Genomic DNA, 252830 nt, shown 5'->3' with positions numbered 1-252830 from the left:
CTTTTTAAAAAGAGGTAGAAGGAACGCATCTTCATGTGTGGATGAACCTGCCAAGTCTCTCCCAGTTCAGAGTAAGGTTTTAGGAGAAATGGTAGGGAGTCTCCTTTAGGATGTTTTCTGAACCAAGGAACTGAGGGTGTTCAGCCTGGAGAACATGGGGAGGCGAGGGGTGGGAGAAAAAGGAGCAATAGGGAAAGAGGAGCAGATTTTGGCTTGCCACGTCCAAACTTCCTCACAATGAAAGATACTCCGTACTGCAGGGTGTCCCTAGACAGGAACTTTTCATCTCCAGAGGTATCCAAGCAAGAAACTTTTCATCCCCAGAGATCTCTAAGCAAGAGATCAGATACTACCTGTTGAGAAGGAAATCTTGCCTGGAGGTTGGGGGCGCTGCCCAAGAGGCATCTGAGTGTTTTCTCTTAACCTAGGAACAAGGAAAGGGAGGGGGATGCTTTGGGGCTGGGGGTATACGTCCCATTAGCCGGAAACACTCAACCAATCTGGGCAGTTTCCCGTCCCTATCTGGAGGTTTGCCCCACCTTGAAGGTAGGGGTCCCAAAGCTGGACTTGATGGAGAATTCGCCGAGAATTGGAGAATCTCCTCCGAAGAGCTGGGCTCAGGACCTCTTCCTAGGCCGACTGTCAGCCCCAGTCGGGGAACCCTCAGCTCAGGGATTCGAGGTGTAAGGCCCAAGCTCACGCTGTTCACTGCAGAGGCTCTGGGGCAGCGAAGGTGGGAAGGAGACCGCACTGAGGAGGAGGTAGAAGACTAGGTAGCACTTTAAGGATCGCAAAACATTTTGGTGAATGAAATCTACCTTCTAAGGTAGGAAACAGATGGGATTTAATTCACCAAAGTATTTTGCGATTCTTAAAGTGCTACCTAAATAGTCTCATATGTAGTATTCCTTCCCCAAAGCGTAGAGAGAACTCAATTTACAGGTGTGGAGACTGGCTCAGAGCTGATGTTCTTTGGATACATGCACCTAGTAACTGAGAGGCAGAATTCTAAGCCAGTGTCTCCAGACTCCCAAGCCCAGCACTTTCCGTCGCACTAAACATTGTATAAAGGTATGACTGTGAGTCAGTGGGTGTGTGTGCAAACGGGCACAGTGGTTCAGCTGCCCTGGTGGGAGATCATAGCTCTCTGGATGGAAAGGACTGTGTCACAAAGAGGGGTTCGCTTGTTTTATTAGGGGGAGAAATTCCAGGTGGAGATTTCTGCAAAAACTTCCTCCCGTTAAGGTGCGCTTAAAGGTCACCCAGTGCAACACTCTCGTTCTACGGCAGAAGCTCAGAGGGGTGAGGGGGTCACTACTGCCCGAGGGCTTTGTCCAGTCACAGATGGGCCGGGATTCCCCTCTGGGTCCCCTGAAAGGTGGTGTCCGAGTCCCCACAGCTCTGCACCAGTCTGACTCTTCAGGATCCCCAGGGCACTGTATATGTGATGGGTGGGGATGTAGGGGAGAGGAAGAGGAGGAGGATGAGGGAGGAAGGAGAAAGGAGAGGAGAAAGAGAAAGGAAGGGGACATTCGCGGGAGGAGGCTGTCCCAAGATAATATAGGCAGCCTACTAGATGGATGGATGGGCAGACGGATGGATGGACGGATGGACAGACAGATGGATGGACAGACAGATGGATGGATGGACGGATGGACAGACAGACGGATGGACAGATGGATGGATGGATGGACAGATAGTGGTGGTGGTCTCCCCGTCACCGGAGTTCTTCACGTAGGACTGCTAGCCAGGAATCATCCAGAAGGCATCCCTGTTTAGATCAGAATTGGACTAAATAGCCTCCCATCCTGCTTTGAATGTGGAGATCCTGTGAGTGATTTTCTTTGTGGATTACCTCTCCTTTCCAGGGCCGGCAGGCAGGAGAACCCAGTGATGTGCCCTGAAACCCCACGCTGTGGCCACCAGGTGGCGGCCAGAACCCACCCAGAACTGGCCAAGTCAGACTGGAGATAGAGGAGCCCGGGATGAAGGGGTGGGAGAATGCCGTTCTCAGGCGGGATGGCCGTCTCCGGGGCAGGGGGATGGAGCGAGCGACGGCTCGGGGTCAAGGCCTGGGTCCGAATCCCGGTGACCTTGCGGCAATCACTTCTCCTATTCTCTGAAAAGTGAGCCTCTGGGCCTGCGAGCGTAACGACGGCCGGGGAGAGGAAATTCCATGCACAAGAGTAGATACAAAACCAGAAAGGACACGTCCTGCCTTCGAGAAAGTTACATTCTAGGGCCCGTGGGGAGGGCTCTTTTGTCTGTAAAGCCAAAGGGACGGTAAATGGAGCCAGCAGGAGAGCAGGCTTTTTCAGCAGCCGTGACAATGGTGATTTGGTTTTGGTTCAAAGTGGGAAAGGGGTGGGGGATAAGGGCAGCAACAGGGCATGTGACGAGTTGTTTGGGATGTATCTGGAGCCAGTCTAGAAGGGTGGGCTTGAGAGGCACAGACCAGTCAGGGCAATGTGGATCCCAGGGGGAATTTAAGGGATGAAACCTCGCGTCCCACAGGGTTAGGTCTGTTGACCAAGGGAATGCTTGGGCAGATGGTGAGGAGAATCTGCCTTGCTCCGGATGAGGATGAGAGCTTCCAGCTCTAAAACTTAGATCTGGGGATTATGGGATCCATCGGGAACAGAGGCAGCCACTTGTTTTGTGGGATCTCAGAAAGCTGGACCAGGCCCCTAGAGTGTGTGGGGAAAGGGCAGAGAGCCGAAGTTAGATTTTAATTTACATATTAGGGACTTGGGAACAGAGACGACTGTCCCACAGTGGAACTGACTCACGCAGGGTTGAGCTCCGTACCACTGGAAGCTGTTGGAGCGGATGTAGGTGACCACTTGTCAGAAATGTTGCCCACGGGATTCCTAAACTGGGAGGGAAATGATTAGCATTAGGGGAATGCTAAAAGCTAAACTGGAGACATCAATGACTCTTCCTCTCCATCCCCCAGGAGGCAGTCTAGGAGGCAGCAATCTAGTTCAAATCACAAAACTTCAGCCAAGAAAGGACTTTGGTAGCCAGGGAGTCCACAATTTGACTAAAAAACAAAAACAAAAGCCCAACCACATCCCTCTACCAAATGGTTATCTAGTTTTTGCTTATAAATCGTAAGTGAAAAAGAGTCCAGCACTTATAGAGGCAATCCATTCACATCTGGCTGCTTTTTCTTGGATCAAGCCTAAATTGGCCTCTTTGTAACTTGGCCCATTTAGGAGATTGGTTTTGCCATTAACAGACTGCATGAGTATCTGAGTAGGTCACTTTCCATCTTTCCTCTGTGAAATGAAAAGGGGCTTCAAGGTTCTTTTCAATACCAAATTCTCCAGTCCCACTGTGATTGCTCCTCACATGAGCCAATCTAAAGCCAAAACAAATCCACTGATGGATAACTTGAGAATCAGTATTTACCAAACAAAGTCCATATGTTGTGCCCCAGTTTAATGCAAATCAGGGAGTAAAAGTTAACTGGCTGAGTTACCTGCAAAGTGGTGAAGAGAACCTGTTCCCCCAAATCCACTGAAATCTAATGAAGCTGTTTAGGACAAAGTCTACCTTTGCTTAGCTTCCATGCTTGAAATGCTGCCTTTGTTGTTTGGCTATCTCAATCATGTCTGATTCTTTATTGCTCCTTTTGGGATTTTCTTGGAAAAGATACTGGATTGGCCATTTCTTTCTGCAACTCATTTTACAAATGAGGAAACTGAGGTAAACAGGATTAAGTGATTTACCACAGAATCACATGGCTAATAAGTATCTGAAGACAGACCTGAACTCAGATGATGAGTCTTCCTGATTTTCAGATCAGTTCTCTATCCATCATGCTACCTATAATTTCTATCCTTCAGATTTGTCTTAGATGCCATTTCAAGAGGTCTTCCTCTAATGCCCCTCTTGGGCATTATATATGCATATATATATGCTTTCTATTCACTATTACCAATGTTTAATACCACTTTTCAACACAAGGTAGACCCGCATGCCATGTATAATAAGAGTCCTCCTCCAGTAGTTGCTTGGGGAGTGGGACAGCCCTGGATTCTTATTCTCAGCAGGAAATAAGCTCTGGAAAATTTTAAAAATTGGAAAAACAGTGCAGCCCCAGGAGCAGCTGTATGGCTATTTCCTGTTTGATCCAGTAAAAATTTGACATTTCTAGAATGTCATCACCAGAGGCTCATCACTAGTCACCAGAGCAAGATTGTTTTGTTTGTTTTTTTACCTGCCACAATTCATGAAATTATCCAAGAAGTTAAGAGATCAGCCCCAGTGAAGGGAGGACTGATACTAAGGAAATCAGAATTTCTTAGCTAATGCACAAATACAGGCATTGTTCTGCTAGTGCTGGAGTTCCACAAGGGGAGAAACAGGGCTTACAAGAGTTTTAGCCAACGTTTGAGGAATTGAATTGAATTATACAACTGGAATGAGTAGATAGAGTGAAGACAGGGGAAAGTGCATGGTACTCATTACTCCCAAGATAAGGCACAAGTCAAATGCAGGAAAACTGTGGATGGCAAAGCAATCCGTTGATTGGTAGAAGAACCAGTTCCTTCTTCTGTGCCCGGTGATAAGCACTGTCTGCAGCCTGGGAGGGAGAGGGTTTAAGAGCAGGACAGGGAAAAGGAAAAAAAGGGGAGGGGGTGTCTTTGTATCATTTGGAATTGTCTTCGAGAAGAGCTTTTGGATTCTAGATATGGTTTAATTTCCAAGCCATGTGGCATTAAAGCATGACGAACCTGGGATGAGACAAGGGCTCTTTTAGATTTAAGGTCATGGGAATCATTTCTCCGTGCGAGCTACAGATTCCTTCTCTGTAAAAGGATACTTGTCTATGAGCTGACAGGCTTTTAATGAAGTCACTTTGGCAGTATAGAAATGTCAGTAGTACTACCCTTTCCCCTGCTAGTAAACTTCTGAAATCTACTTTTCTTGGTAGTTGTTTGGGGAAAAGAAGGTGGCGTGTGTGAGTTGTGTGTGTATGACAGAGATCATGCGCAATGGGTGGTATGATTCTTTCTCGATGGCACAGACTGACAGTGTTAAGGACCACTAGGACTACAGAGTTAAGGGAGCAGTATGGGGCAAGGTACCTCATTTAGTACCATTCTTTCTCTACAATCTCCATTGGTCACCCATTTCCCACACATGTAATTATTGAAACCCACCATTCTTTCCACGAAACCCATCAAGAAAATTGCTAAATCTGGCCACTTGGACCAATTTTTTTGGGAAACATTTTAATAGTTATTGAATATTCTACATCTTACAGTGAGTATCATACAGTTACAAATTCTTGGCTTAAATCTGTCTGGGCGATCACTATCTGATCTTCAAAACCAAAGAAAACTGAATAACAGAAATTGAAACCCAAAAAACCAAGTTAGATTTACATTTCATACACACAAGCTGGGGCTGCAGGGCTGCCATATCCTTAAAAATTCCAGGCTGCGTTTCTAAAATACATCAAAGTCCTTGGATCAAGCATGGAAGACATTGGTCAAAAGTTTGTTTTTAATATATTTTTCTTCTTTGTGTATGAGTCCCGATAAAATTTTAAAATTAGGATCCAACCTGTAGATTAAAATTAATGTTAAAGATACAAAATCATAAACCCACCCGCCTCCAAAAGGTTAAATATTATAGGAATGCATATTCCCTGGTATGAGCTACTGGATTGGATACTGATGAGGTCAGGAGATACAAAGGGTGTCAATGAGAAGCCATGGTTGTTAAATCCATCCTATTCTCTTCTCAAGCCATGTGAGCACTTTGTACTGGAATAAGGGCCAAGCAAGATATAAGACTCCAGATGCCAGTGGGGCAGGAATTATTGGATCACCATGTTCAGTAGAGGAAAATATTCTTTGAGCCAGACAGGTATGTATGATTGTGGCAATCCAAGATGGACATCTTCACTTGAACACCTAATGATAGATGAATCCCTTCCTTTTGGGAACATTAAGTTATGGTATTCAACTTCTCCAAACACAAGTTAAAGACACTGTTGGGAACTGAGATGGCAAGAACACAAGGGCCTCACCAATGTTAGCAGAGCTCCCAGGCCCAGTATTCATTATGGTCTAGAAGACTGGTACTTCCATGTGACAGACACCGCCACAGCGGTTATTTCATGACTTGTACCACTTTTTTTTTTTCCTACTTCCCCTGTCCCCAGTCCAAACACTGGATTCATTTGCTCTCTATATTCAGCTGGTTTCTTCCTAGAGTGGAATTCTAAAATTATTTGGACCCAATAGCACATAGCCAAGAAAACACTTGAGAAACTGGGGAAGGAGTACAAGAAACTAGAGTGTAAGTTTGTGGACTCAAGGAGCACCAACCTACCAAAAGAAAAATAATTTAGAGAAGTAGTAGGACAGAATTTAAAGAATCAGGAGATCTAAGTTCTAGCCTGCTACTTACATAATAGTTTTGAGCAAGTCACTGGCACTTGGATCCAGTTTTCCGACTTTATAAAATGGGGTTAATAATACAGACTACTTCTTAAGAAAATGCTTTATTAGCTGTGGCCAGAGAACTAGGAGCTGCTGATATTTCAAGAGTTTGAGGAATAAGAACAGATAAAGCAGATAAACAGGCCACTATTTTACCAGGCAGTCGGGCCTACAACATTTGGATGTGTGATGGGAGTATGATGGGAGGACCCTAACCTGCCCCTACTATGTTTTTTTAAATGAGATTTCACCTTTCTGAGGATGATGCTTGCAGTCCCTCTGCTGATCTCCTAGAATGCCTCCATTCCCCACTGGGAGTACTTTCTCAAGAGGCCCAGCTTTGGCAACTCTCCTCTTAGATAAAACAAAGCTCCAGGATGTCCCAGGCCCTGGGATCTTAAAGGCCCTTTTTCTGCAGAAGTCTTTGCGTTAGAGAAGCTCAGAGCTTTCACAGGTTCATAAGAACACAGGATTTAAGAGTCAAAAAGAACCTTAGTCATCATTCTAAGCAAACCTCAATTTACAGAAGAAACAAATTACTGTTTGGGAAGGAAACGATTTTTCCCAAGGTCATAAAGTCTGTGATCTCTGGTTCTGGCTATATCATGATTTATAAAGTAGAATGAAAAAAAAATCTCTACACTGGGAAGTTGAAGACTTAGGCTCAAACCTGATTCCAACTTAGAGGTTGTAAAAATGGGATGAGGTGGTTGTTATATACATATCACAATCTCTAAGGTCCTTTCTAGCTCTTAAAAAAAAATCCTAGGAGTCTATACACAAAATTTTTAAATAGATCAACAAAGCTGTAAATACTAGGATGGCCAAACACACTGAATTTTCTAACATGGGTCTGACTACTCTCCAGGTCATTTTGTTTGGCCAATTGATAGCCTTTGGCATTTCTCGAAGCAGTGATCTCTGCATCCATACCCACCCAGACTCTAGCCTAAAGAGGATCAACAGCTGGAAGGAACCTTAAATCAGCCACTTCAACACCTTATTTTTACAGATGAAGCAATTAAGCAAAACACAGGGAAGGAAATAACTTTCCTAAATTCACAGAACTAGGGCTGGGATTACGTGCCCCTATCTTTGGAGTCTTGAATTCAAATTGACCAAATTTCCCTACCATCCTCCTCCAACCTCTAGGAAATGCTGGCAGACTAAGGCTAGGCCTGGGCTGTTTCACAGTTTAAAGACTGTGCATGGAAAAGAAAGTTTGAGGTTATGTCTGGTCATAAAATGAAAGACTTGGCTACACATGGTTCCTTTTCTGGGGTCCCATTTCCATGGTGATATTTGGTTCAAGGGCTCCATGACAGTCTGGGCTGGAGAGCAAAATTATCTAACATATCCTCTGATGATCATCAAACGAATGTAATCAATTTTATTCTAGGCTTTCATCATCACCTCCCATTAAGCATTACCTGAAGGACTATAGGTCCTTAAAGGGAAAGACCATCCATGTCTTAGCTAAACTTCTATACCTACCCTGGTTATTACATTACCCTGGACCCCTGCTTATGGTAAAGTGTTCAATAAATGTCATGTTTGTTATGTATGATCTACTTATTAAATGTCACGGAGAAGATCAGGTACGGGGACATCAGTCTCTTGATATAGTTGCCATCTCTAGAATGCTTTGAGGTTTACAAAGTGCTTTCCTCACAACTACTCTGTGAGGCAGGTAGTACTATTATTCCTGTATTACAGACATGAAAAAACAAAGGTCCAGAGAGAGGACCTGACTTGCCCATAATCACACAGTAGGATGTCTTCTAACTCCAAATCTAGTATTTCTCCACTACAGCAGGAGCACCAGGCTATACAGGTGGGGTAATTAGCACAGGACTGGAAAAATCATTTAGTCCAACCTTCATGTTTCACAGAGGAAGAAACCAGAATGCACAGTTACTTGGCCCAAGTCACAGAGCTGGGATTCAAAACCAAATCTCATGTCAAATCCAGTGCTCTTGATAAACTCAAACTCCAGTCTCTGCTCCCTGCTGCCATTTCCTCTGTCTGCACTCTGCAGCATGTCTGTACCAGGCCCTTTAACTCACTTGGTGTTTTTGTGTTCTGTGTTGGATCCCCAGAGCAGGATCATGGCCACCAATGATGATTCTTTGCTATTTGAAGAGTTTGAATAGAGCGAGGAAATTCTGAAGTTGGAATTCCCAACCTCCAACTTCCAACCTGTCCCTGGAAAGGAATTTCTTCCACGATATCTCCATCAAGAGGTCTTCTAGCCTCTGTTGGAAGAATGGGCTTTCATGGCCCGTTTGGCTGATCTTTTTTTTCTTTTGCCACACTAAAAAGTGTCCCCTATAAAAGTAGGTGAGGATGTGGGGATCTTGAAGGCTCCTCTCAGCTATGCCATTATCCTTTCAAAGATCCCTTCCATGTATGCCTTCTATACTCTAAATACACGTATTTAAGCACCTGGCTTCCACTATGGGGCCAAATTACAAGGCAACTATTTCCTTTCTGGGTAGGGGGAGAGAGGAGATCACAGTGGAGAAAATGAGCTGTATGTCAAACTGTGAGCTCCCTACAAGAGGTCACCCTCTACCTTATCTCCTACTTCCTGGTGTCCGAGTTACTTGTGTATTAGTTTTTTCCCCTATCAAACTGCAAATTTCATGAGGGTAGGGACTGTCTTATTTCAGCATCACTAGCATCTAACATAGGCCCTTGTAGGCCCCTGGGTTCTTAAGAGTTTTGAATTTAGATACTAGCAGGAGGTACAACCAGCTTCTGTTAAACCTCCTGCTCACTACTGCTCTGGCTTGTACTGCTGCACAGACCTAATGTGGGTCAGGGAAAGGAGTTCTGTACCAATATTGGAAGACCTGGCTTTTAGTTCCATCTCAGATATAGAGTGATATAGATACTGGGTGAATGTGGACAAGTGACTTCCCTCTCTGAGTCTCAAAGTTGACATCCCTGAAGTCTCTCTCTCCCATTAAACATTCTCTGTTCTTAAATTTCTTTAAATGCCTTTCTGGCTTAGACATTCTCTATTTTTCTTAACTGCCTTCTTTCACCCTCTAGGCCTGAAGGTCCCTTCCAACTCTGACATGCAACAATTCTATTTAAAATCCTCTGCAGCTAGCTTGACATGTCCCTGTTGTCCTTTCTCTGTCCTCTAATCAAAAGGCTTGCTTCTTGAGAGATTTAATTATTTCTTAGGTTCTTAACCTGGAGTCCATTAGCTTTTTTTTTTTTAAAGAAAAAATATTTTGATAACTGTATTCCAATATAATTGGATAATACCATGTATTTTATTTTATGCCTTTAAAAACATGATCCTGAGCAAGGCTTTTGCCAGACTGCTCAAGGGGTCCATAACACAAATAAGATTGGGAACCCTGAACCACAAAATCAGTTTTTAAGACCTTCTACTTGTAAATCTTGAATTCTAGGCAAATTCTTCATCCTATACATTTGCCTGACAGGGTGTATAAGTTTCTTAAGATGGTATGTTTTCCAGGGAGAGGGTGGTAATACATATGAAGCATTTTTATTCCTGACCTGAGAGGTAAGAGATCTGGGTTTCCAATGGAAGTTCTATCACTTACTAGCAGTGATGTTGGGTAAATTGATTCCCCTCTTTTGGTCTGTTTCCACATCTATAAAATGGGGATCATAATACTTGCACTATCTATTGTAAGGATCAAATGATATAACATATATAAAGTACTAAGTAAGCATTAATACCCTACAGAAACATGACCTATCATTATTGTCACCTCCAAACTTAAGATGATGGCCAAGCAGAGGTCCTCAAAGACTATCAGTGATCTTTATTTTGTATCTTTAACTTTATCAGTGCTAGTCTCTCTCTCACTGGTGGGAGAGATCTCCCAACCCAACTTCCCCAATCCCCCAACAGACATCAAAGTGCTCACCCAGACAAGCTTGCACTCCTTACTTATGCTCGCTTCCCTTCCTCTCCCACTCCCCCTCTCCATTCTTTTTCCTGTCCTCTCTTGCATACAGTCTCACTCTCACTCTCTTCCTTCCCCCCTTCTCTTCCTTCCACTCTCTCTCAGTAGCCAAAATCTTAATGCAAAGGTGCCAACAACTGGGCCAATCAAAAATTAGTCCTCCTTGACCAATCTTGAACTATCTTTCCTGTGGCTGTAACATCCTTGAACTCCCTTAGTGATTTCTCTGTCCTTAATCAGGCCCAAGGTTTCAGGGTCCAATGGCAAGGCTATTTCTGGCTAGGGGATAAAATAGTATTTATTGGATTTTTTTGGTATTGGTGGTGAGAAGTATTCAAATCCTGACAGATAAACAAACCTAGGTATCTCATCTTAAGCATTCTCCATCATAATCACCCTGCCAGATACAACTCGGGGACCTCTAAATCAACACAATTTTTAGAGTTACAAGGGCAACTAGCTTTCTTTCTCCTATCAATGTTGTATGTGAAATTTCTGAAATTTCTTCATCTTCTCACTTCCCCATTCTTTGCCCATGTGGACTTTGGGGAAACTGAGGCACTGTGGAACTCTAGAGACTGCAGCACCCGACTTTGGACAAGTCCTTTCTCTGCTTTTGGCCTCTTCTGTGAGATGGGGATTATCACTCTTTTCCTGATTTCTTTTAGAGTCTTAGGAGGGTCAAATGAAATAACATATGAGAAAACACTTTGAAAATTGTGTATGATGCTAAACATGGGAGGCATCATTTCTGTTCTTGATTTTGTGGTACTTTTATAACAGATGTGTGATATCTATAAAACAGAAGAACCGGAGGAAGCCCCTCATTGTGTTGGGTGGAACCACAATGGAAAATTTACACAGTCAAGAATTGTAGGGGATAGATAAGAAGGCATAGAAGGGGTTATCAGCATTGATGAGATCTTAGATCCATACAAGAATTATTTGAGAGGTTTAAGATCATAAATCAGACTTATAAAACCAAAAATTGAGTGGGCATCTTGGTAAAAGTACTTAGGTTAACACTGTGAAAATTATTTCTTTAAAAAACAAATTGAGGCATAGCCCAAATACCACTAGGGGTGTGTGTATGTGTGTGTGTGTGTGTGTGTGTGTGTGTGTGTGTGTGTTTCATTTATCAAATTTCTTTATTTTATTTTTAAAACCACTTTTGCTACATGACCTTTTACACACACACACACACACACACACACACACACACACACACACACACATACCCTTATGTAGCAAGAGTGAGGGAACACAAATGGAGAGCCTGAATGAGAATTGTGTGAAGACACCAGGAAGTATGAAAAAGACCAAAGAAAGCTTCCAGTGTGGCAGGTGGGTCCTCTGTGGATATTAGAAAAGGATAGATGAGAACCCCATTAGATGGAAAAGCCTAGAAGGATTATAACCTATATGCCATGGAAATCACTGTGCCACCGAAGGACCGACCAAACAATGACTAAAAATCAAGACTGGCTTTTCTCTATCAGGTTTTGGGATGGCCTCCCTTATGAGGAGGCTCTAAAGAGAAGGGGACCCCAGTGCCCTTCCAGCTTTGAGTCTGTTCTGGTTTTGTTGCCCTCCTCGAAGAGTCTGAAAACAAATCTGAGTTGGTTTAATTTTCTAAGGAAAGTCATTGTTTAAAGTATGGAATAAAATGTGCACTCCTAAAAATAAGACCTCTCGTCCATCTTTTCATCTAGTTATTTTCTTTCCACAATACTGACCACCAAAATCCCTTCAAACAGTAGGTGCAACAGACATTAAGTCTGCGGAACTGCCACTGAAGATTTACTGAAACCCCATTTTAAGCAGTAAGAGCTCCTTCCAATTCAATTCCATCCAAAGGCCCAGGGCAACACTAAGATGCCCTCCCCTGATGGACTGACCTTTTCCCAAGCTTTGGCCAACAGTGGAGCAGTCCCAACCTGAGGGGTTTTCCAGGTCCTGGGATGGGTCCAGACCTCAGTCATCTCAGTGTGTCTCCCCTGCTTTGAGCACAACCCGACCAGCCCAAAGGGGTGTTTGGTCCCCCAGTACCCACAGGGTGCCGAGGTGCCGCAATTCTCTGGCCCCCAGGGAGCCTGCTCCATTCCTTCCCTTGGCCTTCAAGGATGTAAGCTACCATGCCCCTTCAGTGCCACTTCCAAAAGAAGCCTCCTCCTCTGCTTGGTCCTCCTCCCTCTGGTTGTGTGCCTTTATTGCTTTGTGCCCACTTGTTCCTCTGCCCTCAGGCCGGCTGCTCCTTCTCCAGGAGGCCTCACTTGCCATGTGACCTGGGGCAAGAGCAACTCCCCTCTCTGAGTCTTGGTTTCCTCATCTATAAAAGGAAGGGGATGGACAAAATGGCCCCTTCCAGCTCCATGAGTTTATGAAATGTTTATTGCTATTGCTCCATGATCCCGATTTCACCCTCTTTTCCCTACTGCCCCCACAGTCCTTTCCCTGGAAGCACCTCAAATGTTACTCAATAACTTCTTCAATGAACAAAATAGTGTTAGCAGCATCTGGGAGTGGTGCTGGGCAGCGAGGACTTGCGAGCTCCGGCCCACGCTGCTTCGCAGAGCCTGCCCCGACCCATTGGTGCGTCTCCGGTCTCCGTCCCTACCTGGAGAACTGACCCCACGCCCACCAGCTCTTGCTCCTCCTCGCCCAGGGGCCATCTCAGGGGGACAGATTTCCCGGGCTCTCTTTGGGACTTGGGCCCGTCGACTTCATCTACTACCCAGGAGAGAGCTGGCCTCGGAAAGCAGACATCCTGATGCATGACTCGAGATCCCTGTGTTTCTTTTCTATCCATCTGTCCCACCTGGGACTACTTGCAAGCATCAACTGCCCTCAGAGGAGCTGTCTGGTTATGACACAGTGCGATCAGAAGGTCCCCCACCCAGACGGTCCAGTACTGGGGAGGTCTGGTACCCTCGAGGTCTGGTGATCAGAAGACCCAGCACCCGAAGGTCTGACAGTCCCTCAAGTTCTGGCCGCAAAATACCTTAGAAGGTCTAGCACTGAGCTGTCTTACAAAGCTGCGAACCCTGTGCTAGTTTCCAAGTATAGCCCTTCCTTTTTTTCCATCCCTTGGCCTCCGAGACCATTCCCTCCCCCCCTCCCACCCCACCCCTCTATTAAAAAAGCAGTCCGACCTTTCATGAGGAACAGACCCAAAGCCTCCCTATGTCCTAAAACTAACAGGTCCCATTGCTAACATTCCCACAGGTTTTGGATCCCTATCGATGGGCCGGCTTTGGAGGATGGATTATGATCGGTCACGACAGCTCTCTGGAAGACATGAGTTCCATTTGTATCGTGGCACGGAAGAGTCAACGACTGATATCACTCCCCCCCCTCCTCGAGAGAAACAGAGAAGGAAGTCACAGCAGAGCGGAGACCCCGCGCCGCGCCGCGCGTTCTCGCTACACAAACAAACGGACGAGCCCAGTCACCGGCAGAACAACTCAAAACAAAACACCAGTGGGGGCGCGCCGCCCGAACTCAACGCTGGGGCCTAGAAATGAGAAGACTAAAGACACTGTGACCACTGGCCAGGCTCAGAGTGAGGGTCATCATTTGGGGGGGGCAGGGAGTGGGCTGGCAGAAAGGGGCCGAGGGAAGAGGGAGAAGGTCAGAAAATGCAGCTTTTTCCCCAAAAAAAAGAAAAACCCCAAACACTAAAGGATGCATAAAGTGACCCTGGCACTTTTCAGTGGTGGTTGTTCTTGCAGACGGGCATGGCGCTGGTCTGGAATCATGCCAGCACCGGGTGTAAGACTTGAGTTGTTGCATACCGTGTCTGACTCCCAATCTGCGGAGACAAGAGAGAAGCAAAGGGGAATATCAGGGAACAGGGTAAGCCAGACCGGGGGCTCGGCCCCGGGGTTACCGGGCACAGTGGGGCTGCAAAGTATCACCGCCCGGAATCAGAGAGCTGGCGAGTGGGGGCTGGGCAGGGACTCAGAGAATGCCAGAATGTCAGTGTAGGAAGGAGTTCGGATTCTCCACTTCGGCTCTTCCTACCGAATCCAAACCCCTCATGTTACAGACTAGGAAACTAAGGGGAATCAGCGTCTGTATGTATGTAAATAGCCAGTAATGGAGACAGGATTTGAAACCAGGCCCTCTGACTCCCAAACGCCCACAAACTTCAGAAGACCTTTGGATATCTAAGCTAAAATCCTGCTGATTCTATGTCCTATTTGATGAATGTGGGCAGTCCAATTTCCAATTCTCTAAATGAGAAAACTCAGTGAAGTGAGAGGCAGGCGCTGTGGGCCTAAGGTTTTTTCCTGACCTGTGTGACCTTGCCCTCCTTCTTTCTGGACTTTCATTTCTTCCTCTCTGCAATGAGGTCCCATCCTTCCACCTATCTGCCACAGCTCTCTGGATCACAGACTAGGCCCTGAGGTCCGGAGCCTTTCAGCTCTGTGCTTCTGTCCACGGCCTGTACTGCCAGGAGATGTTGCATCCATCACTGGGCCCTCTGCATCCTGTGGCTCTCAGCCAGCTCCATTCTCCATGGGCACCCACTTCTTGCACCTGTTCCTCCACTAGCCATTTGCCCTTTTCCTCCATCCCTCTCCTTCTCTTGCCAGGACCAGAACTGAATCACTATTGCTAATGCTCTTCAAAAGGTAGTGTTAATCCACTCCTCCCACTCCTCCTCTCAGTAGCCCTGTCACTCCTCAGACCAAAACACACCTCCCAGACCATTATTACCCTGGATGCTCTGTCTTCCCCTTGTAAGCTCCAGAGCAATGACTGCCTTTTCTTTCTACATCCCTAAAGCTCGACACAGTACTTGACACAAAGTAAGCCCTCAATACATGCTTTTTTATTCATTCATTCTCCATCTCAACAGCTGTGGACAAAGCATTTGACTGTAAAGCACTCTAGAAATTTGAGTTGTGATCACACTTTTAATTACTACTAAAAAGCTTATGTGTTTAGTACAACATTGGTGCTATATGACCCTGTTGTACTTCCTCCCTGGCTTGCCCTGCCCTTTTTACCCAATGTAAAACTTTCAGGGAAATACCAGACTTCCCAGTCCTGGAGGTTTTTCTAGTGGACCTTTAAGGGCAAATCTGAGAAAATCATTCAGCTCTGTAGGCCATACAAGTTTAGCAGAAATCAAAGGGAAGCAGATATCAGTCCAACAAAAAGAATTACTGAATGGGTAAGAGCAGTTGTATAATAGAATTGGCTCCCTCTAGAGTAAGGGAGTCTCCATCCTTGAAGGTATCCAAGCAGAAGCTAGACTACTATTTACCAGACAGGGCCCTGTCTAGAGAATGTCTATTCAGGCAAGGTTGGATTAGATGGGCAATGAGGTTCCAAGGATTTGTGAGGCTTCAGCTACAAAACACAGAGGAAGCCAATTTCCCCTTACCTCTTAATTCCCATTCATCCCTAGGAAAGGCTAAGAGTCAGAAAATCTGGATTCCAATCCCAATTCTGCCATTAAAATGATGGGTGGCCTTTTAGTCCCTTCACTGGACCTCCATTTCCTCCTTGTAAGATAAAGGGCTTGAACTAGATTAGCCTTAAGTTCTTTTCAAAACCTGCCATTCTATTTTTTAGGGACTCTAACGTATGGTAGGCACTTAATAACTATTTGTTGAATTGACCTAAACCCTCAGTAGCTTTAATGTTCTAACTAACATTGAGATTCTATGATACTCTTAGAGGGCTCTGGAGGAAATTACCTAAAGTTAAGGACAAAATCTCTATGTTCACTCATTCTTCTACCTCTTAATCCCCTAAGAGGAGAGAATTGGCAAGAATCAAGCAATGAGCACCCAGGCTGCAGATATAGGATCCCCCAAATGTTACCCGACCCCTACTGAGGGTATTTCCACTCACGTGAATTGGTTGCTGAAGTTTACCAGTGTGGAGGTACATAGCTGTACGTGGGGGTCCCTTGGGCCCGGTACGTTGGCACGGAGACGGGGTGAGCTCCAATTGCAGTATGTTGTGGTGTAGTTAACAGGGTACCTAGTAAAACAAAGAAAGGAAAACATAATTCATCGTAGTGTCCTGGCTTTGACTTTTCTTAGCTGGGTAAGTATGGGCAAATCACTTCACCTTTCTAAATCTCAGTTAATACATCTGTCAAATGAAGATAATAATACTAGTACTGCAGAGAACCCAGGAAAGAAAGTGCTTTGCCCACAAATATCTACTACAAGACCCTGTGCATGATGCTGAGACACTAAGGCATCAATGAAGCATCCCTGCCTTCAGAGGGCTGGGTCGCGCAAGACACAAGATGTTCAGTATAACAGAATAATCTGAGGAGGGAGAGAATTTTGGGGAAGGGGTAGAAGGAAGAAGAGTATTATGGAACAGATGGCCCCTGAGCAGAACATTAAAGGTTGCTAGAAAGATGAGGAAAGGCATTCCAAATAGAGAACCTCTGAGAACGCCAGGAGGTGGGAGATGGAAGGCAAAGTTTTGAGAAGAGGTTGTAGCCCAATTTGACTGGCATATACAGTGAGTGAAGAGTTAGGACAATCTGAAGTAAACAAGGATGGGTTGTAGATAGGCTGTGGAGAGTTCTGAATGCCAGGATGAGGAGTATGTACTTTATCCCAGAGGTGACAGAAAATCACAGAGGTTTCTGAACAGGAGATCAGGTTTACCTTTAGGAGATTATTTTTGGCAGCTGAGGTTTGATTAGAAAGAAGAGAGACTGGAGGCAGGAAGATCATTGAAGAGCCTATTACAATATGCCAGATGAGAATCAATCTAATTGAACTGGGCTGACAGTTGTATGACTAGAGAAAAAGTGGCAAGTGCTAAAAGCGTTGTGAGGGTAGACTCAGCAAGATTTGGTTACTAGAGATGGGGGGAGAGGGCCAGTGAAAGGAAAAAGTGTCAAGGATGATGCCAAGACTGGGAGACTGGGAGACCAGGAGGAGCGTAATGGCCTCAAGAGAAACAGCCAAGTTTCTGGGGCAAGTAAAAGTTCTATTTTTTCTTTATTAATGGGAAAAACAAAATTCGACATTATACGGTTTTATTCCATTCTGGCTATGTTGGTTTTGAGTTATCAATAGTACAATCAGATGGAAAACTCTAGCAGGCAATTGGAGACATTGCTGGGAGTCCAGGAATTAGATCAGTATTGTATACATAGAACATGGGAGTTATCTCTGAAGAGGTAAGTGAATTCATAGAAATGGATCAGATAAGAGAGAGAAAGAGTTTAGAGAAAGAAGACCAGAATAAGGACTAGATCTTGGAAGTCATTAATATTTAGGAAATAAAAGAACCAATTAAGGAGTCCATAAGGAACTGAGAAGGAAGAGGCAAACAGGTAAGAGGAGAAAAAGGAGCAAGTAGCTCTATGCAGGTCAAAGGAGGAAATTAGGTGAAGAAAGTTTGGTCAATAGTGTTGAAAGCTAAGGAAAAGTCAAGAAGGCAAAGGACTGAGAAAAGGTCATTAACTTGTAATTAAGAAACCAAAGAGAACAGTTTCATTACCCAGTGAATGGCTAATAAGGGAGCTCAGACAGTTCAACTCAACAAGTATGGGGATATAAAGATTAAAAGGTAATAGTCCCTCCCTTCAAATCTTGGTTCTGCCAATTGCTATCTTTGAGATCTAGGGTAAGTACTTTCCCTTCACAATGGATCCTGGTTTAATTAACTCTAAAATGAGGAACTTATCCTAGGTGACCCCTAAGGTCCCTTCCAATTCTAAATCTTTTGACTTAGGATGTAACTAGGATGTAACCTCTCTCTGGGGGAATGTGCATTTAAAATGACCAAATGGGCAAGGCCAAAACTTAATCCAATGGAAAAACTCTAATGGTAAAACTGCACCCACTTGGGCTGAAGAATAACTATCTTTATCATCAGAAGGAACCTTGCATATCCCTCTCTCTCCCTAGCTTGGAACAACAAAAACAACACTCACCTGCTGACATGGCCATGGTGGTTCCAGCAACCATGCCCATTGCTACCCCATTGGTCCTGGGAGCAGCCACAGGTGCTGGGTAGATGGCTGATGGAATGCTGTTGGGTTGGACAACGGTGGTGTGGTGGATAACATGGGGCTGGGCGGCATACACAGGCTGTGTATAATAAGCTCCCTGGGGAAATACAAATCCACATATGACAAGTTTCTTCAGGTGTCAATCTTGAAGAGAAAAAGCCTGGCTAGACTTATGTGAAGACCACAGCTGTAAAACATGACAGGTGGATAGTAGCTAAAGCACTAGACCTAGAGTGAGGAAAACTAGACTTCAAATCCAACCTCAAACACTAGCTATGTGATTCTATTTGCCTCAGTTTCCTCATCTGTAAAATAGATGTGCTAAAAGCATCTCTTAGGACTGTGAGGATAAAATAAGATCATTTTTGTAGAGCACCCTGCAAACCTAAAATGTGATATAAATTCTAGCTGCTATTATTGTTCAGGAAATCTAGGATCCAGTCTTGGCTCTGGGACTCCTCACCTTGTGACACTGGGAAACTCACTTTCCTTCTCTGGCTTCCATCTCCTCTATAAATGAAGAAGTTGAACTAAGGGCTCTTTAGATTCTCTTCACATTCTAAGTCTTAAGTTCTGACATATTCTGTTAGAGAGTCTCTTTTACTTCTGACTTTCTGTATTCAAGTATATTCTATTTGCTAAGGTCTTTTCCACCTCTTAAAGTCCAAGTTCTAAGATCCTTTTCAATTAACCTTCTATAATCTGAGAGTCCTTCCAATTTTAAGATTCTGTCTCTGAGTTACACTCAATGTTCCAAGGTCTCTCCTCCACTTGATATTCTCTTCTAAGATCTTTCTGGTATCCTATTATATCCCTCCTTCCTATTCTAAGATCCTAATTGTCTCCCTCCCCTTATCCATCTCTCTTTCCCTCTCCCCCCACTTTCTTTCTCTTTCTCTCTCTCTCTTTCTCTCTCCCCCCCCCCCCTGTGTGTTGCTCTGTCTCTGTCTCTGTCTCTCTCTCTGCTTGGTCCTCTGAATGAAGTTATCAAATTCAATGAAACAGTATGGTCTGATGGCTGTATTTGTTTTCATCATGTTGTAAGTACTGATGAATTCCTTCTGAAGCTCATCTAGGAAAGAGAAAGCCAAGACATCTGGATAATTTTCGGTGCACAGCATCATGTAACTCACTCCCAGTGAGCTAATAAAACTGGTATAGACAAGCTGCTGTTCCAAGGAAAAATGCAATGACATAACTGAAATCCTCACCATCATTCTGTAGGAGACTTTCTATGGCATGAAAGCCTCGAATTAAATTCAGAGCCCCACATAAAAGACTAAGAATAAATGCCACAATCCCTGGCAGAGTCACTGGCTCCAGTCTCTGGTGAGCAGAAGAAATCTTACTAGCACTTTTACATTCCACAGAAAATGAAGATGTGAATCCATTGGCTGATCCCAATTCGCACATGGAAACTTGATAAGGTGGTCTCAATCTATATGTTTTACTCTTCCTTAAAAACTTATATTTTTTTTTAAAAAAAGAACTTATATTTAAGAGTGCAGAGTAGGGAAAGTGATTCTTAATCTAAGGGAAGAACACTCTAAGGAGGAGATATTTCTGGGAAGAAATGGGTCTTCATAGACCACTCACATCCCACCACTATGGAGTTGTCTATCTAAAAGAGAAATTAACTCCTGAATCTCCCATACCTGGGCATACAGGTTCTGCTGAGGATAGGCACTTCGAATAGGGTACATAGCCGTCTGGTAAGGATTAGGTGATGGAGAGTAGGGAGGTGGTGCATTGTTACTCTGGGTGGGTGGGACCTTGTAGGGTGTTCCTGCTGTGTATCCTGTATGGGAACAACAACAACAAAAAGATTTCACATTAGTGGGTAAATAGCATTCTGCCTCTTAATAGCAGCTGAACCAAGGACATGCATGGAAACAGCAGTTGAAGCAGTTGAAGCCATGCTAGAAACAGATAAGGAAGATGATATAAAGGAAAAATTCCTGGAATAGAAGGTAAGAGACCTGTTTTTGAGTCCCAATTGTGCCACAAATTCACTCTCACCCTATGAAGTACAATGGAAAGAGCACTAGCTCTAGAGACAGAAGACCCGGGTTCAAATTCTGCCCCTGACACTCATGTGACATCTTAGGCAAGTCACAATGTTCCTGGGACTCAATTTCTTCATCTGTAGAATTGGGGCGGGGAGGATTTGGATCAGATGATAGTTGAGGTGCTTTCCAGTTCTATGATCATTAAAAAGTCATAGCCCTTCTCTGAGCTTCAATTTTCTCATATATAAAATAGGGATAATAACCCCAATTAATAAGATAGAACTCGGTGTAGCAGTGAAAGACTCAGGATCCTTCAGGAAGGACTTGGGGATGATTGGTGGTATGTAACAGGTCTGGCCTTCAGAGAGTAGGGGTAGAATAAACCCATGTTTTACAGAAAAGCAAAGGGAAACATATGGATTGAGATCAAGTAAAGTAAGAAGAACTGGGTAAATAAGATAAAAAATTACAACAATGTAAATAAAAGTGCAAGAAATTTTTTTTCAAATTTACAAAATTATAATAGCCAAAGATGAGCTATATAAAGGTACCCTCTCCATTTCTTTGTAGAGAAAGGAGACCATGGCCATGGTACACGGCATATAATGTAGGACTTTTAAAACATATCGCTTAATTCTGTGGAACTTTCCATTTTTAAAACTAAGGCATTGCCCTCTGTAAGGACTATCAGAGAGAAATATAATGGGAAATGTGACATGAAGACATCGATAAAACACTTTCAAAAATACTTAGAAAAACGTGAGGGTTTGAGTGCCCTCTCTTCCCTCGCCACCAAACACGTATCAGTTGTTAGAGCGGGCCCGGTTTGCTTCGGTAGAGGGAGTTTCCTCATCCATCAAGTTTCCTACATTAACGAAACCATTGGCACTGGCTACAAAATAACACATCAGTCCCTCAGGAGGCTGGGAGACGCCGCCCCTGTACCCAGCCAATGTCCGAAACCTATTTGCTGAATGAAGGAACCAACGAGGATCGGGTGAGAAAATGTAACAACACACTTGGGAATTGGATCGTCATTGAGCCGCAATTCATCCGTGCCCGATTCTGGGCCATTCGAGGAAACTAATTATAAGCGCACTGCTCTGTCCTATTGCGGCTCAGAAATGAAGCCGAGGCCGGAAGAACCCTGGAAACCTGAGTTCACGTGCTGGCTTTGCAGGCGATTCCCTAAGAAAGCTCCGGTCCCTGGTGGTGCCGAGTCGCTCCCGGGCCTTTTCTTTTGTAAGCAGCGCCCCCTGGTGTGGCGCTTCCCCTAAGGGTGCGAGAGCCCAGACAGCCAGCGCTGAATGTGGGCGGGAAGTTTTCAGGCCGGCTCTGCTCATTGGCGGAAAACTTTGCAGCTGCTTTCTGGACCGCTGTTTCCTCCTTTGCAAAATGAGAAAGTCAGTCTAAGTGGGTGTGCAAGGTCCCTCCTGGCTCCGAAGGACTCTCTAAGGGAGGTGTGAGAAGACAAACAAGAAGTGGTTCTTTTCCTAACCGATCTCTCATCCCCGTCATTTCTGTCCTTTCTCTTCCTCTGCTCTCTTATCTCCTTCCTCCCGCTCTCTTTTCATCGCCACTATTCTCCCTCTTCTTGCTTTCTTCTTTTCATCTTCCTTGATTTTCTCCGGACTTCCTTCATTTTTTTCTTCTTTTCCTCCTGTTCTCTCCTTTTGTCTCTCTAGCCAGGCTCCTCCTTATGCTTAATTCCTTGCCCATGTTATGACAATTTTAAAATTTTCTTTTATTCAATGTTATTATGCCTTTCTTCCTAGAACATTTGGCTAACTGAAGCCTGTTTCTTGTTAATATTAATCTCACCTGTCTATAATCTAACAAATGGAATGATAGAATTAAGGAAAGACTTTTGCTGTTTCTGAGAAAAGAAGTTCACAAGAAGAGGAAAAAGGCTTAGGGTTAGAATAAAAAGAACAAAAATTTTTAAACCCTCCAAAAGTGATTTAGCTAATAGCTAACACTATTTGTGGATGAATTTATCTGGTGAAACTCTGTCATATGTAATTCTTTTCTCAATTAACCTATTGTGAATTCTTTAAAGTGCCTGAGCTTTGTAAGATTTTACAAACTCTGAACTTAAATTTGTACCTATTTATTCATTTGACTAATTCATTTATTCAGTTTGACTAAGCCTGTGGGACCTTTATGACCTAAAAAGCCATAAAGAATGTTACATGTTTTAAAAAAAAGATTTCTGTCTCTCTGATGTGTTTTTTCTCTCTAAGTATCTTGGTCTGAATCCCATTGGGGTTCAGCCTTATTTTTCCGAATCCTGAACTGTGCATAAAAAACCCTTGCATTTTTACCTCTCTCAGTAAAGGTTTTAACCTTCTTTATTGTAGTAGATTTATTTAGCGCAGTAGTTACCTATCACATGAATTCAGTGGGGAGGTCTTTCTCCCATAACATCCTTTGTCCTATTTTCTGTCAAACTTTTTCAAACCCTAATCCTGGATTACCCCAACCACCTACTTTCTCTATTATGTCATTGAACACTCTTGGAAAAGGCAAATTCACTATACATTTGATAGCTAATTTTAGCCTGGCAATCACTGCTGCATAGCAATAGTTTTATTTTTCATGGAATTATCTCTATCACAGGCTTCACAATAAGTATTTCAAACTTATCTCTGTTCTCCTCAAAAATGCTGTATCATCTGTATTCTGATGGAAGTGATTATCTTCGACAAAGAGAAGATATAATTTAGTTCCAATTGATCAACGATGGACAAAATCAGCTACACCGAGAGAAGGAACACTGGGAAATGAATGTAAACTGTTTGCATTTTTGTTTTTCTTCCCGGGTTATTTTTACCTTCTGAATCCAATTCTTCCTGTGCAACAAGAGAACTGTTCAGTTCTGCACATATATATTGTATCTAGGATATACTATAACATATTTACCATGTATAAAACTGCTTGCCATCTAGGGGAAGGAGTGGAGAGAAGGAAGAGAAAAATCTGAACAGAAGTGAGCGCAAGGGATAATGTTGTAAAAAAAAATTACCCATGCATATGTACTGTCAATAAAAAGTTATAATTATTTTTAAAAAATACTACATCATCCCCTGTTCCCTTCCTTTCATTAAAGGGTCTTATCTCCAACTTTATCCAGAAAATAAGGAAATCTGTTACTTTTTCTCTCATTCTATACCTGAAAATTCCTCTTTAAGATCCCCAACTCTGACTTTGCTCTGGCTTTTTATGTCAAAAAGTGCACCTTTTCTTTGGACTAGTCTACCTTCAATCCTGCTCTTATACAAGAATGTTAAAATATTCTCCCATCTTCTCTAGGATCTTGGCCTTTTTTTCTCTTACTTTTTTTCATCTTTCAATTTTTCCTTAGTCTTTTCTTATCTATTGGTACCATTCCTGTTACCTAAAAACATTGACTTCAACTAAAATTCCATATTGTAATAGGAAGCCCTTCCCAATCACTCTTAATTCTATAAATGATTTTTTTTTATTTGTGTATATGTTGTGGCCCACCCTTCTCCCCTCCCACAAGTAGAATGTAAACTTTTGGGGAACTAGAACTTTTATTTTTGCCCTGTATCCTCAATGCCCAGCAAAGCACCTTTCATATAGGAAGCACTTCAAAATGTTTGTGGAATTGGATTTTCTCTCTGTCCTATCCCCTTTCTATTATTTTCTCTCTCTCCTCCACTCCCACCTTCAATTCCTTTTCTTCTTTGTACCTGGCCTTTCTCTTAATTTCTTCTGAGTGTTTCTTTTGCCCTCCCTTAAAGAGCATTGTGGATAGAATGACAAACTTGGAGCTAGGAAGACCAAAGTTTAAGTCGGGTTCAAGTCTTGCCTTTGACATAAATTGATATATGTAACCTTGAGAAAGTCATTTAATTACTCACAGTCAATTCTTTAAGACTATAAATTGCAAGACAGTTTTTGCTCTTCTTTGGAGGATCATTTCCTTACTTCTTATATAGAAGAAATCATAAGTCCCTACCAAAAAATTCCCTTATCAAATAATATTACATATAATGGTTATTTGTGTTTTGATTTATATGTCTACCAGATCTTAAATTCCTTGAGAATAGGGACTAAATATTACCTAAACTGCATATAAGGGTGGGGATTCTATTGAGAGGGTCATCAAGTAAAAACATTATCTCACTGATTTTTATATATGCCCCATAGAATGTGACTGAGTTCCTATAAGAGGGATTTCTAGGGTTCTTTATAACTCTTTTTTGACTGATTCATGTATCCCAACTAAATAAGTCAGGATCACTCTTACACTTACATGTATGTCTACCCTAGCTCCTTACAATGTTCTATGCACAGCAGATGCTGAATAAAACCAGCTTCCTGTCCCAGGAATGGAAGCGACCATTCTGATCATGTGTATTTTTAGTCTTGTACTAAAAGGCATGCAAGACCAGAGGCTCCCCTTTTCAGGGTTGTGAGAGGGAGAATAGGGAATGAGAAAAGGGAAGCTGTGCTAAAAAAAAAATACTGACAAAAAGGAGCTTAGGCCCCCAACTACTCCAAATAAATACTCCTTCCTTCTTCTTTTCCTTCTCCCTAGCAGTAACAATTATGGCTACATACCTATGACATGAAAGCAAATGTTTGCTTGGCCTAAGATTGTATCTTAAGTCCCTAACTACCTCTTCTGTGTTTTCTCCTCAGATAACAATTTTGAGATGATAATTCATCGCTTTCTAAAATCAGAATTCACTGAGAATCTGAGCTGCCCAAGAGAAGGTGCTTCCTGCAGCTATGTCCAACTTGAAAGAGATGATCATTGCCAGAGAGATGGACCTTCAATGAATGCTTGGATAGTAAAGACTGAGGCAAAAATGCAATCTACTCAGTGGTCCCACAACTTGCTTAATGTTTTTTGTACTAAGTTTTCAAGAAAAGTTTTTTTTTTTTAAACTGCTTTTGGACTCCTGTGAATTCTTTGTCATGTGTTACTATTTCATGTTTTAACTATTTGTTAGTATTCACCTACCAATATTTTGCATTTTAAGAATTTTTTGCATTAGTAAACTTCTAGTGATATATGTGCCATGACCTCTGTTAAAGGGACAAGCAAAAAGCATGGGATCCACCAGAAGGAAAAGGATCTTATTCAGCTCCCCCATCTTTTACGTTATGATGTTAGGCATCTCTGACCCTAAGATCCCACGATTCTGTGATGTTAATATTTTAGCACTTGGTGATTCTAAGATTCTGTTACTCTATGGTTTGGAAGTTCTAACATTTTTGAGAGACTAAGTTTTTAGGTCTTCTCTTGTGTCAAGAATTCCATCCAGAATGGAGCAGGCCCTCCCCATAAGGAAGTCTGTAAAATTCTTTCTGGATAAGGACAAATGGGGGAAGAGGGGGGAGAGGGTGCAGCACAAGAATAGCCCAAGGGAAAAAACAAAAAGCACCAAGTTATTGCAGATATATTTTGTTTCCACATCTAGCAATAACCTTTTCTGATAATATTGCCTTTTTTTCTTATTCTGAAATGAGCAAGGCTCTGAACATAAATAAATAAAAAATCCTACCATATAAAAGAACATCTAGGAATCTGAAAGCAAAATCTGAACATTAGGAGGAAAGATCTTAAAGATAACACATCCAAACATTTCATCTTCTATGAGATCAAACTGAGTTCCAGCAAAGGGAAGGGAATTGCTTAAATCCACAAAGAAAATGGAATCTAAACAAACATTCCTGATTCCTAATCCAAGGCTCTTTAAAGATCTCAGCATTGAGAGGTCCCTCAGAGGCCAACTATTCCAATGATAACATCAGATAACATCTTCTATATAACTTACTAGTAGTGGATGATAAGAAAATGAAGGTGATGACTATAAACTCTTTCAGCAACAAAGGGCATCAGGGTTAAATGATATTTGTGCTTTGTTTCAAATAGGGACATACTATTAAAATTAAAGGAATTAGCAAAGATAGAGAAAAGAAAAAGGCTAGTCTCTAGAAATTCCAAATCCATCTTTCCAAGCATACAAAATTAATCTTCCCAAAGTATATAATTTTTTTTAATGAATGAGCCCATTTTATTCTCTAGTGGTTGAGGGCAGGTCCCATATTAGAATGGATGCCACCTTTAACAACTAAAATATTCCTTTTTTTTAAAATAACTTTTTATTGATAGAACTCATGCCAGGGTAATTTTTTAAAGTATATCATCTTTAATCAAATTTCCCAATTTAAAATCCTCCACTGATATTCCTCTGCCTCCAAGAACACAATCTATATTAACAGCTTTGTCTCCTCTGTACAAACTATCTACTCCAAACAATTGTATTTTGTCCTCCCCCAACCTTTGCTGGTACCATTCCTGCCACTCAAGATGCTCACTTCTCCTCTGATCCAAATCTTACTTCTCAACCTCTAACTTGACTATCACTTTCTTTATGAAGCTATTCAGGATCTCAGTCTTTACATTTCTAAAGCAAGATGGTAAGCAGTTAGCCCTTATTTACTGTTTCTGGTTACCTATTCTTGCAAATTTTATCTTCCTCTTCCTCAACTGCATATGTTTCTTGAAGTTAGGAATGTATCTTATACTTTAAGAGTGCCTTGGTCCAAGGTGTAAGTTAAAGAAACAATGACAAAAAAAAAAGAGTACCTTGGTCCAAACACTACTCTCTTAAGTTCCCATAACTGACACCAGACAACTATTTGATTATTATTTTACATAAGATAAGGATGGGATTAGATTATGGGAATGATTTCTGCTTTATGTCTCATAAGATTGGGGAAAAGGAATTAAAGTATGCAGTTGAAGGAGGAATTACTCTAAAAGGAAGGATACCACGTCCTTGGAAGCCAGGGGGAAAAAGAATAAAACAGTGGCATGTGTATGATTGTAAAGTGAAGCTGAAAAGGGTTACACAAAACAACTTGGTAAGATCAAGCAAGAACTTCTCTCTTCAAGCAGAGACCTCAATGATCACTAACTGGGTATGCCCTTTTTAAAAATAAACCACTCAGGTATTTTCCAGTTCTCAAATCTGATGTTCATGTAGGCTTTGTTCAAGACTAAACCAACTGCCTTTAGAAGCAGTCCATTCTACTTCTGGAGAATTCTAATTGTTACAAAAGTCCTGGTTAGATTGAGCCAAAATCTCTTTCTTGTCATTTTCATACCACTGTTCTCAATTCTGCATTTTGGGACAAAGAAAATCAGTCTAATTCCTTTTCTACAAAACCCCCCAAATATGTGAAGACAGATTTCCAAGGCCTATTATCATTCTAGCTGCTGTGAAGAAAGCTGACCAGGGAAAAAGAGAGAAGGAATTCATTTGTTCTAGACAATATCTCTTGATCAACATAGCCACCAGGGGTATGGTAGAAAATGTCATTTTGAGAAAGAGTACCTGAATTAATATCTTGGCTATAATGCATAATTAATTACCTAAAGCACTGTATAGTCACCAAATTTCCATGGAATTCCATTTTTTTTTATTGTAAAAGGAGAGTGTTGGAAAAGAAGGCCTGTGAGGACCCTTCCAACTCTTTATCTATGATCCACATTAGTATTTTAGCTGCTATGTTTTTCATTACATATTACATATAAATGAGGCTACCTTGAGCCTCAGTGATCTTTTCAAAATGAAAATAACATTATTTGACCATAACTCCCCCATCTTGTACTTGTGAATTTTGTGCATTGATTTTTTGAACTTATACAGGAATTTACATTTAAGATTATGAAATTACAACTTTTTAGATAGACTCAGTGTAATATTCTAGCCCGTCAAGATCTTTTTGGTTCTTGAATCTATCATTCATTATGTTGACTATCCTTTCTACCTTTATGTCTTTGCAAGTCTGATGCCATCTATTCATTATCCAAGTCATCAGTCAAAATATTAAGAAGCAATGGACTAAACACAGACCCCTAGAGCTCTTTACCAGTGAACTACTGAAGATTACTTTTTCTAATTCCTCATTGACGTAACTGTTATTTGTTGTGCAGTTATAGGCTTTCTGTTTTGTGCACAATGTCAAGACAAATTTTTCAAATGCTTTGATAAATTCTAGGTAAATAGTGTTTGGTAAATAGTAATTTGTAAGAGTGGAAAGAATTTCTGTATTGATACTTACCAAATCAATGAAATAATTGGTCCATATTAATCCTTCCTCTTCTTTCCATCCCTAATAAACTTCATATATTTGTACAGAATTTTAAAATCTAAATTAAAATCTACATATTATCTCATTTTTAAGCACATAACTTCAAGGGCCAAATATGAGAAGCATTATTATTAGCACCATTTTATAAAAGAGGGACTTCAGGTTCAAAAAGTTTAATGACTTGAAGATACTAGAAATTGTGAGAAGTCATATACTAATACTGCCTTGTGCAAAAAAGGAAAAAAAAAAAGATGAGATTAGTTAAGCGTGACCAGTTCTTGATTAAGCTTTTCTATGCCCTTTTGATCACATCTTCCTTTTCTAGATGTTTAATAACCATTTCTTTAATAACACATTCTAGCATATTATCAGAAATAGTAAAACTCACTGACATATTGATAGCAGGCTCCATCTATTTTCTTTTTTTTTGGAAACTGGGATATTTACCCTTCTCCAATCACATGTCACCTCTTCCATCCTATATATCTTTTTAAAAATCACTGAGAATGGTTCAGCAATAATATCAGCCAGTTCTTTTAAAAGCACCCAGGGATAAAAATTCACTTAGGCCTGTTGAGCTGAACTCATCAAAGGCAGCTGTGTATTCTTTTCCTATCTTCTTATTTATCTTGGGCTTCAATTCGCCATTGGTTATTTTTGCTTTTCTTGCCAATCCAAAACTCATTCTTGGCAGAGAAAACAGAAGCAAGAAAAGAACTGAGCATCTCTACTAATTCATCATCTTTTACTATCATTATTTTAATTAACAATCAATCAGTAAGTATCGATTAATTCAGTCATAGTGCTAAGTGCTGGGAATGTGAGTACAGAGAATGAAACAATCCTTAAAGAAAATACACAGTAGGTGGTGCAGTGGATAGAGCACCAGTCCTGAAGTCAGATTCAAATCTGGCCTCAGATACTTAATACTTCCTGGCTGTGTGACCCTGAGCAAGTTACTTAACCCCAATTGCCTTAGCAAAAAAAAAAAAAAAAAAAAAAAGAAAAAAAGAAAATACACACACACACACATACACACACACACACACACACACACACACATATGGAAAGTAGTCAAATAAGGTCATTTGAGGAGTAAGGGCACTAGTAGTTGGGAATATCAAAAAAGATCATATGTAGAAGATGGCATTTCTAGATGAAGAATGAGTTTTATCTAAAAGAAAGAAGATTCTATGAAGCTGATGTTGAGTTAAGTTGAGGAAGGAATGCACTCTAAGTATAGGAAACAACTGGAACAAAGACATGTAATCAGAAGATGGAATATCCTAAGACAGGAACAGAAAGACAACCAGTTTGACTAGACTGCAGAGTATAAAAAGGGAAGTGATGTTCAATAAGGCTAAAAAAAATAGCTCAAATTCAGGTTGCTAAAAATCTTCAAAACTAAACAGAAGTTTATGTTTGAACCTAGAGGCAAGACAAGGGGATTGGTTGAAAAGAGGAGTCACATAGTCAGATCTGTGCTTAAAAAATGACAGGCAGCTGTATTTAGGATGGATTGGAGTAGAGAAAGCCTTATTTCAGGGAGACCAATTGGGGGCTGTTGCAACAGTCATGACAACAAATAATGAGAGCTTGGAATTTGCAAATCTGGAAGGATAGTGGTGCTTTGGGTGGAAATAGAGAAGTTTGGAAAATTGTAGGGTTTGGAAGGAAAGAAAAGCACTCTAGTTTTGGTAATGTTGAGCTTGAGAGATCTCCAGGGCATCCAGTTTGAAATATACAAAAAGCAATTAATGATGCAAAATAGATGCTCAAGAGAAAATAGGACTGGATATATATCTAGCTATCTAGCTATTGATCAACCGATTGAAAATTATATCAATTGGTAGATTGATGGATATATATTATCTATTTTTTTTAGCTCTACCTCTATTTATCCATCTATCTATAAATCATCAACATAGAGATGATAGTTAAATATATGGGTGCTGAATTTATTTGAGAGACAGAATAGTATAGTGGGCTTGGGGTCAGGAAGACCTGAATTTGGATCCTGCTTCAGACACCTCTCATCTTTTAGGCTGTGGTCAAATAATTTAATTTCTCTGAGCTTCCATTTCCTCATCTATAAAATAGGAACAACACTAGCACATAATTTGCAAGGTTACTATGACATTCAACTGCAGTAATTTTATATAAAGTGCATTTTCAGAGACAGCTAGATGGTCCAGTAGATAGAGCATTGGCTCTGAAGTCAGGAAGACCTGAGTTCAAATCTAACCTCAGACACCCAACATTTATTAGCTGTGTGACCCAGAGCAAGTCATTTAACCCCAATTGCCTCAGACAAAAAAAAAAACAGTATTGATAATTCTTAAAGTTCTACATGTCAACTATTACAATTCCATTAATGTCAATATTTGTTTTTTCCATAATATAGCTAGCATTCTCATTGGTCAGTTATTCTTAAAAAACTATGACCAAAATGTCTATTTGTTCTTGATTACTTACTTTTGCTTCCCTCTATTATACATTTTTTTCAGAATTCAATAAGATTTTAAGTTCCCTGTACATTCACATTAGTATCTTCAAAAAACTCTCTCTACTCTTTTTTTCACCAGAATTATTTATGTTTTGGAGACTTTTATACTTTATCCTGTGCTTTTTACTCTAGAACATCTTTTTTATCTATGGGATGCAACCCATCCTTCCTTGAAATCTGATTCTGAAAAATCTAGGGTTTATGGTAGATTTTGCCTAGCCTCTATCTTTAGCACAAATCCCAAAATGGTATGGTAATTTCCTTCAAGGTTCCTGGCATCTTAACTTTAACAACCAATTGATGAGAACCTCACTTTGAGATTGAGAATAAGGTCCTAAATGAGCAGAACCAGGAGATCATTATACACTTCGACAACGATATTGTATGAGGACATATTTTGATGGAAGTGGATTTCTTTGACAAAGAGACCTAACTGAGTTTAAATTGATAAATGACGGACAGAAGCAGCTACACCCAAAGAAAGAACACTGGGAAACGAATGTGAACTATCTGCATTTTTGTTTTTCTTCCCGGGTTATTTATACCTTCTGAATCCAATTCTCCCTGTGCAACAAGAGAACTGTTTGGTTCTGCAAACATATATTGTATCTAGGATATACTGCAACATATCTAACATATATAGGACTGCTTGCCATATAGGGGAGGGGGTGGAGGGAGGGAGGGGAAAAATCGGAACAGAAACGAGTGCAAGGGATAATGTTGTAAAAAAAATTATCCTGGCATGGATTCTGTCAATATAAAGTAATTATTAAATAAAAATTTTTAAAAGAGAGAGAATAAGGTCCTATTTTGGGTGATACTTAAATTTAGTTTATTCTGATTCAAGTTTTTTTTAAGGCAATAGGCACCAGTTAACCATAAAATTAAATTAAAATACTTAATAACTGAGTTTAAAAATGTAATAAGAATAAAAAGGATATTTATGATCACTATCAGGAATTGAAGGGCCCAACTGTCAGTAGCACCCAGGACAATATTTCTAACAACCTTCTCCATTCCCAAATCAATCCTTTTATAATTTAAAGCACAAGTAGGACTGAGCTAAGGATCTGAGGGTAGAATATGGGCTGTGGTCACAACTGCAATAGCCCCAGCAGCCCACCCAAGCTCTCACTTAAGAGTCCAGAATAGTAATTCTCTTTCCTTCCTGGAAGCATGGCATTTTCATTAAGACAAGCCAAAGAATTATTTGCTGCTCTACTTTTAGCCTAAAGTACTCTAGAAAATGACTAGATTAATTATTCCAGCATGGCTCTGGTCCCGACTTTGATCTCTTGGCCCTAGTTCTCATTTATTTCTTCTGTCTAGGTAGTTTGTGGTATACTACAATGTCACTTCTGTTTGTGCCTCCATTGATCTTCACCCAAATCCTCTCCACCATGTTTCTCCTTCTTTGGTTCCTGGATCCCTGTACAACATTGCTCACATTAATTCCCTTTTCTACTTACAAAGACCCTCATTCAGGCCTGGATTCCTGAGCTAACCCAATTGGCCTCCCTAGACCTTCCAGTGGGTCCTCTATGCAGTTACCAAATGTAGACTCCTAAAGCACAGAAAAACCATTGGACAAATTACAATGGTTCCCTTCTGACTCTAGGATCAAACATGAAATAAACTACATAATGTCTTTGACAATCTGGCCCTTGCTTCTCTTTTCAGAATGATTATACATTATTCCCCCTCACAATATCTACACTGCAGCAGAATGGCCCCATGAACACATGATTCTCTTATACACTATAGCCTATCTCTTGCTTCAATCAATTCATCAATAAACATTGAGTTAACCTTTGAGAATGCAATAAGAGGCAAAAGACAATCCCTCAAAATCTAAAGGAGAATATGTACAGATAAGTTATATAGTGGAGAAATAGGAAATAATTAAGAAAGGGACTGGGAAAGGCTTTCTGTAGAAGACAGACTTTTAACTGAGACTTAAAAGGCGGCCAGGGAAGCCATTAGGCAGAGATAAGGAGGGAGAGTATTCCAGGCATGAGGGCAGCCACAGTATCCAAAATTAGGAAATGGAATATCTTATCTGTTAAAAAGCAAAAATGCCACTGGACATTCAAAGAGTATGTGGGGAGTAAGATAAAAGAAGACCAGAAAAGGCGGAGAGGGCCAGATTATGAAGCCGAACAAAGTCTTTCGTATTTAATTCTGAGGAACCAGGGAGCCACTGAAGTTTATTAACTAAGAGAGTAACTTGGTCCACTATGTGTTTTAGAAAAAACATTTTGGTAAATGAATGGAGGATAGATGGAAGGAAAAAGTTGAGACAGGCAGACCCATCAGCAGGTGATTGTAATAGTTCACAGAAGTCGATGAGGGTCTGCTCCAGAGTCAGAGGACAGAAAGCAGGTGTACTTAAGTGATATAGCAAAGGTAAAATAGAGAGGTCTTGGAAACAGATTGAATATAGTACAGACAAGTGGGGAAATCCAGGATGACAATTAAGTTTTGAGCCTAAGAGATTGGGAAGTTGGTGTTGCTCTCTGTAGTAAGTAGAAATATAGGGGTGGGGAAAAGTAGAAACACTTTAGGGGAAAATGATAGTAAGTTCTATTTTGGACATATTGAGTTTAAGAGATCTACTAGACATACAGTTTGAGGTGTTTGAAAGGCAGTAGGAAATGCCAGACTGAAGATCAGTAGAAAAGTTAGGGTAGAAAAGGAAGACTTGAGAATCATCAACATAGAAATGCGATTGAAATCCATGGGAGCTGCTAAACGCCAAATGAAATAGTTTAGAAGGAGTAGATGGCTCAAGACAAAACCCTGGGGGATAATTATAGTAAAAGGGCAGAATTCAGATGAGCATCCAGCAAAGGAAACTGAGAAGAAGCACTTTGATAGGAGGAGAAACCATGAGAGAATGATGCCTTGAAAATCTGGAGAGAAAAGACTATTCATGAGAAGATCATTCAATAGGTGTCTAAGACTGCAGGGATCTTATATGGACTTTTCTGTATTTCTACTTCCCTCCCTTGACCTTAGTTTTAGCTATGGTAGGACACGTAGAATGCTTCTTCCTTCTGCCCCAAGAATAGTCGAAAAAAGTTATTACTCGCCCTCTCCCTTAATCTTTTCTTCCTTAGGTTGAATAATCCTCTCAACTGCCATTCTAATTCCTACATTACAGCTTCCCTTTATGATAGCTGCATCATAGACAATTCTCTCCCTCTTCTTCAAGTCCCTTGGATTGGATTTACAAACTTCAGGCAGATATATTCTGACTGGCCCTGGCTAGTTACATGCCACTGTAATGTTCTTCTCTAAAATATATTGTTCTCTGGGAGCGGGTTTCTTGGGGCTTCTGGAGGCCGCCTTAGTTTCAGTTCAGTGTAATAATTACCCCAAATGCAGCCAGGAGCTAAAGTCCAGTCCTTTATTGTCTCTTCTAAAATAGCCCGGTTAGTTTTCTTTGAGGCCTCTTTCTCTCCTTGGTTCCAAGAGCCCTGTTGCTTGTCCTTTGCCTCTGCCAGCTTCTGCCTCCAGTTCCCTCTAAACCCTTCCTCTCAATCTGCCAAAGTCTCTAGTGCTTGTCCTTTTATATGCTCTTTTAGAGGTGTAAACTCAGAGGTTGACTCCTCCTCCGAGAGTGGGATTGTGGGAGGTGTGACTTGTGAATCTCATACTGAGATTCTGACTTGTAAACCTCCCAAAAGTGTGAACTCCAATGAGTACTTAAATACATTAGTGAGCTACAGAACTTGCCAAGTACCATGCTAAATTAGATAAGTGACTTAACACTTGGTAAGGATTCTAACATGCTGCACTAGTCTTTTCTACTTTTTGACTCTTCTGAGTTTGTAACCTTGACATTATCCTCAACTCCTCCTCTTGTGATTCCACAGATCTAAATCTTGCCAGTAACAACATCTCTCACAACTGACCCCTTCTCTCCACGTGCACTGCTACCCTCATAGTTCAGTTTCCTAGAATTTTGCCATTGCTTCCTAACTGCTATCCCTGTCTCAGTCTCTCCCTCATCCAGACCAGGGGGGTGCGAGATGTTTTTAGAGGACCAAAACCTCTGGTGTGAAGGACTGCTCTGCCCTTTTCAAGGCTGCTCTTTGGTGTCAGGCCCTTTGGGGCCCACTTTTACTCAACTCTCCCTGGGGATCCATGAGGCTAAACCAGGTGGAGGGGAACCAACAGGCCATTAGTGAGTGAGGGGGATATCTACCCCAAGCATGTGAAACTCTCCCTCGGGGGAAGGGGCGGGGAGACAATGTGTTACAATAGCCATGAAGGGGCTAACACAGGCCTGGAGGGGCACTGAGAGCTTCAAGATGCCATCCATGGCATCCAGGGTCATCAGCAATCCTCCTGACTTCGATGACTCAGGAAGAGAGAGTGAGGCTGACAACTTTGTCCTATGCTGCCTCACCTAAATTCAATTAATGCTCAAAACAAGACATCATCCATCCACGGACAGCTCCAGTCCATCCTCAGAAATGCTGCCAAAGTAAGTTACTGTAAGCTAGAGCTGATTATGTCACTGTACTGAATAAAATCCAGATGATTCCTATTGACAATGCAATCGAATATAAACCTCTCTAGTTTTTAAAGTCCTTCACATATTGGATCCACTCTATCTTTTACTCCAACATTTATCAATCCAGTCAAACTGGCTCTCTTTCTGCTCCTTACATATAACTCCATCTACCATTTCTGTGTCTTTACACTGATCATATCACATAAAAAGAATACCCTCTTTCTTACATGTACCTGAGATTAGCCTCTCTATTCCTTCAGGACCCAGCTCAAACATTATCTTTCACATGATTCTCCCCAGCTCTCAATTCCCTTCCTCTTAAATTACCTTGTATTTAATTACTTTAAAAATTTTTTTGTATATAACTTATGTGTCCTTGTTTCCCCCATGAGAATGTAACATTTCTCCAGAAGGAATTATATTTGTGTACCCCAGTGCCTAGGACAGTACCTGGACTCCAGTAGGAACCTAATAAGTATTTGCTCAATTTAAGAAATGAAATTAGCAGAAAAATAATATTTAGTAGCTATAACTTCTCATTTCTGCTATATCTTTTCTATATGCTAATTCAAGATCTGTATGAAATGCTCATCACTCACTCCTGTTTGGAAAGGGGATCTATGGTATACTCTCAGCTCAGGATTTTTTTCCCTTATTCTCACTCCTCTGCTTTCTGTGAGCTATCCTCCTCCTTGAGTTGGTAAGTTTCTGTATTTTTTAAAACTCTATTTAATTAATGCAATAATAAGTGTTGCTAAACCTATCTGGACAACAAAATATCTTCAGAAGCCTTATAAATAACCAGCCTCAAACACTGAAGAAAAAATTATGTTAAGAGTCTTACATTTATTTACATAGCTTTAAAAAATTCATGTAACCTAAGAATAAAAAAAAAAAAACTGGTTTCCAGTATTGAAGAGAAAACCTCTCTGAACCATAAATTAAATAAGTAGCCTCTTGTTCTGGCACTGGCCCAACTAAATGAAAAAAAAAATTTTAGAAAATTACAATGCACACACATAAGTTGTTCAGGAAACAAAAGCCTAAATATATGTGTGTGTGTAGACATACAAAGAATATGAAAAAATATAAGAAGATGCTATTAATTTTTCAGGGAAGAACAATTTGATAATGTAAAAAGGATACCATATTAATCTCTTTAAACATTTTTCTTAAACCATAATTGTCTTTTGTTTTTCCTGGAAACACAGTTTTCTTCCAAATCCACATTCTAATTACAACTAAAAGAAACCAAGCCAAAACTATTCACAAATTATTTTGAGTACTTTGATTTCAGTCATCATTTCACGAAGAGGTCAGAAGTGAGGTCCAAAGTATAAAGACTTTTCTTTTCTACTCAGAAGCATTACATCAATGGAAATCTTGTCAATGAATGCTGAATATCAAAGTATACCGAAATATATTCAACTATCATAGAAAGCAGAAGTATTGCAAATCTATTATTTTTAGACACAGTCTATGAGGTAAAGATTTATCTGTATTTTTAGTGATCTATGTAACATTCATTCAAACTCATACTCAGCTTTTTACATTAACTGAATGACCTTTAAGAAAAATTCTGGAATACCACTTCCTTCAAACTCCAGGGATTGAGACAACAATACTCCAAGTTCAAAACATCCTTGTGCTTTAAATTTTTTTCTAAATAAATTTCCAACAATAGATTTTGCTTTCTGGTTGACAAGAATAGCTTCTGCCAAAACTTCAAAGTGCATTTTTTTTTGCTGCCCCCTTAATGTTTAGGAACATTCACAGCAAAGTTTGTTTTGCCTTCAAAGTTTCTTCATATTTTTCTCCTCTCCATTACAACTTTTTATTGATGAAATAAGGATATATTAAGGATGATCAGTGTTAAAGCCATTCCTATTTAATAATCTTCTATTTCTGGAGAAAACCATTTAGAAAAAAAAGATTGTGAGTCTTATATATTCAAAATAAAGCTTACTGGAGCTAACTTGGAGCAGTAAAATAATTACTATGATCCTGAAAATCTTCCTAATCTCCAAGTTACTAAGATGAAGCATTACTTGAAAAGAGACATGTAAGTATCTCCAAGCAGTCTAGGGCTGTGTTCAGAAAGGGGCAGTGTGATGACAACTCAGAATGAAGTAGATGCTTCCTCCCAAGAGTGGAGCAAGGAGTAGCTACTGCAGGATGGGGGGGGGTATAGTCCTGTTCTCCCACTTCTCCCCTCTATATATTCTCTCTGACCTGCTACTGTTGAACACTTACCCAGTCAATTATATCATGAGTTCCAGACCATTAAAGGAAAAACCCATGTGGTCATATTTGAATTAAAATGGTAAATTCACTTGATTTCATAAGCTCTGAGCACTGATGTATAAATCTTAGAGCAAAGACATAATTCCCTGTTATTTCCTTTTGTGAAATCCCAGACACTTCTTCCACAGATTCTTCTCTGTGTAATGAATGTTCAACGTCCTTTCTACAGCGTCTGAGTGGACTGCTAGAATCAAGCATTTTCTATTTAAAGTCTTCATCAAATCAGCAAATTTCTTCCATCCTCATGAAATATTATGAATAAGAGTTGACATTAATGAGATAATGTACCAAATGTGTTTCTATAACACTGTATGCAATTCCATTTTAAAATAAGGAATCTCATTTGTAGCTTGCTATTAAAAGATTTGTATGATAAATTTAAAATCACTGGATTCTGGCATCGTATATTCTCTAAGTTGGAAGACACCTCATATATGTAGTCCAATCTATGACTATAATAATATATAATATATGTATATTATATAATATATATAGAATATATAATTCTATAATAATATTAAAAGAGTTCTAGAGATTAACTGGCATATGAGGCTACTTTTAAGACCAGGAAAGCTCAGTATGAGGGAAACTTTGTAATAAACCACTTCTTCTGAATGGAATATTTTGCTTTAAAATGAAATAAGTTCCCCCATCATTGGAAGTAGGTTAAGTACTATGATAGACTTAGCTTTTCTCACAAATATAGTGATCCAAGACATTTTGATAGAATATCTTGGGATAGAAAATGTTATCTATACCCAAAGAGAGAATTGTAGAGACTGAATGCGAATTAAAACATACTATTTTCATCTTTTTTGTTGTTCGCTTACTTTTTTTTTCTCTTGGCTTTTCCCTTGTTTTCTGATTTTTCTTTCATAACACAACTAATATAGAAATACGTTTAAAATAATGTTATATGTATAACTTATACCAGGTTGCTTTCTGTCTTAGGGGAAGTAAGGGAGGAAGGAAGACAAAAAATTGGACCTCAAAGTCTTACCAAAATGAATGTTGAAAATTACCTTTACATATAATTGGAAAAATAAAATACTATTGAAAGTTAAAAAAAAAAAAAGGAAGTGGTTAAGCAGAAGCTCGATGATCATTTCTCATGGACATTGTAGAGCTTGGACTAGATGATCTCTGAGGTATTCTCTGCTTATTTGTGCTGACAGACTTGATCTCATCAGGGAAAGTTCTAGGTGTTGACAGACTCAGTTTTTAGTTACCAGGTCCAAATTGGCTTGTTATTTTATACAAATGCTCTATTTTAAGGCATGAGTCAGGCTCTTTAACCGGTCCTGATACAATTCCTATGTTAAGTCATTTCATCCAATGGCTTTTACTTCTTTCACACTGTGTAAAGGACTTTTCATAGGGTTAAGTGACTTGCCTAGAGTCACACATCTGGTAAATGTCTGAGACCAGATGAGTCTTCCTGATTCCAGGCCCAGTGGGTCACTAGCTGTTATGTATGTGTTTTATACAAACACATACACATAAATACCTTATAATATAAACATCTTATAATAAAATGAGGATAATGGCCTAGATGGTATCAGGCATCACTAGTTCTCACAACCTGAGTTATAAGTTATTTTTCTTTTCTGATAATCTATGTTCTAGAATCCTCTTCAGCTCTGACATTCTATGTTTTAAAGGCCTTTTCGGCTCTGATATATCTCTAATCCAAAATGTGCCTTCCATTCATTGACCTTATAAGCATTTGTCGGGGCCTGAAATAAAACAACAAAAATTAAAACTCCCTCACACTCCAAGCATTAACTTTTCCTGTAAGTTCTCTTTTGACCCTAACTCTACCCTTTATGATCATATATGATGAATCTGTTATCCCTGATCCTATAGATTTTTTATATTTGAATGCAATAAGTGTGTCCACACTGAGCCTTCTCTTCTTCCTTCAACCTATGAGTACATAACCTTTCCTTAGCCAGGAAATTGGGAAAAGATGAGTGTGGAAGAAAGAATAGGAGAGCAATTGTCTTATCCCACCTGGTTGGGGAATACTTTTTTTGAAGTTGAATTTTATTTTGTTTTCAAATGACTATCTACCTTCTCTCCTTCCTGCCTCCCCTTCCCAGCCCCCCTCATTGAGAAAGGAAGGAAAACAAAGTCTTGGGGGATATACCTTCCAACTGAATTTTCTACTTAAACTGAAGTCTAACTCTTTAAGGACAAAAATCATTTTTTGCAATAAATCTTTCTGATGGGTAGAGTTGCTCAAGGGCATATAGCTAGTGGCAAAGTCAGCATAGAAATATTTTAAAACTATCACAAAAGACTGTTGTCAAAGGACTGAGGTATGAACATCAGCTTTGCAGCTCAGTGGCTAGAAGACAATGGGCAAATAGTCCCCTCTCTGAGCTTTAGTTTCCCGATTTGAAAAATGGGTATAATCATTTTTGTATTATATCTCTCAGCAAGTTGGAAACATATCACTTTGTAAATTGTGGACTGCTGTAAAAAGGTGAGCTGTTACTACTACTAATAGTAATGACAAAAGAATTCTGGTGCCATGACTAGTCTTTTTCTAAAAAGCATCCCCTCTCCTCAAACACACACACACACACACACACACACACACACACAATTTATGCGCATTATAAAGCTTTTCAGATACTAGATGTGCATACAGCAAATCTGTTTTCCAGAATGGAGATGCTAAAAGACAGCTTGTCAGAGAAGATATTGCTTGACTGTGACTGTACGCCACTCATGTTTACAAATGCTTTTAAAGTTACAAAGCACCGCCCCCCCCAATCCATTAATTCATTTTTTTCTTAGAACAACTTTGTCATAGAGACTGTGCAGGAATTATCTCCATTTTTACTAATAAGAATACAATAGTTTAGAGAGAAGAAAGGGTTTGCCAAAGATCACATAATGAGGAACAGGCAGACATATGCTAGATCCCAAGTCTTCTGATTCCAAGCCAGAGTTTGTGCCTTTGTCCAGGGATCTTTTTTTGCTCTAATTATTAAATTTGAGCACTGGTCAGTATATATAAAATAGAGAGCTGAAACCTCAAGTTGATGGATAGTACTTTTCTCTGCATGGATGACAATGTCAAAAACAATCAGCCCTGCAGACCCAAGCAGGTCTCAGGCCTCTGGGAGCACACCACTCCAGGGGACATGTGTTTCTTGGGGAGTTGAGGATCTTCTCTTTTTAAAAAAGATTTTTTTAAACATGTGGGATGTAAATCTTTCTAAAACAGATTCACATGTCTTTCCTTGCTTCCATAAATGGGGGGGGGGGGGGGGGAGAAGTACACTGTAACCTTTCCTGATGGCTCATGATCAGTACTCCAACTTTCATGACTGTGCTGGACAGGAATAGGATGTAACAGTTCTCCCTTTGCTGAAATGGTAGCCAAAGGAGGGGCATACAGGGAGCAAGGAAAGAAAATAAAAAAGTACAAGCCTAGCTAAATGAATTAGTCAACTCAATTGAAAAGAGTAGTTTAAAAAAACCCTCATCTCTCAAGAGTCCAACAATAAAAATGATAATAATATCTTCTCATCAAGCCTTCAAAACATGGAGATGACCCAAGGCTCTCAAAGCTTATTACAAGAGAAAACATAACTATGGCTGGATACTGAGGGACAGCCTGAGCGAGATTCAAACACAGGCCTTCAGACAAATTTAGAGTGTAGACACATGGAAAGACTGATAGATTTGGAGTCAGAGGCTTGGGACTGAAATCTTGGCTCTACTATCTCTATGCCCAAGAGCAAGTCACTTAATCTCCTTAAAACTCACTTCTTCAACTGTAAAGTGATGGGGTTAGAGAAGATGATCTCTAAAATCTCTTCTACTTCTAAAGCTATGATTCCATGGTTTAAGGAATGGAGGAATTGTAGAATAGCAGGGTAGGAAGTCTTTATAGTGATGAAACCATATCCTTAAATTATAGTTAATTAACAATAATGATGTTAATAATAATAACTCACATTCATATAACATTCTGAGATGTGGGGGGGACTTTCTGATATGGCTGCAGTCTGCTGGGTTTGGAGAGTTTTTTTATTTTTTTAAATACTTTTTCTTGTTGGGCCACTCCATTCCATGCTATCACTATACTTTCCTATAACAGTCCCTATACTTTCCATTCTAATCTGCTGTGGTCTGGAAAACCAAATAGTCAAGCTTGTTTGCATAAAGTATAAAACAAGATCAATAAACTGACTCTGATTGAGGGCTGAGGGACTCCTCTATGAGTGATGAGTATTGTTTTATTGTATGAACTTTCTTCTGGGTCAGTATTTGAAGACCTGGGGTTTGAATATTTTTAAAGTTCAGAATACATAGATTTACAAAATGTTACAGTTAAAGGGGACCTTAAGAGATCACCTAGTGTAATTCCACCATTTTATGAAACATAAAGAAGCTGACTGATTTGACCAAGGTCATATAGTAGTTAGTAGCAAAATTGAACCCAGATTTCCTGATTCTTAAGCTGCTGCCCTTTCCCACTATACCTAATCATTTTCCAATTAAAGTTACACAAACTCAGCTTCAAAGATTTAATTCCTCCTTATTAATAGTTATTATTTTGAAATTATCTAAATGAATCAGAGGGAGGAAATTGAAACTTAGAATAAAATTTTATGAGAGTGTTGCATGTAATCTTCAGTTTAAGCTTTCTGTTTAGCCATTTCTCTTTGAGGAATAGACTTACTAGACTCTGGAAGCCTTAACTATCCACTCAAGAGACCAGGCCGAGTTGACTTATTTTTAAAAGGTATCATGGATGCCTGATTTTGAGCCATTATAATGGCACCTATCTATTCAAGACAATGCCAAAGGACCCATGATGAAAAATGCTCACAATTCAGATTGAAGCATATTTTTTCACTTTATTTTTCTTGAGGTTTTGGAGGGTCTGTTTTCTTTTACAATATGGAAATATGTTTTGCATGACTTCATATATATAATTGACAACAAACTGCCTTCACAAGGAAGGGAGAGAGAAAATTTGGAATTAAAATTTTTTTTAATGAATTAAAAGTTTTTTTAATATGTAATTGGGAAATTTTTAATAAAATAAACAAACAATGGCACCCATCTGCTAAATTTCTGACAGAAAAGAAATAAGATTACTGTGTTATTACACAATTGGATTCTAGAAAATTTGGCCCAATTTGTGGATCCAGATCCAGCTAGGCCAAAGAAACTTTCAATCACCTAATAACCATGTAGGGTTCACACTCTGCCTCTTGAAAATTGCTTCCCAAGAGGTCAGACACAAGGATTCCATTGTGGGAATAATAATAGCAACTGCTCTGATGTATAAAGTTCTCAAGGCTTACATGGCACTCTTCCTACAACAATTCCTACAACAACTCTTCCTACCAACAATTTGGTAGATAATAAAAGTATTATCAGCCTTTTACAAAGCCTAAGTCACTGAAAAATCCAATCCATTTCCCATCCTGGGCAGAGGGCTCAAGCTCTGAAGATAACCTTTACCAGAAACTCCAGTCATTTTTATGTATGTCAATACATACAGATATATGTAGAGAAGTGTACTGAGGAAGTCTGGGGCAAGAGAAAACAGATTGTGTACAAGGCGCATTTTGCCACTTTAACAAGTTATCTCCATCATTTCCATTCCCAGTTGGCAAGTGGTCACAATTTTTTATTTTATTCAAATGGTCCCTACATTAAGGCTTCTAAGAAGGATCACTGATAACTCAATTCAAAATTTAAGAATATGGAAATGAAAGATCTTGTTGACTCAAACTACCATTTCTTAGTGGTTAGCTCTTCTCAACATAAATATTCACATCATGTCTGATATAAAGTACCATATTCATAAATTGTGTGACATGAATAAATCCCTTTACCTTTCAAAGTCTTGGCTTCTCAACTATAAAATGGGGATGATAATAATAATAACATACATGTGAACACCATTTTAAAGCTTACAAACAGCTTTACAAGCTCCTTTAAAAGCAGGGACTGTTTTTATTTTGGTTTTGTATCCTCAGAGTCTCACACAATGTTTTGGACATAACAGTTGCTGGATAAATATTCATGAGATTGGATTAATGAATTCTCTTAGTGTAATCTCATAACAAGCCTGTGATGTAGAGACTATCCATGTTATTATCCCCATTTTACAGATGAAAAAACTAAGTTAATAGATTTTAAGTGACTCATTCATTCAGGTGGCAGGTGGCAGAAGCAGAATTTAATTCCAAATTTTAGTTTAGTGGCCTATTTATTATGCCATGCTTCTTCTAATATTTGCAGCACTGACTTTACACAGGTGCTATAAGGATCAACTGACATAATGTGTGTGAAATAATTTTGTAGCTGTCAAGCTCTATAGAAATGAGTTGCTGTTGCTACTGCTATTGTTATTCCTTCAGGAAAGTCCTCCTCTTTCACTTCATCAAGTGACTCCTAAATTTTAGAAAGCTATGCTAGCTCAATTCAAGTTCTAGTAGGTCTATGGATCCCAGCAACAGCAAAAGGTGAAGAGACTTATCCAGGGACAGTCATCAGATATGAATAACCACATTCTAAAGTAGAGAGAAGGTAGCTAAGGTGGCATAATGGATAGAACACTAGACCTGAAATCAGGAAGACTGCTTGTGCTGAATTCAAATCCAGTCTCAGATACTTATTTGTTATGTGACCCTGGATAAGTCACTTAGCCCTGCTTGTCTCAGTTTTCTCATCTGTAAAATGAACTGGAGAAGGAAATGGCAAATCACTTTAGAATCTTTGCCAAGAAAATCCCAAACAGGGTCACAAAGACCCAGATGCAACTGAAACAACTGAACAACAACAAAAGATGGAGAATGATTGGCTGGGATTTGGTTTGATGGAGGAAATACACAAATGAAAAAAACCAATTACTGAAGTATCAATCTAACTACCACAAACTACTCTAATTCTCTAATTCCCTTTTTTTATAAAGCACTGATCCTGGGGCTTCAAGATTATACCAATAAGCTCTGGAAGGTCTTGTAGCAAAACTGGAAAGGCTTTCAGTATGGGCCCAATATGTTTATCATTTAAGCCCCAGACTTATTAAGTTTGGAGAAACTCATCACCAGAAGGCCCGCAAAGCATGGCTCTTAGCAACTCTTAAGTATCATTTACTAAAGTGTGGAAGGCTGCAATTTCTATCACAGGAAGAAACATCTACAACAAGGAGACTACTGAAGTATGAAAGTATAATTAATAATAAGTACTTTAATATTAGATTGTGATGATGATAAAGGTTATTTAAAAGCCAGATTGAGAATGTTCTGTAATAACCATTTGTTCTCTCTGGCTACCTCTGTTGGACTAAGAGGGCCCCTTCCTCTTTCATTCCTCCCCATGCATCTTATCCAAACACTCAACTTGACTGAAGACAAGAGGATGGTCTCAGAAAGAAGCCCTCCTGTTAGGATCTAGTACTTGAGTATTTATAAACCACTCCCTTCCCCATCCCTCTGAAAAGCCCACATGGCTGGTTCTCTCCAGAGGAGGAAAAGCAAGGAGTAGGAAAGCAGTATTTACTGAAAGCCGCCGCCGAAGCTTGGTAAGTTCGATTCTCGGTCCCAGTGTCCACCGGGAGGTGGAAGGTACCTTCAGTGGCACAGGACGATGAGGTCTGGGGCCAGGCCTGTTTCATCAGCAGCGTGGCTTAAGTGGAGACACAAGAGAGGAATTAGGCAGAAGCCATCATAAATCATACAGCATCCCCAGCGGAGAGTTTAAATATCTACTCCCCCCACCTCCACCCTCTGTCAAAAACATCTTGTCAATTTAGAATCCTATCAGAATTCCTTAGGAGTAGGAATTTCCTACTTCAACAAAGAAAAGGTTGAAATACTGAGACAAAACTTACCATTATGGGGTGGACTGGTACATTTACCTAAGAAGGAAGCACATCCCTAGCTCTGATATATTCTTTATCTATCACTATCTAATACTCAGAGTAGTATCACTAATTTAATCCCCAACTAAACTGAGCGATTTGCTGTCTAAATAAACTTTGATGACCTTCTCTATATCCTAAATGTCCTCCACATTAACCTCTACTGAAATCTTCCTTATCCTTTTTATGACCTAAGATTACTGCTGTTCCCTCCGGGAATCCTCTTCCTTTGGCCTTTGAAACTTAACCATCCAACCAACTAGAAATTACTTGGCCCATTTTGCTTATATCTCTTTTGTGCTCTTCTTCTGTATTAAAGTTCCTTGTGTACATGTCTTTCATGATAAATTTAATAGCAATGCTCTCATATTTATACAGTTCACAAAGTATTTTCCTCACCACATCTCTATGAGATAAGTAGTGTAATTATTATTATCCCCATTCTACAGATGAGGAAACTGAGATTTAGACAGAGAAAGTGACTTGCCCAGGGTCATATAACTAGTATCTGAATCAAAACTGAATCTCAAGCCCCCTGCCTTTAAGTTCAGTGGTATTCACATTACACTCAATGTTTCCACCTTTATAATGTAAGGGAAGGTATCAAGTCTTATCGGTAATCACAGAGCCTTGTAGAGAGCAGACACTTAAAACATATTGACTGAATGATTGATTGACTGATGGATTGAAAGGTGGATATGTTAAAGGCAGCAACATGCAACAGATCCAGGCATCTGAAAATGTATTACAACAAATCACAAGGCCATAGAAAGATCATTCAGTCCAAACTACCCCATTTTACAGATAGAGGACTGAGGCCCAGAGAAGGAATAATGACTTGCCCAGGCCATAGAGTTGGGAGAAATAATATTAGTTAGTATCTCTGTAATGTAGAACTCTGGTCTTCTGACTCCTCGGTCAGGACTCTTTCCACTATATGTTAATCAATAAAAAGATCTCAGGGTTGTAAGGGACCTCAGATCATCCAGTCCAATTTGTATCTAAACAAGAATCACTCTCTGAATAGAGTGGGCTCTGTCTGGGAGTGCGTGGCCTTTTTCAGATCACAAAGATACTTAATAAATGATGCCCAGGCAGTAGCAATGAAACTAATGAGTGGAAAAGACTTCTTTTTCCAGGCTGTTCTCCCTTCAAAATGTACTGAAAGTACATGAATCCTATGACATTTGCCATCACAAAAACATTTTCTATAAGTTACATCCAATGAAGAATTATCTTATGTCATCAGATCTGCTCTTCTCTGTACCAAGATTTAATACATTTATATAAAATAGGTCTGTGTTCAGTTGTTTCAGCCATATCCAGCTTTGTGATCCCATTTAGGGTTTTCTTGACAAAGATACTGGAGAGATTGGCCATTTTCCTTTTCCAGCTCATGTTATAGATGAAGAACTGAGGCAAAGAGGGTTACGTGACTTGCGAAGATCACACAGCTAGCAAGTTCTGAGGCCAAATTTGAACTCAGGTCAAATTCCTGACTTCAGGGCTGGCACTCTATCCACATCATCACCTAGCTGCCCCCAAATTAAATCTAATTCATCCATCTATAAAGATTTACTACCTGTTACCAAATCCAGCCCATTCATTTCCCTCAATGGATTTATCTTATAAGAACTCATGTGCTCAATTCATCAACTCTAGTTCCCTCATCCTACTTAAGCCAATCTCCTCCTCTTGTATGTAACATGGGATAGTGGGGAAAAGTGGTGGGTAGTACACAGAGAATAAGTAATTTGCATGATCTTGGGCAAATCACTGCCTGAGTTCAACTTCTTTATATGGAAAATGAGGAGATTGAATCAGATGTCTCCCAAGTCTCTCCTAATTCTTAATCTATGACTCTTTTAAGGAATCTGAATTAGATCTAGCTTGCTCACATCAACCAGATCAAGTCCCATCACCTCTCAGCATTTTACTCCTTTGCTGAACTAGACCTAGCACTATTACCGCCCTCTCCACACCCAACACCTACATTTAGCTGGTTCTAATTCATTTACAATTACATCTAGCTGGCTCACATGAAACCACCTAGTCTTTTTTCCCTGTTAGATCCATCCCCTTACCTATAAGAAACTAGTCCTTTCTGTAGAGAGATCTATTTTATTTATTTTGGCAAGATCCTATCTTCTCCATATCAGCTTCTTCATCCACCTAAATCCAATCTATTCATCTAGCAAGCTTCTGTCTTTTCACTTTTATGGACAGTCCACTTTGCTATAGCTAATCCTTTCACTTAGCAAAGTTCACTGAAATAATTAGATTTAGTTCAGTCACCTAAATAGATTTCATCCATTTACCTAGGTGTATCTGTTAGGTCTATCTAGCTATCAGTTAATCCTCCATATTCGCCTACCTGAATATACTACAGTCCAAAACTAAATTGCCTGAGATTCTAACTAAAGTTTTCAGAGGATATGAGAGTGGGGATGAGCAGGCAAAGCAAGGACCAGGAATTTGGGTAAGCCTAGAGGAATAAGGCAGCTGGCTATCTGAGATCATAATGTATAGTGAGTCAAGATACCCAATTAAAAAAGAAACAAATTCACGGAATCAGGTAAGACTAGAGAAATTAAGCACAACTTGAAAGTCCTAGAAAATTAAAGGCCACAGAGTAGCAGGACCCAGCAGGAGATGGAACTACTGAACAGAAATACTGAAGCCCAAGATGATGTACAGTGGCCATTCTTTGATAGAGATAAAATTACATACACATTTTTGGTCATTGTCACTAGAAAATTTGTTTTACTTGAGTAATATATTTGTATACAAATAAGAGTTTTCTTTTTCTTTTCTTTTTTTTTAATGGAGAGGGAAGGAAGAAGGGAGAGAAAATGAATGATTGTTAATTTAAAAAAAAAAACTTTAATCTAAAAACAAACAAGTCTGTTTAAAAATTAAGTTTTATATGCATATGCATAACTATACAAAGAATTCCAAATCTGTGGGATGGATTTAGGGCCTACTTACTTATTATTACAGAGAAGTGGACGAATGAAAGATAGGTGGTAGCCACCACCACCAAAAACAGACTAGACAAGGATTCAAAATCCTATCTATTGATTGTTCTTCTACCTACAATTTAAGTACATTTATAGATGTAAATCGTGTACTACCGTGACATTAGAAATACTGAGGTTACATCACTAATCTTATATGATGCAATTATCTTAATATATCCAAGAGTGACATCAGGATGCACTGAGGTTGTTTCTGGACTAATAGGACTACTCTGTAAAGTGATTCCAAATCAGCCCTTTGTGGACCATATTACCCTTACATTAGAGAAAGAAAAGAAATCTGAGGAGGAGGGCAAATATATCTCAGGTGAGCAAAAGCCTTCCAATACTAGTCACTGAGACTTTTCTTTCCTTCTTTGTGAGGCAATCAGGGCTAAGTGACTTGTCCAGGTTCACACAGCTAGCAAGTGTCAAATGTCTGAGGCTGTATTAGAATTCGAATTCGCATGACTTCAGAGCCAGTGCTCTATCCACTGCACCATCTAGTTGCCTCTAGGGCTCTGTTTTGAAGAAGCCTTGACATTATCTCCTCTAGTCCAAACAAGTATGCAAACCACCTAGGAGGGATGCTAGGACTATCTGAAGCCCCAGTGCTAGCTCAGGGTAGGGATGAGGAATAGTTGCAGACATCATAAAACGCTAAAGATTTAAGAGGGAAGTCTAAAACGCACAAATGCTCAGTTCCAACACTCCCCACAGCAACCTGGCCTTCTGATTCAATATTGAGGCCTGAATCTCAACTAGAAAGAAAGATTTCTACTTCTATCTTAATCCTTTGGAGATTGAAATTTGAAGAAAGCCTGGTATGGCTTCCATTGTGGCTCTTTGTTTACAACTGAAAGGAATCCTGAACCCATTTTCCCCCTAAAGAACTACCCCTTTTCTATTCCTAATATTCATTCTTTTGCCTATCATGTTGGTCCTTTACATAGCAAACCATGACAGGATGCTGAGGAGAAAAAGGTAAATCAGAGAAATTAATTTCTTAAGAACACAGATCTAAGTTATGACCAGTTTTGTAGTAGATCCCAGTATTCAGCTGATATGATTTTTTTATGTGATCCATCCAGAACCAATGGGCTGACTGAGGTGTTCCTTACAGGCTCTCCTTCATGTTGTTCAAAAGTTAAGACTTGGTCAGAGTGCATGTGAAAAAAACCAAAGTTATGTTACATACTGTCACAGTACCATGACCTCTAACACAGCCTTATCTGAAGAAACAGAGAGGAAAAAGAGCAGAGTGTTCTTTGCAAAAAATGCTTAATTGTGGTTAAGAGTAGTTAATAGGGGAAGACTTGGAAAGTGTTGTCAATTATGCACAATTCTATTTTGCTATGAAGAAGTCTCACCTGGGTACTCTGGCTTCCCTTGTTCCCACAGATTCAGAAGTCGATCTCCATGACATTTGGAGTCAGACTAAAGACCACTCCAGAAGCCCTGGACCTCTCTACTTTTATCTGTCTAAAGGTAGTTTCAAAAAAAGAGAGAAGCTAATGGTTTCATTAGCAGCAGCTGATACCTTCCTGTTCTACAGGTCAATTGCTCTATCTCACTAATTATGTTAAGATATATATTGTGATTAGACTTAACTGTTCCTCACTGACATGACAATACTATGCTGGGGCTAAAGTGGCTATTTTAGAATGTTTAGTATAGTGCTTGGTATGCAATAAATGCTTTGTGCATTAATTTGAAAGAACATTAATATTTTAAAGCCTTCTATCATAAAGACAGACTTTAGGGTAGGAAGGAAGACTGTGAACTCCTTGATAAAGGAAGAAAAATGGGGGGAGGGGTTGGGAGATAACTGCCATAAGAACAGAATAGATGAGATATATTTGGACACTTCTCAAAGGAGAGGAGCAGCTGCTGAGAGATGGAAGCAAAGTGGGCTGTAGTAGTAACAGAGAGCAAGGAGCATGTCTACTCCTCCAAGATCAGTGTGAGATAGCACAAAAGAAGAAATATCATGTACATGACTGTAGGAGGGGAGTCAGGTCACCATAAGTACCAGAAGACTGAAGGAGAATAAGAGGAAAATGACTATGATAACATGAAAAGTGTTAACTCTTCATAAAGATAAGGAATTAAAAGGTTAAAAAACTGCCAGGGGTCACAGAGATGGTAGGCTTCTGAGGTAGAATCTGACCCCAGGTCTTCCTGATTTTAAGGAGCGAGACCACAAGGGCTTTCACTTAGGTCTTTATAATTGTGCATTAGTGGAACTGGAAGAGTAAGAAATGAGACCTGGTGCTATGGCAGGGATCCAGAGCAGGCTATCTGAGAGCATGGGTTTCTTAACTTGGGATCGATTTATAGATTTTAAAGAGGCTGTGAACTCACAGGAGGAAGAAATTACATCTTTATTTTCACTAACCTTTGATTTCCTTTACCATCCTATGTATTTTATTTTATGCATTTAAAAAGCATGATTCTGGAAAGGATTCCATAGGTTTCAACTGACTGCCAAAAGGCTCCATGACACAAAGAAGGTTAAGAAGTTCTGATCGGGGCATGATGAACAAAATAGTCCAGGAGAGGCCAAAAATTGAAAAGTCGCGAAGCTTGGGGCTGAGGAGAAGACAAGCCATGTAGCAAGGGCTAAAGGAAAATAGTGGCATCGCTAGTTTACAAGCAACGCTAGAGAACTTAGTCAGAGACATTTCTATCTAGGAGTTGAAGAGCAAATGTTAGTATCTTGGGCTGTAGAACATCCAATAGTGGAGCTGGGCCACAGTGAGTTAGCTGAGTTTTCCAGAACACAAATTCTTTCTCAAAACTTGTCCACAAAGCTTTTGCCTTTGGCCTCAGATCTATCACCATTAACCATTTTAAAATCCTCACTGATTTCTAAAGGATCAAATTTCCTGACCTTCTCTAAATCACTGAATCAGAGAAATGCAAATTAAAACAACTCTGAGGTACCACTTCACACCAATCAGTGTCTAATATGACAAAACATTAAAATTTTGGATGTTGGAGGGGATGTGGGAAAACCGAGACACTAATGGAGTTGTTGGTGGAGTTGTAAACTGATCCAACCATTCTGGAGAGCAATTTGAAACTATGCCCAAAGGACTATAAACCTGTGCATATTCTTTAATCCAGTAAAATCACTGCTAGGTCTATATCCAAAGACATCCAAAAAAGGGGGAAAGGATCCATTTGTACAAAAAATATTTATAGCTGCTCTTTTATGTGGTGGAAATTAAGAACTAGAAATCAAAGGGATGCCCATCAATTGGGGAATGGCTAAATAAGCTGTAGCATATGATCATAATGGAATATTATTGTGTTATCAGAAATAACAAGCAGGATTATTTCAGAAAAACTTAGACTTATACAAACTGATGTATAGTGAAGGGAGCCAAACCAGGAGAATGTTGTGCATAGTAACAACAATATTGTTGAGGAAGAATTGTGAAATGATTTAGTTTTTCTCAGCAATACAATAATCCAAAATAATCCCAAAGGATTCATGGTGAAACATACTATCTGCCTTCAGAGAAAGAACTGATATTGATTAAAAATACAGACTGAAATATACTATTTTTCACTTTTTTTTTCATTTTTTTTTCTTTTATTCAAGGCTTCTTGTGCAAATGGACTGATATGGAAATGTTTTGCATAACTGCTTATGCGTAACCTATATCTGATTGCTTACCTTCTCAGGAAGAGGGGGGGGGAAGGAAGAATAGAGTGTGGAACACAAAATTTAAATAAAAATGTTAATTGGGGGGGGGGAGGGAGGGAGATATCCTATTGACTTTGTTACCTGTTGACTTTGTCTTACCACTGCTATCCCAGCTATATCTACTAGCTCTTTCCCTTCTTTATTTTGCTTCCACATACTTCAGATCATAAGAGTGTATTTTCTAAAGTATATTCACAAAAGAAAAAAATATATAAATTTAAAAATGATACCCTGGCAATTGCCTCCTGAGAGTTGCTTTTCTTTTATCTCCAGTCTCCCAAGGCCTCAAAGAACCACAACCTCGCTGTTGCCAGTGCCACCACTACCTTCCATAAGGGGACCAAGCCTGAGGCAGGCGTGGCTCAGAGATCTGTGGGCAATAGTTTACGGCAGGAACTGATGATCCTAATGATGTCTGGAGACAAAGTCCTTCCTAAAATCAGATAATTTCTTCAAATGAGTTGGGATTACCCATGGGGCAGCCGGAACAGAATTTGAAGACCTAAGGTACAAGCTCTCCCTGGAGTTTCCCAGCAGCTGCCCATATCATTCTCCCACTGTGAAATTTGTCATACTATGTTACCATTCTAATGTGGACTCTCAAGGCAATATCTGTGTGGGATATCCTCAAGAACAAGTGATTAGCTCTGTGATGATGTCAGGACCATCCTACTATCTCCAGAGCCTTCCAGGAGAGCCCGACTTTGACAGCCTAACATTGACAGCTCATTGAACACACATGCTGCTGAACTTTGGACAATCCCACAGCTTTTAAAAAGGGAGGGAGGAAGGGAAGGAAGGGAGGGAAGGAGGAGGAGAGGGAGGAAGGAAGGAAGGAAACTTGTTCTTTAGCATCTTTTGCGCTTTCAAAATTCTTTTCACTCAAAGTTATGAGGTGACTTGTGGCTCTCATTCACAACAGAGACAACTAAAGTCTCAGTGCCACATTTTTCAGTATAAGTCTAATTAATCCTCGTTGGTAACTGCTGTCAACCTGACCTGATCAGATCAGTCTCTCAACTCCTTTCTGCCACCTCATGTTTCTGCTCCATTCAAAGCCGCAGAGTCTGAGGCTCTCAATGATTTATTCAAAGTTATAAAGTTATTAAGGAGTAGAACCAGGACATGAAGTGAGGGTTCTTCTAGCCCTATGCTCTCAAGAAAATGTCCTGAGTTATACAACTCTTCCAGAGCAGACAAGACAAATTTGTGAGTCTATAAACATGGCCATGTTCTCATTCCAGCAGGATTTGAATAAATTTCTATGAGGAAAAAATTTTAAGAAAAAGATCTGTCATTGAGGTGATTCTGGACAATTCCAATGGATTTGTAAAGGAGAGAATCATCTGCATCCAGACAGAGAACTAGGGGGTCTGAATGTGGATTACAATATAGTATTTTTGTTGTGGTTGCTTAGTTAGTTAGTGTAATTATTAGTCACTTGCTTGTTTTTTTTGTTGTTGTTGTTTCTCATTTTTTCCCTTTCGATCTGATTTTTCTTGTGCAGCATGATAAATGTGAAAATGTTTAGAAGAACTGCATATGTTTAACTTATATTGGATTACTTGCTTTCTAGAGGGAGGGAGGGAGAAGTTAGGGAAGGAGGGAGAAAAACTTGGAACACAAGATTTTACAAGGGTGAATGTTGAAAACTATCTTTTGCATGTATTTTGAGAAATAAAAATTTATCATTATTATTTAAAAAGAATAACAAGATCTATCCAAAAGTAGAATGGGGAGATAATGAGTTCACCATTACTTAATTTTCAACAAAAAATAGTTATTCAATTTGTCAGAAATGGATTCCTTTTCAGGTATAAGTTGGACTAGATATTCTTCAAGGTCTCTTCCAGCTGTGAAATTAGGAGGCAAATAATGCTGGGCATGAGATTTGAAACAGGAAGCAAGATTAAGTCATGAACAAGCTAGAAAATTAAAGGAAACCAAGTGACTAGAGAAGATTCAAGAGGACATATTGAGAGGTTTGCTAAAGGTACTTCTAAGAATGAAAGCTGTTTTTGACCTTCCAGAGTAGCCATACTGTCTGGAATGACACAGACAATGGGAAATCAGATTAGCATCTCTAGCATCTGATATATTCTGTCCCCAATGACCTGCATTAATCCTTTCTACCATATAATGGGGCCTTCCCACCTCTTCATTCCACCAAAAAAAAAAAAAATCAAGAGTCAAAAACTTGTTATGATTTTAACCAATAAGTTAAGGGCATAGATAGGACCATGACTTTGCCCTCTACTGCTAAGAGGATCAAATGAACCCTTTTGCTTAGCATTCAAGTGCCTTTATGACCTGACTCTATTACTTCCTTTCTGTATATACTCTAACCATATTGGAATCAAGAAAATGTGGTGGAAATGGCAATGAACTTGGGGTCACAAGCTCCGAGTTCAGATCCCAGCTCTACAAGTTACCATGTGACCTTGGGCAGGTGATTTCCTCTCTCTGGCTTCACATCTCTCATTTATAATGAGAGGCTAGAACAGATGAGCCCTCAAGTCCCTGGTAGCTGTAGCTCTTGAAACCCAGGTATCTTCATTGTTCCTAATTCCATCGCATCCTTTCCCTATATGCATTTGTGCAAGTTGACCACTGTCTCTAATGTAGAACTGATCCTCATCTCTACCCGTGGGAGCCCTTCTCTTCCTTCAAAAACCCCATCAGATTTTTGCCATGAAACCTTTTTCTAATCCCAATTGAAAATGACCTTTCCCTGCTCAAAATTTACTAGAATTCTTTTGTCAGGATCTACCTTTTGTGAGATGTGTTAATAGCATCTACCCAAATCCTAAGCGTTTATGCCCTGAGGCTCTCCCATAACTTGACTAATTTTGCAAGCAAGAATTGTGTCAGTTTCCAGTGCCAAATAAAGATTATAAAGTACGCACTTAACCCACAGCTGTTGTTTTATTCTTAGGAATCTAGGTTAACTTGGGAGTGAGCTGGCCATGCCAGGTGTGCCCCCAGGAAGGTCGGTGTCATGGAATGTCAGAATCTCAGTCACTGAAGGGAAATCCTTCCCTTCTCGATGGTCTTTCCAATGCTTGAAGACTATCATGTTCGTGACAGTCTTTAACTCTCTCCAGGTAAGTGTTCTCGTTTCCTGCAGTGGATGTGGCAGCGTCCACACTGCCCTGGTTGCCCTCCTCTGGAATCTTCCTGCTTGCCAATATCCCTTCCAAAATGTAGTATTCAGACCTATACAATACTCTAGATGTGGTCTGACCTAAGGAAAGAGGACCAGATTTCTGTCTTTCAAAGCTAAGATTAACGAGACAACTTTCTCTTCTGGAAGCAAAGGCAGCTGTCCCAGGAGTCTCTTTTGGGACTTGCTGGACTAAGTTTGGCTATGGTAAATCTGAAGGACTGGAGAGTTTCATGCCTCTCTTTAACAGGTGCCTTGCCAAGGGGTTTATATATAACATTTTATTTTTAACCCAGGTTCAAAGTTCATACATTTCTCTAAGGGGCAGTCAAATGTTAACCAAAGTTAATTAAATATAGTAACTAGCAAAAGAACACTTACTGTGTTGCAGGGCCCTGTGCTAGGTACAGTGGGAGACCACAGAAAAATATTATTCATAATTCCCTGCATATAAACAGTTCACACTCTTAATTAGAAAGATAAGATGCATAAATATGAAACGGTTGGGAGATTTAACAGCTTATTTACTAATAAAAACAATGAAAATATTACTAATGATACTACTAACTACTAAAATATTACTAAGGTTCATACTACTGTTATTTTTTATTTTTAACAGGAAGCAAAATACAGTTAAAGATCGATGGACAAGACACCTGCATTCAAACTCTGCAATTTCCTGGCTGGATGACTTTGGGCAAGTCATTTAACTTTTCAGTTCCCTCACCTGTAAAATGGGAATGATATCATGTTCACAATCTACATCAAAGGGCTGTCATGAAAGAGATGCTTTGTAAAGAAGGATTACAATTACTTGGAAAAAGCATCTAAGGGGATGTGCTCCTACTTCAGACAAACAAAAATGGCTGCCACAGACAGGAAGGCAAACTGTGTTCTCGGGCAAAGCAGAAGGGATGTCAAAGAATCAGAGACTACAGAACATCAGAGCTGGAAGGCACCTTAAGAGACCATTAAGTCCAATATCTTCACTTTACAGAGGAGAAAAGAGACTTAGAGAAATGTCTTATCCAAGGTGACACACCAGCATCAGGATCGGGACTAGAAGCCAGATCTACTGTTCTCTGCACCAAGCTTTTCTGCCTAAAGGCAAGAACCTGGAGCAGAAGACTTCTGGTGAGGTCCCTGCCAGCTCTAAGATCCATGATTCTATGATTTCCCTGAAGCATTGAGATCACAGGAGGGAAAAAGGACCCAGGAAGGGAAGGCTGACAGTAAAGTCCCAGAGCAGAGCAGAGCAGTGGGAGGAGTATTTAAAGAAAACAATTATATGTGGAATTAGAATATTAGGAACAGGAGGGACCTTAGCGATCATCTAGTCTCACACCCTCATTTGACATCAGAAGAAATGGATAACCAAAAGGGGAAAATGGCCTCTTCAAGGATTGCTCCATTCAATTTCCAACAACCTAAGCTGTTAATAGCTTTAAACTTTAGCTTAAAAGTGCAAGAAGTATTCAAGGAATTTATGAAGGCTTTGTTTTAAACATTTCCCTAACTAGTTTTAGGTGGCTGTGGTGGTGGTGGTGATGATGATGGTGATGGTCATGAAGAAAATGATGGCTCAGACTTATATAGCACTTTGTAGTTTTCAACACATTCATTATTCCATCTGATCTCACAACAGCCTTGGGAAAGAGGCAAAGGAAGGGACTGTTATCTGAGGAAACTGAAATTTTGAAGAAAAAAAGTGACCTGATCAAGGTCACACAGTAAGCTGTAACTTGAACTCAAGTTTCATCGATTAATCATCTATATATAACTGTCAAGGGAAACCAGCATATGCTGAAAAGTCAGGGTGGCTATCTAGAGGCAGCTGGCAATCTCTCAAATAAAACAAGGGGAAAGGGGCCCACTCGATCCTCATCATTCTTTATCTCCTACAAGCCTGGCCTTTTGTTGAAAGGCCTACAGACAGTCTGAGAGAGGAAGTATAGGAATGTTATGATCTGTGGAAACAGCAGCTGTGCTTTGATGCTGCGGTAACCTGAATTCTTATCTCATTTTCTCACCCCATTCTTGAGTAATTTACTCCTACTGTCACCAAGAATCTCTAATGGAAAATAACTTTCTTAGGGAAGAAGGTCAAGCACCTTCCTGTCTATAGGGCTAGAGAAGGCCATAAGACGTTAAAGATGGAAGGAACTTCGAGTTCAGGAGGCTCAGCTTCTACCAGTGTAATTTGTGCCTAAAAAAGTTAAAGATCTAGTCCAGGGATCCTCAAACTTTTTAAATAGGGGGCCAGTTCACTGTCCCTCAGACTGTTGGAGGGCTGGGCTTTAGTAAAAACAAAAACTTTGTTTTGTGGGCCTTTAAATAAAGAAACTTCATAGCCCTGGGTGAAAAGGATAATCGTCCTCAGCTGCCTCATCTGGTCCGCGGCCGTAGTTTGAGGACCCCTGGTCTAGTCCTTCACCCAGATGGAAATAATTCATTAATAAAAATAGCATCTTCCCTTTCTATAACATTTTCCTCACAACTACTCTGTCATAACCAGTACAATATCATTATCTGTATTTTACAGATGAAGAAACATAGGCCTTAGGAGGGGAAATAACCTGCTTATGACTACATAAACAGAAGGACAAGGATTAGAATACAATGGTACTCTGCATCTAAGGCTTGAGCTCTTTTTATTAAATTATACCCCTATCATCATTCTAGTCAGGTGGAATGATGTCCTTCTCCAAAAATGGAGACAAACCAATGGATAATGAATTTTTTTAAAAGAACCATTCTGCCAAGAGACAATGAATGGTCTGGGGGTATCATGAGAAATTGGAGTAATGTTAAAAGCTTTTGTGTACTTTAAATCAGAAGATCTGAGTTCAAATCCCATCTCCACAACTAACTTGTTTGTGATCTTAAGCAAAATCACTTAACCTCTCCGAGCCCGTTTCCTCATCTGTGAAATGAGTAAGTTTGTAAAGCTACCTCTAAGGTTCCTTCCAGCTTCAAAGTATTTAATGTTAAGCCATTTAACTCTAAACTCCTGTTTCTTCACCCATAAAATGGGAACAATATTATATGATATGATATGATAGCTGCTGTGAGCATCAAAAGAAATAATGTTTATAAAGCACTTTGGAAAGGTTGGTCATTATTACTGTGTCACTTGACATTATGACTGAGGACAGGTTGTAGATTGGGAAGCTCCTTCTGGTTTGCAATCCCCTATTCTCACTTGGTAAGATTGTTTTAATATTGTTCTAATCCTTAATTCTTCATCATTAAATATATCTGCAATTAACTGATTCCATATTTCCACCCAGGTTTGTTTTCCCCTCTGTGAAATAAAGGAGCTAGACTAGATGATCTCTACAGGACCTTCTAGTCCTAAGGTTCTAGGACATCCCAGCATGGTTAGGGGCCCTCTGGGGGTCATTTGAGGGATCCTCTTGCCCAGCTCTATGGCTTCTGGGAGTAGAGTAGGGAAAGGAAAGGCAGAGGGGCTACTGACATAATGAGAAAATACATTCATAGGCTATAATACAGATGAGGAAAAATAGTTCTCCTACCATAAGCTGAATGCAGGAACTGAAACTCTGTTGGACAAAAATGTTAGTTGAAATTACCGCTAGGAATTTGCGCAATGATGTATATACCTCATCTATGTAAACAGACTCCTCTAGAAACAGCAGCTTAGCTCAGTATACAATTTCCCCAGAAGGCTCAGAGGCAACTGTGAAGGCTAAAAAATGATTCTCTGAAGCAAGAGGATGAACTGCCAGCAACAAGAGCCTAAATTTATCTATTCAATTGTTCTGTTTGTTCAAATCCACAGCTCAGTTAGGAAGGGACCTTCAGTGAGAAGTCAGGTTGGCCTGTGCCTGGATCATGGCCTGGTTCATACAGTTATAGGATGTTAGAAAGGGAAGCAACTTTAGAACAGGAAGTGTTAGACAACAGAAGGCAAACTATAAGAGCTAGAAGGGACCTTAGAATACAGAATGCCACTCCAGAAATGGTCCTTAATCTAATTCCTTTATTTTTCCAATGAAGAAATTGGGGCCCAAAGGCAAGAAGCAACTGGCCAAAGGTCACAAAGCAAATGAGTTCTCAAACTGGTCTGGCTTCCCTTCAACTTGATACAGGCCAAAAGACTTTATTTATGTTTTGTGTATTCTATTTGCACTTTTGCTTCCAATTGAGGCCTCTAACCCAAAAATACCCCATCCCATCTGAAGAGGAAGGACCATGTTTTCAGAAGACCAAGGATCTTTTTTCCCCAACAATGCCAGTGACCTTGGACGCATCAGTTTACCTCCCTGGGACTCAGTTTTCTCCTCTGTAAAATGAAGGGATTAGATTAGATGGTCTCTGAGGTTGATTTTGATTCTGATGTTTTATGATTCTGATTGTTTTGCCTCTTACTCATCAGACAGTAAAGAAATGGGAGCAAGGTGAGAAAGCTTCCAATGATAAGTAGGTTTTCAAGATAAACCAATGAACATAAGGTTATCTATGTTCTCTGCTAATGACATACTAGTAGCTACAATATTTGACTGAAAATAGCTTTCATTTAAGCATATCAATTGATTTTCTGGAAATGTAAAAGAATAGAATTTCAAGCCTAGAACCAGTTTTCCCTAAAGGCCTATTTCCCCTCAAGCTCTGATTCGAACATTTTACAGACCCTGAAAAAGGCTCAGATCTGGGTTCAGTCTAATGGAGAACTTCAAGGACAATCCTCACAGGCATTAGATCATCTCTTTATGCTCAGAAACAGCAAGTGCTACAAATCAGGATTTGATTTACTGTTTTGTTGATCATCTAGAATGGTGTTAATATTGTCCAATTAAACTTAACAGTGTGTCATACATAGTCGAGAGGCTTCCCCTCTACCTAGGAGATTGTTAACATTTACAGCACACCTCTGATCTCATGTCACCTATAAAGGGTTTGTCACTTCTGAGATGATCCTAAAGGAGGGAGCTATGGTGCAGTATAAAAGGCTCTGTAGTAGAATTCAGAAGATCTGGGTTTCAGTCCTAACTCTACAAACTCACTGTATGATTTTAAAGAAATACCTTCTGCTCTTTGAGCCTCAATGTCCTCATTTATAAAAGAAGAGAGAGGTAAGAATCAGGGATTGGACTTAGACGGTCTCTAAAGCCCCTCCCTGCTCTGACAACCTATGTCCTCAACTGTAACATGGTCATCCAATACTTGCACTATTTACTTAAAACACTTATTTTGAAGGAAAAGTTCTTGAACTTCTATAGAAAAAGAAATTATTATTATTCTCTGTGTAAAGACTCTTCTAGCTCTGACAATCTGTGTTCTAAGGCCCCTCCCAACTCCAATGGCATTCAGTATTCTCAAGCCCTTTCCAGCTCTGCAGAATGACATCACTACAACTAAAATAATTTATATATTTCTATGGCACTTTAAGGTTAACATGGTGCTTAATGCAAAATATAAGTACAGGTATTATTAGACCTGTTTTACACATGAAAAAATTGAGGCTCCCAAAGGAAAGGGAAATTAAGGAGAATTAAATGACTTTCCCATTGTTACATGTTACAAATGTCTTATGTGGATTTCAAGCTCCAAATTCTGCAATGTGTGCTCCAACATTCTATGTTTTCAAGTCCTTTCCAGTTCTGGCCTTAAGTATAAATGGGAATAGTGCAAATAGTGCACTTGCACTATTTGATTCAAAAAAGTGTTATGTGGAAAGCACTTTGCAAACCTTCACATGCCATAGAAATGTCAATTATTTTTATTTTTTTTCTAGCTTTAACATTCCATCAGTCTATGGTTTCAGGACACTTGTAGCTTTACCATTCAATGACTAATTGAGATAATGAATAGGAAAATGTGTGAAAAATAGAAAATGGTGCACACATCTAAGATGCATGTTCCTCAGTGAGCTGTGTCCCATTTTCAGTCTTTCCATTTGCTTCTCTTTGTGACAAATGACTGAGCCAAAGCAGTGGTTTGAAAGCTTGATATATTTAGACTCTTTGATGGCAAGTCTCCAACATATAAACACCTGTCAACATGTTCAATGACTATATCTATTTCTCAACTGAGATCTAAGAGGAAAAAAAAGAAGGCAAAGAACTGGTTTTATCCTTTGGGATGAAGGCTAGGGCCAGGATTTTTTTTTTGAAAAGTGGGTATCTATACCAAGGAGTGTACCCTCCTTCCCATATCTTTCTTGTCTGCATTCCTCCAACTCTTGCCCACCCAGACCCAAGGTCTAGCTCATACCCTCTCAGATATATTCAGTGCTAGGGACCTGGGTAGGCTGAGCCCTGAGCATCCAAGTACAGGAAATATTTTTTCCAAGCTGAATAGCATAGTTACTGGGGTTTTATACCCAATTGTCCTATCCCCACAAGTCAACCCTCTGTCTCCTCCTTACCTGGAGCATAGCTTGGGCTATTGGTTGGATACAAGCTTGGGTTGTAGGTTGGGGCAGCTGTTGGGTAACCAGTAGGGTAACCTGCAAAGAAAAAACAGATATTAATAATGAGATAAACAGGAAAAGTTTTTGTGGTATATCCAACACCTACTTTTATCGATCTAACAGATGCTAAGTGAACCTTCCAGGTTCAAGGACCCAGATCCACTTCTATTTTTTTTTAATTTAATTTTATTTAATAATAACTTTATATTGACAGAATCCATGCCAGGGTAATTTTTTTTACAACATTGTCCCTTGCACTCGTTTCTGTTCCAATTTTTCCCCTCCCTCTCTCTACCCCCTCCTCTAGATGGCAAGCAGTCTATATATGTTAGATATGTTGCAGTATATCCTAGATACAATATATGTTTGCAGACCCAAACAGTTCTCTTGTTGCACAGGGAGAATTGGATTCAGAAGGTAAAAATAACCTGGGAAGAAAAACAAAGATGCAGATAGTTCACATTCGTTTCCCAGTGTTCTTTCTTTGGGTGTAGCTGCTTCTGTCCATCGTTTATCAATTGAAACTCAGTTAGGTCTCTTTGTCAAAGAAATCCACTTCCATCAGAATACATCCTCATATAGTATCGTTGTCAAAGTGTATAATGATCTCCTGGTTCTGCTCATTTCACTTAGCATCAGTTCATGTAAGTCTCGCCAGTCCTCTCTGTATTCATCCTGCTGGTCATTTCTTACAGAACAATAATATTCCATAACATTCATATACCACAATTTACCCAACCATTCTCCAATTGATGGGCATCCATTTTCTAGCCACTACAAACAGGGCTGCCACAAACATTTTGGCACATACAGGTCCCTTTCCCTTCTTCAGTGTCTCTTTGGGGTATAAGCCCAATAGAAACACTGCTGGATCAAAGGGTATGCAGAGTTTGATAACTTTTGGGGCATAATTCCAGATTGCTCTCCAGAATGGTTGGATTCGTTCACAACTCCACCAACAATGCATTAGTGTCCCAGTTTTCCCGCATCCCCTCCAACATTCATCATTATTTTTTCCTGTCATCTTAGCCAATCTGACAGGTGTGTAGTGGTATCTCAGAGTTGTCTTAATTTGCATTTCTCTGATCAATAATGATTTGGAACACTCTTTCATATGAGTGGTAATGGTTTCAATTTCATCATCTGAAAATTGTCTGTTCATATCCTTTGACCATTTATCAATTGGAGAATGGCTTGATTTCTTATAAATTAGAGTCAGTTCTCTATATATTTTGGAAATGAGGCCTTTATCAGAACCTTTAACTGTGAAAATGTTTTCCCAGTTTGTTGCTTCCCTTCTAATCTTGTTTGCATTAGTTTTGTTTGTACAAAGGCTTTTTAATTTGAAATAATCAAAATTTTCTATTTTATGATCAGTAATGGTCTCTAGTTCATCTTTGGTCACAAATTTCTTTCTCCTCCACAAGTCTGAGAGATAAACTATCCTATGTTCCTCTAATTTATTTATAATCTCATTCTTTATGCCTAGGTCATGGACCCATTTTGATCTTATCTTGGTATATGGTGTTAAGTGTGGGTCCATGCCTAATTTCTGCCATACTACTTTCCAGTTATCCCAGCAGTTTTTATCAAATAATGAATTCGTATCCCAAAAGTTAGCAGATCCACTTCTATTAAAGCAAAATCAAATTCTGCTGAAAATTTCCCCATGACAAAAAATGACACAAATCCTAGTTTACATTACTTTTTCCTTGTAAAAACAGAATGACACATCTTCTAATCTATACATCAATTCTGATAAGCAGCATGTAAAGTCATAAATAAGCAACAGTGGAGGAGAAAGAAATGCAGTATAAAAACTAATCTGGAGCCATTTAGTACAAACAAGGACAAAGAATTCTGCCCAAAGCAGAAATGCTATAGGTGAGCGGACCCAAGTTTAACATTAAAATTCAAAATAATTCACAGAACAAATGAAAAAGTCATTATATATGGGTAAAGAATATGTCCCTACTTTGAAAAGGAAACATAAAGATAATTTATTGGGTATCATCTACCAAGATATGCTATTGCTATTATCTGATCCAAATGTACTGAGCTCACAAGGTCCTGGCTTTGTGGGAGAATTCAAGGAAGAAGACCCAAAGAAGTGCTACCATTTGGGAAACAGTCTTAGTTGTCTTGAGTCTCAGTCTGACTCCAGCCCCCAATGTTCAATGATAGTGATAATGGATACAAGAAAAATGAGTGAGAGAAACAGAAAAGGGATCAGATTAATAGGTGAGCTCTTATTATTAAGATTCAGTTCCTATATGTGCAGCATGGGAGAAAAAATATTGGTGGGAAAACATTGGTGTCTTAAACACAGGAGGCACTTAATAAATGTTTAGCTGTATTGAGCTATGAAGTTTCAAAAGGATCAGAGGAGCCTTAAGTCATCTGTCATGGAAGCCATGGGAGAAATAAAAAGAAAGGAACGTGTTATGTTATTGGGAGGGGAGGAGTTTGGGGGAGAGTGGAATAGTTGTATTAGAGAGAAATACTTGTTTGTCCAAGGACTGCCAGGAGCTGACTTGAAGGGAACTGAGGCTATACACCCTAGCTTTCTGTCAAAATGCAGCTGCAGAGAGAGATTCTTTGTTACATCATAGCCCCATTTCGACAATGATCAACTAAGATTTGATAGTAAGAAAACTTGGATTAAATTCATGACTCTGGCTCTTATCAGCTGTGTGACTGTGAAGGAGTCATCTTAGCCTTCTCATTTAAAACAGGTTTTACAATGTCTCACAAAGCTATCAGGATGAAAGCACTTAACACACTAAAAAACAACAACAAAAATTAGCCATCTGAGCTATTGTGAAAAAGACAACTTCCTACTCACCTACCTGACTTCAAATAAGATGGGTCCATAATGGGTGACAGAAGCTGAGGACTTGTGATTTGATTTAATTACTTAACAATGACACAACATAATTCTTGTGTATTATTGTTGAGAAATGTGGCAGACACCTCAAGAGGATTACTGACAAGGCTTTGTTCCTTAAATATCAGAAATCCCTTTATTCCTCCTGTCCAAATGGTAGGTGACTGCTGGCCTTGAATCTTCCACCTGATGGAATGTTAAAGCTAGAAGAAGCCTTAGAAAAAAGAAAAATAACTGACGTTTCTAGGGCATGTGAATCAACTGTGAATTTCAGATCAGGAGAAGAATAAAATACAATGGATATTGTTGCTATTGTTCATTTTGCATTCCAAGAGGATCATAGGGTGATATCTTGAAGTGAGGCAGAAGCTGACAAAGTCATCAGCCTCACTCTTAGAGAATCTTCAAAATCCACTGGCAAGACAAAATCAAATCTAATGGCCTAAGATGCAGTGGATGACCTGGGCGTCTTCATTCTTAGAGTGCTCTACGTGAGCACTGAAAACTAGGTGCTCCATATAGTGCCTGCTTTCATGGCAGAATTGTTCTCAGCCACCCATTCTACCAGAGAAAGTCTTCACTTTCTTGGGGTACTTAATTTATTGATGGGTCTGAGGCCCATTGATTACACTCAATATGTTTAACCCATTTGCCAAAGGAGTTTTACCAAAGCTGCTGCACAGGCTACAGTTTGTTCAAATCACAGATGAGAGTTGAATAGTGGACACCAAAGATGGATGAAAAGCCTGAAAAATGCTTGGAAAGCCCTCACACCAGAGGGGTGTTTCCACAACACCCCATACACATACTTCACATTGCCTCAGGAATATCCCCTCACCTTTCTGTGCCTTCCTGCCTCATTAAAGTGTTCTGCTCTGATAAGAAGTCAAGAACAGATGGATTCAACTGGGCCAAGGAAATGGCATCAGCAGGGAAGGTCAAAGTATATGGCTATAAGAAAAAAGCTGGACATTATTTGTGATTGTAAAAAACTTACCCTCAAAGGAGGGGGAAAAAAACTTGCTCTGTAGACAGCTTTTCCATATATATGTGGGCACAGAAAGCAAAGACATATACATTCTTACAGGATCACAGAACACTAAGATTTATAACTAGAAGGACCGTAAAGAACACCTACAAATCAATACCCAGAATTGCTGTTAGTGCCAGATATGGCTCCTAAGCCCTATATAGACAGGACAAATTTTCAAAATAGTTAACCCCCAACAATCCTTGTGTGAATAAGCATCTTTTGCCATTGCTCCTATTCTAATTACTCCCCTTCTTCCCTCTTGTATCTCCATCATTCCCTAACTCTTCTCTGGTGAATGACTTGACATTCCTGGACCTTTTCCCCATAGACTGTTTTCTAGCCCCTATTTTCCATCATTATTTATTTGTACATATTATAACTGACTTATAAAACAGAAATCTCCTCTAAGATAGGGTACTATCATGTTTCAACTTTGTCTCCTCAATGTTAAGAATGGACTTTTCATAATAAAGGTATTTAATGTTTGTAGAAATTCTTGTTATGAATGGATTTCACCAATTTCTTTCCATTGCAAAGAGTTCTCTGAGAAATTCATTGTACATTTTATATTTTCTCTAGGAAGAGACAGGACATTATAGAAGCAAGTTTCTAAGTAAATTCGCTAAAAACATTGAAATGCCTTCACCTCATATTGTCCAATAGGTTCACACTGCATAGAGTTTCTATGTTTCCTAAAAGGAATTATTGAAGAGATTCTCTATTTCTAGGTTGATGATTAATGAGGCAGCTCTTATTCAAAGCAAACTCAGGCTTCCATTCTTACAATATATTAATATGTACAACTTGCTGATACATAAATTAAAAGGAGCTAATAAATCATAATCCCTGATTGTGATGGGCTGAGGCAGGAAAGGAAAGGACAGAGAGAATAGTATAACATTCGTTAAACAAGGGCTTTACTCTCTAACATCTAAGAGAAAATTGATGCTAGGTGGCACATTGGGTAAAGCCCTGCATCTGGATTTAGAGGACCTATGTTCAAATCCCACCTCAGAAACTTACTAGCTTCGTGATCCTCAGTATGTCACTTAAATCTCTATCTGCCTCAGTTTTCTCATTTGTAAGATGAGAATAATATCACCTACTTCCCAGTGTTGTTGTAAGGATCAAATGAGATGATATGAAAAGCACTATGTAAAGTTTACTGTTAATACTATTATTTATTGTTATATATACTATCTCCTCTGATTCTTCCTCAATCCCAAACTTTATCCCTGGTGGTAAGAACCTTTCTTCTAAGACCTTAACATAGCATTGTCAGACAAGCAAAGAATCTCAGTATCCAAACAGAGTTCCATGGCCATCTAGGTCAGCTCATACTTGAACAAAAAATTCTATCCTTCAACATATTTGACCAAGCTTTGCTTTGGAACAGACTAGGAAACCTGTTGTACTTTTGGAGTCCTCTAATGATTAGAAAGTTTCTCCCTTACGTTTTTTGCTTCTCTAGTTTGCATATAACATTCTCTTCTCTCTCCTTCACTTTGTTTTGTTTTTATTATTTTTAAAAGTTAGAACATTTGTTCTTCCCCGATTTAACAATAGTTCTCTCATTTTTCTCTCCTGGCTCAGACCTGACTCACTAACTTCTTCTATCTTCACACCAATATTGCTCTTGTTTTGAAGATGCTGTGACACTTACCTGTGCTCACCTCTGATTGATGAGTTTCTTCAGGAAACAAATATTTCATGAAAACCCGGGTTACTCATGCCTATTTCTCTTCAAGCTCAAGTCTGAATTGACCTAGATAGCCATTGAATTCTGTTTCAATGCTGAGATTCTATACTTATCTGATATTAAATATTAAATTATTAAAATTATTCCTGGGGATTGGTAAAAGAGGAAAAAATATTGAATAAAATATCACCTTAAAAACAGAATAGCCAAATGGTAAAAGAGGTATAAAATTTCTCTAATAAAAAGTGCATATTGATCAAATGGAAAAAGAGATACAAGTCTCACTTAAGAAAATAGTTCCTCTATGCCCAAAAGGCTATAAAATTGTGTATACCCTTTGATATAGTAGTATCACTACTGTGTCTGTATTCTAAAGAGATAATAAAAAGGGGAAAAGGACCCACATGTGCAAAAATGTTTACAGCAGTTCTTTTTGTGGTTGAATTGAAAATTGAGTGGATGCCAATCAATTGGGGAATGACTGAATAAGTTATGATATATGAATGTAATGAAATATTATGTTCTATAAGAAGGATAAACAGGCTGATTTCAAAAAATCCTAGAAAGACTTACACAAACTGATGCTGAGTGAAGTGAGCAGAACCAGGAGAACACTGTATACAGTAACAGCAAGATTATGTGAAAATCAACTGTGATGGATTTAGTTATTTTCAGCAACTTAGTGATCTAAGATAATTATAATAGACTTGGGATAGGAAATGCCAGCCACATAAAGAGAAACAATTATGGAAACTGAATGTGGGATGAAGCATACTATTTTCATTTTTTTCCTTGTGTTTTTTTCTTTTCGTTCTGATTTTTCTTTCACAACATGACTAATATGAAAATATGTTTAAAATGATTGTGCATATGTAACCTATATCCGATTGCTTGCTGTTTTGGTAGGGTGGAGATGAGAGAGGGAAGAAAAAAAATTGCAACTCTAAATCTTATAAAAATAAATGTTGAAAACTATCTTTACACATAATTAGAAAAATAAAATACTATTGGAATTTTTTTAATAAAATTATTCCTGAGGAGTCAGACTAGTTCACATTCCATCAGCAGTGTATTAATGTACCTATTTCCCCACAGCCCTTCTAGCATATCATTTTCCCTTTTTGTCAATTTTGCCAATATGGTAGATATGAGGTTGTTTCTTCAATTTTCTCACATGAACATATTTTTTTAATGTATGATGTAATCTCTATTAACTCTCCTGTTAATTTTGAATAAGCTATATAATACATTTTCAGGATTATATTCCAGTCATGGTTTTCATCCTACCAAGTTTTAATAATACCTATGAGATTAAATTTATTTCCTTGTATTAGCTCTCTAGTTCATTTTGTGTAGCATAATTATACACTGCTTATATATCTGAAGCCATGGATTTTATTACTGGCTCTTCATTCTGAGTTAGCCTTATATACTTTTGGGCATCTCAAGATCTATTCTTTCTACATCTTGGCTTCTACCTATGGTTCCCAGGTTGGTTGGCTATACACTGACAGTTTTGATTCAATTTACTATACACTAGACATCCTTTCCAGGGTTTTTAAGGTATCCTACATGCCTGACCCAGTACCTATTATTGCTATATTTTAATATATGTTCCAGAAATCCACATTCCATTCTCAAGTACCATCTTCTTAACAAGATGTTCAATTCCCAAGTCTGTGTAGCACTAATTTAAAAAAAAAAAACCTGTGCTTCTATGGTCTTTAGCATCTTGCCCAGGATTTCATAATATCTGACAATACTTATATTACACCACTAGTCTAATAAACTTATTAAGTAATATTGTGCCTAACAGTTATATGTACTAGTATCCTCTCTTAGAGTGTAAGCTGTGAAGACAGGGTCATACTTATATAAATTTTTTATCTCTTCTAATGCCAAAGACAGTGTTTTCAGTAGGTGATTAATGTATATTGAATAAATAAATAATATAGAAAGCAGAGCAGTGCTGGATTTGGAGTAAGAGGAACTAGGTTTGAATCCACGTTCAATCAATCAGTCAACAATATTTATTAAGTGACTATCACATGCTGGGTACCCTGCTAGACATAAAGTATAAAGTGGTCTCTACTAAGACTGCATTGTCATAGGGGAGACAACAATTACATTCAGATACAGTGGGTAGTGAAGTGAAGCAGGCGGGGACTTTTCTGGGAAAGACAATCACCTCACTGAGGTACAGCTATGAAGTGCTCAGTCCCCCAAATGCTCCATGATCTCCTGTGGTATTCTTGAAAAGTCACTGAGCTTTGGGAGCTTGGGGGTCTCACTGTCACACAACTTCTTGAGTGACCCTGGGGAATGGGAATTCCTATGACCAGAGAACGAAGGGATTTTGACCAAGGTGATGCCATTCGAGCAGTGGAGGAGCTATCTAACCCAAATGATCTTTGGACTCTTTCTTCAACATTTCTAACAAACTGTCACCCAGGACAAGTGACTGAGCTGGAGCAGGCTGTCTGGAGTTGAGGCCAACCTCCTCATTCCCACATTCCTACTTCAGTCCGCCATGCTGAATCCTAAGATTAAACTACAGAAATGAAGATTTCAAAGAATCCCAAGTGCTATGGACTGATACAAAGTGCCCAGAGCCAGAAGAATAATCTACATAAGTGCTTCTATGATCTATAAAGAACAACAATGTTGAAACATCAAACTAGAACGAACAAAACAAAACAAACCATGTCTCCAGAGGACATAAGATGAAGCACTTTACCCACCTCTAAACAGAAAGCTGCTGGAAATAAGGTGCATACATTTTTGGACAGAACAATGTATGGATTCCTTCTGAAACTGTGACCACTATAGTTTTTTAAATGCCCAGAAAAGAACAGAAAGAGTTCAGAAGCACAGACAAGCAGGAAAGCTTTGAAATTAAAATCTAGATTTTATTATGTATTTTAAAAACAAGCAGTATGATGTAAATTTTCTTGGCTTCATACAGAATTTATTTTTAGCATTCTGCCATGTGTATAGAAATACTCTTTATTGAGTTTAAACTTGGAAAAATATTTTTAAAAAACCAATATATATGTACATATATACAGCATAAATATAAAGTTATAGAGACATACATATGTATGTTTATATGCAAAGTAAAATTCAAGATAGTTGGAAAGGAAAGGCAGTAGTGGAGAGGTGGGGAGTTGGGATCAGAAATGGTTTCCTGCAGAAGGTAGTGCCTGAGCTGCATATTAAAGAAGAGATGGAAGTTATAAGGCATAGGTGGGAAGAAGCATATTTCAGACATGGGGGTTAACCAGTGCAAAGATATGGAAATGGGAAATGTTAAGTTGTGGATGAGGAACAGAGGTCAGTTTGCTTGAAATACAATGTGTGGGAGAAAGAATAATGTCCAAAGAAGCTGCAAAGATAGGTTAGGGCCAGCTAACCAGAGGCATTTGTATTTGATGCCAGAGGCAATAGTAATCCACTGATTAAGTAGGGGAGTCGTGTGGTCATATTTGAGCATAAAAAAAATTACTTTGGCAACAGTATATAAAACAGACTAAAGTGGGAAGAGATTTGAGATAGGAGATCAATTAGGAGAATATTGCAAGAATCAAGATGAAAGATAATGAGAACCTGAATTATGATGTAATTGTGTACTTTTAGATAAGAAGTCAAAGGCTAGAATAGTTGTGAAGAAGAAAAAGTAAGATTTGGCAACTGATTATATCTACTTTTGAAGGAAACAGAGGAATAACAAATAATGCTGGTATTAGGAAACATATTGGAAAAATAAAAATATCTTTCACAAATACAGAGAAATTAGAAGATAGGAGAGTTTAAGGAGAAAAATACTGAGATCAGTTTTAGACGAGTTAATGATGTTTCTGGGGCACCTAGTTTGAAATGTTCACTAGCCAATTAGTGAATTAGAATTTAGGAATATCTACATCTTAGAGTCATCTGCATGGAGACAATAGTTAAAACTCATGGAAATTTAGAAGGAGAAGAGAGGAGTGCCCAGGATAGAATCTTGTATAACACACCCAGTTAGGAGGTATGAAAAAAATGATGAGCCAGCAAAGAAGACTGAGAAAAGAGCTATCCGGAGATTTGTTGATGAAAAGTACTGATGAAAAATCCAAAGAGGAAGGAGTATCCAGGAGTAGAGGGTGATCAAATGCAGCAGAAAGTTTAATAAGGATTAGCACTGAAAGAAGACCATAAGATCAGACAATTAAGGAATTCCTGATAATTTAGAAGAGAAACATACTAGATGAATAATTGAAGTTGAAAGTCAGATTACAAAAGAGTAGAGAAGAGTGAGAGGAAAGAAAGTGAAGGAAGAAAGTATGAATAATGTATTCATCTACTGTTCTCCCACTGAAAACCTATGTAACCTTAGGCAAATTATTTAACCTCTGGACCAATTTTCATATCTGCGAAATGAAGAGAATGAAATGCATGACCTCTAAGGTCCCTTTAAAATCTATGGCCTTATTATTTCAAAATCTTATGAATTACATTAGGAGAAATATGGATGTCATGGGAAAGTAGATAGCATAAGTAAAAGTTCCAGACTTTAATCATAATGAAATAGGCTGCCTCATGAGAAAGAATGGTTCCCCCCCCCCCCCATCATTGGAGATATTAAAGCAAATGCTGGATTACCCTCTGTCAAGGAAGTTGGAGAGAAGATTCCGGCATTGGGAAAAACTATGTTCTCTTATTTTGTTTGAATTTGAGTAATAATAATGATAAGAAAAACTGACATTTATGGTTTGCAAAATATTTTACAGAACTTTTCAGGTAAGACTCTCAAAAGCCCTGTCAGGTAAGTACTATGAGTATTATTGTCTCAAGGAAATCAAATCTTAAAGAAGTTGAGTGACTTATTGATCATTCTCCCTACCAGGACAGTTCAGGGCCATTACAATGAATTTTTGGAAACATTTTGGGGAGCACCACATACTCTTCAGGCTGCAGAGCCTACAGTACTCTTTTTTGCCACTAGATGGTACCTCTGCAACAGTAAGATGATATTTTGAGGGCATTCACATGGGGGCTAAGTTAACATGGGAGATGTGCAGCTTCCATTTAACAGCATTACAATTTTACTTTCTACCAATATACTCGTGTAAAAACTTTATTCACAATTCACAGATGAAATAGTCCTATTTTTGTAGATAAACAAGTGGGGTTAGAGAAGTCACACAATACTGTAAGTTGCAAAACTGGGACCTGAAGCCAAGTATGGCTCCTCCCCTTTCCATCTGCCAAGCTTATTTAAACTGACAAAGAAGGGACTAAAATTAATGAATGGCAGTAAGCAAAAACTAACAATAATTGTGGAATGATTAGATTGGTCAAATACTAAAAGTTCGTGAATAACTATGATGAACTTGGATATTCAATAAGCAAAGTAGTGACATGGAAAGTATTTTATCCAAGATATTTATGTGAGAATAAACACTGTGTGTGGAATATTTCATGGAATGGAAGACATAGTTAATATATTGGGTCTTTTAATCAGCTGCTTTTTCTCTCTTTGTTCTTTGTCATGAGAGATGGCTCACTGGATCAAGTAAGGGACATATTTAGAAAAGAAGCTGATGTAAAAACAAAAGATATCAGCTAGGAAAAAAAAGATTGAAAACCGGAGTCAGTGACTAGATGGCTGAAAAATGAAGAAAGCATCTCACTTCTTACTACAGGCTTTAGACGAGTAAGGCAGGTCATGTTCAGCAACCTCGTTCAATATTCACTGATATTTTTCATCCAGGACAGCTAATTGATGCAGTGAAAAAGACTCATTTTCCTGAGTTTAAATCTCTCCTCAGACACTTTCTAGCTGTGTGACCTTGGGCAAGTCATTTAACCCTTGGATTCCTCATCTGTAAAATGAGCAAGAGAAAAAAGTGGCAAACAACTCCAGTATCTTTGCCAAGAAACAGAGTAACAGAGTCTGACATGACTGAAAGACAACTGAAGAATAAACAATTTTACAATCAAAAATCAATTGTAAAAGTCAAAGATTAATTCCTCAAATCCTCAAAAGCTCAAATACTTGGACTTTTTGTTACTGTAGATTTCCATAAATTCTTCTAAATCCCAACAAAATGTAATAAGCCATCAAAGAAATGTGAGACTGGAGTTGTGGTTGCTTAATCTGTAACAAAATAACCAGTTCACATAGAACCCTACTTAACAAAAAAGAAGGGACCGAAGAACAATGAGATGAGACCTTTAGAATGCAGATCAGAATGCCAGCACTAGAAGGGGCATCTACCCTCTCACCAACAAGAAGGAGCTGTTCACAAACCCTGGAGGCAAACCAGGCACTGTAGGCTGGCTCTAATTGATACAAAGCCTGTTCTTATTCTAGGGCAAAATGTTCCTTTCTGCAACTGGACCCCATTGCTCCAACTTCTGCTTTCTTGGCCAAAGTTTCTACATAACAATCTTTCAAATCCTTGAAAACAACTTTCACATCTATCCTTTCTAATCTTTGTCTTCCCCTATTATCTTTTTTCAGACTAAAAATTTCCAGCTTTGTTTCTTTTTCCCATATTCCCTTCTCTCGAGCTAAACTGGATATTTTTTTTGATGCCCTGGATATTTCTTACCTGCTCTTTCCTTAGAGCTATCTCATTGTGATGAAATTTTTTACGTCAGAGCCCAACTCAAATTCCATTTTCTCCTCCTGGAAGCTTTTCCTGCCCTTATCAGTCAGAAGTGTCCTTTTCTCCTCTGATATCTCAGCATGTCTGTACCCCTCTTTCACACCTTATCTTGTGCCTTTTTGTAAGGGGAGTAAATAATGTGCTGGGCCTAAGTCTCATCTTCATGAGTTCAAATTTATGTGACCCTGAACAAATCACTTTTTATCCTTTTTGCCTCAGTTTCCTCATTTATTAAATGAGCCAGAAAAAGAAATGGCAAAAAGCTCTACTGCAGTATCTTTGTCAAGAAAGCCCCAAATAGGGTCAAAAGAATCAGATATAACAGAAACAACTCACAATATTTCTAAATGTCTTACTGCTCAATTTCTCCTACATATTGTTCATCTTTCCTAGTGATCTAAATAGAGAGTCCCTGAACAGGAGTAGGCACTTAATAAATGTTTGCTGAGTTGTGTCTATTAAGACCAAAGGGAGATGAATTAAAATTAATTCTGACTTATCAAAGGCCAATTTAGTGGAAGAGATAGTTAAAGGTATATGATATGAGGAGGGAGGGAGATACTGGACATGGAGTCAGATGATCTCAACAAGAGGTTTAGCTCTGCTACTTTTAAGCTGTGTAGTCTTTAACTAATTCCTCTAAAGGAATCACTGAAATATGCTGAGTAGAAAGATGACAGGATAAGACCTGCACAGGATCAGAACTAGGGTAATATAGTAGCACTGAAACCAAGAGAAGAAAGAATTTCAGGAGTGAGGCAGTAATTAATAAGAGTGTCAAATGCAGCAGAGAGGTGTGAGAGAAGGATTAAGAAAAGACTCAGTAGGAAGTCATTGGTGATCTTGAGGGAAGTGGTACAGTAAGGAGGACTTAATTCCTGACCTAGGTTGAGGTTGGATCCCTGGAGCAAGGCCACACTCTCTCTTGTTTTGGATTGAGAACCAATTTCATTTTTTAAATCTACTTATTTCCTTCTTCTACCCCAGCCTTCCATTTCTTTTTTCCCATTCCTATTCCATGTATCCACCTGGTCTACCCTGCATTAAACCCTCTCAATGCATTCATGCTACATTCCCAGAATGAATGTAAAGTTCTGTAGTTGCAGATCAGTTTACTGACACTGAGTTGCAAATAGTGACTTCCTATTTATCAGCCGCTACATAACAAAAGCCACTTACATGCTGCTTCTTTCTTCTCTTAAGCATCTCACCCCCCAAATTCCAGTGTTGGGTAGCACCAAGCAGGCCTATGCAACATTTGTCCCTGGAGTTTATAATGGAAAAATGATCCAACACCTCTTCATGAGCACCATCTTTTTCTCCCCCTTAGAGATAATGTTCCTTTCTCTCTGTTTTTCCTTATTCACAGTTCAATTAGTTTTACCTGAATCATTCTTTCCCACATGTATACAAAAATCTTAACTCCCTCACCCTTCTTCTCTGTCTTCCAACTTGTGTGCAGGAATATCAGGTAAATCCCTTGCTCTCTCTCTCTTTACCACTCCTCTTTATTGTATTTGTGAGCCAAAAACATGATCCTAATCATAGCTGAACAGCCTAGCAGCACCATCCATAATAGAGCTATGTCAAGAGAAAGTAATACATTCTCTCAAATCCTTCGAAGTGTTCAGAAATTACTTATCTTATGAAGTTTTACCTTCTCATTGTCCTCTAATTACAATCTGATTTTCTGCAAGCAATAGCATTTAAGAGAAAATTACTTTCTCTTGAATAAAAAATAAAATATTTTTAGTTAATTTTATAGGAAAGTAGGATAGACTAAGGAAAAGAGCTCTTTTCAGGATTCAGAAGAAATGATTTCTGAATCTGGTTCTGAAATTTAGCATCAGTGTGAACTTGAGTATTTTTCTGTCTCTTAGAATAAATGGTATGAAAGGTTTTAAGTTCTGTCATTCTATGTTTCAAAGGTTTTTCCAAGTTTGGTCTTATGGTCTGTTTGATTTTAACACTTAATATTCAATGTCCTAAAAGTTTGTCTCTTTCAGATAAAACATTCCATGTTATATTCTATTATATATGTTCCAAGCAAACATATGTATGTTCTCTTTCTTTTCTGACATTATCATTTCATGCTATTATAATTTTATAATATTGCATGTTCAAAGTTTGTTGCTCTATTTCAAAATGAAATCTAATTACATTCTAAGATGCCTTTTGCTCTGATAATTTTTAAGCCTATATACTGCAATAAAATTGCTTAGTACTATTTTTTCAGCTGATGGCAATATTTCAACTAAATTCATGTTCAAAAGAGGAGACCCAGAGAAGTCTTGAAACCTACCTTTTCTACACTGTGCTATATTAGAAATTTTTGGAGATTCTTGTGGCCCTATCTTTTATGGTTCTTAAAGGCAATTCATTTAGTTTTTTCAGACTTTGACAACCCGACTAGACTTTGAAATGGGAAGCTCATAAAACTTGCAGATCTATACAGGGATATGCCCAAGGTCCTTGGCAAGCAGTGGTAGTTTCAATATGAGAGTCTAAGTCAAAGGTTATTAACAAGGCCCAGACCAAAGGTCCATTTGACAAAATCCTAAACCCAACTCCTAGGTAATATAATTACTTCTAAAGAGAATGTTTTTGATGAAGAACCAAGGACCATAAGAGACAGCCACCATTGATCTGATAGTGCATGAATAAAGAAATTGAGAACTGAAAAGATGATATAATTTGCTAAAGATAACACACATAGTAAGTCTCAGAGCTGGGACTCAAAACCAGGTTTTCTGATTAAATTAAGTGCATAGTATATGTAATAAACATTTATAAGTTTGAAAACTCCTTAAAAGCAGGTAGCATCTCATCTCAATTTCACATCTCTTGCAGTTTTCTGCACAACAGGCCCTTAATATATTTTGGAGAGAATTTTGGAGAGAAATTGTGCAGAGCAGTACTGGAATTTTCCATTATACCTTTGTGAGAGCTTTCACTAATGGGGGGGACAGGAGAGGGAGAGAGAACTCTCCATGGTGCTGAACTCGGGTGTTTTCTATCCCAAATAGTGTTGTTCTAATGCTGCTTCTAATATGTTCTAATATATTGTGTCCTAATTAGTCCTAAAGTACATAGTTCAAAGAAAGATTAGTGGGATAAGAAGGAAAAGGAGAAGCTTCCTGAAGGAGACAAGATTTGCTTTTAGTCCTTAGGGACACATAGGCTTTGAAAAGGAAAGCAAAAGACAGGGTATTCTAAACTGCAGGGTTGTGTAAACTTTGTAAACAAAGTTATGAAAGCAAAAATGATTCTATGATGGGGTGTTAGATGGATGGTGAGGTATTACAAAATAAGATAGAAGTCAAAAGGGATCAGCTAACAATCAAGACTCAGAAATGAACAGAATCACAGAATACAGAATGCCAGATCTGGAAGGAGCCTTAAAACAAAAATGTAATGTTACATCTGATGTTACAAAGGATGTAACAAAAATGTAATATTAAAACCTCAAGGGACCTTAGAAACCATCAAATCCATCACTCTCATTTAAGAGATGAAGAAACAGAGAAATTAAATGGCTCGCCCAAAGACTACAAAATAAAGGAATATCTGTACTTTGACTTACCCTCCATTTTCTCTATTTATTCAAAATGTCTGTGATATTTTAAATGTTTTATGCCAGAACTCTTCATAGAGTCAAACACAAAATCAAATGTTGACCCACAGAACTTGCACAAACAATAAAGCAGGTTCAGGGCATTTTTGGAATAGACCTCAAAATGTAGTATGTAAGATTGTGAATGACTATGTTCGGGAAGCAGAAAATATGCTACACTTAATTATAATCTCTTCAAAGGAATGAAGATGAGGTAAAATTGCAAATTATTATTTTCTCAGCTTTTATACCTGTGAATCTTTTCTTCATCAGGTTAAATATCCTGAATCTTTTCAAGTGATCCTTGCAAGACAGGGTTTTTAGTTCCCTCTCTTTCCAATAAATTTCTTTTGAAAACAGTATAGTTTATCCAAATCCTTTGTTATAATAGGATTCCAGAGCTGAGTACCATTCTCTAAATATGGTCTGATAAGAACAGAAAAAAAATTGGACTGTCAGTTTCTTCATTTTTATCATCAAAGATTAGGATTTTTCCAACCATTTTGCAGAGCAATTTGGAACAATGCTCAAAAAGTTATCAAATTGTACATACCTTTTGACCTAGTAGTGTTTCTACTGGGCTTATATCCCAGAGATCGTAAAGAAGGGAAATGAACCCACATGTACAAAAATGTTGTGGCAGCCCTCTTTATAGTGGTTAGAAACTGGAAATTGAATGGATGCCCATAAACTGGAGAATGGTTGGGTAAATTGTGGTATACGAATGTTATGGAATATTATTGTTCTGTAAGAAATGACCAGCAGGATGAATACAGAGTCTTGGAGAGACTTACATGAACTGATGCTAAGTGAAATGAGCAGAACCAGGAGATCATCATACACGGCAACAAGATGACTATATGATGATCAATTCTGATGGACATGGTTCTCTTCAACAATGAGATGATTCAAACTAGTTCCAATTGTTCAGTGATGAAGAGAGCCATCTACACCCAGAGAGAGGACTGTGGGAACTGAATGTGAACTACAATATAGCATTTTCACTCTTTCTGTTCTTGTTTGATTGCATTTTTGTTTTCTTTCTCAGATTTTTTTTCCTTCTTGATCTGATTTTTTTGTGCAGCAAAATAACTATATAAATATGTATACATACATTGGATTTAACATATATTTTAAAATATTTATCATGTATTAGGCTACCTGCCATCTAAGAGAGACGGTGGGGGAAAGGAGGGAAAACAGGAGGAACAGAAGGTTTTGCAAGGGTCATTGTTGAAAAATTACCTATGCATATGTTTTTATTTTTTAATTTTTTTGCATATGTTTTTAAATAAAAAGTAATAATATTTTTTTAAAAAGTATTAGGATTTCATTAACTCTTTTTTGGTAGCTACATCACACTACTGGGCTTATGTTCAACTATGAGCCCTAAGGTCCTCTTCACATGAACTGTTATAGAGTCACAAATATTCCCCTACTTGTCATTTTACAAATAAGAAACTTTCATGAATCTGTACTCTGATGTGTTCCTGTATCTTATAAGTAATCCTTGGTTCTTAAAAATCCATATTAACAGAGAAGAGCCCTAGTAAGTTTTACTATGCTGGAAAGCTTTGAATGTGATCCCAGCAATAGGTCAAGTATTCTTGCCAAAGACCAACTCAGTTAAGTCCAGAGAAGTGTGTCATTAACAAACCAGCAGGGTAGTGATTAATTCTAAAAAACAAAGAAAATTATAAAATGGTCCTCTTTTACAGTGATGTGGCAGAGTAAAAAAGATTAGAGTAATGCATTATAAATAATAAAAATTTTTAGTTTATAAACTTTAACTTGGCTATTGATACTCTAAAAAAAGTTATTTAATCACCAATAAATTGACATCGTAGAAGAGGAATGAATTGTGTCAATCTTGATAGTCTCATCATAAATGAAACCAGAAGAAAAAAGACATAGCTACATTGTAAGATGATTTACAAGTTCTTCTACTTGAAGTGATTTGGCCAAGCTGCTTTTATCCTGTGCCCAGAGCAACAAAAAACATTATTTCATGGGATGTTTAGTCATCTCATCCCATTACAATAGTCATAATAAGTGTTTGAAAAAGACAACATGAAAATAATTGTAGTTCACATACTAGTATCTGATGCAGAAAATGAAGAGGTAGAGAAATTCTATTAAGTACTTTATGCTATACAGTTAAATCATTTCATTCATGTCCAACTCTTCATAACCCCATCTGGGTTTTTCTTGGCAAAGATATTGGAATGGTTTACCATTTCCTTCTCCAGCTAAGGATTAAGTGATTTACCTAGGATCACACAACTTAATAAGCCTCTAAGACCAGATTTGAACTCAAGAAAATGAGTTTTCCAGACTCCAGGACTGGTATTCTATTCACTGACTTATCTGCTTATTCATACATCAAAATTATTCATGACTCCTTGAAAGTTAACAATCCAAGTAACTTTGTGAGATCATAAATAATATGAGTTATATTTTGATGATATATATAGGGGGCATAAAATAAGGAATACATTCTATCAAAGGTGTTTGCCACTGCCATGAAGATGATCCTATGGATGATAAGACTCTCTAGATGATCCTCTTTCAGGATGACAGAGGTGCCATCTTTGATACATGGTTGTGTCAAGTTCTGGAGTACTGCTGAACCTCTTGTAAGGGATTGGTAACTACCCAAAAAGTTTAACCTAAGTAGCTACAAAGGAAAAACCAAATGGATGAATGTCTATTAATCAGATTATTATATACAGTTATATGGATGATTATATAGAGTTTGTCCATCAGCATATATACATATGTATATATGTTTGTATATATGAAATACAGATGGACAAGAAATACATAGGAGAAAAAATGGACTAAGTTGCCTTTAGAAAATTTTAACAGTCCTTTAATGACTCCAAACTTCTCTCAGAAATAAGACATTATCTTTTTAAATACCAATACTCTCATAATAGCATATGGCTGTTGAGCACAGAACGCTATCATTTCCAAATAGAAGTACACACTGGGTGAAAGAACAAGCTCCAATATATAAGCAGTAACAAAGTTCAGTAAGAACTTTGGGTGGTCTACCCGTGGCAAAATTATAGGAAGATATAACAAGAGTTGTTTAGGACAGGTAGACATGGATAGATTGTGAGATGCATCATTGGAGGAAACAAAAAGACTCAAATGAATATTTAAAATGAGGAAACCAGCATCTAGAGATAAGGAGTGGCTTACATAAAGTCCAAAAGTGAGATATGACAGTAGGGACCACAATCCAGAGCTCCCATAACAACAACTAGCGTTTATGTGGTGCTTTAAGGCAGTACTATTATCATCACTATTTTTACAGATAAGGAAAGAGAGGCAAATAATGATTAATGGGCTTTATATTTATATAGGTTAGGGCTACCTAGCTAGTATTTGAGGCAAAATTTGAACTCTTGTCCTCCTGACTCCAGCTTCAGAGCTCCATTTTATTGCTTCACCCTACAGTACCTCAAGTATCAAAGAAGTGGTTAAAGAACCACAGTGACAAGAAATTCCCTCCCTCCCAAAGCATTGTAGGACAGTTGGTTGTTAGGAATTTCTTCCTTATATCCTGACTCCTAGCTAGTCTAGTACTTCTTTCATCAGACTCTTACCATTCAAAACTTTATGTGCTGAGCGACTCATCAAAAAACAAAAAAGAAGATGGACTGATGATCAGCTTCTACTAAAGGCCTCAGGTCTGTTAGTGATCTTTTCTGTTAGCTAAAGAATTCTTTGCTGTTTTTGACAGACCTTTAATATCCTCTCCTTAAGTCTGTGGCTGGTCATAAACTCAGTCTTTTTGGGCCAGTTGATCCTGCCCCATTTTTAAGAGAGAAGCTGCACAAAGTGGCTCACTGCAACAGGCGAGTATTCTCTACTCCCTTACTCTGTTTCTGGGCAGTTGTTACCATGAAGCCAAGAGATATTGAGCTTTCTCAGTGAAGAAAACTAATGTAGATAGTTGATTTCTTTCCATTTGTTCTTAATATTTTTTCTGTATTCCCACAGTGGCCATAGACAAAAATGTATGTCTCTTTCTGCATCTTGAGTTCATCAACTTTCTGTCTGGTGGTGGGTGACATGTTTCATTACCAGTCCTCTGGAGCTGGGGTTGGTCACTGCACTGATCACAATGCTTAAGCTTTTCTTAATTATTTTTCCTTATAATGTTATTGTTATTAAATAAACTGTTCTCTGGGTTCTGTTTATTATATTTTATATTAGATTGCTTAGCACTTTTCCCAAGTTTGTCTAAAGTTATCTCTAATTATTTCTTATATATTTATTACATTATTTGTTCAATCCTCAATGGACAACATAGTCACTTATTTAATCATAGGATATTGAGGAAGGCAGGGTCAAATTGTAGCACTTTCATTTGCTCTTACTACAATTGAGAGGAATTCTGGTTTATTCTTAATATCCTTAATCCAGGTTGCCAGATGTACCCCAAATTTTCTAAGGACAGAAGCAAACACTGGGATCAACAAAATCTCTAAAGTCACCCTCAATTCTGGAGCCTAGGAATCTAAAATTCTGTGGTTCTATGAGTCTCTCACCTGTCTATAAAAAGGGTTAAAATATATTTTATCATCAGTTCTTTGGAATCCTAGTTGGTCAGTACACTGATCAGAGTTCCTAATTCTTTCAAAGTTGTTTATCTTTACAATATTTTTTGTCACTGTTTAAATGTTCTTGTGCTTATGCCCACTTTACCCTGCATCAGTTTATATAAGTCTTCCTATGTTTTTCTAAAACTATCCCCTTCATCATTTCTTATGTCACAAGAGTATTTCATTCCCATAAGCCTTTTAAATCATTCTCCAATTGAAGAACAGACTCTCACATTCCCATTCTTTGCCACTTCAATATAAATATTCTTTGTACATCTTTGGATAGCATTTGTTTTGCTTAGGACTAATGTTTAAGGTAATTAAGCCACTCTCTAAATCCTCCTTCCTTTTCTTCTTTATTTCCTTCCCTGTTGAATGAAAGAGTTTTCAGTGTGCATAGATATATATATATTCTTCTTTCCTTTGATCAGTTCAGAGGAAAGTGAAGTTCAAGTGTCAGTTATTCCCCCTACTCCCTTTCCTCCTTGTTTGTATAGAGGTTTATTTATGCACCCCAACTATGTGAGATGTATTCCCTAATCTTTTTTCACCTTACCAAGTATATTCTTTTCTTTCTTTTCTTTTTTTAAAGATTATCATGATATAATAAAATCACTCCCAAATCTTCCCTCTAATTAGCCTCTATGGCCCTTTATGATAGGGCTCAGAAAGGACACATGTATCATTTTGCCACATTTGAATGTAAGCAGTTTATCCTTGTTTAGTCCCTTATGATCATTCATTTGCATTTAACTTTTATGTTTCTCAACTCCTCTGTTTGAAATTTCTGGGCAGCTTTTCATCAGGAATGCTTGAAACCTCCTTACTTCATTAAAATCCACTAAGATTATATTCATATTTGTTGGATTAGTGCTGGGTTATAAGTCTATATCCTTTGCCTTCTACTGCTTGGCCTTAGGGGTGGGGATGGGGGGTCATGGCATTCATCATCATAATAATTCTTAAATTTTTTTGTCTTTTTAAGTCAGCTGTTCTGTTAGGAGATGCCTTACATTTTTCTACTTTTAGTCTTTTATCTTTGTTTTAATATTTCTTATTGCCTCATATAGTCATTGATTCTATTTTGTTCATTCTAATTTTCAGAAAATTTATTATTTGGGCAAGATATTATATCTCTTGTGCCAAGCTGTTATTTCCCCCTTCTAAGTCTTTCCCCCATAGTTCTCATTTCTTTTTTATTTTCCTCAACATTCTCATTTCATTTATATTTTTAATTAATTTTTTAAAATTCTTGTTTTACCTCTTCCAGGAATTATGGGTGAATTTGTAGCTAAGCTGCGTTTTTCTGTATATGTTGTGAAATCATTCTTTTCTTCTGTTTTTGCATCTTGAGCACATTGTGATTTTTTTTCTTGGATTTACTCCAATAAGATTCAATCTGGCTTATTTTCTAAAGCTATATGGAGGGGGTTTTGGGGGGGAAGAGGGGGAGAATTTAGCTGTATTTCTTTCTCATATTCTATTATGTCAGCTCTGCCTCTTTCTATAGTTATTTTGAATGAAATTTCTCTAAGTTTTCCAGTTAGGTTTTGTTGGTAATATATGGAAAAGCTAATGATGTGTTTGGGTTTTTTATATCCTGCTACTTTATTTCAATAAGGTTTTTTTTGTTTGTTTGTTTGTTTGGTTTTTTTTTTGCTGAGGCAATTGGGGTTAAGTGACTTGCCCAGGGTCACACAGCTAGATAGTGTCTGAGACCAGATTTGAACTCTGGTCCTCCTGACTTCAGGGCTGGTGTTCTATCCACTGCGCCACCTAGCTGCCCCTTTCAATAAGTTTTTTATTTTACTCTGTAGGATGCTCTATCTAGACCACCATATCATATATCTGCAAAAGCTGAAAAGTGATTCTTCTTTTCCTCTTGTGATTCTCTCAACTTTTTTTTCTTGTCTTACTTATACAGCTAGCATTTTTCTAATTATGTTAAATAATAATGGTAATAACAGACAGCTTCACTTTGCTTCTAAATTTATTGGAAAGATCTCTAAATTATTTCCCTTATAATTAATGCTATCTCTTGGTTTTAGATAGGATTTTAGCACATTAAGGAAAGATCCAATTATTCTTAAGTTTTGTAAGTGTTCTTAACAGAAATGTGTCTTGTATTTTGCATTTTCTACATTTATTGATATAATTAAATGATTTTATTATTCCTGTTATTAATATGGGCTATTATGTTTATAACTGACTTACTACTGAATCACACCTGAATTCCTGGTATAAATTCTATTGAATCACAATGGACTAACTAACTGCTTTATGTGTTGCTAACCTCTTTGCTAATGTTTTATTTAAATTTTTTTTGCCAGTATTTATTAAGAATATTGGTCTATAATGTCTCACTGGTTGCAAGACCATATTTGTATCACAGAAGGAATTTGACAATATCCTTTGTTTTACTATTTTTGCAAATTTTATATTTACACAATACTGGAGTTAATTATTCTCTGAATGTTTGAAAGAATTTTCCACATAACCATATGGCATTTTTTCGTCCTTAAAAGCGCTTGATGATTAGTTCAATTTCTTTTATTGAAATTGAGTTATTTAAATTCTCTATTTCTTGCTTTGTTAATTTGGGTATTTCATATGTTTGTAGATAACTATTTTATTTAAATTGTCATTTCTGTAGGCATTTAATTGGGCAAAACAATTTCTAATAATTTCCTTTATTTTTATTTGCTGGGATTTCTCTTTTTTAAGTTTCATTACTAAAATTTGGTTTATTCTCTTTTTAAAAAAAATCAAACTTGATAATAGTTAATCAATTTTATTGGCTAGCTATGCAATGGGTTATTTTCAATATCTATAATCACTGCTTTCTCAGAATATCTATTTTGGTATTTATTTGTAGTTTTTTTCAAGTGTTAGTTTTCTAGTCATTTTAGTTGTACACCCAATTCACTGAACTGGTCCTTTTGATTAATGAGCTTGAGAAGTTTAAATTTCTCCCTCAGGACTATTTTGTATATCTCAAAAGATCTGACATGTAGTCTTATTATTATCATTTTCTTTAATGAAATTTCCATTGCTTGTTTGATTTTTCTTTAACCCCAGAATTCTTTAGGATTAAGTTAATTTTAATCGTTTCTTCAAAGGTCCCTTCTTGAAGACAATTTTTATGAGTTGTGATTAGTAAAGGATTTGCTTAATTTTTCTGCATTTTTTGGTGAGGTTTTAAATGTCCCAGTACAGAATCAGTTTTGATAAGATAACATATACATATATACACACACATATAAATTTCCTAAAATTTATTCAGATGCTTAAGTTCTTTGTTTATCTTTTGATTAGCTACAGTTAAGTCTAAGAAGTACCCTAATATTATAATTCTACTATTTCTGCCAATTATTCAATGAATTTTTTCTTTAAGTACTTAGTTTACTATGCCATTTGGTCCATATAGAATAAATATTGATATTATCTAAGATGCCTTTATACATGATATAGTTTCCCCATATATTTCTTTTGTTTCAGAATATTTTTATCATGGCCTTGAGTGAGATCATGATCATTATTTTTGCTTTTTATAGTTCACCTGAAGTATAATAGATTTTGCTCTAGCTTCCATATTTGAATTCTACGTGAATCTTTGCCTTTCAAGTGTATTTCTTATAAGCAACAGACTGATAGAATTCTATTTTCTAATCCATTTTGTTATCATTTTCCATTTTGTTATTAAGCCCATTCCATTCATGTTCACAGTTATGATAGCCACTTGTGCATTTCCTTTAATTCTATTCTTTTATACTTTTCATCCCTCTTCCAAATATACCCCTCTTTAGAAGAAAAAGAAGAGTGTTGAGCAAGGAGTATAGTAACCTATATTTGATATAATCTGATTGTATTCTACCCTACCCTACACTTTCTTTCCAAAAAAGCCCAGACTGCTCTATTTTTGGAAGATCAAATTTGGTTTATCTATTTCTTTCCTGAATTTATCATCCCTCTTAATCTGCTCCCCTCTCCATTTCTCCTTTTGATTCCCAATTGAGTTTCACACATTTTTACTATAAACTCTCTCTATGTGAAGTAAACCCTTTTTTGTTTAGTTCAGATTAAAGTAAGACTGATATGTTGGAAAAGAAAAGAAAAGTGAAAGGAAGAGAAGTATAGAGAAGAACAGAAACAAATTACATTATTTACTTTTCTTCTTGGATTTCTTGACTACTCCTCAGTCTGGTGCTCACTTTTTAAGATATGTACTATAGTAGCCTTATGAGAACTTGTCTACTCTGTTTAATCTAACTATGTAGCACAAGTAGATAAGAGTAATGAGTCAGGAGTCAGGAAAATGTGAATTCAAATCCAACCTTAGACACTTATCTATGTGACTGGGCAAGTCACAATTTCTGATTCCTTCCATTTTCCTCAACTGAAGAACAGTGAAGATTATAATAATATTTATCTCCTAGGGTTATGATGTGGATCAAATGAGATATTTGTAAAAAGCATTTGACATAGTACCTGATCCACAGTAGACATTTTTTTTTTCTTTCACCATCTTAAGGAACAGACCCTACAGAATTTTGTGAACTATTGCTTAACAAGATAGTTTGAGGATTGATAATGAGATGTTCCATCATTTCTGCTTTATTATTGTACTTCAAATTCTAGATATTTTGTTATTCCAAATAAATTTCATTATTTTTTTTCTAGTTCATTTGGGTTTTTAAATTTTATTTAATATTTTGGGGTTTTAAAAATATTTTTATTTTCCCAAGTTACACATAAAACAATTTTTTTACATTTGTTTTTAAAATTTTGAGTCCTAGATTCTCTCTCTTTCTCCCCCTTTATTCCCTATTAAGAAGGAACATGTGAAATTATGCAAAACATTAATTAATCATTTAACAATCTGATAGGTATTGAAATAGATTTATAAACTGATTTGGGCAGTATAGTTGTTTTATCATATTATGGTAACCTACTAGTCAATAATAAATATTCTGTCCAATTTTTTGCTTTCCTTCATTTTTAAAATTTTAGTCATGTTTATATGATTCTTAAAAGTGTCTTAGTAGCTTATTTTATGAATATATCTCAGATATTTTATGAATTTTGTGGCTATCTAGTTTTTAAATAGGCACATTTCCTAAAGAGAAACAAGAAACCCGAGTTTCAGGTCTAGTACATTAACTATGTAAACTTAAGCAAGTCATTATTTCTCTGAGCATCAATTTCTTCATCTATAAAATTGGAATAATAATTCTTTGGTAGTTATTATCACTGTCTGAGGAGATTAAAATATATATACAAAATGTCTTGTAAACTAAAGTGCTACAAAAATGTTGGCTAATATTCCTAAGATTATTATAGAATTTCAAATGGTTAGATGGTTTAAAAAATTAGATTATTAAGTCAAGAAGACCTGAATTCAAATCCAATCTCAGAAATTAATTAGTTTTCACTTAACTTCTGTTTGCCCTAATCTATTGGAGAAGGAAATGGCAAACCATTCCATTATCTTTTTTTCTTTCTTTTTTAAAAATTAGCTTACTTTTTTATTTTCAAAGACATGTAAAGATAGTTTTCAACATTCCTTTTTGTAAACTTTGTGTTCCAAATTTTTCTCCCTCCTTCCTTTGCCACCTCCCAAGACAGCAAGCAATCTAATATAGGTTAATATGTGCAAATATTTAAACATATTTCTATACCTGTCATGTTGTGCAAGAAAAATCAGACCAAAAAGGTAAAAAAAAAAAAAAAAAAAACAAGAAAAAAACAAAAAAAGTGGAAATACTATGCTTTGATCCACATTCAGTCTCCACAGTTCTCTCTTTGGATGTGGATGTTATTTTCCATCCCAAGTCTATGGAATTGGATCACCACATTGTTGAGAAGGGCCAGGTCCAACATAGTTGATCATCACATAATCTTATTGGTACTGTATGTATACAGTGTTCTCTTGACTCTGCTCACTTCACTTAACATCAGTTTAGATAAGTCTTTCCAGGCTTTTCTAAAATCATCCTGTTGATCATTTCTAATAGCACATAATATTCCATTACATTCATGTACCATAACTTATTCAGCCATTCTCCAACTGATGGGCATCCATTCAATTTCCAGTTCCTTGTACTACAAAAAAGGCTGCTACAATTACATTCTAGTATCTTTAACAAGAAAATCTCATAGACATTAGGGTCCACAGGGTCATGAAAAGTTGGACATGACCAAATGAGTGCACAAAACAACAAAGAATCACAGATCTGGCAGGTTCCTCAGAAATCAAGTTATTATTGCTGTTCAGTCATTTCAGTCATGTCTGACACTTTGTGACCCCATTTGCATTTTCCTAGGCAGAGATACTAAAGTAGTTTGCCATTTCCTTCTCAAGCTCATTTTATAAATGAGGATACTAAGGCAAAGAGAATTAAGTGACTTGCCCAGGATCACACAGCTGAAGTCAGATTTAAAATCAGGTTTCACTGATTCCAGGCCCAGCACTCGTAAATCACATCAAAATTGAAAAATTCTTTGAATATCACCCCCTAAAAGTATCTTTCTATCCTCTACCCAAACATCTCCAAGGATGGGAGTGCACTCCCTCTTTCCTCAGATAGGTTATTACTATTAAGGAGATATTCTTAAAAACTCCATCTTATGCATTGTTGGTGGAGTTGTGAACGAATCCAGCCATTCTGGAAAGCAATCTGGAATTATGCCCAAAAAGTTATCAAACTGTGCATACCCTTTGATCCAGCAGTGTTTCTATTGGGCTTATACCCCAAAGAGATACTAAAAAAGGGAAAGGGACCTGTATGTGCCAAAATGTTTGTAGCAGCCCTGTTTGTAGTGGCTAGAAACTGGAAAATGAATGGATGCCCATCAATGGAGAATGGCTGGGTAAATTGTGGTATATGAATGTTATGGAATATTATTGTTCTGTAAGGAATGACCAGCAGGATGAATACAGAGAGGCTTGGAGAGACCTACATGGACTGATGCTAAGTGAGATGAGCAGAACCAGGAGATCATTATACACTTCGACAACGATATTGTATGAGGATGTATTCTGATGGAAGTGGATCTCTCTGATAAAGAGACTTAACTGAGTTCATTGGATAAATGATGGACAGAAACAGCTACACCCAAAGAAGGAATACTGGGAAATGAATGTGAACTATTTGATTTTTTATTTTCTTCCTGAGTTATTTTTACCTTCTGAATCCAATTCTCCCTGTGCAGCGGGAGAACTGTTCGGTTCTGCAAATATGTATTGTATCTAGGATATACTGCAACATATTTAACATATATAGGACTGCTTGCCATCTGGGGGGGGGAGGAGGGAGGGAGGGGAAAAAACGAAACATAAGTGATTGCAAGGGATAATGCTGTGTAAAAATTATCCTGGCATGGATTCTGTCAATACAAAGTTATTATTAAATAAAATTAAATTAAAAAAAAAAACCAAAACTCCATCTTAGATAAGTTGCTTATATAAGATAGTTGCTCAGAAACTTTCTCAGATAAACCTACAATCTACCTGATGAAACTTTTGCCCAGTTTTTATTTCTTCCTGCTTTTTAGGGCCAAATAAGTCTAATTATTTTTCTACATGAAAGCCATTAAAACAGAAACTAAACATCAAATTCTTATCCTCTAGATGAATTCCAGTTTGTCAATAATATCATTCCTACATTGAATTATTTTAAATGTGGCAGAGGAGAGTGGGTTTATTTCTTTCTTCATTCTGGACATACAACATACAATACAATACAACATAAAATGGGATTTGTATTTTTTACTTATCATGTCAATATTTATTAATATATAGCTTGTGGTCCACTAGGAAATCCACATCTTTCCTACATAAATTACTGACCACTCATGTCTTCCTAATGTCTTTGGCATTCTTATTAAACAATCTCAGAACAGTAGATACCACTGAGAGAAATGTCAAGGGAGAGAGATACAAAGAGAAAGACACTAGAGCAAAAGGATCTAATTGCCTAGAGATGCCATTCTAGGAACATAACTCTAGACCACAATAGGCATAATTAATAGCGCTTACAATGAGAATCCTCTACTTACATTACAACCTCATGGCATAAACTAGAAGTGCCTAAGAGAGAGGAATGAAAGTGTTCCCTTTTGGCCTGCCTTTTGAGCTCACAGCCCTACATTAGTATAATAGATTTGATTTACCTGACAGGGAAGGGACCTACAGTGTGATTTACCAGAGGCCTCTCACATGGCTACCTAGGAACACCACCAGGCAATGTGCTTTCATGCCAAGATATCATCTGACCTTAAAGAGTCTCTCTCAAGTAGTATATGAGATAGGGGAGAGGGCCAGAATAAGGACCTGGAGGTCCTGGAGGCATGAGATGAGTTTAAATCCCAACTCCAACATTTAATAGTTGTGTGACCTTAGATAAATCACTTACTTAGTCTCTGTGAGCTATAAAATGTGCAAAGTGCTTTATATCTCATTTGATCCTCACAATAACTCTGGGTGGTAGAAGTTCCATTATTATCTTCATTAATCCTCAGTTGAGGAAACTGAGGCAAACAGAGGTTAAGTGACTTGCCCATTTTCATGCAGCTAGTTAAATGTCTGAGCTAGCATTTGAATCCACATTTTTCTTGACTCTAAACCTAGTACTTTATGCACTGTCCCCAAGCTGCTTCTGTTTTCACTGTACTGTGTTGTATATCCAAACTGAGAGAAATCTAACCCCTTTACATATCTACCTAAATGCTGAAATCATAGAATAACAGAACCATAAACTAAACTTTAAGAAGCAAAATCTTACAGAATCTTAGAATCATAATACATTGGATTACACAACTTCAGAATGAAAAGGAATCTCAGATATAATCTATTGGCATCACTTGTCCCCAAGCAAATTATCCAAAGTTTGACAAGAGTGACAAAGTTGACAAAGAAAGTAACAAGATTCTGAAGGCTCTCTGGTCATTCCAGACATATGCCTCAGCTTTGCGTCTTGGATACCTCAAATGTACATATTCTGGTGACTCTTCATTAGGAAATTAGCGACCATCATGGCTTGTTTCTTCCTTCTCTGGCCCATCCTAAGTAGTCTCTCCTGTGGAGGCTCCTTTGGGGCCTCATGATCATCCCTGTCATATAAGAAGCCACTTTTCCCTTGGAAGAGTTCAGGAGTCAGAGGATCTCAGTTCATATCCTATTTCTGACTGTTACTTTTGGGGTACATTACTTAGCCTTTTTGCTTATAACATGAGAAGATCAGACCTTACGAGATCCTTTCCAGTTCTAGACCTTAATCCTGTGATCCTCAAACCTAGATATGCTCTCTCCAGAGTTGCAGACTAATTACAGGGTCCCATTAGAACACAGGTCCTCTTTTTCTGTTCCTTTTCTTTTTGTTCTCCTAACAATTTGGGATTTCCTTCTAAGCCTATACAGATTCTTTTTCTTCTGTTCTTTCTTTGAAGTACTTTTCCCCATTCTTCCAAATTGTTAATCTTGATAAGCTAGAAAGTAGAAGGGTGGTCCTCCAGCCCTTCTCCCAATAAAAAACAATCTGCCTGAAACTAGGCATTGACCCATACCTAACACCGTATACCAAGATAAGGTCAAAATAGGTCCACGATTTAGACAAAGAGTGATGTTATAAGCAAACATAGAAGATACATAGAAGAATATAGGATCTGTTACTTCTCGGATTTGTGGAGAAGGAAGGAATTTGTGACCAAAGAAGAACTGGAACTCATTACTGAACAGCAAATAGATAATTTTGATTATATTAAGTTGAAAAGTTTTTGTATCAACAAAACTAATTCAGACAAGATTAGAAGGGAAGCTATAAATTGGGAAAACATTTTTATGCTTAAGGGTTCTGATAAAGGCCTCATTTCTAAAATATATAGATTATTGACTCAAATTTTTAAGAATTCAAGCCATTTTCCAATTGATAAATGGTCAAAAGAAATGAACAATTTTCAGATGAAATTAAAACCATTTCTAGTCATATGAAAAGGTGCTCTAAATCACTTGATTAGAGAAATGCAAATTTAGATAACTCTGAGATACCACTACACACCTGTCAGATTGGCTAAAATAACAGGAAAAGATAATGATGAATGTTAGAGGGGATGTGGGAAAACTGGGACACTGATACATTGTTGGTGGAACTGTGAATGGATCCAGCCATTCTGGAGAACAATTTGTATCCATGCTCAAAAAGTTATCAAACTGTGCATACTCTTTGACCCAGCAGTGTTACTACTGTGCTTATATCCCAAAGAGATCTTAAAGGAAGGAAAGGGACCCACATGTGCAAAAATGTTTGTGCAGCCCTTTTTGTAGTTGCAAGAAACTGTTAAGTGAGTGGATGCCCATCAATTGGAGAATGGCTGAATAAGTTATGGTTTTTAAATCTTATAGAATATTATTGTTCTATAAGAAATGAGCAGCAGGATGTTTGCAGAGAGATCTGGAGAGACTTACATGAACTGATGCTAAATGAAATGAGCAGAACCAGATCATTGTACCTGGCAACAATAAGATTATACGATGATCAATTCTGATGGACGTGGCTCTTTCCAACAATGAAATAATTCAGATCAGTTCCCATAATCTTGTGATGAAGAAAGCCATCTACATCCAGAGAGAGGACTGTGGGAATTGAGTGTGGACTACAAGATAGCATTTTCACTCTTTCTGTTGTGTTTGCTTGCATTTTGTTTTCTTTCTCAGCTTTTTTTTCCTTCTTGATACAATTTTTCTTGTGCAGCAAGATAATGATATAAACATGTGTGTGTATATGTGTGTGTGTGTGTGTGTGTGTGTATATATATGTATATATATATATATATATATATATAGGATTTAACATATATTTTAACATATTTAACATATATTGGATTACCTGCCATCTAGGGGAGGGGGAGGGGGAAGAAGGGAAAAATCTGGAACACAAGATTTTGCAAGGATCAGTACTGAAAAATTACCCAAGTATGTTTTGTAAATAAAAAGCTTTAATTTAAAAAAAAGGAAAAAAAAGAAAACTATCTGCCTTATTAGTCTCATAGAGTTTTCACTTGATATCATTAGAAACACAAATATTGCTCCCTCTCTGAAGATCACTGAAAAATTCTCCTTGTTCTCCTTATTTGCTAGAACTGATAGCCTCAGTTGCCTGTCACCTTTGCTGTTAGTTCTTGTGGCTAAAAACCGTACACAAACTACCTGTTTACTCCATATGTTATTTATATTTGAAGTCCTGTTGTTGGGAATGAATGCAAACAGGAGCTGCCTCAACTGTTTTCTGGAAGAAGGTCTTCCAAGTAGAGATGTAGTTTTCAGACCCATCCTAGATCTGTATTTCTTTTTACTCCTTACCACTAATCAGAATTCAGAAATTATTTAACCCCATCTCATCTCTTTACTCTCATTCCCCTCTTGCTTCTTACTTACTATAACAGAATTCCTTAAAGGGACCCCTCAAAAGTAATATAATTCAACCTATCGTCAAGGGGGTAGTAATAGCTCAAAATGAGATCATTCAGTCTGTACTTGGACTTGTGATGAAAAACTGTCAACTTTCTAAGGCTGCCTACTGAACTATATAGTCTAGTTTGGACTGTTATTCCTTATAGTAAACTGAAATCTGCCTCCTGTAACAACTCTTTTCCCTATACTTGATCCAAAGGTTAGTTTTCCGAACTTGAAACTGCATATATTCTAAGTTGTAAAATGTGTAGTTGGCAAACCTAGATGTCTGGGGGACAAGCTGGATCCTGTACTGTGATACACTTCTAATGAAAAACTTAACCTCAAAATGGAAGGAAAAGAGAGAACAATTTGGAAGCTTACTAAAGCTGCAAAGGTAATTAGACTTTGGGGGATTCTTGAGGGCAAATTTTAATTGCTTTTAGAACATCTCCACATTATAATCTTCTTTCTTTATTGTTACTCAGATTAAGTCTAAAAGTAGGTAAAAAGATGATTTGATTAACATGCATATCAGAAATGACTTCCACAGGAAAACTAGAGATTGATCCTAATATGTCTATCTTTGGAGAATTGTAAGTACAAAGAGCAATAAAAATATGCTTGGCATTTCCCTAACTCCTTATAGAAAGGCATCAAGGAAATGTTCTTAGCTGAGATAGCTACATTTAACTGTAGGGAAGCCAAACTGAGAAACTCATATTTGAAAATGAAGCTCATTCTTCAAAGACACAAGATGGGGGGTGAGTATAGCTAAACAGAAGTTCATTTGGAACATACCTGGGGATTTTAGTGACCTGCAAGATTGATGAGTCAACAATGGCAATCAAAAAAGTAAGATGATCTTCTAATAGAGGAAGAAATCCTGATCCTCCTGCCTTCAGTTATTTTTTGCAATTTCTACCATTCCCAACTCTGTCATTTGCACATTTGATTAGCATACCATCAATGTCTGCATCCAAATCACCAATAAAATCTTAAACAGCCAGTGTCAAGCAGAGATTCCTGGTGCTTCACTAGAAACTTCCTGCTGTTTTGACAGTTTTGTCTTCTTTAAGAAGGGCAATGATAAAGTGAAAATCAATCTGAAGAGGATGGCCAGAATACCAAACATCTTGAGAAAATGGTATCTGAGGAGTGCTTAGAGAAGATTTAGAGGATTGTGATAGTCATCCTCAAGCACAGATAGGAATGACTGTCATGTGAAACATGGATTAGGTCCTTCTAGCTTGATTGCAGAGAGTAGAACAGAGAGCTGAAGAGAGAAGCAGGGTTGTTGTTCTTGTTTAGGTGTTTCAGTCATGCCTGGGATCCTTTTCCCTCTATGTACAATTTACTTGACAAATATACAGTGGTTTACCATTTCCTTCTCCAGCTCATTTTACAGATGAGGAAATTGAGGCAAATGGCTCACTCAGGGTCTTACAACTAGTAAGTGTATGAGGTCAGATTTGAACTCATTCACTCAAAGATGAGTCTTCCTGACTCCAGGCCTAGCACTCTATCCACCATGCCACGTAGCTGCCCCATTTCCTTGCTATAAGGAAAATTTTCCCAAGACAGGATGCATCCTTAGATAAAACAGACTCCCTTGGGAGTTAAGGTTGTTCTGCTTCACTGAGAGTCTTTAAGTAAAGGATGGATGACCACTGTTGCCTGTTTTATAGTTAAATTTCCAGTTTTGCTATGGGCCATATCCTGGTTTCAATACCAACTTGGTGCCCTTGTGCATTCTCACTAACTCAGTGAACCACAATTTCTTTCTTAGGAGAGAGTGAGAAGAGCACTGGAACTGGAATCAGGAAGACTCAAATTAAAATCTGGCCTCAGATACTTACTAGCTGTGTGACCTTGGACAAGTCACTTTTATATGCCTAGGTTTACTCAACTATAAAATGGGCATAATAATAATAGCTTGCACCTATTTCCCAGAGCTGTCATGAAAATAAAATTATCTAATATTTCCAAATTAGCCACATCACAAAAAAGTAAGAAAAACAAAGTGCAATTTGCACTCAATTTTCATCAGTTCTCTCTTTGAGAGTGGGTAGCAATTTTCATCATGAGTTTTTCTGAACTGTCTTGGATCATTGTATTGATCAGAGTAGCCAAGCCTTTCACAGCTGATCATCATCATTATGATTTAATACTTGTAAGCAATTAACATCATGCCTGACTAAGAGTAAAGCATTTAATAGAACGCTTGTTTTCTTCCTTCCTTTTTCAAAACAGGAATATTAATATTGGCACTACTTATCTTAAAAGCACTAAGGAAATATAAAATATTATTATTATTGTTGTTAGCTGAAACCTCTACTGTTCCCAAAAAACCTAACAAGACAATCTTATTTTTAAAACACTCCTGGGTACCACTTCCTATCCTAATTCAGTGCTTTCCACTTCTTTTTGGGGAGAGAGAGGTGTGGGACCAACAGAGCATTTGGATCTCTGACGTAGAGAAAGTCTTTCAAATTTCTAGATGGATGGAGTAACCTCTTCTACTAAATGTCAATATGACAATATTTATATTTCAAACGAACAGAAAAATGAAAAAGCATTTATTTACTTGCTTTGTGAACAGTAAGGTGCTAGGGACTTGGGAATACAAATATAAAAGTAGGGGGGAAAAACAATCTAGAAGGGCAGCTCACTAAAAGGGGAAAAACTGTACTATAATTTCATGTTGTTCTGCCTGTGTGGAAATACATAGCTTTCCCTATCCTTCTGCTTCAACTCAGGGTTGAGAGAGCAATAGAGCACACTGCTGAGAACCATACTGAAACAAACAAAAAAAAAGCCAGGGAAAATAGAGCTGAGAAACTGTTAAAAGAATGTCCAAGACAATCTCAGAACTCTCACTAGAGAGTTCACAAATGAGAAGAAGGTTCCATAAGCACTGGATATGAAGTTGAACTGAAGTTCCATAGTTGAAATCCCAAAGCCAACAAGTCCAAATTATTCGAAACAGAGGTAGTAATTATATACTAGTGTCAAATAAAATAATGACTGCAAAAATTAGAATAAGTAAGCAAGAAACTCACATTCAAATGTTTCTATTTTTAATAACCTATTCTACAAAGCTATTTTCTAAGTTAAATATTGACCTGTGAAATGTTTTCTTATACAAATTTTGAATATTGTCTTTATAATAAGGATTTAGCAGATAAGGAAACTGAGGATCAGTGGCAGATATAAGATTCTATTCCTAGATGTCCTGATTCTATGTCAAGTTAACAAGTATTTTTCAAGTCCCTACCATGTGCCAGATTCTGTGTTAACTAGTCTTTTGCACAATACCACAATCTCCAATGAAAGAAAAGCTGATAATGAGATTCCAATAACTATAGATTCTTCTTTGGTTTTCTACTCCTAGTCTACATTTAGAAATCATATAGTTTAATTGTTACAAAATTAAATACAGGGAATAACTATGGGGTAAATTGGGATGTTAAAAAAAATCCATCTAGAAGAAATGTTTGATTGAGATTCATTCCACTTATCTTTGTCTTGATAAACACTAGTTAATTAAAGAAAATAATCGACTGACTTTCTAAGCTGAAGACACTAAGAAATGAATCAGTATTTATGTTAAAAAGGCTTTTTATTTTTAGCGTGGAGAAAGCATTTCACATCTTCTTACACAAGATAATCATCCAAAATTGAATTACTCATTTTCTACCAAAACTTACATTTCCTTACACTGTCTCAAATTCTGTTGATGACACCCCTCCATTATTGATCACCCTCTTCAACTTGGTACTCTCTGGCTTTTGGGGATATCACTGTCTCCTTCTGAGTCACCTTTGTGGTATCCTCATCCAAGTCACATTCGATAATCTCAGGTGTCCCACAAAGTTCTTTCCCAGAGGCTTCTTTTCTTCTACCTCCAAACTAGTTCATTTGATAATCAGCTTCCATAAATTTAATTACTCTCTCTGTGCTGATGATCTTCATATCTGTCTTGCCCCAAGCTTTCTTCAGTCATCTCTAACTGCCTTTCAGATATCTTAAATTCAATAGAGCCAAAACTTAACATTATTTTATCTATATTATTATCCCTAAACTTTGCTCCCCTCAACTTCTCCATTTTTATCTAGGGCTTAATTGACATTCTCAACTATCCCCACATTATCCAATTTGCTACCAAAGCCTATCTCACTTTTGGAATTTCTTTTAAATATGTCCCTTCTCTCTTCTGACACTGACACTACTCTGATGCAGGCCTTCATTTCACCCTAGGCTACTGCAATAGCCTGATGGTGGATCTGTCTGCTTCGAATGTCTCTGCCACTACAGTCTATTCTCCTTTCAGCCACCAAAATATTTTTCCTAAAACATGGATTCAACCATGTCACTTCCCTATTTGATAAATTTCAGGGACTCCCTGAAATCCCTGTCTCCAAGATCAAATACAAAATCTGGCATTAACAGCCCTTTATAACTTAGCTGTGTTCAAAGTTTCTTCATAACTTAACCCCCTCTACCTTTCCAATTTTCTTACACCTTAATCTCCATCACATGCTCTTCGAGCCAGTGACACTAATTAGTTGCTCTCCTGGCTGTTTCACAACAAGACACTCCATTTCTGGGCTTTCACTCTAACTTTCCATTTTGACTGCTGACCTCTTGGGCCTCATTTAAATCTCAACCCAAGTTCCATTTTCTAAAGGAAATCTTTTCCAAACACTCTTAATTTCTAATGCCTTCTCTCTTTTAATTACTTCCTAACTACTCTGTGTATAGCTTATCTTATATATTCATTTGTTTAATGTCTCTCTCTGAAGACTGTGAGCTCTTTGAAGGTATAAACTGCTTTTTCACTTTTTATAAACCTCAGGGTTAGCATAGTGCTTGGCCATGTAATGGGTGCTTAATAAATGTTTGTTCAATTTTCTGATAACTACCTTTGAATCTTTCTCTCGCCCAACCTATCCAAGCTATTTTGATTCTGTGGCTATAATATATATTCCACATATTCCTCTATATCCCACCCATTCACAGCTATCACTCTATAGATGAAGTTATCACTATTGCCTAGCCAACTGTAATATAGTCTTCTAACTGAAGAACTACAAATTATAATTTCCCCCTTCCAACCTAGTCTTCACATGACTGCTAATATTACTTTTCCAATTTACCACATTTCCCTTTTCAAAGCATTGTATATTTTACCAGACAACTAAAAGTTATAGAGAATAAATAAGTGTTCCACCTGTTTGTAGATTACATACTCTCACACACACAGTCTCTAATTATGCAAAGCAAAGCAGCACTAAAGGCCCACTTCCAACAAGATGTCTTCCAAAATTGTCTTAAGATTTAAATGAGAAACTCTGATGGAAAGAAGTACTGAGATAATATTGTTTAACAAATCTTTGATTATTACTATCAAATGAGGCCCAGGGTAGGGAGAAAGTCAATAAAGATCAAGACAATCTTGGAAGTTAACTAGATGGAAGTTGAAAATAGAATAGGATTCATGGATCCTACAAACACCCTTATCTGTGGAGGACAATGCTGATTGCATCAAGCTTGAAAATACTACAGGCCCTTCTCCATAAGATTCATAACCATTCTACAGAGATCTTCCTTATTCTGAGTCAGGATCTTTTTTCCTATAATTTACCTATTCCTCACCTAAATTGTTTCTATGTCTGGTATCTGGAGGTAAGCAAGATAAACTTAACATCTCTTTTCCTGACAACAGCCTATCAGAAACTGAAAAATAGTTATCATAGATCCCTTCAAAGTCATCTCTTCTCTAGACTTAACTGATTTTCATATGATATTCCTCTCACCAATATGGTTGACTTCCTATAGAAATATTTTAGCATATCAATGTTCCTCTCAAAATATGGCATCTACAATATATTACAGATAAGATTTTTCAGTTTCAAATGCCACCTTCATCTAGGCATTATATTTCTGAATTATATTCAATTGGTGTCAATTAAAGTCTCTAAGTCTTTTGCACATGATATGAGTGCTAGCAATGTGACTCTGAGCAAGTCACTTAACCTCATTCTGCTTCAATTTCATCATCTGTAAAATGGAAGTAATTATACCTACTACCCAAAGATATTGTGAAAATCAGATGAGATGATGTTCGTAAAGTTTGCAAACCTTAAAGTACTATATAAATGCTGGCTATTATTATCCATATGATGTCTCATTCTATTAGATTTGGCCTATGGTCCTGCCAAATCTTTTTTAATCTTGAATTGGTCAGTCAACAAGTTAGCTATTTCTTCTATTTTCATGTCAACAGAAAACATTTAAATATATCAACTATATTTTCACATTCAAGTTATTAATAGAAGACAGAGAATCAATCTTGGGATCAAGAAAAATTGGATTTAAATTGTGCTTCTGACACACACACACACACACACACACACACAATGGCAGCTAGGTAGCACTAGGGAAAAAATGCTGAACTTAAAGAAAATGAGTTCAAACTCAGACACCGCTTTTATGGTTCTGGGAAATTACTAATGATTCCATTAAACTTTATATTATATTACCAAGGGAACTGATTATTTAAACAGGCAAAATTTGCCCGCATCTATTAAATTACAGATATAGCTCTAAACAAGACAGATGAAGGGGTGAAATCCTGTAGCTACCACTAGAAGTAACACTTCAAGTTGCCATTGATCTATTAACGATCAGTCCTTGGACTCTATCATCAAACAAGTTACAAATCCATCTTTGTTTTCTTAAATCTCTCCATCTGATCCACTATATCAGGATAAAATGATATTTGTCAAACATCTTGCTGAGACTTTGGGTCTATATTATTATTTTGATCTATTTGATCTATTGTAACCCTGAAAAAAATTATGTCAAGACTTGCCTTCATGAAATCATATTAGCCACTAACAACAACTGCTAAACATTTACAAAACCCCTAATAGTCCAGTCTGGAATTTTGACATTCATCCCAGCTTTCATGCATGGATTTGCCATTCACATCTTTACTTAAACTATTGATAAATTACTAATTCATAGAGGCCCCAAACTGCAATAGGCTAGATGGTATGATGTACCATATAAGAGTACTAGCAGGTGGTCAACTTGGAAGCAGAATAGCCATTATTGCATATTGAAATCCACAGTAGACACATGAAGGAATTACTTGGTATATTAATATTTACTCATTTGAAATTCTACCATGCCACATTTGCCAAACACATGGTTTTTCATTTTCTTTGAAGCCAGCAGTCTTTATTGTAAAAACTCATAGACTGAGGAAAATTTGTCTTCTTCCTATCTTTGATTTATTCAGTGAAAGTATGAAAAATACTATCAGATGGTAGCTTTCTGATTCAGCATCTCAATCACATCAGTGCTATGAATCACTGAAAATAGGATATGGCTTTGTCCCTGAATCACCAATTCAACAACATTAGTCTATATTTCATAAATTTTGTCAGATATTTTGCCAAAGTAGCAGAGGCTCTCTATTACAAAAGATAAATTGTTTTAGTCTTAAAAATATCTGGCACAAAAAATGTTTGTGGCAGCCCTTTTTGTAATGGCAAGAAATTGGAAACTGAGCAGATGCCCATCAGTTGGAGAATGGCTGAATAAATTATGGTATATGAATACAATTATTGTTCTATAAGAAACGACCAACAGGATGATTTCAGAAAGGCCTGGAGAGACTTACATGAACGGATGCTGAGTGAAATGAGCAGAACCAGGATTTCATTGTACACAAAAATGGCAAGACTATATGATGATCAATTCTGATGTACATGACTCTTTCCAACAATGAGATGATTCATATCAGTTCCAATGATCTTGTGATGAAGAGAGCCATCTACACACAGAGAAAGGACTGTGGGAACTGAGTTTGGAACTGTCACTTGCACTGTCACTTCTTTTATTGTTGCTTGCTTGAATTTTATTTTCTCTTTTTTTTTCTTTTTGATCTGATTTTTCTTGTGCAGCAAGATAACTGTATAAATACATATGCTTATAATTGATTTATATATATATATTTATATATATTTAACATGTCATATATATATTGAACTACTTGTCATGTAGGGGAGGGGATAAGGGGAAAGGAGGAAAACTGGAACACAAGGTTTTGCAAGGAACAATGGTGAAAAATTATCCTTGCATGTGTTATGAAAATAAAAAGCTTCAATAAAATATATATATATATATGGTGCAGAGGGCCGGAACTCTGGGAAAGTACACTTGAAACAAGGTACTTACAAAGTGTTAACTCAGTGTAATTGATGAGATGATGGTTCTCTAGTTTACATATACTGAGTACTTGGCATGGTGATGTAATGGTTCTCTAGTTCACACATACTGTAATGATATAATTGTAATAGGGTATTTAAGGGCTGAGAGAATGGAGACAGAGTCAGTCAGAGGGAACAGACTGTGAAGGAGACAATAAAGGCTTTGGACTCTATTCTTGTCCATCCTCGTGATGTCTATCCTGCTGAGACCAAGGCCCTTCTGGAGGACCTCCAGAAAGCTAGCCCGAACATCACAATATGGCACAAGATAAATTTCCCCAGGGCCCCGTATATCTGGAGATACAGAGAGAACAAATAAACAATGAAACAATGCTGTCCTTCACACTTCCCCATTCATAATGAAGAAAAGCCAGAACCAAAATCATTATATACATGTACACACAGTATGTATGTATGTATGTGTGTGTGTATACATGATATCACCTTCCCAAAGTCATGGTCCTTCTTCAAGAATGAAGGACAAACAACAGCAACAACAAAGGCCAAGGTCTCCCATTTCCTTCAGGCCCATCTCCAGTCATCCTGATCTGTATCTTGTCACAGGACCCAGATGGATCTGGAGGGGATAGTGAAGCAGGTGATCTTGCCCAGCCCTTCCTCACTTAAATCCAATTTACTTGAATGACATGGTATCATGTCCTCCTTGAGAATGAAGGACAAACAATATGTAGACATACACTAGATATATGCACAGATATGGACACATACCATATATGTGTATTTATGTACATACATGTACACACACATATAAACAGCCTGAATCACGTGGTTTCGGTTTTCTCCTAAAAACAAAAATTCCTTTTTTCTAAACACACATTTGATCATATTACTCCCCAATTCAAAAATTTTCAGTAGCTAACCACTGCTGTCTATGAGTTAAGGTACAAATATGCAACCTGGTATTTGAGACCTATTGACACCTGGTTTCACCCTTGTTTCCAGCTTTCATCTTCATTTCTTCCCTTCACACATGCCACAGTGCTGCTATACTGGCTATTGGCTATTTTGGACCTCAGTTTGACCTGTCATACAGGTCTCTTAATCTCTTTTGAGTTTCAGATTCTTATTCTAAATTATCAAGAGACTGGACTAGATTTTGAATTTTATGGTCCTTTCTAGCTCTAAATTCTATGATTCTATAATGCTAGGTAGGAAGAAATCATTTCTGTCTAGAAGGATTCTTGGGCTATATATATTCTTCTTAAGACAAAATAACGAGTATTTATTAAGCATTTATATGTGTCAGGTACATAACTAAGCACAAAAGATACAAATATAGCAATAACAAAGATAATCCCTGCCCTCAAGAAACTTATATTTTAATGGGGAAGACAAAATACAAAAAGGAGCTAAAAGAAGAGTTAGTAAAGAAAACATACCACGTCTAAGTCTGGAAAATAAGAAGAAAAGTCAAAGAAGGTAAAAAAGTAAGCTGGCCTGGATCCCTCCCAAATTATTAATAGGGAAAGGGGACAGGTAAAGGGATATTTCAGGGGAAAGAAATTCAAGGTACAAAGGGTAAAATGGAAGGAGAGACATGGGTAGCAAAGTCTGAAAAGTCATAAGCAAAGCTGGGAAGGGAATTAAAATTAGCCTAATTTATCAATAATCCTTTTCAAATGCTTTAAATTTCAGTATCAAATTTGGAACTAATAGGTTTACTCCATTTTTTCCCCTTTGAACACTAACCAATGCACAGGGATTTTGGTTTTCTATCCTTTTGTTTTAGTTAAAAGTTGAAGTGAATTATTAGTTTAAAGATCTCATCTAAAATGCTGAATAATTAAATTTGATATTTCATGTTTTAGTATACATCTTATTATGATTATTATGTATTATAAGCATTTAGACAATAACAGGTTTTTTTCTGCTCTCAGTACTTATTTGACTGTTTTACAAGGTTTGGGTACAATAATATTATATTAACATCTCATAATCCAGGAAAAGTATTCTCTGAAAAACATAATTCATAGGATTATAGAATGATAGAATCATGGAGTTTCAAAATCACAAGTGCTTTAAAAGTATTATGATATAATAACTTCAAAAGTGGTTCATCCAAGCTTTTATTTTAACATCCCTAATAACAGGTAAATGATTACTTTTAATAGAAGTCATTCCATACTGTGGTTGGTCTAACTGTTTGAAAGTTTGTTCCTGTTATTGAGCTGAAATCTATTTTCACTGGTCCTAATTCAACCTTCTTAAAACTGCCAACCTTTCTTATATTAGAAGAAAGCTTTCTTCTAAAAGCAATCATAGTCTAACTTCTTAAGGAAAAACATAATTAATTTCTTCAACTGTCTCTCCCCATCCTCTTCCATCTGATAAGCTCTCTTCTAACAACATGCCATTTTGTCATTGCCCTTCCTAAAGAGTAATCACATATTAATACCATATGAGATGAGGCTTCTTTAGGATTTTTATAATGGGAGAAAAACTGGAGGGTTTGCCTTTAAAATGGGGGGAAGTGCAGCTATGTGGTACACTAGATAGAGCACCAACCCAGGAGGACCTGATTCAAATCTGGTCTCAGACACTTAACACTTCCTGGCTGTGTGACCCTGAACAAGTCATTTGACCCCAATTGCCTCAGCAAAAAAAAAAAAAGCGGGGGAGGGAGGGGGAGAGAGATCAACTCTCTGGAAGATAAGGAGAGAATGACTCAAGAAAAATCTAAGGAAAAGAAAATGAAGGAATTGGAAAGCACAGTAGGAGCACAGTCCAAATCAGGGTCATTTATTTAGAGGCTCAAAAAATTGCCTAAATTGGAAGAATCTTTAATATCAGCAAACCATTACTGAAGAAGAGGATAAAAGAAGATGACAATGTCTAAAAGAGTGAAATACAACAGATGGAAAATGAATCTATAGAAAGCCTGACTTGAGGCCTAACTAAAAGGTCTTATGGATGAAACTGCGAAGACACTGAACATAAAACAGAACTGTTGACATTTTTGTAGCAATTGATCCATATTATTAAAGACAGTGGAACAACAACACTTAGGTTGATTGGGTTTCTTAATGGAGTTTAGGGGATCCTGTAAATAGGTTTTTTAAAAATTAATTATATATATATATATATATATATATATTAAGAACTGTATTTCAATATGCGTAACTATATGTAATTTGTAATCCTATTTACCCAACTGTCAAAGGTGTACATAAAAAAAAATGTTTTTAAAACGACCTTCTTATTAGATACTCCAGTCTTGTACTGTTAAGTAAGAAATGAAAATATGAAGATAGGAAAAGAAATGAATCTAACTAAATACAAATGGAAAAAATCTGTGCTGAAAATGATGTAATTGTAAAAGCACATAAAAATTTATTTTCAAGATATTTCGAAGACAAGGTAATTTTGCAAGAAAGAAAAAGAGCACTGTTGTATTATTGTCAAAAGAAGATAATTGATGAAGAGACATCAGTAACTATTGACCAATGTTGCTACTTTCCCATCTCTGTAAAATCTTTTATAATAATAGGCTCCTAGGTGGCACAGTGGATAGAGTGTTAGGATTGGGATGAGGACGATTTCTCTTCCTAAGTTCAATTCTAGCCTCAGACACTCACATGCTATGTGACCTTGGGCAAGTCACTTAACTGTTTGCCTCAAGTTTCTTCACCTATCAAATGAGCTAGAGAAGGAAGTAGTAAGGCACTTGAGTATCTTTACCAAGAAAATCTCAAATGGTGTGACAAAAATTCAGATATATCAGTAAAATGACTGAAAAATAAACAATATGCTATAAAAATGTGAAAATAAAACAAATTGTAGATAATTCTTTATAGCAGACTACATCTTCAGTCACATAATTAATTTAAAGATATAGAAAATAGAAGATCTCTATATTTATCATTTATTGATTATCCAAAAAAAAAAAAAGATAAAAAGAAAAATTTAGCTCTCAAGCAAAATGAAGTTTTAAAGGCTCTTCTCATATAACATCCCTTGATAGATGCAACTACAGAGGTAATTTTGTTCAACAATAAATTATTAAGTGCAGCAAAAAAAAAATTCTAGGATATCTATTTCTAGCTATACTTCTATAACTACAGATATATGTGCAGATACACACCAATGTGCATTCTCTTTACATAAGTAGCTATCGTGGCACTAGGAATAGAATGCTAGGCCTGGAATCAGGAAGACCTGAATTCATGGCTTCATGGCTTCAGAACATATGGCTTCAGAGACAGATGCATGACTGCGGCAAGTCATTTAATCTCCACTTGTCTTCATTTTCTCTCAGTGTAAAACCCCACACAGAGTAGGTAGTAGAGACATACTTATTTCCTTCTCCCCCGTCTGCCCAATTTATTAAAATTGTTTCACCTCCTTTACAGAGAATGTCCTACACAAATCTTTTCAGATCTATACCTTTATTCTACCTCAATTACACAGAGGAATAGTAACATGCTTGATCTTATTTTTTAACCCTTAAATCTTCTATTCTTTAATCAAAAACTCTGAAACTTCTTTTATGTGCTCATAACCTATTTCTCTCTCTCCTCCATTCCTGTATTCTTCCATGTCTTTGTTTCTCTCTCTCTTTCCTTCCATTTCTTCATCCTTTTGTCTCTCTCCTTCCCTTCCTCCCTCCATTTCTCCATCTCTCTCTCTCTCTCTGGCTTCTAAACTTATTGTTCACCTTTACATGATCTTTATTCCCTCTATCCCTCAATGCTTTCACAAGGCTATTATCCTAACTGATTTTTCTTTCCTTCTAATCTTGACTCTAGTTAACCCATTCGATGACACATTGCCCTCCTTACCTCTTTGTCCTCTACCATTTATACTTTGCCAATTCCAGACCCTGGATAATAGGATGCCGTCATCTGCTTTTTTTTTCTTTTGCTTTTATTCCTATGCTACTGAACAGAACTGAAAAAATTCACATAAATATGCTAACTGGGTCCACTACAAATTAGTATTATTTTAATCTCAGCAAGCCCCTCATTACCACAAGGCAATTCTTTTACTCTTTATCACATTTCCCCCAAGCAGCTGTTCTAAACCTTACCTTCTCTTCCCAGCTTCCCATATCAACCCCTCCCTCTCAGAAGACCACCTCTTCTCTCATACCTTCCTGAGAAAATAAGACATTCACTATGAATTCCCTTTTCTCTCGTTTAACAACTTAAAATGTCTGATGAATAGGCATTCTCTCACCAAATCCAACTCCTCTATTTATATGTGCCCTTGATTCCATCCCCTAATGTCTTCCCCAGCAGCTTGACCCCCAAATCATTCCTGTCCTCTTATTTTCAATCTCTTCCTATCTTCCAGATCCTTCCCAAACTGCCTACATATCCAAGTTTCTACCATCTTCAAAAATGTTTTATTTCACCCTAACCTTCAAAGTATCATTCTACATATCTCCTCCCTTTTGCCTCAATTTCATTCCAACATCAAACCTGAACTGAAAGATTACTAACTAGTATTCAAGTTTCCTCAAAAAGAACCTTTGCATCCTCATCTGTAAACTGAGAATATAATTTTTCTGCTGTAAGGCTAAAATGAAATATAATGCTATAACACCATTACCTTCATGACGCTAGATGATGGTGAATTATCTTAGAAGACTCAAAATGAAAGATACAATGATGGAGAAGTGCATGGGGAATATCAAAATAGTAATGTGAAGGTATACAAATTTCAAATGAGGAGCAGTGTCCAATCCTGATTTTCAAAGACTGATAATAAAACATACCTCTGACCCTTTAGCAAAGAATGAGATACAGAATGAGATCAGCATTCTGACAAGGGAGGGATTTTCCTTGTGGTAGTGAGAAGGGAGGGAATTCTACTAGGTAATGATAGAAATGGGGGAAAAAAGCATCAAAAACATTTTTAAATGTATAGAAGAAAATGGAAAAATATAGGAAGAGACAGAGCAATTCTGTTACTAACTTTTAAGCTTAATATGTGAAAAATTAAGCTTCACAATTTGTAATATGTTCGTTATTTAGATTCTTCTTTGTATAATGAAGTATCTGTGTCCATTGGTGATACTTAAGATTACAATAAAAAGGAAAAAATATAGAAAACAATTAATATTCTCCAAAAACCCCCAAACAAACCATAGTAAGCATAAATACCAAAAATATTGGCATATCAGCCCATGAAAAGTGATATTTAAAAAAAAAAAAAAAGGACAGCATCCAGGATATATGCCTAACAAGAGAAGGGGATAGACTGGTCATATGGTGGTAGTCAATCATAGCAATAGGAGCTGGGAGGGATCTTAAGTTCTATCGGCCACTGTAATTTTCTCATCTTACAGATAATGTAATGGAGGCTAAAGAAATGGAAGTAACTTGCTCAAAATCACAGAGATAAGAGAGATAACAAGTGCACTGAACAAGCAAGGGATGCAGAAAATACTAAAAGCCAAAGGAAGACCTCCAGCCCACTGGGCAGATCCTCTATGGTAAGTCATGGAATGACAATGATGCAAATTATAGAGGACAAAAAAGCATGGCAGCGTTACAATATGTGTAGAGTTCCCACAGTGAAGAAATTATAAATCTATCCAAGTATCGAGTAAAATGCAAAGAGTTGATAATTGGAGGTTTGGAGTCTAGGTTTACTTTAGAGATTTCTTGAAGGTCACTTCTAGTCTGTCAAATGTTTATAGGCTTCACAATGGATTATGTAATAAAAAGATAGGATTTGAACTGCATGGCCCAAGGCAGCTCAGAATTAAGTCACTTACATCGGCTCTGTTTCATTGCCAGCTACAGCTGCAGGAGCCAGTCTTTCCCTGGAATGCTAATGATGCCCCAGTTCCCAGGGACAAGGCACTGAAGTGACAAGGACAATGCGCTTTTTGCCTTCCTTAAACACAGCAACTAGCACGCATACAAGCAGTGAGACAGAACTCTTGCTGGAATGGTGCTAAAGAACTCAATCAGGCATCAACACCTGTCAAGTTTATTTTCGAAATGCTCCTACCTTCTCCCCCAATTCTTTCCTTTTGCAGCCATCACATTCATCCTACATCACCATGAACTATACCCAAGTGTTCCATTGTGTCTCATACACAATACATATCACACTAACCATACCATCTTTCCCCTTAAAGCTGCTGCCCTTTCCTTCTATTATTTCAGGTCCAGATTCTTCAGGGTTCTCTCTGATATATGAGTCTCCCACACCTGCCATATCTGATCAGCTGCAAGTTCAATCTTTTTTCCCAACTGTCTTCTCCACATCAACTGCCTGGCCCTTTTGCCAGGAAGTTTAGGTGCTGCTGAATAAAGAGCATTGGGTCTGAAGTCAGAAGACCTGAATTCAAATTCAGCTTTAGACATTTAATAGCTATGTGAATTTGGGGAAGTCATTTAAATCAATAGTACAAACTCAACTAGAAACAGGGACCATTAAATCCCACAAACCACATAATGACTTAGAAAATTACACATGAGTATGTTTTACTGTATTTTTATTTGTTTCATTAAATATTTTCCAATACATTTATGCACTCTGGCACGTTGATCACCACAGGCAGGTACATGTTTCACACCTCTGACAAAATGTCTATCTCAGTTTAACAGAATTAGGAAAATTTGGAAGATATGGAGAGGAAAGATAATGAATTTATGTCTCCAGGATATTCCATTTTAAATATCCAACAAACATTTGATAATATGGAGCTTCACCTTTGAAGCTCTGAGCTTCAGCTCAGAAGAGAGACTGCAGATATGGTAGTCATCTATATGTTAATATATATGTTAAATCTATGGGAGCTGATGAGGTTACCAAAAGAGTAAATATAAAGGGAGAAGAGAGCCCAGGACAGAATGTCCACAATTAGTGGACATGATATGGCTGATGAGCTAGTAAACAGGATGAGAAGTGTAACACATAGGAGGTGAGTTAGGAGAAAGCTGTGTCAAAAACCCAAGAGGGAGATAAAGCAACTCTTACTCTACTTCTGTCCTCAGAGGGTTGTTAGGAAAGAAACACTTTGTAAACTGAAAAAAAAATGTACATTATGAGATCTCATCATAATATTCCTAAATCACAAAATGTAAGATTTGAAAGGGACCTCCAAAAGCAGCTAAATGAATTAGTTTTATACAGGAATTCCCTCAACATCATCCCTGATAAGCAGTCATTCATGCTCTGTTGAAGACCTTTCTGGCAAGTGGCAACCCACTATTTTCCAAAGGTAGCCCATTATACCTTTAAACAGTTCCAAATTTGGGGAAATTTATTCTTATATTGGTCTAAAATCCATTTTCTCCCACCATCCCTAGCTTTATTCTTTGGAGCCATGCAAAACAAGTCTAATTCCTCCTCCCCATGCCAATCCTTCATATATTTGAAGATAAAAATAATGTCCCACACATCATCTTTTCTCCATTTATACATTCCTTGTTTCTTCAACCAATTTATATATATGTATGCATATATATGTGTGTGTACACATTTGTATGTATTATATTTGTACATACACACATTCATTTGTTCATTTGATAGTATTCCCACTTCTTAGCCAACTGTCTAAATGTGTTTCAATTTGTCAACAACCTTCCTAGAATGTGGAAGCTATCTTAGTCCCTATATTCTTCCAGCAATAAGAGGGGAGACAACAGCCATTCTACCTTTTCATCAAGATAAAAACTTCCTTAGTTACCTTACTCTTGACTTCCTATGACAATCCCTGGGATTCCAGCATGAAACATACAGGAAAAGTACTGCTCTTGGCAATGTCAAAATACGAGTTTCTTCTTAGAATCTGTTTTATCTATGCTTATTTGTTACCAATTTTCTTCTTGTCCCTCCCCTCCCCCTCAGAGAGGAAGGTAAGGAATATGAGAAAAAAAGAAGAGAAATGGTTAATTCAAAAAATTTTTAAATTAAGTTAAAACAAACAAATCCAGTTGACAGGCAACAAAGTGCAGATCTTGGACAAAGAAGAAAAAATATAACTTTGTGGATTCAATAGCACCAAGAGCTATCGATTTTCAGCTGTCTATCCAGGTGAGAAAATCCATAAAGAAAACCTGATCTGAACACTTAAATTCAAGTGCTTTCCATCAGCCAAGCAATTTTCAAGTACTCATATCTTAGATGTCAAATAGGAGAGATCATTTGAAGTATAATATTTTTGCCAACCATTTGAGTTTTCCCAAAATGAGTGAATACTGACATCTGAAGTATGACATCAAGCTTTCTAGAGCAGCAAAGAAGCCCGAATACCTTCATCCTGCTGCCTAACATTAGCTTCTTAAGCAAAATTGGCTGTGTCAAGTATCTCCAATCATTAGATATCACTAGCTGGTAAAGCTACAGAATAATTAACTGTAATCACAGCTATATACAAAAAGTTAGCTCAACCACTCACTGACGCTGATGACTTCCCCTACTCCTACATTTTTGGGAACCTTTGTAATGATTCCTAGGGTCTTATAAGCACAAATCCCCAAGCTGAACACTGCCAGAGATTAAAATCTGAAACACATAAAACAAGAAATAAAGCCAAAATGGAATTAATTTTAAACATCTTGAATAGGGGAACAGAAAGGAATCAGTATGTAAACTGAGCCAGTTGCTAGTAACTAATCAGTTTAATTCAAAAAATATTTAATAATATACAATGTGCACGGCATTAGGGACTCAAAGACAAAAAAATAAACCAGCAATAAGTCACATTGCTAAATGATTTAAGGTTTGTAAAGTGCTTTCTTCATACCACACTATTAGATAGGCATTAAAATAATAGAATCCTCATTTTATGAAGTGAGAGATGTTAGGTGACTTGGCCAAGATCACAAAGCTCTTACAGGCCAGGATTGGGGTCACAGGGTCAAAAATCCTGTGTCCCTTTATATTAGTGGCTACAACTTCAGGAAGACTCAAAGAGTAAAGGTCAAAAAAGCCCAAGCAAAAATATCTGAGGGATAAACTAACTCATAGAAAGAAAGAAGAGTAAAACTATATACAGATTTACCAAAGGAAGATTAAGGATGGCTAAAGGGAAAAGGATGCAGATGGAAGTTATATTTCTGGATATAAGAATTAAGTAGGATTGAATCCCTGACCTGAAAGTGACCATAGACAATGAAGTTGATGTTGCCTATTCTCTCTATTCTTCTTCAAAAGCATGAGAGTCTTTAAGCTCGATTTAGAGACACTTCTTCCAAAAAGGCTTCAATAAGCTATCCTTGCTAGAAGTGATTTATCCATAATTCTGGCCAAATTATTCCTTTGCTCAAAAAATGTGGCGCATTTATGTTTAGATCTTATCTCTCTTTACTAGTCCTAAGCTTCTGGAGTGTAAAGGGCTGGTTTCATGTTTATGTCTCCATGTAGCATTGAGCAAAGAAGATAACTTTTCATTGAATAAATAAGTTGATGATAATCTATCACAGGAGAAATATGGCACTTAATCATTTTCAAAATATTTTCACAACAGTGATCTCAATGGTGCCTCATAACAACCCTATCTGGAGAAAGACAGAAAAGAAGAAGGAAGAAAAGGCAAAAATTATTAGTCCCATTTTACAGAAGGGGAAACTGAGCCTGAGTAGTGGGAAGCAACTTGCCAAAGATCACAGAAGGAAGCAGAATCCAGCTCCTTCATCCTTAGTTAACAAAATGGCACTAAATCTTTGTCCAGAAGAAAAGACCTAGCTAACAGCACCATAGGCCAATGGTCTCACGATCTCCTCAAAGTAAGTATTCTCTAAATCACTGTATATTGAAACCACTCATCTGTCAAACTGGGATAATACTATTGCATGGTAGGCCTCATAGTGCTTTTGTGAAGAAAACAAGTTTTAAATTATAAAGCATTGCAAAAATTTTTTTTTACTATTAACTTGACAATTATAAAGAAAAACAGATTAAAAAAATAAAATCCTCAAAAATCTCTTAGCAGTTAAAATAGACAAAAACAGCATAATATCATGGACAATCCCTCTGGTTCTCGCACACAAAAAATTGACATTAATGACTGACCATTCTTTGAATTTACTAATTCAACCAGTTCTAATATAAAATCTAACTATCTTCTCACACATAGCTAACCAGTCAATCAATAAGCATTTTATTTAGTACCTGCAATGTACCAGGCATTGTGTTAAGTAACAATTACACAAAGAAAGGCAAAAATAGTAACTGAATCTCAAAAGGCTTTTGACTGGGGAAACAAATAATAATTACACACACACACACACACACACACACACACACACACACACTCTGTAGGGTGGAGCCAAGATGGCGGAGAGGACACACATTTCTTTCTGACCTTCTCCTACAACCCTCAGACCAATTAGCAAATCCATCCTCTGAATTAGCTCTGGTCCTGCAGAATCCACAAATATTGAGAGTGCAACAAATTCCCAGCAGAAGATAATTTCAAAGATCACCAGAAAAGGTCTGTTTCAATAGGAAACAGGAGGGGGATAGCCAAGCAGAAGCAAGCTGAGCAGTGCAGACCCAGGGCAGTGCAGGATCCACAGGGCTTGTGGCAGAGAATCTATGGGGAGGAAGCAACAGCAGTGTTGGCCACTCTGCCCTGGTTGCAAGCCAGTAGTTATAAAACATCCAACACAAATGCAGAGGATAAAGAGTGTACCCCAAAGCATCGGAGTGTCACAGTACCTGGCCACGCCCACCCAGCACTGGGAGTGACTCAGCACTGACCCAGCACAGCTGCCACAGCTTGTTGAGGAAGTTTAGAAAACCTCCCCTGCCCTAAAAGCAGATCTTAACTTTTTAAAAAAATGGGTAAAAAAGTAAAGATAGCTCTGACCATAGACAGCTTTTATGGTGAAAGAGAACATATTTCAAACCCTAAAGAGACTAAAAGCAAATCATCTCCAGACTGCTGCAAAAGGCAATATAACCTGATCCCCATCACACAAGGCTCTCCAAGAAGAAATTAAAAAGGATCTTAAAAGAGAGCTAGAAGAAAAACGGCGAAAGGAAATGAAAACTTTGCAAGAAGGTTTGGAAAAGGCATATAACTCATTAAAAGATAGATTTGATAAAATGGAAAAAGAAAAATGTATATGTAATGTATGTGTATGTAACACACACAGATACACATTTTATATGTTTATTTACACACAGAGAGTAGACCTCCAGCTTGTTTACTCAATGAACATTGATTTAGCACTTAGAATATGGTAGACACTATGCCCAGCATTTGGGGAAACAAAAACACAACAATCCTTACTCTTAAGGAGTTTATAGTCTAATAGTAGTTCCTTTCCTCAGTTGTCTCCAATTTATTCTGTATATAATTTGTTTGTTCATATTTGTCTGCATATTGTATTCCCAATTAAGACTTTAGTTGGGTTCCTTGAAAGCAGATACTGTCTTTTGTCATTCTTTATATATCCTGGGTTTGGCATAATGCCTGCCCTGGCACATAGTAAGTGCTTAACACATACTTATTAGACTTATTAAAGAAAACATACATATGTGTGTTTGTATGTAATGCACATAAAAGAGATAAACTGGGGGAAAGCCCTAGTAGTCTAGACCTGGAAAAGGCTCGTGCTGAAGGAGAACTTGAAATGAGTCTTACTAGACTTGAATCTTGTAAGAAAGTAGGAGGAAAGTGTATTTTCTAGGCTGAGAGACCTCAATCTTTTCTCAGACATTAGGTATCTGACCCTAAGTCATTTAACCTAAATCTCAATCATCTCATAAAATGGGGATAATAATAGCATCTACTTCACAGGGTTGCTGTGAAAATCACACAAGACAATTTACACAAAGCACTTTATAAAATATCTAACATGCTTTATGGATATGAGTTCTTATTATAATGCTTCTTAATAGTATGTACTCTCTGTCTACTGGACTAGTTACACTGTCAAAAAAGAAACAAAGTTAACTTCTCTCCTTAAGGTTAGCAACCATTAATCCACTAGTGAGTGATCAGGACAGTGAAAGAAGGACCTTAGGAAGCCAAAACTCATTCAAGACTCATAAGCCAAGTCTCAATGGCCACTCAGCAGGAGGTTGTGGAAGGTATTCTAATTTACACATGTGTTGGGCAACAAAGACAGTCCCTTCTAACTCTGGGATTGTGCCTTTCAGTTAGAACAATTCTTCCTTCTGAAGGTTTCCTCACTATTCTTTTATTGTTGTGTCCTAGAATTTTACCCCAGTGTCTTGACTTCAAGACTTATTTTCATATGTCTTCATTTTGTTTTTTCTCTCCAGGACATTGTTGGTGAGAACCCTGTCTCCTTACAAGGGTGTCATCCCACTTCTACCTGAGCACATTCTCCAATGACAGTACTCTGTGGGCCATCTCTGAATGTTAGGAAGCCTTAATTCATCCCTCCTCCTCCCCATTTAGGGCTAAGTTCCTCCACCTGCATAAAGAATAGTTCTTTTGCCTGTGTGTGGACAGTGATACCTTCAGGACCATTTTTAGTGAGAGAGTTTTCCTCTAGTTCTTCACACTTTCTCTAGTATCATGATAACAAACCCTCTAAGGAACAGTGTAAGCTCCCTCTCAATACTCAATATTTAAGTGACTTGAATGAGTTCATTGATTCTGGAGCTTCTTTCTATGAGGCATACTCCATCACAGCTCACCCACTTCCAGCTATTGTGTGTGACTTTTCTTCTTGTTCTTCCAAAATTTCCCACAGAGGACCCACCCAGTATGCTGGAAGCCTTCTTTATTGTCTCCTTACATGGCAAGGGTACCAGTGAAAGGGTCTGGCTGTCTACCTGTTATCCCTCAATGACATCCTTTACTCACGTGCTTCGGAGTTACCTGCCTGTGATGTGATGCTGTCCGATTACACTCACCAGGTACCTCTCCAGGCTCTTTGTGTGATGTTCATTTTTAATTCTTCTGAGGCAGCTGTACTAAAAGCATGTTAGTCATGAAAAGATAAGCCTTTTTGCAAAGCTCTTTTACTAACTGCAAACTTTTTATGAAAGTAAACGCCCTTCTTTTCCTATAAGCAATTGGATTAAATGCAGTTACTTAGCATATCTAAATCTCTTCAATGTTCATAAATTAGAAAAAAACTATTGCTAACTAGCCTCAGTGTCAGCCTGTAGGTCAAATAAATAGATGGTCCTAAATAATTTTGCTAAAGCTCTTTTAAGATAATATTTGATTCTGGAAGTCCTGTGGACAGCTATTGTGAAAGTCTGAGGCCTGTTTCTATCCATTCTGATAGAATCTCAGTGACCAGAAAGGAATTGGCAGTGACCATCTGATGTTGTTTCTCCCTCCTATCTCAGGTTGCCCATGGCCTTTGTATTTTGTAACATCTCTCAATTCTAACTTCAGGCTTGATAGATTTGTATCACTACAACCATCAACTTTTTCAATACTGGGATCAGTCAGCAGCAAGTCAGAAGTAAGGTCTTGAGCTTAATTAGATCCTGTGAAAATGATCAGTTTTCAAAGCTTTATTTTGCTAAGGGCTAAATTTCTGTCTAGTAGATCCACTGTCTTCTCAAAAAAAAAAAAAAAAAACAAGACTAAATTTATCTGTTTGACAACAGTTCCCACTTGCACATGGTTTTAAAATTTACCAAACTTTATAGGGATTACGACTCCCATCTTACACAAAAGGAAACTGAGGCTTAGAAATGCAAAGTGGCTTGTCCACAGTCACAGATCTTAAGTGTTGGAGCCATCATTCAAACGCAGATCAGCTGCTCTTCAAGTTTATGAGTCTATAACACTTTGATTCTCTTCTCCCTAAAGAACGTGCAGAGCAATGTCTTCCAGATGGTCAAAAATTTCAAAATCATGAGACATAAGCACTGTGTAAAGGACATAGCATATAAAAAAAAAAGACATGGTGGAAACTTAAGTTGTTGTTTTTTTTAATTTGAATATGCTATTTATTTGGTCTAATTTATGTTAGACAATTATTTAGCTATTCTAGTGACCAGAGCTGCTTCTAAGTTAAGGCAGCTGTCTTCAAATATTTCAAGAGCTATAACATGGCAGAAAGATGAAACTTAATCTGTTTGGTTCCAAAGGACAGAACTAAGTGAAGTAAGGAAAGTGACTATCAGGTAAATGAAGTTCAATGTGAGGGAAAATTCTATCAACAAGTTAGTTCATATAAAAATGAGTGAGGCAGTAAATACTTGAGGTCTTCAGATAGAGAGAGATTGGACCACTTATTAGGATTTCCACCATGTCTTTTTTTTATATGCTATGTCCTTTACACAGTGCTTATGTCTCATGATTTTGAAATTCTTGACCATCTGGAAGACACTGCTCTGCACGTTCTTTAGGGAGAAGAGAATCAAAGTGTTATAGACTCATAAACTTGAAGATTAGAGTAGATTCTAAGTCAAGTATGAATTAGACCAGACAATTTCTAAGGCCTCAAAAAGCAAGGAAGGTGAAGGTGAAGATTCTAAGAGCTCTATAACATAGGCTGGAGATGTGACTATTGGACATCAGGCAATCAATAAGCATTTATTAAGCACCTACTGTGTGCCAGGCACTCTGCTAAATTCTGGCAATACACGAACAAAAAACAGTTCCTGTTTTCAAGAAGCTGAAAGTCTTAAGGGGAAGACAAACAACAGCACAAACAAGTTAAATACAGGGTAAACTAGAAATAGTTAACACAGGGAAGAAACTAGCATTAAGAGGGATTGGCAAAGGCTTCCTGCAGAGAGTGAGATTTTAGCTGGGACTTGAAGGAAGTCAGGAAGCAGAGATGGGGAGGAAGCAAATTCCAAGAATGGGAGGCAGCTAGTGAAAGAGACAGAAAATAATGTAGGTGAAAACAATTCAGGACTTGAAGTTGGAAAATAAAGGCTTCAAGTCTGAGTCATTTTACCTCTCTGATGAGCACTGGTCTGGAACTTCAGAAACAAATAATTTAGCCTAAATTCTGTTTCTATGCTGCCATGTGCTCCATGTCAATTTTCTAATCTACAAAATGAGGATTTGGACTAGATTATCATTTCTTTGTAGCTCTAAGCCTATGAGTCTATCAAATGGGGGATTATCCCTTACATCTGTTTAGTACTTCAGTTTCTAAAGTAAATATAATAAGCTAAGGAGAATGGTGTTACAGATGAAGAAACAGCCTCAGAGAAGTATAGAGAGTTAGCCAGTTAGCAATACTTGCACATCTGTCTACTTGACTATCTATTTCAGATTTGCTGCAAAGATTAAATGAGATAAGAAATATCTTGAAGCAGAAGTCTGTAAAATGAAAGCTACTACTAGTGGTAATTCATAAGGAACCTTGTTCTCCTATAAATGGGTATTCTGGTCCTGCTGTTTAATTGTCCCTGCTTGTTAGAGCTGTTAGGGGGGCTTAGAGGTTTCCACAGAAGATAAAATGTGTCTAGCAGATGCTAAAAGTAATAGGCCTTTTACAAAGTATGATTAAAATAACAAAATGGATGCCATAATAAGGCTTAACTTGTGGGAGTTTGAGGTCAGAGGCAAGGATACATCTGGATTAGTCACTAAAGAATCAAGGATACATCTGCCATTCAGTTAGCAAAGAGTAATGGAGGTGAAATAATCTTAAGGCCATAGCAAGGAAGGTGAAGGTGAAAGAAGGACTGATGGTGTACCAACAGGTAAATCTCCTGACGTAGCGCTCAGGCCACGCCAGGCTTTCACTATCCATTTTAATTCAGTGAGGAAACACCTGGGTGTTCCTAATGCCGATGAAGAGAGGTATTTTACAGAAAGGGGCAGTGTACCTAGTGTGTCAAACTGATTGGTTTCCCCCTTTTGATGTTATTGGCAGGGAGGTGCCAACTGGCAAGGTTAACTGGAGCATGGAAGAGTCTAATGTGGAAAGTTCCAAGCACAGAAAATTCCTTAAAAGGCAGGAGGTACAGGCAAGAGGAAAGACAAAGAGAGCCTGACAATGTATGACCCAAAAAACTAGATGTTCTTTTAAACTATCACAGAAATTTTCAACAAATATCCTTCGAAAATGAGAAGACAGAACACCAAAGTGCTAATATTATATGTGCTTTAGGCCTGTGAAGAACTTTATAATGTAAAAGTCCTTTCTAGAGTGAACATTCAATGTCTCTGCGATACCTCACTTAAAAAGCAGTCACCTAAACCACAAAATTTTCCCCATGGTTCATTTCTTCCAATGGCTGCTAAGCCTTCACATTATCATAGAGACAATGGTTACTTTGATTAATATATTATAACTGGAGACCAATCAAAAGTGATTTTATTAATTCAGGAGGATTAATGACCAAAGATTTTAGCTTTTAGCTATTTGTTCATGCTGAAGCTAAGCATTTCATGCTAAAATGTCCCTTCTACTCCAACTTCTACATCTTAAATATCCCCGGCCATTTTTCTTTTAAGATTTCTTGAAATATGATGTCTGGACTCCCTTTTTTCAGTCTTGGCTTTCAAATAATATGACGATTCCTAATTTTTTTCCCTCCTTAATCTGTTTTTCGGGTCAGTTGTTTTTCCTTTGAGAATACCAGATGCTTTTTTCTATTTTTCAGCCTTTTGAATGAAGAAAACTGTCCAGATCTGTTAGAACCAGAGGGCAAAGTGGAATTAGAAAGAACACTTAAACCTCAAATGAAAACTGTCAGGAATGTCATAATCAAAAGTCAGAACTTCTGGATCAAGGGGGGAAACACCACAAACAGCCAGAAGGAAAGAATTCAAATACTAAAGAGCTCTGACCATGATCACACATGATTTAGCAGTCAGCACTATAAAGGAGCAGAGAGCTTGGAATAAGATATTCCAGAAGATTGGCTTTCAATCAAGAATAACTTAGCAAAATTCAGCATATAATATTGAAGAAAGATGAGCTTTAAAGTTTCAGGGACTCCTGACAAAAATATCAAAGTTACAGAGAAACTATGAAATTTAAACACAGAAGGGAAGAGAAACATAAAAAGGTAAACACGAATGAATAGTGATAAGGGACTAAAAAAGGATAACTGTTTACATTCAAATTTCTGGATCCTATTGTCATTAGCATTTACAGAGTGGATAAAACACTAGGCTTGGAGTCAGGAAGATTTGAGTTCAAATCTGATTTCAGACATTTACTAAGTGTGTGGCCCTAGACAAGTCACATTCTATTTGTCTCATTTCCTCATCTGTAAGATGGGAATAATAATAGCACCCATTTCCCAGGGTGGTTATAAAGATCAACTAACATTGAAAATTAAGTACTTAGCACTTAGTACTAATGTCTGGCACATAGTAAGTGCTATATAAATATCAATTATTATTATTATTATTAGAAGCGTTCAATTATATAAGGTCTGGAAATGGTTCTATCTGGATAATCTTAAGAATGGAAAGAGACACTGGGCTTATACCTCAAAGAGATACTAAAGAAGGGAAAGGGACCTGTATGTGCCAAAATGTTTGGGGCAGCCTTGTTTGTAGTGGCTAGAAGCTGGAAAATGAATGGATGCCCATCAATTGGAGAATGGCTGAATAAATTGTGGTATATGAATGTTATGGAATATTATTGCTCTGTAAGGAATGACCAGCAGGATGAATACAGAGAGGCTTGGAGAGACCTACATGAACTGATGCTAAGTGAAATGAGCAGAACCAGGAGATCATCATATACCTCAACAATGATACTGTTTGAGGATGTATTCTGATGGAAGTGGATCTCTTCAATAAAGAGAGCTAATTCAGTTTCAATTGATCAAGGATGGACAGAAGCAGCTACACCCAAAGAAAGAACACTGGGAAATGAATATAAACTGCTTGCATTTTTGTTTTTCTTCCTGGGTTATTTCTACCTTCTGAATCCAATTCTCCCTGTGCAACAAGAAAACTGTTCGGTTCTGCACACATGTATTGTATCTAGGATATACTGTAACCTATTTAACATGTAAAAGACTGCTTGCCATATAGGGGAGGGGGTAGAGGGAGGGAGGGGAAAAATCGGAACAGAAATGAGTGCAAGGGATAATGCTATAAAAAATTACCCTGGCATGGGTTCTGTCAATAAAAAGTTATTTTAAAAAATTATATGATAAAAGTCAAAAAAAAAAAAAGAATGGAAAGAGATGACAAGGAAGACTGGGGGAAATTATTTCACATAAACAGAGTGCAGAAGTAGACATTCTAACAAATAAGGAAAGAGTTGAAAGATACTCAAACCTCATTCATCTGAAATGGTCAAAAAAAGAAAACATACACATGCACACAGAATTGGTTATACAAATATATTTCACTCACAAGGAAAATAGGGAAAGAGAAAGGAGAAAAGAATTTAAAGGAAGATAGATTAAGGGAAATATTAGTTCTAAGACAACTAAAAGTATTTGCCTTTTGGGGAGGGGCTATGAGAATACCTCAATAACTAATGGGAACCTGAGAGGATGGCCATAAATTAGACGAGAATGAATGAGTAAGTTTTGGTAAAAAAAAATAAGATGGAACATTATTGTGTTGAATTTTTATTCATATAAAGACTAACCACAATGCCAGAATCCTGATAGAGAGGGAAAGGACTAAGAATTCAAAATAAAACAAATTTTTCTGGACATAGCCAATGTAAAAAATTGTTTTGACTGACCACACATTTTAGTAATGGATTTTGTTTTTCTTGTAATCTCAATTCTAAAAAAGGGAGATAGGGAGTTGGTCAGAGGAGAGGGTGAGAAGGTAGATCTTGTCTAATTAAAATGAATTTTTAAAAAAAACTTAAAAAGAAGTCTCTTCTGGCTTTTCGGAATAATAGATACACTCCTGATTAATTGATAGGGTCCCTTCAAATGCCATCTACTACAAGTAGCCTTCAAAATTTTCCTTATTCAGAAATGATCCTTTAAATTGAACTCTCATTTATAATTTCTACTATATATAAAATGCTTATGCTCAGAGGTAATGACAGAGTGAAAGACAAAACATTACGTGACTTCATGGAATTTATAATAGCCATGATATGACAAAATTACAAATAAGTCTGAGATAAGGGGGGATGCGATAAGAAAAAAGGTCTAGATGCATAACCTGGTATTTGTCCCACTGTTGTGAGCCTGCCTTCTTATGATCCTGCCCCCTTTTACAAAGTTATATGTGTCTATCTTTTCTGTGTATCAGTTTATAGGCTATCTGAGTACAAGGTCTGGTTTTTATTCATTTATGTATCCACTTCTAACACATGCACAATATGCCTAATAATAAATCCTTTTCTGAACTGAAATGACTCCTGAGTTATGACAAGGTAAATAGAGAATATGGGTTGATCTCCCATAAATCTCAACTGAGGAAAACTAAGATAGAATTATTCTAGAATATAGCTTAAACTTGGTAAAAGGGCTAGAAATCGAAGAAAAGAAAGAAAATCTCTTCCACCAAGATTATTTACTGATAATACGGGCTCAGAAAAGAGGTTTATTTCTTTTTTTCCTCCTGTCAATCCAAAGATTTGTCTTTCTGTTTGGAACATAAAATGTCAGACATAAAAGGTCCCTTGAAAATATAACAGACAATGTTAAAACATTAAACACAAAATATCAGAGCTAGAAGGGGAACTTTATACCCCAAAAAGAAAAAAGAATTCTTCAAGGTCACACAGCAAAGCATGGGGGGGGGGGGGGAAGAGGGAGAGGGGAGAGAGCTTCTGGGAGGAAACAAGACATTCTCATGACCTACTAGTATAGACCTCATATGAGCACTCAGTTAAAAACTATTTTTCCCAACAAAGAGCTGCAAAACAATGAAATTTGCTGTCTCAGTAAGTAGTGAGTTACCTATTTCTCAAAATGCTTAAACAGAAGCTAAATGATTCCCTGTGAGAAGGCTATAAAAGATTTTTTTATACTGGGAGGAAAGTTGAACTAGCCACTTTCTGAGGGCCTTTTCAGCTCTACAATTTTATCAATTGCTCTGTACATTTTTAATCAACCAACAAACATTTATTACTATTTGTCTGGAACTAAGGAGAGGGAGGTGGAGAGCGAAGGAGGGAGGAAGTAAGGAAGGGAGGAAGTAAGGAAGGGAGGAGGTAAGGAAGGGAGGGAGGGAAGGAAGGAAGGAAGAAAGGAAGGAGCTTACCTTATTATATTAAAGAATATATCACCTACATATAAATACATGAAAGATAAATACTAGGTAATATGGGAAAAGGGATACTAGAAATTGGGGAGATAAGGAGATTGAAGGTAGAAGGTAGCATTTAAGCTGAATTTTGAAGGAAATAAAGGATTCTAAGAGGCAAACATAAGGAGAAAGTACATCCCAGGAATCGAGTCTGTCCATGCAAAGACAGAGAGCATCCAATGCTCCAAAGCAAGTAAGCTGTTAGAGTTAGATTGTAAGAAAGTGTCAGGTTATGAAAAGCTTTAAATGTCAAACAGAGGATTTTATATTTGATCCTGGAGATAAAGAGAAGCTACTGGAATTTATTTGGGGGTTAAAGATGTGACATGATCATATGTGTATTTTAGGAAAATCCCTTGTAAGAAATGGAATGGGAAGAGGTAAAATGATTAAAGACTGAATAATTTATTTGTAGAAAGTATGGAAATTTTTTTTGTTTGGTGTTTTATTTTCCCCCAGTTAAATGTAAAATGTAAAAACAATTTTTAACATTCATTTTAAAAACTTTGAACTTCAAATTCTCTCCCTTCTATCCTCCCTACTACCTCTCCGTTGAGAAGGCACATGTGAAGTTACACAAAACATTTCTGTAAAAGTAATATTTTAAAGGGAGAAGTGTAAGAAAACATAAGACAAAAAAATCCTCAAAAAACTAAAGTATGCTTCAATCTTCATTCCCTTCTCTGGGGATGAATAATATTTTTCACCATCAGTCCTTCAGAATTTTCTTGGATCTAACTCATTCATAGCCGATCCATCTCACAATATTGCTGTTATTTTGTACATAGTACATTTCACTTAGTATCAACCTGTGTAAGTCTTTTCAGGTTTTTCAGAGAGCATCTTGCTCATCATTTCTTAAATTATAATAATATTCCATCATAATCATATAGCAGAATTTGTTCATCCATTTCCCAGTTGAAGGACATCCCATCAACTTCCAATTCTTTGCCCCCAGAAAAGAGTTGTTATAAATAGTCTTATATATTTAATTCCTTTTCCTTTCTTTTTAACCTCTTTTGAGATGAAGTCCTAATATTGGTGTTGATAGATCAAAGAGTAAAACACAGAAATTGTACAGTAACCTAAAGAAAATTCAAATTATTTTTCTGCCATGGCTAAATAATTACTACCAACACTCAAAATACAAACCAATCTAGGAAAGAAGGTAAAATGAACATAACAAAAGGACTTCAATACAAATATAAAAAAGAAAAAAGACCTAAAGATTCAAAAAAGAATCATGATCTACGTCAAGAATTTGAAGGACAAAAGAACATGAAAGAAGAGAAAATAGCAAGAAGGGTCACTCAACAGTTAAAGGGCTCTTCCCTAAAAAGGGAGCTACACCTTCTGAAGAGAAAACAACTGAGTTCCAGAAAGGATGATGTGGATCACCATCCATGAGGTGAGAGACCATCCAATAAGGAAAAGAGGAAAATAAATAGCCAGGGTGAGTGGCAATTCCTGACTAAGATACTGAGCCAAGAAATTATTAATAGCTCTGTTCTTGGAGGGGAAAGAGCTCCAACAGATGTCAAGAAAATTCACAAATAGACAACATAAAAAACAAAAATTCTGGCTTCCAGATGTTATAGGGATGTTGCTATAAATATACTAAAATATATCAAAATGAAGCTGCCTTCCCACAGAGGCCCTAGGCATTCATCTCTGGGCAGAGGGGTTCAATATCTTTTATGATCAGCAATAAAAGATCTCCTTTACAGCATGGCAGAGTAAACAAAGTGCTGGGACTAGGCTTAGGAAACCTTGGGTTCAAATTCTGACCATGATCAAGTCACTTAATTTCATTGAGTCTTACTTTCCTATCTATATTAAACAGAGATAACATCCATAGTACTTACCTGACTGTAAAGGGCTAAAACTCTTAAAAGGTATGTTTGAATCAGACTCTTTTGACAATGACTCTATTAGCATATGTTTGGAAAAATGCCCCTTCTCACAGTGTTGGCTCAATGTTTGGTGTATGTAAATAATCGTTAGGCAAGGATTAGAGGATGGGGTGAAACAAGCCAGACTTCACTTTTCAGCAGGATGAGGAGGAGAAAAGTTGGTAGCGGGCCTGTAGCAATTTGTCTGTCTCCTTCACTTCTCCCCTTAAAGACCAAGGACTTTTACTTATCCTGACTCTGGCTGGTCCTGAGGCCTCCAGGGAGCTAGCCTGGACTTTACACCTGACAAGGTTTAAGAAGCTCAAATGAGGCAATACATATAAAATATTTTGGAAACTTCAAAGTGCTATGTGCATGTCAGATATGAATACTTTAATAAATCTGAAGCATCATATTCCAAATGGAAAGACTGACCTTCCTTCAGCAGAACTGATATACATCACACCAAATAATAACAGTATCATTTTGCTAAGTGAACAAAATAAAGTTCAAAAATAAAGCTTTCACAGTTAATGCTCTGCCAAGATTTGACTTCATGAACAGTCTAGGAGAGTAACGGCTACCTTGGAAACCTCAAGAGATAGAAAGGTAAGATGAAAGAAAGACATTGTAGTTGTACATTAGAAAACAAGGAAAGTTTTATTCATAGGAAGGTAGGAACTTTTCCACAGAGTTCAATCCATGGAACCACACAGAAGACACACAAAAAGAGATCAGGTCCTAGATCAACTCAATTAGGGCAAAGGTAGGAGGAACAGGAAGGAAGTCAGACAGTTAGTACCTACTCTGTAGAAAGCACCAGGAATGGGGAAAAAAAAAGAGGCTAAAAACAGTTCTTGCCCTTGAGGAGCTCACAGATAATGGGGAGTGGAGGTGAGATTGGACTGGACAAATATGTAAACAAATATGTACAAATATACAAAAATACACAGGACAAATAAACAATTAACAGAAAGAAGGCCCTAGAATTCTGAGGGATTGGGAAGGGCTTCCCAGAGAAGATAGGCTTTTAGATAAAACTTAGATTAAAAAAAAAACTTTAGATAAAAAGAAGCTGGGAAACCTGGAGGGCAGAAAAGAGAAGACAGAGCATTCCAAGCACTGGGAACAACCAGAGAAAATGCCCAGAGTCTAGAGATGGAGTGTCTTGTTCACAGAACAGCCAGAGGGCCATTGTCCCTGGATCGAAGAGTATAAGGCAGGTGGTAAGGGAGATGAGCTACAAATCACTTTGAATGGCAAATGGAGCACTTTATATTTGATTCTAAAGGGTATGGGTAGTGACTGGAGTTTACTGATTAGGAAGTTGGGCCTTCAATTTAGAAAAATCACTTACATGGCTGAATGGAGTAGGGAGAAATTTAAGGCAAGCAGACCAGCAGAATACTGCAAATAATAGAAGTGATAACATGTGATGAGGGCAGAGTCAGAGAACAGAAGGGCCACATTTGAAAGATCAATTTGGATGAAATAAGGTGAGAGAAAGTGAGGAGTCAAGAATGATGCCCACGTTGCAAGCCGGGAGAGTGTACCTTCCACAGCAATAATGTGCTTGGTTTTGGACATAGTGAACTGAAGATGTCTCCTGAACATACAGCACGGGATTTCTAGAACACAGTTGGAGATGTAGGATTAAAGGATGGAGAGAGTCCTTGAATTTATTACACCTTCTCAAGAACACTTACCTGTGTAGGCCATGGTCTTGGGGTTGCCATAGGGAGCCCCAGGTTGGACAGGGCTGTAAACAGGGTTCATTGTGGAAGACTGAAGACCCTAAAGGCAAAAGAAAGAAACCAGGTTGGGTATTTTGATCAAATGTCCTAACAACAATCACAATCATTTCAATGAGCAGACATGTACAGTTTTCATACTTTTTTTTTCAACCTTTTCGTACTCACTCTTTTATTAGAACAATGTCAACAATTCGTGTTTCAATACTTTTTTAAACCTTAAAAAGGTTTTCTTCCCAACAAAATCTGTAACATAGGTGGTAGTGTGAGACAAAGAATGAAGAAAAGTAAGGCTTAGAAAAAGTTATTTGTCCAAAATCATACAATCTGAGTCAGAACTTCAAACTCAAAGCCATGTCTTCTAACTCACCAAACAATAAAGGCTGTCTCAAAAGTTGTAATCATAGCTTAACAATTCACTAAAACTTTGGGGACACCCTATATTTCTAGTGTATTCAAAGTTTACAAAGTATTATCCTCATAAAAAAACCTAGGAAATAAAGTTTGTTAAATAGGATTATAAGATTTAGAGCTGAAATAGGACCCAAGAAATCATCTAAAATAGTCCATTTTACAAATTAGAAAGGTAAGATGCTGAGAGTTTCATCCAAAGTCAGAAAGCAGTTAGCAACAAGGGCAGGGTCTGAATCCAGTCTTCTGAGTTCCCACCCAATCAGCAATTTGTCCACTAAACTATGCTGCCTATTTTCCGACACTGCAGTTCCCTTTGTAAGGTTTTATCTTAATTGATGATATAACTGTACTGTGCCCTGTTATTTATTAATCATGACAAGAATAAATGCAAACTAGAGTATTTATAACCTAAGATGACAATTTGATTGCATACATTATCATCCAAGTTTCAGAACCTTTAAGATATCCATGACTAAGCTTCTATAAAAGAGCCATGTTAAAGACCATAAAACATTTATTAAGTTCTTACTATGAAAACCATCAGTCTTGAAGTCAGGAGACATTAGAGTCTGAATCCTGGCTGCAATACATGAGCAAGCTCCTTCCTGTCTCAGAATCTGTTTCCACTGTAAATGTGATGGAACTATTTATATTGCCCACCTCATGTGTTTGTCCTAAGAAACAGTACTTGGTAAACTTCCAAGAACTATAGAAATGGATGCTAATGTTCTCAAATGACATATAAAGAATTAGGACCCAGAGAGGAGAAAGGACATGACCAAATCAAACAACCAAGTTCTTCTATCCACCAGCTCAGAGATTTATCCACCCCATCATATTGACTTTCCTCTCACATAGGGCTCTTCTCTAAGATCTGACTTTATACCTGATGATGAATCATGCCCATTATTTATTATTCAAAATAAAAAGAACTACAAGGAAACGTTTTTTTTAACTAGATTTAACAATTTGATCCTATACCTAGTCATCTAATTTTAGTAATTCTTTGATTAATTTTTCTGCAGTCTGCATTACAACTATGGCCTCCAATAAATCTGTCTAGTAACTAGAGATTCTCTCTTCTGTTTCCTTCTTATCCATCTACATGGCTCCCATCCAAGTACAGATCTCAAAGCTTCCTGCCTTAACAATTATAATTTTTTTAAAATGACTTCTGTCTTTCCTCCTCTATTCACCCTGTACATGAGGCTGGAATTATCTCTCCAAAACCCAGTTTAGACAATATCCCTCTTCTTCTCAAGAACCTGTTGTGGCTTCTAATGGCTCACACAAAAAAGGACAAACTCTTTATATTTAATATTTGAAGCCTATTGTTTGGCCTAGCCTCTTTTTTTCCAGCTTTAACTCTTCCACAATATTCTATATAATAACTAAATAACTTGGTATCTATTAACTCTTTGCTCACACTAATCTCTTTGCCTAGAATACTCTCCAGTCCACATGACCCTATTTCATTCATTCAATGAATGCCTATCCTGTGCCGATCAATCAATAAATATTTCTGACTTATATATTATATATTTATTAAGGATTTTTTTATTATATAAATGAGACAGCAAGAGAATACAAATAAATACAAAGTAATTGAATACTAGGGCAGACACTAGGGTAGAATCAAAAAAGGCTTCATACATAAAGAAGAGAGGAATTCTGGGAGGCCAAGATAAAGAAGGAATTCATTCCAAGCATAGAGGCTAGGCAATGCAAAGATACAGAATTGGGAAGAGTGTCATCGGTTAGGAATAGAAAGCAAATCAGTTTGGATGGACTGCAGTGTGTATGTGCAGGAGGGTTACAATGTACAGTGAACCTATAAAGATATGCTTGAGCACAAACCATGTAGAAGTTTGCATATTTATGACAGCAGAAGAAAGGAAGGAAGAAGAAGTATAATAAAGGTAATAAAAAGGACAAAACCCCTCCCCACGGGGAGGAACAAGGTGATGGCAAGAGCAGAATTCTTTTCCCTTAGAAAACTGCTAGATTACGAGGACCTGTAGGGTCTCAGAGACACAAGCAAATTTTCGAACCTCACAGATTGGCAAGTGCCCATTCTTGACTCCTAAGGGCACACAACAGTAGGCACTAAAGAAATGTTTGTTCTGAGGATAGGTTGCTGGATCAGTCTGTGATGAGCTGCTCAGGAGGGATAAATCTGATTTTAAAAAATCCTGCTTTTTTAAGAAAAACAAAATGCAAATTCTAGAATAAAGCAATATGTGTAGTACAAAGTACAGCGGGTTGGGAGTCAGGAGACATGAGGTAAATTTTGTAAAACTGAGCAAGTTTCTTTTCCTTCTTTAAGCCTTCATTCTTCTCTCCATAAAATGAAGAAACTGGAGTAGATAATATCTAAGGTCCATTCTAATACAGACATTCTACGTCCTCAGATCCTTTTCTAGCGAAGATATCCTCTGCTTTTCAGGTCCTACCAGCTCTAACCCATGTTCTCAGGAATGCTCCCCGCAGCCTTCAAATATTATAAGTAATCTACCGCTATGAATAAGAATGTTCAGTTGTCTCCACTAGGGGGAGTTTGAGCATCTAAGCTTTGACCTATAAACTATTAACAAAGGTCGTTAGATTCCCACTAGTTCAGCTAATCTCACAACCAAAGGCTCTTTAAGGGGTGATTGATTCTCTGTGTTGACCATTTAATGGCAAATAAGTGCAGTCAAAGCCTCTTCTTCAGTTTCCTTAAAGGAAACACAGGAAAGTGTAAATTAGCTTGCTAACTCTCAATTAGACAAGTATTCCTTAAATTGTCTTAATGAAAACTCATTTCCAACCCCTCTACAGTACATGTATTAGAAAAAACATTTACCTAAAACCCCAAAGTATCCAGTAACATACACACATACTTTGAAAGAGAATGACTGTGGATTTTAGAGATGGAAAAGACCTTTTGAAATCTTATTACAATGTCTCTCATTTTACCAGGGAGAAAACTAAGAGTGAAAAAGAATGAAAGCCGATCTGAATTCCAGAACATTTCTTCTGATCCCTAATCCTGTTCTATTTTCACTATACTATGATGCTTTCTTATAAATATTATAAATTCTGATATTATAAATATTACACAAATATACAATATATATTATATAACATGATTTTATGTAATTATATGCAATATACTTATATAATATATAAATATTATAAATTCTCATAAATATTATTCTCACCTGATACAGTATTTAGACTACTAGACTTTGCATTAGAAAGGATAGGAGTTACAAAATCTTGGATCCAAATCCTACCTAACACACTCAATCTCTCAAGGGGGATAACAAAATCTATCTCACAGTGTGGTGAGACTCAAAAGCAACTGTCAAGTGCTTGACAAAAGTTTTAAGGACTATATAAATACAAATCATCATCATCATCATCATGTTATGCCACAGTTCTCTTTAACTGTCCTGACTCAGTTTCCTTGTACAAGTTTCCCTTGTCTCAGTCTTCCTAATTACTCCCCTAAGCTGTAAATCTCCCTCTGGTCCATGAAGGCTGAGGACCAATTAGTCTAAGGATATAAATTGTTAACCTAAGCAAGATAAACAAGAGAGTAGACTTCCTGATTATCTTCTGTCCTTGAGAATTTACAACATCCCTCTAAAATATTCCAAGGTATTTCACTAACATCTTTATCTCTGGGTATTCAGACATCCTGTCTCTGGGTTCCTCTTTGATTCACAGCCTTTTCCAGCTGGGCTTCCCGCTCTTTCCTACTCTTTCCCTTTTCTTTGTCTCTAAAAGGTATATAAAGGTTAGAGATTCTCCATTCATTGCTGGAGAATGGCGGCTGGCTGTGGATGCTGGACGCTGGATTCTTTGAGATGATAGTCTCCTCCAGACCTGGGACCAACATGAATTCCTTGGTCCCAGTATATCTTTATCTCTGTCTGACTGGATAATTTGAGACGAGAGTCCTGTCCAGTCAATCTTACTCTCCCATTAATAAAATATTAAAAACTCTCTAATCTCTCTCCTGCCTCAGTTTCTCTGGCATTACAATCACTCCTTAACCTTTTGGAAAAACTAGGGAAATAACTTCCTCCTCTTGCCAGAATGGAGGTACCACCAAAGAGAACAAGATTTCCCATCAAAAGATCTGGGTCCAGGGCTCTGCTCTTCACTGTTCCTGAGGCCTTGAAAGTTTCCTATCCCTTCTCTGGGCAAAAATTCTCAAGCCACTTACTAGCCCTAGATCAATGGTTCTCAAAGTGTGACCTGCAGAACACTGGAGATCCCTGGAGATCCCTGGGGCATTTTCAGGGAATCTGTGAAGTGAAAACTATTTTCATAATAATATAAAGATGTGATGTATTAAAATACTCCTTTTTCAACTACATATGTGTAAAAAGCCTAGATTTTCTTCATATACTTCAGCCAAAACAACATAACACAACAGAATGAATGCAGATGTAGATAGGAGAATCCAGCTGTCTTCAATGAAGCCAGACATTAAAGAGATTTGCAAAAATATGTAAACTAATTTTGTTTTGGAAAACAGTTGTTTTTCACCAAAAAAAGTTATGTTAATATTGTAATGAGTTTAATATTATTTTGGAATGAATTAATATTTTTAAAATCTATCAGTTTTAATTTTTAACTCACTAAGTATAAATATCTATAAATAATCTATAACTATATATATATATATATATAACAAAGTTATAAGTTCTATAAGTTATATAAGTTCTTTGGGCTTCTCCATCATTTTTAAGAATGTACATGGATCCTAAGTCTAAAAAGTTTGAAAACCAATGGCCTCCATCACAGGATTTAAGGTGTAAGGTGTAAGGGAATCTTAGAGATCATCTAAATTCAGCACTCCTTTTACAAAGGAGAAAATGAGACCCCAAAAGGAAGAATGACTTTCCCAAGATCTTATGGCTAGTAACTGTCAGATATGAAAATTAAAGCCGGGTCCCCTGGATCCAAATTAAATGTTCTTCTCAATACACCATTTTGTTGTAACTTGTTCAGTCACTTCAACAGTGTCCAACCCTTTGTGGTCCTATTTGGAGTTTTCTTGACAAAATACTTGCAGTGGTCTGCCATTTCTTTCTCCAGTTCATTTTATAATAGAGGACACTGAGATAAACAGGGTTAAGTGACTTGCCCGGGGTCACACAGTGTCTGAGGCTAGATGCCTGGTTCTTTGTTCTACTATTAGGGGTTCTCAAACTACGGCCCGCGGGCCAGATGCAACAACTGAGGATGATTATCCCCCTCACCCAGGGCTATGAAGTTTCTTTATTTAAAGGCCCACAAAACAAAGTTTTTGTTTTTACTATAGTTGGCCCTCCAACAGTCTGAGGGACGGTGAACTGGCCCCCATTTAAAAAGTTTGAGGACTCCTGTCACCATCTACTACACCTACCTCTCACTCCCTAGCCTCCTTAACATTTCATGAAGATAAAAGCACAAATTCGGAGAAACTGATCTTAATATCTGAGGAATGACGATGGATAAGTCTAGAAATAAAATTTACTGGTAACAAACCCAAAGTGAACTTTCTACAAAGAAATCATGGGAAAAGATTAACAGATAAGTCCTACAGCATCTGAGCTGAGCAAATCAGGCTCACATAAAAGCTGAAGCTAAAGTCAAAGTTCCTATGCCCTCTGCCCTCCATTTTACAAGAGGAAAAGGGCATGTAGCAAAACTCAAAGCAAACTGGTAACTAGAAGAAGATGAAGACAGATGGATAATAATGAAGAAAGTCACATTTCCAGTGTTAATTTTTAAAAGATTTTATTTCCCTCTTATAGTCAAAAATGTCAGAGCTGGTAGGGTGCATGAAATACTGAACATAAAAGTCAGGCCTAGAAAGAAATTGAGCCCATAGGATGTCAATCTGAAAGGGACCTTAGAACATAAATGTCAAGACTTTAAAACATGGAACTGTCAGCATTAGAACACATCTTACAAAAATACTACTATAAATATTTCTTAAGTACTTCTTATGTACAGAATGATGTTTGAGGTACTAAGCAACTATTCCTGTCCTCAGAGTCTACAAAGAAGGGATATAACACCAACCAACAAAGAGACATAATGAACACTATACCTAAGTACAAAATGTTGCAAAATAAAACACAGAGGATGGTGTGGAGTTCAGAAGGACTGGAACAAGGGAGGGAAGGAACACGGAATTTATTAAGTGCCTTCTATGTGCCAACCATTGTGCTAATAAGCACTTTATAAATATCTCATTCGGCCCTTACAACAACCCTGGCAAGTAGGTGCTATTACTATCCCCATCTTCCAGATCAAGAAACTAAGGCTGATAGGGGTGAAGGGACTTGTTCAAGGTCACACAGCTAGTAAGTAACTCGGGCCACATTTGACCTCCAGTTTTCCTGACTTCAAGCCTAGCTCTCTATCTGCTATATCACCTAATAGCCTAGAAAAGAATATTTGGGGCATGAATCAAGGATGATATCCTGAAGAAAATAATTTGAGTAGTACATTAAAAAATAGTTAGAAAAAAACTTGAATTAAGTTTCAAAAGAAAAAATTCCAAATAGGCATATGAAAAAATGCTCAAAATCACTAATAATTAGAGAACTGCAAAATAAAGCAACTCAGGAGTTCTACTTCACATTCACCAACAGATTGGCAAAATAGCAAAAAGGAAAAATGACAACTGGTGACAACTTGGGGAAGACAGCAACATTGGTAAAGTGATGATGGAGCTGTGAGTTGATCCAGGCATTCTGGAAAACAATTTAGAATGCACCAAACTGTGCATATATTCCCCTTGACCCATAAATACCACTAGACCTATATTTCCAAGAGAGCAAAAAGAGAGGAAAAAGACCTATATGTATAAAAATACACAAAGCAGCATTTTTTTGTTGTTGTAGCAAAGAATTGGAAATAAAAGGGATGCCCAACAATTGTTTAATGGTTAGACCATTAACCATTATGGTGTACAGATATAATGGAGTATTATTGAGCCATAAGAAATGACAAAAGGGAAAGATTCAGAGAAACCTGAGACTACTTGTATGAAGTGATGCAATGAAATGAACAGAACCAGAAGAATAATTTATATAATAAAAATTGCATTATAAAGAATAATCTTAAAAGATTTAAGAGTTCTAATCAATGTAATGACCATCTATGACTCCAGAAGATACTGAGAAATCAGTTATACTCACAGTTCTAAAAAGAGAAAAGATGAGTTCCCAGGATAGGTTGAAACATTAATATTTGGATCTGACAAACTGCAGCTTTGTTTTACTTGATTATGTTTAATTTGTTAAGGCTTATGATGCTCTGTGTATTGAAAGGGAGGAGCAGAAAGAAATTCAAAGGGGAGAATAGAGGTAGAGATAACATTGTCAAAGAACAAAATATAGAGTCAATGTAACATTTTTTTAATGCAGCGAAATGAAGGAAGTTTGGAAGGAAATATGCAAGATGCTTTTATAGTAATGAGCTAAATGTATTATATACTTTAAAAATGAAAAGCAAGGTATATGTAAAAGAAATTATGTTTTCACATATAATCTTTTGCTGTTCTACTTCACACATGGAAAGGTCCTTTTTTGGTGTTCATCAAATTCTGAATAAAAAGTAATGTTGGTGAAACAAGGTTGCCCACTATCACCATTACTATTTAATATTGTATTAGAAATGCTAGCTTTGGCAATGAGTTGAGAAAGAGATTAAAGGAATAAAAATAGGCAATGAGGAAACCAAATTATCACTCTTTGCTGATGATATGATGGTATACTTAGAGAACCCCAGAGACTCTACTAAAAAGTTATTAGAAACAATCTACACCTTCAGCAAAGCTGCAGGATACAAAATAAACCCACATAAGTCATCAGCATTCTTATATATCACTAACAAAACCCAACAGTTAGAGTTACAAAAAGAAATTCCATTTAAAGTAACTACTGATTGTATAAAATATTTAGGAATCTATCTGCCAAGGGAAAATCAGAAACTTTATGAGCAAAACTACAAAACATTTTCCACACAAATTAAGTCTGATCTAACCAACTGGAAAAATATTAAATGCTCTTGGATTGGGCGAGCAAATATAATAAAGATGACAATACTACCTAAACTAATCTATTTATTTAGCGCTCTACCAATCAGACTCCCAAAAAACTATTTTGATGACCTAGAAAAAATAACAACAAAGTTCATATGGAAAACCAAAAGGTCAAGAATTTCAAGGGAATTAATGAAAAAAAAATCAAATGAAGGTGGCCTATATGTACCAGATCTAAAATTATATTATAAAGCAGCAGTTACTAAAACCATCTGGTATTGGCTAAGAAATAGACTAGTTGATTAATGGAATAGGTTAGGTTCAAAGGACAAAACAGCCAATAACTTTAATAATCTAGTGTTTGACAAACCCAAAGACTCCAGTTTTTGGAATAAGAATGCATTATTTGACAAAAATTGCTGGGAAAATTGGAAATTAGTATGGCAGAAACTAAGCATTGACCCACACTTAACACCGTACACCAAGATAAGATCAAAATGGGTTCATGACCTAGGCATAAAGAATGAGATTATAAATAAACTGGAAGAGCATAGGATAGTTTACCTCTCAGACCTGTGGAAGAGGGAGGAATTTATGACCAAAGAAGAACTAGAGATTACTATTGACCACAAAATAGAAAATTTTGATTATATCAAATTGAAAAGTTTTTGTACAAACAAAACTAATGCAGACAAGATTAGAAGGGAAACAATAAACTGGGAAAACATTTTTACAATCAAAGATTCTGATAAAGGTTCTCATTTCCAAAATATATAGAGAATTGATTCTAATTTATAAGAAATCAAGCCATTCTCCAACTGATAAATGGTCAAAGGATATGAACAGACAATTCTCAGATGAAGAAATTGAAACTATTTATAGACATATGAAAATATGCTCCAAATCATTATTAATCAGAGAAATGCAAATTAAGACAACTCTGAGATACCACTACACACCTGTCAGATTGGCTAAGATGACAGGAAAAAATAATGATGAATGTTGGAGGGGATGTGGGAAAACTGGGACACTAATGCATTGTTGGTGGAATTGTGAATGAATCCAACCATTCTGGAGAGCAATCTGGAATTATGCCCAAAAAGTTATCAACTGTGCATACTCTTTGATCCAGCAGTGCTACCACTGGGCTTATACCCCAAAGAGACAATGAAGAAGGGAAAGGGACCTGTATGTGCCAAAATGTTTGTAGCAGCCCTGTTTGTAGTGGCCAGAAACTGGAAAATGAATGGATGCCCATCAATTGGAGAATGGCTGGGTAAATTGTGGTATATGAACGTTATGGAATATTATTGTTCTGTAAGGAATGACCAGCAGGATGAATACAGAGAGGACTGGCGAGACCTACATGAACTGGTGCTGAGTGAAATGAGCAGAACCAGGAGATCATTATATACTTCAGTAATTATACTGTATGAAGATGTATTCTGATCAAAGTGGATTTCTTTGACAAAGAGACCTAACTCAGTTCCAATTGATCAAGGATGGACAGAAGCAGCTACACCCAAAGAAAGAACACTGGGAAATGAATATAAACTGCTTGCATTTTTGTTTTTCTTCCCGGGTTATTTATACCTTCTGAATCCAATTCTCCCTGTGCAACAAGAGAACTGTTTGGTTCTGCACATATATATTGTACCCAGAACATACTGTAACCTATTCAACATGTAAAGGACTGCTTGCCACCTAGGGGAGGGGGTGGAGGGAGGGAGAGGAAAAATCGGAACAGAAATGAGTACAAGGGATAATGTTGTAAAAAATTACCCTGGCATGGATTCTGTCAATAAAAAGTTATTTTAAAAAAAAGTAATGTTGAAAAAAAAGAATCTGTAGAAATTTGAAAGTGTAAGAATGCACAAGGCAGAGAGGACAATATGAACAAAAACTTGGAGGAACCAAAGCACAGGCCATATATTATAGGTGCAGGAAGCTGCCCATTTTTTTCTGGAGGGCTATATGCACAGAGAGGAGGTAAGGTAGGATGATGAAAGGCTGTGGAAGACTTGGAATACCAGCCAGAGGAGTCCAAGCTTTCCTCTGTGGATACCAGTGACAGTTTCAGAGCAGCAATATACCATGACTAGTTTGATGCATAAGAACAATTATTTGGGCATCAATTTAAAAGTTAGACTAGAGGAAGAACCTGCACTGGGAAACAAAAAGAAATAACTAAAATTGTGGGCAGGTGACAATGACAGCCTGACATGGAAGTGGGCAGTGGGGAGGCATAAAGAAAGGAATTCATAGGACTTGATAAGTGACTGAGTATGAAAGATGGAAGATTCTTTTTTCACAACATGACTAATGTGGAAATATGTTTAACATAATTGCACAAGAATAACCTATATCAGATTGCTTGCCATCTTGGCCGAAGGGTCGAAGGGAGGGAGGGAAAAAATCTGGAACTCAAAATCTTATTTAAAAAATGAACGTTGAAAATTATACATGTAATATTTAACATATATAGGACTGCTTGCCATCTTGGGGGGAGGGGCGGGTGGAGGAAGGGAGGGGAAAAAACGAAACATAAGTGAGTGCAAGGGATAATGTTGTAAAAAATTACCCTGGCATGGATTCTGTCAATACAAAGTTATTATTAAATAAAATTAAAATTAAAATTAAAAAAAACTATTAACAAATACAAAAGGGAATGCAAACTTAGCTTATACTCAGCATCTGGAAAAGAAAATAGCCACATGAAAGTAATGACTGGTCTTCTTATAAATTTTCTCTTCAAGGAACTAGGAAAAACAGGTGCTCATATAACCATACTAGCTGCAGAATAAAAACTAACTTTATATGGAGATTATTATTTTATCCAGTGTAAATTCATGTTTGGGTCTTGTTACCATTAAAGTTTAATCTCAAATAAAAAAAAAGAAAATTATACATGTAATTGGAAGAAATAAAATATTTTTTAAAATAGTAAAGGAAGAGTAATGAAGAAGGAAAGAAAAAAACATAGAAAACTTTGTATTCCTTTTGAATATACTACATACACATGCTGTCTTTTCCATTAGAATGTGAGCTTGTTAATAGTAGAGACTTCTGTGTCTACAACCTCAGCATCTGGCACTGAACATGGCACAAGTAAGGTCTTAATAGATGGTTGTTGGCTGACAACAGAATACTAAGGCCCAGAGAATAGAAATTTAGTAATGGAATTAAGCTAGTCCCTAGACTATTAAGTCAATAAAAATATATTGTTCTTTGAGTCCTTGATCTGTACAGAATACTGTTGGGGGTGGGGGGGCGGGGAGGCAGTGAAAAGGGTGCCTCAGTGCCAGGTCTCCTTTCCTTACAATCAAACCTTTGGGCCTCCAGATTGTCCCCCCTTCTTTATCCCTGGGAAGGAAGAATTAGCCAAATCTGGCAGAGCTTTCTTGTTTCTTGTTGTGTGCTGGAGGATACTCTAGGCCCAGAACTTGGGCACTGATCCAAGAAGGACTTCATAGTGATGGGAGTCGGGGGGAGAGACAAAGGGAGAAAGGGGGCCAAGGGTAGGGGTAGATAGGAAGCAAGTAAAATCGGTGCCTGGCAGGCACAATAATTGAGAAGGCTTTTTAGATACACTGGACTAGAGAGAGGAGAGGACAATTTAAGGAGAAGGCTCAGGATCCCTCAGGAATTGCCTGTAGAATATGAAGCTTAATGGCACAACAGCAGGAAATCGATGCTAGGATGGGGATGGATGCTAGAATGACCCTCTTCTCTCCTCTATGCCTCCCCTCTTCTCTGGCTGAAGTCTGCTTTCAGCTGTTATGTGATAACTCTCACCAAGAACAAACTGAAGAACAAAATCTTCAACTCAGAAATTAAACAAGAACTTGTTTCCAAGTAATGTTAATCGATTTTTTCACTGACATAATGGAGAAGGGAGGGAAGCCCCAAGGAGCTCTTGCTTATTGTATCAAGTGCTTAACTCAGTATGACCTTCTGCCTCTGACCTCAAACAGCATTTTAATTGCACCTCTCTAATGTATTTTTTGTTGTTTGTCCCAAAGATGGCACTGGAAAAAAAAGCTGGCTAGTCAAAAAGAAAGTCAATAGGAACAGCTAAGTGCTGCCCAGCTCCTGATGTTTTTTTGCCCAGCCCTCCATTCACTGGGTAGTTCCTCTAGAAAGGATTTGAACAGGGTGAGAAAGATGTGGCTAAGGGCTTGGTAGGTAGAGGGAACACGCACAATGACAAGATCACAAACATAAAGAATGAAAAAAATTAGTTATTTGTGTTAGCATCTTCCCAAAGCCCACTGGACTGTGTGCTAGGGGAGGGAGTTGATCTTATCGAAACTTTAAATATACTCCAGCACCAATGTAGGACTGTAATAAATAGGTAGTGGATGAATAAAGGCAGCCTGTTCTCTGGATTTCCCAGCTCCACTGTCTTCCACTCCATTCTTTCTGTACAGTCAGATTCACCTTCTTGTAGCAGTCTCTGAAAACATTACTCCTTCACAACCAACCCTGCTATTACTCCCCAATACATGGGGGGGGGGGGGAAGTTCAGCCTCCTCCACGGCCAGGTCTCGCCTCCTTCTCTTGGTCATTTGGCAAAAAATATGGTATGGTGAAATAAATGCTGAACTTGACTCAGGAAAGAATTGGGTTTGACTTCCACTTCTTACAAGTCATATGCCTATGAGTGAAGTCTCTTGACTTCTCTGATCTTTTGTTTCTTAATCTCTAAAGCAAGGATACCACCTATAGTACTGGTTCAGGACAGAGATGACCTTCTATATTCTTATAACAAAGCTCTGACCAAATCACTCTGTTCAAAAGTTTCTTAGATCTGCCCCTGCCATTAAAAGCCCTCTACAACCTGCTTCCCCCACACATTTCCATTCTTATTTAACATTCCTGCCCTTTGCATATTTTCCATTCCAATTAAACTGGACTACTAGCCCACTCTCCCATCACATCATCCCATCTCTCAACTCTATACCTCACCTCTAACACCTGTAAGTGCTAGAATACATAAAGTCCTCACAACTGGCATTCAGAAGCACCAACTTTTTCAAAGCACAGATTAGATGCCATCTCTTAGGCGACTTTTCCTGGTCCCCACACCCAGCCCCTTTAAGTTGGTAGTGCTTGTTACTTTACAAAATTATTGTTTATGTACTTTCTATTTATTCATTCATACTATATCTTCCTGATGAAATGTAAGCTCCCCGAGGGTAGGGGCTGTATTGCTTTTGTCCCTTTTGGTTAAGCATTTAATAAATGTTTGATGAATTGAATTACATATCTTGAAGTACAGAGGCCTACTGTGGGGTAGCCCACTGATCGGTACAGGCTGATATGGGGTTCTGTGAGAACTGGCTCTGTGTTAGCTGAATCCCCAGAAAAAGGATGGCAGAAAAGGAAAATTGGCTTCCAGACCCTCAGAGACCCATCTTTACCCGCCAGCTGAGGGAGTATGCGCCTGGGCAAGGAAAGAGACATCATGGAGATGCATATGCAATCTGCAGGCAATGTACTGAGAGCAGGCATTTATCAATACAAACAAGGTAGAAACACCAGGAAGAAATGCATTATACATCAAGACAAAATAAATTATACATCAAAAAATAGAGGCAAAACCTCCAGCCAGGCTTTTGTGTTATACACACTGTGGGATGCTACTAGCAACAGTGAAGGACAGCCTACTGAAACAAACTCCACATGCTGGCTCCCATCTCTGTCTGTCTTCTCACAGGCTAGCTATTGCCCATGCCTTGAACGGACTCACTGGCTTCTGCCAGTGGGAAGGATCACTGCTTTCCTCCAGGGCTCAACTTAAGAACCACTTCTTGGGAGAACCTTTTCCTCTTTCTCCCAATTGCTCATTCTCTCTGCTTCCTTATCATATCTACTTGTGTCCCACCCCTCCCCCTAGATAATTTTCTTGAGGACAAGAACAGTTTTATAGGCGGGTCTGAATATCCAGTACCTAGCATAGTGCCTGGCATATTAATATATGTTTGAAAATTGGATTTTGATTCTGCTTTCAAATCTAATCCCAGCTACTGTCAAGTAGCTCAGTGCTACTCAATGGCTAGTGAGTGTGAATTGCTTTACAAATATTTAGTTGTTTAGTCTGACAAATGTTCCTTGAGAACAGGGACTGGGTCTTTTTTTTTTTTTTTTAATCCTCTCAGACTAGAGCATAAGGCAGAATACACATATGACACTCAAATATACATCCTGAATTATCTTTAACTGGTGGGCCACCAGCTCAACAAGAGTCAGCAGTGTGGTGTGACGGGCAACATTAGGAGAAGCTTGGGTTCTAGGCCCAAGGAGGTAATCTGCATGTTCTCTGGAATACAGGAAGGACTCTCCCCAGAGGGGTTCCTAGTCACACTACATGTACAATACCCTACTGCCACCTTTGAGGAAGGACATCCATAAGCTGAGATTGGTCAAAGGAGGGCAACAACAGGCTTAAGTTCAAACTCTAGGAGCATCTGTTGAAAGAAGTGGGACTGCATTAGGAGGGACTTGCTAGCGGCCAGACTACCTTGAAATCCTTCTTTGTCATTCATTTAAATGTTTATCATGCTGTGATTCTTCACAGCAAAGAATACTGTATCATGAGTCTATGTCTGAGGGTGACTAAGCTAGATGGATACAAAAGTGGAATGTCGGAGCTCAGAAAGTAACGCCCCTGAATTAAAGCAAAGAGTTAGCAGGGATAGGAAAGATATTAGGGGGAGGGGAGGCGTGGCGCAACAGGGTGTGTATATGTATATATCTATATATGTATATATAAACTTAATCTTGATTAACTCTAGCCTGCTTGAGGGAAGCAGGGGAGATGAAAGGGGGAAAAAAAAGTAAAGCAAAAAATGTCTGCAGCAGAGAACAAAAGAACAACCTACAACGAAGTAAAGAAAAGATGAACACTCATGAATACTATTATATGTCCTTTCTTGAACTGGTAATTTGTTGTTATATATTCTGAATCCTCCCTGATGCTCTGCTGGGCATATGACAATGTTCTATTTTGTTTCATTTTCTTTTAATGTTTTTTTCTTTTTTTCTTATTCTGGATTTTTTTAAATAAATAAATATATAAATTAATTAAATTAAAAAAATTTTAAAGCAGGTCCATTTTTTAAGATGAAGTCAGCCTTGGTAGAGTATATAGCCTCAAAAAAAATTTTTTTTTAATGCCAGCCCTACCCCTCCCTAAAGGTCTTTCAGCAAGCCCAGATAATAATTTGGGTCACCGCTACTCATGTACAGGTTGACATTTCTGTGATCCTCTCCAACTCTGAGATTCCATGCCTCTGGAAGGGACTAGGGAGCACAGAACATAAAATATCATAATTAGAAGGGACCTTACAACACAAAATGTCAAAACTAGATGGTCCCTGGAAACGAAGAAATAAAAGGTTAGACTCGGAAGGGACTTCTGTCCTCTACCCTCTTCTTTCTATATTTTCTTATGGACATAATAAAAGATTTGAAATCATAAAGATCTGGCTATAAATACTGCCTCTGACATTTCATGTGCCCATAGATAAGCAAAATCTCTCTGAATCTGTCTCCTTATCTAAGAAATGGAAGTGAGAATACCCATAATATTTAAATCACAGTGTTGTTATGAGCCTTAACTAAAACATATATGTATATTTTCAAACACATGTACCTAGAAAGTACTTTATAACTTTAAAGCAGCATATGTTAGCTTTTATCTTTATCATTATTCTTATCTAATTCACTCCCAAGTTCAATCTAACCTCTAAGTCAGATACCTCCCAACGTTTTCTCTCTGACGAGATATCTAGTCAAAGCCCACCCATTCCCAAAAAGCCCATTTCTATTGACAGTACACTGTTCTCCCAATCACCCAATCACCTTTCTGTTCTTCCCTTTCTCTAACTCTACACATTCCATCAAATGTCAAGTCTTACAGATTCTACATGAATAATACCATTTGTGCCTGACACCTCTCCATTTGGAATTCCACCACACAGCTCAGGCCACCCTCCTTTATCTCTTGCCTAGCTTACTGTAATAGTCTCCTAAATTGCCTCCTGACCACCAATCCTTTCCTCTCCAAAGCATATATAACTTCAAATAACTGGCAATTTGATCTTCTTAACAGATAGGTCTGAATCTCTCATTCCCCTGCTCCAAGCCTTTAGTATCTCCATACTGCATAAAGGGGGAAATACAAAGTTCTTAGACTTTGTCACTGAAGACCTTCTAGAATGTGGCTCACACCAACCTCCCCACATTTATTTCACATCATTCCTTCAGGCAAAACTATACTACACTGTTCCTCAATGTCAACATTCCTTTCTTAAACTTTCCTACAGTAATGTGTCTAAACCTTTCTTTGCCCTTGTCACACCCTATCTTATACCATGCTTATGAATGTACGTGTCATAAAGCCCATATTGGACTGAAAGTTCTGTAAAGACTGTGATATTTTCTATCTCTGTATTCTCTGCATCAAACACAAAGTCCTATCCATGACATAATTTTAATAAATATTTCATAATCTTTGTTAAAGAGAACAGTTCATTTCAGGCTAGGAGGAACTTTGGTTTACCTACCACAGCAGCAATGTAGGAAACCCCCCAACAAATAGCTTCTCTCACAACCAGGGGATGCCTTAAATAAAATACCTATCAAGGACTCAGGAAAACAAGTTCAAATCACTACTCAGGTATTTAGTAACTATGCAACCATGGGCAAGTTACTTAACTTGTTTGTCTCAACTTTGTAATCTGTAAAATAGGAATAATAATAACATCTGCTTCCTAGTGTTGTTGTGAGGATAAAATCAAGTATATGTAAACATTTTATAAACCTTAAAGTGTTATATAAATGCCAGTTTCAGTTATTATTATCATTGATATTGAAAATTCACTCCTAACTTCTGAGACCATTTAGTAACTCTGTTAGGAATTTCCTCTTTATGTTCAACTAAATTTGGCCTCTCTATGACTTTCCCTTATTGTCCCTAGTTTTGCAGAACATAACTAATCCTTCCACGTGACAATCTTTCAGAAACTTGAACACAGCTATCATGTCTCTGCTAAGTTTTCTTTTGTTCAAGTCAACCAACCCCCTTTCCAGAGGTCTGTAGACCTTTCCCCATGCTGGCTGCTCCCCTTCTTGATGAACTTGATGATGTCAACATCTCTCTTAAGTAAGCAAACCCTATGGTGCCTTCAGTGAACTGTGCAAAGGCTATGTTCAGAGAGGGCTGCTCTGAATGCCTCTTTGCCCATACAATTCCAAGGAGCTCCATCTTTCCCCGCGGCTGGCTTTCTGCCAAACATCTTCAATACAGGTGGGGAAGCAGCTGGCAGTTCTCAGTAGCAGGAAGGCAGTTCTTTCCACCTCCTCCTGCCAGAATTTTGAGCCCCACATCTAGCTGCCCTGCAGGGTTGTCTTTTTCCAACAGCTGCTTTCCAAAGAAATGGCCATTTCTGGCCCACCAGGAAAGCAGTTTTCTTCTGGAGCAGCTAGCTGGTTTGGAGTTTGTTCATTCTACCTCAAAGTTTGTTTGCCTACTCAGCAGGGGAGAAAGAGGAAAGAGAAAAACATGAACACTGAGAAGGACAGAGGAAAGAAATTATAGATTATACCAAAAATACCAAAAGGGAAGAAAATATGCCAATGAACAGGAACTATTTAAAACTATTTCACTCACCTGTTAGACAAATTCCTTCAAGTTCCTCTATTGTAAAATGAGTTCTACAAGGTCCTATAAAAAGAAGATCATTTCAACTTTCTTTTTTTCTATTTTGTAACTCCCATCTATTGTTCTTAAGTTCTGTTCTCTGAAGTCAAGTACACACACACACAAAAAAAATTCATTTTCCATATAAGTCCTTGAAATACTTAAAAACAGCCATCACATCCACACTAAATCTTTGAAACAACAACAACAACAATAATTTAAGGGCAGCTAGATGATGCAGTGGTTACAGAACCAGCCCTTAAGTCAGGAGGACCTGAGTTCAAATTTGATCTTAGACATTTAATACTTCCTGGCTGTGTGACCCTGGGCAAACGCATTTAATCCCAATTACCTCAGCAAAAAAACAAAAACAATTTAAACATCCTTAGTTCCTTTAAATAACCATCATATGGAATGAACCAGAGTATCTTCACCATCCTGGTTGCTCCATCTTTCAGATTAAAGTAACAACCTTCCTCAAATGTTGTACTCATCCTGCATTGGTCTAATCAAGGCAGAGTACCACAAGACTAGCACCACTTTCATTATGGAAATTATATTATGGAAAGTCAAGATCTCATTAATTATTTTATCAGTGACTTATTTGAAGGTATGGATGGCACACTTATCAAATTTTCAGACTGCAAACTTGGATGGATGGCTAGTTCAAGTTTGGCAAGTTAAAATTTGGAATAAAAAAAATCTTGGCAAGCTAGAATATTGGGCTGAATCTAATGGGATGAGAGCCAATAAGAATAAATATAAAATCTTATACTTGGGTCCAAAAATTGACTTCACAAATACAAAGTGGGAAAGACTAGTAAGAAAAAAAAAAAAGATCTGGGGGGGTTTGTGGAATTCCAAACTCAGTGAGTCAACAGTATCCTATGGAGACCACAGAAGTATTTGCCATGTGCAAAATTCTGTGCTTTAAGATTAAGGATAGTTTTCTCTAAAGAAGGGATTTAAAAGATGATGTTTAGGTCCAGCAGCAATAGCAGTGGGTGTAAGTCATAGTGAGACAAATTTAAGCTTAACATCAGGAGAAAAACTTGCTAAAAACTAGAGCTGTTCATAAATAAAATTTAATCACTTCAGGAAGTAGTGAACTCTTCCTCCTGGGAGGTCTTCAAGCAGTAGGTGGATGATCACATATCAAATATGATGATGAGGTCCCTATAAAGTATAAAAATTCTGTGATTCTCTGATCTTGTACTAATGAAATTGTTGTTGTTGTTGTTGTGGTTTTTAATCTCAGTGTAAGATTTTATATTTAAAGCCAGGTGGCACAGTAGAGTAACAGGCCTTAAATCAGAAAGGCTCATTTTCCTGATTTTTAATCTGAGCTCAGACATTTACTAGATGGAAGACCTGGACAAGTCATCAACTCTGTTTGCCTCAGTTTCCTCATTTGTAAAATGGAGAAGGAAATGACAAAACACTTCATTGTCTCTGCCAAGAAAACCTCAAATGGGGATACAAAGAGTTGAATATGACTGAAATGATTGAACAATAACAAATTTTATATTATTGGATTTACCTTACTAGAATTTTAGTTTAGTTTTTGTTTTTTGTTTTTTTTGATCCTCATCCTGTCATCTATATAGCTACCTGAGAAAGTCACTCTTCTGGACTCCATTTCCTCTTCTATTAAACAAGATTAGACTTAAGTCAAGGATTCTTTTTTTTTTTTTTTTGGTGTCATAGCCTCCCTTTTGGCAGTCAGTCTGATGAAGCCTATGGACCCCTTTTCAGAATAATGTTTTTAATGCACAAAATAAAATATATAAGATTATAAAAGGAACCAATTATATTGAAATAAAGGTGTAACTTTTTCCCATCCCAATTTAGGGATCCCTTGAAATGTATCCACAGATCCCTTGGTATCCTAAGTTTAGAACCCTTGAACTGGATGGCCTTTATGATCTCTTCTAGCTTTAAACCCATAATTGTAAGGCCATCCTGCAAATTTGACAAGTATTCCACATATGAATCAACTGAGATATTATCTTTGTAGTGCTCAGCAAAGTGCCAGGAACATAAGAGAAGATTAACCAATTCTTATTCCCCTTTCTCCCTTCCCTTTCCTAAGTCCTTAAAGAAACAATTGATCAAAATGTTTAAACAGTACAAAGTTAAACAGATCTTTCAGGTACTCCCTTGGATACCACCTTCCAAGTCTATCTGACTGTACTTAGCTCACATCTGCCTGTTTGTAAGAATAGCATGGAATACTGACAAATGTTTTACTAAAATCAACACTTCCAGATCAACCAGTCTAAAAACTTTCAAAAAAAATGAAATTAGGTTAGTCTGACACAACCTGTTTTCCCTGACGTCATGCTGGTCCTCTGGGATCATCACTCACTTTTCCAGAAGTTCACTAACCACTCCAATGGGGGTTCGTATTCTTTTTGTGTGTCATGAACCTTACAGGTAGCAGAGAAAGAATGTTTTAAATATATAAAATACAAATAATTGTAAAGGAAATCAATAATATTGAAATGCCATTGTCAGAGTATTTAAAAACAAGTTCATGGACTCCATATACTAGGATACTATCTTCTAGAATGTCAGCAGAAATTTAAATCAAACTCTGACCTATATTTATAGATTTCAATCACTTCAGTTTCTTAAAAACCAGGATACTTTGGCATTTCCAGTCTTGCAAGTAGCTCTCTTATTCTCCACAATCTTCTGAACATCACATCTGCCAGTTCTTTCAGAACCCAAGGATGTAGTGCATCCAGGCCTGGAGACTTCAATTCATCAAGGGCAGCAAAATATTGTCTCATGATGCTCTCCCTATTTATCATAGCTGTCAATTCTTTATTAGTTATTTCTGTTCTGCACTTTCTGATCCAAAAAAAGAATGCTCCTTGACAGAGCAAAATAAGGAAAAAGAAGAGATATAAAGATCCAATTTCTCTCCATTGCCTGTAACTGTTATCTCAGCCAGCTGGGGCCCAGTCCTATCCTGTCTTTTCCTTCTTTTTTTCTACCACACAACATAAAAAAGCCATTTCTTATTGTCACTCCTAGATTTCCTCATCAGGCTCAACAAATTCAGAGTGTTTAGCACTTCTAATACTATTACCCCAGGATCATGTTCCACTCTGTATATATCTTTTGTTATCTCTGCTACTTGTCTTTTATAACCCCCATCAGTTTTTCAATTGCATCTAATTCTTTATAACCCCATTTGGGGTTTTCTTTGCAAAGATATTGGAATGATTTGCCATTTCCTTCTCCAGCTCATTTTACATCAGAAGAAATGGAGGTAAACAGGGTTAAGTGACTTACCTAAGATCACACAAGTAATAAGTGTCTGAGGCCGGATTTGAATTCTTGAAGAGGAATATTCCTGACTCAGGTCCAGATCTCTATTAAACCAACTAGCTGTCCTCTGTTGTTATTACACTTTTAAAATGTTTATGGACTAAGTTCTGTATGCATCTACATCAGTCTCTTTTTATAATCCTCCATCTTTTAAAAATTTATTGTTCTATTTTTTTCTGGTTATACATATACATTCATTTTTAATACACATTTCTTTATGAATCATGTTGGGAGAAAAAAATCAAAACAAAAGAGAAAAAACATGAGGAAAAAAACAAAAGAAAAAGAAAAAACATTGAACATAGTATATATTGATTTACATTCAGTCTCCATAGTTCTATCTTTGGATGCAGATGGTGCTTTCTATCCAAAATTTATTGGGATTGCTTTAGATCACTGAATTGCTGAGAAAAAACAAATCTTTTTTTTTTTAATAATAACTTTATATTGACAGAATCCATGCCAGGGTAATTTTTTTACAACATTATCCCTTGCACTCGCTTCTGTTCCGATTTTTCCCCTCCCTCCCTCCACCCCCTCCCTTAGATGGCAAGCAGTCCTATATATGTTAAGTATGTTGCAGTATATCCTAGATACAGTATATGTTTGCAGAACCGAACAGTTCTCTTGTTGCACAGGGAGAATTGGATTCAGAAGGTAAAAATAACCCGGGAAGAAAAACAAAAATGCAAATAGTTCACATTCGAAAAACAAACCTTTTATAGTTGATCATTATACAATCTTGCTGTCATCATGTACAATGTTTTGCTTGCTTCACTCAGTATCACATAATGTAAATCTTTTCAGAACTTTCTAAAATCAACTTATTCATCATTTTTATAAGACACTAATATTCCATTACTTTCATATATCCTAACTTATTCAGCCATTCCTCAATTAATGGGCATCCACTTAATTTCCAATTCTTTGCCACTACAAAAAGAGCATTTTTGCACATGTGGGTCCTTTTCTAATCCTCCATTTTTTTCCTTATTGGAATTGCTGCTTTGTTTGTTTGTTTTTTATATATATAATTTCATTTTTGAAAGCTATCCATCCATTCTGAGCTGACATTTCCTCTTGAATTTCAGGCTGTAAGTCTCTAGCTATCATTTCTCCAAATACTTTAAAATCTACTTTATTAAAGTCTAAGAAGCATAAATCCAGCCTCTATCCTGGTTTGTGTCTCCTAGAGACAGCTGGTGGTTAGGGAGGGAGATGGAGCCCTGGACCTAGGATCAAATCCAGCTTCAAATACTTACTAGCTGTGTGACCTTGGGCAAGTCACTTACTTTCTGTTTGTTAATAATAGCATCACCTCACAGAATTGTTGTCCGTATTTGTTTAAAAAAAAAATGCTTAGCACAGTACCAGGCACAAGTAGGTGCAATATAAATACTAATTCTCTCATTTCCTTCCCCCCAATTCTCTCTCACAAACTCTAAGATAAAGTGGTCATTTACACCAACATTCCCAATTTCCACCCTAAAAAGTCTCTTTTTAAAAAAATCAGAATCAGTTACAAAAGTTTCTTTTGTTGATTACTTCAGACTGAAATTATTACAGGCACATGTCAACGAGAGGTTGATCCTGATTCCCTATTTGTTTCCTGGAAATAGATCTCCTTTCCTCAAAGAATCAGTGAAAAGCTATTTTAAACAATTCTCTCAGTAATTTCTAAATTCTGATAGTCCTCTTTCCATCAACAAAGATCCGTTATTTGCTTATGAGGCAGTTTCATAAGGTGCTAAAGCTGAAATCATGTTACTTGCTAATTAATCTTCTGAAAATAAGTTTCTCTGTAATTTTGATGAGTCCTCAAACAACAAATCCAGGGTCCAATATCTGGACCATGTTGAAGACATCTCAGTCTGCTAATATTTGCATGCCTGAGTTTATATTCTCCTTTGAAAACCCAGAATCATCTACATTTATTTTACTGAATTTGAAAAAAAGTTATTAATTTATAAGCATTTACTAAGTAAATTATTATTATTATTATTAAGTACCAGACACTGTTAAGCATGGGGACACATAGAAGTATAAGACAGTTCTGCCCTCCAAGAGCTCACAATCTAAGGGAAAAGAAAACAAACAAATATATATAAACAAGATAAATGGGAAATAATTAATATAGGGAAGACACTAGAATTGAGATTGGTTTGAATGTAAAAATTTTACAATTTTTACAAAACACTTTTACAATTAGTGTTGAGGATTACTGACACAAATGACTAATCTCATTTTACAGAGACACAAACTGAAGTCCCCAGCAGCAAAATGATTTGCTCAAGATCATATGGTAAATGAGCCAGGACTAGTAAAGCACCAGCCCAGGGCTCTTGCAGAAAGGAAGGAGGTTTCACACAGACACTCCAAGATTAGACATTCGAGTTATTCTGAAGAATAAGAGGGGAAAATAATGAAAAGACCTTGAATTTGATCCTCTCAGAAATATGGTAACGAACGGAAAGAGAACTTGATATGGAATTGAAGGGGCCAGTAACTCCAGCACTATGACTTGTGATTTGTGAACCTTGAGCTTGGTAGGCCTATGTTATATTATCTGTAAAATAAAGGAATGGTTGAAATAGATGGTTTCTAATAACTTACAATTCTAACAGTATGATCTTCCTATCCTTGGGACATACATAGGACAGATGCTATCATGCCCATTTTACAGTTGAGGAAACTGAGGGGCAGAAGATTAAATTCTCTCTATATTCTATGCCTTGCTAACAGATGTCTTTTCCTTAAATGATCGGTGGAAAGTTCTTGGCTTCATAAGTAATTTTAAAATTCAAACAGTCTCAGGTAGGTACCAAAATTCCAATTTAGAAGCAGCATAAACAAATTTATTCACACAGCTGGTACATTAAGCAAATACAGGAATACTTCCAAGACAAAGGAACATGTGGTTTTGAAGCTTCCCACTAATTAATCTCTTAAGAATCTCTGGGCATGGAAAGCACAGCAGCCATTCACCTATCTCATTAAAGGTTCATTTAGGAGATGAGATCATTTAGAAGTGTTTCCTTGCTTTCTCAAGCCAAGTCAAAATATTTTTCTGAAGTCTTGGTAATTTAACATGGGGGATGAGCCCATCTGGAAAACAGACCCCTGCGTTCAAGAAAATATGCTATCATTTTAACAATCTAGAAAAGATAATATAACTACTCACCCATACTGACAACTTCATACCATACTCTAAGTAATGAACGTTAAAACGAATTATTCCATTTCATGCTAAAATAGAAATAGAACTGGGAGAGGAGAAATTACCAAGATTCAGACTTATTAAGGAAGAGCTTTTCAATGATAAAAGTGGAAGGGGGTGCTGAATGGGCATGGTTGCTTTAGTGTAGAGGGATTTAAGAAGATGTTGAATAAGCAGAGGTGAATGTTGGCAAGGCTACACTAGCATTCATATAACCTTTTAAAGTCTGCAAACTACTTTACAAAAATTATCACATTTTGTCTTCATAACAATCCTCTTAGTACCATTTTACAAATGTGGAATGAAGGCAAAGGCTTAACATGGACACAGAGCTAGTAAGTATCTGAATATGAACTGGAGTCTTCCTGACTCCAGGTCCAGTAATTTATCTACTATGCTATCTAGATGGTATAAAGGATATCCTTGAACCAGAAGGAAATTTTGTAGAGTAGCGAAGGTTGCCTTCCAACTGTAAGATTCTGGAATTCTCAAAGTCTAGGATTCAAAGACTCAAGAGTTTATAATTTAAGCGTATTTTAGAAAGCAGTATTAGATATCGAAGGTCAGCAATTTGATTTGTGGTCAGAAGATATGAATCTGAGTACCATCCCTGCCACTTTTTAACTATGTGAATCTAGACAAGTAACTTCCCCTCATTTGTTAAATGGGAATATTAATGTTCCCATTTCCTATCTCAGAAGATTGTCATGAAGAAAGCAGTTTGTAAAAATATGTTATCTCTTTAAGTCTAAGATTTTGAGACTCAGCATTTAGCTATCCAAGATTTCAAAATCCTAGGAATCTAATAATCTATACTTATTTCCCTTATGTATGCTCCTAAGGATAATTCTTTTAACTTCAACATGAAAATTAATGGAATATCCAAGTTATAGACAGTCTTTCAATAAAAAACTGTTCAATAAATCAATGTACAAAATATTATGTGTATAGCTACCTAATTTCATCTGGTGATTAGCTGTCCTTTGTTCTCAAAAATGTTATCATTACATTAGTGTTAAATTACAATGTGTCCAACTGTGGCTGAGCAGACGGAAGGAAGGAAGGAAGGAAGGAAGGAAGGAAGGAAGGAAGGAAGAAAGGAAGAAAGGAAAACAAAGAGGGACAATCTTTGACAAAGAAGCAATCAAAGGTGAAAAAACACTCTAAGGCTCTTAAAATAGAACAATTAAATGACTCCATGGATTTACAGAGAAATGTCATTACTGGTGCACTGTACCTTGTTGATAGCAGGACATTAAAGGACACTTCAGCCAAGACTAATATATCTATAATCAGAATACTTTCTGCCCCCAAGTTTTCCCATATATTATCTCATTTGACATCACCATCCCTCTGACTGAAGAAAAAGTCAGCATCAGAACTCCTATTTTTTCAAGAACTCCACTATTCCAAAGCAAGGATTGGGGTCATATTGTGAAGCAATGGTGGACCCAGGCCCATCAACAAGATTTTCTGACCCAGAGTTCCTACATCAGACTGACATGACTCATATCACTATAAACCTCAAAGGTAGCATGATTGTTTGGAAAACATTGGATTTGTACTCAAGAGCAACTTTGGGATTTCCCCACCAGTGTCAGCAAGGTTGAATCACCTACCTACTGTAGGTCTCAGCTTCCTCCTCTATAAAACTAAGATGACAAAGCTCACTGTGCTTCTCTTGCAGGGTTACTGGAAAGAGCAAATGAAGCAACAGCTAAAGTAATTTGCAAGCCTTAAAGAAGTTAATTAAATGCCACAATTTCTTTATTTTATTTCTATCAACACATGAACTGGAGCAATGGAACATGCTGACTTTGAAGTCAGAAGTCTCAGGCTTCAGTACTGACTTATTTACCAGCTGGGTAAAATCACTTCCCTTCTCCAGAATTCAGTTTCCCTAATCTTATGAAATGAAGCAATTGAATTAGGTAATCTGTAAGGTCTCTTCCAGCCCTACCTCATAAGAACCATCACTAGAGAGCCAGACTGAGCCACATTAAAAAAGGTCATTATCTCTCTAATATGAGGGCCACTCACTTCCACAAGGCAATCCTCCTACCTTAAATGCTTATATATTTTTTTCATATACATCAAACATTTAGAATAGCCTTTAGAATCAAGAATCCCAGAGCTATAAAGCTTTTTATAGCTATTTTTAGCTATTTTAAAGCTTTTTAGAGGCTATTTATATTTAGTTCAACCTTTGGCCCAATATGTAAATTCCCTTAACAAACCCCTGACAGATGGTCATTCAATCTCTATACTTGGACTTCCCAGACAGGGATCTTATTACCTTATCAAGGCAGCCCATTCCACCACGGATCAGTTCAAGTGGTTGTTCTGCTTAGATAGAGTTGCAGATTCAGTTTAATAATATCCTATTTGTCTTATGGTCCATCTTTGAGACTATCCTATACGAATCATAGGATGATAGAAGATGGAACTAGAAAGAACCTCCAAGATCAAATTAACTCTTATTTTTCAATGAAGAAACTTGGAACCCAGAGAGAGGATATGCTTAGGTCAAGACCAAAAATTGGCAAGTAGGAGAATGTGGTTTTAAATCCCAATCTCATTTGAATGCACTGCTATTGCCATTAACTACACTATGCTGCGTCCTTTAGCTTCTTGGGCCCAAGAGAGTCATTCAGATTAGCAAGCTCCCTTTAAAAAACTATGATTAAGAATATTCCAAGATTTCTGTGTGCTATTTTACTGTTTTAAAATGTAAATAAAAGGGCCCTAGAAGACCCAAGTTGTTGTTGGTTATTTTTTCAATTCATAAAAGTAGGCAAGGACATTCTATGCAGTTGAATTATTACCACCACTGAGTTCTGTGAAGGATCCTAAGGCATAAAACAAAAAAAAAAAATTTATAAATTTTATTTGTAATGGGAAACAGCCAAGGCAGGCAGAGTTTATACTACACCAAGCAGAGCAAAGGAATGTTTCAGAGGATAAAGAATTAAGGGGAAAAACAGATTAAAGATCCCTGACCTTAAATTGAATATAGTTTCTTACATGACATTAAATAAGTCCCTTCCAACCTTCCAGATGTCAGTTTCTTCTTTAACAAAATAAAGGAATTGAACTTGAAGGTTTCTAAGGGCAAAGGCAACCCCACCCATTCACTCTAAGGTTTATGCTCTACCTCCTAAGGCACCTCACTTATTTACATTCCATATTTTAAGGTCCCTTCCAGCTCTGAAATTCTAGAATTGTAAATAAAAAATGTAATTTTACATCATACCTACATTGACAAACACCTAAAGAAGCAAAGAGTTAAAAGTAGGAGCCAAAGGAAGAATGACATCTGTAGAGATCCAACCATCCAGATTTTGACATCATTTTGTAGAATTATCCCATTTCATAGAATTTTATAACTGAAAGGGAACACTCATAAGAGAAGATTGAATCTCCAAGAAGTGGGGTGACTTCCTGAAGATCACAAAGCACAGTACTGGCAGACATGAGTTTTGAGAGCAAGTCACCTATGAATGCCAGTGCTCTAGGCACCCTGCCCTGATACTAGCCTCTGAATATACTAAAACTGGGACTTCTTAGAAATCTGAGATGATATAAACTCATTCAGCAATATATTTCTTCTTCATCTCTGACAAAGTTTCCCTGGTTTCCTTCAAGTGCCAACTAAAGGTCCACCGTTTTTCAAGAAGCCTTTCCTTAGGGCAGCTAGATGGCATAGTGCAAAGAGTATTGGCCCTGAAGTAGAGAGTACCGGAGTTCAAATCCAGCCTCAGACACTTAATACTTACTAGCTGTGTGACTCTGGGCAAGTCACTTAACTCCAACTGTCCCATCCTCAAAAAAAGTTTTAAAAAAAATTAACACTTGCATTGTATAAAGTATGATTAAAAATAGCTTTGTGTATAAACATATATCATACATACATGTAACAAATAACCATTATCCAATCAAAGATTATAAACAAATGGTCCCTCAAAAGAATCGTAAAACATGAACAACCACATGGAAGAATGTTCCAAATCACAAATAGTAAGAGAAATGTACATCAAAACATCCCTAAAGTTTAATATTGCATTCTACAAACTGGCAAAGATGGTAATAATCAATGTTAGAGAAGTTTTAGGAAGATAAACAAACTGGTACATTGTTGGTAGAGTTATGAAATGGTATAACCACCCTGGAAAGCAATTTGGAATTATGCAAGTAAAGTGACTAAAATATCCATACCTTTTGATCCAGACTTTTTCAATGTATTCATTATGCTAATTTTCTTCTCTTTCTTTTTTTGTTCTTTAAATAAAAATACTAATTTTTATGTGGGAGGGTTTTCTATGAGGGGAAAGGATAATAGAAAGAACTATGACAATGTACATAAAAAACAAAGCACATTCCAAACACGTGTTGCAGGATAATTTCTTTGTCCAATAAGGAAAAATGGTCCTCCATACACAGAAAACTTTATCTCTGAAATCAGGAACTGTTTTATGAAAAGATCAACTTGGAATCAATAGACTTTAGACCAAGCCTAAGCTCTATTACTGGCCTATTGTATGATTCAATTGCCTTTTCTCCCTTGTTTTCATTCAATGTTCTCTACTGTAAAAAGAAGGGATTGTAGTAGATCTCTAAGTAGTGTTCTGGATCAGACATTCAATGCTCTAATAATGTCCATTAGTTCTAAGATTCTATAAGCCTAAGATTCCTTTCTATCTCTGATACTCTATCCCAGATTTCTTATTTAGTAGTATCTGTTCAATTTTGGATCATTTAATTTCATTCAGCCGCAGTTTTCCTATGAGGCAGTTAACTGGAATAGTAGATAGTGCAGCAGGTCAGGAGTCGTAAAAGACCTGAGTTCAAATCCTACCTCAAACTACCTGGAAAGTGGACTTTGGTTGGGGATTGCAGTCCCCAACTGCAAAATGGGGTTACTAATAGCACCTCCTTCCAGAACTGCTGTGAGATTCAAATAAGAAAATGTTTGTAAATTCCTTATTAGCACAATGTATTAGGTATCAATTAATACTAGCTATTATTACGATCTAAAATATGAGCAGTTTGGTCTAGATCAAGGGCTCTTAAGGGGATTCACAAATTTTTTAAAAATATTTTGATTGCATTTCAATATATTTGGTTACTTTTGCCATCCTATGTATTTTATACATCTCATATACCTTCTAATTTCCCATCCTGGCTACATTCCAACAACTCTTCCAGCTGACAATTTATGATTCTATCAATCAAACTTGGGTTTAATAAAGATTATTCCTCAGTATTTTCAAGCATGAGCAACTAAAGAAGAAAAATGGAGGAAATTTAGATGACTATTACTTTTTAGAATATCATCTCAAAGAAAAAAGGGGTTGTACATAATCATATACAAAAGAATGACAATATTCTGTGTTCTAGACTAAAGGAATAAAAAAAATGAGTCATAAAATGCTCAAATCATCAGTCAAGTTAAGAAGCATTTATTAAGTGCCTAATATTTACCATTTACTGTGATAAACACTGAACATACAAAGAAAGGCAAAAAACAAAACCAAAAGTACCTCCTTTCAAGGAATTCAGCCTAATGGAGAAGAAAGCATGCTAATAAATATGTACAAAAAAAGAGATATAACATTGGAAATAATTAAGAGGAAAGCCACTGAGATTGAGTATCACTTATTGCAGACTTTATCTAAGACTTGAAGGAAGCCAGAATGGCAAGGTGAAGAAGAACATCATTCCATGTATGGGGGGTCAGCAAGTGAAAATGCCCAGACTCAACAGGAGGGAAAAGCAAAAAGGCCAGCTAGCATCACTGGATCACAGTACGTTGAAAGAATGAAGTATAAGAAAGACTATAAAGGGTATAAAGGGGCCAAAAAAAAAAGCAACCAAAAGAAAAACAAAAAGAATTCTCCAAAAGATAAAAGCATCCAAAAAGCTTAAGGAACAGTAGTTCTAAAGGAGTCTGGGAGATCCCAAAGCAGGCTAAAGCAGCCCTAGACCACCAAAGTGCCATTCTTTCCCTGCCAGGTTCAGATCTAGAATTATAGACTGAAAGAATCAATTGGGTGACTGTGGGCAAAGCACTTCATTCTCTAAGGACTTTCCTCATATATAAACCATTGCTTTTATAAGTCATTAACCAGCACTGAAAGCTATATATTGCCCACTGCCCTATGCATTACAGGTAAAAACAGGGTCCTTACCCTCAAGAAGTTTACATTCTAATGGAGAAAACACTATACAAAGAATCATGTATACACAAAGCATGTACAATGCCAATGGCATTTCATCTCAGAAATTAATTTCTCAGCTACAATTTTACTGCAGAAATCTTCAATATCATTTCCTTTTAGAAATTATTACGGTCCTTGAGTACAGGCTGGAACCAAGCTTCAGTCAAAAAAAAATCTATTGTGGCCAGAATTCAAAAAAACCTTCAGTGTAGTCATATTAAATTCTGACTATCCCAAAATTAAAAATAAAGAGTTCCAACTAAGAGGAATACTTAAAAATGCTCTAGGGTCATATCATGTGCATAGATGAGGATAATATATTATTTCTGAGATGAGATCTAATATATTATAAGAAATGAGCTTTGTTCGATCCCGATATACTTTGGACAGAAAATGCCATCTGCATCCAGAAAAAGAACTAAAAAAAAAAACTGTGTGTAAATCAACACATGCTATGTTTATTTCTTTTTTCTGTTGGATTTTTTTTATGTCTCCCATGGTTTTTTTCTTTTGCTCTGATTTTTCTCTCCCAACATGATTCATAAAGCAATGTATATTAAAAATAAATAAATTTACTAGAAAAGAAAAAGAAATTAGTTTTGTAAAACATAGTACATATGGGAAATGTGAGCTACTATTGTTATTATTATTATTATTAGGCATGTACCTCCATAAAAGTCTTTTTTTTGATGCCCTATCAATACAAATATAAATTATACTAACATTTCTGTTATGTTTTTCCTAAACAATCCAAAGTATGACATAAGTCACAAATTCTGAAATATCCAATGAAGTCGGAAAGGCTTTAAATAGAGGCAAGCAACTGTGTATCATTTGAAAACCAGCCTAGGTGCAGAAAGGCTTATCACTCAGAGATCAGACAACAGGTGATAATTTAGGATTTTTGGCTATAACCAACATACAGACAAGAATGTGATCTATGTTTTTTGAAGGAATACCCATGCAAATGAAATCATGGATCTCAAAGTATAAAGCCTTCCTACACCCACAAGAAATGAAGTTCCATTCTCTACTTCAACAGTAGTTTTTAGCTATAAGAAGAACAAGAGCTAACTACTAGTGTCTACTGTGTGTCAGGAATAACACTTAGGATTTTACAATTCTATTTTGTTTGCTCCTCACAACAATCCTCAGAGGCAGGTACTATTATTATCCTCATTTTGAAAATGAGGAAATTGAGGCAAATCGAGAATAAATGACTTGCCCAGGGTTATACAGTTTGTGTCTGAGACTGAATTTTAACTCAGCTCTTCCTGATTCCAGGCCCATTGTTCTATACACAGTGCCATCTTGGTGCCATTTATGCAGCAAATTCTGATTACAGAGCATTTTGATATTCACTACTGGATATCATCATTTACTTCTTATTTGCATTATAACAGCGCAGTGAGTTAGTGAGATGAACAACCCCATTTTACATAAAAGGAAACAAGTGTATAGGAAGGAAAATGACTGCCTCAAGATCACCAGATGGTTAAGTGGCAGAGCCAGGAAAGCTAGAGAATTATTAAGAACCTCAAGAATTCCAAGCTCATATTTTTCTGGAGAAAATTGGGGTTTAAATAAGCAAAGTCTCTCTGCCAGTGTCTCAGAGTCTGCTTCTAGCCCTAGTGGTTCTGTCCTGGTATGGGGCTCACTCCAGGGCCCAGCCCACTCCTCCTCACCTGGCTTCCTTCCCACTATTCTCCAATGTCCCACACCCTGATGGTCTCAAGCCAGCAGCCCCAACTCTCCTTTCATGCTGCAGCTGGTCGCCTATGTGGGGCTTCATTACACTGGAAGCTGATGCTGAATTACACTCATGGAAGGGTTATCTGGAGATGAATTAATCATGGGAGTTGCTCTAAGTTGGGAATGCAAAGACAGCATCTGTGTGTCGGGAAACAGATGGCATTCAGAGGACGCCAGCTTCAGCTCGTGTCTCATTTTCCTAAGGCAAGCAGGTTTGGGTCAGCAGGTAGGCTGGCCCTGGAGCGCCTGCAAATATTTGGCAGTCATCCAGGAAGAGGAAGAAGAAGGGAATTCAGACACAGAGCATTGTGATAACAAATGAATAATCTAGCAACAGCTGCAATTACCTGCTTCCCAAGCCCTTAATTTTTCACCAACTCATCAACTTTTTTTCTTTGCAAAGATACATTTCTCGGCACAAACATGGAGTTCTCCGAGCCCAATACCAGGCACTCAATAAGTTCAGTACTTCCATTTCTGGAATCACACTGTTAAGAACTAAAAGGATTCAAATCCAACTCCAACTACCAGTTGTGTGGACAACACTGCCCTTTTCCCGTGTTTTAGTTTTCTCATCTAGAAAATTGGGAGGATAATGATAGGTGGTCATTCAGCTTCTGATTTAGTATCTCTAGTGACCCAAGGTAATCTGCTCTTTGGGGAGAGAGCTCTGACTCTTGGAATAGTCTTTAAACTGAACTAAAATGTGTTCTCCCTTTATTTCCACTTATCATTCTTTGCTCTGCCTTCTAGGGTCACAGAGTTAGAATCTTTGTTTTAGATCTAAGTAGAAAGAAAAGAGCTCTGAAACAAAGAGTTAGAAGACCCAGCTAGAGGAATTTCAGTAATGCGGCTGAGGACATGTAGGATCCTAGATGAGTCATTTCTTCATCTGAAATATGAGCAAGTAGGACGAGATCAGGACTCATGAATAACATGGCATCCTACTTTCATTTTGCTGTAATTATTATGACCTATCCAACAGCATTCTAGTACTCCTGGAGCTGACATTAGTATGATACCAAATTGGTGCTTGTGCCATGTGCTTGCTCAACAGTAATCAACAATGAATTCAAGTATCTTCATGAAAGGCTATTATTTCTACTCCATGGATCTCTAGTCTCTGTGGCTGCTTTATCCCTTAGTTAGTCATAAATGCAAATGAAAGCTATCAATTAGGGAATGACAAAACAAATTCTAAAAAATGAATGGAATGAAATGCTATTTTATCATAATTTGCAAAATGTAACAAATTATGTTTAAAAATAAATTATGAAGGGGATAAATTGCAGAGGAAACTGGAAAGTTTTAAATTCGGTGATGCTGAGTAAAGTGAGAAGAACCAGAACAATTTATTCAATAATAACATTGCAAATGTTAAATTTGCATATTTGAATCTTTGAAAGAATGCTGATAGATGCAATGACCAATGACAATTCCAGAGAGCTCCTGATAAAACATGTTACCCCACCACCTGACAACTGTTATAGATTCAAAATGCAGAATATGATACATAATTTTTTGAACATTTGAATTTGTTTTCCTTGACGCCATATTTTTGTTACAAGGGTTTTATTTTTATTTTTTCCAATGGGGGAATCTGAAAATTCCTTTACGGAAATTTGTTGATTGGAAAATAATAAAATGTTTTTTTAAAAGGCCGATGAAAAATTCAAAAATTCAAACACGCTCTGTTAACATACTATAGAAATAATTTTTTTTAGTAATAGCCTAATTGGTTTGTAGACTAGTATAGGAGGTTGTAGAAAAGACAGGGAGTTGCTTAGCAGTCTAGAAAAGAAAAAGGCTATTTCAAGTAGCAAAGGAAAGGTAAGATGCAGAAGGAAGCTACTGGCTAGTCACATCAACCAGGAATGCCTGTCTTCCCAACAATGGGATTAGTGCCAAGAAAATATAAAGAATACAATAGAAAGAACATTCATTTTGGATCTAAGACTTGCATTAAAATCTTAGCTCTGCTATTTATTTCCAGTATCATCTTACACAAATAATTAAATCTCTCTGAGCCTGTTTCTTCATAAGTTAAATAAAGGGGTTCAACTATCACAGAATTTCAATTGGAAACACAAACCTCAGGGGTTTTTCAAAGAATAATTCTTTGTCTACAACATGCCCAACAAATAATCATTTAAGTCTTTGGTTAGACAACTCTAGGCAAAGGGAATCCAGTGCTTCTCAGAGGCAGCACATTCTACTCTTCTGGTCAGTTCTAATTAGGAGGGATTGCATCCTCATCTCAAGCCTAAATTTGATTTGTTAGCCAATTTACCTACCTCTTCTAGTACTGTCCCCTAAGGTCTAAAAGGAATAAATCTAATCCCTCTTCCACTTGATCCCTTACCAAATCCTTTAAGTCTGTAAACCATTATATTGTTCCCCTTTAGTTTTCTGTATATTAGGGAAAAGTGTAAAAGTCCTCCAAGGGATTTATAATCTTCCAGGACAAATATGACAAATACACACATAAATGCGTTACAAAATAGAATACAAGGGATCAAAATAGAAACTAAGATAATTTCATGTAAGAAAATGTGACTAGGGTCACTTTGGGGGGAGGAGAAACCAGAAAAAATCTCACAGAAGTAGAAACAGTAGAACTGGGTTTTGAAGAAGAGGTTTTCCAAAGGTGGAGTTAGGGTGTGGAGAAAGTTCAATGCATGTTCCAGTTTGGCTGGAACAATCATAGATTATTTTAACAGTCCAGGTGAGAAATGATAAGAATTAATAATAATGAATGAACACATTCATATCATATTATAAGATTTGCAAGGTGCTTTATATACTATTTGACCCTTACAACAGCCTTGTGAAGCAGAGTCTATTATTCCCCACTTTACAGATGAGAAAACTAAGGCTAAGAAGAGTTAAATGACTTGCTCAGAATCTCACAGCTGGTAGGTTTTTTCAGCCAGGAACTGAACTCTAGGTTTCATAGCTCCAAACCCAGCACTGTATCCACTGCATCTCCTTACTATCTCACTAGTAATGATAAGAAAAAGAAGGATGTGAAAGATACTATAAAGGTAGAAGAAATAGGATGTAACTTACTGGACATGAGAGAGTGGAGAAGAATTAAAGATGACACATTTCAAATATAAGCAAAATTGTACCTTTTACAGGAAGCCTTTTCAAACTCTTCTTAATTCTAGTGCCTTCTTTCAGATAATGATTTCCTATTTATTTTGTATACAGCTTGCTTTGTTTATATTTCTTTGAAATACTGTCTCTCCCATTAGACTGCAAGCTTATTGAGGGCAAAGGCTGGTTTTTTTTGCCTCTTTTTGTATCTCCAATGCTTGACACAGTGTCTGGTACACAGTGGACACTTTAAAAATGTACCCCTGGACTTCCGGTTAAGATGGCGGAGAGGAGGCTCACAGTTGCATAAGCTCCGCGCTTTCTCTCACTATCCACTTCATTACAAGCCTCTGAATCAATGCTTGACTGAAAAAAACCCACAAATAGTTACCAAGAGAAGCCATCCTTGAGATCCGCCAAGAAAGGTCTGTCTTTACTGGAGGGCTGGGGCGGTTTTAGATCGGGCGCAGGCGGCGGGCAGCGGCAGTGAGGGCACGGGAGCAGAGCTGAGAGGGGGTAGGGAGTGATCGTAGCCGTTTCTGCGGGGAGAGCTTCGCTACAGGTTTGGAACCTGCAGAGAAGCTAAAAACACCAGGGCTGAAGAACACAACCGCAAACAGCTGGAGTCTCTCAGGACCTGGCCGCCCCCCCTTCCCCCCCCTCAGTGACTCAGCACGCTTTGGGATCTCAGAGCGCAGGCGCAGCACAGTCCTGCTAGTGCCTCACTGCTGCCCCCTGCAGTCTGTAGAGGAAGCTCGATAACACACCCAGCCCCCCCCCCCCCCAAAGAAAGACTCCAGTTTTTTCTGTTTTTCTTTGGTAGTTTGTCTCTGATTAATAGACAGAATGAGCAAGAAGCTGAAGAGGACTTTAACCCTTGACAGCTTCTACACAGATAGAGAGCAGACTCTAAATCCTGAGGAGACTAAAAACAGGCAGTCCCCAGGTGATTCCCCAAAGGAGGAGATCGTCTGTTCCTCAGCACAGATGAACCTCATAGAAGTGATTAAAAAGGCTCTCACAAGGGAGCTAGAAGAAAAATGGGGAAAGCAGAGTGAGGCTTGGCAAAAGGAGAAGGAAGCTTGGGAAAAGGAGAGGGAGGCTTGGCAAAAGAGCTGGAGAAGTCAGTTAAAGAGAGAGTGGATAAAGAAGTAAAATCCTTGAAAAATAGGATTAGTGAACTGGAAACAGAAAACAGCTCTCTAAAAAACAAAATTGGCGAAATGGAAAAAAATTCCACAGAACAAAAGAACTCAATTGGACAATTAGAGAAAGATTTTAAAAAAGTGAGTGAAGAGAATACTTCACTGAAAATCAGAATTGAACAAGTGGAATTGAATGACTCGAGGAGACAAGAAGAATCAGTCAAGCAAATCCAAAAAAATCAAACAATGGAGAAAAATGTGAAATACCTTCTGGGAAGACAACAGACCTGGAAAACAGATCCAGGAGAGACAATCTGAGAATCATTGGACTCCCAGAAAAACATGATGAAAAAAAGAGCCTGGACACTGTCTTCCAGGAAATTATCAAAGAGAACTGCCCAGAAGTCATAGGAACAGAGGAAAAAATAAACATTGAAAGGATTCATCGATCACCCACTGAAAGGGATCCTAAAATCAAAACACCAAGGAATATAGTGGCCAAATGCCAGAACCCTCAGATGAAAGAAAAAATATTGCAAGCGGCTAGAAAAACCCAATTCAAGTATCAAGGAGCCACAATAAGGATCACCCAGGATCTGGCAGCATCCACATTAAAAGATCGAAGGGCCTGGAATATGATATTCCGAAAGGCTAAGGAACTTGGTATGCAACCAAAAATAACTTACCCAGCGAGAATGAGCATCTTTTTCCAGGGAAGAAGATGGACATTCAACGAAGTAAGCGAATTTCATCTATTTCTGATGAAAAAACCAGAACTTAACAAAAAGTTTGATCTACAAATATAGAACTCAAGAGAAATCTAAAAAGGTAAAGATTAATCTTGGGAACTATATTTTGACTATATAGATGTATAAAGAATACATGTATACCTTGTTCTAGAAATTGATGTGGAAAGGACATTGTACCAGAAAAAGGGTAAAGTGGGGGTAGTACATCTCATGAAGAGGCATAGGAAACCTATTATATCTGAGAGAAAGAATGGAGGGGGATGAATATAGTGGGTATCTTACTGCCTTCAGAATTGGCTTTAAGTGAAAAATCTTAAGACATATTCAATCTATGGTGAAACTTCTCCCATCTCATTGAAAAGTGAGAAGGGAAAAGTGGAAAGGGAAGGAATAAGCTAAGCGGAAGGGAATACGGGAACTGGGAGGGAAAGGGGTAAGATAGGGGGAGGAACTCTAAGGCGGGGGGAGGGACACTAAAAAGGGAGGGCTGTGAGAAGCAAGGGGTGCTCACAAGCTTAATACTTGGAAGGGGGGAAAGGGGAAAGAAGGGAGGAAAGCATAAACCGGGGTTAACAAGATGGCAAGTAATACAGAATTGGTCATTCTAACCATAAATGTGAACGGGGTAAACTCCCCCATAAAGAGGAAGCGGTTAGCAGAATGGATTAAAAGCCAGAATCCTACAATATGTTGTTTACAGGAAACACACCTGAAGCGGGGAGATACATGCAGGTTAAAGGTAAAAGGTTGGAGCAAAATCTACTATGCTTCAGGTGAAGTCAAAAAAGCAGGGGTAGCCATCCTGATCTCAGATCAAGCTAAAGCAAAAATTGACCTAATTAAAAGAGATAAGGAAGGGCACTATATCTTGCTAAAGGGTAGCATGGATAATGAAGCACTATCTATATTAAACATATATGCACCAAGTGGGGTAGCATCTAAATTCTTAAAAGAGAAACTAAGAGAGCTGCAAGAAGAAATAGACAGTAAAACTATAATAGTGGGAGATCTTAACCTTGCACTCTCAGAATTAGATAAATCAAACCAGAAAATAAATAAGAAAGAAGTCAAAGAGGTAAACAGAATACTAGAAAAGCTAGATATGATAGATCTCTGGAGAAAATGTAATGGAGACAGAAAGGAATACACTTTCTTTTCAGCAGTTCATGGAACCTATACAAAAATTGACCATATATTAGGACATAAAAACCTCAAACTCAAATGTAGTAAGGCAGAAATAGTAAATGCATCCTTTTCAGACCACGATGCAATGAAAATTACATTCAACAAAAAAGCAGGGGGAAGTAGACCAAAAAATAATTGGAAACTAAATAATCTCATACTAAAGAATGATTGGGTAAAACAGCAAATCATAGACATAATTAATAACTTCACCCAAGAAAACGATAATAATGAGACATCATACCAAAATGTATGGGATGCAGCCAAAGCGGTAATAAGGGGAAATTTCATATCTCTAGAGGCCTATTTGTATAAAATAGAGAAAGAGAAGGTCAATGAATTGGGTTTGCAATTAAAAATGCTAGAAAAGGAACAAATTAAAAACCCCCAATCAAACACTAAACTTGAAATTCTAAAAGTAAAAGGTGAGATCAATAAAATTGAAAGTAAAAAAACTATTGAATTGATTAATAAAACTAAGAGTTGGTTCTATGAAAAAACCAACAAAATAGACAAACCTTTAGTAAATCTGATTAAAAAAAGGAAAGAGGAAAATCAAATTGTTAGTCTTAAAAATGAAAAGGGAGAACTCACCACTAACGAAGAGGAAATTAGAGCAATAATTAGGAGTTACTTTGCCCAACTTTATGCCAATAAATTCGACAACTTAAATGAAATAGAAAAATACCTCCAAAAATACAGCTTGCCCAAACTAACAGAGGAAGAAGTAAATATCCTAAACAGTCCCATCTCAGAAAAAGAAATAGAACAAACTATCAATCAACTCCCTAAGAAAAAATCCCCAGGACCAGATGGATTTACATGTGAATTCTACCAAACATTTAAAGAACAATTAACTCCAATGTTATATAAACTATTTGAAAAAATAGGGATTGAAGGAGTCCTACCAAACTCCTTTTATGACACAGATATGGTACTGATACCTAAACCAGGTAGGCTGAAAACAGAGAAAGAAAATTATAGACCAATCTCCCTAATGAATATTGATGCTAAAATCTTAAATAAAATATTAGCAAAAAGATTACAGAAAATTGTCACCAGGATAATACACTATGACCAAGTAGGATTTATACCAGGAATGCAGGGCTGGTTCAATATTAGGAAAACTATTAGCATAATTGACTATATCAATAACCAAACAAACAAAAACCACATGATCATCTCAATAGATGCAGAAAAAGCATTTGATAAAATCCAACATCCATTCCTAATAAAAACACTTGAGAGCATAGGAATAAATGGACTTTTCCTTAAAATAGTCAGGAGCATATATTTAAAACCATCAGTAAGCATCATATGCAATGGGGAAAAACTGGAACCTTTCCCAGTAAGATCTGGAGTGAAGCAAGGTTGCCCACTATCACCATTATTATTTAATATCGTATTAGAAACACTAGCCTCGGCAATAAGAGTCGAGAAAGATATAAAAGGAATTAGAGTAGGCAATGAGGAAACCAAACTATCACTCTTTGCAGATGATATGATGGTATACCTAGAGAACCCCAGAGATTCTACCAAAAAGCTATTGGAAATAATTCATAATTTTAGCAAAGTAGCTGGCTACAAAATAAATCCCCATAAATCCTCAGCATTTTTATACATCACCAACAAAACCCAACAGCAAGAGATACAAAGAGAAATTCCATTCAGAATAACTGTTGATACCATAAAATATTTGGGAATCTATCTACCAAAGGAAAGTCAGGAATTATATGAGCAAAATTATAAAAAAGTCTCCACACAAATAAAGTCAGACTTAAATAATTGGAAAAATATTAAGTGCTCTTGGATCGGCCGAGCGAACATAATAAAGATGACAATACTCCCTAAACTAATCTATTTATTTAGTGCTATACCAATCAGACTTCCAAGAAAATATTTTATTGATCTAGAAAAAATAACAACAAAATTCATATGGAACAATAAAAAGTCGAGAATCTCAAGGGAATTAATGAAAAAAAAATCAAATGAAGGTGGCCTAGCTGTACCTGATCTAAAATTATATTATAAAGCAGCAGTCACCAAAACCATTTGGTATTGGCTAAGAAATAGATTAGTGGATCAGTGGAAAAGGCTAGGCTCACAAGACAGAATAGTCAATTATAGCAATCTAGTGTTTGACAAACCCAAAGCCCCTAACTTCTGGGAAAAGAATTCATTATTTGATAAAAACTGCTGGGATAATTGGAAATTAGTATGGCAGAAATTAGGCATGGACCCACACTTAACACCATATACCAAGATAAGATCAAAATGGGTCTATGACCTAGGCATAAAGAACGAGATTATAAATAAATTAGAGGAACATAGAATAGTTTATCTCTCAGACTTGTGGAGGAGAAAGAAATTTGTGACCAAAGATGAACTAGAGACCATTACTGATCACAGAATAGAAAATTTCGATTACATCAAATTAAAAAGCCTTTGTACAAATAAAACTAATGCAAACAAGATTAGAAGGGAAGCAACAAACTGGAAAAACATTTTCACAGTTAAAGGTTCTGATAAAGGCCTCATTTCCAAAATATATAGAGAACTGACTCAAATTTATAAGAAATCAAGCCATTCTCCAATTGATAAATGGTCAAAGGATATGAACAGACAATTTTCAGAGGATGAGATTGAAACTATTACCACTCATATGAAAGAGTGTTCCAAATCATTATTGATCAGAGAAATGCAAATTAAGACAACTCTGAGATACCACTACACACCTGTCAGATTGGCTAAGATGACAGGAAAAAATAATGATGAATGTTGGAGGGGATGCGGGAAAACGGGGACACTAATGCATTGTTGGTGGAGTTGTGAACGAATCCAACCATTCTGGAGAGCAATCTGGAATTATGCCCAAAAAATTATCAAAATGTGCATATCCTTTGATCCAGCAGTGTTTCTATTGGGCTTATATCCCAAAGAAATACTAAAGAAGGGAAAGGGACCTGTATGTGCCAAAATGTTTGTAGCAGCCCTGTTTGTAGTGGCTAGAAACTGGAAAATGAATGGATGCCCATCAATTGGAGAATGGCTGGGTAAATTGTGGTATATGAATGTTATGGAATATTATTGTTCTGTAAGAAATGACCAGCAGGATGAATACAGAGAGGCTTGGAGAGACCTACATGAACTGATGCTAAGTGAAATGAGCAGAACCAGGAGATCATTATACACTTCGACAACGATATTGTATGAGGACATATTTTGATGGAAGTGGATTTCTTTGACAAAGAGACCTGAGTTTCAATTGATAAATGACGGACAAAAGCAGCTACACCCAAAGAAAGAACACTGGGAAACAAATGTGAACTATCTGCATTTTTGTTTTTCTTCCCGGATTATTTATACCTTCTGAATCCAATTCTCCCTACGCAACAAGAGAACTGTTCGGTTCTGCAAACATATATTGTATCTAGGATATACTGCAACATATCCAACATATAAAGGACTGCTTGCCATCTAGGGGAGGGGGTGGAGGGAGGGAGGGAAAAAAAAAATCGGAACAGAAATGAGTGTCAATATAATGTAATTATTAAATAAAAAATTTAAAAAAAAAAAAAAAAAGAAAAAAAAAATGTACCCCTCAACCCCCTCCTAGACCACTGCCATAGTGTTCTAACTTGTCTCTCTGCTTCAAGTCTCTTCCCTTTTCAATATATCCTCCTCTCTGCTGCCACAATAACCTTCCTAAAACACAGGTCCGAGGATGTCACTCTCCTTCTGCCTTGTTCAATGAGTTCCAGTGAATGTCTATTTCCTCTACAATCAAATAGAAAAAAATTTTTTAATCATTTAAAGCTTCTTTATAACCTGGATCCTTCCTACCTTTCCCATCTTCACACTTTATTATACCTCCATACACTCCTGATCTACTTACATGTGCTGTTCCTTACAAAGGGCACTCCATGTCCTATCTGCACAACTATACACTGGTTATCACCATTCCTAGAATGCTCTGCCTTCGTGAATCTGCCTCTTAGTTTCTCTGCTTTCTTTTAATAATCAGCACAAAGCCCACTTGCTTTAGGAGGCTTTTCTCAGGCTCCCCCTCCCCTCAAGCTGTTTCTTGATCCTTTCTTCTCTCTGATTAATCTATATAGAACTCCTATATGCCTAATAAGAATAATATGTAAATGCCAGCACTGGTTTTTATCTTTCTTTCTAACTCCAGCACTTAGCACATTGCCTGACATATAGTAAGCCTTTAATAAATGTTGCTGGCTGACATTCTAATTGATTATTTTTGTTCATGCCTCTCCATAACTTTTCTTTATCTAATTCTTTAAATAGCCTAAGTTATCACAGAATTTAGAGCTAGGAAGAACCTCAGAGATTAATCAATCCCATCATTTTCAAATGAGAAAAAGGTAGCCCAAGATTTTCACTAATTTGCTCTAGGTAACACAGTGACAGAAATACCATTCCAATTCAGATTCTCTGTTTCCAAATGATGTTGTTACACTATAACAGAGAGCATAATACCTCAAGGAAAGAAAGGGAAGCTCTCCAGACTTGAAAATGAAACAAAGCTGATACTTCCTAGCTGGCAACTGTATCCAAGTAAGTCATTTAATCTTTTCCATATCTTAAAAAGAAGTGATTAAAGATACAAAGAGACTATCTTGTAGGATTGTTATGGAGGAAAGCTTTGAAAAAACATAAGATACCATACAAATGCAAGTTATTTTTTTAAAAATAGAGCCTATCACAGAGTCTGCTCCTATAGCAGCAGAGATGAGAAACAGCTAGCCCTGTACTTGGCTGTTGAACAGTTTAATGGGAAAAGCATACAAGTGTTTGAAGTCAGCAGACTCGGACTTGGATTCCCATTCCCAAACTTACTACCTTAAGTGACATTAGGCAAGTCACTTCTGAATCCTGAGATGCAGTGCTCTCCTCTGGAAAGAGGCCATGTTGGACAAAAGAATCTTGAAAATCCTCCTCCCTCTCCCCCCCTACTCTGACCTTCTATGTCTTAAGTCCCATCCTAGAGCTGACATTTATATTCTCAGATTCATTCAGATATAACTTTTTGAGTTCTAGCAAATGAAAAGAAACAAGAACAACTCACTTGTACTAATGAACAAATCCATAGCTATGTCTACAGAATTTAGTGTCAATCAAGAAAAGACCAGTTAGTGGGAACTAAGAGAAAGGAGAAATTAAAGAGGAAACTAAAAACATGAAAGTAAGTTTAAAATAGCATTACAAAGACTTAATGTGAAAGTACATTAAAAATAGCAGCTGGCACAAAAAGATCAAGCCTCCCAGACTGATTAATAAGCATCAAGGCCATGTGCTAATGACTGTCAAAATAATATGCTCAACAGAAGAAATACAGTAAGAAGAAGATCCCAGTGGTCTGGGACCTAAGGAAATGGAACAGTCCAATTCAATACTTATTAAATGCCAACTCCAATTGTAAGTCAAGCTTATAAAAAAAAAGTAGGAAAAATAAATGGATTTGGTCATACTATATTTTATTCATTATGGGATGTGGAAGTGTGTGTGTGTGTGTGTGTGTGTGTGTGTGTGTGTGTGTGTGTGTGCCTGTGGGTAATGTGAGAAGAGGTTTGCAAAAAGGCAAGCTGGGTGAAAGATATAAGGCCTTCCAAGTAGGACTTCCCTTCCCAGGACAGTAGTATTTGAATTAAAGAGAAACAATTAATGAAGAAGAATTAGAAATCCTGGAGGAAGAGGAAAGAGACCAAGAGGAAGCCATATGGAAAAAAGAACAGGACACAATATCTAGGAAGTCTTGGGTTGGGGACAATGTGAGGCTGAGCCAGAGTAGAAAGAAGGTTTGCCTTGTGGGTAGACAAGCTGATGGCTAGAAGGAGATGAGGCTTCAGAAGAGCACAGTCTCCTCGAACTGCAGCCAAGGAAGAAAAACAGCCAAGGACTGACTAAATACCAGAGCTAAGAGAAGCCAAAATGGGGCACTGTTCCCCTCTAGGGAAGAATCTAGATATAAAGTGGAATTCCTCTCCAGGGTTTGATGAGGAAAAGAAGGAGAATGCATTCATTTAGAGAATGTTTCTATAACATTCATTTCATTTACTTTATTGCTACAGTTTTATTCCATAACAGAATCTGTGCTGAATGAGATATGAATATCTAAACCCAAGGAGACTGTAGAAGTTTCCCTGTTCTACACTGGGGGTTTGAGCCTCAATTAAGGCATACTTAATTATAAAATATTTTACAATAGACTTGGCAATCAAGAGGCACTCCAGAGAAGAATGGAAATGAACTCTGCATGCCCCATATGTAGTTCATTCCAATACTGTAACATTTTTTGGAGCTCTACCCTTAGAAAAAGGCCTCCAACATCCTTCCTAACAGTTATTCCCTTCAGTTTCTCCAAGCCATACTTCATAAGCTATCTCAAGAATCTTCATCATACTTTGATCTAAAGGTTTCAAGGGAGTCTCACTGCTTCTTGGGTAAAAATCACCCTCGTTAGTCTGTTATTCAAAGTCTTCCACAATCTTTTAAGAGTTTTCCTTTCCATTCCTACTTCACAATGTTCCCTTCCATAGTCATATTTCAAACAATCTGGGCAGCATGATTTAGAAACTACATTATTGGATTTGGAGTCAAAAAAGCTAGATTCAAATCCTGCCTCAAAGAGCAACTGCCTGTTTGATCCTCAGCCTCAACTTCCTCTTTCATGAAATGATTTCAGTGGTCCAGCTCTCAGTCTTTATCCCATGATTCTGAACCATGCCCAGCACTTTCTCTAGTTCCCTGCCTTTGCTTATTCGATAGACCTGGAATGTCTTCTCTAGCCATCTACTCAATTCATACCCATCCCATAGTATCTCAAATACTAGAGAGACTTGAAAACATCCCCATCTCTCCTTCTAGAAAAGATCTGAGACCTCATACAGAACTTACTGTTTTATCTTCCCATAAGAATGCAGACTAAAAGTGGGCAGGAAGCATGTTGTCACTAAGCCTTGAACCTTCTCCAATGTGTTGCCCGGTGGTGTGTGCACAAACAGCACTCAGCAAATGTGTCAGCATTGTCAAATTCAAACAGTAACAGGGCCACTAAAGTGTCCATAAGGATTCCTGCCTACCATATATTGACATAGAAAATGAGACATTAACATTATCTATGTTCTATTATATTTTTATTTAAAAAAAAAAACACTTTCCAATTACACTTTAATCAGGCTTCAGAGGAACTGAGAATGTTTCCTCATGTTTGAAACTTCTGGATTAGATGATTTCTAGGATCCTTTTCAACACTATTTTCTGGTCTTCCTTACTGATCTTCTAGTTGGTCTCTGGAAGTACAAATGTCTATACATGAAATGGCATCTGTTTTAAATAGGTGAGTTGGATCTTCAACTTTCTAAAATGACAGAAATTGCATTCACCTTTCAACAAAAGACAATAAAACTGGCCGAAGAGGAAAGAAGGGCAAGCCTACACAGTGCCACAAGGCTCAAATCACTATCATGATTCTGAATATGAGTATGCAATTAAAAGAATTTCACTGTTTCACCAGGTTCCTGAGGCCCGCAGTGAAGCAAAAGTATGAAGGAAGAGCTCTTAATTACAGAGGAAGCCTCCTCCAAGTCAGTGACAGGTGCAGAGGGCTCCAGCTGAGTCCCAGAGAGTTGACAGCAACATTTAATTCCTTTTGGTTTTTTCCAAAAACACTTAAGTTTGCATGCAATTAACTCAAAAGTGGGCTAGGAAGATTGGTAGCCATATTTCAAGGTTTATTCTCTTTTTTCCCTGGAAGATCCACCAATTGGGTTTTAAAGAATTAACAGAAAAACCAGATGGTTTAAGCTCCCAGTAAGCAAGTTATACAGTGATCAGAAATGATAATAGCTGGGACCAATTTGCAGTTTTTACTAGCTAGTTTTTGCTCTGCCTGGAATGTTAACATGTCCTTTTTTCATTTTAATATGTTTTTTAAATAAGATTTCTTTTAACGATGCCATTCTCATTAAGGAATGAATTTCCTACTATTTCCCTTGGTTGCCACAGGATGTGTGCAAAGTTTCTGTCTGTTCTTTTAATCAATAAAGCATAATTAAAGTGAGATAGGAGGCATTTATCTATTTCCTGAGTTATAAATGATGGTAGTATATTAACACCAAGGTAACCTAATAGGCCAATTAAAAGACTTTTTTCTTTTCAAAATCCTTTTGAAGTATTCCTTCTCAAACAGTAGCTTATTTGCTATTCAAAGTCTGACCTAGAACTTTCTAGTAGGCTATTGAAAAAAAAATATGCACTCTGTAAACTAGGAGTACAGATGAGACCAATTAACATTAGGTCCTTAAACCAAAGGATTTGAATTCTAAAGGCCACATGGTTGGTTTCTTCAGAGAGGAGAATGGAATTTTGGTCCTGGCTCTACCAGTTATTAGATTGACAACAAATCACTTTTCTCTTCTGAGAATCAGTTTTCTCAGCTGTCAAGTAGAAATAATCATTATATAATATCTCATTTCTGAGACATCCCGGTTGTGTGATCCCAAAGGCAAGTAACTTAACTTTTCAGTGTCCCAGGCAACTCAAAAAAACCCTATATTTTGCAGGGAATGTGCTGAACTGCATCTGAAGAGAGTTTTCTCATTGAAAGTTTTCTGTATTCATGAAATTTTAAAAATCTAGTCCAAAACCAAAAAACAAAAACTGTGCACTACTGACTTTACTCAGTTATTTTGAAGTGCTTTGATGTCACTGTTTTGGTTTTTTCAGGTTTTTTGCAAAGCAGCTGGGGTCAAGGTCATACAGCTAGTAAGTATCAAGTACAGAAGAGAAATTTGAATTCATGTCTTTCTGGCTCTAGCTGTCCATGAAGTTCTTTTTAAAAAATCAAATATTCTTTTTTTTATTTGAATTCCAAATTCCTTTTCTCCCCATAACCCCTTCTCGCATTCATTGAGAAGTCAAGAAATATATCCATTATACATATGAAGTAATGCAATACATTTTCATATTAGACAAATTGCAAATAAAAAAAGAAAGAAAAAGGTAAAAAATTATACTTCAATCTGCACTCAGTTCATCAGTTCTGTCTCTGAAGGTGGATAGTATTTTCCATCATGGATTCTTTGGAATGTTCTTGAAACACTGTATTCAATGTAGCTTAAGTCATTCCCAATTGATCATTGGACAATATTGCTGTTAATTCTGTACAATGTTCTTTTGGTTCTACTATACTTCACTTTTGCATCAGTTCATGTAAGTTTTCCCAGATTTTTCTAAAACCATCCCCCTCATCATTTAATATTATTCCATCACAATCATATACTACAACCTGTTCAGTCACTCGCCAATTCATAGGCATCCACTCAATTCCTAATTCTTTGCCACCATAAAAAAAGCTGCTATAAATATTTTTGTACAGATCAGCAGGATGAATAGAGAGAGACTTGGAGAGACTTACATGAAACAATGCTAAGTGAATTATATACCTCAACAACGATACTGTATGAGGATGTATTCTGATGGAAGTGGATTTCTTCGACAAAGAGAAGATCTAACTCAGTTTGGACAGAAGCAGCTATACCCAAAGAAAGAACACTGGGAAATGAATATAAACTGCTTGCATTTTTGTTTTTCTTCCCAGGTTATTTATATCTTCTGAATCCAATTCTTCTTGTGCAACAAGAGAACTGTTCAGTTCTGCACACATATATTGTATCTAGGATATACTGTGACATAGTTAACATGTATAGGACTGCTTGTCATCTGGGGGAGGGGCGAAGAGAGGAAGGGGAAAAGTTGGAACAGAAGTGAGTGCAAGGCACCTGTCAGATTGGCTAAGATGACAGGAAAAAATGATGAATGTTGGAGGGGATGCGGGAAAATTGGGACACTAATGCATTGTTGGTGAAACTGTGAACAGATCCAACTATTCTGGAGAGCAATCTGGAATTATGCTCAAAGGGCTATCAAATTGTGCATGCTCTAATCCAGCAGTGTTTCTACTGGGCCTGTATCCCAAAGAGATCATAAAAAAGGGAAAAGGACCCACATGTACCAAAATGTTTGTGGCAGGCCTCTTTGTAGTGGCCAGAAACTGGAAACTGAGTGGATGCCCATCAATTGGAGAATGGCTGGGTAAATTGTGGTATATGAATGTTATGGAATATTATTTTTCTGTAAGGAATGACCAGCAGGATGAATACAGAGAGGCTTGGAGAGACCTACGTGAACTGATGCTAAGTGAAATGAATAGAACCAGGAGATCATTTATACACTTCAACAACAATACTGTATGAGGATGTATTCTGATGGAAGTGGATTTCTTCAACAAAGATCTAATTCAGTTTCAATTGCTCAATGATGGACAGAAGCAGCTACACCTAAAGAAAGAACACTGGGAAATGAATGTAAACTGTTTGCATTTTTGTTTTTATTCCCGGGTTATTTTTACCTTCTGAATCCAATTCTTCCTGTCCAACAAGAGAACTGTTCGGCTCTGCATGGTATCTAGGATATACTTGACATATTTAACATGTATAGGACTGCTTGCCATCTGGGGGAAGGGATGGAGAGAGGGAGGGATAAAGACAGAACAGAAGTGAGTGCAAGGGATAATATTGTAAAGAAATTTTTTTCAAAATAAAAAAATATTTTTGTACACATGGGTCTTTTTCATTTTTATGACCTCTTTGGAATACAGATCTGGTAGTGGTACTGCTGGGTCAAAGAGTAGTCATAATTTTATAAATTCTTTGAGTATAGTTCCAAATTGTTCTCCAAATTATTGGATCAGTTCACAATTCTACCAAAACTGCATTCATGTGCCTATTTTTTCACATTTCTTCTAGCATTCATTATTTTCCTTTTCTGTCACATTAGCCAATCTGATAAGTATGAGGTGGTACCTCACAGTTGTTTAATTTGCATTTCTCTAATTATTAGTGATTTAGAGTATGTTTTCATGATGTTATTATTATTAATTTATTTATTTCATGATAGCTTTGGTGTCTTCTCTAAATTGTCTATTTCTAATATTTGACCATGTAGAATACTGGGGAATGGCTGTTATTTTTACAAATTTGGCTCAGTTATCTGTAATTGAGAAATGAGCATTAATCAGAGAAACTTGCTGTAAAAATGTTTTCCCAGTTTCCTGAAGAAGGTGCTTTTTAATCTCAAAATGCTAAAGGAATCGGATTTCTTATTACTAATAGCTAACATTTATATAGCATTTACTATGTGCCAGGCACTTAGCTAAGCACTTTTATAATTATTATTTCATGTGATACAACTCTGACAGATGGCTATATTATTATTCCTACTTTACAGATGAGGAAACTGAGGCAGAAAATAGTTAAATTATTTGGATCACAAAACTAGTAAATGTCTGAGGCCAGATCTGAAGTGTTCTGTTCACAGAGCAATCTTGCTGCCTTTAAGCCCACTATAGAAATGTAAGAACAGTAATTTTAGATATAAAGGCTTACAAGATAGTGGCACACTTATTCTAAATCACCACCAGAGAAAGGAACAGAAGAAAAGAATTCCTCAAAATTTGACAAAGACTTAGAGGAGGGAAGAGAGATAGAGAGATAGATAGATAGAGAGAGACAGAGAGAGAGAGAGAGAGAACCCTTCCAAATAGCTGCCTATAAATAATAACAATATACATTTCCATACACAGAAGAATTTATGGGCTTAAAATACAATACATATACTATTTTAAGTAATAACCTCTTCTTTCTCAAAGTTGTTACAGAACTCTGCCTGAGCTTCCTGCTTGCACTTGTCCCATTTTCCCCTGTCACAGTTATTCATGTTCTGCCTTTGGTGGCTATTACAATGGATGATTCTTGAGAGAAGAGTCAGTATCACCCCCTATCTCAAGGCCCCCAATATCTCTCTTGCACTGGGGAACACTAACTTAATATTAAAGCTTGACTAGTTTGCTGCATTTTTGTTTTTATAATAGCCACCAATGTGCACTTAAAACATTTTACATTTGCTAAATACAACATAAAAAGACAAATGGGGGTAATAACAAATGACAGGCACAAAGGTCATGTAGCCAGAGTTCTGGGCTTATAGTCAGGAAAATGAGTCTGAATCCCACACCAGAGTCTTACTAGATATGTGACCTTTCTGAAAGAAAATATTTTTCTAATTATTAGTAGTCTGAGGAGTTTTTTAAAAATATTCTTTTTTATTATTTTGAAACTTTATTAATAACTTATTTTCAAAATACATGCAAAGACAGTTTTCAACATTCACTCTTAAAAAACCTTGTGTCCCAAATTTTTCTCCCTCCCTTCTCCCCAATCCCCTCCCCTAGATAGCAAGTAATAAAAATTATTAACTAATAATACTAATAAAAATCACTAATTAACCATTCTTTCACTGACCTCCCGGCACCTTCTAACATTTCTGCCTGATGAAATTTTGGATCCTTACTGGGAGTCTGCCTAGTTATCCAAATCCTGACAGGCCTATTTCTTGCCATACACTATACCTCCAACAACCTAACTGCTTTCTCCTCAGTAGCCCACACTTGCCATGATGTTAACCATGGTTGACTAATCCGTAACCTCCATGCTAATGGAGCCTCAATATTTTTCATATGCCTATTCCTGCATGTTGGCCACAGTATATATTATAGATGCTACTTCTATAAAGAAACATGAAACATCGGAGTAATTCTCCTCCTAACTGTTATTAGCTACCGCATTTGTAGGATATGTTCTTCCCTGAGGCCAAATATCATTCTGAGGTGCTACCATAATCACAAACCTTTTGTCAGCCATCTCCTACATTGGCACCACCCTAGTAGAATGAATTTGAGGGGGGTTTCCAGTAGACAAAGCTACCCTCCCCAGTTCTTTGCATTCCACTTCATCCTTCCATTCATCATTATAGCACTAGTGTACAATAGCTATTGTACACCTCCTCTTCCTCCACGAAACAGGCATATATTAAATATGTGTAATTCTTCTAATACATATTTCCACTTTTATCATGTTGCATTAAGAAAAATCAGACCAAAAGGGAAAAAAATGAGAAAGAAAAAAAAAAGCAAACAAACAACAATAAAAAAAAGTGAAAATACTATGTTGTGATCCACATTCAGTCCCCATAATCTTTTTTCTGGCTGAAGATGGCTCTATCACAAATCTATTAGAATTGACCTGAATCACATTTCATTGTTGGAAAGAGCCACATCCATTAAAGTTGACTTATCACATGATCTTGTTGCTGTGTACAATATTCTCTCAGTTCTACTCATTTCACTTAGCTTCAGTTAATGTTAGGTTTCTCCAGGTTTCTCTGAAATCATTCATTCTGCTAATGGTTTCTTATAGAATAATAATATTTCATAACATTCATATACAATAACTTATTCTGCCATTCCCCAATTGATGGGCTTCTACTCAATTTCCAGTTCCTTGCCACTACAAAGAAGGCTTCTACAAACATTTTTGCACATATGGATCCTTTGGGATAGAGACCCAGTAAAGACACTGCTGGATCAAAAAGTTTGCACTGTTTGGTAGCCCTTTGGGCATATTTGCAAATTGCTCTCCAGAATGGTTGGATCAAATAACAACTCCACCAACAATGTATTAGTGGAGGGCTTTTTTTTTTTAATTTGGCTACTTGTAGCTCTGGTGTCTTCCTTTGAAAACTGCTGGTACATATCCTTTGACCACTGATCAGCTGGGGAGTGGACGGGTTCTTATAAATATGAATTAAATCTTATATATTTAAGAAATTAAGACTTTTATCAGAAAATTTTTCTACAACTTATCTTTCTTCCTTTCTCGTTTTAATCATAATAGTTTTATTTGTTCAAAAATTTAAATTTTATGTAACAAAACTATCCATTTTATCTTCTCCCCTCTTTATCCCTTGTCTGGTCAGGAACATTTATTTTATCATTTATAGTTGTGAACAGGAATTTCACCCTTGCTCCTCTAACTTGTTAATGATATATCCATTTATACCAAAGACACATATGCATTTGGAATTCATTACAATATATGACACAAAATGCTGGTCTATACCTAAATTGTGCCAGACTGCTCTCTAGATTTCTTAGCAATTTTTGTCAAATTTTGAGTGCTTACCTAGTAGCTGGGTCTAAGTGTATCATGTAAGCTATCATGTTAATTTCTTCTGTATATTGTATACCAAATCTATTCCTCTGTTCAACCTCTTTATTTTTTAAACAAGTATCAAACAATTTTTTTACTACTCCCCTCATTTTATTTTTTCTCCTTCACTTCCATTTTGTGCTCAGTTCAGTTTCTACCTGCAACATCTATCCAAGAGTCTTGTATTAATAAACTGGCTATTTAAGAGTTTCATTCAACTACTTATCATTGTCTGGGGAAAAGGTATTCTTCATTCACTTGATTATTCTCATACAGACAACCTGAACAATACCTTTTCTCAGGTGAAAAGGTATAATTGTTCTTATTAAGAGAAAAACATGGTACAGCTTTTCACTACATTCCTTCAGAAATATTGAAATGAATGAAATAGATGACTAGCTCTATTAACAAGCTACTTCCTGTGTGATTGAAATAAATGTTAATTTTGGTCCACCTAATCTCTTCATCAATTATATCCAAATTTACATTCCTCTGAAAAGTTTAAAAAAAAATTTAAGCATGCAGTCCATTATTTGTAATTTACTTATCTAAAAATCATATACATATGTGATTCATGTTCATTCATTTCTAAGTGAATATAATAATATAGTTCATATTTATTCATTACTCTATGAATGACTATGTACATTATAAGAGAACACCAAAAATCTAAATTAAAATAAAAAATATAAATAAAATATAACAAATTTTAAAATATAAGAAGAGATAAAGATGAAATATTTACTACTACAGCCAATTGGGAGTCACTGGAGTTTAGTTAGTATAGAAATGACAGGATCTGACCTGCACTTTAGGAGAATTCTTAAGCAGCTGTGTGAAGGACAGAATGGAAAAAAGGAGAGAATTGAAGGAGGAAGACCACTTAAGAGGCTACTGAAGTAATCCAGGTAAGAGGATGGGACTAGAATTAAGAGGATAATGTAAGCAGGAAAAAAAAGATACTGTGAAAGAAAAAATGACAGGACTTGGAAATTGACTAGATATGTGGAGTGGAGGAAGTGAAAAATCCAGGTTGAAGTTAGGAACCTTTGGCTACAAGGACATTAATCCTTTTCAGAGAATTAAATTTAGCACAACTAAGGCAGCCATGATAAAAAGGGAGGCAGAAAACTGAGAAACAATTGTTACAGTCACTGTTTCCTGTTGGAATCTTTACAAACTGTTAAGTCATTAGAGTTGATAGAGACAATAATTATCTAATTTAGCATGGTTCAGTATCACTGATGTGATCTTACAAAGAGATGTTTTGGGCCAGAACCTGAAACAAGGTACTAAGTAGAACTAATTGATACAATGCTTGTGTTTACACCTTTACTCATTGGAATTCACAAGTATGGGAGATTCACAAAGTTAACTGTGTAACTTTGTGAATTCACACCTCCCTTGAAGCTCTTAGGGCCAGAGAGCACTCTGGGAAGAAATCCATAATCCCTCTCTCTCGTATCCCACAATTCCTCTCTCTCATATATAAGAAACAGACAGAGGCTTTCAGATAGAGTGGAGCTGAATTTAGATTGCGAGGGGAGCGTCAAGTGAGTTCAGCCAGAAGCCCTCTCTGAGTGAGGAGTTTTACTTCGGAACATTGACTGGGGTCGGAGAGGAGCATTCTGGGAGATTGAGAGCCAGAAGCCCTCTCTCGGAGGCAAGAAAGATTCATTACAACTTTTACCTTGGTGCTGGCTGGAGGTAGAGGCAGAAGCAAAGGACAAAGCTGCAAGAGCTCTTAGAACCAAGGAGAGAGAGAGGCTTCTAAGAAAAGCTAACTGGGCTATATTGGAGATTGAGAGCCAGAAGCCCTCTCTCCGAGGCAAGAAAGATCCATTCCATTTTCTACTTGCCTGGCTGGAGGACTGAAGGACAAACTTTGGATTTGGAGACATTCGGAGGGAACTCTTGGAACCAAGCAGAGAGATAGGCCTCTAAGCTAATGGAGCTATATTGGAGACAATAAAAGATCTGAACTTTTATCACCTTGCTGCATTTGGGATAATTATTGATCTGAACTGATACTAAGGCTGCCTCCAGAAAACCTCCCTGAGAAACCTTTTCTCCCAGAGAGAACCATCATATTTATATTATATATTAAAGAAGAAAAATACCACATTTTGGCGCCCTGAACGTGGGACTGACAAAATCCTGATTCCAGTGAAAAAGCCTCTGATCCTGATCCAGTGGAAAAGTCTCTTCAATCCAGAAATTAGGGTGAGTACAACAAAGAAATTTTGTTAAAAGAGTTAAAGTAGAATTTCAGCTAAAATGGGACAGATGTTTAGAAAACAGCCTGTTTCTGTTCAAGGAAAATGTTTAGAGAGCATTGTCAAAGTTATGGAAAGCCAAGGTTTGATTATAATTTTGGAGCAGATCACTGAACTTTTAGAAACTGTTAAGTACATATGTCTTTGGTTCTCTACAGAAAAAGAATTGGATTTAGATGAGTGGAAATTAATAGAAGAAAAACTGAATACTACAGATCTAATTCAAAGTCAATGTAGTGGACATTAGAAAGAGAGGATCTTTTTTATAATAGAAATGGACCTGATTCAATTTCCAAAGACATAATTAATACATACAATTTAATACAACTGGCTGTAAAAAGTTATTTAAGTGTTAGAATGAAGAAAAAAAAGTGCAAGAGGGAGAAGTGCCAACTTTACTAGGTGAAAAGGAGGATGAATCAGATGAGAATGGAGTTAATTAAAATTCTGAGTGTGATACTAAACAGCAGGAGGAATTGGATCATTCCACATCTCATGACCCTCCCCCCTCAATTAACCCTTCATGGGTGGAGGAAGAAAGGGGAGGAAGAGAGGCAGAAACACAGTCAGCTTCTCCTGTAAAGCAGAATTTGACAAGATTAGAAAAGGCATTAATTAAAGCAAAAAATGAAAAAGAAGATATATCTGATTTTATAAATGCATATCCTGTGATTGAAAAGCTTGACTCTTCAGGTCAGAAGACCTTTTAATTTGGAAAAAATTAAAGATTTGAAAAAGGGTTGCACTCTTTATGGGGCTACATCCTCTTATGTTAAAATGTTACTAGATAATTTGTCTTATGAAATCTTAACCCCGAATGACTGGAAATCCATAGCTAGAACATGTCTAGAACTGGGACAAAATTTATTGTGGCTTTCGGAGTTTCATGAATTATGTAGGATTCAAGCCCAACGCAACAGGCAAACAGGAGCTATTGGACAGATCACTTTTGACCAACTAGCTGGTGAAGGTTCGTATAGAGAGAATTCAGAACAGATTTATTATCCCATAACAGTGTATGAGCAAATTTCTAAGGCTGCAATAAAAGCTTGGAATTCTCTCCCTGGACAGAAGGATGGAAGTAAAGCTTTCACAAAAATAGAGCAAGGTCCCAATGAATCTTTTGCAGATTTTGTGGGACATTTGCAAACAGCTGTAATAAGAACCATTGGAGATAATGCTGCCACAGAAATAATGACTAGACATTTGGCTAAGGAAAATGCCAATGAGGTTTGCAAAAGAATTATATGGGGGCTAGACAAAGATGCTCCTTTAGAGGAGATCATAAGACGCTGTGCCACAGTGGGCACAAATGCTTATTATGCCCCGACTATGATGAACATGGAAAGACAGGGTCCCTCTTGGCAAGGGACTTCTAGAGAAACTCGTAAATGTTTTCAGTGTGGAAAAGTTGGACATTTGAGAGCTCATTGTAACTATGGAGATCGAGTAAGAAGACAGGGTGAAATAAAACCCAAAACCCCATGTCCAAAATGTAACCGAGGCTTTCACTAAGCCTCTGAATATAGATTGACCTAGAGGAATGAGAGGCAGGGCCCAGCTCCAGGGTATCAATCAAAGGACAGGTGGAACATGAGAGCAGCTGAGGTTACACTCAGAGAGACTGTAGAAATTCAGGACTCTGATGTCATCAACCAACAAAAGCAATCAGGATTACAGTTGGGGAGAATACAGGCCTTTTAAGACAACAAGGCAGTATCCAGTGCAAACAGCTCCAATGTAATTACCAGATGATGAGGAGAAATCCCCAAAGTGATAAAAAGAAGGGAATTAGATAGGTTAACTGCTTGAGGAAGAGGGTTTGCTTATATCTCTATAAGTGGAGAAGGAACCAGATGGGTGCCAACGAGCTGCATTCGCCTTGTCCATCGCAGAGAGACGGAACAGACCCTTGAAATGAAGAAGAAGACCCAAGAAATATCGGGTGGTTCTGTTGCTGATTGTGCTCATCATTGAAAGAGCATGGCTGACAATGAAACTGTTAAAAGAACTTTAAAATCTTCAGCTTTTTCAGTTCCTGAAAAACCAGCAACAATCACTGGATTCCCTGAGATGAAACAGAAAAAGAGAAAAACTTCAAAACAAAGGAGACTTAAGAAACAACTGACATTGAAAGAGCATGGCTGACAATGAAACTGTTAAAAGAACTTTTAAAAAATCTTCAAGAATCATTGGATTTTTTGAGATGAAAAATTGTTGATGAGACTATTGCAGTACTTAAAATTTTCATGTTGATTCATGTTATTTGTTACATTACTACTAGCCTGTATTATATTGCTTATGTAAATTATGTGTAATGCCTCCCATATTGATGGATTTATGTATACCATGTATATCTGTTTCAGGTTCTGGCCCAAAACATCAACTCTAATGAGTTAGCAGTTTGTAAAGATTCCAACAGTTTCCAATAAAGGCCTCATTTCTCAAATATTTAGAAAACTGAGTCAAATTTATAATTATACAAGGTATTGCCCAATTGATAAAATGATCAAAAGATATGAACAGGCAGTTTTCAGATGAAGAAATGAAAGTGATCTTTATCTACAGTGATATGAAAAAAAAAGTTTTAAATCAGTGTCAATTAGAAAAATGCATATTAAAACAATTCTGAGATAATATCTCACACCTATTAAATTAGGTAATATGACAGAATAGGAAAATGATAAATCCTGGGAAAAGATGTAGGGAAATTGGGACAATAATGCATTGTTGGTAGAGTTGTGAACTGATTCAACCACTCTGAAGAGCAATTTGGAACTATGCCAAAAAGTTATAAAGCTGTGCATACCCTTTGATAGATCTATATCCCAAAGAGATCATAAAAAAAAAAGGACCCATATGTATAAAATTATTTGTACCATATCTTTTTGTGATGGCAAAGAATTAGAAATTGAGGGGATGCCCATCAATTGAAGTTATGATAAATGAATATAATAGAATATTACTGTGCTATTAGAAAAGATAAGCAGGCAGATTTCAGAAGAAAAAAAAACCTGGAAAGTCTTATAAGAACTGATGCTGAGTGAAGTGAGCAGAATCAAGAGAACAACTGTGTACAGTAAAAACAACATTGTACAATGACCAACTATTATTAATTTAGCTTTTGTCAGCCAGACAATGATCCAGGACAACTTCAAAACATTCATGATGGAAAATGCTAACCACATCCAGAGAAAGAATTAATGGAGTCTGAATACAGATGGAAGCATACTATTTGTTTTTTGTTTCTTCTTTCTTGTGGTTTTCCCTTTTTGTCCTGATTCTTTCAAAACATAACTAATGCGGAAATATGTTTAACATAATTTTTCTGGAGGGAAAGAAAAAAGGAAGGAGGCTGAAAAATTTGGAACTCAAAATCTTATAAAAATAATATTGAAAAAAATTACATGTAAGTGAAGAATACAAAGTACTATTAAGTGCAAAAAAAGTGATGTTTGGAAGAAAATGTAGGGGGTTTTTTGGTTTGTTTGTTTTTTGAGGAAATAATTTATCCTAGCTTTCTATTCATCTCATTCTGGCCTACTTAAAGCAAAAAGATGGGCAGGGTTCTTATTCACCAGTGACTAACCACAAGGCAGATGAACACCTGCCACAGCCATAAAGGCAAGGGCCTAGTATAGAAGGCCAGTGGTATCTGCAAAGCTACTACTGTAATTATTGCCCCAAGGATGTTGTCCATCTCAGAAGTAGAAAGAGAGGAGACCTAGGGGCTTACATAGCATAGGGTGGGGGCTGAGTAGAAGAATGTTGGGGAAAAGAGTAGGTAGAGTTGGGTGAAGACAGCCCCCACAACTGATTATCATGGGAAGTAAGAAATATCTATATGGACAAAATGTCATCCCCCTAATGCTATGATGCTGAGAACACATCTATGGGATCTATGCTACATTCTGGGAAAACAAAGAAAAAGTATGAATAAAAAGACCCTACCCAGAAGGCTCTCTAGTATCAGAGGTCAGTTTCCTGGACTTTCCCTGCTTTTTCTACTACACTGTATTTCTCTGTCTCACAAAATATTCTCATGCTTTCCCAAGAAGAAAAAGGTAAATATAAAAAAAAGATACAAAATCTATTTGTATTCTTCCCATATAGAAAGTGGTATAGGAAGATGCAACACAGATGCAAATTGGACTTATAAAAATCGTCTCCTCATTTCAGAGACATGTCTGTCACATATACTTTAAAATAAAATTGTCATACAACTGCATCAAAACTTGTTTTAGTACACACATTCCTAGAAAGTGTGAATTTAAGACTTCAAAATTAACATCTTCAAAAAGTAGGTTACTCCATATGCTCACCATACCTCCAAATGATTCTCAAAATACTTACTTAGAGGAAGGTGTTCTGCTATTATAACAATCAAATATAATGTTTGTGTTCAAATTCTCTTCTACAACAGTTATTCCACTCAAAAGCCCAAAAAGGAGAGAGAAATGCCAGACACAAAGCAGTAATTTGTAGCACTAAAAAATAAATGATCATTATCTTTCTAGAGGAATTAGCCAAACCAAGCCAGTGCCAAGATCTTGTGCCAGAGATTTCTTCAAATGCATAAAATCCTAAGATAAATTCACTGCAACATTCATAGGCAACAATAACTGACTGAGCTGGAAATTTCAACTGATCTTCCATTTGGGAAATATATCATCGGTATGACTGAGAAGTAAACAAAACCATTTAGAAAGGAAGAAAGAAGACTGCCTACAATTGTGCATGTAGAAGTCTTCCTCCTAGTACAGTAGTAGTAGTGACCACAGCACACCTAAAAGACCAGAAAAGAGGCCCCATTACAACATGGTATAGTGGAAAGGTATGGATTCAGAAAAACTGATCCAATTTCCTCATTTTCTAGAGCAGAAAACTGATGCACAGAGAGGGAATAGAACAAAGCCAAGATTTAACCTCAGGCACTGTGACTTCAAATCCAAAACATACTGAATCCCTCCTATATACCACTCTGTCTAAATACGTAAGTCTCAAGACTGCCACTAAATCTCATGGTTCATATCTGAAGTCAGACTGTTTAATATTCAATCAGTCCCAGAAGGTTCCTTCTATGACAGCTTTTAGTGCTGCTTTGGAGAATGACACAAAGCAATCATCGCAGAAAGAGACCTTAGCATATATAAATGTTAGCTATTATAATTAGCCATGGTCACATAGGTAGTGAGAAAGCCTGAAAGTCATCCCCTCCTGGATTCATTCTTTTTAATTTGACTAGGTAAAAGAAGCCATTCTCTACCTCATTTCTTATCTAGTCTTAATCACCAAGTGGGCATTGCCTCAGTCTAACTGACACCTGTTAAAAACATTAGTTTTAAAAGGTCCTATCTCACACAACATTCAGGACCATCTCCAGTCATCCTCACCTGTATCTTACCACTAAACTTGGATGCTCAAGAGGAGAAAGTGAGCCTGGTGACTTTATATAGCCCTTCTTCACTTAAATCCCATTCACTTGTGTGTCAGAGCATCGTCTCCCTGATGTCATGGTCATCCTTGAGAACAAAAGTCAAACAATTATAGAATATAGGACACAATAATAAAGAACAGCTTTAAAAATCAAATGACCTCCACTGGAGTCTTATCTGACACTAAGATATTTGAGTCTGAGAAAATCAGTCTCTATAAGCTTCAGTTTCTTCTACTATAAAATGAGATAATATTTATACTAACTCAGAGATGTTCAAGATGTGCTCTTAGTAAACCTCACAACATTATAGAGATGAATTATTATAATAATACAACATAAGAATAAAAAAAAATCTTTAAAAAATGGAATGTCAGACTTGAAAGAGATTTTAGATTAACTATATATTATTAGACCTGGGAAAGAACTAAGAACTGAGAAGAACAGGGAAGCCAGTCTAACTAAAGCAGCAGAATATTCAGTAGGAGAGATGGGGGCAGCTTGTGTCAACTACCACCACCACCACCACCACCTTAACAACCATCTCCTCTCAGACCTCAATAGGGACAGCCCAAGACCCTGAACTCAAGAGGCTTGGGAACAGCAGTGCCCCCTGAACTGCTTCCAGTCCAGTCTCCGCAGCCATTAATGAGGGGAGAAATCACTGTGAAGAAGAGGTCCACCTTCCTCATTGTCACAAACAACTGCTGTCCAAGTATTGGCAGACGCCTGGCAGTGCAACACCCCCAAAGCACTAAGAGTCCTGCTTCTAGCCCAGCCCTCACACCATCACTTGAGAAAGCAATTAGTGTGACAAAGGAACCTATCAAACAAGAAACTACCACCACCACCTGATCCCCAACCCCCAAAAGATAAACAAATCAGCCTAGATAAGCACCAAAGCATCCAGAGGGAAAGACAAGACTTGTCAGGCAAGTCAAACCGTCACCACTACTTTGACCATCATCTCCCCTCAAAACCTCATGGAAACAGCTCACAACCCTGAAACCAAGAAGTTTGGGACTAGTAAAGCCTCTAGGCTAGTGTGCTTAATCCTAATCCTAAGAAATAACTCAAAACGAGATATAGGCAGCCTGGCAATTGTTTCTATATATGCTACAGCCTCACCCTTTGAAGACCTAGAAAAGAAAGTTCTTTTCACCAATATCCATGGCACTGTCAAATGGTTCAGCATCAGAAACTTGTATGATTTTGCTGCTAATAGCTTTATGGAAAAGGTATTACCATCTGTCTTGCTACTATCTTCTCTAGTGGGGAACTTCCCATCCAGCTTGCAGCTGAAATCTCCCACATGTTGTCTTTTTCTTTAAATTGTGAGATTCCTGAGAGCAGGAATCTTTCTGTATGTATCCCCAATACTTAACAGTGCTATACACATGAATAAATACTTTATTCATTCAATAAATAATGCTAGTGCTTATGGGGACATAAATGGTAATTTAATCTAACTCCTTCATTTTTTAGCAATGAGGAAACAGGATCAAAGAAATGAAATGTTTACTTCAAGATCATATAGAAAATTCAGTAGCAGTATGAGACCTTGAATTGAAAACTAAAGATTCCTATCACAGAGCTCATTGTTCCTTAGACAGCTCCTCTTGGGAAAGGACTCCATCAATTTAATCAATTTGGTGTACAAACTAGCATAAAGACAAGTGGAGGGTAGAGAGAGCTATTTTTAATGGATGCTTCTGTTATTAATAATTGTTATAATAGTTTATACTTGTATTGTTTTACCCTCATGAAATCTTTTACACCCATTATCTCAGAGGTCTCAGTTAACTGGAAGGAGTCCTTGGAGGCAGGAAAACAATCAAATTCCTGTCAAGACAAGTGACTGTGGTTAAGTCAGAGATTGCTCTGTTTGCTTCAGATTCCTCAACTGTAAAATGGGAATAAGAGCACCTACTTTCCAAGATTGTTATGAGGATCAAATGAGTTAATATTTGTAAAGCATGTAACACAATTTCTGGCACAGAACAGTACCCTTCCTTTTCCCCTTTCTCTGAGTCTTCTTTAACGTTTCCTTCTTTTAACACCTAATAAACTACTTCACTGTGGTGCTGTAAGTATCCTATATCACCTTAAGGTATTCTCTATAAATGTAAATTATGGTGTAAATTATCTTTATAAAAGAGCTTGTATACTAAACTGATGTTGTCCTTGGTTGTATATCTTAAAACCTAGCAAGAAAGATCAAGGGTTTATTTGCTGCTGTTTTTCTGATTTCATGAAGTCTAGTGTCTACAACCATTAATCTGGAAGAAATGTTAAGAGTCAACATCTGTCTTTATCCATTTTTGACCTTTTTTATCTTCCGCCAGTTCACTTTGTGGTTTTATATATATATATATTTGGAGATTTGTACTATTATCATTATCCTCATTTTACAGATGAAGAAACAGAAGTTCAAAAAGGTTCAAATGATTCATTGGAAGTCATATAGATAGTAAGTGGTAAATTACCACATAGTTCCTAATTGATATTGTCAAAAGTGTTCATTGTGTAAACTAAGTCCCTAAAAAGTTTATAGTGGGCATGTCATCTATCTTGGGTAATAGATTACAAAACTCTCTTAGTGCTTGGTTAAAAAGCTGAGATAGGTAAAGAAAGAATCCTGAGATGTACACAGGTGGGCCAAAAACTAAGCAAAGTGTGCTAGGGATTTAGAGGGACTCCACAGGGGGCATCTAGGGATGTAGTCAAGAGAGTCCTATCATTGGAGGTCCCCCAAACCTGGGCTGGATTCTCACCTTCACCATTTACAAGACTCATGACCACTGGCAGTTCTTTCCTCTTCTAAATCAGTATCCTTATCTGCAAAACAAGGAAAATACAAAGGATCTTCTCTGCCTAATATGTTTGCTATAAGGAAAGTGCCTGGTAGGACCAAAGTCCTCCATATATCTGAGCTGTTGTTCTTCTCATGTCAGTACCGCAGGGGGAACCTTCAGTAACTGAGACAGTAATCCCTTCATTACATAATAGATAAACCTTTGAGTGCTGATATGGCCAAAAAATTGCCAGAGACCATGCTCTTGAAGATATGCCAGAGACCACTCTTGAGGATATGCCAAGAGACCATGTCCTTGAACATTGCCATGTCCTTGGACGCAGGAGACAAAGAGCTAAGATTAGCATACACCCTAAATTCCTGAAGATAATGTGTGTCCCAAGAAATCGGTCATCTCCGCCCAAAATCTACATAACAGTATACTCTAGGATTTCCGCCACACCTATGGTCCGACATTCTTCTCATTGTAACCCCCCACTCAGAAATCCTATTTAATTAAACTCTCTTCATTCATTAAACAGAGACATTCACCATCTTAAATCTTGAGTTGCCTCTCTGTCTCTCCGATCCTGTCCCCAAGCCGTAGGCTTTACAGACTGATTGTCTTACAGCACCTTTGCTCCCCTTCAGCCCTGGCTCCACTCGATGACCCATTGTTATTGTCCTGCCGGACAGGACAACTGGCGCCCAACGTGGGCCTCTAAGTGGACCTCGGCCCGACATCGCCCCCGAGCATTCCGGGAGAGAATTCACGGTCTCTACGGAACCCCCGTAAGGGTAGAGGTAAGTTTTCGCGATTGTCGATACTATGGGATCGTATTTATCTAAAGAACAAATATTCCTTAAAGATCTTAAAGGAAATCTTAAGGAAAGAGGCATAAAAGTAAAAAAGAAGGACCTTATAAAATTCTTTATATACATAGATAAGGTCCATCCTTGGTTTATTATAAATGGCCCTGAAATACACCCCGGGAAATGGCAGAAGGTTGGCCGAGACCTAAAACGAGAAGGGCCAAACGTTGTAAATGTTTTCCCCCTCTGGGCATTAATTAATGAAGTCATTGAAGGAGCCTCTAACAACGGCAAGGTTCGGCAATTACCCCCGGGTCCTCAGAAAACTTGGGAAGACGCTGAGGGAAATACGGGCACTGTCTGCCCTTACATAGTTCCTAATCTACCTATTAACCTATGGGGAAGAGATATTCTCTCACAAATGGGTACTATTATGTGCAGCCCCAATTCTGTAGTCACAAAACAAATGCTAAGCCAGGGTTTTCTCCCTCAACAAGGATTAGGGAAAAATAACCAAGGTATCAATCAGCCTTTACAAGTACAGCCGTACCCTGGCCGTGCTGGCCTTGGTTTTCAGAACCATTTTTTATAAGGGCCACTGGTCCGCCCAGCCTGCAGGCGGACAAGATCAAAACACTCCAGTCTGGTTTGACCAGTGGCCCCTTTCCAAAGAAAATATGTTGCGCCGTCCATAGATCCTTTTCGCTTGAAATACCCCAAACCTGCCACTAGACCTTAACCCTAATTTCATTTAGGTACCCCAAAGCTAGACCTCAACATTTGCTTCCCTGACGAAACAAACACCGGAAGCTAGATAATTTGGCGATCAAACTGGACCCCGACCTTTTCGGGGCACACTCAGAACCAATCTGGGTTTTGAGCTGTTCAGGCAGTATTCTTCCGGGAAGAATCTGCGTTCTTTCTTTGGTCTCACTCTATCTCTAAAGGTAGTGGGGAGAATATCTGTGTTCCGTCTCACCCTACTTCCATTTCAGGTGAAAGGGCTTCTTTGATCTAGACACTCCCCTGCCTCTAAAGTCTTTCCTGGAGCAGATGCTTTCTTGAACAAACTCCCACTGACCAAACCCTTTGGAGAGAGAAAGGCCCTTCCTTTGCATCTCAATGCATTTCTAATCTTTTTTTCCTGCCACCAGATAGTCCTGCTCTCCAGCAGGAACTGTTGAGACACGAGAGGAAGTGTCTCTTTAACACCACCCCAGACCAAAGAGTGGTCATGTGGCCGTTCTGGGGACCTTACCCTTCTCGGGGGTCCCAGGCCAGCGCTCTCTTTGCTCTGTTCTGGGGAGATAGCCGGAGAAACGTAAGAGGAGCTGTGTTTGAGCCCTTCTCCCACGCCACTGTTAAATGCAATAGAGTCTCTAATGGTCAGGCTGTAGCCACGAGGAGAAAGGTCACTGAATTGGGGTGAGTTTAGAGAATGTCTCTGCCCACGGCAGCTACTCCCTGGACAGGGGTAAGCAGTCTTCCCTTCAGGTTTTGCTCTCCCAGTAAGATTTGGGGACTTAGATGAGCTGCCCCGCCTTCAAGTTCCAGCGTGGAATCGCCAGAGGAGCCCTCGCCATTCAAGACGCACTGCGCTGGGTAAGATGGCATCTCTTCCTCCCCCACCCTCGTTCTGACCTTTTCTCCCCCTTCTTACATGGAGTGGGGAGTGTAGAACTCGAGGCCTGGTTCGGACCTCTCCCATGTGGCTTGGCAACCTGCCATTTAAATGCTCCTATCCTGTCCCCTTCTTGGGGTTACTGTACAGTGGGGAGATTGGGGACTCAATCTAAATCTTCTCAAATCTCCGGAAAGGTTGTCACCAACTTTTAAAATAGAAGTTTGCTAGCAATTTGGACAAGTGGGCCGCGCCCCTTCCAGACCTTTACCTGGCTCTTAAAGCCGCAGCTTCCAGCCCTCAGGAAGTGTCCTCGTCCCATATATTTTAAACGGGACTCAGTTTCCCTGATTTGGTCATCTTGTGTTAATTGTAGAAGCCTCAGAATTACGCTTTCGCATGCTCACAAGGCTGTCTACAAAGATGGGATTTTAAACTGCTCTCCGGTTTTTTCTTAGCCTCTAGCCTCAGGGCAAAACTTAAAACTTTTTTAGCTGCTTATGGAGAGATAATCTAGGTAAGCCAGGCTAGGTCTGTCTGTCTCACACTTTCCTACCTTACCCTACAGGTGGGAACTCTTTTGCTCCTAATTTTCTTAGTCCTAAAACCTTTTGCTCTTAGCACACTCGGTTCTATTCTTTTCTGGATTGGCGTTCTATGTCCCTGCCAACAAAGGATTTTTTCCTGGGCTCCAACCCTGGCCAGGTTGCAGCTTCAAGAAAGACCTTTGGAATGATGGCTGGGAATGAAATTTTAGGTCAAGGCAAATTAAATTCTTTAAAAGATGGCTTTTTATTTCCTTTCTCCCCTCATTCCTTGACTGCAGCAAGAAATGAGTAAATGAGAGAAACTGAAGCCATTTAAGAATTCGGTGAATACCCTTAGGAAAGAAGTCTGTCTTTCCCGTCTGCTTTTCTCAAGTTCTCTAGACTTGTTCCCTGTTTTCCCTCCTCCATTCTTTGAGACGCTGAGGGACTAAGATGGGATAGTTTACCTTCCTACTTAGATGGTGTGTTTTCTAGAGGTATTGGGTAATTTGTAACTGAGTTATGCCTTAAAATTTGTCATCTCTGTTGGGCAATAAGTTATATGAAGTTTGGTTCAGTTACTTGTGAACTTTAAGATCTGTGTAATGTTAAATTTAAAACTGTCTACTTAGATAAGAAAGATAGCTGTATAAACTGTAAACCCTTTACTGTGATTCTTGAACTAGATTTTATCTGAAGTCCTAGATTAATGATAACTGATGTAGAAGATAAAATCCTTTGGGACTGCAGCTAATATTTGCTGGGAGTTTTGAGTTCAGGTGTGATTGCATAGACCAGAAGTAGAACTGCCTTAAATAACTATTTTAATTTGTGGCCACACTGTGATTGTTGCTAAGCTTTTTTCCTGGGGCTAGAGTTTCTTTATCTAAAGGTTTACTTCGCCCAAGTACTTGGGGCCACTCCCACCTTGCCTTTTGAGAAAGATGACCGGCCTTTTACACTGTATGTTGATGGAAGGCAGGGCTAGGCCCCTGAATTGCGGCTCAAATGCCCGGGCTAATTTGAGCTCGCTGGGAAACTCTTGCAGTCTTGGGGGACTCTGTGAGGCCCTGAGTCTTAAACTTTAGGTCTCTGGACAGGTAGGCTTGGCTAGGCCTTCTAGGGTGACTGGAGTCAATTGGCGACAATTGGCGTGTTTGGGTGTTTTTGGAATTTAGATTCCGTCCAAATTCAATGGGTGTGGCCCAGTCCCAGCCAGCCCTCGCGGAGAGAAATGAGAAAAATGATCAGAGAATACCGGTAGATAGTCCCTTGGGAAACAAATTAAGTAATTGGAACAAACTGCCAAAATATAAAGGAAAAAGCAAGAAAAAGATAAGGTATTGCTGCTTTGTCTGGGGTGACAAAGACATTGGTGGAGGCACTATTTGGCCTAAATTTGGCTCCCTTGAAGATTGGGTGTGCCAAATACTGAATTTGTGGGTTAATAACAAAGAACCTGTTAATCCAGAGGAGGTTCTATATGCAGGACTATGGCTTTCCGGGGCTTCTATAATGTTGAGTAAGAGTCCAAGTGTAAAGAACACGAAGGAGGAAACTTTAAAGACCCAGCAATGGGACCCATTGTTATCTCTCCCTCCTCCATACTTATCCCCATCCCCAAAAGAAGCCATGGTTTTAGGAAACGGAAGGTGAGGACTTAATCCCATCAGCTCCTCTGGGGCCCCTCAGGGCATGGGAGGATTTAATTCGATTGACCCCACCTGGACTCCAAAAAGAGTCATTCTCCTCTTTAAGGAAGGAATTAGATCAAATTCAAAGAGATATCCGAAATTATCCTTTGCCGGGAACTAAAACCCCAAGTCCTAAATTATATCCCTTAAGAAAGGTTCCTTCGGCCCAAGGAGGTATAGGATTTGTGAATACTCCTCTGAGCACCACAGAAGTCAGGGCCTTTAAGAAGGAAATGAGGTCCTTGATAGAAGACCCCACTGGGCTAACAGAACAGTTTGATCAATTCATTGGAATTTGTCTCCTAGGACCTAACATGCTTCCTCCCAAACAGCTTGAAGGCGTTTGCAACCACACCATACCTGTCAACCTGATGTGGCAATATGTGGCCGCTCCTGACGGCTCTTATTTTGCCTGCTCTGCTGGCCTTACTACATTTCTGGATGCCCGATCTTTTATCAAAAAACGCGATTACTGCGTTTCTGTCTTTCTCTTCCCTCATATTAATATACACCAGGCCGATGATTTCCTTGATATCTGGGAAAGAAAAAGTACTGGCAATTTCAGGACCAGGAGGGAACCCCTTACTGCATTAACCCTGACCGTCCTCCTTGGCCTAGGAGTGGTAGGAACGGGGACGGGTATAGCCTCCCTCATACAAAATGACAAACAATATTCCCAATTGAGCGCTGCTATAGATAAGGATTTACAGGAATTGCAAGCAGGACTTAAACACCTTAAAGACTCAGTAGCATCCTTAGCTGAAGTCGTCCTGCAAAACAGAAGAGGCTTAGACCTTCTCTTCTTACAACAAGGAGGTCTTTGTGCAGCCCTCAAGGAGGAATGCTGCTTTTATTCAGATAAACTTGGCCTTGTTGAAAACAGTCTACCAAAAGTTAGGGACAGTCTGGAAAAAAGAAAACAGGAAAGAGTAAAAAATGAATCCTGGCATAAGAACTGGTTCTCCACTTCCCCCTTGCTATCCACTTTTCTCCCTAGTATTCTCGGCCCTCTTGTGGGACTCCTTCTCCTCCTTTCTTTTGGCCCTTGGGCCTTTAATAAACTAACCACTTTCGTTAAATATCAAGTAGATTCTGCGATCACAAAAAGACACATCTTTTATCATCAGTTACGAGACCAAGACACCTTGGAACCTGAAGAGAAGATCGAACCACTCAAATTCACTGAACAGCTCCTGAAACAGACAGGGTGTCAACGATTGAGAAAATTGTTGTTCTCATGTTTTAAAAAAAAAAAAAAAAAAAAAAAAAAAAAAAAAAAAAAAAAAAAAAAAAAAAAAAAAAAATCTTGAATGTCATGGAATCTGTATAACTGTGTAGTCTGTCATATATGTTCCATGTTCTGTGTGGTTTGTCTGTTATGTTGTTGTTTGGAAAACAACGTTGCAACTGTACATAGTAAATTGGAGCTCCATGTTTGTTTGTGTGTGTTTGTGTTAAAAGTTAAAATAAGCTTGTAAGAGATAAGGATTCAGCCTCTGTGTTGCAGACTTAGAAAATATCAAGAAGCTTGAAAAATCTTTCTCTCTCTCTCTCTCTCTCTGTCTCTGGCTGACTGCAGCAGCCTGTGAGAAAAAGGGAGAGAAAAAAAAAAAAAAAAAAAAAAAAAAAAAAAAAAAAAAAAATATATATATATATAGATTGAAAGGGATTTGAAAGTTTGGAAAGTTAATATACAGCAGTATGCTAACATTTAAAGGAAAGACGTTTGAATAGAATATCTAGGCATTCTCTGTGAAGGCAGAGTAAAACACTAAATGGGCTTCCTTGGAAATTCACCGAAGCCGCTTTGGATTTTGGAATGGGAAAAGGGAATTCATTTAAGAACAATGATTAAGGATAATTTGCATGTCTTTAAGGAAAAGCCTGCTAGAGTAAAGAACTATAATATTCAAGCTTAGCCTGACCTAGGCAAATAATAGCTCTAGAGATAAGATGATAATCGCTGCTAGAAGAAATGTGGTAAAACTTTTAAAAACAGCTGTATTACTTTGATTCAGTTTGTTACCTTCTGAAATTTGTTAACACAAGTTAATACTTTAAAACCAGCTCTGCTAGACATGTGTGGATTTTTGGAGGTTTATTATTCACTATAGGGTTGAATCTTACAGGTTTTTGATGGGAAAAGGAAAGAGGAATGCAGGTGAGTTAGGAAGGACTGATTTGCAAGGGAAATTAAAGGTTCGATTGGTATCAGAAGGGTGAAAGAAAGACTTTTGGGAGTAGGTGAAGAAGTGGGGGAAGGAGTCACCCACCCCCACTGCCTTCTGCTACTTTACCAAAGGAGTATCTGGGAAGGAAAGTTCTTTAAGGAGATTGTTTAAGTATGTAGTCAGAAGGAAAGAGAAAGTTGGAAATGGGTGGATTTGGGAAGAAACCTGATATTGGGAAACTGATGGGCTAAATCTTGAAAAGGATCCCCATGTAGGAAATTGAGTGGGGAACCCGAGGGAAGTTTTTTTTCTAGGGGGTCAGGAGTGGGGAAGGATGGCCATATGGAATCTTCTCCGCCCCTCACCTCCCTGAGTATGTTCCTGCCGCTTTTTTTCTTAACTGATTTACAGCCAGTGCAGCAAAGTGTGATTTTTAAGGACATGCTTACTTTAGCTTAATTGATTGAATATTTGTTTCTTGATACATAAAATTTTTTTGGTTAAAAGATATGGTCGTAAATATGATCCATAAAATGTGATCCATACTTTGGTCTGAGTATTTCTAAAAGTTTAATTGCTATGTTAAAAAACCTTCTTGAATTCTTTCATGTGGAATTGGGTTTTTTGTATAAGTTTAAATTGATTGTATTGGGTCATCCTGAGGTTATTTAAAGGGCCTCTGGACATAAGTTTTTTCCTTTGTCCTTTTGAAAATGTTTGTTATGGACAATATGCAGTTTGGGATGTTTTTCTATGTATTGGGTATTTTAAAAGCAAAATGATTTGTATGTATAATGTTCACTCATGTAACATCTACCTAGATATGATAATTATTCTAAGTTGTGAACTTACTGAGGTGAAATTTCTTTCTGTTATGACATCTGTTATTGGAGTTTTTGGGCTTAGAGTTAATTAGTTAATGCTATTTGGGAGTTTTAAAGCTCCACCCTCTGACAGTACTGGGACAATTGATAAGCTGTTAAAACTCAACTGCTTATGTTATGTTATAGTTATGTTCTTGAATTTTTCCTTCTGTAACTGATCTCTCTGATCAGAGCAATGGTCAATAGAACTGTTAATGCAATTCAATTATGTCATGCTTTGCTATTTTCAGTGTGGTTATATGTAATCATTGTATCCTAAATGCTTAGGCAAATGAGTATTTTGCCTGGTCATCTGTCTGTTACTGGATATTTGTGTTTTGTTTCTTTAAAGTTTCTACATGATAAGTGGACAATTGACAGGGGTCTGTAAGACTGCAGCTGTTTGCTTGGCCAGTAAAGCAAACTCGTCTCGTCACATAGGAAACTGCTGGCCAATCCATTTTGGCCTCCTCGTATTTTGCAACAGTCTGGTGAAATGAGTTTATCTGAGACTGATCCAATCTTTATTTGTTAGATTTGTGTTTTTGTTTTAGATTTTGGTCAAATTACAGATATTGACTTGCTTCTGGAACCTGGATCAGCTTTGATCAGCTTTGATTGCCAGCATGACACACCCACTCTACAAGGAATGAGAGCCTCCTATCACTTCACAGCCTGAAGCAGCAGTTTTAAAAATGAGACCATGGACTGGACCCTGCATCGAGTGTACTTTGGACTGATATGAGGGACCTTGGGAATGGTTGATGACTGACTGTTAAACCTTACCTGGATCATCTATTACTGTGTGTTTAAGACTTGGGATGGGATTTGTTAAAACTGTAATTGCTGTTATGTTTGAGGGCTTTTAAGGAAATGCTACTGTATTAGTCTGTTATGTATAGGGATTTTGATTTGCTCTTGGGATTTATATTGGGAATGGTCATTTGAAAAGGGGAGGTAGAGATAGAACATTGGGGAAACTGGTATATTTTTTCAATATACCTGAAAGAATGGGAACTCTTAGCTCCTATTCACTTTGCCTTAAGCACTTTTGCCCCACCTCCTCCTCATATCCATACAAGGTCTGGTCTCAGGTATTGCCCCCCCCTGCATTCTGTAAATAAGCTGTGGGTGAGCCAATGACGGGATTATTGTGGCCCCATATTTCAGGATCATCATACCCTCTGGCTGCAGGAACACCCAATGACGGGATTATTGTGGGCCCGTTTTCCAGAAGCACACCCTGGAAGTTTGATGCTGGGGTGCTGGGACGGATGCCGCCCACATAGCCTAAGACAGGGGTCCTGCCCTTTTCTGGCCTTTTAAGGTCGGATTACTTGGGTACTGAATATGGATGCCAGCCACATAGCCTAAGACAGGCCTCCCACCTATATATTAATAAAGAAAGGGGGATATGCCAGAGACCATGCTCTTGAAGATATGCCAGAGACCACTCTTGAGGATATGCCAAGAGACCATGTCCTTGAACATTGCCATGTCCTTGGACGCAGGAGACAAAGAGCTAAGATTAGCATACACCCTAAATTCCTGAAGATAATGTGTGTCCCAAGAAATCGGTCATCTCCGCCCAAAATCTACATAACAGTATACTCTAGGATTTCCGCCACACCTATGGTCCGACATTCTTCTCATTGTAACCCCCCACTCAGAAATCCTATTTAATTAAACTCTCTTCATTCATTAAACAGAGACATTCACCATCTTAAATCTTGAGTTGCCTCTCTGTCTCTCCGATCCTGTCCCCAAGCCGTAGGCTTTACAGACTGATTGTCTTACAGCACCTTTGCTCCCCTTCAGCCCTGGCTCCACTCGATGACCCATTGTTATTGTCCTGCCGGACAGGACAAAAAATCATGACTTTATGGCAAACTTGGTAGTGAATTTATCGAGACTACTTGAATGATGTGCCTTAATAATAACAATATTATAATAATAATACTTAACATTTATACAGTGCTTTAAAGCAAAGTGTTTTACATATTTAATATAGGCAAATCTTGGAGTATGTAATAAAGTTACAACAAAGGAAGTATCACAGTAAAGAGAATCATTTGGTTTCCCAGTGCACATAAAAGTTATGTTTACATTATATCATAGTCTACCAAGTGTGTAATAAGTATTATATATAAAAATGTATTTTATTGCTAAAAATACTATTCTCTAAACCTTCAGCAACCTTATGCTAGTGGACAGTCTTACCTCAATGATGATGGCTACTGACTGATTAGGGTGGTGGTTGCTGAAGATTGAGGTGTTATGGCAATTTTGTAAAATAAGAAAACAATCAAGTTTGCCACATCAATTGATCCATCCTTACACTTGAATATTTAGAGGTCACTGCATAGTTATTAACCTAATTTCAATATTGTTGTGTCTCAGGGAACAAAAAAGACCCATGAGAAAGAGATGGGGAACTTTGAGTAGGTGGAATCATCAGAACAAACAAAGCATTTATCGATTAACTTTGCTCTTATATGGACATGTACAAGGACTAACTTCCTGCCCACCACCAAACAAATACAATAATAGCATCAATGATCAGTGATCATAAATCACTATAACAGATATAATAATGATGAAAAGGTCTGAAATATTACAAGAATTATCCAAATGTGATACAGAGACATGATGTGAGCACGTGATTTTGGAAAAATTGTGTTCAGCCATTTTTAAGTTATGTCTGGCTCTTCATAACCCCATTTGGGATTTTCTTGGCAATACTAGAGTGGTTTGCCATTTTCTTCTCTAACTCATTTTACAGATGAAGAAATTGAGGAAGAGTTAAATGATTTGCCCAGAGTTACATAGCTTCTGAGGCTGGATTTGAACTCAGTAAGATAAATCTTTCTGACTCCAGAACTAGTACAGTTGCCACAAACCTTCAATTTATTAATAAAAAAAATCTGAGAAGCAAAATAGTAAAGTGCAATAAAATGAGATATGTCTATATTTCACTTAATCTAACTCAAAAGAAAACAAAACTCTATGATAACATTATCTTCATTTTACAACTAGAAAAACTGAGTTGGCAGAGGTTAAGTGACTTGCTTGTCGTCACACAGCGTCTGGGAAGTCTTCCAGACTTCCAAGCAAAGAACACCACTTCACTGCTTAGTTGCTCACTCATTCACTGGACCCTAAAGAACTGGGCACAACAGAAGTAGTCATGAATTTAAAGTCAGAGGACCTGGACTCAAAACTCAACTCTGCTCTTTTCTACCTATGTGAAATCTGGATGTGTCACTTTATCTCTCTAAGCCTCATTTTCTCAATCTGTTTAAAAAAAAAAAAAAGGAGCTGGACTGTGTGGCATCTTCTAACTCTAAACTGCCATCTCAGAGACTTCCCAGCCAAGTTCTCCTACCTTCAAGATAGGAGGGTCACCCTCAAACCAAGATGAGAGCCATGGGAGACGTTAGCAGAAATATGAAACATCCTATATGACACCTGAAAACTGAGCATTCTGGCTATAATAATGTGCAGCAACATATTTGGACAAATGAACAATTCTAACATACAAATGTAAAGAGACATCAAAGTATTCAAACTTGTACAAATCCAACATCAGAGCGACTGACAAATTTTCCTATTCCTAAAGTAATAATATCTCCCTATGAGATGGGAAGCATATGATTATCATCTTCCTGAAAGAAAGAAAAATGAGACCCAGATATTAAATGTTTTACTCAAAGTCACACAGCCAAGAATTATCAGAACCAGAATTCTGATCTTCTAAGTCAAAAGCTAGTTTTCTTTTCACAATGCCATTCAGTTTCTGAGAAGATGTTTCTCCTACCTGGATCCCAGCAACCACAAATATATTATCCTATTAAAGCTTAGCACAATGCCTCCAACCACTTAGCACAGTCCTTGGCACATGGTAATCAGCTCAAAATAAGTGCTTGCTGACTTGCCTTATTAATGTCTCCCTCAGAGCCCAAAGGTAAGTCCTACACAAAGCAGATGCCTAATACATATTTGTTTTATTTACAGAATATCAGATTTGTAAGGGAGCTCAGAAAACATACCTGGTGCATTGAGCTAACCTACAGAAGTCACTGGAAGACCCAAAGGAGAGGGATCTCCCTATTTTCTAAAGAGTTCACTCCATTTATACAATTGAATGGAATGTTTTTATATCATGTAGACACAGACTTTGGGTAGACTAAAAAGATTTTCTAAATGACAACAAAACGGAAATGAAACTATTCATCCTTGAATTCCATAGCAGTCATCACCACAAGCAGAATTTTCTCTCCAGATGATCCACTAGCTACCTAGAAACCACCTGCCAGATCCAAACTACAAAAAATTGGCTCTGCACCGGGCTAATTACCCAACCATTCCAAATAGTTTATACTAGCACAAGCTGAGAGAAAAAGGCTGTCAGCCAGAACGTGAAAGAAATTAAACACACTAGGAGAGCCCAGGCTCCAAATACCACTGGGCATCTATTTCTATGAGAATAACGGCACAATTTAGGAAGCCCAGCAAAGTATACCATTATTAAAACAAACATCCCATTGAAACCACGGTTATCTGTAAATAGCTACATTGTTTCCACTGTCACTGGTCCTATCTCCACTGTAAGGAGGTCTGTGGAGAAGCCTTTCTAAGAAAATACAGTTCAGATTTCAATCAGATTTCCTTTGTCCTGAATTTGTGCATAGGTAGATGAGGAGAGGGAGAAGGGAAGGTAAAAGCTGGAAAGAAATCCATGCTCCAAAAAAAACAAAATGACTATCACAATTTTCTATTCTGTTTTTAATCCTCCTCCTAAACTTTGAGCCTAAGAGAGCAGGAATTTTTGTTGGCTGGCCATTTCAATACCATTCTACTTTTTGTGACCCCATTTGGGGTTTTCCTGGCTAAGATACTGAATTTCCTTTTTCAGCTCATTTTATAAATGAAGAACTGAGGCAAAGAGAGTTAAGTGACTTGCTCAAGGTCACATAGCAAGTAAATATTTGAGTATGGATATAAGCCTTCCTGACTCTAGGCCCAGCACTCTAGTCATTTTGCCATTTAGCTCCCCTAGGACAGGGATTTGTCAAACCTGAATTGTATTCGCCTACTATTCAGCATAGCTCCTCTGCAACTGTAAGCATTTAGTTTGCTGAACTGAATTAATCATAGAATTTTGAACTACAAGAGATCTTAAAGCCCATCTAATCCAATCCCCTCACTGTGCAGACAAAAAAAAAATGAAATCCAGTAAAGGGACCTCAAGCACAAGCCCATATTCTATCTATTCTGGCTTCTATAACCTATAGAGTTTGGTTAAATGTGTTTCCTTAGAGAACGAATAAGATTATGACTCTGCTTAAGTTTGTTCAACCTTTATGACATTAAGGGAAGTATGGAATTCCATAAATCTATCTTCTTTTTAACTTTTAAGGCCAAAGAAGAATGTATAAGATTTCAATATGTAAAAATTATTTGTCAATCTGATGCAATTTTTCCTATAAGAAGCCTTACCAGACTATTCATGATTGTTTAGCCTGAGCATAATAATAAAACTTAGGTTTTTGCCTCCATAATTTCTACATCATGCTAAATATTTATTTGGCAGCAATTATTTACTGCATGAACACAAAGAGGAGATATTTCTCCCATAACAAAAATAAAAGTCAGATTTCTAAGATCTATAAGAAGTTGATTCAAATTTATTAGAACAAGAGTCATTGTCCAATTGATATAAATGGTCAAAGGATATAAAAAAGCAGTTCTCAAGAGAAAAAAGGCATGCTATCAACAACCACATATTAAAAAATTGCTCCAAAATCATTAATAATTATAGAATGTGACTATATAGAATATAGTAATTCTAGAATAGTGATTATAGACTCACTAATAATTATAGAAATGCAAATTAAAGTAATTCAGAGACATCAAAAAGGATAAAAGAAAATGACAGTTGTTAGGCTATGGTAGAGCAAGTATATGAATAATGTAGTGTTGGTAGAGCTATAAATTGGTCAAATTATTCTGGAAAGCAATTTATAACTATATCCAAAAAGTCATGTCCATACATTTTGACTCAGAAGTACCACTAGGCTACTACTATCTTACGCCTCTAAGGAGATCAAAGAAAAAATGGATTGGGACATATAAAAATATTTATTGTAGTTCTTTTTATGGTAAACAAAGAACTGGAAATAAAAGATGGATTGGGGAAATAACACATGGATTGGGGAATGACTGAACAAATTATGGCATATGAATATAATGGTTATAAGAAGGAAATAACTATAAAAGACTTAAAATCAATGCAATGACCAAATCTGATTCTGGATGCCTGATAATGAATCATGCTTCCTTCCTCTTAACCATGAAATGATAGATGGCAAAGAGGTACAGAATGATCATAGTTTTCAGACTTGGCCAATGTGTTAATATGTTTTACATTAACTACACTTATTTGTTTGCTTTTATGTTAAAGGGAAGATTTCAGGGGAAAGAGAAGGTTTAGTAAGAGTGTTACTAAAAAGAAAAAAAGAGTATCAATGAATCATTAAAAAATAATTAGGAGAGCAGAAGAAAGTTCAGAAGGGAACACAAACAAGTAGGGCAGGTCTGTCTTACCATGTTAAAAATTTAAATACACACAAAAAAAATACTTAAGTTGTACATAGTGGAGAATCAGAATGTCATATTTAGCCTTTTTTCTGTTACTCTTTGTATCAGAAAATATTAATGTTGTTTATGTTAGGTTCACAATAATAAGAAATTTTATTAGAAAGCTAAGGAATTAAACTAGATGATTTCTAAGATCTCTTCTGATTCAAATAATCTATTAATCTATTAAATATTAAATCTATTAATATATTTTTTTAAATCCCAGTTTTCATATTACCCAGAGCACCCTACTGTGAGATGGGATTCTCTCCAAAGTGAACACATTTCTAAGCCGCTGATGCAAAAGAGAAAAAACAGCTTGGTGGATGAGGGTTGAGAATCTGGGAGTAAGGAAGACTAACTGATCAAACTTGGCTCCTAATATAGACTAGGTGGCCCTAAGAAAGTGACTTCACCTTCCAGCCCTCAGACACTAAATCTAGGACTAAAAAGTATAGAACAGCTGCTCATGTATATTGATAGAATGTCCTCACTGAGAGCTCCCAAAAACCAATAAAGCTGAGGTTCAGTTCCACTCTCCAAAAGCACAGGTCAGGAATAACACCGTCAAAAAGAGAGGGGAAGAAAGAAGATTAAAAAACCTAAATCCTCTCTTCTTTTTCCATATCACAAGGCATGTCAGGATGAGGTGAACAAGAAGAAGGAATCTGAACTTTCTAGACACAAAACAGTTGAACCCATGGGGCTACCAAGTCCTTTTCCTAGTTAATTTTCTACAGCTCAGAGCTGCTGCCAAGGGGTTTAAACAGCACAGATCAATGTCTGTAAATTGCTTCACATCAGATGTAAAGTTTGAGATACAGTAATCTTCCAAGCAAGTATAGAACTTCACAAATGAGCCATAAAAGGACCTGGTTCATGCCTGCCCATCCAGAATGTTTCTCCAGAAACATTTGGTCCTCTAATTCAGTATCTATGGTACATTAGACTAAATGGATGGTAGTCATCCCTTTCTTCATAAAGTTATACAGATTAATAGAACAAACCCATTAGAAGAAGAAAATTTAAGATACTTAAGAAAATAAACTGTTTTCAAACACCCTCAAGCACTTGAGAGGCACCAATTTATATACAATTGATATGCTAATTACAAATCTTTCCTAGCCATTCATTAAAACAAATTCCCTAAAGGCTTCTATGAAGTAATATTCTGTTAGCTTTCTTTGATCTACTGGTAAGTCTCAATTCAGTTTATAAAACATTTATTAAGTGCAGACTCTTCAAGGGCCTCTGTATATAAAATACAACTGAACTTCTTTATAAATATTCTGTAGTTCAAACTGGTCAAATTTCTCATTAGGAAAAACTGAGATTATTACTTAATTTCACAGGATTTAGAGCTAGAAGAACCCTTAAAGTAGGAATTCTTAACCTGGGGCCTGTGAATTTGTTTTAATATTTTGGTAATTGCATTTTAATATAATTGATTTCCTTTACAATCCTGTGTATTTTATTTCATACAGTTAAAATGTAATTCTGAAAAATGGTTCGTAAACTTCACTAAATTGCCTCCAAAAGAGTCAATGACACAAGAATGCTTACGAACTCCTACCTCAGAGAGAAACCAACTAATAACAATTCCTCATTTTATAATTGTGAGGCATACCGAAGTTATGAAAGAAGGTGTAGAAAACTACCTTCCAAGGAATTTACATTTCAGAGAGCAAACAACATATCCAGGAAAATATTAATTTTTCTAAAAGGGAAAGTTGGGGGGAAATGCCTCAACTCCATAGAACCCCCAGGGAAAGGGGAAGTGCTGGAAAGCCAAATTTCCCCACTAATTTGAGCTTTAATCCCTTAGGCAAGAAAATTTTGTTATAGCTGTTTTAATAATTTTGAATCAAAATCTCCCTCAAATATTATTTCTGAATATTCCTGTGTAAGTAAATGAATTAAGTAACTTATCTTGGCCTCATTTTCTCATCCATAAATTGGAAATAATCCCTCTGCCTAAAGAAAAAGCTCTTAATATTTTGTGTATTGTGTGGCCCCATTTGGGTAGCCCAACGTAGCCTTGGGACTCCTTAGCATCCTGTTTGGTTGCCTACATTCATCATTGAAGGAAATGCTTGATTTCTACTAGAGATGAGTGAAATTAAAGATGCAATTTCTTCCTATCCAAATTTACAAGACATCTAAAATAAAGAGCCCCAAGAAACTCAGATTAAGAAGCCCTGGCTTCAAGATAGTTGTAAGAAACAAGAATGATAATCTCAAGAGATTTGTAAACCTTAAAAGTGCTCTGTAGTCTAAGGCATTGTATTGAAGTTAATAACACCATCATCAACAACAATAACATAAAAAGGCGCTTATTAATAAAACACATAAATCTTAGGATTAGGCCTCTAAACTTCTCCCTGAGATACCCAGTGAAATCTGACTACTTTCTTCATGGGTATAGACTACAAGAAGCCATCAGGCAATATGAGGTAATGGGAAGCATGCTGAAAAGGAGGAAAGAGATCTCTCACAGAATTGCAAAGGAAACCTTCAGTTTCTTCATATATAAAATGAGGATAATACCTCACAGGATAGTTTTAAGCAAAGCATCTTATTTGACTTTTTTTAAAAATAATATTATTAAGCTGTTAAAAAGAATACCATGGATATAATTTACCTAGATTTTATATTTGAGAAACACGGGCATATGTGAGCTAAACAATAAAGTTATTATGGATTCAGAAATAGTGAATGGCTAGAACCAAAGATTAGTCATAAATGGCTCATTTCAACTTGGAAGTTCTCCAGGCAAGTGCCCTGAGATCTACTGCCATTTGGTCCTGTGCTGTTTCATATTTTTATCAATGGCTTTGATAAAAGCACAGATTCCCCACTTATCCAATTTGTAAATCACACAAATCTGGGAGGAAAAGCTATCACACAGAAAGGAGGGCTTCAAAAAAGTCCCTGACTGGCTAGAGTAGTAGGATGAATTTAACACAACAACTTTATTTTGACTTTATACTTTATTGAGGGCAAGGGCTACTGTGGTTTTTATCTTTGCATTCCAAATTCCTGGCACAGAGTCTCGAATATAATAGGTGCCTATTAAATGCTTAATGAAAAACAACTAAAATGTTCACATTTGTTGACCCAGATTCCACTACTAAATATACAAGGAGGTTAAAGATAAAAAGTAAATCCCTTTATTATACCAAAATATTTATAACAGCACTTTTTGTGGCAACAAAATACTGGAAACAAAGCAGATACCCTTTGATTGGGGAATGGCTAACCAAACTGTGATATATGAAGATAGTGAAATATTACTATGCTGTAAGAATATAATAAAGAGAAAGAAGCAAGGAAAGACTTACAAGAACTGAAGCAGAGTGAAGTAAGCAAAGCCAAAAAAAAAAAACAATATACATAATAACTACAATAATGTAAATGGAAAGAATCACCACCACAAAAATAATCAAAAGTGACTGTTTCAAAAGCAAGCATGGCTTCAAAAAAGAGATATGAGAAGGCACCATTCCTTTGAAAAAGTTGCAAGTCCACAAGCATGGAATTTTGCATGAAGTGTCAGATTTTTTTCAATGTATTGATTGGTTCTAATTATTTTTTCACATCTTCCTCATTTAATTTTTTTCCTTTAAAACAGATATATAGGATTTTGGGGGGATGGAGAAGGAGGATGGATACAGAAGAAAATTCAAGCCAACATTTAATTGAATTAATAATGTGAAATTTAATAAGGATAAAGATAAAATGCTGGGTTTTGGTTTTAAAAATTCAATTTCACAAGTACAAGATGAAAGTCACATTGGCTAAAAGATAGGTTCACTAAAAAATAACTAAAGGATCTTAATGGTCAGTAAGTGCACTATGAGTCAGCTGTGAGAAAAGGTGGTCAAGAAAATTAACATAGTTCCAGACTATATTCATCAATATATACTTTTCAGGAATAGGGGGGTAATGTTCTCTGCCCTGCTCAAACCACACCTGGATTTCCATGTTCAATTGGGGGTGCCATATTTTAGGAAGGGTACTGATGGTGAAAAGTTTATAAATGTATGCCACATGGAGCCTCAATGAAGAAGCTTAGGAATGATTTGCCTGAACATGTCTTAAAGAGGACATGATAACTAGCTTCAATTACTAGAAGAGCTGAAACATGAAAGAGGAATCAGTTAAATACTGTTCAGTTCCAAAAGGCAGAACTAAGATAAATATATAGAAAATAAAGAGATATATTTAGGCATAATATCAAGAAAAAAAACTTACCAAAAATTAGAGCTATGTTGAAGTGGAATGGGCTATCTCAATAAATAGCGAGTTCCCTCTCACTAAAAGTTCTTCCAACATAGTCTATTTGTGTTATAGCTGGAAATGTGACCACTGAGATCCTTTCTAAGTCTGAAATTCTTTGAAATACAAGTTACTGTTATGATACATCTTCTCCCCCCCCAAGTGTATTTCCCACAGAACCTACAACACAATAGATACTCAAATATCTACTCAAATATAATAGGTGCCTGATATAATAGGACTCTGAATAAATGAACATATAATAGAAGGCCCTAAGAAAAAAGGTCAGAAAGGCCAACCCAGGAGAGCAACATAATTTGAGTGAAGTTAATAACTATCTATATACTACGGATGAAATGTATTGTTAACACAGTTGAACTAAAACCTGAGAAGTAATACTAAATGTCCTTTGGAAAGATGGCACCAATACAATTAAAGTGTTTCCCCTAAATGTCAGCAGGAAACAGTCAACCTAAAATGTAATTAGCTTAAAATAACCTATAAACTTGAACTGTTGGCCTTACATTGACTTGAGGAGGTTAAATTGCTTACCATGATCCCCAGATCAAAAGTCATCTTCACAAGACATCTTCAGAGACAACAGCCACAAATTGAATTCAACAAGCAATTTATTAAACATCTATTCTACATGATACCTTACTGAGGTGAGGGTAGGATTAGAGATAAAAGGCTTAGATAATTGGCATAGCCTGTACCTGTGCTGACAGCCTAATGGTAGGAATATTGACATACATGATTAACATGGTTAAGTGCAACAGAGACCGAGATAAGGCAAAGGGCTCCTTGGGGTTCAAGGACAGATCAGTCATTGCTGACAAGGATAGGGGAAGATGCCTCTTAAGAAAAACATCTGAGTTAGGCTTTAAAGAGAGGGTGAGAATTCAACAAGTGGGCAAGGATGGAATACATTCCAAGCACAGAGAACAAAGTCACCGAAAGAAAGAGGGGACATGGACAGGTTAGGTGAGTTCAATTTAGCAATAAGGCAGAGTATAAGAAAGAAAACAGTTCAAAATAAGAGTCAAGATACGGTGGCACAAGACTGTTGAGGACTTCCAATGAATATCATCAAGTTTACCTGGTAAAGAAGCTTATAAATAACTGGAAAAATTACTGTAGAATTTTAGGCAAACAATAACATTATCAGATACATACATTAGGAAAATAAATCTGGCAGTGTCTATGGCATGGATTGAGAGAGAAGAGGCTAACCTTGATAAAAGGCTTCTGCAATATCTGCCAACATGTATAAAATGAGACATACACACTTGCCAGTTTCTACATACAAAAAAAAAAAAAAAAAAAAGTTGGACTCTCCACTATTGCATTCACCATTGGTGCAGCAAATCTCCCTTGGACAGTAAAGATCATCAATCTCTGTTCATAGGCATGTTTTAATTTTAGTGGAATTAGCAAACCCAGAGACATGAATAGCTTATTTTTTCAATTGGATTCTGAAATTGGAAATGACAATGTTTGTGTCCTGATATGCAAGGCTCAAATAAAAAGCAAACTATTTATACACATATATATGTCCCAAAAGAGATACTTTGAAGCCATAAATTGTTAAAATCACAGGATGTCAGAATGGAAAAGAATCCCAGAAATCATCTAAACCAATCCCCTTATTCTACAAATGGGTAAACAGAAGTCAAAAGTAGGGATGGGACTCATCCAGAAGACAAAGTTACGTCTGACAGACCCAGAACCTGAACCCAGAGCTTCTGATATGAAGTTTAACACTCTCCCCATTTTCTATATTAGATGGTCAAAGTAACAAATCCCACATCATTGAGTCACTCTGAATATATTAACACACAGTTCGAGGGGAAGTCAGTCAATAAGCATTTATTAAGCACTTCCTATATGTCAGGCACTGTACTAAGCAATGGAGACACAAAGAAAGGTAAAAGTCAGTCCCTGATCTCAAGAACATCAAAGTCTAATCAGGAAAACAACTTGGGAACAAATAGATAGAAAATATTTAACCAAAATTTTGATTGGATGGTAGATATGGATGCAGTGAATTTCAAAGGAGCAGAGGGTATTAAGTGATGTTATAGAGCATGAGCTTAGAAGTAGCAACGGGAAGCAGGGAGTATTCTAATTTACCCATATGAACCACTCACTGAGTTATGGGTTATGAATTAAAGTGCAAACACTGATGCAAAGAGTAGACAGAGAGACTGTGTCATCAGAAGGAACCCAGTCAAACAGAAGAGGGAAAAAGAGGGAAAGAAAAAGATATAAGATGAAACCAAGTTTATTGCCTATGGAGCAAGCATTCCAGAGAGCACAAGTGGAAGGGAAAGCAGTATGCCATAATGGAAAGAGAGCTGGCTATGATCTGACAATAATCTCATTTCAAGTTCCATCTTTGACAAACTGCCTGGGTGACCCTGGACAAATCATTTAACCTCTCAGTGCTCCCAGGTAACTCTTTAAACATAGCTGCAGATCTTTACTAATAATCAGTGTTTCCTTAATGGAAGTTCCTCATATCAATGAAATCACAAGTCTAGAACACAATATTAATAAGAGAATTAGATCTCTAAGGTTTAACTCTCTTAGCTACTCTGAGATAACTACTCAGCGAATTCATCCTTAAAATATCTGGGAAGAAGTCCCAAACAACAAATAATAGTGTATTCTTGAGTACCTTGGCAAAAAGCAAACTATGAAATTGTACTCATCCTCAGCTCCAATTCACAAATTCCATTCCTTCCTATTTGTCCCTATAATCTCTACTATAGTAAATTCTCAACTGACTGGCCCGAATTACAAGATTCTCAAATGCCAGTATCCTGGCCCCCAGTTTATTTATGCCCATTCTATTTCCACATATCGAGAAACATGTCCCTTCAAGCCCCAAGTTTGATTATGTGTTTCTCCTGCTCATTTATTCTGTGTGGCTTACTAGCCACACGGTAAGCTCTTTATTCTGGCATTCAAGATACTCCATACTCTAATTGCAACTTATTTTTCTAGTTTCAGCTCAAATCGTCCTTCTACATGCACTCTATCTACATTTCATATGCTCTTCAAGGACTGATTGTGATCCCTTGAACATTTTCTATGTTTTTCTACCTCCACACCTTAAGTTCCCCAGGCCTGGGATCCTCCAAGTCTGTCAGTAAAATGACAGAGGTGAACTTGGTGATCTCCAAAGTTTCTCCAAGCCCTCAATCTATATCAAATTATGTCTACCAGTTTGCATCACACATGCTTCAAGATGCCATTCAAATGCCAAACCCCTTACACAAAGTTTTTCCTGCTTCTCCAATTGGCAATGAGTTGTTCCTTATTCAACCTAATTCAACAAACATCTAATAAGAACCTGCTTGAACACATATATCTTGTACACTTTATAAAGCTCCATGCATGAAGCTGGGAATATGAAGACCAAAATAAAGATAACCCTGTCCTTAAAGAGCTTATGCCATAATACTGAGATGATGATATGCTGCGGATGCTTAGAAGCATATTCAAGATCATCTGAGAAGGGAAAGTGCTGTAACAACTAGAGAATCAAGGAAATCTTCCCTGAGGAAGTGGGGCATAAGAAGGAAGACAGGAATTCTGAAGTGCAGAGATACTGAGAAGCTGCCCACAAAGGGGCCTAAGGCTTCCAGAGAGCAGAAAGGGAATGTGGACAATTGGTTTGTACCCAAAAAGCAGATTATTCTTGATGATTAAGAGCACTTTGTTTAAATCAGGATGTTGTGAAGAGAATGAATGAAATCCAAGCAAGAGAGAGACCAGCTTAGACTAGAAGGCATAAGGGTGATAAAAGTATCCATAATATTCAGTTTTGGATTTCCTTTCCTTGTATAACATGTGGAGGTGGCCACAAAGGCCTGTGCCAGAATTCATAACACACACCAGAGTTGGGAAGAAAAATATGAGAAATCAATGGTCACATCTAGTCTGAATTGTACCAGCTGGGCAGACTTCTAGCTTATTATCCTTATAGAAGGGGATCTGCACTGGCAAAGGCAATGACATACCTAATGCCTCTAAGAGATTTTCAATTCTCCAAGATTAGTATTGACATATTCCCTAAAGCAGAATATACTGCTCTACTATACTGGGCCCATAATAAATGTTTGCTGAATAAACAGATTCAATTAATAGCATATATAAGTGATACTTTATATAGAGCTATTTGGTAGGGTTATATTATATCTTTTAAAGGCCAAGACGGTTCAGAGCAAACAACCCCTAAAAAGTCTTGAAACCATGATTACAATCATTTCACTATAAGAATTAATCTCAATATACAATATTAATTATCAAAGCATGTAATATGTTACCAAAATCTTTAGAATACTTCTAAACATAAGTGAAAGCCTCCATATAGTCTCATTAAACTTGAAGAAAAACAGACTTGATTAAATGATTGTCCTTAATCTGCCATTTATTAACTGTGTGATCCTAAAAAATCAACTTGACCTCACTAAGATTCAGTTTCTTTATCCGTACATTAGACATACACTATTACTTTCAAGGACCAGCAAATGAGCCACTTTCTATAAGAAGATTTCTTTGCTTTATAACTGTTCTCCAACAAGCAATTTCTTCCTCCTGAAACATTTGTGGAGCATATTGTCTGGATTTCTCCTCTGCCCTTATCACCATGTATCATAAATATTTGGTTATAATTACAATTTCCCCCAACTTAAAAAAAATCACAAACTACTTTAAATTAGGAATGACAATATCTTTTTATCTCCTGTCCCAGTGCAGATCTTTGTAAACAGTGGTTAGCTAACAGTTGTTGAAAGAAAGTTAGGCTATAAGCAATGAGATATTAAAAAAGAAGAAATTAAGAGAATCAATATAGAAAAAGAGTAAACAAGAATTATCACTTTTTGTAGATGGCAATATGTTTTGCTAAGAGGACAATATTCAATCAAAAATTAATTGAAACAATAATTTCAGTAAAATAGCAGGCTATAAAAAAATGCACAAAAATCAAAATAAATGATGAAGTACTCTTCCCACCCTTTAGCAAAGAGGCGATAAACTAGAAGAGTGGAGTCAAGCTCAAATAGAAATAGGGGTCATGGGAGCAGCTAGATGGCACAGTGGATAGAGCACTGGCCCTAAAGTCAGGAGGATCTGAGTTCAAATTTGACCTCAGACACTTAGTACTTCCTAGCTGTATGACTTGGGCAAGTCACTTGATAACCCCAACTGCCTCAGCAAAAAAAAAAAAAGTAGGAGTCATTGATGTTGTACATAGGAATCCTTAGGAATCTCTATTAACTTAGTTTTTAAAAGGAATATTTAAAAAAAAAAAAGGAAGCTACATATGCCTATGTGCCCAATAAAGGTGTATTTGGGATTCCTCAAAGACTAGCCTGGTCTTTAATCAGTAGCCAACCAGGATTAAGGCAATGTATTTGTGAAAGTATTTTGTAAAAACAGGAAGATTGTTTTTAATATGTAAAATACAAATAATTTAGCAATTATCATTGATAAACTATGCTAAATATTTCACAGAGCAAATTTTCTCTGAAAGCCTTTCAGTATCTTTTCCCTCTCTCTCCTCCTTCCCTCTAGCCTCAAAAGAAAAAAGGTCCCCCATTCATTGCCTATGCCATTGCCTCCAGCATAGCTCCTTTAAATCCATCCTTTATTACCCACCTCCCAAAAGTTTTGTTCTAGAAGGCAACCCCATCTCACTCATCTGTCCACAAACATGTTCAGGTCTTCCCAATCCTAGAAAATAATGGTAATAATCTTTCTTTTGACCCTTCTTATATTATTTAACCATCATTCCCATTCTCCCTTTTAAGGCCAAACTTCTCAAAAACTTGAATGGTAATGGAAAAGGGAGAAATTTCAGAGTTTCTGTCACTGACACCATCAACTGGTCTCTTATGCTGGAAAAGCTGGTGATAACTTTGACTCTTTCTCTTTCCATTCCCTTCCCACATCCAAAAAAACTGCAAAATGCTGTTGGAACTCTCTCCACATTATATCTTCTATCTGGCTCCTTTCTTTCTATGCCCATTTTCACCATTATATCTTTCTTGGGTAACTATGGTCTGTAGGACAAAAACAGCTCATATTTAAACACTGTATTAATATTTACAAAATATTTTTCTCACAAAAACTTCATGAGTTGGTAGGCTCATATAATATCCTCTCCATTTTACAGATAAGAAAATTGAGGTGAAGAAATGTTTTATGACTTGCCCTATGGTCACATAGTTGCAATAAGAAAGGGAATTTGAACCCAGGTCTTCCCCAATAGCTACACACAGTATGCATTCAACTGATGCATGTTGAAGGAACAAGGGAAGGAGAAGACAAATTTGTGTAGCCTTGGGTCAAGTCCAAAACCTGATTTACCCATAGAAGGGTATTTCACCCTAAGCTCTGACACACAGCACCCACGTAAAAGCACTTGGCACAGCCCAACCAGGCAGTTCCTTTCCCCTCTGAGAGATGAGGTCAGACCTTTCTCGGCTTTGATTTCTTCCTATATAAAAGGAAGGTTTTGAACTGTTTCTTCTGGCTCTACAATTCTGGGATTCTATGGCTCTATGAAAAAGGAAAAATGGAAGAGCTATCAGGAAATCCCCATTTACTTGGTGGGGATGCAATAGTGTAAAACAGGTCAAGCTGAGCACCAAGTTGTGTTTGCCTTGTTAGCAGTCCCTTTCTCTTCAGCACATGGGATGATCAGACCCATGCAGAGGCATTACAAAACCAAGAAAGAGCACAAAGTAACCTCACTCCAGGAGAGAGCTTCATTTACATTTTCCTCTTACTGAGGTCTTTTACTCATGGCTGAGAGGGTTGCTATGTTCCCAAAACACCTTAGCCTGCTGTCATGGTTCTCAAGAAGGTATTTCCAATGTTTCCTTCAAGTAGGACCCGAAACGAGCTACTTCTCTAACAGAGAGCCAAAGGTTACAGACTGCTCATTTCCAAAGTATTATGACTCTCCAAATGCAAGAAGTAAAGAGCCATGTCTGTGCCTGCTTTTAGAAACCTGTCTTTAGTCAAGAAACTTTAGCCAAATGAACTTTCATCAAAAAAAGAAGAAATCCCTGAACAGAGTCTCCTAGTATTCTAGAAATATTTCTATAAAGATGTCTGAAGTCCCCAATGGGCCTGTAGTTTCCTAAGGACAAGGACCCTCACTAATATTTCTTTTTCCCATACAGTGTCCAAGCAGAACATGGGACTGATGATCAGACGACCCGGGTTAAGGGAATGTGACCTTGTACAAGTCATTTAACTATTCTGAGTTTCAGTTTCCTGGTGTGGAACAGAAGGGTAATCTGCCCTATCTGCCTCACAGGGTGCCTACGTGTGAGGTATAACGAGCTTGGTAGAAATATACTACGTGTTCAGTCAAAACTAGTGCATATTAAAAAAAAATCTTAAACTCAGCCAGGTGAAGAACACAAATGACCCAATAGATCCTGACCCTTATTAGCAGTGTGGCCTCACACACAGGTCATCGATGCAGAGGTGAGGGGACCTCAGCAGGTATCCATCGAACCCGCCTCATTTTGCCCAATTATCAGATAGGTAGGAAACAACTCTCCTAGAACTTGAAACTAGGTCCTAAGATTACAAACTCACCATTCCCTCCACTTATACTCTCTCAGGGTAATTTTCTTTTCTTTTTAGGGGAGAAGTGATGTGCCCAAGATCATACAATTCATTATCTGTCTGAGGCCAGATTTGAATTCAGTCCTCCTGACCCCAAGGCTGACCCACTTGGCCGCCCCATTGTCTGTCTTGTGTACCTGCTCTATCAGGTCCTGTCTCCAGGTCCTGCTTACCCCGATCCCCATGGCCGGAATGGCCTTCTACCTCCTCATTCTTATCTGCAGAAGTTCCTCCCTTCCTTTAAGGCCATTATGATGTTACCACCTGCAGCAAGCCTTAAGTAGCGGGAAAGAGGGAAAAAAAGCACAATCTAAATTTTCAGTTCCTTCACTGTGATTCTATACAAAGTTGTGTTGATACTAAAAGATTGTTGCTAATATTTATGTTAGACAAAAAATTATTAAAAATGTGACAAATCTCTTTTCAACAACAAGGTGATTCAGGCAAATTCTAATAGGTTTGTGATGGAGAGAGCCATCTGCACCCAGAGAGGGGGCTGTGAGGATCTGAATATGGATCACAACATAACATTTTCACCTTTTGTTATTGTTGTTGTTGTTGTTTTTTGTTTGCTTTTTTTTCTTTCTCATTTTTTTCCTTTTTGATCTGATCTGCAGCAGGATAAATGTAGAAATATATTTAGAAGAATTGCACATGTTTAACATTTATTAGATTACCTGCTGTCTAGGGAAGGGGGAAAGTAGGAAAAAAGGGAGAAAAATTTGGAACACAAGGTTTTTGCAGTGATGAATGTTAAATACTACCTTTGCATATATTTTGAAAAATAAAAAGCTATTTATTACAAATAAAAATAAATAAATAATAAAAGGATGTGTAGAGGGCTGAAATTCTTGAATCATTGCACTGAGGTCAGTTCAAGCACTTAGGGCTAATTACTGATTGGACAATACTCTATGGGCATATGCTTGGAAAATGGTCCTTCCCACTATCCTGTGTTGGCTCAATGATTGGTGTATACAGAGGATTGTAGGAGGGAGTAGGGCATAGAGTAAGACAAGCCAGAGTCACTCTTTGCGGTAGACGAAGAAGAAGGCGGTGGAGGAGATTCTGCTTCCATCCTGTTCAATCTTGTGTCTAAAGACCAAGAATAAAGACTAAGGATTTTTGCTTATTCTGACTCCGGCTGATTCTGGGGTGTCCTGGATGCTAGCACAGTCGTCACAGGATGTGCCAAAAAAGTAAAAGTCCAGGGGGTAAAAATAAGTGAATGAATAAATGAAAGCTTAGGAACAGGGATCTCTAAGCCCAAACAAGGACTTTTTTTAAAATGGACTCTCAGGTCTTGTCATCTACCCTGTCACTGTCTCTTAAGACCCACCTGGCCTCCATCTTGTTTTAAAATATATGTCATAAATATTCTATTCTAATTATAGAATGTGAGCTCCCTGAAATCAGGGGCTATTTTGATTTTCTATTTTATTAGTGCTATATGCAAGATGAGCATTTAATAAATTCATTCCACTTTATGTTCATGAAAAGTCAAAGAAAATTATGTTCTCCAATCCCATTTTTACCTGGAGCTTCATAAAAATATCAAAATGTAATAATTTACCAAAAAACCAAATTATACCAAATATATGTAATATAAAATGATTTTAGATCTGTAATAGCAGAGTATGATAGAAAGATGGGTCCTGAACTAGAATCCTAGCTCTGGCCTTTCTTCTTCCCTATGTGAGTAATCTCTTTGGGTCTCAGTTTCCTCATCTACAGAACAAGGGGGGTTGGATCACATGACTCCTAAGGCCAAATACAACTCTAAAGCCTATAAGTCACAGTTCCTAAGTAATGGGCACTTAACCATAAAGTACTGCAAATAGTTTAGTTCATCTAAATATATTCGGTTTGGGGTTTTCTCTTTCTTTTCATTAAAAAAAAAACCATGCCTCCATAATTTCAGGAAACATTACTTTTATAAGCTATTATATTCAACATCATTGAATATATGCAGTGAGATAGGTTACATAGCAAAACAAGTTTTGTGCAGGGAATTAAAACAGCTTATTTCCCGTCACATTTAGGAGCTCTTGAACCTCTACCTTCCCCTGATGAAGAGATGGGGGGACAGTGGGAGCAACTAAATAGCTCAGTATATAGAGCTTTGGGTCTGGAGTTAGGAAGACTGAGTTCAAATTCAGCCTCAGACATTAGATGTTCAAAACCTAGGTAAATCACTTAAACTCTTTCTGTCCCAGTTTCTTCATCTGTAAAATGGGCACAATAATGGCACCTACCTTGCAGGGTTGTGGTGTGGTTCAAATGAAATATTTAAAAGTACTTAGCACAGTGCTTAACACTCAGAAGACAATAAATGTTTGCTTCCTTCCTTCCTTACCTCCCTGAGCCTTTATTTCCTCTATGAAATGAAGGTTTGCCTTTAGCTGATCTTCTATAGGCCCTATTCCTAAATGTTACTTGGCTTTAAAATGTGCTATAGGTCATTTCAATAGATTTGTCTTCTTAAAGGTTGAGTTTATTGGCTGGATGAATGTGGAAAGCAGCCCTAGAGGATGCCAGGTAACAAGGGAGAAAAAGTCTAAGAAAATAAACTGGTCCCAAACTATCCACAAAGCAGATATAATTAAGAATAGGCTATATTGGCTAAGTATAAAATTAAGTTTTTGTGTATGTATGCACAATTAAACTGGACTGAAAACTGTTAGTATATCAGTGATACAGTTTTAAACATGTAATGTATAAATGTATATGGCATGATGTATTTTTATCTTACAGAATAAGTCAACTGTATATTTTTCTCATAATAAACAGTTGTATGAAATTGTTTCCTGAATATTTTTCTTCTCTCAACATGCTACCAGGATTTTTTTTTCCTGTCCTGTATAATTGTACCCAATGTTAGCAAAAATATATAATTTTTAAATATTTTTTTGAAATATACAGAGTGCTATGGGTTTTGGAATTTGTGGGAACAGATTTAGAGGATCAGCATTTACAAATAGAATGTTTTACATCTATTAAAAAAAGAAGAAGAATGGGTTGTATTTGCCAACAAAATTTTCCAGTAGCATGTACACACTTTGAGAATAAGGACTTCTCATTTGGTGATTTTACCTCCAGAAGCTCCTAGTGCTTAAACATAGCAGGTTCATAATAATTACTGCTGGATTAGACGGGGATTGATTTTAAAGGCTAGCATGATAATGCTGAAATAGTCCTTATGACATCATTTGGCCCAAAGCCTTCATTTTTAAAGAGGGAAACTGACCCAGGGAAAAGAAATGACATGCCTAAGGTCAGCGTCAGTAACAAAATCTAAGGTAGCAAAGGTGACAAGCACATTGTAATCTTTAAAGTTCTAGACAAATATAACTTGTTAGAACCATTTTCAGATGTACATACTAATGTTTTGGGTAGAGATCTCATCTATGTAGTTTTATGTGCATATCTGCATATCCCAGAAGTTATCTACTTTGGAAAAATACCTAAGTCCTCCCCTGCTGATGCATGCAACTACAAAGGCTGTTAAATCTCTCTAATGAGTTATTATTTTGAATTCTAAAAACTAAAGGTTCAAACAATGCATCATTTTGCCACTAAATGAGAAAGAAAAAATAATTTTGGACCCTAAAACAAAATCATCTTCAGAATTACTTGCCAGTTATATAGTAATTACCAGTAATAGTTTGAAGTTGATTTATTATTGCTTATTATTAGGGAAAGGTTGAGCATAACAATAAATATTTTAACTGGTCCTCTCTGCCTCCAGTGTTTCCCTAATTCATCTAAGTCCAGAGCTGCGAGATGAAATTTTTCTTCTGCATAGACTGGATCATATACTTTCTCTACTCAAAACTCATAGCCTCCCTAGTAATTACCAAATAAAACACCAAATCAATCAGCCTGGCCTTGAAGGGTCTCAAAATTTGACAACATTTTATCCTTCCCAGTTTATTTCCCGATTGCTTCTCCAGCCCAGTCTACATTCAGTTCTGTCTCTGGTACATATCACATAATTTTCCACTTCTACACATTTGCTCACGCTATTACCCATACCTAGGAGGTTCCCAGCCAGCCCTGTGTGCCTGCTGACATATATCTACCCATCAGAAAGACCTAAGTTTAAATCCAGCCTCAAATATTTACTAGCTCTATGACAATGGGCAAATCATGTGACCTCTTCTCAGCTTCAATCTTTCACTATAAAATGCAAATATTAAGAAGACCAACTTCACTCAGCTCTAAAAATCAAGTAAAATAATATGTAAGATGCTTTGCAAACTTTATAAATATAATATAAATATTAGCTATCATTTTTCAAATAAGTAACTTAAAACCATTCTCTCCATGAAGCCTTCCTATATCTCTCCAATGAGAGAGAATCTTTTCTTCCTCAGAATTGTAAAGTGTAAAAAATGGTAACTTCTAAGGCAGATGTCCGGCATTCATTTTCTACCTCTTCATGCTTCCTGTGGGTATGACCTTAGAAAAGTCATGCAATTTCTCAAGCCTCAGTTTCCTTATCTGTAAGATAAGAGTGTTGCATTAGACAGTGTGAGGTCCCTCTTCCAGATCTAGAGCTATCATCATCAAAATCTCTTATTCCATTCTTTATGAATTATCATATCTTATCTTGTATAATATCTTATTCTATTCTTTACTACCAAATAATCACGGAACATTCATTCCCCTAGCAAATTCTTCCTAGTAGATTAAAAACTTGAGGACAGGGAGTGTGGTTCTGTGGGGGGAAAAAAAACACACAAGTTTTTTAATTAGAAGATTCAAAAGTTCAAGTCTGCTTCCAATACTTAAAAGTTTTATGATTTCGAGCAAGTCACTTACTTAACCTTGATAAGTCTCAATTCTATAGCCCTGATGCATATATATATATATACACATATATACATATATACACACACACATATATATGCATGCATATATAGACACATAATTATATAACTAGGACAATGATCATAGCAACCACATTTCTCAGGGAGAGCATGAAGTAAACATTTCAATGGAAAAGGGAGTTATCATTCTGTCTCCCAAAACACCAAGCATAGGGCTCTACAAGTACAAGGTACTTAATAAATGATTGCTAACAATGAGCACATTTTGATTCAAATGAAAAACCTTTTGTCACTTTGTTCATTTCTGAACATATACAATAAAAATGCAAACCTTCACGATATTGCTAATTTTTACATTCTAAACTGTAAATGTGAAGTCAATGGCTGAGCACTTAAGCAAGAATAAAAATGATTTGATTCCAGGGTGCTTATTTCCTTTTCTTTACACCCCTCACCATTTTTCCCCTCCATTTGAGCTCTAATCAACAACCACTTCACATTTAACATTTCATGAAATAAAGCAATTTAAGCAATCAAGTCCAGAGCAATGTTTTCCTTCATATGTCTCTTTCACTCCCATGCTTCCAATACTCTCTCCTTTCCTCCATCATTGCTTCTCAGTCAGGAAAAACCTGCCATTGAGCTTTAAAATCCCATCCTAGACTCAATTAGAAAGGAAGCTTTCATTCCTTAGGCTTATTATGTGACTGAGCCTCAAAATATTAGTTAACCAGCTTGTTCATATCTGATCATGTGAATCTCTTTAGGAGAAAATTCAATCTATAGAAATACAGAATCATTATCTTACAGTTTATAAAGCAAAGGAGAAAAGGGAGGATCAAATAAAAAGAAATGTATCGGTAGAACATTTTTTCTATGATGAATATTTATTACATTTCCATATTTCACATCTCTCTGTTTACATAAAGCAGCCAGGCTGGGTCACATCTCTGTATTAGTATGAGATATAATGATGGACTTAATTGCCCTGAAAACTGAGACACCAATAAATGGAGTCTTCAAGCAATCAATTTGAAGAAGAAAAAAAAAAAAAAAAAAAAAAGGCCTGAGCCTTTTATGCAGGCAAGATTCCTGCACTCAGAAATAAAGCCAGCTTCATATTTTTCAACCTTATCCATATATCAGGCAAAGGTGGTTCATATCCATAACCTCAATATCATCCAATCGATTAAAATTCTAATCCCCAAGGCTATTTTTGTTTTTTTTTTTAAGGAGGTGGGGGGGTCAAGAGTAAGCAGACATTATCACACAGAATAAAAATTCATCATACTACATTCCATCTTCATTTTTCCACCACTAACCTTGGTAGCACTGGCTTTGTTAAACTTTCCCATTCCAATCTGAAGGAATCTCAGAAGAGAACCTCTAATTTCACCCTCAGTGTGTATCAAGATACAGAGAGTCAATTACTGAACTTGAATAAAATCCAAAAAAATGATAGAAACTTAATACTATATAGCTTAACTCTTCTAAAAAACTGAACCTTCTGAAAGGATCTTTTTCTATTTCAAGGTGTCCTCAGTAAATGCCCTCTAACATAACCAACCCCTAGCCTGCTCTGTATGTGCTTCTGATGTCCACTAGCAGGAATTCCAATATTTCCTCTCCAAGGGGAGTGGGGGGTGGAGGGGAGGGGAGCAGCTCTTGCCTACATTCCTTCTACCTCGATTTCCCGTAACACCAACACTCTAATTTAACCTTAGATCTACCCCATCTGCTCAGATGGTCCAAATCCCAACTTGCTCATACAAAAATCTGGGGGGTTTCTTGCTACTTCTGCAACATCCACTCACCAATCTCCTCCAATCTCCTTTTGAGCTCCTTTTTGGGTTATGCTCTATGATTCCTTTTCTCCCAGCGGTTACCGCAACGAAAGCTATTTCCTGAACGTCCTTACAGTCTACCTGGTGTTCCAGGTGCCTTCTCCCCTAACCAACTCCTTGTCAAATCTCTCCTCTTCCCTCCCGTCTCTCCTGGATCTCCCCACTCTCTCTCCCAGATGATCGCAACTATTTTCCCCACACAGCTCCCTCCAACCTCTTAGAGTTCGCACATCCCTTTCTGCCGATCCCAAGTCCCCTAATTTTCTTCCCCTTGCTGACTTTCCCTCTCATTCCCCCTTCCCAGCTTGTTCACCACCACCAGCACCCCACTTCTGTCTCCCCCTTCGTGCTCCAACTTCCCCATCCCCTTCCGCAGGTGCCCCCTCCCTCGAATTCCTCAATCCCTTCTCTCTTCATCCCGTCTCTGCCTTTCTCAGCTACCCCACCTCCTTTCTACCAGTTCTCCACCATTCCTCATTGCCCCCCCCATCTCTGCGTGACTCCCGGCTCCCCCTCCCCAAACCATCTCCCCCCTCTATGCATTTCCTTCATCCTTCAGCCGTCTCGCGGGTGGCCAGCCCCCGCTCTCCTACCCAGCTTCTCCCCCCACCTCCCACCCCCATTCCCTCCTCCTGTCTGGCTCCTCTTCTTCTCCCGCTAACTCCTCATTCTCTGCTCAGCTCCATCACTGCCTCCTCTTCTCCGAACCGCTCCCCCCCCCCGCCCCAAACTCCTCCATCCCCATGCTCGCGGGCAGCAGCGGCACCTTCCCTCCCCTCGTACCTCCCGCTGGGGCAGGGGAGGGGGTCTGCGGCCCCGGGAGGGAGGAGAGGGGCGGGGAGGCTGGCGCGGGGGCGCGCGGGGGCTCGCGGATGGCGCAGGCCGGGCCGGGATGGCGGAGAGAGCTCGTCCTCACCAGAGGGTAGCAGCGGGAGAAGGCGGCGGCTATGCCCTGGTCTCCCCCGGCGGCGGCGGCGGCGGCGTGCCCGGTCACTCGGCCGGTGTCCGTGGCGGCTGCGCGCTGCGGGGCCTGGGCGCGGGGCTCGGGCTCGGGCTCGGGCTCCGGCTCTCACACACCAGACCGTCCGCAGCGGCAGCACCAGCGGCAGCGGCAGCAGCAGCACCAGCCGAGCCCGACGGGTGGGGGGAGGGGACACACGGGGGAGGGGAGGAGGCGGAGGCGGGGGCGGGGGCGGGGGAGGACCCGGCGCGCGGCCGCCAACACGTCCCTCCTCTCGGTTCCTGATTGGGGCGGAGGCAGAGGATGAGAAGGAGGGACTACAATGCCTAGCATGCTTCATAACCGCGCCGGAGCCTACAAGTCCCAATGTGCACCGTACTCCGAGCCTCGATGACTCATCTTTACTCCCTTCTCCCTGCTCCAAAGGTGTGAGTCGCGCGCCACCTCCAGACCCACTGCTGCCACCACGGTCTCAGACTCCAGAAACTCAGCTTCCAAGACCGCGACTGCCACCTTTCCTTTCCTTGCTCACATTACCCAAACTATAGCTTTCCGAAGAGGGGACCGGGGGTGGGGGGGGGGGGTTTAGACGGACTGCGAAGAGCGTCCAGCCCCAGGGCACCCTGGGAATTGTAGTCCAGTATCTCAGGCGCGGTTATACCTCCATGTTGAAAAAAAATTAAAATTCAGAGTTAAAAAAAAAGAAGAAGAAGAAAGGAAGGAAGGAAAAATGCCGCAGTCTCCCTCCATTGACTGCATTTTATATTAGCTGAGCAGCAGATAGTATGCGCAGCAACAGAGAGTAAGCATAGGGAATTGGTGCCCATACACTCTGCCCTCGGACCAAATCATCCACGCAACCCTCCTAGTCTCCGTGACCTATCCCCAAGGTCATTGCCGTGGCCGGGAGAACAAGATGTACTGGCTGACAAAGTTCTCCCTTGGGGGCCCAGAACAGCTTAAAAATAAAAAACCCTTGGATGGTTGCCATGAAAACCCTTCCGAGGGTTGGCATTTCAACCCCAGTGGGAACCTTGAAGTCGTGTTCTCATGCCCTCAGAATTAATAAAGCCTTACTCCAACCTCCCTCTCAGCGCAGAGATGAAATCAACTCAGAAGAGATGTACATTTCAAACATTCAATTTCAATGGTTAGGTAATAGTTCCCGTGAACAGATCTGGGGGACATGATGGATTGTAAACTCAATGTGCGTCAACACTTGGAAATGACAGCTGAAAAAAGTGAGATTGTAGCCTGCACATTGAGACGTGAGAAGGACTAGGGAGGTCACATCTCCCTTTCAGATGCATCGTCCCGACCACAACTAGAATCCGGTGTTCCAGCTGGAAATTGTCTAGAGGACAGATTAGTAGTATAAAGGAGAGGACTGGAGGCTGTGCTACAGTAGTTTCAACTGAAGGAACCAGGGCTTTTGCCCTGAAAAAAAGACCTGGGGAGACTTTGGGAGTTTCCCTAACTAGATCCATCAATGGTTGATGCTTTCAGACTTCTCCTACGTAACTGGGAGAATGTTTTTTAAAGCAACATTCTGGACTTTAAGAGGGAACATCATGTTCTCCAGGCCATGGCAATGACTTTAGAGCTAGGTCATAGAGAATCACTCTTTTCTTCAAATCACCATTTAAGTACCACTTTTTGCATGAAGTTTTTCATGATTCCTTTCTTGTTTTCTCCCTTTCAAACAACATTGTATTTAAGTACTATATCACTTCAATCCAGTGACACTGACTTTCTGGCTGTACCATGAACAAGACACTCCATTTCTTGGGTTCAAACATTTCCTCTAGCTGCCCCTCATACTTAGAATGGTCTCTCTCTTCATATCTGCTTAATGCCTTCCCTGGCTCCCTTTAAGTCTCAACTAAAATCACATCTGCAGAAAAATCTTTGTTCAATCCCTCTAAATTCTAGTGCCTTCCTCCTATAAAATAGTTCCTATTTGTTCATTGTATAGCTTGTTTATACATATTTGTTTGCTGATTACCTCTCGATTAAACTGAGTTTGTTGAGCACAGGAACTTTCTTTTGCCTTTCTTTATCTCAAGTGCTTAGTGGCACACATAGTGGCACACAGCAGGCATTTAATAAATGCTTATTCATTGACTGAGCCTCTCACGAATTTATTATTGTTATTATTATTATTATTTGCTGAGGCAATTGACTTGCCCAGGGTCACACAGCTAGGAAGTATCTGAGCTAGATTTGAACTCAGGTCCTCCTGAGCCACCTAGTTGCCCCTCTCTCAGTAGTTATTTACCTTTCTCCCTTTAGAATGTAAATTCCTTAAGATTGTTTCCTATGAATTTGAATTTCTCAGAATCTATCACAGTGCCAGGTATATTATAAGTGCTTAATAAATGCTTTTTAATTGATTGATTGACTTGCTCACTATCTTCAAGTGTTTGAAGAGCTGTTCTATGAAAGAGGGGATAGACTCTTGTTTAACCAAAGCACAGAATTAAGAAACAGATCTGTTTGTTTCAAGGGAGAACATGACAATTAGAACTGTCCAAAAATGGGATGGGTAACCTTCAGAGACAGAATCAGTTTCTAAGTGGAAGCTGAATGACACTTAGCTATTTTGTAGAAGCTATTGGTGAATGGAGGGCTGGCTACAAATCCTTCCCTCTAGCATTGCCCCCAAAGTAGTTGGTGCTGGATTTGTTGTTGTTCAGTCATTTTTCAGGTATGTTTTTGTGATTCCATTTAGAGTTTTTGGTCAAAGATACTGGAATGGTTTGCCATTTCCTTCTCCAGCTCATTTTGCAGATAAGGAAGCTAAGGCAAAGAGGATTAAGGGACTTGTCCAGGGTTGCACAACTATTAGGTATCTAAGAGACCAGTGCTTTATCCACTGTGCCACCTAGGTGCTCCTAGTTGGTGCTAGATTCCCTTTCCTTAAATATTTGAGGAAGCAATCCCAATAAATCTAAATACACACACACACACACACACACACACACACACACACACGCACACACACACATATCTGACAGCTTCTGGTATTTACAAGAGAACTACTACTTAGGAAGACTGTATCAGGGTTTCACAAGGCTCCCAAACTATAGGAAGCTCAGTGGGTACTACACATCCCAGATGCTGGGAAAGAGTGTACATCAAACTATGATATATCTAGAGTAATTGAGGAGAGAGATTCATAAGATATACAGGAAAGTGGTCCATCTTGAAGATTTGGAAATGTGTTCCATCAGCTGGGGGATGGTGGAACCAATTGTTGTATAGAGATGTGATTAAATATTACCAAACCATAAAAAATATCAAATATAAGGAATTCAGAAAAAAATTGTATAGCATATGAACTGTTACAGAAACAAGCAGAACAAGGAAATTAATTTACACAGTGGTACAATAATGTAAAGGAAACAACTCTGAAAGACTTCCAAATTGTAATCACCACAATGAGCAATCATAACTTTCGAAAATTGTCATCCTCCTCTTGGCATAGAGGTGATGGAATAAAGGTGCAGAATGTAAGATATGTTTTCAGATATGCCATTGTGTTGATTTGCCTTATTTGACTACATATTTGGAACAAGGGAGGACTTCTATTGGTGAGGAGACTGCCTGAGTTAGTGAAAAGTGATAAGATTCTCCCAAAAAGGCACCACTTTTTAAAGAAAAGTATACAGGGGGAAAAATTTCAGAAAGGGATAAAATGAAACAGTTTTGTTAATTTATCTTATTTAAATTTACATAAAAAATAAACTGTATATGAAATGATACCCATCATTTCATATACAGTCCTTATTTGTGTTGTCTGTGTATTGAAATGCTCAAGTTAATTGGTAATTAGTAAGCTTATAAGAGGGGATAAGGAATAGAAACTGACCATGTGATTTCAGAAATATAGGAAATTCATGAATGAAAATTCCTTTAACAGTGCAGGTAACTTCTCTGCAACTTTTGTTGGTTTTTGTTGTCATTATTTTAATTCTGGATTTAAAAAACATTAAATAAAATGGGTATTTTCAAATTCATAATATAATAAAATAAGAGGATTGTATATGAAGCTTTGGATCTCTTGATTTTCTTTATAATGTAATATAGTAATACATTTAATATATTAATCATGAAAACTGTCCTACTTGTAATTCTGGCCTTCTTTCCATTTTTTTCTGTTCATTCTTTTAAAGATGTTTCAATGATCCTGAATTGATATATGCTCAAACAATATTAAAAGACAATTTTCAGAGAAGAAATCTAAGCTATCAATAGTCATATGGAAAAAGTGATCCAAATTACAAATAATCAAAGAAAGTTAATTAAAACAACTCTAAGGTGCCACCTCACATCCATTAGATTGGCAAAAAAAAAAAAAAAAAAAGACAAATGTTGAAGAGGATGTGGGAAAACAGGTACTTTAATGGTGGAGCTGTAAAGTGATCGAGCTATTCTGGAAAACAACTTGGAATTATACTCCAAAAGGTATTAAATTGTGTATACCCTCTGACCAGCAATACTGCTGCTAACTTTATACCCAAACGAAATCTTTTTTAAAAGAGAGGAAAAAGCAGGATGATTTCAGCAAGGCCTGGAGAGACTTACATGAACTGATGCTGAGTGAAATGAGCAGGACCAGGAGATCATTATATACTTCAACAACAATACTATATGATGATCAAGTCTGATGGATGTGGCCCTCTTCAACAATGAGATGAACCAAATCAGTTTCAATGGAGCAGTAATGAGCTGAATCAGCTACACCCAGCGAAAGAACTCTGGGAGATGACTATGAACCACTACATAGAATTCCCAATTCCTCTATTTTTATCTGCCTGCATTTTTTATTTCCTTCATGGATTAATTGTATATTATTTCAAAGTCTGATTCTTTTTGTACAGCAAAATAACTGTATGGACATGTATACATATATTGTATTTAACATATACTTTAACGTATTTAACATGTATTGGCCAACCTGCCATCTGGGGGAAGGGGTAGGGAGAAAGAAGGGAAAAATTGGAACAAAAGGTTTTGCAATTGTCAATGCTGTAAAATTATAACATATATCTTGTAAGTAAAAAGCTATAATTAAAAAACAGGAAAAAATATCCCATGCACAAAAATATCTGTAGCAACTTTTTCTATGGTAGCAAAGAAATGAAAACTGAGGGGTTGCTTATCAATTAGAAAATGTTTGAACAAGTTACGGTGAGTATTATGGAACACTATTTTGTCATAAGAAATGATAAAGGAAATTATTTTAGACAAGCATGGGATAACTTGGGTAAACTGATGCAAAATGAAGTAAAACAAGGAGTACAATTTGTATGATAATATTATTGTAAAGAGAATCAACTTTGAAAGATTTAGTAACTCTGATGAATTCTAATTCATGATGAAATATACTATATGACTATACATATTTTAATGGGTTTAGTTTTTCTTGCCTTCTCAGATTCCTTGTGCATACTGCACCAGCAATCAGTACCTATAACCAGTGAAAAGAATACAGCTACCATACAAATCATAGTCATCATGAGAACAAAAGCTCATTGTGTGGATATGGATGATTCCCAAGCCATATCTACACAGTTCTAGAAGATGTTCAGGAAACTAGAGGCATGGGTGCATGTGCACCCAAGGAGACAGCTTTGAGGTTCTAGCTCCAGGGACAACAGGATTCTAAGTAATATATGTAGCAATTAAAACCATGTTCCACAAAGGGCTAGAGACAGGCTTATGGAGCCAGGTAGGCACAGGCCCTTCTCCTCAGAGTGCAGCCCAAGCTTTATGAGCAGGTAGCATCTGACTTTAAGGTAGTTACATTGCCTAGGTCCCTACTAAGGATAATTCCAGAAACCAAAAGCCACAGGATCAGATATTCCAATCTTCAGCACCTTTAGGTACTTGTTGGAGAATGTCTGAGACCTTCCACACCATATGGAATGGGGACAGGCAGGGATATATTAAATGCAGCAAAATAGTTGTGGAGTTGGCAGGTCCTGAGCCCCTTATAATAATTCTTTATAGTAGATGGCATCTTCTTCTGTTAGCTCATATTTTCAGCCTTAGTTACTGTGCCAAGAGGAGTCTCTCTCTCCTGATATCCTTTTGCATGGAGTGGTCAGCCTTTCTTGTTAGTGACCTGGGTTTCTCTAGGTCTATGCTAAAAGCACTGGAAGATGTTAAGCTTTCTTGGATCTTCAAGATACAGAGCACTGGATCTTTAGGAGTCACTATGGGATCTTAGGACAGAATATTAGGGATTTCAAATCTGAAATTTCAATCTCAGTTCTGCCATGCTCGCACTATTCACTGATGGTCCTGGCTCCTGAAATCCAGGCTGTGGGTTTCTAGCCTTGGGGATTTCTCATGGGAGCCCCCTGCTCTCCTTGCAGACACAGAGCCTTTGGGGCTACAGATATTTCTAGTCATATTGGAAGATTTTTGCCTGCATTGGTGTTGACTTTCTGCTGTGCTGCCTTTCTTGTTGTGTAGGCTTCTGTCTAACTTTTTGTGCCATTCTGAGGTGAGTAAAGTGGTTTCCCATTGGATTTCTTGGTCATTATTTCATCAATATTTCATGCTATTTCTAGGTTTTATTATACCAGAGTTTACTACCTCCTCCTCAGGATTCTAGGAGTACCCTGAGAAGTCAAGGGTATCTCCTCTCTATTGTTCTTCTGGTCTTTTGAACCTCATAATATCAGAGTTTCCAATACTTTCAATTAAAACAGAAAAGTAAAAATACACCTCATAAAGAAGAGCATTGTGTCCCACCAGATGCAATTAGCAAAGAAGTCAAACCAGGAACCCTAGAAAAGAACAGTCCAGGAGAATGTCTGATACTTTAGTCAGATGTCTTTTGAAGGTATCCCCAGTTCTGCATGTAGCCAATAAAAAAGCTTTCTCCTAAGTACATGATTAGCCAAGCAAAACCAATTATAGAATGTCTACACATGCTCCAAAGTCTCCTCAAGGCAATTCTATTATACACCATCAAAACTATCCTAGAAGCCTAAATTCTTCCATGTGGAGAGTATTAAACTGTAAGCTCCTTGGGGAAAGCTTTTATCATAGTGTCTGGCACATAGTAGGTGCCTAATAAAATAATCTGATTGATTGAAAGAATACCATCAGAAGTATCCGTATATGTGCCAGTCCTGCCCCCCCATTAGACATTCTTTTACAGTTTGTCATTACAGTCCATGAATCTCAATTCTGAAAAATCTCTCAGAGAATAAAAAAATCTTTTCTTCTTTCAACTAAACTGACAAATCTGTCTTTAAATCACTGTAATGACCCATTACTATTTATCTCTTCTCTCTCCCTGAATTTGGTACCACATCAAAGGAGGCGCTGTACTCTATGAGCAAAAACAATATTTCAGTAGCTCAAAAGAAATATTAGATGGCTCAGATTTGGAAAAATCTCCGTCCCAAATATTTATATGGATTATTTGTGCCCAACTTGTGGCAGAGTCTTCATATTGATCTGATCAGCCATGGTGAGATACAGTGTACATGGACCCCGACATCTTGAGTCCTCTTCCAATATAAAGGACAACCATAGTTACCTCCAACTCAAATCAACATTTTCAACTGAGTTCAGGGATTCAGAGAGAAACCTTCACTTTCTACCTCAATATCTCTCCCCTCTCCCCAAGGCAGCTAGACAGAAGTAGTATTCAAATTACCTTGAGCTGTTTCCCAAAATAGCTAGAATGGAGGGTGAGGTACCAGTCCCTCTCCATACACTGGGGAGGGAGAGAGTTGTCCCTGCTGCACAATTATAGAATGAGAAGAGTTATAGAATCCTAGAATCTCAGAACTGGAAGGGATACCAGGCAACCCTACTTGATGCTCCAAATTCTCTCTGCAGTGTTGCTAAGGTCATCCAACCTCCTCTAGAACATCTCTGGTGACAGGAAGCTTAGTGCTTCTGGAAGAAAATATTTTTCATCTTGGGAGGACGTTCAATGTTAGGAAGTTCTGTTTGTCTAGGATTCCATTTGCCCTAGCTCTACTCCTTATAGGAGCAAAAGAAGTTTAATCATTCTTCTATATGACAGTTCTTTGAATATGTGAAGACAAAAATCATGTCCTCCCTTAATCTTCTCTTTTCCAGTTTAGATATTTCTGGTTCTTCCAATTGATCACCCTATGGCATGGCCTACTATCCTTGGCAATCTGAGACAGATTCTCAGTGTCACTTTCGTTCCTAAAATCTGGCACCCATATCATAATAATAGCTCACCTTTCTATGGTGCTTAAGAGTCTACAAACGACTTTCCTCACAACAATTCAAATAACATAATCTCTATTTTGCAGAAAAAGCAGCTGAAGCCCAAAGAAGTTAAATGATTTGCTCAGGATTACTTAGCTGGAAAGTAAAATGAGAAGACTGATCTCATTGAAGCTTAGGGTCTCTTACAAAACTCTAAATCCATTATCTTCAGTATCACAAATAAGACTCATTTCTAATTTATCCTCTGTGACTATCTCTTTTTTGACTATAGTTGTTTGCCTGTTGTCTCCCCTCCTTCCCCCCTGAGCTGTGCTCATATTGGTCTGATCAACCAGTTAGACACAATGTCTAACCCACGTCCTTGAAAGCAAAGACTAGTTAGTTTTGGGGGGTGGAGAGATTTTTGGTGTTTTGTCTTATTTTTTTTTTTGTCTTTCTTTGTAACCCCAGGGCTTAGAACAAATCCTGGAACGTAGTAGGTTCTTATGAACTTGATCTGATTTGGCCCAATGTTGCCCGCTTCCAGATCCAGCTCTCTTCCAGCTGCTTTTACAATCCCTGTCTCAGAGCTATTCATATCTATAAATGTGGGATAAAAATCTCTGAAGCATTAAAAGGAGGTTGTGTGGTGTGCTGTAGGGAAAATCACTTGACTTAAAAAGGCCTGGGTTTGCATCCCAAATGCTATTGACTCAAGCCATAAACATAAGCAAATGATAACATATCTGAGTCAAAGCTTGTTTCAAGGTTCCTTTGAGTGAACAGATATTAAATGAAGGGTTTGTAGTAACCAGCTTAACTTCCTGCCCCATAATCCTCCCAGCTGTGTGTGTGTGTGTGTGTGTGTGTGTGTGTGTGTGTGAATTAAATCTCACCTGGTACAACAACTTTCATTTTACAAAGGAAAAAACTAAAACTGAGAAAGGGAAAAGAGGTTTCCCAATTCACCTAGCAAGTCAGTGGTAGGAACTTGAATCCAGAGGCAAACGTGCTACCCTGCCCTGCCCACCAACATCTCTTCCAGCAAAAATCATTGAACCAGGTAAAATCATTAAACTTGGATTAACCAAATATTTGTTAAATGCTACTATGGGCAGGGAGACGCTAACCTTGGTACTGGTACTGGGGACATGGAAATGAAAAACAACAGTTTATGCCTTCTAAGGAGCTTTCGTTCTGGTGGGGAGGGATGAGGTGGAGGGAGTGGAAGCAGGGAATCCAATGAGGATTCTTAGAGGTTAGAAAGTTATAATGTGAGATAGGAAAAGAAGAAATTCCAGGAAGATGCTTTAAAAAACTGAGGAGGGAGAGAAAATGTAAAGGGGAGTGCATGGATAAGAAAAGGCATGTAGGGTCAGCTCTCAGTCTGGATCTGGTTTCAAAAAATGATTCAGTCTAAGGCTGGGGTCAGGACTCATTAAGGAAACATGTTCAAAATTTTAGTCTTGTATATCAGGATCTAGACTCAGCCGGATTCTTAACTCAGCCTGGGTCTGGTTTTCAAATTTAAGTCTGAGACTGGAGAAAGGATTCAATTGGAGCTAAGGCTCTTTCTGCACCCAATATAAAGGTTCCACCTGAGGTCTGAGTTCAGTTTGTTGGTCAGGTCAGGGTTCAAGGCTGAGATCAGGGCTTAAAATGGGGTCAGAGGTGCAGTTTAGACTGCTGTCACAATCAGGTTTCAGGGAGAAGACTGGGGAAGGGGATCAGATGGGTGTAAGGGGTCTATACATAGTCTGATAGAGAAGAACCACGGAATGAGTGTGAACCAATTTCCCATGGGCTTTGATTTTCATTTTTAAAGAACTCTACTAGGGGAGGGCCCCACAGGAAGGACTCAAAAACAGAAATGAGACTCATTGCTCAAGAAAAAGAAAACTCAATCCTCAGTGGAGGCAGGTGCTGTTTGTTCCTGAGAAATGATGATGGGAATATGCAGGTAATGTCAGATGAGATGTCATCTGTAGAGATCAGAGGAAGAAAAAATGAGTAATCATTGCTGATGACTCCCTGATGTACTTTTGTACACAGGCAGTTAGCTGTTGGCCTGATAAAAGTAAAGAGTTCTGCTGAATTCCCAAGGTATGTATCCAGGAAGAGACAGAGAATGGCCCAAAACTTGCCAAATGATACCACATTTACTCCCATGGATTATTGGGGACAAAAGCAATGTTGCTCTTGTAGAGGAGACAGATTGTGAGTTTGGGAAAAACATCTCCAGAAAAAAAAATTAACCTTGGAAATAAAAATATAAATAAATAAAATAAAAACAAAGATATAGGTTTGTATAAATAGAGATCTTCAAACTGGTGAGGACAGAATGAACTTTACTGATTTCTATCTTGAAGGAGACCTCCACTATCCTAAAGATCTCTTGCCCCACAAGGATATTAACTACAGAGAAAAAAATCCCCAGTGAAACAAATCTGATCTTTGGCAACTTCTGGCACTTCAAGGTAAACACATTCTTCTCAAAATTATCTGATATCTTATCATTACTCACCCTCCCAAATAAGGAAAGTGGCTAAGCAGTGTTAACTGATAAAGGGTTCTTTTAATTGCCTTTTGTGTCACCCTAAGACTGTATAAATCCCCATATGTGTATGGAAGATAACACATTTACTTTGTTCAGCACTTCCCACCTGTTGATGATTATTAAACTTTTTATCTTCTGGCCTAACCTTGAGTTATTGTTGTTCAGTCTGAATTTCAGTCAAGTCCTATTCTTTGTGACTTCATTTCGGGTTTTCTTGACAAAGATACTGCAATGGGTGTCATTTCCTTCTCAATCTCACCTTATAGATGACATGGAGGCAAAAAAGATTAGGTGACTTAATTAGGTGACTAGTCCATTTTCCAGTGTCCAGTAAGTGTCTAAAGCTGGATTTCAACTCGTCTTCCTGACTCCAGGCCCGGATTCTATCCTCTTCACTACCTATCTAACCCCCAGATTTATTGATTTCTAGTCAATAAGAAACAAAGTAGGAAGAATTATTCTCCAGGAAGATCTTAGGACATCTGGGTTGAGAAATTCCCTAAAATATTCCTTTGGTAGTCTGATAAAGCATTGAATGAATAAATTGATTTAGATAATATTGTTATTTTTACTGATTCAACCTACACATGAATAATTAATCTTTCTCCAATTATTTAGATCTGTCTTTATTTCTAAGTGTATTACAATTGGATTTTCCTGGATACATCTTGGATGATATATCAATAAATATCTCATAGGTTCTGTAGTTATTTTGAATTAAGCTTCTCTTTTTAGTTCTTCCTGTTAAGTTTTATTGGTAATATAAGAATGTTGATAATTTATGTTATTTTATTTTATTTTATACACTGTTAACTTGGCTAAATTTGTTAATCATTTCAATTATTTTGGGTTAACTCTTTAGGGTTTTCTAAGCAAATTTGCAAAATTCTAAGTATTAACTGCAATACAGTGATCTCTCAATTGCCAAATCTGATGGGAGTTTTTTGTCATCTTTCTTTACTTATCCTGCGTTTAACATTATTCACCACATTTTTTTCTTGGATATACTCGTTCTCTGGGGTTTTGTGACACTGACCTCTCCTGTTTCTACCCCTTCTTTTCTAATTGTTTTTTCTCAGTCTTCATAACTAGTCCATTTTCCAGATTCATTCTTCCTGACTGTGAGTTAAGGCTCTATTTTAGGCCCCTTCTCTTCTTAATTCCTACTAGTTTAATTATAACTGCTATGCAGATGACTCTCAAATTTAGCCATAAACTTGCCCTTGCACTTCAGTTCCCCATTACTAGTTATCAGACATTTCAAAACAGATGTAACATGTCAAACTCAACATGTCCAAACATCTTTCCCACCTCTCTTCTAAACTTCCTTAATTCAGTAAAAGTACCACAGTTCTTCCAGTCTCCCAGATATGTAATCTTAGCCTTATCCTCAATTCCTCATTCACTCTCACCCCACGTATCCAGTCATTGCCCAATATTGCCATTTCTGTGTCCACAACATGTCTCACATCTGACCCTTATTTCTCCTCACAGATATCATCTTAATTTATTCCCTCATCACTTCTTGCCTAAATTATGGCAAAGGCCTCTGAATCACTCTCACTGCCTCAAATCCCTTGCTCATCCTATAACATCTTATAACAACCTGACACTACAGCCAAAGTCATTTTCTCTAGACAAGATTTAATCTTGTCACTTCTTTAATCAATCAATTCCAGTGACTTTCTACTGCCACCAAGATCAAAGACAAACTCTTCTGCTTAAGTTGGCCCCAATCTAGCTTTCTGCCCTTATTAGACAATACTTACCCTCACTCTGTGATCCCACCAAACTAGTTCTCATTCTCTTTCTGTCTCTCTCTGTCTGTCTGTCTCTGACTCTCTCTCTTTCTCTTTTTCCCTCTCTCTCTCCTTCCCTCTCTCTCTTCTTTTTTCTCTTTCCTTTCTTCTCTCTTCCCTTCTTTCTCTTCGCTCCTCCCCTTCTCTCTTCCCTTTTCTCTCTCTCCCTCCTCTCTTTCTTCTTTTCCCTTATATATGATATTTCATCTCCCAGTTCCAATTCATTGTATTGTCTATCTTCCATACTTCTATATTCCTCTTTACCTCAGCCTCATAGAATTTTCTTTTACTATAAGATACACTTCAAGCATCATTTCCTACATGAAGTCTTTCCTGGTTTTAACTAATATTCTCTTTAGATTTTTTTCTTCATATGCTTCGATATGTATCTGTCATACATGATGAAGTAGTCTTATTCCTAAGACTAACCCCTTCCCTTGTCCAAATGATCCCATTCCATCCAGATTCCTCTAACAAATCAACTCATCTGTCATCTCCACTCTTTAACTTATTTTTAGCCCCTCCCTCTCTACCGGCTTCTTTCCTACTACCTACAAACATATGTTTCCTAGCATGTGTCTCCTAGTATGAAAAAAATCTTCACTTCATCCTTCCATCTCTAATAACTATAGTCTTATCTCTTCTGTCTTTGTAGCCAAACTCTTCAAAAAGGCCATCTACAATAGATATCTCCGCTCTCTTCCACTCTCTTCTTTACTCCCTACAATCTGATTTTTCCTCCTTACAATTCTATTGTAACTGCTTTCTCTAAGGTTGCGAATGATCTTTTAGTTGCTGTTATGAGTTCAAATGTTGGAGTTCTTGTTCTTCTCAAAGCACAGCCGGTTTAGAGGCTTAGAGCCCTTCGGATGTCTCCAAATCCAAAGGTTCTGTCCTTCAGCCTCTGCCTCTGCTTTCTTCAGCCTCCAACCAACACAGAGATGGAATGTCTCTCTTGTCTCCTTCTGGGGAGCCCAGCCACCAACTACAGTGGTGTGAGATGAAGATGAATCTGGTTGTCCACTGAACTCTCCACTCGTAGCTTTTCCTCTGAAAACCCTTCGTCTGCCACCAGAGTCGCTCCTCTCGAGTCCAGCTGAACTCTCTTCTGTGACCAGCCAGTCAAGAGGAAAATGTATTCTGGAATGGCTGTTTCACCTTATATGTGAATCTTCTGAGAGAATGGGATTATGGGTTTTCTCCCATAGTGCTCTCTAGCCCAAAGAGCTTTAAGGGAGGTGTGAACTCCCTTGAAGTTAGAAAGTTTACTTTGTGAAGCTGGCATACTTGTGAACTCCAATGAGTAAAGGTGTGAACACAAGCCTTGTATTAATTAGTTCTACTTAGTACCTTGTTTCAGGTTCTGGCCAAAATCTTCTTGTAAGATTAGATCAACTCTAATTAGTTAGCAGTTAGTAAGGATTCCAACAAGTTGCCAAATCTAATGGTCTCTTCTCAAGCCTTATTCTTCTTGATCTCTCCACAGCTTTTAATGTTATTGATCCTTCTTTCCTCCCCTCAGGATACCATTTCCTCCTAGTTTTCCTCTACCTATCTGACCACTGTCTCCTTTGAAGGTTCCTCCTCTGGTTCAGATCTTCTAATTATAAGTATCCCATTAAAAAGATTATCTGCTATTAGTCAGCAATTAAAGCAAATTTATGTGAGATCAAAAGATATGTATCATACAATAAATAACAAATCCCAATACACTGCATCAACTTGAATAATAGGATATACTCAGGAAACTCTATTAATGGTGTTATGCCCAAAGAATAAAGTTATTGACCAGATGTCAGATAGCAACCCAGAAATACTAAGTACTTTTTTGTTGGAATTAGAGCCTATAGAGGTATTAATACATATTATTTGTATTTGTATTCTTTGTATTTCTACAAAGTTATTTTTGTTCATTTTCTAAATCTCTGAAACCTTTGCTTTTGATAGGAAGTAATCAATAACTATTTGTTAAACACAAATTATTATTATTAACTAGTGAATTAATTAGTCATCCATTGAATAAGCATTATTTACTTTGTGCCAGCATTGTGCTAGGTGCTTGGGAACATAGCCCCTGTTCTCAAGGAAATTACAAGAAGATGGTATCTCAGAATAGTATCAGAGATCGCTCCTGGCTCAGAACAGAACACACTTAACAAAGGTAGATAAGAATGAATTTTTGTGGAGATTGGTATATTTCAACAAAAAGACTTTACCCTAAAAAGAAGAGGAAGAATGAAAGCTTCCCCTATATATAATGAGGCCCAAAAATCTTAGTATAGTTTTAAACTATTAAAATTATTAAAGCTTAAGTTGAATTAAGACTTTGAAACCATCCTGTTCGTCTACCAACTTAGATAAATTAGCAATAGAAAGATCGAGAAATATACAGGACTCCAAATTCAAGAAAGGGACCAGCTACAGAATCTACAACCTTAGTAATCTGTACATAAATGCTCAAGGAGGTAGATGATAAGTAAGGTGAACTAGAGCTACTAATGCATGGAGGCAAATTTGACTTATTAGGTATCACTGAGAGTTGGTGGGATGGCAGATATGATGGGAATATAATACTAGAAGCCTATATAGAAAAGTGCTGTTGTTATTTGTTATTGTAATTGCTGTTGTAAATTGTGTCTAACTCCATGTGACCCCATTTGTATTTTCTTGGCAAAAATACTGGATTAGCTTGCCATGTTCTTCTCCAGTTCATTTTACAGCTGAGAAAACTGAGGCAAATAGTCATTTAACAAGCAATTTGCCTGGAGTCACACAGCCTCAAATCTGAGACCAGATTTGCACTAAGGTCTTTCTGACTTGGTTCTTTAGTCACTGTTCCATCTAGCTGTCCAATACAAAAATAAATCTTATGTAAAAGTGGTGGGGACCTTGCGAGAAGAGAGTAGGAGATAAATGAGAAATATTGGGGAGGTAGAATCAATAGGATTAGATATGTGGGATGAGGGATAATGAAGAACTGAAAATGACACTGAGATTGTGAACTTTAATTACTGGAAAGATGGTGCTGTCTTCCATAGAAATGGATAAAATGAAGGTTGTTCCCCGAGGAGCATTTGTGGGAATGGCCCTGGAGGTCATCCTATGTGAGCTTTAGCTGATATATTCTCACAACAACCATGTTATAGGAGTTCTGCTACATAATCCATGGGAGGGCCCCTCCTAGCCCACAGTATACCTGCCCATCCTGGGCTCCTTTGTTGCATCCAAAATGAAATGGTGGAAGGGTCCTTGCAGGGAACTGCCAGAAGCAAAGGGCCTATGTTCTTAGGGGCAGTTACTGAAGACATAAGAGAATCTGAGCGGGGAGAGGGAAATGATATTTAGCAGAGTAGCTATTGAGTTATCATTACCCTGAAAGGCCAACACCTGGTGCAGAATCCAGAGATTGGGAGCTCGCAGAAGGAGGAAAAGGATAGGATGGAGTATTACTGGAGCGTAAGGTTATGGGTCATTGCAGTGGAGATAAGTCTCCGGACTGTGGGTAAGATGTGACCCTCTTCCTGGCCGCAGACTGATCACACACACCAATAGAGTCATGTCAGGTCCACTAATGGCCCATGTGGAGACCTCTAGACAGACCACCAAAAGGAAGAAATAAATGAAGTTTGGAAAATAGGTCACAAGCTTACATGATATATTGTGTGTGGAGGGGGAGGTCAGTTGGTCAGCTATCTTTTGGATCTGTCTGCCAAAAGCAAGGTCACCAATATATCTTTTTTTTCCCTGAGGCAGTTGGGGTTAAGTGACTTGCCCAAGGTCACACAGCTAGGACGTGTTAAGTGTCTAAGACCAGATTTGAACCACCTAGTTGCCCCCTTTTTTTAAACTTTTTTTTTTGCTTGCCTTTATGATTATTTTATCCTTCAAAAAAAAAAAAAAAAAAAAAAGGTTGAGGAACCTACAAGGGCAACTGATACTCACCAACAAGGAATATGTGGCTGCTAGGATGTAAATGATAGGGAACTTGGATGAGAATGATGGGAATATGACTCTTTGTTTCTTAAAATGTATGATGCAGAAGGAGAAGAAAGCAGGAAAAGTCCATGCACCTTAAATTTTGGCCAAAAAGATTTTAAAAGATGCAGAGAAAGATTAGGGAAGATCCTAAGGACTAAATATCTAGAGGGGAAGTCAGGCCAGAAGGGGAAAAAGTCCTCTAGAACAGTTGTTGTTCAGTCATTTTTTGAGTCATGTCTGACCTTTGTGATCCCATTTAGAGTTTTCTTGGCAGAGATGCTGGAGAGTAGTTTTCCATTTCCTTTTCCAACTCATTTTGCAAGTGAGAAAACTGAGGCAAATATGGTTAAGTGAAATGCCCAGGATGTCTAAGTAAGTGTCTAAGGCCAGATTGGAACTCAAGAAGATGAATCTTCCTGACTTGAGTCCCTGGCCTCTATCTAGCTGCCCCTTTAGAGCAATATATGCTTAATAAAATTTGATAATTTGGAAAAAATAAATTAATTGAATAATCAAAAAAATTCTGAAGACATAAAAAGAAAGTATTCCAAAGACATGGAAAAGTGGAATTGTCTAAACAGACCAATATCTATTGTACTGAGGATTCATTAAGCAATTCCAATTTTTTAGAGATATACACAAAAAATAGAAAGCAAAGGAAGATAATAATAAGTAAATACAAAAGTGAGGCCCTGCCCTCTATAAATAATAAAACTCAGATTTATCTAAAGCTGGCAAAAAAAAAAAAGCCAAGGACAACACAAGTATATTGAGTTATTTTGGGAAAAAAGAAGATCACAGAAAGAAAGTACCTTTTATCAGGGTGATGACAACTGATAATGAAGAAAGGACAATGTTCAATTTACTCAGAGATTGATCTTTAAAATGGAAATGATGGAATAAAATGGTTAATGAAGAATTAATATCCAAGATAGGCAAGAAGATAGGAAGAGAGAAAATGACCAAACTGCCCTTGATCAATTCAGGTCAATTCATCAATTCAGATGATTTACAAGCCCAGCTAATGTGAGTGCTGAGTTCCTGATAGGAATCTTTGAAAGATCTTCATCAGAAAAAAATGTTGCAGGATAGAACAAGAGAAGGGAAGAGAACAAACATTTCCTATAATATGGTAGGCACGATGCTAAGTGATTTACAAATATCCCATTTGATGCTCACAATAATCTTGAGAGATAAGGCATAATTATCACCCCCATTTTACAGGTGAGGAAACTGAGGCAGGACTGATTAAGGGACTTGTCTGGGATGGAAGTTAAGTGTCTGAAGCTAGATTTGAACTCAGATCTTCCTGACTCCAGGCCCAGCTCCCCAGCCACTGCTAGAGCTTCTTCAGAATGGCAAACATTTTCCCTATTTTCAAAAAAATAGACAATGGAATAACAGAATCATAGAAGCCACACAATAAATTTACCAATTTTTTTTAAAGGGAAGAGACTGAAATCTGAAAAGTACAGGCCAGAGATTTTCCTTTCAACTCTGGGCAAAATTCTCAAACATTATTAAAAGACTGGTAAAGCCTTGGAAACTGATTGGATGCCCCTCAGTTGGGGAATGGCTGAATAAGTTGTGGTATATGAATGTTATGGAATATTCTTATTCTATAAGAAATGACCAGCAGAATGATTTCAGAGAGACCTGGAGAGATTTACATGAACTGATGCTAAGTGAAATGAGTAGAACTAGGAAAACACTGTACACAGTAACAACTATGATAGATTTAGCTTTTCTCAGCAATGCAGTGATCTAAGACAATTCCAATACACTTGGAGTGGAGATGCCATCCACATCCAGAGAGAGAACTATGGAGACTTAATGTGGATTGAATATTTTCACCCTTTTTTATTTGCTTTTTCTTTCTCATGGTTTTTCCCTTTTGATCTGATTTTTCTTTTACAACATGACTAACATGGAGATGTGTTTAAAATGATTTTACACGTATAATCTATATCAGATTGCTTACTATCTTGGGGAGAGAGGAGAGAAGAAAAAGAGGGAGAAAAAAATCTGGAACTCAGAATCTTACAGAAATGAATGTTGAAAATTATCCTCACATGTAATTGGAAAAACAAAATATTATTGAGGGGAAAAAGACTGGCTAGTAAACATTTAGAAAGGGGAGCAGTAATGACAGAAAAGCCAGCAAAGCTTCGACAAAAATGGGTCATGCTAGACAAATCTAATTGAATTTTCTGACAGGATTGATTACTGACCTAAGACAAGACTTTCTTGGCACTGCTATTGATCTACTGACTGCGATTTTAATAAAGTATTTGATGATGATTTCATTTTCTTTTAGTGAGCAAGACATTGGATAGACAAGAGAATACAGTTAGGTAGATTCAGAACTGACTGGATCCAAAAAGTAATCATCAGTGGTTTAATGTCAGGTTGGCCATAAATTTCTGGTAGAGAACCTTAAGGGATCTGTATTTGGCCCTAAGCCTTTTCACAATTTTTTTTTCAGTGACTTAATAAATACATAAATGGCATGCCCAGCAAATTTTGGGAGTAAGGTAATTGAGGTTAAATGAATTGCCCAAGGTCACAAAGCTAGTTAAGTGTCAAGTGTCTGAGGCCGGATTTGAACTCAGGACCTCCTGACTACAGAGCTGGTGTTCTATCCACTGTGCCACCTAGCTGCCCCCATGCCCATCACATCTGCAATTGACAAAAAGCAGGAAGAGATAGTTAATTGTTTTAATGGTAGTCAGGATCTGAAAGATCCTATATATTAACAAATGCTCTTTAAATATAAATTAATTGGATATTGACAATTTAGGGCATAGAACCAATCTAATGAGATTACATTTAATATATAATGTACCATGTATTTAATTTATAAATGTAAAATCTTATGCTTAAGTCCAAAAAATAAGACCAAAATGAAAAAAACAGGGCTAAATATATCTGTCTGAAAAAAGATCTGGGTAATTTCATGAATTGCAAACTATAAGTCAACAATTGGTATGGCAGCTAATATGTCAGGCTGCCCTAAGAGAGACATCTTACCTAGGACTAAGGAAATGATGGGGGTGTTTTCTATACTCTACAATGAACAGACCACTTCTGAAATACATGTTTGGTTCTAGATGCCATTTTATAAAAAGGGCTTTGAAAAGCTGGAGAGAGACCAGAGTACAACTTTCAAAATCATGAAGGGCCTCCAGATAATTACAAATGTAAGCCATATCTCAAAGCCTATTGGTATTAGACTCTTTCCTTATTGGTGGAGATCCATTTCCCATAGTGGGGCAAAAGCCGGAGAGAGGGAGGCATCTGGCTCTTCAAGTTTCTTCATTCTTTTCCAGCTTTGGGAGCTTCTGGCTTCCAATTTTGAGAAAGAAGATGGACAATGTCAATCCTACTTTAAGTTGCTGAAGAGAAAAATGAAGAACCTGATGGAAGAAGAATTGGTAGTCTCTATCATGTTCCTCTACACTAAAGACTACACTAAAGACTTTGGACAACTTCTCTTGGGTGAGAACTAGAATTCTTTCGTGGTTGACTGTGCTATTTGACTATACTTTCCTTTGTATTTCATCTTTGATTTTTCTTTTTATTATCAACTCAGATAAATTGGTTTCTTTGTTGATTGCCATGTATATTCATTGTAGAAGTGGTATTTGATGGAACTGGAATCAAGTCTTTAAAATAAAACTTAGGATCCTGCTTCCCTATTAATGAATAGTGATCAGAAGTTTATTTTTTTCTCAATAGTATTTTACTTTTCTAAATATATGTAAAGATAGTTTTCAACATTCATTTTCATAAGATTGTGAGTTCCAAATTTTCTCTCTCTCTTCTTTCCCCTCTCCTCAAGAGAGCAAAAAATCTGATATAGGTTATACTTGTACAATCATTTTAAACATATTTCCATATTTGTCACATTGTGAAAGAAAAATCAGACCAAAACGGGAAAAAACCACGAGAAAGAAAAAACAAACAAAAAAAGATGAAAATAATATGCTTAGACCCACGTTCAATCTCCTTGGTTCTCTTTTGGGATGTGGGTGTTATTTTCCAATCCAAAACAATTGGAGTTGTCTTGAATCATTATGTTGCTGAGAAGAGGTAGTTCTATTATAGTTGATCATCATATAAACTGGCTCTTACTGTATACAATATTTTCCTGGTTCTTCTTGCTTCCCTTAGTGATCAGACGTTTAACTTGGATCTAGAAACCACATTCTTGAGATTAATAATATTTAAGGGAGTAGATAGATTCAAGTATAGCATAATATTCTCTCTCTCTCTCTCTCTCTCTCTCTCTCTCTCTCTCTCTCTCTCTCTCTCTCTCTCTCTCTCTTCTTTCCCCTCTCCTCAAGAGAGCAAAAAATCTGATATAGGTTATACTTGTACAATCATTTTAAACATATTTCCATATTTGTCACATTGTGAAAGAAAAATCAGACCAAAACGGGAAAAAACCACGAGAAAGAAAAAACAAACAAAAAAAGATGAAAATAATATGCTTAGATCCACGTTCAATCTCCTTGGTTCTCTTTTGGAATGTGGGTGTTATTTTCCAATCCAAAACAATTGGAGTTGTCTTGAATCATTATGTTGCTGAGAAGAGGTAGTTCTATTATAGTTGATCATCATATAAACTGGCTCTTACTGTATACAATATTTTCCTGGTTCTTCTTGCTTCCCTTAGTGATCAGAAGTTTAACCTGGATCTAGAAACCACATTCTTGAGATTAATAATATTTAAGGGAGTAGATAGATTCAAGTATAGCATAATATTCTCTCTCTCTCTCTTTCTCTCTCTCTCTCTCTCTCTTTCTCTCTCTCTCTCTCTCTCTCTCTCTCTCTTTCTCTCTCTCTCTCTCTCTTTCTCTCTCTCTCTCTCTCTCTCTCTCTCTCTCTCTCTCTCTCTCTCTCTCTCTCTCTCTTTTTCTCTCTCTCTCAAGAGAACAGAATAACCAAGCTTTTGGCTCCAACCTCCTCCTTTCCCTCTTGACAGGAATTAAAGCCTCATTTGGAGAAGGGTAAAAGAGAAGGGGCCAGAGGTGTCAGTCTTGCCTTCACGCCACAGAATGATATTCCTATGATACATGTGATGGATTATCCTCAATACATACATAAGGATAGATTGAATGAACTGCGGGTGTTTAGCTTGGAGAAGAGACGACTTAGCTATCATATGAAAAGCCTTCAAGTCATTTTGTTTGGCCTATTGACCAGAATTAGGAACAATGGTTAGAAGCTGCCAATAGTCCTATTTAGGCTTGATATGAGGAAGCACTTCCTAACAATCAGCATTATTCCAAAGTAGCATGAACTCCCCAAACAGAGACAGCTAGGTGGTAAAGTGCTGGGAGTGCTGACCTGGAGTCAAGAAGACTTGAATTCAAATCTAGCCTCAGAGATTTAACTGTGTGAACTTGGGCCAATCATTTAACATTTTTTTTTGTCTGTTTCCTTAACTGTAAAATGGGGATGATAAAAGCACCTCCCTCCCAAATGTGTTATAAGGATTAAATGAGACATTTATAAAACATTTGGTTCCTGGCATAGGTGCAGGTGTTCAATAAATGTTTTTTTTTTCCTTACTTACCTGGAGAAGTGGAAGGTTCTTTGCCAACAAAGGTCACTTAAGGAGAAGATGAATGAGCACTCCCAGCCCTTTACCACCTAGCTGTCTCTATTTGGGGAGTTCATGCTACTTTGGAATAATGCTGATTGTTAGGAAGTGCTTCCTTAACATCAAGCCTAATTATGACTGTTGGCAGCTTCCAACCACTGCTCCTAGTTCTGGCCAGTGGGCCAAACAAAAGGATTGGAAGGCCTTTGTCACATGATAGCTAAGAGAAGACTAGGATTCTTGTTCAGGTCCAGATTTTCCATCCCTGAAGTGGGATGTGGGGAGGACGGGCTGGAGCCCTCACATCATCCCTGAAGGCAAGTGCTTACTCCGCCACCAAGCTGAATTTCTGTCCTTTGCGCCTCCATCACCACTACCCGAGATGTGTCTTGAGTGGCAGCGGGGAGCCCAAGATGTGTAGCTAGGAACAAGGGATGTGCAATGCTACCAACGTCCACAAGAGGACAGAAGGTTCCCTTATTTTTTCTCTTATTTTTCTGTTGCAGCCTCTGGGGAAAAGGAGAGCCGAGTTCTTTCTTCAGTGAAGAGACCAGAATCTACTTACCCTTCTTGTGCAAATTCACCTCCACTTTACCTTAGGTTCCCAGCATGATGACTCCAGAGGCCGGAACATTACTTTACAGACTCCCTCATCCCCAACATAAAAAATGATTTTTTGCTCTCTTGAGGAGAGGGAAAGAAGGGAGAGAGAAAATTTGGAACTCACAATCTTATGAAAATGAATGTTGAAAACTATCTTTACATATATTTAGAAAAGTAAAATACTATCTACTCCCTTAAATATTATTAGTTTGAAGAATGTGGTTTCTAGATCCAGGTTAAACACTCTGATCATAAAGAATGAATACCTATTGCTGTCCTGGCCCCTCCTCTCCCAGGATGTCTTCCATGATATCCTTCATCTCTGATCTCTGCAACACTTAGTATATGATTTAACATTTAATTATCTTCAATAGGATCATAGAGTCACATGCTTAAAGCTAGAAAGTGCCTTAAACTCATCTAATTTAACTCCCTCATTTTATAGATGGAGAAACTGAGGCTGCAAGAGGTCAAATGCCTTCTCAATCAATCCAGTTCCAAAGACCTTCCACAGTTCCTATTCTCACCCTTGAAGAGATAATGTATTGATGAATAGAGTGAATCCTACAAGCTGGCTGACCTGGTAGAGCACATTAAATGTGCCTTACCCATCTTTGAACAGTCATGGCCAGGGAAAGGAAAGAGAAGAAGCATTTAAGTGCCTACTATGTGCAGGTCATTGTGCTAAATGCTTTCCAATTATCTCATCTGATCCTCACAATAACAGGTGATTTGCTGATTAAGTGTCTGAAGCTGGATTTGAATTCAAGTCTTCCTGACTCCAAGCCCAGCTGTCTATCCATCCATTCTTGCCTTGAATACCTTACAGGACCAGGGACTCACAAGATCTGGTCCGCCATGCTGGCAAGCACTTTACTCAGTCACAAATTCAGGTCATCGCTGTCATTCTTATTGTGAATGGGGTGTCAACTTACCGCCCCATGGCTCAACTCCAAATCATGGGCTGTTTAGCAAAAAACTCCTTTCCCTAGCTACTATTCTCGACTACCTTGTTTCCATCCATTTCAGCCCATTCCTTCTGTTTCCCCACTCCTCTATCTTACCCTTCCACTTCATCTGTTAGAAGCTCTGTTCGAGAAAACTGCCTTTATATTAGACCTGTGTGCTCCTCTTGGAAATAATTTTGTAAATATTTTGTATTTATTGATATACATACTGTTTCCCCCATCCCTGGAATGTACACTTTTCTCATCTTTGCCTCTTAAAATGTATTTTTTCCTTCAAAGCTTAATTCAAATATTATTTCCATACATAAGGCTTTTTTAGTCTGCCCCCCAAATGCTAGTGCCTTTCTCACTACCAAATTACCAATGTTTATTTTATATAAATATAAGTATATATTTATACAAATTAATAAACATATATTAATTAGGTGTTTATTTTATATAAATTAATAAATATATAAATAAAATATAAATTTATATAAATATGTGTTTAATTATTTGGAGGCATGTTGTCTCACTTGTTAAAATGTAAACCCCTTAAGCTAAGCTCTTTTATTTTTGTTTTTACCTCTCCAGAGTCTAGCATAGTGAAGACTTGGCACATAGTAATAGGCTCTTAATAAATACTTGTTGAATTTAATTGAATTGTCTGAGGTGTCACAGAAGCAAGTGGCAGAGCCAGGATTTGAATCCCACCCTCTTTTTTCATGCATGTGTAATACAGAACTTTCCAATGACAGCCCAGTCCCAAGAGCATACTCAAAGAAACCACGTGGATGTTTGGTGAGTCTGCTTCTATACAAACCCAGGTATTCTGTGGCTGTTTCCTGCCTGATTACTGCATGGTGAACTAGGGCCTTTTTGGGTTATCTGCTGAGCCAGAACCAGAATATGTTCAAATAGAGAAACTAATATTCTTTTCTTTCCTGGTAGAACAAGAAGGATGAACTATTATGGACGTAAGGTAAGGAAGTTCCTTAAGCTCTCTCTCACCTGGAGCTGTCATGATGCCATTAATATAGAACACATCTGGTTTCAGTGTGTTATTTATTCTTTCCTGCTCTTTGGTGGAAGAGTTTTGAAGGTGGCTTTGACCCTGTTAGCTTAGAAAGTTTGAAAGAGTGAGTTACTTGAAGTCCAGTAACTCAGGTGATGCATCAGCTAAAACTTATCCTTTGTTTTCAAAGAGGGCCAATGACATCACAGGGTGATGCTTTTATTTGCACATGAACCGGATTTACGTGAGGCAAAATTGTGCAAAGTCATCAATCTCACTCTTCCAGAGACAGTGACAAGACAAATGGCAAGACAAAAGTCAGAATGACTGGCGATGGCCCAAAATGCAATGGACGACCTTGGCATTTCTGGTGTCTGACCCAAGTTCTAAGCATTCCCCAGCACCTGCTTCTACCACCTTCGTGGCCATTGGAACAAATTGTTCTCATTTACCCATTCCTCCAGAGGTTAGACGTCCCCCTGACTCATCAGTGGGTTTGAGGTCTGTCAGGTAATTTCAACCTGGTATAGCCCATCTGCCAAAAAGGCTTTAGTGAGATGTGACTGCTACCCACTTATAATAAGGGGAGAGTTGGATGATTGGTTGAATACTAAAGATGGATGAGAAGGAAGAAAGGAAGGAAGGAAGGAAGGAACAAAGGAAGGAACAAAAGAAGGAAGAAAAAAAAGAAAGAAAAATGAAAGTTTTTGTCCCAAGGAACTTCTGTCCTATCATGTGAAACAGTATGTACACATATAGGGATGTGTGTATACATATATATACATATATGTATGTATATATGTATGGATATATAATCATATATACATATTTATACAATTATCTTGCTGCACAAGAAAAATCAGATCAAAAAGAAAAAAATGAGAAAAACAAAATGTAAGCAAACAACAAAAAGAATGAAAATGCTATGTTGTGATCCACACTCAGTTCCCATAGTCCTCTCTCTGGATGTAGATGACTCTCTTCATCACAAACTCATTAGAACTGGCCTGAATCATCTCATTATTGAAAAGAGCCATACCCATCAGAATTGATCATTGCATAATTTTATTGTTGTGTATAATGATCTACTGTTTCTGTGCACTTCACTTAGCATTAGTTCATGTCAGTCTCTCCAGGCCTTTCTGAAATTATCCTGCTGGTCATTTCTTACCGAACAATAATATTCCATAACATTCATATACCACAATTTATTCAGCCATTCTCCAATTGATGGGCATCCATTCATTTTCCAGTTTCTTGCCACTACAAAGAGGGCTGCCACAAATATTTTTGCACAAGTAAGATCTCTTACTCCCTTTAAGATCTCTTTGGGACACAGGCCCAGTAGAGACACTGCTGGATCAAAGGGTACACACAGTTTGATAACTTTTTGAGCATAGTTCCAAATTGCTCAGGGAGAGACCCTTTGTAACTGTTGATTGGTATTGAAGAGATAGCAGAACAGAGACTTGAGCAGAGGACAAGAAAAGAGCTTTAATTCTAATGGGCATCCTTAGAATCCTGAGAGGAAAACTAGCTAGCTAATTCTTGGGGTCTTAATTTCCCCTTATGAGCAAGAGACAGGATAGAGAGCAAATCCATCTTTAGGGATATTTGGCTTAAAATGATGATTCTGCTACTGCTTCTCTCTCAGCCCTAGATTCCATTTAATTTCTTTAAAAAAACCAGACTAGATAAGGTTGAAGGTCTTTCCAGTTCTGATATTCTATGTTCTAGGTGTCTTCCAACTAATTTTGACATTCTGTGTTTTAAGACCTCTCCCAACTCTAACATTTGGTGTTCTGAGTTCCTTTGCAGCTGACAGTTTCTGTTCTATACTCTAAGACTGCAACCACCTCTCTCATTCTGTTTTATGTTCTAAATCCCCTCATGGACGGTTTAGGAGTCTAAATGCCCCTCACCCCTCCTGCTCTTAGCAGAAATCTTTGCACTGGGAATTCTGGATTCTGGATTCAGGGAATCCTGGAGATGGATACTGAGAGATGAGCTCTGTAATTGCTAACAAGATGTGGTTCTGAGATGGATCCCAGCTTAGCTAAGGGTGATTTATCAGTTCTGTCCCCCTCCCTTTCTCCCTCTGTCCTCACTTCCCCTCCTTCTTTCCCTCCCTCCCTCTGCTTTGCACTGGTTCTGACCTCCTAATCCCTGCACTTGGCTGCCTAAGGAGCTCAGAAGAAACTGGAAATAGATTCTAACCAAAGGCCTTTCTGACTGACATGCTCCTCTGTCTGCTCAAATTTGAGGCTCTCTCCATAACAAGGGTAAGAAGCTGGAGATACGGGAAGGGAAGAAGATGTTGGCTTGATGTCAGGAAAAAACTCCTTAACAATTTCAGGGTTATCCCAGAGGGCTTGTTGTGGGAAATAGAGTTCCTTCTCAGTCTTCTCAGGTTGAGGGCGTTCTCCTTCAGCGGTGAGTTGGACCAGATGACTTCTGATGTCGTCTCCATCTCTTTTGGTGACAAGCATGCAGCCAGTCTGTATCAGGGACCAGAGTGACCGCTGCGAACATTGAGTCAGTCTCCTCCAGCCCATGTGCTCACCCACCTGGGAGGAATTCTAATAGGAGAAAGAAAGATCCAGGCTCTGCCTCTGGCTAGACATTCACCTTAGAAATAAGGAGGTAGCGCATATACCTGAAGGGAGGACTCCTCTACCTTCTTGGGTCTGGTGACTCGCTATAAAATGAAATGCTTGGATTGGAGGGTCTCCATGATTTCTTCCTGTTCTGACATCCTTTGTTTTCTGTGGCAGGGATCCTCAAACTTTTTCAATAGGGGGCCAGTTCACTGTCCCTCAGACTGTTGGAGGGCCAGACTATAGTAAAAACAAAACCTTTGTTTTGTGGGCCTTTAAATAAAGAAACTTCATAGCCCTGAGTGAGGGGATCTTCGTCCTCAGCTGCTGCATCTGGCCTGCAGCCGAAGTTTGAGGACTCCTGGATGGTCTATGGCAGTGGTTCTCAAAGTATGGTCTCTGAAAGTATGAATCTCTGAAACCGTTTTAGAGGGTCTACAAATTCAAAAATCGTTTTTATTTCTAATATAGTAAATGTCCATAAATATAATCCAGATAAACAAAAACGCTTTGGAGAGATCCTCAATAATTTTTAATAGGATAAAGATACTGAAAACAAAAGTTTGAGAACCACTGGTCTATGGCCTAACGATTGTGCCATTTAGCTCCAGTGTTCTGAGTTTCTTCTCTATATGGTTTTATGTTTCTAACATTTTGTGATTTCAAAATTCTGTGATTTTTGCCAAATTGTGTAGCATAGATGAGAAGTGCTCAGAGAGCCCAGCTTGGGTTGGACTGTCAAAAAGGATTTCCTAAGAGGAGGTTCTGCCGGTTTGAAGAGTCTGGGAGGAATTTGTGGGATCAGAAAATTAGGGCTAGAAAGTGCCTGAAAACAAAATGTCGGAGCTGGGACTTGGAAACAGAAAGGGGCAGCTCAGCTGGGAAGGACCCTCATTCTCCAGATAAGGAGAGCAAAGAGAAGACCCAGGAAGGAGAGGGGCTTTTCACTAGGCAGGGATTTCAAAACTGGATCCTTTTCCAATTATTTCTAAATAGTGCTGCTACTTTTGGGGAGGAAAAAAAAAGCTTGAGAATATTCC

At 37.7% G+C, this 252830-nt stretch overlaps 1 protein-coding gene across 9 annotated transcripts; it reads right to left on the bottom strand.

The window, feature by feature from the left end:
• Nucleotides 1-13959: 13959 nt before the first annotated feature.
• FAM168A (family with sequence similarity 168 member A) lies at nt 13960-232239 on the bottom strand. Of its 9 annotated transcripts, none has more exons than XM_051987152.1 (9): nt 232157-232239; nt 127043-127130; nt 62089-62169; nt 59234-59260; nt 45511-45567; nt 20075-20217; nt 18342-18516; nt 16283-16414; nt 13960-14225 (listed from the first exon to the last, which is right to left on the bottom strand). In XM_051987152.1, exons 1-8 carry the CDS (start codon nt 232211-232213, stop codon nt 16302-16304), a joined length of 741 nt encoding a protein of 246 aa, XP_051843112.1. In that variant the 5' UTR covers nt 232214-232239; the 3' UTR covers nt 13960-14225; nt 16283-16301. The 9 variants fall into 9 exon arrangements, with proteins under 9 accessions (XP_051843112.1, XP_051843110.1, XP_051843117.1 ...); XM_051987150.1 differs by having other exon boundaries at nt 45442-45567; nt 232157-232235; XM_051987157.1 differs by lacking the exon at nt 232157-232239 and adding an exon at nt 224431-224548 and having other exon boundaries at nt 45442-45567.
• Between the last annotated feature and the right edge of the window lie 20591 nt (nt 232240-252830).

This window comes from Antechinus flavipes, chromosome 3 (assembly GCF_016432865.1).
Source record: "Antechinus flavipes isolate AdamAnt ecotype Samford, QLD, Australia chromosome 3, AdamAnt_v2, whole genome shotgun sequence".
Taxonomy (NCBI): domain Eukaryota; kingdom Metazoa; phylum Chordata; class Mammalia; order Dasyuromorphia; family Dasyuridae; genus Antechinus; species Antechinus flavipes.
This window is presented reverse-complemented; position numbering and strand designations above follow the sequence as displayed.

Bases quoted from the DNA above. Each gene is read 5' to 3' on its own strand.
- FAM168A (XM_051987150.1), bottom strand. From the start codon at position 232,213: ATGGAGAGGGACTGGTACCTCACCCTCCATTCTAGCTATTTTGGGAAA. The intron at 62,170-127,042 runs GTAAGTGTTCTT...TTTTCTTTGCAG, and splicing joins CAAGACCATGGCCTACACAG to GTTACCCTACTGGTTACCCA. The intron at 16,415-18,341 runs GTGAGTGTTGTT...TTGTTTTACTAG, and splicing joins CACCATGGCCATGTCAGCAG to GTACCCTGTTAACTACACCA.